The 223637-nt window shown below is 40.4% G+C and overlaps 2 protein-coding genes and 2 long non-coding RNA genes across 6 annotated transcripts; 2 read left to right on the top strand and 2 right to left on the bottom strand.

The window, feature by feature from the left end:
* Nucleotides 1-56256: 56256 nt before the first annotated feature.
* On the top strand, nt 56257-147016 carry SLC24A4 (solute carrier family 24 member 4). Of its 2 annotated transcripts, none has more exons than XM_051806639.1 (17): nt 56257-56832; nt 59253-59363; nt 112163-112239; nt 113456-113530; nt 115381-115465; nt 118434-118537; nt 119271-119345; nt 120298-120323; nt 120973-121026; nt 122086-122168; nt 126863-127032; nt 128775-128919; nt 138913-139079; nt 141294-141408; nt 143563-143675; nt 144291-144356; nt 145991-147016. In XM_051806639.1, exons 1-17 carry the CDS (start codon nt 56676-56678, stop codon nt 146141-146143), a joined length of 1776 nt encoding a protein of 591 aa, XP_051662599.1. In that variant the 5' UTR covers nt 56257-56675; the 3' UTR covers nt 146144-147016. The 2 variants fall into 2 exon arrangements, with proteins under 2 accessions (XP_051662599.1, XP_051662598.1); XM_051806638.1 differs by having other exon boundaries at nt 122086-122225.
* LOC127479571 (uncharacterized) lies at nt 113477-129532 on the bottom strand. The gene is made up of 3 exons (XR_007907602.1): nt 129483-129532; nt 126622-126715; nt 113477-113511 (listed from the first exon to the last, which is right to left on the bottom strand). It is a non-coding gene; the product is annotated as an uncharacterized LOC127479571 (long non-coding RNA).
* Nucleotides 147017-150615: 3599 nt separating the features above from the next.
* On the bottom strand, nt 150616-157646 carry LOC127479567 (uncharacterized). Its single transcript, XR_007907597.1, has 3 exons — nt 157112-157646; nt 152889-152995; nt 150616-151356 (listed from the first exon to the last, which is right to left on the bottom strand). It is a non-coding gene; the product is annotated as an uncharacterized LOC127479567 (long non-coding RNA).
* Nucleotides 155536-222579, top strand: RIN3 (Ras and Rab interactor 3). 2 transcript variants are annotated; one of them, XM_051806598.1, is made up of 10 exons: nt 155536-156337; nt 175187-175373; nt 178726-178840; nt 196649-196721; nt 199584-199675; nt 203460-204923; nt 207317-207625; nt 215420-215551; nt 218767-218930; nt 221302-222579. In XM_051806598.1, exons 1-10 carry the CDS (start codon nt 156294-156296, stop codon nt 221608-221610), a joined length of 2889 nt encoding a protein of 962 aa, XP_051662558.1. In that variant the 5' UTR covers nt 155536-156293; the 3' UTR covers nt 221611-222579. The 2 variants fall into 2 exon arrangements, with proteins under 2 accessions (XP_051662558.1, XP_051662559.1); XM_051806599.1 differs by lacking the exons at nt 155536-156337; nt 175187-175373; nt 178726-178840; nt 196649-196721; nt 199584-199675 and adding an exon at nt 202737-203073.
* Nucleotides 222580-223637: the final 1058 nt, after the last annotated feature.

The following is a 223637-nucleotide window of genomic DNA, read 5'->3' as shown; positions in this document are numbered from 1 at the left end:
AGCACAGCTTTTGTGTTTCTGTGTGTTGATGACTTGACTAGTTAGCATCATATTTATCATACAAATTCAGTGGTGACTTTTCATAGTTCTGATTTGTCTTCCAGAAGTGTCAAAATACTACCTTGGTTGTGAAATAGAATTTTAATTACTTTTGGGCATTGTTTTCATTAATGCTTGACTTTTTAAAATATGATTTGAGTAGCTCATAGGCTACTGTTCCATTGGTTGGGAGGACAGGACTGTTAATATTTTTCCTTATGTTAAATTCTTCTGGTTCTTGTATGGAGAGGCAAAAAGAAAAAGAAAAGTTTAACTGGAAAAAGTAGAAAACATGTATGTAGTCTACACCTTCCAAACTGAATAGCTGTAAAATACCTGCATGACAGCCTCATCCTGCAAAACTGCACCTCTTTTACTGCCTGATCTTACTGTTTGAACAACTTAATTATTATAGAAAAGTGATAAAGTCATACCATCACATATGAATGACTTTATTTCCTGCAATATTGTGCATTGCCTTTGGTCAGTTGCAATGTGTAGTCCTGTTTTCATACATACACACGTTTCATGTCATAGCTGACAGCTTGCTGCAAAAAGGCAGCTTACCAAAAAAAAAAAAAACCCAAACAAAAAAACCCACAAAAACTGCTGGTGATTCAGGTATTAGAATATATCATAAAGGAAATCATCAGCTTTGTGTTCAAGGAGCCCATTAGGAAGACTGACCATTTGACCAGTAGTCTTGCTGCTATTTACATACAAAATCGAGTGCTTTTATGTCCATGTACGGAAAGGGGTCATTTACATGATTTTTTTAAAAATACAAAATTGAAGATTATATTTCTAATGCATGTCTAGTGCATGGTCTCAAAAGCAGCTAGAAACTGCATTGTGTGAGCTGGATATACAAGAGTCAATAGTTACATACCTAAGAGTTCAGCACTTCAGTGCTTCACATTTCTGGTGATTTTACTCCTGCACTTGCAGGACTATTCAGCTGACTGTTTTCTAAGAAACAAAGAGCTTCCAAATTACACAGTTAATTTTTTGATCTGTGAATGGAATTTTCCTTTCCTTGTCAGAACATGGGCTCTAACAATGTTGAAATGGTTCTAAAATAACTCCTCCAGTTATGGGGCAATACATTTTCTTTCAAACTGAGCATTTCTTTGAGACTGAGGAAGGATATCTGATTTGGTATTCTTGGTTTGGAAATAAGGTATGGATAGAGTGAAGAAAGAGCTTTAGTCAACATGGAAGGAAGGAGAAATAACCAAAACTGTGATGACTTTTCTAGGGAGATGATGTTCTGCTTTGCTTGAGAGGGTTATGGATGTCTTGTCAACTATTCCCCATAGAATTAAGCATGAGTTTAGGATTTGGAAAGTTTTAGTGGCTGATTTTTCAGTGTCTGCAAGCCTGTCGTGTCAGAAGAAAATAATGGTGTATGTTTTTCTCCAGGATGAGATTAGGTTAGGATTATGAACAGCATCAGAAAGAGCTAAATTCATGGATCACACAGCAGAGTTTACAGGTCTAGGTTTGATGGCTGCAAGTTGCTTAAGAAGTGTTCTGTGATTTATAGTTTAGGTTATGGCCAAGGAAAGGGTTAGGGGCACCAGGGTTACAAATTTAAATTTTGTACAGAGTCTCATGGTGAAAGAAGTAAAAATGAGGTTTGATATTGATAATACAAACGGAGTACAGCACTGAAGGCAAATCATGGGTATTCTTGATAACTTATGCCTTACCAACCGATACTGGGTTGATACCAACAAGGAGTTACAAGACTCTTATTTCTTGTCTATTCGTAAACTTTTAAATATATGCAGTGCTCCCATGTCACTGTACAAAGTGTTAATCTGTATGATTTCGAATACACAGCTTTATGTATTCATGACCAACTTGTTGGTCTAAATATTCATTTCTGCTTTTTGTTTCATTATATTGATTATACTATTCTGCCACTTAATAACTCATTAGATAGTTCAATCATATGCAATGTAATTCTGTGAAATCCAGAATTAGAGGGAGTCTTTATAGTTGGGTTACTAAATACTGAAAAATCTTCCTAGTAATAAATGACTTTTCATTATGATATTGCCTTTTTAAAAATTCCTTGAGCTTTCTGCAGTTATGTTTAAAACAGTACTAATTTCCTAAATGGATACTTCTGTAGGCCTTGATTTTAAGATTGCAAATGCTCTGCCACATCTTCTGTATATTGTGACTCTAAAAGGGCAAATGCAGGGAAGTGTCTGAATAGGGTATTGCACTTAGAAATCTGTCTGCTGCTTTCTGATGTATGTACAAGTGTAAAATCTCCTATCAGCATTGCAGCACACTGCTTATTGCACAGAGCTTTGACTTCTTTTGTGTGACTGGTTTACATTATTTTGAAAACTGTCAAGTCAACTGCTTGGCTTTGACTACAAGGTTTTTTTTTTTCATTGCCTAGCAAATTTGTAGCCCTGGAGTTGATAAGTAGCTTATGTCTCTATGCAGTCAGCTAAAATTTAGCTAGCAAGGCACCTTTAATATCTAGTCTGATTGGGCATCTATCTACAGTTTACAAAATGATCTGCTTCAGGGAAGACAAGGAGGGAAAGATGGAAGTGTTGAAGACAGGCAGATTCTTGCTTGGTTGTCCATGTCCTGTGGCATATACCTATGAATTACTTCTGCATCACCAGCTTCACCCTATTTGTGATGTATGTTTGTAATGGTCTGCTTTAGTGTAACTGCCTCCTCAAGCACTGGGCTTTTCTCTTTTCTCTTTGTTGCATGTCTACAAGTCTTCCACTCTATGATCTGCTGTGGTGCATGGATAGAAGAGCAATTGCTCTTTTACTAACACCAGGTAAAGGGAGCCTAGTATTCCCTTGCTGCCTATGGAAACTGGAGGATGTGATTCGGAACATGAGAATTTGAGATCTTCCCTTGGTATCAGCTGGGTTTCTGCACCAGGTCTCCTGAGTTTTCTGTGTATTTCTTCCCCTTAGGAGTCTCTGTTTATTCATGGATACAGTGGATGGGTAGTTGTTTTAAATGCCTTTTTTTTCCCTGTAGGGAGTCTAAGCTCAAGAGAAGAGTACATTAAAGCAGTGAACTTGAATTTCTTACTCCAGTTTACAGTTTCTTACCTTCTGGCATTTTCAGACACCTGATTGCTTCATTTGGGACACTCAGCAGCTCTGCTTTTTGTCTTTTCTATGAACTCACTCAACTTAATGCTTTGTTGTTTCCACTTTTCTAGGTTTTCAGCTTGTGAAAATGACATAACACTTGTGACAAATTGACTGTTAATTGAGGGAGGAGTTGCTGTTCTTTGGGGTGTATGGATGCCTGTATGGGGCAAGGATGCCCTTGATTTGAATTCTTCAGTCAAAAACCGGGATATTAGGCTAATAGAAATTGTCTGCCTCTGCATTGCTGCTTGTTGTTTAACCTTACTGTCTGATTAAACTAGTGCAATTCATGGAATAAACATCCAATAATACAGCCACAAAATTTGTGGAAGTTACAAAGACTCTATCATTCAATGTTTGAACCAAGAAATCTTTCCCTTGGTTGTGTTTTTCTAGGAGTAAAAAGCACGTCTCATTTTCCATGACTTTTGGTGAAATTTGGTGTGCAGAACTGTTAAAACCACCACTGTCTTTTCAGAATATTGCACTCCTAATGATACTGTTGCTGTCTTGAATGATAAAATATCTAGGAGGTTCTAGATTTTTTTGGGTGCTTTTCATCGTATCCTGAAGCTGTAGAAATAATTCATTTCAGAATTCTCTTGGCTGGTTACTACTAGCCACATCATTAAAAGAATATGGTAGAAGGCATTAGTAGTTCAGAGATAAAAAGTACATTCTCCTGCTACAGTCAGATGGAAGTAAGTGAAGAATTTCAGTGCCAACGCCTCCTCTGTGCTTTTCATGTGTTTGAAAAGAATTCCCAACATAAATGACTTCAGAGCTTGTGATACAAGTTGGCTAGAAATAAAAATTGATGTGGCTAATGTTAATGAAGACCAATTCTTTGTCATACAAACCCAACTCAGTGTCCGTATGCCATGTGTGGGTGTGATGTCTTGCCTGCCACGTTCACCTCCCCAGTCTCAGGCTCTGCACTGCAGAACATGCAGCACCATCGTGGGCGGCCTGTGGTGCGGCCGCGGGGCACATGTTGTGTCCAAGTGCTGGTCTGAGGCTGGAGCTTTGAAGGCCAAAGCAGGACATTGATGATGCAGTTCAGTGTGGGCGTTAATGAAGCTTCTTTGGAAAAGCAGAATGTACGTGTATCTCTGTGCCCAAAATAAAGTCTCTTTTCAGGAAAGTACATAGTTGGAACCAAGGATACTTTTGTGCTGAAATTGCATTGTGTTTGAAATTGCATTCTCTGTCTGAACAAACCCCTCCATTATACCCTTCAAGTAACTTAAAAAGTCTCGCTTCTGATACAACACTTAAAAGGATAATTGATTTTTTCCTTTTTAGCTCCCCTTTGTAGAGTTATTTGAAACTTCCTGCAGAAAATGTTAATTTGTTTTCAGTATGTGTATTTTTAAAGCATGAGTTCCTTAGCAAGTTATGCAAGCCTTTGAAACAAAAGCAACTATAAAAAGAAATCTGAATGAAATAATTTGCATAGCAATAGCAGTCCAGTTTTGGTATATATGCTGAAACAAATGGAAAACTGCAGGGGGAAAAATACCCCAAATCTAGAACAGATAAACAAATCCAAAGTAAATCACAAGAGGATTTTCCACAATTCTATGTCAAAGACTGCTAAAGTATTAGTGCTGTTCTACTTTAATATTATTTCAATATTTTGACTTATCTAGTGGTGTAAGAGCAAGGGTAGACTGAGATTGCCTTTTTTTTTTTTCCATAGTTTGGCTCTATCACTTCTGAGCTGTGTGATGCAGAGCAGCTGGTCGCTGTGTGTGGGCAGTGGGGGGCTGTGGGCTGCCCTGGCTGGCAGGTGGGTACAGGCAGCCCATGGCCCCCAGCACTGATGCCTTTGGGCAAGAGCAGCAGCTGTGAGGGGCCAGAGGCACCACACTGAGAGCGTGGCTGCTCTTGGAAGGAGATGAGCCACGCTGAAGGAGGGATCCTTTGAGGGATGGTGGCTGTGGGCACCCCATGCCAGGGTGAGGGCACATCTTAGGAACAGTGGCTGTGAATGCACCACTGAGTTGGAGACATAAAGACACAGGGTGGCAATGGAAAACTGGTAAGAAGGAAAGAGCAGCAGATGAGGCTGTTATCATGCAACCCCAACCGCCTCCCTCATCCATCGCCTCGACAGGGTGTGGGATGGGCTGGCTGTAACTGGCCCTTGATCCGTGAGAAGCTGAGACTAGAAAGGGGGTGGAGAGCCGATCATGGAGGTGTTCATGCTCTCCCACCCTCCCAGCACTCAAGTGATTGGAAGTTGGTGTTAACTGGCAATAAATTACACTAGAAAAAAAATATCTGAGTTCCCAAGGTGTTTTGCCTGTGAAAGGCCTGTGACTGCCCACCGAGAGTGTCCCTTTGGGCCCACTGACCTGGCAAGTGGGAGGGAGACTTACAGGCTTGTATCAACATCCAATGGTGTCAACCACTAGTGTTTGATTAGCAACTTTACAGACCTCAGCAGACATCCCATTTGCTATGGAAGCTTTAGAAAGGGTTGTACCACTGTATGATTTTTCACCAGATAAGTAAATTACATGGAATGTGGAATTTCTTGGAACCAAAATGCTGTTGGGTTAGTCGTGTTGCTTGCAATATGGTTAGGCAGGTGTGAGCCAGCTAGCGTCAAAAGCAGCCGATAAACACGTCGTTTAGGAACAGGCACTGATGAAGTGTAAGCTCCAGCCATATGTGGAACAAACATTTAATGGTGTCAGTCGTGACTTTCTCTTCGCTCTTGTTGAGCTGAGCACTGTGATGCTCTGTGTGCTCTGGAGGAGGCACATGGAGAGGTCCTGGCTGGGGTGAGCAGTTAGAACAAAGCATTGAAAGTTAGGGTTTAGTACTGAAGTTTTGGGCGACACAGGATTTCTGATAGAGTTGCCAGGGAAAGAAATTTTTTGTTTCAGCTGGTACTTGCAGCTTCAGACATGAGGAGTCCGCTTGCATTTCTGTGTCCCTAAATTTTTATTACAATGTGTCTTACTAACTTTTTAGACTTGCATTGCCTATCATGTTGTTAAACTTTGGAACACATTTAACTACACATTTCTTGTATCTTTCACAGCACTGATGCTTTTCTTCGGCATTGTTGTATCCTTTGCAGTTGTGCTACTATTAAACCTGTTGTGCAAAGGCCTAATGGTTTTCTGGGGTGGTAAATAGAGGAGTGTGTAGGTTAATGTGGGGTGGGAGGTGTTAATCTGGCTGCTGGAATGCCGGCACCTATGCCAGGGAGATTGCTAAATGAGATGGTGCTGGCTGTGACAGTTTGTGTCCCGCTCTGCCCCGCCCCCTGATGCCCCTGGTCTGAACAGAATTCCTCCTTTTCTCAGATCAGAGCAGTCACATCTATTCTAGCTACTTGCTGAAAAAAGGGAAGATTCCCGCCTGGTCAGGGAAAGAAAAGATATGCAAGACTCACTGTCAGCCTGCTAGCTTTTGCCTATGTTAGCATTTTGGCCAGGGGGGATGGTGTCAGGCTCTGTGGCAAGGTAATACAGAAATTTAGTTACCGTGGTACAGTCACGAGCTCATTGTTTTGGTATCATGTATGCTTAGGCTTCAGGTATTGTAAATCTAGTAGAGTATTGCTCGTTAGTTGTGAGCTACCTGCTCTAATGAATTACTTGGTGAGAATCTACAAATGGTTTTCTCTGTTGCTGCAGCTGATGTTTTAAAGTAGCCAGTCTGAGAGGCTGGATCGTCCTACCCAGCTTTTTGGATGCGTTTTTCCTACATCTGATGCGATTTGTGCTCTGTATTAAAATTCTGATTGGGTACAAGGTAACTGCTTTTAAAACTAGTTGGTTGCAGTCATAGAGGTAAAACTAGTGATGGTCCACGCTGTGTGAATACTAATGTGGTCAGCTGTCAGTCACTGAGTGTCCCACTACGATGCTAAAGCTGAGTGTGATCAAGCTATGAGTGAACGTCAGCGTTAATATAAGAAACCTGGACAGGAACCGAAGCATGTGGTGTGTTAGTGATAAAATAAATGGGCTGTATTGCCAGAAAGGGCCTGCTTGCTGCTGTGTTTCATGTTGACAGGACAGGGATGAAGTACATGTCAAATGGTTTCATCTAGCTTTTGCAGTCTGGAGCTGTTCGTTTTCATCCTGGGATATAATCTCGCTCACATGACCTTGGGTTGTGGAAGTGTAAAGGTGGCTTTAAGTGCTAGATGGGCCAAGGAACGTGGCTTGAAGGAAAAAGCAGCATTTTTGGTTTGTTTTGGTAGGTTTTATCTACTTCAGTTTTCTTTTCATTTTATTACATGTACACAAGTTCATCTGAGAAAAAAGTTACACATGTCACATATCAACATACAAGTAGGACTTGCAACCTGCAAGTATGACTTGCAGTTCCAGAGTTCCTTTTAGGACATATGATAAATTATTTTGGATAAAAATGAGGGGAAATAAGAGTTAGTAGTAGAGTTGCACATGCACTTTACTTCCTTGACTGACTTTCGTGTAAATAAAGCATGAATAAGAGATGCTGTTATAAAAGATATGATTTCTCGCCACTCTTTAAATCTTCCGAGTGTGTCACGAGTTCAGGAATCTTCTGACATGTACCATCCTAATATTCACCTTACCTTGGCTCAAGTGATGAGTTACAGGCACTCAGGAATTAGTGTAGGGGCATATGGAGAAAGTGGGAACATGAGCCCTTTCCCTAAAAAATGGTTGTGTTATGGCTCACATGGTGCTAGTGATATCATTTCAGTTACGTGTTGATGTGTGACTTGTGTAACTTTTTTTTCAGAGGAACCTGAATTTTTTCTTAAAGTGATAGAAGATACATGCAGAGAGCAAAAGAACTCAGCTGGCCAAACTTTGCTCAGCCATGCAATCAAAAGCATTAGAACTAGGATGGCCACAGAAGGGCACTGAAGTCAGAGCATTTCCTCAGCTGCTAGCAAACACTTGTCCTTTCACCCCTAAGGGGATGAGGGAAATCATTAAGGAAAAAGAAATCATGAAAAATTAAAAAGCAAGGCTGTGCCATGTTCAGGGAGTGGACTTAATTGGTTGCATTGGGAAATCATAAAAAAAAGTCCCTTCTTTTGATTTGACTCACTCTAGATTGTTTTTCTCAAGTTGTCACTTGCATGTGTGTGTTAGATTAAGTGGCATCTGTTTCGTGTTGCTGTACAAGTATGCCTGCACATGGGAAGTGAAGCATTTGGTTGATCACATTATTTTTTCCTGGTACAAGGTGTCCAAGAGATCATCCAATAAAAACTGGAAGGTGCTACTATTAGAAATAAAAGCAGAGCCCTTGAAATCAAATGATGCTCATGTGTAGTTATAAAACCCACATAGAGATGGAAAACCAAAACCAAATGGCAAATGATCTCATTTGCCTCTCTGGGATTTTAGCTTGCCAGTAATGCTATATGATTTTGCCTCAAGGAACAAGATGCTGCATGCTTTTCTGTGCCTTTTGCAGAGACAGTTGTTCTGCAAACCCTGGTGTGGCAGGTTGACCCTGGCCAGCAGTTAAGCACCCACACAGCTGCTTGCTCACCTCCTCCCCCGACAGAGAATAGGAAGAACAAAAGCAAGAAAATGCCTGGATCAAGGTAAAGACAGCTGAAAAGTGAAGGAAAGAGGGTCGAGGCAAAATTCTGCAAAGGTGTGCTCATCATCTTTCATGACCAGAGCGATGTATAGCCAGTCTCTGAGCAATGGCTACCTTGGAGGATATTCCACCCCCTACCCCAAGGTTTTCATTTCTGAGCATGAAGACATATGGTATGGAATATCCCTTTGGCCACTTTGTGTCAGCTGTCCCTCCTGTGTTCACTTCCACATCCCCCTCCCAAATCCTTGCCTACCCCCCGAGTGACAAACAAGGAAGCTGTGCAAGCACTGTTCAGCAATAGCCCAAACCACTGGTGTGTTAGCAACACTGGTCTAGTCACAAACTCAAAACATAGCAGAGCACGGTCCACTATGAAGAAGGTGAACTCCCTTCCAGCCAGAGCTGGTACACCGCATTTGGATAGAGTCTTTCAAATGAAGCAGTCCTTCTTTAGTTAGATGAATGAAGTGCTGTAGGTTTGATGACTGATGAGGATATTTCTGGCTATCTGAAGTAAGGTAAAATAAGGATAAGTCTGGAAATGGGTGAAGTATCAAAATAAGAACTGAAGTTATATAAGCCTTTAGCTAAACTTAGGTTAAAATTTACACTGATTTCTTTTTTTTTTCCTTCCTCAAATCCTTAAAAAATTTTGTGGAAATGTTTTACAAATTGACCTTAATCAAGTATCATGACAATTAATAGGAGACTTTCTGATACATTCCCAAGAATGAACTCCAAAGAGATGAGGTGTCATATCAGCACTAAGAAGAGAGAAGGACTCTTTCTCTATTGCTTAAAAATTAAAGTTGAACGGGAGGAAAATGAAAAAGGGAGGTGAGAAAGAGAAGGGAAAAACACTTTTCTGACTAAATCTTACTAAACTTTCTGAAAGGATGAAAAAATATCAAAAAGCAGAACAGAAAATCAGGTTGACTGAGGGATCTAATACAAATTTTCATCCAAAGGTGGCACTAGTCTTTTACAGTTGGAGTTTGTGTTGAGAGCTGGGAAATGCAGATACCAGGAAGCCCTCAACTAATCCAACGCTTACCATTAATCCCAAACAAACCATCATTAGTATCTGGATTTATCCTGCTTAGTCCTTGCTGGATAGTGAATTATGTAACCTTTGTTTTATTAACATTTAATGGCAGCTTATTATCAGGTAGGTTACCTCTGGAAAAAAAAAAGGAGGCCAAAAAATGTAAATGTGCTGCTTTCTGTTCTTTGTTGTTCGTTTGAGTGATTTTTAAGGACTTTTTAAAGAAGTGAATGGATTCTTCATGACAGTTCCATAAATAAACTAACTTAAAACTCACCGAGTACATTGCATGTCAAGAAGCAGCTGTTTGAAAACTTACATGGACCTTTTCTACTTAACTAGCAGATAATGTTGATAACATAACTTAGAAAAGGACTAGAAAAGTTTTTTGGTATGAAAGAATTTGATGTGATATTCAAGTACAAAAATAGATACTTTAAGGTCTTTTTGATTAATGCCTATTCTTGTGTCCTCATACATTATTGCAGACTGATTTTAGTAGGTGTGGTATGAATAAGATGACAAAATTTCTACAGTCATGAAGTATGGCTCATTGTGCTCAAGATCTTGCCCTATTTAGGGGGAGGAGTTGATGCTGGAATTGTAAACAAAAGTCGCTAGGTAAGTATTGCAGGGAGGGGAAAGGATTTTGATGTTAAAAAATGTGGAGGTGACCAGTGCCACAGGATATTAGGATTTTCACGTGCATATGATGCAGTGTTGCAGTGGCTGGTAAGCAAGCAATTTTGGAGCACTTACCAGAGTTGCATCAGAATAAATGCTGATAAAAAAGGAGAAAAATTTTTTATAATCTATGATGTAAACGTGTATGCTGAGCAGCAGACCTGCAGCAATACTCTGTGATTTGACCACGTATAATGTGTGATAAGAGAATATGTTTAATTCTATTTACCAGATGTTTGCTTTCAATTTCTCTCTCATTTTTTCCCAAATGATAACGGTTCATTATCAAATTGTCAACGTTTTCTCGGTATTGATAAGACTCCAGAGATGGGAGAAGTCCCAGCAGTCAATGTACAGCATTATTTCATGCCCACACTGAGACAGATGCAGTAACAGAGGCTCTACAATGAAACCACAGGCTGGACAGTCCTGACTTGATGTGAAACCTGAGGAGGCTCCTTGACGACCTGAAGCCCATTTTCAGCTGAGCCTTTGTGTCCTGAGGTTATTCACACAGCAGTTCAGCAGTTCAGCTCCTGCAAGAGGCTGAAGATTTTAATTGCTGGAACAAACACCAAAAAGCTGTTTGCTGTGTGTGTGAGGCGTTGCATCAGTCGTGCCTGTTGTTTATTGCCACATCTGAGATTATCACTTGACACACTTTGATAATGATTAAATGCCTTTCCAGAAGTGACAGACTAATCAAAAGGAAATTTATTTTTTAGAACTCTTCTTGGAGAATTTTTTTAACAACAAAAAGCTAGTTGTTCCACTCACCTATTAAATGGATGACATCTTGAGTGTTGATGAAAGACTACTACAACTGTAGAAAATTATTCCTAATATTGAGTCAAATTTACAGCCTCTGTCTTCTAGGCAAAAATACACTGAGAATATTATAAGTTTAGAGGAACTTCCATATAACTTTGAAGGCAAAGTTTGATATAAATAGGGGTAAAAATGTTCTGAGGAATATGTTTGCAACTACCTTTTTTTTTTCTACTGCAAAGAAATTCTATGATATTATATGAATTGAATGTATTTTATTTCAACAAATGTGTAGGAAACCTAGAAAACTGTGGTTCAGAACATTGGGTGATTTTAAAAAATCTTGATGTTACTTCTGATTCTCAGATTAAATGAATCAAAAAATTGTTTTTGCAAATAATTAATTTTGATTTGACCATAATATTCACTAAAACTCAGAATTACTACTTCTTATCCTTTGAATCACAGGATTTGTATTAGTTCATCTGAGTGAACAGATCTCTACCTGTTTAAAATACTGGTTTTATAATGCATGTATTCTACCACCTTGCAATCTGTATGCTTGGAATTTCCAGCACATACCAGATTGTTGTGTTGCTGTTAAATAGTACTAGGAGAGAAGCAGAAATGTGATTTACTCTAAGAGGAAAGTATCATCAGGGATAGAGGCTTGAGTATCAAGATCCTGCAAGGTATGCTTGACTTTGCTGTTGCCTTGTTTAGATTTCAGCTATATCCCTGCTTCCTCTTTATCAATTGGAAAATAGGATTGCAAGAGTAATAAAAATACAGCTAACTTAAAGGAAAGGTTAAATAATAATTTATTCATTTGATAAGCATCCACATAAAAGCCCATCATCTCTTGAAAACGAAATTACACTGGAGGTAAGAAGCAAAACGTTAACAGTGAAGGTAATTAACAGTTGAGTGCAATGGCAGTTGACAGTGTAGTTTCCCCACTGGGTAGAATTTCAAATTGAAGATGAAAGTATTATGAAGGCTTGTTTCAATTCAAAGTTCTGAGCCTTATAAATAGTGGATTCAGAACTAGAACAACCATGAGAAATCCTCTGTGCTGAATTCTTGTACATAAGATGGTGGTAATATGGGTATCTCATCATCCCCTAGTAGGGAATCTGTGAAGTCTGATGCCTAATGCTTGTAATGTGTTCCAGGAACCTTGGCTGAGAGACACAGATAATTATTTATTGTTATTATATCTTCTACTTTATATCAAACTGGATAAACTAAACTAATTAAATTTATTGCCTTTTAAAACTAAGAGTATTATTGCCTAAAAACTGAGAGTGTAGGATAAACTTTCTGTTTATTTTTCTGATATACCTGGATAAAGGGGTGAATCATAAAGAACGTGGACAGAGTTAAACCCTTGCTCTAGAACAGGGATTGACTTCTGATCAGTTAATTCAGAAAGACATGAAACCTTACAGCAGCAGGCACTCTTTGATTCTGGAGGTTAATACTGAGAAATCACCAAGGATGTTAGTAGAGTCAAATTCTCAAATATAGCAATTGCATTCAGAAAACTTGAATCCAGCTGGGATGTGAGGCTGTTTCCAGCAGGTGGAGTTGGTGCCAGCAGCATGTTGAGATGGCAGCGTGCTTGGAGTGGCTGGCGAACTACTAGTATGAACTACATTTGGATATGGGTGAAAACAGTGTCGTCTTATGCCAAATCTTACAAAGGTCTCTGTGCCAATGTTCTGACATCCAAAAAAATGTAGAAATTCCTATGGTTTTAAACAATTCAACAAGTTGCCAGTAGAAGTGCTAAAATATAGGGTTTGTTCCTCCTCCGCTGCCTCCCTTCTTTACTATAGGAAATGCAGTAATAGAGAGAGGTGTCCTATAGAATTCAGAATCTTCCTGCAGTGGTTTTGTTCCCCGAGAGAAATACCAGCAGCAAACAGTATGGACTTTTCAGACAGAGATTCAGCATAGAAACCCATTCTCTTGTAAATGACATAGATAAGGAACTTTTTGCAGCTGTCATTAAATTTCCGTGTCATCTCTATTATGTTTTTAGGGAGTTGTGCCATACTCTTACTTTCTTTCTTAAACATCAGGTAGTCTCTGCCCCAGATTTGATGTGTTGGCAAAATGCTGCAATTGAAGAGAATCCCAAGGTAGAATATTTGTGCAGAGCGGAGAGCAGTGGCTTCTTCTGTAGCACCAGTTGTATGCATAGACTGTGCTGGGTAGTGGGAAAAGGTGCAGCTGTCAGCAGGAGGGGTGACTCTATTAAGAGATTGTACTGAGCAACAAATGCACGTGAAGTAGCAGGTGGTTATCTGAGCTAAGTTAAGAAAGATGTGCCTAGGCACATTAAATCCAGCTCGAGTAATCTTCATCAGTGAGGAGAGCAGATTTATGTTCCTATGAACAGGCTGTGTCTGAAATAGCGGACACAGCTCCCAGAAGGGATTTTCACAGGCTTTGGCAGGCAGTCTCCGGAGGGATTTTCACTGGGTGGGTGTTCCCAGAACAGATCGTGCGCATTATTTTAAGGGAAAGTTAAGAAATGAAAGCATTTCCCCTCTACTCGAACACTTGGCCAAGCCTGAAATCCTTTCTAGTCGGGTTCCCACTCTGCTGACCTGCCTGCAAGATGTCTGAGAAACGTAGATGAAGCTGGGAAAAGTTCTTGCAGTCTAATGCTGGCTGTCCTTGTGTTAGATGTCCAGGGACTGTGCTGTATCCATATGCCTGAGTATAGGCCTTATAAAAGCTGAACTGGGAGAACTGGAGGAATGGAAGTTTGCTTTGCTCCCTGAACCACAAACTGGGTGTGCTACCATAAGCATGCACCCCCAGCTGGGTCCATAAGCACATTGACTCTTCTAAGCCCACCAGCACAATGAGTCCTGTGGCTGAGCAGAGGGAAAGCAATCTACCAGCAGCACCAAGCACAGAAGCAGGACAGAGGGAGGGCATCTGTCCAAAGGCCAGAGCTTCCCTCTTCTGCCCCAAACACACGGGGAAACTTTCCCTGCCAGTTAGATGCTTCCTGTGGCTCTGTCTTTAGTTGCAAACCATTCACTACGTCGACTAAGGAGAAAAGAGCTTCTAGGGAGTTTCACTGAGTGTCCTCCTTGCCAGACCCTGCACTTCCATTTTATCTGTCTGCCTTCAGGGCAGCTGGGTTCTGCATCTTTACTGTGCAAAATTGGATATTGCCCTGGCAATTTAATGTAATTGATCTGGCAGGTGATTTTCAGGATCAGTTCTGATAATGCCAGGTAGGTAAGGCAGTGCGGACTATGAGAAGCCAGTAATGTTTGGGAATTGTAGTGCATTTTTTCTCCAGGGCCTGGGGGAAATTGGGAAAAACCCCTTCAGCCTAAACCTGGCTGCTTCTTAATCCAGTCTTTTTTATCTATGTCCTAATTACAAACGATCCCTAAAACAAGTGATCCCCATGTCTGCTGGTGTCCTACAAGTGCAGTGGCTGGTATGTGCAGCACAAGTGACTCCCACTGCAGCCCTGCCCCAAGGCACAATATCCAGGAAGGATGTGTCAGCACAGAGTGGTACAATGCTGCATTTTGTTACAGTTTCAGAAAACCGGATTAGTTTAAGGAAGAAGTAAAGTTTTTTGTTTTGTTTCTATAATGACTTGCTGTGCCATCTGCTGCTTTTTATTCTTGAACCACACAGCTCAGCAGCAGCTCAGGTGCCTGCTTTCTCAGTAGCAGTGGGGACCTGCAGCTAAACACCAGTGGTCCTGTGCCCTGGAGCAGCACTAGCAGGACCCCCTTTCTTTCTAGGAAATGTGGCCAGATTTCTCTAGGCTACACGAACCAAATCTGTTTTGTTTTAGTTACCTGCACTTTGAGGGTCCGGCACATACATTTGTGCTTAAAAATATAGCGAACAGCACCCTGCTGATGAAAACAGGCTTGATCCCTTGGCATTCAAGAAAGCTGGTTTATTCTGACTGGAAAAAAGGTGCATAGATTTTAGCCACATGTTATTATGTTCTCAATGATCAGTGGAAGATGGGAGGGCTTGTCCCACTCTTGTGCTCATTTTACCTAAATTCAGTGCCACTGGTTGTGGTAGCACTACCCAAGATTTGTAAGTGTGTGTGAGTGGACATGGGGGCTTCTGTTCTGCCCCACTTCACTCAGTGACATTTGTACCTTATTATCAGCCATTTAAATCCAGATCAGAAATTGAAAAAGCAATGGCAGACTATGGCACTGGCCTGCCCACTGGTGTGGTTCTTCACAGTAGTTTTATGCTCCAGTCATTTCAGAGCATAAATAACTGCTATTTAAGTGAAATTAGTTATGATTCATAACTAAGAACAGTTCTGGATAATCAGATTAAAAAAAAAAATCTGAAAGACTTCTGAGAACTGATGGGAAGTCTCTCATAACAATGTCTTTCCAGTTTAGCTAACTGGAAATATTAGAAAGCCTCTGCACTCCTACAAAAATAATACTCAAGTTTTGAATTAGTTTAGTTTTTAACAGTTACCTTCAACTGTAGCATTCTTTTTAGCTATTTTGATCTAATATTTATTGACTTGAGTCTTCTAATAACTGTGTGGCCTAAGGAAAATCCGTAGGCAGTGATAATGCAGAAAATTTGCCTTACGGTCTATTATCTATACTAGAGAAATCTTCTTGAAGGTATCCATGCCACGGGCTTGTGTTAAAAATCATAAATCAGGCTTGGAGAATACAGGGTCTAGGGTTTTTTATATATGCATTTTGACTTCTGAGCATGCTGCCCAGTGAGGTTGTGCCGTCTTCAAATTTGGAACCTTTCAAGCCCCAGGTAGATAAAGCCATGGTTGACCTGTTCCAGTGTTGGAAAAGATCCTCCTTCAAGTGAGACATTAGACAAGAGCTGTCCAGGGGCCCCTTCCAATGGGCAGTTCTGTTATTTTGAATATGAATTACATTTAGCAGCTTTTTCCACAGTCATGAAAATTTAAAATCAACTTTTACAACTACATGAAGGTATGAAAGCATAAGGGAAACCCTCTAAGGCTGAGACTTGAAATAATAGATGGCAGTGCTAAAGGACAGTGGAGTCTGAGAGTCACTTCATAACAACAAACTTGAACACAGTCTCAGCGAGTTTCCAATTCAACCTTGAGAGCTAGCCTGAAAAAGATATTTTAGGAACGTGGAACTAGACAAAGTGACTGTCTTGCTTGAACATATCCAATATGATAATAAAGATCTGCCCCAGCTGTATAACTTTAGGACTCTGTCCAGTTGGAATTCAGCAAGGATAATTCCCTGAGTCACATGAATATAAACACCTTCCTCTTTATAGAAGTATGTGGGAAAGTAAGGCTGTCAGCTACATAATGTGCTGCGGAATCACCGGCATAACAATTCTGATCAAAGCTGACACCTCCCATCTGTTTCTATATGCAGTCTGTTCAGCATAAATCTTAAACAGATGGTGCCATGGTGTCAGTGTCTCACAAGTCATGCCGCAGTCACCGGGTGTTAGCTAGGGCTCAGTTGATGCCTAACTTTGCCACTTTACCCTTAATTGTTGGGTGTGTTTCATCCATAGAAATAACCTTTTAACCATCTGAATCCAACTGCTTGCTGGTTTCCATGGCGTGGGTGGCCAGAGAACAGGTTTTTCCACCAGCCAAGCTGTTCATCTTCCAAAGCTGCCTGGCTGCAGCATCATTGTCAACAAGTTTTGCAGAGGATCAAGGGCTGGTAATGCATACTGACTCCCTCCAACCCATTTCCCATCTCTCTTCCACCCACATAGTTAGCCTGATTCTCAGAGCAGCACATGCTTTCACTGTCTCATCCTACTAATTTGTTAGCTGAGGTAGCCAGTCCTCCTCCTTTACTCCACTTGACCTTGCAAACTAGGTAGTGTTTGAAGAGTAGCCTACCTTCATGTAAAAAGCCTACCATGAGTAAAGGATTTTGAAGGACTGGGTAATGGTGATTTAGGGCTTAACCCTTATTATTTGTGACTACTGTTGAACATCTGGCACTTTAATAGGAGTTGTTTCTGGTTCAAAATCCAATCAGCTAAATTCTTCCTCTCTGATTTCTCCCTGAAATTGCAGCTGAGCATATTCAACTACATTTGAATGACTGAAATTAATTTTTCTCTTTTCTGGTTTCCTCTTTGACCATATCAAGGATCGAGTTTGAAATTCATCACTTTAATTCTTTGATTTAGAGCCCAATCAGCAAAGCTGTAAGAAACTCCAAAGTTTCTTAATTCTCCTTGATACTGTTGAGATCCAGAGTCTTGGCTATGTCTTGTTCAGCAAGAGATTGCTGCTTCAAAGCTTGGATCTAAGTCTGGAGTTTGAGGAGGCTGATGAGTTTGAATAGCTGGGTATCATCTGTGCCTCACTTTAACTGACTCTATCAGACTACTATCAGACTACTGGGCAACTGCTTTTAGCAATGCAGCTGCAACTCTGTGATGTGACACTGGCTATTGATGGCTCTGTCCCAGAACCCATGACATGGGATGGACTTTGTCCAAAGTGGAATGAGTCTTAGTTTGCAAAGGCAAAGCTCCAAGATATGAATTCCTCACCTCAGCAGCAGCTTTAGTTCTTCCTGGATTTCTCCAAAGCCTGTTTGAGAAAAACTCCCAGTGTCAACAGCACCTGCAAATCAGAATAGTCAAAGTTCATCTGCTGTCCTCTCGCTCTGAGATGTGTGTCTGTGCTCAGAAGTAAGGCACTGCATCGGTGATTTATTTCAAATAAAGAAAAAACAGACAAAACTCCAAAGCAATTTTCAGCCTGAGTAATCACTGCAAATTTGCTCCAAATGTTGAACAGATGGAATCTGTATGTGACTTCTCTGAGTATAAACACAAGCACCCTGTCATATTTCAATTGCTGATGTAACAACACAATGTGGCTCTTGCTAAAGGGAAAGTACATGAATTTGGGGTCTGATTATTTGTTTTCTCAGTGCAGTAAAAGATCTGGTGTATTCACTTGCAAATAACACATGACACTTGCCAATTGGTTCCACTCCATTCAAATATTTGCTCAGCAAAGCAGTAGTATGAGTTCTCTGCAAAAGGTGTATTGTTGCTATTGTTGCTTACTTTGGCTTGCTATTGCCACATTTGGTCACTTCTGATATGCAAACCAGCCTGAGAACAGAAGTGGAAAAGACTGAGGGTCTTTCTTGAGTTGTGGCCTCCTCTCTGGTTGAAGGGGAAGGAGCCTGGCAGTCCTCAAACAGAGCTTTTCTACAGTCTCCTCACTTCCTCTCTGACTTTAGGAAAGTCTCTCACCAATTCATGATTGTATTTGTGAACTGAGAATAGGTGATTTGAGATCTGTTGAGGAAAAATACACAAGTTAATATTCTGATTGTTGTGGTTTAAGATGGGGGGTTCAATTGGAGTGTGGAGCTCTGTTCTACCTCTGCTGCTGGTTTTTGTGGCCCTGCATAGACACTGTTGTAGCAAAGGAGGAATAGGGGTAAAATCCTCCTACTTCTCAAAGTGGTAGGTTATCTGGGACAGGTTATCCTGACCCTTCATGGGTGTTCCCCATAAGGGACCTGTGCCCTTCTCCCCAGTTCCTCCAGAGATGACTGGGATCATAGTTTTCTTATGAATATGTAGAAACTCCATTGCTGCTTTCTCCCTTGATGCCTGGTTTTAACTTCTCTGTATTTTCCTTCTGCTCCAAGGAATGAGCTGGAATATTCCTCTCACCTTCTTCCCTTTCACTGTAGTGGGTCTCCTAGTGCTGTTTTCACCTCCTGAGTATCTGAGTTTGCTACTGCTTTTCCTTCTTTCCCCTCTGTCACCTCCAGACATGTGAGTGATGGGAGGTGTCCCAATAGCATCCGTCTTTGCTGTATCACCAGTGCAGCAGGACTCTTCCTTCAGAAGACTTAAGCTGGTGCAGACGAGTCCCCTGAGCTTTTCCTGCCACCTTTTCCCAGTCACATAAATGCATTACATCCAAAACATATCCTGAATGGAAGAGGGGCCAAGCAGCCAGATGATTGCTGTAGCTGATTGCGGCATCTGCTGGAGCCTCATTATGTTTTAGCTTTCGGACGTAGTTGTGGGATAGATTTGCTAGCTTCATTTGCTTCCAGCAAAAGCTGCTTTAGGCTTACACATGTGAGGCCAAGGATTTAACATGGCAAGCCTATGTGTTAATGTTTTACATAATGTTTAATAAGAAAACCAGCTGTCATTTACTTTTAGTCAGCTGACTAGATCTTCAGCAGTTTCCAATACTTACAACAAATTTCTTTCCTACTGGAGATGTTAAAGGTGTCAAAACCTCACACATAGTAAAATGTTTGGGAACGTGAGATATTCTGAAATGTGTGCAGGAATTTCCAGCTTCCTCTCTTTCCTTTTAGATCTTGCTAATATCATCTATATAAATACAGAGACATGCAGATTTTTCACACCTCAAACTTCTTTTAAATTCTCTGCTAGCCTCCTCCTCTTCTGTTTAATAGATGTCTTAAAACTCTTCACTGTTGGCAGGTTCTCATCACCAGCCTCCACTCTGGATCTAGTTATATCTGCCTGACTTTTTTTGTGTTTTTTTTTTTTTTTTTTACTCTTTTACCTCTTTTTTCCTCCACTAGAAAAAGAGGGAAGGTAAAGACAGGTTAGAGCAGTGTACCCAGTACGGATCTCCCAAGGGGCCTCTCATCTTATGCCTATGGAAATCAATTGCTGGAATGTCTCGGCACTGCCATTGCTGTCATAAAGTGCAGAAATTGGCCCATGAGTTTCTTATAATATCACTTGTTGACTCTGTTGCCTTGTTTGTGAGCTCTGGCTGATCTGATATTTATGACAGGGGCTTGCTATCTCCCCTTTGAAATCTATCATACTGAAGAGCTGTCAAAATATTTATCAATAGTATTTGTAACCAAGAAACTGTAATCTAGGGGGCAAACAGCAATTTGAAATTTTGGTTTTTTCACCTTTGCTATTCCAAGTCTGTCCTCTGTGTGTGTGTCCCCTCTGACATGTGAGCATTTACTTTCAAACATACAGCTTCAATCAGATTTTTGTTGCTTTGAATTATTTTTTGCAGTTTTTCAGTGATGGTTGGTGTGTAATGGCTCACAAGTCACAGGATGATCTTCAGATTCTCACATGATCAAGTAAAGGAAATTTATTTTAGTGCCCCAAAGCTCCTGCTAGTCCCTGCATGCTGTGTACCTTTTTCAGTTATGTTCTGAGTGGCTGCATAAATCTTTTCAGGCCACATCATTGCTGAGCCTCAAGGTCCTTTAACTGGAACCTCATCACCCTAAATGTGCTTTCATCTTTGCTGGCTGGTTTCCATTTGACGTTCTGCCACTGTGAATTGGGAACTGCTGTGTTTCATCCCACTGTTGCTATTGGGTGGATTTAATAACATTTTGCAATCTGATACAGCACCTTCCCAGTACTAAGCTAGGTAATTCTTCTAGTAGTGCTGTGTATGAGAATTAAATGAAAGCACATTCAAAGATACAGTTATCTTCCAAGTGATAGAAAGGGGTAGTCTTACTTTTTGCTCCATTCCATGGTAGAGAAAGCTGCAATTGAAAAAAATGCAGACTTTGTAAAATCAGGATGATAAAATCTTGTTGAAAAAATGATCATAAATATGTTCAGGACTGAGCTTTGTCTTGGATTTTGTGTAATGAATTCTGTGGGGAAGGTAGTATCAAATGTTACTGCTCTGATGCTATGCTTTAGAGCGTTATCATTCCTCAGTATTGCTGTCCAGGGGTAATCTCCAATACCCTGTGTCTAACCCATGCTTGCAGCAGAAACAACCTTTAACCCTGCATGTGTTTTACCCTGCTCCTGAGGGAGAGGACTTGTAGGATTGATCTGGTTATTTTTCAAGGCCCAGGTCATGGGGAATCATTTTTCCTTTTCACTAAGTACCACTGAGAAAGCGTTCACTTTCTTTTACAGTTTGGTTTCAGATGGAAGATGCTTTCCTGAAGAAAGAACAAGGAAGGGCATGCCCCTGGGGACTTTATCTCAGTCAGGATGTGGTACTGCAGAAGCTGCTGAAAGAGAGACTGACCATTTGAAAGATCATGAGATTTGTGTAGTTTCATAAGCTATCTGCTTGTTCAGCCATGTGAAACATAAGAAAAGAGGTCATGTGGTATTTTATTACATTGTTCTTACAAAATCAGAGGTATTTTCCCAAACTATGCAAGTTGCTGTACATGTGTTCTGTCATCTGAGCCATATTTAGCCCCATTGTCACTTTTTAACTTTCTGCATATTTTCAACTGCTGCAGATTTTTAAATCCTTCTTATTTCGTATAGCTTTCACTATTTGAATCCTTGAAAAAAAAACTTGAAGTGTTCCCTGTACTTACACTTCTGAGAGCTGAAGCTCTGCCAGAATGCCTTCAGAGATCCCGAAAATGGTAATTACAGAAATGGATGTTAAATGTATGCACCAGGAACTTGTGGAGTTGCAATGTTTCTATTTGCAAATAGATACATGACCTAGGAAAGTTTAATGTGATGACTGTCGATAACAGAGTGCCTAAGAAATGTGGACCAAAGCGAGCACTTTTCTTTCTTTTCCCATTATTCTTGCTATTTTCAGTAATACTTTTGGTCACACATGGCTTTTCAGAGGAAAGCCCTCACTTAAGTCCCTTACTGGTTTCTACTCTCTACAAGTTGACGTGACAAGGCAAAGAGAAGAGGGGCTATACTGGGGAGAACAGGACCAGAAGGCTGCTGGATAAATGAATACCAACTTAGACGTGGTGAGAATTTTTTCTCTACATGGAAAACGCTAATTAAAAATAAAATTCATAGAAATGGGTGGGGTTTTTTCTTCCTTTTCAGCAGTTTTTCACTGTCAGTTTTTCACCTTAACCAAGTTTATCTATATTTTTGCTTTCCCAAAAAAAAAAAAAAAAAAAAAAAAAAAAAAAATTAAAAATAGAGCTTTACTCAGTAAAGTATTTGACTAAAACATGCTCTAGTTTCTTCAGGTCATATAAATCTTTCATATAAAGTGTATACTGTCTGTTAAAAAGGTTTTGAAATAAAATACCTGGCCAACACTCAGTCTTTGTACTCAGCCCTGCAGCTGGTCTGAGGACTCAAAACAAGTGAAATGTAGATTGTAGTCATGCACTTTACTTTCCTCCACTCTTTCTAAAAGTTGCTACTTTTTCACTGAATATTTTTGTCTTAGTAGTTTCTAGAGTGTGGCAGCTTTGCATGTTACCAAAGCACTTCTCCTGTGCTGTATATAGCTAGTGCTGCAAGTGCTGCCTCTCCAAAGACAAGGAAGCAGGCTGCCTGGGAGCATGAAAACCTACAGGCCGGGTGTCAGGCTGAGTTGTACTCGATAGAGGAATCTAACATGCATAAAGAGAGCCCAGCACAGCTTTGTGATTCCCAGGGTGTCCATGTTCTCCTGGCAAGTGTTAAAGCGGCCCCCAACTTGGCCTGGCAGCACGTTTGCTTAGATATCCCCAGGGCCCTTCCGCAAGCACTTTCTCCCTGCAGGGCTTGTACCCTGGGCATTAACAGCACACAGAGTTTGTCTCATCTTCTCAACACTACTTCAAGGTTTCTCCATGCAGAGACAATGTGTATCTGCTTCATGGAACAGGTTTGTGGCCTCTTTGTGTTCCTGGAGCTGTGCGTACTGACAGCCTGAATCTGGTCTAAAGGAAGTCAGCAAGAGAGCCATGTGGTCAGCTTCTTTCTTTAGTGAGCTATTTAAAAATGTTTGCATTTTGATCAAATATGTGACTTAGAGTGAAAGGACACAATTAGCTTATGGCATCTAGACAAACAACCCTGTTTTGCTGAGTTGTGATGTCACTGAGGATGAAGGTCTTGCATCGCTGATCTCAAACAAGGGCATTTTCTGCAGCTGATCTTTGAATAGATGAACAGATCATCTAACAAACACCCCAAAGACATTTACATATATTTGGAAACAGATTTAGTAGCTGGATATTTTTCCTAACAAACGATGATTTGTTTATGATAATTACAGTAATTGTTTTATTCTTCTTCCCCCATCATCTTGTGGTCAATCATTTCTTTAATCCATCAAATCTGTTGAGAGCATTTGGAGAAAAAGAAATATGTAAAAAGCCTTTGCACCGAAAGCACTGCTCTGCCTTGCTGATCATTCTCACAGCCATTAGCTCCTCAGTGCTCCAGTTCAGTAGATGGCATCTGAAAAGATTTCTGTTGTTTTCTAGAAACCTTTTCGTAAGAACAATATCAAAAAGATGACAGGGAACGGCCACATATATTATTCACTGTTAATATCAATACCCTCTTTTGGTCTTTTTATAAGTGACACCAGGTGAAGGAATCTGTGCTGACCTACAACAGAGCAACCTACTTAGCTCTGCTTTGAGGTGGGCCTGTTCTTAAGTTAAGGACAGCTCAAAAACTTTTTGCAAAAGCTATTCAGTAACCTTTTTTCTTTTTTTTTAAATCAGAGAGACAGTGTTGGGTTTTGTAAATGCCTTTCTTGCTTTCAATTGCTAATAGTTTTTCAGATCACGAAAAATAAGATTGTGTAAGAAACCTTCACTTCCTTTTCTCTGATTGTGTTTTATATTTCGACCGGAAAAAAAAAATCTAATAATTTTGTTTCATTTTTTTAAACAGCCTCTCTGCTGCCTGATTTGTTTGTAGGGCCATATATACTCATGCATTCATGTACAGCATGCTGTGGCTCTGCATAACTCAGCTATGACCTTTCTCAGAAAAACATCCTGAAGAGATAATTTCTGTTGCAAAGTCAACCATTCACTTTTACGTTCATCCTTCTCCACTGTAGTTAATTAACCTAATTGAGGTTTCAGATGGATCTTACAAAAGTGTACCTCATTTCTGTCCACTAACAGTAGAATCCAGGGATGACTAAAATCCCAGCTTGTTTGGCTCAAGTTACATATCTGAAATGTGGTGGGATGAATCCAAGTTACTGCCTTGTGCCCTTTGTGCATCTGTAGTAGAGATAAAAACAGCACCACAGAGCACAGGACCCAGTCTTGCATGTTGGAGGCTGCTCTTGTTATTCACAGTAGGGTTTGCAGCGTGATTTCCTGTGTGCTCTTTGAGTCCCCTCTGAAAGCAGAACTGGTGTTTTCTGGACAGGCTTTTTCCTGGTGCTTATTGCCATCTCCATGCTCTGTGGACTGCAGTGAATTGATTGCTTCATCCCTGATTTGCTATTGTTCACTTTTTACTAGGTAGAAAAATGAGGGAGGGAGAAAGGACAAAAATATCCATAAGATTTGGGCTCATGGGGTTGAAACATTATCTGCACTTCTAGGGCTAGTCCCTCTCTTGCCCTTTTCTTGGAAAGTGTTTGACTATAAAACTCTGTGTCCCTATAGGTAAATAAAACAACATCTGGTAGTGAGCTTAAGCACAGGACAGTAATTATCCGTGTCACTAGGCAGGTTACTGCCTGCTGTGGCTGGGCTATGCCAGTTGGCAGTCAACATGGCTAAAGGAAGATGATACTTCAGAGATCATCCCTCACAGGCAGGATGGAAAGCACTGTGCAGTGTCTGACCCCTCCTCAGTCCCCTGACATGCTCCAATAAACCTTGCTCCCCCAAACGTTCCTGTTTGCCCTTATGCCATATTGCACGGCACAGATTCTTCACCTGCATTTGCTATAAAATTATCACTCTCCTGAAGTCACATAAAGTGTTTGAGTTCCATGATTTCAGGCATTTTGAATTAAACATCGTCCCCCATTCCAATAGTTAAGGCCACAAAACATTACAAAGGCCACAAAACATTACAAAGACCACAGAGGACATGTATGGCCAAGTCTATGCAGTGTGCATGTAAGGATGGTCAGGGGCTGGAGTGCCTTTCCTATGGAGGCAGGCTGAGAGAGTTGTGGTTGCTTGGCCTGGAGGAGAGAAGGCTCTGGGGAGACCTTAGAGCACCTTTTGGTACCTAAAGGGGCTCAAGAAGGGTGGAAAGGGACTTTTTACAAGGGCATGTAGGTATAATACAAGAGGTAAAGCCTTTAAACTGAGGGAGGGCAGGGTTAGATTAGATATTAGGAAGAAATTCTTTGTTGTGAGAGTGGTAAGGCACTGGAACAAGTTGCCCACAGAAGGTGTGGATTCTTCATCCCTGGAAGTGTTCAAGGCCAGGCTTGAGCAACCTGGTCTAGTGGAAGGTGTCTCTGTCCATGGACGAAGAGATGGAACAAGATGATCTTTAAGGTCCCTTCCAACCCAAGCTAATCTATGATTTTTTTACCCACTGTGGTTTACTTGGCCTCAGCCTCAGTCCTGTTGCTATTTAGCAGCATAGATATAGGTAGGGCTGGAGCACTGGAGCCAGGTACCTTTGTGGGGAAAGGGCAGATGATAAGGGTGCTGTCTGTAAGACCTGAAGCTGAGGGATCTCCTGGTGTTTAGGAGAAATGGGGAAGAGCCACCTGCAACACAGAGGCACTGGCAAAAGGCTCTTTTCTGGGCCAACAATAACGTCATTTTGGAATTCATGCAAGCTGATGGTGCAGCCAAAAAGTGTTGCCCTGAAAGGAAGGTTGAAACAGGCTCCACCTGTTGTGATTTATCTGTGCTATTCGTCCAGATCTCCAGCCTATAGTTTAGGGCCAAAGTCACATGATTTATATGTCCCATTTAAGGTGTCTAAAAGATCTTTAGATCCTAGTAAAGTGAGGCACACTACCTGAAATCAGGCAGACAACTACACATGGATGAATGGCTGTCCTCTTTGTGCTGGGATTTCTGGGGAAAGTTGACAGATTGAGCCCGTTTTGGCTTTTTTCCCCCCTTTTTTCCCTGGTGCTATTTAATACCAGAGTTAAATGAAGCAGAAGTTGTGCCCAGTGGGAACTTCTGCACCTTTGACACTTCTCTGAGCTCTGGCACTGACAGGTAGAACAAAACTAGGGTGAATGAACTTGATAATAGATGAGAGTCTATCTATCAGATATCAGAATCTATTAGAATCACAAAAAAAAGGCAGTTATTTCTGATAATTTTCCTTCATGCAAATCTGCAAGGCTTTTCCCCCTCAGAAGTAGAAAATGGGAAGTACTTTTTGGTCAGACATGTCCTCTAAATTCTGTGGTTTGTGTTCCTTATAACTGTAGTAGTAACAAGTGGTTACTCTTTTCTATTGTTATTTTTAGAACCTAGAAAAATAGTGTAGTGCTTCAGACCTGCAATGTTTTGAAACCAGCTGCTGAAGTCAGGCTCATGCCCCAAGTTGTGGTGTACCTGGTAATACTGTTAAAAGTTGGGTATATGTGTCTACAATGTGGTGAGTTAGCAGCAAATCTCAGGTGACAGGTTTTGAAAATAAGCCAGACAGGACATCTGTAGATCACAACCTGTACCAACCTGGATTTCATAAGTCTCACTAGGAGGCATGAGTCTGAAATTTTCAGTAGTAAGGCACTAGCCTTAGGCTCTAACAGCTGGAAATTACAGAGACTCTTATCAACTGATCAGTGTAGAGTTAGACCCTGTCAGCAGCTCACTGGATGCTAGTGCTTCACTCATGATTTACCCTTGCAATGCCGGGCAGCGATGAGGGTCCTTCTGTAACTAATTTAACATTTGTAACTCCATTTCCTTGTCTCCAAAGTAGGGTAGCTGGTGATCATGTTTGCAGAAAAGATCCACTGACAAGAAGAAACAGATTACAACTTGGGGTATGGTTGTTTGCCCACATGCTGAGCAAGCTTTTTCTTTGTTCTTGTTTTGCAGTGGCCTGCTTGTCTTTCCCTTCACCTTGCATGTGGTGTTCCTCTAAAGGGAACCGGGAGGAAAGGCTGTAGGAGACAGCCTCAATCCCACCTGTATTCCTATGCTGAGTATCCTCTTAGCTTGCTCTGGAAGTGATTCCAGTCAGTCCAGTGATAGCCTCAGCAGATCACTCTCTCATGTGCCTTGCTCACTTCATTATGTAGACAGAGCAGCAGTTCATTCCTGCTGAATATGGTCCATAATGCCCAAGCAAAGGCCAATACCTTTCTTTTGCTTGTTTAATGAAGCCGAGTAAGAGTAATGCTTACATGACTTTCATTTTGAATCTGAATCTGACTAGGTTCCCTCACTAGGTTTAATCATCATTGCTCAGATATTTTAGCAGCTTCCTACTGAACCTCAGCATTATAATAAAACCTGAAACTGGGCAATTTATTTGCAAGCATTGAAGACAATGCAGATCTTTTCAGAAAGGCATCTTCCAGGAACATAGAAAGTAATGGCTTTCAATTTCACACACAAAGAAGTATTAAATTTCATTTTTAGTTAGACTTTTGCACATTCACAACCTTCCTCTCTAGGAAACTTGTTTTACTGATTTTCACAAAGCTTTCCAAGCTCCTGGAAAGAAATCAGAAAGAACTGTAACAAGCAGACGTTTCCATAGGACATTAGGGTTATTGGAATGCAGACATGGTCCTTCTATAGCTCAAACATTGTACCAAAGCCTCCTGCTCCAACAGTGCAGACTGTCAGTGCAGAGGCCCTAGGGAGGAACAGTGGGTTTAGATGGGTGCTCTGGTTCCCTTCCACCAGTAGCAGCACACACCATATAAGGCCAAGCTCTTCCCCACTCAGTTCTGCCACCATTTTTGAGCTTCACCTGCAAGAACCCCTGTTGGCTTGGCTCAGGCAGCCCTTTGCTTCATGTGCCCATTTCCAGTGAAGACAGCTCCCCTGTTAGTGCCCTGTGACATTACCTAGAGATCCCCAAACACCCTACTCAAATCTGTGAGGTCTCTCAGGTTCTGACAAATTCAGTCCCTTTTGGACTTAGCCCTCAGGTCAAAATACTGAGTTTGTCTTCCTTGTGATTGATCCTAGTTTTAAAAACAGGTCTCTAGAAAGGTGAAACATTAGTGTGTTGTATTCTCTAACCTGGTACAATGCACAGGGACAGGTTGGAGATGGCACCTCTGAGCTAAACAAATCTGAGACAAATTTTTCAGAGATTTTCCAGCATTCCTGGAGTTCCGTCCTGAGTCCTCTCTTCCTGTGCTAATCCAAACACAGTCTTTTAAAAAGTCAGGAGACTTGTGCTTTTAATCCCAGCAAGACTCTTCTAACCATGCAGCATTTCAGTACTCTGGGCACTCAATTGTTTTCTCTGGCAGATTTTTCTTATATTACCATCATTCCTGGAAATTAAAGCATAGAATAGAATAATTTCAGTTGGAAGGAAACTACAATGATTATCTAGTCCAACTGTCTGACCACTACATGGCATGTTAATAAGGGCACTGTCCAAATACTTAAACACTGGCAGACTGGACGCATCGACCACCTCTCTAGGAAGTTTATTTCAGTGTTTGACCACCCTTGGTAATGAAATAATTCTGAATGTCCAGTCTAAACCTCCCCTGGAGAAAAAGTATGCTAATAAACTACTTTTGCCATGGCTGTAATGGGAAATGTTTCTGCTTAATTAGCTCAGTGGATTATAGCATTTACTCACAATCACACATAGAGAAGCACTTGGGTTTGGGAAGAAGCTATATTGTATGTGGAAGGTTAAACTGGATCAGGTCTTCTTGCAGAGTAGCCAGATGTGGCTGTTTTTCTCTCCAGACAGATAAGCCCAGCAGTATCTCCATGATGATTTAATTCATGACTCTCTGTGAACCTCAACAGTATGGGCTGACGTGATCCCAGTTTCATCTTTCTTTGATCAGCTGTGAAGCCAAGTCTGGCGAATATGTGGTCATGTGCTACCTGAAGCCTTGTTTGGGTTTTTCAGGTGATTTTTTAACTTCTTCATGCCTTAGTTCCAAGCCCTTAAGTCTAGTTTAGTTGTTGACTGTAGATCACTAGTTGAAGTACTAAGTGTCTATTTTCTGTGAGTTTCCCCTGAATCATGAAGAGTTGGACTAGTACTGGAAGAAATAATCAGTCCCAGGTGCTACTTACAGCCTCTTCAGATTAATTTTTCAAATTGTCTTTTTAGAAATTATCAATTATTCAGATACTAACAAATGTCACAAAATATATTTTAAAGTTTTGAGTTCTCTGTTATTTCAGCAGCAATGGCTTTTTCTACTTACAAACCTGGAGAGAATGGGTGAAACCGGTGCAAACAACATTACTTTTTAGTCGCTGGTGACCGACCAGGTAAGGCCAAGCAGTTGTTCCATCTCTGCTGTCATTTTTTCTTAGCAGTACTACATCTTAATAAAAACTTTGTTCTCATGTTTTGAGTATGGCTTGTGCCCCTCTTGTTGGGAATGTGCAGAATTGAGCGATGCAGTTAATTTTTTCCAATGAATCTAGTCATATCTCCTACACCCTAGGCTGTCCTGATGGCCCTACCTACCTGTTCTGAGGTCATCATGCCCTTTTGCTTGACTATGATCAGGTACATGTGCTGCTGCATAAGGATCAGCAAATGCACCCCTTCTGGACTGTTAGCTCAAAGTTCTGTTCTCTTCTAACTTGAGAGAAAACAAAATCCCTGTGACATTCACTTGGTGAATACTTTTATTTAAGTTGAATTATCCTGAAAGGCAGAAATAGGCTGGAACTGAAACTTCACAGCTGAAATACTTTGATTATATCTATTTTGTTGGACTGTACCTTGCTTGAAGGTTACTTAGATCTTTAGTTCTGCATCTTTAGTTCATACTGAGAGAGAGTTATAGCTATCTTGTGGAAACACAGATTTGATTCATATGCTAGTAATATTTCTCTTCCACCTTCTCCATATCTGGCTTGGTTGAAAACTTCTGTTGTTGATCTGCAAGTCTCAGTAGATTGAAAATTTCTTTGGCACATCCACATGAAGCTTGTGGATGATGTTTACTGTTCCTTAGGCTGTAACAGTAATTATACATCAAAAGGAAAGTGAAGCCTCTAGACACTGAAATTTCCTCTAAAACATAAAGCCTGTGAAGAAGTGCTATCCACCTTCTAATCATGTACTTCTTACATATGTGTACATAAACTTCTTTCTAATTTTATTTATATCTTAAAAAGATTGTTTGTATTAAATCTTGTTCTGATTTAAGCATTAGTTCTTAAATGCTATTTTTGGATGTCAGAGATTTAGTTCTCACCACACAAGGAAATGCTTTTACCCCAAAAAAGTAATGGGAAACCTGCAGCAAACTCCTGCCTGGCTGCCATAGGGAGGATGGGGTGAATAAGAGGCAGAGAAAGGCCACGTGGGTGTATATCTTGCTGAAGTCCAGTCTACCCAAGCAGAGTTAATGGGTTTTGAATTGAGGTTGGGGATTGTTGGTTCTCTTACTGCTTACAGCAGGAAACAAGGAGCCCTCACTCTCTGCTCTTCAGTGCCACCTTGTAAACACAGCTTGAGGACCTGGATAGTGCCAAGTTAGGATGATTTAAATTCATTATTTAAATAATTAATTTAAATAAACACAGTGACTATCTTACTGATGCTCAATGAACTGTTTCTGTGTGAACCTCTATTTGAAACACTAACCCTGATCAAACACCTGAAGAAAGAAACCTTTACATTTTCACTGAGTTCCAATCTTTTACTTTATCTCAGTTTCCCTCTTTTATTTCCTTGGTATTGAGGCTAAGATCAAAGCAATAACTTTGTTAAAAAGTAATCAATTATAATCAGTTTAATAAGCAACAAAGGGATTGCTGTGACTAAACGAAGAGTTTGTAGTCAAATTTCTGTGGCCATGAGCCTGTGCCTGCTGGCACTGCTCTGTGCTTTGTATCTCAGCCTCCTTTGGTACCTGCCCCATTCAGCCCCTGGGCAGTGCAGGTACTGCCTTGGAGTGCTGCAGGTATCTATCTGTGTGCTTTTCCCACTCTGGGAGCGTGAGCAACTCTAGTCTGTTCAGCTCACATGAGAAAGGCCTGAATAATTACACCTTAGAGACTTTCCTGGAGCTGAGGGTAAACAGCAGGGAAGTGGAATTTTATTCACTTCTAATCTAAGAAGAACTTATCCAGCTCTTGATATCAAGTGTGGAACATTTCAGTTTATTGCTGTTTTTCACTTACCACTGCCCAGATCAAAATGAAGCAGTAAGTTGGTGCATGTGCTCAGGCCATTTACTTCCTGGGGCTTTCACATACCAGAGCCACATTTCTCAAATTCCTCTTATTCTTTAAAACATAAAGCTCCAGTTATCTCCAAGCTTCTGGTGTTAACTAATTTCCAGATACCAAACTTTACCTTTTCCAGACCGCCAAGGACAAGATATTGCTTCTCCAGGGGAGGCTACTGTGAGCAAGGTAGACCACAGTTCAACAACTTAATTTACTTTTCAAATTGTGCTACTGATGTGGAATGTCAGGCAAGAAGGCAATGACTGGCACTGGCATTAGCATTAGCCTCAAGATGGAAAGCAGCCTTTGCTGATTAGTTCTGCCTGTTCCCTCCCAAAGGGTATTTCTGATATGCACAAGCCTGTAAAGAGGAACAGGGTAGAAAAAGAGGGAAGAGCAAAATAAAAACAGAAGACAAAGGCTGAAGCATCAAAAAACCATCGTCTGCTATAACCACAATTCAGATTATCCAGTCATGAAGGAGACTGGCAGTGCTGCAGAGAGATGCACTCTCTGCTGTAGTCAATGCAAATATTGCACCAACCTGTTTCTCCTGGTTACAGAGATAAAAATTTAAATTAAAATGACACAGATTGTTACTGCATGGCCTCAGAATCCCCTACAGAAAAGCACCCTCAAAACTCCTTCTGGTCTCAAATCTGTCTAATTGAATTGAGTTTGGATAAGATTTGAGAAGTTGCTGATGGATTTTTATACTGCAGTTAGAGCTTCTAATCCCATAGGTAGACTGCTCTGACAAGAAGGTGACTGGATCACTCAGCATGCCTTCACCAAGGGGAAGTTACTTGAAAGCAGATTGAGGGATGTGATCCTGCTCCTCTGCTCAGCGCTGATGAGGCCATAATTGGAGCATTGGGTCCAGTCCACCAGAGGCAGTGGCACAAACTGAAACACAAGAGGTTCCCTCTAAACATCAGAAAACACTTTCTTGCTGTGCAAATGACTGAGCACTGGCACAGGTTGCCCAGAGAAACTGTGGAGTTTCCATCTTTGGACATATTCAAAAGTCGTCTGGACATGGTCCTCAGCAACCTCAGCTTGAGCAGAGGCTTGGACCAGAGGACCTCCAGAGGTCTCTTCCAACCTCAATCATTCTGTGATTCTGGGACCTTTCCCTGTTACGGACTGTGAAGGCAGAGGATGACATCCTTCAAACATTCAAATTTAATATTGAGCATCTTTGCTCTAGCTAAATTAATATATGAGTACAATTTCTTGGTGTAATTCTTTTCCCAGATCAAATAGCTCAGACTGGAGTGTATTAAAGGAATCCTTTATCTGAGACCTTTGGGATTAAAGGAAGCACCCGCAGGAGGAATTTCTAAAAATAGATGTGGGAGATGAACTCGAGCATTTCTAGGTGCCAGATTGCACATCATATATTCATGTTCCTCTTTTGCCACCCACAACTTCCTCTGGACACACCCTTTGGCTTTGGCAACATGAAAACCTTTCTTCAAAATTAAAAGTTGTGAAGCAATTCAGCAAAAGTGAGACGCTCAGGCAGCTGATGTCCCAGCAGGCCCAGGTACAACAGGGTGAGGCAGTCTTACAGGGAGAATACCTGTACACAGACACTAAGTAGTTCTTTACATTGTGAAAGGTCTCATGACACGGTACGTGGACAGTACATGGACAGTGCTTTTCAAAGAACACTCTGCATAGTTGTATTTTTCATTCAGAAACTCTACGGAGCTCTATACCGTAATCAATCACCACTGTGTTTTCTGATGTTTGCTGATGATCAGCTGGGACATGCTATTTAATATGAAAGCGGTGTCTGCATCATTTCTTCTGTAGATTGGTTCTGAATAACCTCACAAATATATTAAACTGTAAATTTTACTTTAGCTTGTCTAAATGCTTCAATTTAGGCTAGGCATTCTTTTACTTAGAGAACATTCATCCCTTATAAAACAGAGCACCCTACTCGTCTTCCCCTTTAAATACCTCTACTGTAAAGCACTTGTAAACAGTAAAGTCAAATCAGTAAAACATTGTGGGAATCATCAGGTGAATACTAGTATTTTAAATTTATTTTCAGGTACTTCTCCTAACAATATCACAGATATATTTCTTGTATTTGATGATGCACATCTTGCTGATAAGCCAGGTACTAATTAACATACCCTGCATTTAGGATTCCCTAGTGGCAATCAAAGAACAAAGGTCTTGGTAATGATTAACAATCAAAGCCAAAGATAACAGCTGACTTCAGATCAATCTGATCTTTAGCGGAATGCATTTGTCTAGAAAGACATGAAGTGACCCCTGTAATCCTTTAAGTGAGGTTACTCCAATCATAAAGAGGCCATAAAAATAGCACTTGAAATTTAAGAGGTTTATGATGGTCAGCGCCCTAGATGAAGAAACATCAAAAGAAAATATTCCTCATACAGAAAGTCTGCTTAGGCGCAGGAGGCCATTTAACACCTATGGCACAGCTTTCAAGCTGGTGAAAATGCACTTCTTTTCCTATTCTGTACACATTCAGTTAACTCCGAGTTCTGCCTCTTCCTCTGTCCCCTCATCTTCACTAAATCCAAGTGATCTTCTCTTATACAACATTTAGGTGACTTACTTTCTTTGGAGTGTGCTGTTACACTCCACTCTAAACATGATCAACACTTTGCTTTTTCACCTTAATGTTCTGCTTTAAGTATGCTGAGTCCTAAAGCATATTCTATTCTGGGAGCTTGCTAGCTTTTGTCATGTTTATAAATCGAGTCCTCAGCAACCTGAAAGTAGAGTGATGGTTAGTGTCCAAGGCTGCAAATCAGCTTAGCTTGTTGCCGATAAATATGACAGAAACACGTGTCCGTAACTAGTAATTTTCTCTTGCCAGGACATTTTTAGGGGCAAAAAAGTAGATTTTAACACATCCAGTTGAAAATCTCTCTCAGACATGTTATTTACATCTTCTTAACATACTGTTTTGGGGCTGTAGAAAGAGCAGGAATAACAATTTAAACCTTGCTGAAATTGAGCAAATTGGATTGTGGCGGCTAAGTTCAAGTGAAAGCTTCTTGTAAATGAAGAGCTTACAACTATTTAGCTGGCAGAAGGCCATGTGATCTTACTCATCTAATTCGCAGAAGACTTCTAGATGGTGACAAATCCTACTGCTCCACAGGCTGCACGTGTGCAGGTGCAGAATCACAGAGATACTGAAATGAATAGTGAGCGATGAACAGCAAGGAGGGAAGACAGGATGCTGCTGCTGCTCTGTTGTCAGTGCTGCCACTTGCTCTCCTCATGACAATTCTGTGACTGTAATTTTCACTCTTATTTATCACCTTAACGTCAAAGACTTGGTAATGATGGATTCGGTTCCCAGTGTGGTTCATACTTTGCAAACACAGAACAAAAAGGCAATTTCTGTCTCTAACCCCAAGCTTGCCATGTCAGAATAAGATACAACCCAGCAGGATGCAGACAGCTAAATAGAAATATGCAGGATCCAGTGGAGACATTATGCTTCATATCAGAGGCAGGTTGCTCCAGCTACCAGCAGCCTAGCTAGCTGGTAACATTTTGGTGACATCGTAGCTAAAGAGAATTTAAGAAACATTTGAGGGTGCACATAAGCATGTCTGTGCAACTTCATAGAATGCCTCTTTTCTGTGAGGGCAGGATAAAGAGAGAGGATGCATGTTAGGGCTCCAAATAGGTGAGTCCTGACACATGGTCTGATAAGAAGTATGTTTGATCCCTCTGAGATGACCAGAAGACAAGAGTTAGGATGGGGTAGAGGACTGAAGAGCTGTGAGTGAAAAGATGAGAAAGAAAAGACATTAATGCAATGCAAGAAGAGGAGAAAGTGAAGGATCTAGATAGCAGCACAGGAAAATTATTTTCTGGAAGGATTTTGAAACAGATAGCAGGGATACTGCTAAAAACAACCTGTCAGGCTGAGGTGTCACCTGGACGGGGAGACAGAAGATGAGACACAGAATGGCAGGGGTGAGAGGCTGGCAGTGTTTCCAAAGCAAGCTAGAGAAAAGGAAGGAGAAATGGTGGGACAGACTGTAGCCCTGTTGACTCTGTGTTAGAGATCATATGTGTATAAGGAGGTATCAGACAGACAAATTTGCATGCAAGTGAAAGGCAAGACCAGATGAGGAAGGACAGCATTTTTATGGAGAGAGGGCCAGAAGGAGAGATTGGAGACTCTTGGTTTTAGTCCAAGTCCAGTTTGTGGTGTGAATTTCAGTGAATGTCTTGTTCCTCTACTCTCCTTGTCATTCAGCTACCTCTGTAAGGTAAGGATAGTGTTAATGGGATAGTATGAGATTTAACTGATGCATGTGGGGGTGATTAGACACTGGACCAGGTTGCCCAGGGAGATTGTGAATGCCCCAGTCCTGGCTGTGTTCAAAGCCGGGTTGGATAAGGCCTTGAGCAACTTGGTCTAGTGGTAGGTGTTCCTGCACATGGCAGTGAGGGTTGGGGCTAGATGATCTTTAAGGTCTATTCCAACTCCTTCACATTCTATGATTCTATGATTCTATGTACAGGGCTTAGAAAATTCTGCATGATTCTGTTATCAAAGTGCAAAATATTATGTACCCTAATCTTGCAAATACATTCTTTCTTTCTCAAATTACTTTGGTAACTAGAGATTCTTCCAGACACCAGCTATTGCTTCACTGCAAGCAGAAAAAAACATCCAAAACTAGCTCCATGAATTTCAAGAAACTTTGATGCTATAAAGGAACAGCCTGAAGACCATGAAGTTGTGAGGGCTGAAGATCTCTTCAGTTTCCATTCTGAAAGACCACTTAATCTAACCAAACATCTCACATACATTAAACCAACAGACTTTCAGTGGTTTCCCAGGTTACAGTTCATTAATGTCTGTATTACAGAGGACCAGGAAGCACACTAAAGTAAGGGCACTGCAGGTTTCATTGTTGCATGGTGCTGACAGAGAACTTGGTTCTCATACAGAAAATTAGACAGACCATGGTACTTCAAGTATTTTTAACTTGTGATCTGATGAGAGTTTTAGAAATAGGAGAGGTGGCACAAAGGACTGCACATAAATTCACATTTCACAGCATAAGGTGGTGCTTTTTCAAGCTTATGGCATCTAAGATCCACTGTAATAAACACCCACAGGCGGGGAGGATGGATTTGCTGAACATTGTGCTGGACTCCTCTTTCTAGAACATGCATGCTGACTGGTTTTCCAGCTACAGGAGGGATGGCTTGAGGCCTGAAGGACTGATGGAAAACTGGCATCGTGGGCTAAGGCCCCCCCCAAGTGTGAGGTCATGAAAAACAAGCAGCCTTAGCATTCTCCCCACCCTACTCCAAGGAAATATCTCCACATGCTGATGTGCTATTTAAAGGTCAGGGGGAGACTGGGGAGATTTTCTGCATTTTTATGTATCCAGAGGACCTGATCTTGAAAGGTACTCCCTGTAGGAAAACCACAGCAGTGTCAGTGGCCACCTCGTAGATGCAGTGTTCCAGGCACATAGAGCACCTTCCAAGGACCAGGGTTATCAGTAACCAGTCTAGAAGTTGAGACTGCTCATCTGCTAGAATCAGTGCTTGTCATACTAGCTCATGCTGCTTCTGTGGTCCCTGTACTCTGCTCCCTGGATGTGTCTCACCAGCTGTCTTGCTTTAGTTCCTGAGGGCACGCAGCTTTGGTCAGTGTTTAAGAGAGCCCAACACCACAGGCTCCACATCGTAGGTTCCAGAACAGTATTACCATTGATTAACAGGAGTAACGAAACAGGCAGGAGAACAGTGTACCTTTTGTGCTTGGTGCTGTTTCAAAAGAGCTGCATAGCAATATACACCAAATAGCCAGTTTGACTTCAGAGACATTAATAACTAAGCTTCACAGTGATTAAAAGCTACTAAAGGAAAAGATGAGCGTGGAAAATTAAAACAGCCTTCCTCAATCCATTTCCCAACTGTCCTGGAAGTAGGAAAAGAGATCTTGGTAGAAACTCTCTAAAAGTATATATCTTCCCCAGTTACTTTCCTGGATTTGCTGATGGATGGGACAGCTCACTGCAGAGGTTATTGGTACATTCAAACGCAGTTTCATAAGCCTATTATTACTAGAATCTGTGGGATAATTAATGCTTGCGTGAGAAGTTAATGAAGGACAAAGATTTTTTACTGCTGATGGTCTCAGTGAAACAACTGTCTGGAACATATAAAAAAGCTATTGTGAGTAACAAATTACCATTATGGAGAACCAGATGAATATAAATCTTTCAGAAAAGGTGACATGCTCTTTATTTTGTGGCTCTTATTCTAACAGTGACCCTATGGTCCATGTGCAGTATCTCTCTGATGCACCCATTTGGCTTCTTTGTGGGTGTCTGTACATTCAATGTCTCATCATTATGCAGTTCTGACAGAGTCCCATTTACCTGCCACCTAAGGCTTGTTCTCCTGTCTAAAAACTCCTTGTCTCCCATCAGTCCAATTTGACTGTGCCATACGATCCCTGAGCCAAATACACAGATGTGACGCCAGCATTTTAAGCGATATTGATGTCACTGTGTGTCACTGAGCAAACAAATGTCCTGTACTCCTCACCTGCGCAATATGTTTCTGTACACTGCTGCCAACTTGAGCTTTCATTTGGGTGGTAGCTTTATCTCCCTATTGGCTAAGGGCCAGCAAATCTTTGGATATAGGCTTGGAGATAATTTAACTCCTATCTACTAAATCAGACTGGATGAGAGTGTTCATCAGAGCACAAATCCTGCTTGAATTCAGGCAATCTAAGAGTAACAGGATAGAGAAATGTAGGTCTGGCTAACACCGTTAACATCATCTTCACATGGGATTGTGTTTGCTACTCAGTTTAGAATGAAATGTGACATACAAGCTAGATATCATCAGAACCAAGTATCTTTCATCTTCTGTTGCATATTTAAGAAAATGTTATATAAAACAGAACTGATTTTCCTCCTGAGAAAAAAATTCTGCTGAGTTCTACTTGGCTGTTGATAAAATGACTTTCCGTGTGGTTCATGATTATCTGGCTGACTGAGTGTGAGCTAAACCTCATTCCATCAGGCTGTGATTCTTCTGAGATTGCTACAAAACCTATGAAAGTCCCTAAACTCTTAGTTTTACCATTAGATTTAAGTTAGCTTAGGTATGTAAAGCTGCCAGGGGAAAGAGAACTCTTCATTCATTTGGTTGCTTGGAAAGTTCTTGTACATTGTTTATCCCTGCTGGTACTTGACAAGACTTACAAGGACAAATTGGTGCATGGTTTTGCTCAAGTTGTCTGTGCATTGCTTAGGGTTAAACCCTGAAAATGCACACCTGCTAGGGAAAATGCCTTGAATGTGGTCAGTCAAGCTTGTTCATAACTAAGCCTACAATAGAGAAAAATGGCTCATCCCACAAAAACTATAGGTGACCCTGTGAGTATCTTCCTCATTTTGTTTTTGGACGGCAGTTCATGTGTAGACCTGCATTCTGGACCAAACCTTTACAGTGTCATCTCTTTGGTCATTCTTTATTGTTCTTGCTAAGACAGGAGCCCATGCTTTGTTTGCAGAGAGGTTATTTTCATGTCAGTACTTCACAGTGGTTTCAGTTCAAGGAAGAAGTGTTTTTACTGAAGAACGAAGGGGCTGAAATGTTTCTGTCAGCTGTTCAGCCAGGTAAGGGTGCACAATGTGCCAACACAATTCCACATGTATGGAGTATTCTTATATATGTCCACACAGGGACTGCATCCAAGCATGGTTGAAGTTTTATTAAAAGATTATTTTGAAAATACCTTTGACATAATAGAAAGCAAAACTGACTTGATCACTGTGTAGCCTTGAGGAGGAAGAAGGGAAAAAAAGGAAGATTTTTTTTTCTATCTTGTAATGGATCTGATTCAGCTCAAGGGGAAAGATACTGGCAACTCCTCTGCTGCAGACTTTCTTTACCTTATAACGGTCCCTGTGCATTAATATCGCTAGGGAACAGTCCTTTTTGACATAAATACCACAATTAAATATTTAGTCATCTTGGTACAGACAAGATGAGTGACCTGTCAAAGGTCATGCAGGAAGTACAGAACTGAGTAAGGCACTAACCTGTGGTTTTCAATAGGCACTATTCAATATAGGTGAAGCTGTTGAATGATTATACCTCAAAGTTCTAGAAACTCTACTTTTCAGAAGCTTTAGATGAGTGGACAGAGTAATGGGAGAAAGGACTGACCTGTTGCATGGCCTGGGATGTCTGTCTTTCTTAATTCCAAATAGCACAAAGGAAAAAAAGAAAAAAAAATAAAAGGAAGGAAACATGTTTGTAGCAATACCGTTCATTTTCTGCCCTTGCGGGGCTGGACTTAAGGTAGGATCAGTTTAGTAGCACTTGTATGTTGACATAATGGAAATCAGAGTAAACTCAACCACACCATCAGCTGCCACTGATAAAATCTGCTACCTGTCTTAGTAGGAGCATTGAAATAAGACAAACTGTAAAATCCTAGTGGTGCTTTAGAAACCATTTAATCTTTCAAAAGATGTCATAAATAAAAGGTTTCTTTGTGAGAAAAGATCTGGAAGAACAATAAACCAGCATATCACAAAACAATCAGCTCCTGCATTGTCATTTCTAAATGATAGGGACAAGACAAATGTGCTTGACTAAGACAGTTTAGGGAGCTCACATTAACTTTACTAACAGCCATAGACATACCCACGTGGACACGTTCATTTGCAAATGCAGGGCATAAGCAGTGAAGAGATTCATGTAATTAGTTGGCTCATGAAAAACAAGGAAAATACCCAATACTTGTGCAAATGCAAAAGGCATCAAAGTCAAGTAAATAGCTATCTATGAGGAATGCTCAGAATCTTGTGAACTCAGCAGAGAGATGTAGACATGAGGTTCTGTATTGCCAACAGAATAAAAATACCCTTGACATAATGGAAGGTATCCTACAATAATGTATTTCCATATAAGGACTCATAAATCTAAGGACAGGGAGCAATACAGTGTTGCCACAGGGAACCCCAAATATTTTTGTAAACTGCAACTCTGCTCTACATTACAAGAAAGAGAATGACGGGGGACAGACAGACAACTGTTGTCCTATCTAGAGCAGCCTTCTAGTATGAAAAGACAGCAACAGAAAACAAACTATGCAAATAATACAGACATCACTTTCTTTTGAAACATCAATGAACCAGTGAGACAAAGACAATATCTGTACAAACCCAACTGACTCTTCATACCCAGGTCATTCTTTCAAATATTCCTCCAAATCACTCAAACATTGATACTTGGAAAATGAGCTATCACTTTTCCAGATACATTGGTACAATGGCACCTGAAGAAAGAGGACAGTTCTTTACTGAAGCATGATAAGCAAAGATAGCAGAGATCTAGTGAACTAGTTATGGATATCTGGCACAATATTAAGGCATTTTTAATTTCAAAAGATAAGGCGGCAAAAATGCTGTGCACCTCCTAAGCAATGATGTTGACTCAAGAATGGGCAAAGCTGAGCAGACAGAAAAAATTGCTAATATTTTTAAAGATGTCTGCAAAAAGCAAAGAAAATTGGCAATAAGGTGTTCCCACATAGAAGAACATTTTGAACAGTTCTTGGTAAAAGTAGCCCGTTACAATGTCTGATACTGTAGCTGGGACTACAGTACCAGCACTATTCCAGCTCACAAAGATGGAACAGAGACCCTTGCCAATCAGCAAACTAAAACACTCTGAGACCTGTGGGGTCATGTGAGGACCTAACTGTTCTGGGGAAAAAGGACAGACTTACATTCCATTAGGACATGAATATAGATAGAGTCAGCAAAAACATGAGGCAAAATCACTACAATGAAAGGTGGTGAAATACTCATTGTCTTGAGGTTTCAGCATCAGCTCTTAAAAAAGACATAGACCAGACAGCACCTATTGGAGGGAGACTCAAACCAGAACTGCAGTGGACCAACTGCCAGGAATTTCCTGCAGTTCCTGGAGACATGCACTCTTGCCACAAGTACCTCCTTTGGAGTACAATTTGGTAATAAAGCATGAAAGAGCTGTTCTAAACTGAGAGGAAAATATCCTCTGTTGCTAAGGGAAGTCAGGGCTTTTAACTCATCAGTTTTTTCTTAGTCGATACACATATATATGAATACAGAATATGCCTCATGATGCACATTCATGGAATGATTGCTATATGAATTGGTTAACTCCTTTCATAGACATGATCTTCATATTTAGTTTTGCTATTTACGTTCTAGTAACTGCCATTCTTGATTAGTGTGGTGAGATGTTCCTTCTCTACCTTTGGGCAAAGTCTGGGTCTTAGCAACCCAGCATATGGTTTGGTGAAAGCTGATGTGGATTATTTTCTTGCTTTTTAGGCAGGTAACATTTAGCCACTGGGCTGTTCCTACTGATGTCCCTTCTGTAACTCAGTCTTTACAGATACAGACAAGAATTCTTCTGCATTTTGCATTTTGCAAATAGGCCAGCTTTAGGCAGCAATCTACCTCTTTCTGGAATAATGAAGTATCGACCGGTGTAGTGAAAAGTCCAATGCACCAGTACTATGATAACTCTTAAAATATTTTTGGTTGCTAGTCTTAGATTTTTCACTCCCAGGCAAAATGTACACACATCATAAATATAACTGCAATGTAATGGCAACACTTGTCTTCTGCCTCCTCGGTACTCAGGAGTTTGAGGCTCAAAATAGCGATGTGCTTGCTGCGCGGATAGTATTAAATAGACAGATGGTACACTGTTCTCACTTGGTAATCATACAACCCATATTTCCATAGACCTACGTAGGCAAACCACGGATCACCTACTGCCTGGTAGTCAGCATTTGAATACAAAAGGTTAACTTGTTAGGCGTGCCCTGGTAATTAGGGAATTGTCAAGTGTTTTCTGCACTGCTGAGCACATTGGTGCATGCTGATTATTTTCTAGTGTTTTAAAATATACCTTTCTCTTATGCTTTTAATAACTCTTGCTGGAATGGAGAGATATAACAAAAACTGATGTGCATTCCCAAGAGACTTTCTTCTCTCTTACTGTTCATATATACGCAACTTGGAAAGTCATGTTCCCCTTACGCATTGTAGTTGCTGACTTAATTAGTGGTGTATCCTACAAACGAGGTCCAGTTTTCAGGGGAATTGCTACATTCCCTTTGAGGCTCCTTCTAACACACAGACTCATGTTTTAAGTGTCCTGGTTTGTTCTTTGTTACTCTTTTTTTTTTTTTTCATTAAAAATTCTATTCATTTTGTAAGTTATTCTCAATAGTGGCTGCAGTGATATCACTGTTTGGTTTAAGCACCTTTTTCCATTTAACTTTGCCAGGATTATATGACTTTCTATCCCAAGTTCTGCAGCAGTGGTTTCGGTCCCTTTGTAGCTAAGCTTATCTCAATTTTATTTCCATTTCTCTGTTTCTGAAATATTATCTTCATTAAACTTTTGCTTTCTTAGACAAAATATGAAACAAGCATTGCAGAGGTGCATAGGGAAACCCATTGTATAAACAAGCAGTATCTTCTTATGCAGATACAAAAAAACTCTTTGCCTGGGAATTCCTCAGATATACAAAGAAAACAAAACTGCAGTTTCTCTCCACACACACTCTATTGGTTTTGCTGGAGTTTCTCCAAATAAAAAATCAAATTTTAATTCTGGGTTATTACCCAGAAATATGTTCCCAGGGCTCTAAATAAAGGTTCTCCTTAATTCCCACTCCTATGAAATAGTCTTTTTATACAGGCCTAAAAAATGCTCAAACAGAGCACTGGGAAGACTTGGTGAGGTGTATTCTCTTTGATTTTTATGTTGCTCTGTGTACAAGTTTATCTAATCAGATAGATTAGATAAATTTCACAAGCCTGGATCCATCACAGTTGTTAACATCAACTGAGGTTTGCAGTCTTTCCTTTCATCTCTCAGCTTGTCCTGAGACAGCAGTTTCCAAATTGATCCAAAGCAGCTATTCCTGGAATGACTATAAGGAATAGTTGAATAAGGATGACTGGGCAGAACTAATTTATTATTCTCATTGTTTTCTGCATGGTCATCTCTTTTCTATGGCTTTCTATGGTGTAAGGAAATGATTTGATTCTTATTAAAAAAGAAAAAAAATCACACTGATTTCTCTAGGTTCTGATTCAAGTTCTGTGCCCCATTTTAGTCATAACCTTGTTGGGGTCCTAATCACAACAATAAGTGCACTGAACAGTACAAAAAAAGTTTGAATGCTGAAAGCTGTAACAGTTGATTAACTCACAAATGAATACCCAGTTTTTACGTTCTTCAAAAATTTTGTACTATAGTATTGGGAGACATTCAAAGTTTCAATGTTTTTCTGGCTAATGAGTGGTTTTTATGGCTATATGGTTGTGCGTATGTGATGGTATGGACCAAAGAAAATTATCAGCCTTGTTAGTGACTCTGAATCCCATCTGTATTCTGCAGCACACAGCTCTCATTCTCTATTTTTCTTTTGTAGGAAAGTGTTTTAATTCCTACTGGAATTCCTACTGTGAAATCACTTTTGGAGAAGAAGAGAAACTGATACTGATGGAGAGACTAATGCATCTGCCTTAAGGCTATTCTTTGCTTTTCTTTTTCTTTAGCACAGCCAGCCTGGCCCAACAAAAGGAAATAGGATGTTAGAAAAAGGTACATGGTTTCTTCATACTTTTGTTTTCATAAACAAACAAAAAAAATACTGAAGGATCAAACTCCTCCAAGTATCAGCATTTAAACTAGTTGCCAGCTATCTGGTACTAAAACTAAGCCTTCTTTTTGAGACTCGCTTTCTTACACCTTTTTTTGCAGCCTCAGTACTAATTGGTGCTCAAGATACATGCTGAACTAACTGGATTTTATATTTGTTTCCACCAGCAAATAATAAATTATTTAGTCTTTTGTATGTATGGATGATCATTAATACTGATTCTTACTAAGTCTCTACATTTACAATGTGCAATTACTTTCATTTTACTTCATGGAGTTATAGAGTGATCTATTGAGACATGACAGTGTGTGCATGTTGCAAATAATTCAAGAGTGAAAGAAGCTGCATGAACCTTCAGAATAAACATTGCACATTACCCAAAATCAGACAGACATTTGATTTACTTCCTTAAAATTCCTCAGGTAGCAAAAGAGATATGATTGAGAAGTTTAAAACTACAGTTTAGCTAGATCTAAAATATTTTCTCTCTCTCCCTCAAAGTCTGATTCTCAGTAAAGTCTTAGTCTTTATTTGCTAAATAACATCAGATTTTTAAAAGTGTGATGATGTACCTTTGAGTTCAACAGAGAAATCATGAGCATTCATAATTACCAGATATTTTGTCAAGGCGAAGAAAAGATTTTCAGTGTTTTGGATTCTGTTGTAATAATTTTCAATTGTATCTTTTTTAACAGCCTAAAAGTAAGAAAAGTAGCAGTTAGGATACTTACATGTTGTAAGTTAGCATTTGAAAATCACTGGTGAGTGTGCCAATGCTGTGTCTTTTTGTCAGGAGTAACTCAGTGTAATCCCCTCCACAAAGCTCTGAGCCAGGGGCACTGTCTCAGGGACAGCAAATTGCAGTCTGGATTTCATGTAACTCACATTAATTGATTCATCCGCCTGTTCAAATGCGGGAAAAAGTATCAGGCCCTAGATATGATTATTATTTTGTGTGTGACTTTTAAGTGGGTTTTCTTCTGCATGATTCTGACTTGCTCAGAGACTTGATGATGAGCTGAAAGATTTTTCTTTTCTTAGCACTTGATCTAAGGCCCATCAGAGTCAGTGAGCAGCAACTCAGAAACACTGAGGAAAGCAGAAAGATAAAGACACTTTTTTTAAACAAGACATTAAACAGGTTTTCATTCAGGGAGAGTACTTGATATAAACATTAAGGAAAGGGTAGTGCTTATTAGCTTCCTAATCACCACAAACCCTGCAGCAGTGCAAATCCCAAAGACTGGGGGTTGCTGCATTCCCACCTCAAACAAGTGGCGTAACAGGATGTCTGCCATTGCAGTTCACACAGCCAGGGCACATGGCGGAGTAGGCTGTGCCAGGCATGGAACAAAAGGAAAGCAGGAGGCAGCCTTGCTCTGGAAGTTTCTGATTTATTCAGAGGAGACAAAACCAACTAAAACAAAGCTGTGCCCTTTCACTCGGTTTTCTTGGCAAAGTCAGAGCTAAGCCTCAGGAGATTTTGTGGGTTTGCTCTGCATATAATAAAAAATTAATTAATTAGGGTTAATTTAAAAGCTGAAAACAAATTTTAAGGCTAGTTAAATCTTCTAGAATTCTTGCCTTTTTTTTTTCCCCAATTAATTTTTTAGAGTCTGGAAGGCTAAAATAGAAAATACAGTTCAATTACACAATAGCTTGCTATGAAACATTCACCTCAATGATCTGATTTATTTCCAGCCTATCAACCATCTTGATAGTTTGTGCAGGAAAATTACGATAGATTTCCAACAGGGAGAAAAGCAAATTGCATAAAACACAGCCCAACTCTCTTCATTTGCACAGTCAATGCCAACAGCACAACCAGTTCTGTGAGACTCTACCAGTCACAATTTTTTTAAATGATTGTGAAATGGACAACAGATCAGTTTTCTCCAGATAAACATTTATTTAGCCATACCATTATGCTATTATTTTGTGTGCACGTGTGCATAGAAAGAATTGCATAAATTATCTTTCCTCAAAAGCTGCAGAGTGAATATATTTTATGATGACCATTACAGCCTGTCTGATGCCCTGATGCTCGGCCATCTAGTTGTGAATTGGCCTGGCTGTTTGCTCCCAAGCTAGCTGTGTATGGGTAGGATCTGCTACTCAGGATTTACTGGTAGCAAGGTCTTGCCTGTGTTCCAAGCCTCAGTAGACCACTCCCCTCATGCTGCCCTTACGGTTTACTTAGGTTGTGGGCTATGTGGATATCTCACTTACCATCTGACCCTCTATGTAATCCTCCAGGAGGAAGGCACTCTCAACAGTGCCTGGTTAAACCAGTGTTTCAGGCTCATAGGATCTGGCCTGCCCTCCTTCACCTTCAGGTGTTCCTAATGTGCAGTGGCAGCTGTTTACCTGCACAGAACAGAATGCCAAATCTCTGAGCAAGAAGCTCCATCAATAATGCTTCCATTTCCTTGTGGATCCCTTTGAAGAAGAAAATCATTGTTTCAAAGAGAAAGGCTTTGGAGGAACCGACAGTCAGTAAAAACTCAGTTGGTCCCAAGGGCAACCTTTTGAGCAGGTTCTGGGCATCCTTCCAGGGAGGGCAGCTGTGGTGTGGATGCTGTAGGACGCCCTGGGCACCAATGGACAAGTGTTCAGTGTGCAAGTCAAACAGAGTTGTTGATTTGCTCGAGGTGTATTCCACTCTGCAGTCTACAACTATAATTTTTTCTAGTGGCCACTGATAGTAGGAATTACTCTTCTTTTAATAATCAAGATAATTTTCGATGCTAAGGAGATGTTTTAGACATCTCCCAGGACATTTCCTTTGCCCACAAGTGAAAGTACGATGGTTTTAAACATGATCTAAAGGGTTATGAAGAGCAAAGAAAGCCCAAATCTCTAATGCTCTGTTTCCGAATCTGTTCCAAACAAAACATTTTCTGTGGCATATTTAAACATTTTAAGTGTTTCTGTGGTCAATTTGCTGATACTTGAAGTGAATATGATATTCATTACAAAGGTTTATTTGAGCTTTTCTTGCCCAGAACGTAGCTGAAACATTGGATTTTCCTTTGTTACCTTCATACAGATAATGCATAGTTCAGTAAAGCTAAGGCTTAGTAAAGTTGCAGGAAAATGTTTTATGACGTGAACACAGGCAAAAGCCATGAGTTATTCCTTCCCATGCTTGAGAGAGGTAATTATGGTATTGCAGGATATATAGTGACAGATAGACAAAGATATGTTTTTATATTTATCCTCAAGTATAATTAATACCCACTTCTGAGCAGAATGTTCTGTGTATTCATTTGCATAATTGGAAGGGGCTTGCCATATCTAGCTGCATTTTTACCTCCAGTAATGCTAATCTTCTTTTTCCCACAGTCTGATTAAACTTTGCAAGTATCTTGAATTACAACCCTCCAACTTCACAGCTCACTGCTATCAGTAGGGATTGATTTGTTTGAGGAAGCTGGCGCTGCTGACCCTCAACCATTTCGGTTGCCTGACCTTCCTGACAAGTAACTCCTGTGGTCATGTCCAAAGACTGGTGTTATCTCCTGTGTCAGAAAGGACTTTAGCTACTGAAAAATTTGCACAGGGATGTTTTATTTTCTTGTCCCAGGGAAAAAGGTGGCCCCTTGTAACTTATAAGCAATAAGTACAAACAGATGCTCAACAACAGCCCAATTAATTATCCATTTTTAAATTTCAAGTTACCCCAAAGCATGTCTCTGGATTTACTGATAGATGACTTACTTTTATGTTTAGCTGCCTCCTCACTCCATTGTTTCCATGGTAACACCTCTGAAACATTGCTTCTTTCTGAGGAGATGAAATGTAAAGTGGCTGAAATATTTGAGTGTTGAAATATTTAAATGAAAACAACAGAAAAATGGTGGAATGAGTCAGACATGACAGGTAGGTGACACCCTCAATAGCTGCTATTAAATCGGACTATGGGTAGCGCTACCTTTGCTGTTCTCCTACTACAGGCTGAGAGGACCTGTGCTGAACCCAGGCTGTTCTGATGCTAAGAGGCAGCTGAGCACACTTATGAGCAAAGCTATCTGAAAGAACCCGCTGGTACCCCTGCAAGGAGTTAGGTATAGCATAGAAGTTTATTTGCAGGAGTGCTGTATGTATTATTTGCCACTGATAAACATTTCTTGTTAAAATTGGCAATAACTACAAATTTTATTAGTATTTTACTGTGAAGTCTGTCAAGAGGTTAACATGGAAATACTGCAAAAAGCAATACTGCCAGTGCTTGAAAACACACCAGTATTTGATTTGACTGCGTCTTTTCATTAATGGTAATGAGCAGGAGTTATCTGGGTTTGGAGGAGGTTGTGCTGCAGGTGTGGACATTTTTGTAGACATAAAGGGAGCTTTTATGAAGGATAATCTTCTTAAAGTACTGCAGCTACAGCAATGTCTCCCTCCTGCTACACCAACTCCTTTCACATTCACAGTACAAGACTTGATCTTCCAAGTGGATGGATGTAGTGGTGCTCGTTTCCCCAGTCTAGGTTGTTTCACTCACCCTCTTGAACCACTTTGATTAAGGTTCCCTTTGTCTGCTCCCACAGATGACTGTGCCTCGCCTCCTTGCTTAGAACCATCTCCTGTTCTCGTGTACCAACCAAAGCTCTCTCTTCCTTCCCTTAAATGCCTCCTTAGACAAATACCTTTCCCCTCACTGTTCTGGACTCTGAACCAGCCTTCTCTGTTCTCCCCTCTCTTGTCTGAACATAATTAATGAGCAAATTAACCCTTCTTTCTTATCTTTTCCACACGAGACAACGTGAAACAGCAATGAAATAAATGCCGCAAACTCCATTGAGCACTGTTCCCACTCACTTGATTTCTCTGATTGCCATTCCTTCTAGACTATCATTTTACATTATTTTATACACTGAATTTATCTTCCCAGAGCAAGGTTGTTTTGTTCCTACTGTCTATAAAAGAACCTGATTTCTACTAACTTTACAGAAGTAAATGGTAAGAATATTATTCCCCTTCTCTAATTGACAGTTATGACAGTTCCTCTTAGCTTTAACATTAGAGATTTTCAACAGAATAAACTTTTGTTTTTGAAAGTCTGTGGTCAGATGAGAGGAAAAATCCACAGATCTCCCCAAGTTATGCTCACTAAGTGTTAAAAAAAGATGCCAGTCAAAGTGGGAGGTGTAAATTTTCTTAACGTTATTCACCATAATTTTATTTTAAAAGCTTTGATAGGCAGTCAAACATCAATTTCAGTATAAAAATGGATATTAAGTTTCAGAGCAAGCCCACTCAAGATTAGGGAGAGTTGATGTTGCCTTAGGAAAAGGGAATGAACAGGATGACCTTTCCAGGTTCCTTCAAGCATATGTTCTACAAGTCTCTGAATAAAGACAGTTCTCACCTTTTCAATATTGTTGTTTCAAGGACATCAGTTACCAGGACATACATTCCTTCACTTACTTATATACCATTTGGAGTCTGCAGTTGTTTTTTTCCACAGTCACAAAGGATGAATACTCACTCCTAATCTAATGAGGAAAAGGAGCTACCCTGTTGAATCTCTCCCAGCTACCCCAACAGGGCTTTCACTGAACCTCTTCAGCCTTCATGCTTTCAAGCACTGACATCATCTGAGGCTTTTTCTGTGTGAGAATTCTCCACAGCTTCCTCCTGTGTATTCATAAGATCACAGCAGCCTGTGGTTTGGGCTAACAACACATAGCTGTTGAAATTTTTTCTCACCGTAATGAATCAATTTTTGCTTAGTTAATGATCCTTCTTATTCTGAGGGACTAGCAAAGGCTTTTGGAAACAGATCCCAGTAGGTATCAAAGCTGAACAAAAGTGTGGTTGATTGAGGTGTGCGAAGATGTCTCCTCAATAGCTGTTTTGAATTTCACTTATTTCACAGACATACAAGAACTTTCCAAAAGAAAACAAATGGAGAGCATTTTATGGAACTGAATTTAGTTTCTTTATCTGGCAGAGGAATGAAATTATGGAGAGCAAACAAATGTGTTGTATAGTGATGGAAAAATGCTGCGATTAGCCTGCAGAGCTTTGACCTTCCCCAATCCCTTGTAGTTAGCATGATGGCAGCTAACCTCATTCCTCACAGTTATGGGTAAGCACAGTCAAATTTCCCAAATCCTCTGGGAATAGGGCTGAGAATCAATAGTAAGCTCAAACCCACATGTAGATTTGAAGAGGAGGAAGGAATTCTCCTTACAGAGAGAGGAACAAATGAGAAATTTGCACTGGGCCTAGAAGATCAAGAGGTGAGGAACAAAGTCATGCGTAGCAAAGAGAGGGAAGGCATAGGGGAAGCAGAGAAGTAGGCAGAAGAGAAAGTGACTGTGAGAGCAGAGAGTAATACAAAATCACTGGCAAAATGAAAACACAGTAAAATCAATGACGCTGGGATTCAGTGGAGACAACAAACTTGAGAAACTGAGAAAGAAAGAATGGTATGTGTGTAGGGGAGGATATGCTGTGTAACAGTCCTTGCAAGTTAACTCCCATTTCGGTAGGGCTTTATGCATGTGCATGAGTTCTTCAAATCTGACAAGCATTTAATCAGATGCCTATAGCCCTGAAAAACCTAGTGGGCGTTAAACATAGATGCTGTGATGAATTTGGAGGGCTTAGACAATACTGATTTAAGGGGGCAAATATTGAGGTTTTTCTAACAAACTCCCTTTTTTAGGTAGATGTTGACTGAAACCTTATGGGCAGAAGAACATATTGAATACTACTGATATGCATAATGTCTCATTCTGTACTGCAAAAAGACATTTTGGCAGACTTAGAAAAATAAATAGAGCCAATGTACCTAAACTAAAATGTGTTAACAGCACATGACATCAGGAGTCAACTGATCTTATTTTCTTGTAGCTTAAAGGAGATCAGATCAAGTGCCTACATCTGGTTGGTACCTTTTGTTCTTACTGTATGGCAGGAAGATTATATGCATTAGTTTGACCTCCTTCCTGGGCTTATGCGAGGTTGTTTATGGCATGTAGGATATGAGGAATTCTTGCTTGTAGCATCTCTACATACTGTGGGAGAATCCCATTATTTTTGATTGATTACTGTTGAACTCCCAGGTAGGGTCTTGGTGAGTGCGTTGCTCCTAGACAAACATTGAATGTAGGGTGTAATCACAGATGCTCATCAGAAATACAAAGTAGCATTACCCAAGATTATTAAAGAGAAATCAGCAGCAGGAAGAATGCAAGATATAAAATACAAGGGAGGAGTTGGGTAAGCTGAAGAAAAATGTGGTTCCATATTACAATGTGAGACTGCCTTCTTCTTCATCGCTATTTAATTTTGGTTCACAGTTGAATTAGTTGCAGCCTTGGAAGCAAAACAAAGGTCTGAGTTAAATTACAGAAATAACTCTGTATTAAGGCAAAGTTTTGCCTTTGAAACATGCAAAAGTGTAATAGGATAATACAACTGACAACTGTCCACTAGAACTGGAAAATGAATGGGAGATAAAAATCTGACAATTCATGGAAAGACATTGAGGATCTTAACACAAGGATGAGTCCTAGGTACTACAGTTGGAGCTTCTCTGTAAATACAGTGGTCCCAGTTCAGGGTTTACACATCACAGAGACTCTGGTCAAACCCTCAGTGCTGATGACAACACTGGATCTGCTTTCTAAATTTCCAGTATGGTTCAGCAAAGCACTTTTCACCAGTTCCTGAAGAACCATGTGTATATATATACACATCTAAGGAGATATGGTGGCCTGAATTACTGTTCAACATTTAAATATTGACATGCTAATATTTGCTTTCTCCAAGCTTATATTGTCAAGTCATATTCATGTGTCCCCCTTACCCAGGGACCGGGTCCTAAATAAGCACAGGATTGCTTCCTCCTTGACAGTCAGGTGATTATGGACAGCATTGAGCTAAGGTTCTCTCCATGACTGCCTCATACGAACTACCTGGACCAAATAGCAAAGGTGGGATCCCAGTCTCTTCTCTCACCAATGCCTTTCCTCTCAGTTGAATTTTTATGGCTTATGGAAGATTTTCTGATCTTTTTTAAAGAAACATTGTTGGCTTTCCTTTGATATTACCTTCTGACCGTGTGGACAGAACAAGAGAATTGATATATGGATGCTCTTTATATCAGTCGGAAAAGCTGGACTTAAACAGGCTCCTAGGGCTGGTTGGGGGCCTGTCACAAACAATCATCTCCTAATCAGCCAGGCTGCTCACTCAGCTGATGCACTCTCAGCTCTTCTGTGCTGGAACAGTCTTCATGGACAACTAACAGGGCACCAGTTTCCAGCTGCCTGGCTGTGCTGCTGCTTTTTCTGCTCCTTTTATGGGGTGCCATAGAGAATTAATCCAAACATACTTCTCCTTCAGCTCTCAGCAGCATCAATATTTTCTTCTCAGATGAGCTGCTTTCATGGATCTCCTGTGAGACGCTCCCTAATTCAAAGCCTTTGGCTGTTACTCAGTTCAAGATACTAATTGTGCTTGAGATGAAAAACAAGCAAATTTGGCAGTGCAAGATGAAACTAGCATTAGTATGTGCTTTTAGTGAGACATTTTGGCATAGGACATACACAAAAGTTAAATGATCACAATGATAAGCACAGTAACAAGAAAGAACCGTTACTTGCATTTGGCTTAAAGACAAGTGCTATTTAATATTTTCTTCCTTTACACTTTGTTTTGATGATATTTCCCAAATACCTTTAATTTTCAAAATGTAATTCTTTCAGAACTCCTAGACCTAATCTGGAAAACATTTTGTTCTTACTGTAATGGAAACAGAACATCCAGGGTATCACCATACCACTCACTGTGAAGGCACCACTCAGAAAACCATGTGTCTCACTCTTTCTTTCTTTTTTTTTTTTTGAGACTATTAATGGAAGACTGCATTGAATTTATACACAGATGTTCTGGTTGCAGTAAGAGATAGCAATAATTTCAGATTTAAAAAATGAATGTAAAATTTGTAATGCCACCTTAGGCAGAAAGCATTTGCCTCTTTTTTGCCCCCGACACTGTATCACTATACCCTCATAAACAGCATGGATGTCTTAAATCCATGATGAAAATGTTGGGATGTGATTGCAGTAACAACCTCCACGTGAATGGCTTGAATGCACTCAAACAGATCCCTGAGGTGCAGGTCCTGACTGCTGTTGGGGAGAGGTGACTGGAGCTGAGTTCTGCAGCATACCACTTCCGTTTGAGACATTCTACACAAAGAGGTATCTGACACATTTCACAAAAAAAACCCACCAAAATAAAAGTGATTTCGAATTCTGTTCTGAAAGTTCAGTATTCAAGAACAATTTTGAGGCTGCCCTGTGATCACCAGACTGATTAAAAATGCTAATCAGAAGCTTGTATGATTAGGAGATTAGTACTGTCTGAACTTTGATCTGCCTCCTTTGTGTACACAGGAGGGGGAGAGACACACCATCATGGGTAGCAGATTTCTGTGTGAGGGATTCACAAGAGATCTCTTCATGGTTTTGGGTTTTGTGTTTTGCTTTCTGTTGCTCACAGGGAAGGCCTCAGGGTTTCTATAGTCACTAACTGTTACCTCTAAAACAGACAACTTTTTAACAGCAAGAAAAAGGAAAACAAACTGTGTCTGAAAAAGGCAATATTATAATTGCATTCCTGTTACTAACCATGTGGTTTGGTTTGATCCATGTGATGTTCATAGGACTTGACAGAATTAATGAAAATCCCTCACATGTGAAACTTAGGACCTCTAACAATGGTTCACTTCCATGGTCTTTGTGTAAACATCCCATAGATGCAAATATGAAATACCTGTGAATACCTGTGAATCACGGCCTGTGATCAGGAGTGCCATGGCTTTGAAAATGTCCTCAGCATAAAGAATAAGTAAGAGAATAAGCATGGTAAATAGAAAAATCACAAGCAACCTCCATCAGCTGCAGCAAGAGACTCAACCATCAGGACAGCTTCTCTGAAGCCATGGCCTTTATCAGTGAAGAATGGTCAGGCATTGGAACAAGCTGCCTTGGGAAGTGGTGGAATCACCATCCCTGGAAGTGCTCAAAAAATATGTAGATGGGGGACATGGTTTAGTAGTGAATGTGTCAGTGCTGGGTTAATGGTTGGACTCGATCCTACAAGTATTTTCCAATCTTAACAATTCTGTGATTCTAAGAAGATTATAAACTTACAGCAAGTGGATACTGAAAAAAACCAACAAATCTCTGCAATACCCTCCAGTGTCACCATCCTTCTATTGCTAGACAAAATCTTCATACAGAAAACTACAGTCTTATTAAAGCTCTTATTAAACACAGAAGAAGAGGATGGCAGACTGGTGTTCACATTACCACTCTGGATGGAAGCAGAGGCTTTAGCCCCAGCAAAGAGGTGATGGAAAGCCACGTGAGGAATTAGCTTTCAGGTATTATGACAGATGACAGGGTATGAAAGTGGCATCTCTACTGACATGGCCAACCAATACCTTCACTGGAGCTTAAAGGTCTTCAATGAAAAAACCCCCAGTCCACTATAAACAACAGTGCTGATCTAAAGACCTTCATTTGCCTTTATCCAGATTCCAATGCCTCTGTGTCTAACTAGCCTATAAGTTTTTTTGGTCAGGGATGGCTTTCACCATTCTGGGTTCAGAACAGTGAGATTCTGGGTTCAACTGTGAGATTTCTTATATGGCCATGGAGAGAAATAAAGGGACATAATCTGGCTTGTAATCTTCTCTATTACCTTCTTTGTAGTAGGCAAGAGCTTTCAGTGTTATTTTTCCTATCTCAGCAGCTATAAAGGGAATGGAAGAGAGAAGACTGGAGCATGTCTCAGTGCCATTCTTCTAACATGCAGTTGTTTTCCTGCTTTAATGTAAATCAGAAGGTCAAAAGCCCATTAGAGCCTAGGTGCCACTGGAGCCTGAACAGTTAAGACACACAAGTTTCTGTAGCTATGAGCATGCCAGCAACAAGGTTAACACAACTGCTTCTCTTTGGTTCCCCAGTTTGAGTAATGCCTTTTGCACTTGAGACAATTGGCAGTCTTCAGCATGAATCTAAGAGCAATTTCACACGCAGTGTGTACCATGGCATCCTGAGCACTGTGCTGCTGAATCTCACTACAGCAGATAGAATTCACAAGCAAAATTAAAAAACACATTAGAATGATGGGAAAGCAGAGGATTGGTGATATTTTATTTGTGATGATTTGTTTTTGTAGGCAGGATATTTGTATTGTAATTATGACACCATTAGAAACAATGCCAGATATGAAGCATTGTATGTCCTCAAGCACATGGACAAAGATCCAGCCGGAATCACCTGAAAGGCCTCCTGTTGTAAACCAACTGCTGTATGGAAAAGAAGATCAGATGAGTTAATCCTGTTTTGCCTACATGCTCTTCCTCACATGCACAGCATTTCTGGGAGGAATACATGAACTGATGCCTGTGCTGTAGGAGGAAGTTCCCAGAGCTGCTCTCGTTGGCTAACAGTAACCACTTAATTAATGTAAACATCAAATTTTAGTTAAAAAAAGAAGCAAAATCCACTGTGGCACAGTCTGGAACTAACCACCGTTGCACAAAATGGGTCATTAATTTGTCGTCCTGAACACCACATGTTCGTTGTAGTGCAAACTGCTTGCAGAAGCATCATTCTCCCCATGGAAATCCATCTTGAAACGCATCTCCTGGAGACAGCTGGAAGAATCCCAAGCCATCAGTGCCCGACGCCCCCGTCACCACGGCACCCCGGCACTTTCCCTCCAGCCCACTGCCCTCCGACCCGCTCCAGCGGCCGCTCTCCCACCCCAGGCGACCCCAGCCCCGTCCTGGATCCCGGTCCGCACCCCGGCTCCGCGGCACCTGCCGCTGCCCGCTCCCCTCCGCGCACCGATGGCCCCGCCAACCGCGGCACCGGGAGCGGGTCATTCCTGCACCGTGCAGGGGAGAGGATTAATTTCCCCAGTTATTTCTTCCCCCCCGCTCCGCGGTGGGGGAGGGCACCCGCGCGTTGCCATGGGTGCCGGAGGAGCACCCAGAAAGTTGCGGGAGAGGGGCGGGCAGAAGGGGCCGGGCTGCCCGCCGGGGCTGAGTGGCCACTCGGCGTCGCGCTGAGAGCCCGCGGGCGGCTGTGACGCCCACCCGCCGCCCACGGCTGGCGGCAGGGGAGGGAGGGAGGACAGGGATAAACTTCAAACTTGGCCGAGCGGGCGGGCAGGGAGCAGCATGGATGTGTCCGTCGTCCCTCGGTGCTGACCCGCAGCCCGCGGCGCGCTGTGGGGCGGGCGCTGCCCGAGGAGCTTGGCGCGCCGCCGCGCCGCTTCCTCCGCCGCCGGCCATGGTGCGTGTGGGGCGCTGGGCTCAGCCCGGCCCCTGAGCGCGACGCCTCCCCCCGCTCCGCTCCAGGGCTGCCGCCGCTTCCCCGCGCCCCCGCCCGCCGCCACCTGCCTCTCCGCCGCGCCGCTGTCGACCTGAGGCCCTGGGCATCGCCTTCTCTCCGCGCTGCAGCCCGCCCGCTATGGAGCCGCCCGCGGGAAGCTGGCGGGAGTGAGCCCCGCTTTTCCCACCGACCCCGCTGGCCGCCCCCTCGGCGCCCGCGCTCGCTCCGATGGAGCCGGAGGGGACGCCGCTCGCTCCCCCGAAGACCATGCTGCTTATGCTGAGGAAAGTTCGCAAGAGGCGGGAGATGCTGCTGCAGCAGCTGGGCTTCATCTGCGCCATCCTCTTCTTCGCCTGGTGCATGTCCAGCCTGCTCTCCAGAGCGGGTGAGTGGCGGTGGCGGCGGGACCGGCGGACCCCGGCAGGGCCGGGCGGGCGGCTGGGGCGGCCCGGGGGCTGCCGCCGCCCCAGGAGCAGCCGGGGTTTGGCGGGGTCAAGCGGCGGCGGCTCTTCCCGTTTTGAGTCTCCCAGTGGAAATACCCCGGCGGGCGGGGGAGCAGCGCGGGTTCCGCGGGAGAAACCCCTGCGCCGGGCGGAGGCGCGGGGTGGATGTGGATGCCCCGGGGAGAGAGGTGGCTGCGCCGCTGGCGCCTGGGGGTTCAGGGCTCCCCGGCCCCGAGTCCGCCGTGTTTCTCGGGCCATGGACCGAAGGAGCATCACGGGGCAGCTGCGTGCTTGGAACGGCCCTGAGAGAGTTTCTCCCTGCCGCTGCATCAGAGTTGAGTTCTCTCCGGCCGCTTGTGGTCCCCGTTGCAACTTCGGGCCACCTTTCATTTTGTCCTTAGGTTGTAAACCTCCATCAGCTACAACTGCTGCTTTTCTCAATCTCACACGCACACCTAACATCTTGCCCCCCCATTACAGTATGAATTTGACAGAAATTCTGCATTTTAGGCAAGGAACAGTGCTAATCATATGTTTTGTAGAGAGAGTATTATATAGGGAGTCTTTTGCATCCTTTGTGCAACTGCTGTGTTGGTAAACTGATGCATTTATAATTAACCACATGGCTGGGCTGTAAAGTGTGCAGCTTCAGGCCCTCTTCATGCAATATGCTTCACATCACTCAAATACAAAGACTAAGGTTGCTGGGGCAGCACTTGGGTCCCTAGATAGGGCTGCCGGCAGTCCTTGAGGATTTAAGAACAAAATCAACTAAGCCTAGATCTTACGTCTACATTTAATAAAAGAAAATCAGATTTCAGCACAATTAGGATGGACCATATGCTTAAATTAGAGCTGAAGTTCAAGTGTATGCTTTAGGGAAGAAAAATCTGCTGGAACTTGTTATACTTTGTAATGCCCTTGTGCTCAAATTATTGCCTGATTTGTTTGAGCTGTATCTAGGATGGCAATAAGCCATCCATAAAAGAATTCAGCATCTTAGACCATTTAGCATATTGCTCATCTTAAAACTTTCAACTTGTATTTTAAATTGTGGATTTAGAGTATACTGTCGGTTTCTTTATTTAGAACTGTTTGTCATGCCTATGGGATTTTTTCTCTTGCACCAGCTATTTATTTTCATAAACTTACTGGTTTGTGAAAACAAGTACTGGGGGTATGAATATGTTTGCATAGTTTGAGAGGGTTTTTTCTTGAACTTATTGTTTTTCTAGAACTTTTTTAGGTTTACATGAAAAATGTCATGACTAATGAAAGTTTTTAATCTCCTGGGTTATCAACTAAATCCCTCATAACCTAATTTTTTTATGGTATGCTGCATCAGGTAGTTGGGTTTTTTTCAGCTGGCTAATTTACAATACATATTATCCATAAACACTGACCATCTGTTCTCTATGTTTCTTATAATTGTGGCTCAGAATATTTTAGCAAATACTCTAGAAAATCTAAGTTCCAGGCTAGATTTTTTTTTTCTTTGCAAGAGTTACTGTAACAAAACACAACCATTACATGATGACAATGTAAACTTTAAGATCAGCCATGGAAGAATTTTTGTTGTTATTATAATATGTTCATTTGAAAAGGATAAGATTGAGGTGGAAGTGATTTAATTAAGAGGTTCTGTTCTTTATTTGATTATTTTAATTGCATACCTTACATTATCACAAGTGCTCCTGTACTCTATTTAGCAGGTTTCATTGAGAATGCTTCTGGAGTATGAGTTGAGGCTCCATTGACTTCTAAAGAAGTTTGTTTTAGTTAAGACTTACGAGGGTTCACTATGCAGTTACTTTCCATTTTCTTTGACAAGTTATGAACGGTTTGATGTTATCGAATATACCCACCACTGAAAAGTTCAGCATCTAGACTCAGAATAAACTAAAATGTAACTGGAACATGCCCATACGCATTTTTATTTTTTTTGTGAAAGCAGTGATGCAGTATATGCAAATGCAGGTGGCAAAATGGAAGTGTGGTTGTTGCTTATGTCGGCATTGCTGGGCTGTTTTGTCTATAGGAACTGCTAAGAGTTGGCTTTCACAGGTACAGGCTTCAGCATTTGCTTGCTGCAGAGTATTGTCCTGTTGTGGGTCACAGCCATTCCGATGGCCAGAGCATGTTAACAGCTCAGATACTGCACCTTCATAGCTGGTTACACCCCTGGGAGGTGGGAGCACCCAGCATACGTCTGTTGGCACGTGCTCCAGTCACACCTCGATTTTGCTGCGCTTACATTCTGATGGTCTGCTCATGCTCCTCACCAGTGGGTGCACACAGTCCAGTTAGGGTGACGTACAAAAAATCAACTTTAATGGGAATAACCTCTTTCTGTTTAATACAGGACGAGAACCAATTGTTGCAGACAGAGGTACCATATCAGAACTGTGGAGGAATAGAAGGTTGATGGCATCACCTAATGGGACACATGAAGAGAAGAACTGTACAGAGCCAGGTAAGATGGGAAAACTTTGTGGTGTTTTGAGATTGGGTAGTGCCATGATGACCAAGCTGCAGTGATGCGTAAACATGAAAGTGTTAAACTTAAAAAAACCCCAGGGCTGTTCTTTGAAGAAATAAGGTTTATAGTGCTATGTAATGTTTTGGGGGTCTTTATGAGACTAGTGCTGACAATTTGATTTCTTTAATTTTGTTTCTTTTGGTGCTTATTAATTTCTGTCCAGCTGGTACTGAATGTATTGCACTAGTAATGAGAGGTGTGCTCTTCTTGAAACTATGAGTAGCTAAACATGCTGTGTTTGAGATGACATCTGAGCACACTAATTTGTGTTCATTACCATTATACAGTTAACCATGCTTAGCTAGTTTAATGATAAACTATTCAGTGTAGGAATTTATATTGTGTGAACGGGGAAGATGAGGTAAGTGATATGGAAACCCTGGAATCCATTTTACTTCAGGATATCTATCTTGGCCAGGCAATAAGAATTGATTGAGGGCAGGAATAGATGACGCATTTTAGTATCAGTGTTAGTCCACAATGCTTTCATGTTCCCATCTGTCTTCCCAATGTGTATTTCCTTTCTCTCTCTCCTTGCCTCTCTGTGGTTTACGGTGTGTGGGAGATGAGACATTTTGCCAACGGCGCTAGCCAAGTTAATTTGAAGTTGAGATTTTTTTTTTTAATATGACTCTTTGATCAACTCTTTGATGGCAATTGAGTCTGTGCCTTCTTGCAAACAGCAACAGCATGAGTTCTAGGATACTGTCAGCTCCAGGCACTAGGAGAGTTCGGAGCAGTACTCCTGCCCCTCACTTAGTATTCTTTCCTACTCCTCTTCTGTTTTCTTCCATATATGTGATGTGATATATGTAATCATGTCTGAGCACACCTGGAGCCAAGGCAATAGGAGCCACAAAATTGTAGAAGCTACATCAGAAAGATGCCTATGAAAGTTCTGATAGGGATTTCCATTTAGCACGAATGAGAACTTTTTTACGATGATAGCACTGCCAAGGGAAAATGTACGATTGTATGTAAATTGGAATTTCGGGAGCAGGGATGACTTCTTCACATGTTTAGAACAAATAGTTCAGCTCCTTCCATTCCTCTAAAATTGCAAGATTACTGTAAGAACAATTGGAATAGATAAATACAGTTGAGTCATTTTGATTTGCTTTCTGAGGCTCGGGTCACTCAGGTGCACTTTTCTCTGTAACCACGAGAGCTGGACACAAGGGAGGCCCAAATCTGCCTCAGGATGCTGAAGTTCTAAGAAAAATATCACAAGACTTGCATTAAAGTAATGATTTCTAGTCACAGTGATGATATTAGACTTTCTTTTAAAAAGTGTTTCTTCTGTTAGAACACAGATTTACAGATGAAATCTGACAGGATTGCAACTGTAGCATTTTTAATCACTTCCTGTTATTCTGCAGTTATGTACAGCTTATCATTGTGTATCTTCTGCAGCTGAAGGAGGAATTGAGATGCTGCATGAGTGGCTAGATGTAAGATAGATGCAAATAAAGTAAGCATCTGAAAATAGCTGAAGTTGATGTTTCTTGAACAGGAATGGGTCCATAAGAACCAATTATTGTTATTGCTCAGTAACAAGTTCTGTAGATTTGGGCTGGGTTGTTTGTTTTGTTTTGTTTTGTTTTTTTTTTTGGTGGATTGGTTGATGTTGGTTTTTTGTTGTTGTTGTTGTTGTTTTGTTTTGTTTTTAATTATTTTTTCATTCTTGTCTCGTAGCCTGGGAATGAGATTTGGCTTGTAATGACAATAAGGTACAATGATGTAAAACCTATCAAAAAAGGAGCCAGTAGCATAGCTCATCTCTATGGGAATGTAGCTTGTTATCACATGATTACAGAGAGAGAAGTCCCAGGAAAGGTCAAGAGGCTTGATGAAGATTGCATAGAAAATTGGTGAGAGAGTGTGGATTTTCAGTTAGTATATGAATATACCGTTCTCTATGGGCTCCTTTACGACATGTACTTATTCTTACCTATGCCATCTCTTGTGTCTGCTTTAAGCACAAGGGAGCCTACAAATGCTTGGGAGTTTGTATGGTATATAGCAGTTTTCTTATGTTATGTGAATGTTTTCCTATGTGTGTTTAGGGTATAAGAACTTCATAGTACCCTGGAAAATGCAAGTTCTTGCTGAGAGTCTGTTAATCCTTTGTGTCCTTGCAGTGCTATTGCTGTGCTCTCTTTTTATTAGCTTCCCACACAAGTCTGCAGTTTTACTTCCTTTTTCTCAAAAGCTTTCAACAGAGTTAATTTGTTTACCACTTTCTTACTTACATGTAAGTAAAAAAAAAATAAATCCCCAATTGTTAGAAATTTCAAATTGCAGCTATAGAAGTTTATAAGACCATGAGATCACTACAGTTCATGACAGTCATAACAAAGGCTCACCCTTTGTAATATATCTTGGGATAAAAACTCCATAAGCTTGTGGAAGCTGCTATCTGCTAGAAGCTCACTTAACCTACACTGTCTGAGATAGTTTCATTTACTGAAGTAGATAATTTTGTATTGTGTTTTTCTGGAAACATTTTTTTCTGGGACCATTGTTTCAGAACAGAAAAAACTTTGAAGTCTTGGCAATGCAGCTTTAAAAAAGAACCCCGAGGCTCTGACAAAGGAAAGAAAATATATATGTATGTGTATATATATCCCTAGAGGAGAAAGGTTGCTTTTATTATCAGAAGACTGATGTTTCTGACTATCTTAAGAGGTACTACACATGTTTTCTGATAGTAACTATTCTGCAATCATAAGGAATTATAGCTAGTTTCTATCCCATAACAACAGCAAAGGAACTGTAGGTCAGCTGTAGGAAGGAGTAGGACCATTTGTGAGCACCAAGCCAACCTTGATTCTAGTCTGGACCAAGACCAAATCCTCACCATGGTTAGTGTGTTGAGTAGCATTTTTCCATTAAAGGTCCTTCCTAGCTTTAAACTTGCCCTTTGTTGAAAGCTCCTCTACCATGATAAGATAGAGGTCTTCATATTGTCCTGGAGGCTGAAGGATTTATAGATTACATGTGAAAGGCTCTGGATGGTAGCATTTTATGAGAGCCTGGAATTTCTGAATTATGAATCTTATGCTTATTTGGTGTTGGGTGACTGCTGTGGCTGGATGGCTGCCATGGGTATTCCTCTTAGATGGAAACCAAACTACCTTTTCTTCATGGCTCTGGGTAGATTTCTGTGGGAGGAGGAGTTGATCTGACCTCGAAGCAGAGCAATCAGAAAGGAGGAGTAGTTGTCTCTAGCATCTTAACATATCTCGTTAGTTTGCAACCAACTTTTTGGCCTTATCGAAACTCTCGCTCCCATCTGCCGTCAGCTCACTAACTTGCAGTGCCATCTGCCCAGCAAGTCTGATTTGTAGCCTCTCTGCTCCAATGGCTTGCCTCATGTTTCAAAATGTTGCCATGACTCTGTGTCCTCCAGAACTCCAAGTAAGGTTTCCAGAGCACTTGCAAGGTGGGGTGACTGAGTGGCATGATATTTCTCACCATGTGACTCCACTGGGTCATGTTAGGTTGTTACTCAACTGATCCAGATTCTTTGCTGTTGTGAACATTTTCAATTAATCCCTGTGTATGGTACAGAAAATACTTAAATTTCTTGCTGTGAATTAGAAATATCTGGGAATATATTTCCATTATCTTCTGACACTAGTCAGTAAGTGGCCTTGAAACTGAAAGAGGCAGTGGTGTTTTCTGTCCAGCAGTTTGTCAACCATGGACAGTTCATGAGCTACACTGATTTTAAATAGCTGGCAGTGTTGTTCAGGCATGCTCCTCCCATTGTTATCAGCGGGTGAAGATGAATTATGGATTGGGGGAAAGGCAGCGTTAGCAGTTCTCCCTGAGCCATGCTGCCTTTTTAGTTTGGAATTAAAGAACACCTTGTAGCAATGTTTTCTGTTCATGCAGTAACAGAGAAAGAATCAGTCCTCTACAGTGAAATAAAATGTGTTTCTCATTAGTATGTGTATGAGTCAGGATCAAAAGTCATTATGTCTGTGTATATTTTACACTGTTAGTTATAACCTTGGGGACTCTTGTAAGATGTGATGCATTGTAGAGAAACTATAGAAGTCTTAGACAGTTTTGTTAGTGTACTGTAGAGAGGACAAGAGCCTCTTAGTTTTTCTACAAAAATCGATGATGTCTCAAAAAGTAATTTTCCGAAAGGATAGAAAAAGTTATTTCTTGTACACTTGTAGTAAAGACACTGTAGGAACCATCGATTTCCATCAGTTTTAACAAACATAGTGCTTATTTAAATACATAATTCTCAACATGCTGGATTGATGTGTCCTTTTTCTTAATGCTTGTAGACACCTTAATATATAAGATCAGAAACTTAGCGTAATAAATTCTGGTGGAATATGTAATTTTGTGCTGATGTAAATTCTCTTTAAACAATGTGATAATATGTATTTCTTTTAAACAATGTGCTCATGATCTTCCCTAGATCAACCTTCCATTTTGTAGCAGGGATAAATGCCTTAGACCTCTGCTTTTAAGGAGGTGGTATTAATAATTTCACTGTAAACCTTTGTTTCATGAACAGCCTAAATTAGTAGGCTCAGCACGACCTGCAAGTTCTCTTACTATGCTTTCATACAATACCTAGCATAGAAAGACTATGCTCTCATTGAGGTAATACAGGCAATTACTGTGTTGTATTATGTTATTTGCAAATATTCCCCACTCGCCTATTAGTCAGACTTGCTGTCTGCCTTGATGCATAGAAAATGTGCAACTGTTGCAGTATGATAGAATTACTGATAGTGCATGTATGTTGATTTAAAATGTTTTGTTACTTCAGTGTCTTATGCCCTCAAAGACCAGGAAAATTACCTGCCTTAAGCATCCTTTTCTTGTGTTGATCTAAAAGGAAATGAAAATGAGGAAAGGTTTAAGAAAAAATTTCTTAGTTGCTTTATGCATATGGTATTCCCATAACACATAGATACAGTGTCCTGTGAATGTCTATGTACACAGGCACAGATGTACATATTTATGTAGTTGAAAGACTTGCTAACCAGCTAACATGTAGCTTATTTCTGTAGCCACTTGTCATGTGCTGGTGGGGTTTTATTTGTTTTGGGTTCGCTTTCAGTTATCCCCCTCACCGGTGTCTGCAGACTCACTCTTGTCCCTGTTGAGCAGTAAACTTTATTGATTGTGATTTCAATGGTTTCTGGTTCTGAGGAAAATAGATGTGTGACAATTGAAAACTGCTTTTAGTGGACTAGATGAGAGTGAGTGACAAACATTTAATGCCAAGTTTTTCTCATGTGACTCTGAAGGTCTCCTCATCAGAACTCACACCTAGATTTAGGCTGAAGTCCTGACACTCTTTGCCTGGATTATGAATGTGGGTATTAAATGGATTTGCAGGTAGATATAGTTGAAGTTAGTTGGGAAAAGTGTTTTGTTTATTTTTTTTTGTGAACTAGTGTAGGAAATGTGCTTTGATTGAAGGTAGAATTTGAAAAATAACCACCCTTCTCTCTGAGCTGTTCATTTTCTAGCAGTGTATTAATACTGGCATCCAAAATAGTAGAAAGAAATGAGACAAACATCTCTCTGTGCTTTGGCTTAACCTGCCAGCAGCATCCCCTGGAGAGCTGAGAACACAAAACGAACTCCAGGGTAATTTATCTATATCCCCAGGTCTAAGTGTCAAGTTTGCAGGAAGTAGTTTAACGCACAGTAAATTAGTGTCTGACTAAAATGCCATTTAGAGATGTAGTAAATAAAAGCAAATGAAACATATTTAATAGGGTTTTTTTATATTGCTGTATATTCTTAAATCTAATAAAAATATTACTTGATATAATCTTTATTTCATATGACTCAGATTTATTTATAGTTGGTTTGGATCCAGTTAAAGCACACTGTGGATAAGTACTTTACAAGCCAAGTCTTTGCTCTGAAACCAAAAAGCAGGTCTGAAACAAAAATGAGAATTTTTAAAACGTAGCCACTTCAGAACCAAATTTAACGTCTGGGGACACAGACCCTTACTTTCTTTGACTGGAACAAAACACCCAGGTTGAATGCTCTGGAGTGCTAAGACTAAGATCTGAAGTTTCCCATGTTAGAAACTGTATTAATTTCCCATATTAGAAACTCCAGCCTTAGTGCTTAGATGTCTGATTGCCTATATTTCAAACCACATTGCCTAAGCATTTCTCAAATATTAATGTAGTAATAGTGCAACGTGTCTTTCTGTAACTGCAGACAACTCAGACAGACAGTAGCTGTGCAAATTACTGGCCTGAGGTCATAAAATGTGATAGAGCAAAGAATCAAATCCAGATACCTCAGTCTTGATCTTGGCTCCTGCAAAAATGATATTTGATTACAAGTTTGGACTAATATGACCTCCTCAGGTTCCATCCAACCTGAGTTGCCCTGTGATTTGGTATGGAAATCAAATGAATTGTGTTTTACTCAGGACATATTTGAAATCCTGAACTGGGGATTTCAGAGTCAAAGTTAGTGAGACTTGGCCATGCAGATCTCTGTGGCATTGCTGACTGACTCACATTTGGTATGGGATAATGGATGGGTATTTAGATGTGTTCTTCACTGGTATGACCATGCAGATAAACCTTTTTGTGTGGATATCTGCTCAATTTTACACTCAGAAAATGGTGCTGTTGGTATAAAAGCTCTGTTTAAATTTACCCATCCTTATCCATGGCAATTTTGATTTCACTGCTTGCTTTTTACCTTATTGCTTGTAACATGTCTCCATGTACTGCAGCTGAGACAGAAAGTGCTACTGTCTTGCCTTGTATCGTGTGCAGTTGTTACAGTTGTTACCACACCTGATTTTACTGTTGTAGAAAGTGAGTTGAAAAGCATTGTAAATCAGCATTAATCCATACTCTTGGTTGGCCTAGGACAGTCTTTATGAGGTACTGGATTGTTTGAGAGAAGTTAAAACTCTGCATTTATTTCTTCATCTCTGTGCTCTCAGTGCCTTAACAATCCATAACTTGGACCACCAATGTGGAGGATTCAGACAGAACTGGACGAGCAGAGAATTGGGCTGCAGAGATTGCAGGTTGTGAAAAGCACCCAGAGATAGAAAATTCTCACAGGAAGCTGCAGGAGGGATAGAGAAGTTTGGGGGTTGGAATTGTGTTGTATAAAGACTAAGATTACCCAGTCAGGGATCCTGGAGTTGGAGGATAGATGAAAGGGACGTATGAGTGAAGGGAGACTGAATTTGAATAGTGAACAGTGAGAGAATCTTGGTAATAGCAAGGCAAAGAGGTAGGCCCTGGGAAGTAGTAAGCAGAGAAAGTGATAAGAGAAAATGAAAAATCAAAATTTAGTGAGAGGTTTGGTTTTGGTTGGGCAAGAAATCTAGAAGGAAAAGCAAGGGGAGTCTGTAAAAAGAGCTCAAGTTGCCAAAGGGCTGCTTTTTAGCCTTGTGTTTGGCACATAAAACTGGATGTAGATATAAAGCAATTTGGAAAGCTTCATCAAAACCAGACCCTACTGAGCCTCAACTCTCTCTCTTTGAATCTCAATGGATTTTTTTGAGGGTCAAAATGACTGATTTAAAAATAGACTTAGGCACAATGTGCAATTACAGTAAATTAATTTTAAACTTTGTTCTGCTAATATTTCTGATAAGAACCCTCATAATTGATTTTTTTCAGAAGTTACGAAATTTTATTATAGGTTTTTAGTTCTGCATTCATTAATGCCAATGACATTTTACAGAATAGATGTGATTACCCACCTAACAGGCTGAAAATACTCTGTGAACCTGATGACAATTAAATTGGCATCAGTCCTGTTCTGCAGGGAGGTAAGACCTTCAGGCAATAAAGAGTGGTGGTTTTCTTTATTCTTTGAGGTTGACAAACACTGAAGACATTATAGTAGAAATTGTAATAGCCTTAGAAACAGCCAAATTCATTTCTACTGGGACTCTGCTGGTAAGTTGAGGTACAGCAGAGAAGACATGCAGGGGGATGGCAGGTTACATATATGTGTGCTCATTCAGTTGTTTCCTTTTTTGCATCATTAAATTAACAGTTTAATGTTAAGGACAGGTGCTGCAATAATGGTATTTAGAGCAACATTCTCTACCCATAGTGAGCAACAGTGGTAAATGTGCCTTCCTGTGAGCAAGAAGGTGATAATTTAGACTCTGCCTGTTCAGTTTCCATGCATACTTGCTTGTTGGACAATGCTCTGAGATCCCCTAAACCTGATGAATTATTTTTCCCCTGCATATGATGCAGTCAGTTTGGTCGATTGAGGGTAACATGACTGGATCTATTGCAGAGGTATTTGAACCTTTGAATAGCAAGATGTAAAATGTTCACAGATGGTGGGAAACACTTAAATTTCTGGAATAGAATTTCTGGATGAAATTTATGTTTAGAAGCTTAAATTGACTGAAATGTGGAAAACAGATTTATTACCACCTTCCCCTATTTACTGTGAATCAGCTTGTGCTTTGAGTTTTGTGAGCTCCTAGTGTAAACCCAGACTCTTGGAAAGAGGCAGTTGTTCTTTAGAGCATCTGAGGGCGTATCTGTGCTGGTGTACACTGCCTTAACTCCATTGTCATTACAATCTCGACATAGTTTTCAACAACCAGGGTTCTGCCCTATGTATTTAGAGCTGGATGGTGAGATGCTTAGTTCTTTGGTGAGAATTTTCTCCCTTTACTTTTCATGCCTTTGTAAAGTTTGCATTCTTTGCCTGATTATGTCACGCTTTTTTAAATCCCTCCACAGGATCTTTGACTACTGTTGCCTAAAATTGTAAGGCTTTTTCTTACCTTCTGAAGCCTTTTACAAGCCTTTCTCTTCCCTGTTGCTGATGTCCTTTGTCTGCTTCCTTTTCCTGCACTGAAACTTTGAGATGTTCCCCATACCCATTTGCCATTTTTTGTTATTTTTGTGTAGACCCTTCCAGATTAATGCGTGAAAGAAACTGTCTGGAATATTATCATTCTCTCCTTTCTTGACTCTCACTTCATGAGCCATGAGTATCAGGGTGCACTCAGGAGATTGGCCAGCCAGGATTGGCCAGACAGGGAAGAAGTCAAAACTAGCATATTAATTAGTCCTGTTTCAGTCATGTTTTGCTAGTTGAGGATGGAAGGTCCCTATAGAGCTGTAGTGTTGTCTGTCCTTGTTGTGAAATGCAGTGGCAGTCCCTAAGAGCACCTAGTGGAATGGACAAGGAAAAGAAGACTGAAAAAGGCAAAGTGACTTACCCAAAGTCTGCAGAGAAGGTCAGTAGCTAAGCTGTGTTTTCTTTCCCTCTGTAATCATAAATTATAGCCATATTAAGTTCATTGAGCCTGGAGCTGTTGCTGCTGCCATCATCACCTCTCAGCTCTCCTTCCTGATCATCTCATGACTTGACTCTTTTGTTGTGCTTTTTAAAATGAGAAATACAACTTTTCACAATAAATAAAGTGGTTACCACTTCCCAGCTAGTTATAACTGGTAACTCAGTGCTACACTACAGAGCATTTACGATTTCTCCATGTCCTCCACTTAGAGGGAGAAGAAACCTTGGAAAGTAAAGATCTCCTCATTTGCTCCTACAAAGGGGTGAGTACATGCCTGGCTGACCCATCTTTGGGCCCACTGCTATCCATAGAGAATGATGTTGAAAAATTGTGACTAGGGAAGTTGCAGGTCTCTGCTATGGTGATGGTTCTACAATTGGGGAATGATTTTGGGAGTGCTGTGTGAGAGGGACTGTATAAAACATGAATGCTCTGCTACTACCAGGGATAAAATGAGGACCTCTTGTTGCTTGCAGGCTGAAAAAGGAAAGAAGGAGTTGAGTATTTTCCCGTGTGTGAGCAAAACCTGTGCTTGTGCCTGACTCAAAGGTCTTTGAAAATTGGTTTTTATTTTTATTTCATGGGGGTGTTATGAGAGGCTTTTTCTCTGACTTTCTCTCTGCCAGCTGACTTTTAAGTGCAGACCAAGTACCTCAGATTTGAGGTTAATCAGTTAATCAATTGTATTTTTCAATACCGTGTGTGTTTACTATAGTTGTCTGGTTGTACGGGATTGTTTAGCAATAGCATGTGTTGAGAGTGTTCTTACTTGGAAAGACTATCTGGGATCATCTCCAGAACTGCTTTAAGCTGTGGATATTTAGGGCAACTAAGTTTAGTAAGTACTACTTAGGTAATTAAAGGTTGGATCTGGGCTGCTTTCTCTGCAAGACAGCAGACTGGTAATGGGAAATTAGTCAACTTGGTTCAATGTTATCTTCTGTATAGCACAGAGTCAGATCCCACCCAACTCAGAGTTTTATTTTTCTAATGTCTTAAGGGGTTTTGAAAGTCAAAATAATATTACTTTTCATGTAGTCTTGAAGGTAGCAAAACTAGCTCAAATTGCTTAAATTAAAAGTAGTATTTATAACTGGTTTTGAAACGGTCAAGATATCCATTTTGCACTCTGGACTCTTTTTCTTTAAAGAAAAAATCAAGTCTCTGCTAAATAACTACTTGTGAAATTCTTTTTACTCAGTGTTTCACCAGTTTGTACCCATAGATGTAGGTATAAGACCAACTTGCACATGTAATAGAGAGACGTTACATGGAGAAAAGGACAGTTGCCCATATCATACAAGCATTTCAGGGTCTTAAAAAGTACCATGTTTCTATAAGCTCAGTGGCTTTTGAAATTGTTCAGATTCATGGTGGAATGCATGAAATTATTTGCAGAGTCTTTTGGTTTTGTTGAACACTTTCAAAATTTGATGTTTTTTCCCCTATTCCAGCCCCTGCCTGGTTGAATGCTACACCAATGCCACTAGCATTACTATTCTTCTGGGATGAGATGGCAAATGGGATGGGAACAGTGATGCATGTATTATATGCTTTTTATGAATAAAATCGTAAACTTCACAACTAAAGTTCTTTCTTTCCATCCAGTGACCAATTTCATATATTTTGGTCCTACCACACTGCTGACTCTAGACTGGACTCTGAATTAAGCTCTGCAGTGCAGCTCTGAGGAAGAGAGATTGCACCTTGGCCAGATGCTTTCTGACAGGGGGTCAGTGTGTGGGTCAGTGCAGTCCTCCAAAGGGTTTTCAGCTGTGAGAGGCAGCACAAATGATAACTTGTGGAAGAGATGAGAACCTCCTGTATCCAAAGTGTAGGGTGGAAAATGGCTGTGTTGGACAACATTGTCTGCGTGCATGTCTGTGCTCAGACCTGTGACGTATCACTCTGATCAGGCTGTAGTAGGGGATGATATCCCCTGATTCTGGAGTGCCTACAGACATGACTGCAAACTGCCATCTTGAGCATTATTGTAAAAAGACAGATTATCATCTGCTTTCTATAGAAAACTAAGTGTTTGTGTACTAAGTGTCAGTGTACTAAGTGGAGAGACTTTTCTGTTAATCTTGTTTGGAGTTCTTTACAACAATATATTGCATATATTTTTGTAAGTTAACAGATATGTTTGTCTGTTGTTTTAATGGCAGTTTTAGTCTAGTAGCTAAAGTTTGTGTTCAGTAGTTCTGTGCCTTGACATGAAATGTACAGGGTGGCATAATAACCTTCTACATCAATCTTTACTGCAAGAGATTGAGATCCAGTGTTTCAGTATGTCATGGGAACCAGGAAATTCTCAATTCTAGCTGTGCCTGCAGCAGTGACTACCCTTTGGGATTTTACCCTATATTCCTTCACTCCAGAAAAGTGAGTGAAGGAATTCCACCCCCACCCCCCCCGGGAGCAAAAATATAATTGAACACTAGTGGGGAACCTTGATCCCTTTATCCCTCCTACAAATATTACTCAGTTAGATTGGGTTCTGAATGTGGAAAGCATCTTTATAATAGTAAGCCTTGTTCTCCATAGAGAATGAAGATGATCTTGGCTCTCCCAGTGGTAGATTTGCAGCTACTTAGATGCCACAGTATGAATTCTGATTTAGAGTGAGTGTAAATATAGTCTAGCTTGTCAGTGAGGCACCTGTTTCTTATCCTCAGATAGTCCAGTTCATTGCTCTGATTATCTCTTTTCTTCCTCTGCAAAAAAACCTTTCCTCCTTTTCTACCTGAAAAAATTTATCTTTAATGTGGGAAAAAGAAATGGATTGCTTTTTTTCAAGTAGTGTAATCAGATCAGGCATTTACAGGAGTAAAAACGCAAAGTGCTACGGTCATTATGTTCCCAATGAGTGTGTTTATATTCTGCTAGTAAACACATCTGAGTGTTTTGGAAACAATAGTAATCTTTCTCTTCGCTGCGTAAGTGGTGTAGCATACCCTTCTGTGACTTAGTATTTTAGTTGCACAGTGACTTTATACGCTTAATCTTGGAGAGGCAGTTTGGATTGTATTATTTAACAGCCAAGGATAAAAGCCTCTTGCAATTATGAGATTAACAAGAGTTACGCTATGTTTTGATTCTTCCTGAAGTCTGATATGTGAATACATGTGTGCTTTGACTGGATATGTGTTTGATGTTATTTTCTCTATCTCTTTTGGGTTTTTTCCCCCTCTTTTCTTTAGAGAAAAATTCTGTTAGCTGAAGGATTTTCAAAGAATGTAAAAGGCTTAAATGCCATGGGCGTTCCTTCATGTGCTGCTGTGAGTGCCAGGCAGCTTTACCACTGCAAAATAGCAAAAAATGAGAATAGAAATTTGGCTTTACTGGCTGTTGAACTGGATGGTCTATGTTTCAGAGAAGATAATTCAGATAATTTGATTTTCTTTGGAACAAACTTGGGAAAGTAGTGTGCTTTTTCTCCCTTCTGGGAAAATGTCCACTATCCAGTGTATGAAGTTAGAAACACATTAAAGTTGTGAGAAAAATCATACTGTTGTAAGATATTAATTGCTGGTAAGATTTTATGCTAACTGTAAAATATCTCTGGCTTTTTAGAACATCATGCATCACTCTATTTATTAGTTCTTAACTAAAATATTTAACTTTATGATGTTAAATAACTTTATGGGGAAAAATATCTACTAATTCAGATGCTTGAAAATAGGACCAGGTTGGCTTTCTTAAATCAACACAGTTCCTATTTCTTGATGTTGTGTAACAGTTATTGATGTGATGCTACAGTTTTAAACTTCAGGAAAAAGCTGATTAGTGTAAACCTCCCACATAGCATTGAGGACAGGCTGGAGGGAAATGACCCACACAACCATGGTTGCACTTCAGTATTACAGAAATAGTCCAGTCTCTCAGTTAGTCTAAATATATGGCTAGATTTAGAGATTTGTATTTATTTACTTTTGGTGTTTGGATTGATTTTTCATTTAACTGACATTTTGTTGGCCCACTTTTTGGATACGGAAACTGCGGAATGGAGTTTTGCAGTTGAGGTACCAGCACACAAACGGCAGTACCTGGAGGGGAATATTTCTGCCTCAGGACAAAGCTGTCTAGAACTGGAAGTTTGTTACAAAACTCCATACTACAGTGTGTTCATTTCAGTTTGAAGGGCACATTTTTAAGTATGCTCCAGTTGGATTTAATTCATGATTTCACTTGAGCAAATATTCTGATTTAGTACATTTGTGCAGAACTTTAACACTGAACATGTAATTGACCTGAAGTTGTTGAACTTGTTTTGAACTGAGACTTTTCCAATACCTCCATCTGGAAGGATCATTTGTGTTTCAGCCTGTGTTCAGACAAAAAAGGGACTTAGACTTATGCAGGAATCAAAGTTTTTGAGTTTGTTTTTTGTTTTTCCTTCAAAGTAGTATTTTAGTGTTGTGGCCCCACTGACCCTTCCTAAGCCACTGTTTACATCAGTAGGACTTCTCCAAACACAGCAAATGCAGCATTGGACTGCTTCATCTTGCTATTATTATCTGCAAATTTTACCTGCATGCAGGTTCTCTGATTTATACTCTTAAGGAGCACTGCTACTTGAAAAGGGGAGCTGAGATTTTATATGTCTTTTGTCTATTGTATTTACATGGTCTGTAAATCTAGTATGTGAGCTGACCATCTAATGACCTTTAAAAATGCAGCCGTTGGAGAGATGAAGAGGGATTTGTTACTTGACAGATTTGTGCTAGCAAGCCCCAGGTTATTTACGGAAGTCTGGAATTTTGTGCTCTTGGATTTAAAGAATACTGTGTAATTCAGATCAAAGGCAAAGTATTAAAATCTTAATTCCACTGAGAGAAATATCCTTTATTTTGGCATTCTCGGACAATATTCTTAATTCATGTTGCCAGCGCACCTTATAAAAGAGAAGAAATTTAAAGTTTTCTTATTTTTTGTGAAACAATTTTTCTTTCACAACTGGACGAGTGGTCTGTGAAGCTTATTCATAATTTTTAAAAGGAAAAACTCTGTTCTGATACTATATCATACAAAGTCACAGAGTTACTGTCAGGTGTTTGCATTTCCTCAACTAATTGCATAGTGAAAACATTTACATGTTCAATTTTGTTGTTAAAGTATTGAAATATCCCTGTGTCATCAAAACTATTAGAGAGTATATAGGTAAGGAGGAGGAAGGAAGGAAACCAAGGCAAAGGACATTTCAAAACTATTATAGTTGCCGTTCAGGAAGAGTGTTTAAATTGGTACAGATGGGAGATGCTAAACTGCATTTCTGTAGATTTCTACAACCAATGTAAAATTCATGGGTTATACATCTGAAAAGATCACAATGAAACTAATTTGTTTGGTGGAAAGTAAAGTAGCCATTGCCACTTTTTGTTTCCCTCTCAGATGATGAAAACTACTTCCAGGCAATCTTACTGTGCTATCTAATGCACAGAAGTACCTTGAATCTTGGTACATGACTTTGGGGGGTAGAACAGAAACTGTAAATCTCTGTGCTTGAGAATGTTTGTTGTCCTTGGCCTGTAGAAATGTGCCAGATGACACTAGCAAGTGTTCTGTGTGATCTGAAAGTACTGTGTGCCCCTTAAAGATTAATTTCTTTGCCCATTTCTGTACTTCCAAAGCTATGGAACTGATACTAGAAGTGCAATAAAGCAAAATGTTCTTGTAGTGTGAGTTGTACCCCTGTCCATAGAAATTGTTTCTCTGACAGTGAAATAACTGGATATATTACTGAAATGGGATGTAGGTCTCTAACCCCAAATCATACTTGCAGCTTGTCCAGTGAAGTTGGTGAGGACTTCTGAACACAAAATGAACTTTTGACAAGTGCCTCAAGTAGGACTGGATGAGTCTCCCTCACTACAGAATCTTACACAGTAAGGACAAAGAACTGTTCAGGGACAGTGAAGCAGCAGAGACCAAAAGTGTCTCGCTGTAGGAGAAGACTCATGTTCAAAAGGTGACAGTTCTTGTGGGGCAGGCTGGGAACTGTGGAGCTGTTTTGCCTTAACAACACTTTCTCACTCTTTTTGGACTGACATTGTTAAATGTGCAAAGATGCAAAATTGTTACTCTGCATGAATCAACTTTAGGTCTGTAGTTGAGACAGTTACAATCTCTTATTTTTTGGGTTTCTTTTTTTAAGGAGAGGTAATATTCCCTTTAATTGCTGGACAGTGAGATGTGAGAACACTAGTTTGAAAATGGAAGGGTTTAGGTTTAACTTTTTAAATGAAAATGGCCCTAGTAACAGTGGCTTGTGCTGAATTCAGCCTTACTGAGGCGTGGAAGGAGTACTTGGAGCACTCCTAATCAATCTAGTCTCTCCAGAGGCTTTGGCAGATTTCAGTGCTGTTTTGCCCTGTTATGGAAGAGTAGTGTTGCTGAGGTAAAAGCCAATTGTCTCTTTCCCAACATGAAGGTAGTAGCTCTGTGCAAAATTGCCTGGGGAAACCAGCAAGATAAATAGGAAGGTGCTGAATTCCTACTTCCTCTAGGGATAGAGAACTGCCAATACAAAGTTTCTGGATCATTTATTTACTCAAGTTCCATATTAATCCTGTTCTGTCCCTAAATTTGGTGGTTCTGGTCTAATCCTCCATGTTGCAGGCCTCGTTTCTGGAGTTTGAATAAAAATTCTTTTCTGTCTCACAAGAGTACAGTAAAGTTTTGTGCATTAGACAGAAATGCTTTGCTACACTAATGGAAACTGCAGAATATGACAAATAGAAAGACAGTCATAACCACAGAATTCTTGACACTAGGCAGTTACGTTATACCCAAGATACACTGAAATTGTTTCTCAAATTGAACATTGCATTTGAAATAACTCCTTCCTGAAAATACTTAATGACAAAATTACGGACCTTTCAAATTACATACCATATCTTATGCTATAGCTCTTTTAGCTTCAGATTTTAGACAATATTCACTGATTCAAAAACAGTGATGACAGTGTTGTTGGTTTAGGGTTTTTTAACTGTGGAATATTTGGCTCTTTAGACAGGAGTGAGCATATACCATTAAAAGTTTGGTTCCCTGTAATGCATATTAGATGGTTGTTTGTGATGAGAGTAACTTCCATGTGACATTAGCAATTTAAAATTGAGACTGTTAGTCAGGTAGACCACGTTTACCCTCAGTGGAGATAAGCATCCCAAATACCTTGCACGCTGATAGTCAGATGAATTTGGTGTGTCTTACTTTTCTGTTCTAAAACAAGCATCCTTCATAGTCAGTGTTATGTGAGTGCAATTCAATGTGCAGAGACACAGTTCTAAGTACATTTTTGTAAAGGCCCAGCTAAGATGGTAGAAAGAAATGTGACCAACTTATTTCTTAATTTGGTTTTGCATTGTATTTCTTTATATTTTGCCTGTGACTTTTCATTTTGCTTTGATTTGCCTTAGGCTTTTGTGAATTGCTTTCTTCAAGAGACTTTTCTATGACAAATATGTTTTTAGAAAAGCTTGTGTATGTATGACTGAATGACATTTTGTTGTCTCATTTGTGTTGCTGCAGCCATCACTAGTCTCTCATAGAGAAGTGACAAGAGGTGTATCAGAACTGGACACTTCCGTTATTCATTTCTTATTGATTACATGTAGTAAAGAAGTATAGAAAGTAAAATCAGGATACTGTGCTTACTGTCACCACCTCCATACGGAGAGTGTGATTTTAAAATGGCAGTTATTCTTTCTGCCAGGGTTTGGCTCTCATATGGGACACTAGAAATATTTTAGGACTCTTGTTCTCTCCTTGCACTTGCAGCATGGCAATTCATCTTCTAAGCGTTGTTAATACAGATTGCTCCAAATCTACTTTTCTCACCAAGGAGGCATTGCTGACTCACTCCTCAAATGCTGTTCATTGCCAAATTTGTCATGCAGGTTCCTTTAGTCAGGCAGCCCAGCCATCGGTGCTGCTGTTGCTCACTGCCCCTGGCACAAGCTCAGTGCTCTTCACTCATGACTGAAACCTGCACTAAGGATTCAGTTCTTCAGAAGGCTCGAGTGTACAGAAGCTGAGACTGTTCCTTAGGCACTATATCATACATAATCTTACTGGGTGTTACCTCCTACAGTGTACCTTTGAGTGCTTTTTTTATTGATTTCTTGTTCTTCTTCTGAGCATGCACACATGATCTGTCAGTTAGAAGCATTGTATATATTCGTTATACTATATATTTTTGATTGATTTATTTAAACAATTTCCAGTCATTATATCTTCATTGTACACTATCACTAGCTCCTTTGTGGAGTGTCACTAATGTGTATGGATTGCAGGCTTTCTGCATGTCTCACTGCTTACTGGTTTCACTTGCCAACTATCTTACAGCTTAGTAGCTGAGATAGTAATTAAACCTCAGAATTTTTGGGCATACATAGCAATACTTCTTCCATCCAAAAAATGGAAGCAACTGTAATAAACTTGGGGCATTTATTGTAGTGTGGATCTCTTTTTATCTAAAGGAGTTGAACTGAGTATATTTAATGAAAATCTAAGGAAATTGAGCTACCACAAGGAACTGATGTGCCTCTCTCCCTCTACACTTACAGCTCCCCCTCGTGTTCACGTGTTTACCTTATCCCTTTTTGGGGAACATCCATCACCTCCCAGACTCCTGTGTGAATACTGACATGGTTGTTGTCTGTGCAGTAGTATGTATGTTCTGATTGAGTGTATTTGACTAAAAAATTAATATTATATGCGGGTTCTTTTTTCCTGAAGGGAGGTATGTGTGTTTGTTGAACATCAAAACTGAAATATTTTGTTTCCTGTCTTTATAGTCCTACCATGTTCTCCCCTCTGTGAAAAGCAAGTCTGCCTCATATCAGTCAGATGGGTGCACTGTAGCACAGGAAGTAGAGATTTGTCTGACCAGCCAAACTAATAAAAGAATAAATGGAAACATACAGTGTCTGAGTAGACAGACTCAAGAATGGTGCTTATAGCCATGTTCCTCTGCTATAGCAGAGCATTTCCCATGTTACCTTTGGAACAGCAACCAAGCCTGTCCTTTTCAGGCGCTCAGTGGTCAGCATATTTTTATGATTCTGGACACTTGTATATAAATTGTTTGCCCTGAAGTACTTGTTAAATATAGATTTCTTTGGGAAAGAATTCTGAATTTTGAACTCTGAGAGAAAACATTGCAAGAGCAAGCCATGTTGCTTGACCCTCATAAATTGATGGGCCCTGACAATATCTGCCCGAGGATGTTATGAGTGCTGGCTGATGTCATTGTGAGGCCACTCTCCATAATCTTTGAGAAGTTGTGGAAATCAGGGGACATCCTGGAAAACTGGAAGAAGACTAATGTCACCCCCATCTATAAGAAGGGCTTAAAGGAGGATCCAGGAAATTCGACACATCATCTTACTTCAGACCTTGGGAAAGTTATGGAATGAATCCTCTTGGAGGCTGTCACAGGTCAGATGTTGCACATGACTGGGAATAGACAGCATGGATTCACCACAGGCAAATTGTGCATGACAAATTCACTGGTGTTCTATGACAGCGTAACCCACTTGGTCGATGTGGGGCGAGCAGTGGGCGTTATCTACCTGGATTTCTTCAAGGTTTTTTGATATAATTTCCCACAGCCTTTTCTTAGGGAACTTGAGGCATTAGGGTCTGGAGAAGTGGTCTGTGTGGTGTGTGGGGAACTGGCAGCACCCAGCAGCACTGTGGGGGGGGGTAAGGAGCCCATTTTCAAACCAGCAGCCTGTCATAGGTGGGGTCCCCTAGAGGATTGGGCACAACACTTTAGTATCTTCATAAGTGATCTCGAAGATGGGATTAAGGGTACCCTGGTGAAGTTCACTGATGATACCAAATTGAGTGGGGAAGTGGATACTTCAGAAGAGAGAGCCACCCTGCAGGATGACCTGGATAGGCTGGAAGAGTGGGCTAAAAAGAACCTTAGGAAGCTCTACAAGGACAAGGGTAATGTCTTGCACCTGGGAAGACATATTCCAGCAGTGCAGCACAGGTTAGGAGCTACCCAGCTGGGGAGCAGCTCTGTGGAAAGGGACTTGGGGATCCTGGTGGACAAGCTCAGTATGAGTGAACAGTGCACTGCTGTGCAAAAGGAAAACCAACAGTTTTTTGTCCACAAGGGCATCACCAGCAGAGATAAAAAAGTCATTATCCCACGCTTCTCAGGTCTTGTCAGGTAACACCTGGAATACCTGTGTTCAGTTTGGGTCTCCAGTCTGTGCACAAAGCTGTGCACAGGGTGGAGAGTGTCCAGAGAAGGGCCGCAAAGACGATCCAGGGACTGGGAAGCCTGTCATATGAGGAAAGGCTAAGAGAACTGTGTTTGTTCAGCCTTGAGGAAAGAAGACTTAAAGACCTTATCAGCACGTTCCAGTATTTAAAGGGTGGCTGCAAAGAAGGTGGAGACTCCCTCTTTACACGGAGTCATGTGGAAAAGATGAAGGCTAATGAGTACAGGTTACTCCTGGGAAGATTCTGATTGGATACAGAAGGAAAGTATTTCACAATGAGAACAATAGCCATTGGAATAATCTCTCCAGGGAAGTGATGAATTCCCAAATATTGGACACTTTTAACATTTGTTCTGGACAGGGTGCTGGAACATCTTATCTAGACCATGCTTTTGCCAAGAAACGTTGGACCAGATGATCCTTGAGGTCCACTTCCAACCTGGTATTCTGTGTTCATCTGGCATAATTATCTAAAATCCCATAGGGCTAATTTGCCCATCTGGGAGATCCTGTGTTACATGTCACATGCCTGCTGTCACTGATGTGTGCATGTGTGGTGAGTGATGTAAGCAGGAGCAGAATAGGACTTGCATGAACATTTTGTTAGTGTTTCCAATGTTTGTATCTGCTAGTGGGTAACAGAGGTCATCCCGTGTGAATACAAATAAAACTCGTATAGTATACTGCATCCTATTCTGGTTTTGCTTATTCTAGATATTAAAGTAAAATTACTTTTAAGTAAAATGTTTAATAGGTGCTATTTTTTTTCACAAATATGTGTTTTCCTGTCCCCTTGTTCTACTAAGTAGGCAACCTTAGTAACCATAAGTCCAACAGCACAAGCTTCCAAGTGACGAATTACTATTGGTACATTATTGCAACCTCATTAAATGATCCAAAAGAGCTTAACTGTATAAATCTACATGTGTGGATGTTTTAAGGAAATATTTTAAAATAAAATGCCAGCTTGATCTCATGCAATAGATAATTAAATTATGGCCTTAATTCAGGAGAGCATTTAAGCATGTTGTTAACAGGCTCTGCTTGTTCTAGAACAGATGTATTGGTCACATAATCTGACCAGTGGATGTTTAGGATTGAATGGATACAGCGCTGATGGAAGCGTTCTAGGAGTTGCAGGTGGTGGCGGTAGATCACCCATGACTCGGATCCATATAAGAGAGTAGACAGCACAATGGCTCTGTAAACACTGATCTTGGTACTTTTCTTCAAGTGTTTATTTCACCAAACTCTTTTATGAAGCTTTCCAAAAGCACTATATGCCTTTGCTAACCTGTTGTCCATCTCTCCGTCAATCTTACCATCCGAGGAGATGAGGCTACCTAGGTAATTAAACTGCTGGACTGATTTGAGCTCTGATTGGCCAATGGTGATGTGGGGATGATGGGAGGATGATTATGTGACCAATACATCTGTTCTTGAACAAACAGCAGTCACAAGTATCGAGGCCATGTTACTGAGAACACAGCTGCGCTGGGCAGGGCACGTCTCCAGGATGAAGGACCACCGCCTCCCTAAGATCCTGCTCTATGGTGAACTTACCTCTGGCTGCCGCAAGAGAGGAGCCCCAAAGAGGAGATACAAGGACTCCCTGAAACAACATCTCAGCCTTGGCCATATTGATCAACATAACTGGTCTACTCTGGCCTCCAGTTGGGAGGTCTGGAGACACACCATCTATAACGCTGCTGATGCCTTTGAGAAAGCACGCAGGATCACCCTTGAGGAGAAAAGACAACGCAGAAAGAATCGTGCCTTGCAGAATACACCATCTAAGGAGTCTTTCTGCTGTGCCTTTTGCAACCAGACATGCCTGTCTCGTATTGGCCTTTTCAGCCACCAACGCGCTTGCAACAAACGTGGGTAGAGCCCTTCCCAAATCTTCGTTCGCGAAGCCCAGCCATGATGATGATGATGAACAGGCTCTGCTGAAGGTCGAAAATTTGAATGTTCTTAAACAGACATCTCAAAGAAAATTCAGTTTCTTAATTTTGAACTGATGTTGTTGTGGAAGAGGGATGCACCTTCCCAAGCCACAAAACAATACCATTGAAAAGAAAGACCGCTTGTATAAGGAGAAACAAAATCTATCTTATAACTAGTATGTATTCCATGCATACATAGGATTATGCTCAAGGTTAGCACAGAGCAGTGCTTTTAATCCTAAGGAATGAATGTCATGTATATTTCATCTTCATTTCTTCTGAGTGTACAGCCAAAGCTGGAGGTTTCACCTTGCATGAACTATCGATCTCATACCAGCTATTCCCCCCAGGCCCTCACCAAGTCCATGTACAGATCATGTAGTATCTGCAGAACGGGTCAGCAGGCAATAAATCAAACATTTGGGGCTTGCAGAAAGCAAAGAAAAAAGTTGAAAGAGTATGCACCTTACCCTTTTTAGGGATCACCCATCAGTATTTTTCTGTTTTTCTCATTGATTTTTCTATTAAGCAAAAGTATTAAATAAGTATTTGTCAGAAAATTGAGTCATCTGTGAACACATGCTAAAAGAGAAGAAATTGCGGAGTACATTTTGATCTAAAAAGCATTGTAATTGTGAACCATTTTCCAAATGTCTCTTGAAACAGTGTACCTACTGTACTGTAAGGAAGATAATGCCTGCTGTTTGTTACTACTACAGATTACTAGATGTGCTATCTTAACAGTGGTAAAGCATCTAGATGAAATTTTTTTCTCAACATAATATTTTTCAGCTAAAGGGGGTATTTTGGTTCTGTCCATATTGTGCTTTCTGGTCATATATATACAGGAGAGATGCTGATAGAATAATAAAATACAGTGCAAGGTGCTTATACACCCAATGACTGAAATGCACATGAGTTGCATACACATGCATGGATATCACACATCCATTACACAATTATGTCCCACACTCATTACATGTGACACAACTGAATGAGAGAAGAAAATCCATCTAAACCTCATAAAAGATATGGAGATCTATAGCAGACCCTACTTTTTCTTTTTTTAATAGCATTTGTGTCTGTAAGGGCGAGTAAAGGGATTTATACAGCTTCCCATATGCCAGTACAGGCACTCTGTCAGAACCTGGTGTTAGGCAAGAGTAGTGGTGGTAGGCTGCTACTTCTGGTGCAGTGGAGCTGGGTAGGAATTGTCTTGGAGTATGTGGAACTCTTAAAGCTTCTTCTGTGAGATGCTGGCTATAGTGATAAAGCTGACTTAAGAAGACCTAATCTTTGCCCTCTTGTTTATGACTTGTTACTCCCATTTACCGGTACCTTTGTTGTGCTGTAAAGCAGCTCAAGTAAAGTCCTAGGTAAAGAACTCCTAGTTTGAAGGCATCTCCAAATAGAGGTTCATGCAATCTTGGATGCTGGGCAGAAAAAAAGTGGGGAAAAAATGTGTGACAGGGCACTTACGAGATGGAAACTTCTTCTTCCAGTTTTGCCACTACTTGAGACTGGTTTTTTTTTTTTTAGTTATACGTGGAGTATCAGGATTGGTGCAACACCATCTAGGAAGGCTAATCTGCTCCCCAGACTTGCACAGCCCTGTATTGTGCAATACTGAAATGCCCATAACATGTCCTCCAAAGTGTTTTTCTGGTTCTGGGACTTCCAAAGAAATGTAAGCCTATGTGTGATTCTTCCTCTAACATGATAATATCTCCCTCCCTGACCCAGATAAACCAAGGACTGAGGGACACTTTCTGCTCTGAGGTGCAAATCCAGAGACATTGAAAACAATAGGATGACTTCAGCTACATAGAAGATCTAATGATGAGTGTAGATCTAATAAATACTGTATTTTGAAATCTAAACATACATGTGCAGTCCAGGATGGCAATCATGAGCCTCTGATTCCTACCTTAATGAGGGTTATTTCAAATATGAACTGTTCCTTACTTGAGTTGTATTTTTTAAGGTTAAACATTCTTTCAGCAGCTCTGATAAACACAATAGTGCAGGTATATCAAGTGACCAAGTACCTATGGACAGTAGAATAGAGCTGATTCTTCATCCCTTCATCCCTTCATCATCATTACTGTGATGTTTTATTTTCTGGTTTTTTTTCTATCTAGTGAATAGTGTTTGCAAACACTGTCTTCTTTAGTACCTGAAGCTTTGAAAGGTTGTTCTCTTCTTGCAGAAATTAGCAATTTTTTAAAGGCATAAATAATGCCAACAAATTACTTTCTGTGCCACATAAAAAAAATCAACAGTTTTGCAGATAATTTCTTTCTGATGACATGGGCATGAAAATTTTCCATTTGAAATAGCTCCATGACACTATGAGGGAACTCTAAATATTAACCAGTGAAAAGTTTGTAAATGTGTCACAGGCAAGAGTGTGATTTAGTTGAGGCCATTGTTTCCATTTTTAAAATGAGCTTAGAATCATGTTGCTCTGGGAAGTAGTCTACTATGTAATTTTCTTTTCATTCTACATATAGGCCTTCTCTACACATAGAAACTGCTTTAGGCCCCATTTCAGAAAAGTTTGTAGATATTATTTAAGCTACTGTTATGTGCAATTTTAGTGCTTTGTTGAAACAGTGCAATAAAGAAATGCAAGTAGTGAAAGTTGTACGCAGGTGTTTACACTCTACTTTTTCTCACTGAAAACTACCGTTGGATTTTTAGTTTCTTCTGTTGATTCAGCTCAACATTCTATATAGGTTGTTAAAATGTCAAATACAACTCTTCATTTTGCTGTAGATTGGCACACTGCATATAGCATTTGTCTTCTTGGGAACAACAATACATTTCAGAGACTGTACCTGAGAACCACTTAGTTTCCATCCTTTTGTTGGCCAGATTATGTGTAAAATGTTGGTTCTTATATTGCAGCGGACAAGGATTTCTCCGTCTAAGCAGAATTTTTGAATCTGCTCAGTTTCATTAATCAAACATTCCTTGGCATCCAGTATACCAAAGCCATTGGAACCAAAGAATTAAAGCTGACACAGAATTCTTGCTGCTCTCCACATGTCTAGGGGTTACAATTATGTACAGTGCCTTCAGCATTAGATGGGATCTGTCTGCAGTTGTTTCTCTCCTGCCTGTTAGAAAGAAGTTGAAGTTCATAGTCTATGAAATTGGGTCTGTTTTATATTGCATCAAGGCTCCATTTGGCTACATTCAGCCAGGGTTTAGTGTGAATTTTTATTTCACGACTTAAAACTTGGGACAATGGTAGAGGTGTTGTTGGGGCTTTAGGATGAAACTCACTTTCTAAGTAAGGAACATTACAGATTTATTTTGTTGTCTTATTACTAGCTTTACCACTGTTGGCCACACTGTGGCTCTCATTCTTTAGTTGTCTGTAATAATTGAAGTGCATAAACATTTTGTTTAAGGAAACAACTTGATATTTATTGTTAGTAGAATGCTGGTACTGCAATGATAAGAAGTAATGCTGGTCTATTTGATACATGTTCTCTTTGTAATTAGAGGTATTTTTAATCTCTAGAATAACCTAGACTCCAGTACTGTAGGTATGCTCAGCTCTCACTAAAAAGCTTAACTCTTGTTTAAATCCATGAGTATCCAGTTCAGGTGTTCTAATAGCTGCTCAAGCCTACGTCTTGCACCCTCTAGCTCGTAAGTACTTCTCAGTGTGGTCTCTTCACAGTAGTGCCTACTTCTCACTGAACACTCTGGAATTATTTAAGGAGAATTCCTGTACATCTAGCCATCTAGTTGAAGAGACTGGAAAGAGTGTTGATGTATGAGAAGAGCAGGATCTCTGCACCTATTCCTCTTTTAAATGCACTTATTTAAAGGACCTTCTCACAACATGTAAATTCCATTTTTCTGTTTTGAAGTACTATTAATTCCATTCTTTCTTCTGAAGTAATTTGTCACTGCTGTCATTCTTGAGGATCCTTCCGATGTCTGTAATTGATGTTCTTTTTTCTCTTTACTATTTCACTGTCATCTTTGTGGCAGTGACTCTCATATCTTTCTTATTGAGTTATTTCCTAACTGTCATCAAAACAAAGCTACTCCCAAGTTGTCTCTTCTCCAGAAGTATTGGAAACTTTGCTTTTGTTCACTCAGGCTGTCACCTTTGATGAAACCTCAGGAGAGAGACAGCTTGTGGCTTTATCTCATATGCCTTGTAGCCAAACACCACATCTTTTCTAACATTATTAGGTAAGAATAAGAAATGGGAGGGAGTAAGCATGCCAACAAATGTGTTTGGGAAGGCCTATTTCTCAGCAAACCCATAGTTCTTTTTTCTCCCGCTCTCCCAGTCTTTTACTCTCTTTTTATCCTCCTACTAATGTAGATAAGACTGCTGAGTTGCTGAATGATCATTTCCCTGTTATTTCTAAATTTTATACTTCGTTTCATTCCCAGTATTCATTCCTCCTGTACTCCTTCTGTTTCTGTTACCATTCATGCTTGCAACTTCCAAACTGTTATTTTCAGATATGGAAAACAGCTAAAATGTGTAAACACAAGAGTCACCTGTTGTATATGCATGTTTTTGATTCATATACATGTTAATAATTGATTAGTAATTAGTTACTATAAGCTAATTCAGATATATTTTTTCTCTTGACATTGAAATCCTCATTTTTAAATGCTCTTGTTCTCAATATTGAAAGTTTATGATGTGTAATGTAGCTTACATTTTCTTTAATAAAATTATTCATGTGTATGTGTTTGGTGGCAGAATTTGGCATTTTATTAAAAATATGATCTTTTAAAATGTCCCAATATCACACCAGCCTGAGATGACTCTGAGTATACATAGAAGTTCTTTGGGTTTGTCTGTTTTCTTCATTTTTCACAGTATGGATTCACTGCAATATGAACTTTTTTTACAATTGTGACACTTGAGTGGTGTTCAGCATCATTGAGGGGTTCCATATCTTACCAACCCTGCTGGAATCATATGGAAACAGTAGCCATTCCTGTCACAGGAAACTTCAAGCTATGGACTCTTTCCAGTCTTAGTCCCTGCAACCATTTTACTGTGGTTACTCTCCATATCTGAGCTGCAAATCAGAAACAGTTGTGCAGTTGAGGTTTTCAGGGCGTTCTGAAAAGATGTGGTGTGGGATGCTGCTTTCATGGAACAAATTGCAGCAGGCATTGTTTTCTCCCCCATAAGATTCAGGAAGGATATTGAGGTCCTGGAGCAAGTCCAGAGGAGGGCAACTAGGCTGGTGAAGGGACTCAAGCACAAGTGCTATGAGGAGAGGCTGAGGGAGCTGGGGCTGTTCAGCCTGGAGAAGAGGAGGCTCAGGGGAGACCTCATCACTGTCTACAACTACCTGAAAGGAGGTTGTAGCCAGGTGGGGGTTGGTCTCCTTTCCCAGGCAACTATCAGTAAGACAAGAGGGCATGGTCTCAAGTTGTGCAGGGGAGGTTTAGGTTAGATATTAGAAATAATTTCTTTACGGAGAGGGTGATCAGACATTGGAATAGGCTGCCCAGGGAAGTGGTGGATTCTCTGTCCCTGGAGATTTTTAAAAAAAGACTGGATGTGGCACTTAATGCCATGGCCTAGTAACTGCAGTGGTAGTGGATCAAGGGTTGGACTTGATGATCTCAGAGGTCACTTCCAACCCAGCTGATTCTATGATTCTATGATTCTATGATTTACCTGTGTGTAGAATACCAAGGAATAGCTTGTGATCACTTTGTGCCCACTGGTGTGGGTATATAAGCCTGACAATTACCCTTCTGAAACAATGGCAAAAAATGCAGATAAAATACCTGCATCATGTATAAAAGACCTAGGTAACTGTTATTTTGCTTAAATACGAAGTGAATTAATATGCTGCATTTGGTATTTGCTTTATGTTTGTACAGTGATGTTTAACTATGGGTCCGCAACTAAGTTATTCAAGTGTAAAAAGATTTTTTAGCACTAAAATGTCTGCAGGATGTAGATATACTACATTAGCCATCGAGAGCCCCTGTCAGGAACAGCACCTACTTTTTATAATCATTTATGGAGATAAGCTTGTGTCTGTCTCTGTGACTCAGGGACAGAGGAATACCCGTACCTGACCAAAATAGCCCAACATCTTTTTTCTTGTTACAGAACCAGAAATTTACTTACCAGAAATTTGAAATAATTTATTCGATAAGTAGTTGAAAATCCTACAGTTTTATATCTCATCATGTCTTAAGCAGTAATGATGCAGAACTATACCCTAGGATATGAGATCCTTACCTGATATAAAAAAGTGTAATTGTCCTGAAGTCTTTGAAAAACTGGCAGTTTCATCTGGCAGGAAATGGAAATCATCATCAAGTCTATGATAATTTCACAGTAAAAAGCAAATGAATGTTTTAATAATGAGCATAATCCAGCTTCCAAATAGATTACTTAGCAACATAATGTATTGTCTTTAAATCCCCAGTGGATTAATAAAATATACAAATGGTTATGTGGGGTTTCTTGGCATAACCTATCCTGCAGTAAGTTAAAGAGAAAATTAAGATACCTGATCAGAAAGGTCCTTTCTGCCTCCAAAATGTACAAATCTATAAAAACTAATTGGAAAAGGGAAAAAAAGCATTCACTGTGATAGAAACTTATGCTAGGATATCACCTCACTGATTTTTGCATATGTTTGCTAATTTGATATGAAATATTCAGAGGACAAACAATATTGCATTTCTGATTTGAACATTGGGAGAGCACTAAAAAAATGAACCCCTATCAAAGGGATGATTTAAAAGAAACCACACCAGTTTCTTCTCTTTGGAAGAATAGTAGTTAGCATTTAGAAACTTGATCGTAAAAAAAAACTCTTGTCCAATATGTGAAAGTTGATCACTGCTTGATATTTTATCTTCTTTTTAGTTTTTTGACTTAGTTCACAGGAAATGGGAAAACACACCGAAATTAAGAGTAAATGAGAAAATGGGCACTCTGCCCCTTCCTTTTTGAGAACTGCAGATGTCCAGATTCTTGGACACCTGACTGATCTCAGTTGAGCCTTTTTTTTTTGTTAGTTTAAAAATTTCAGCCCCCCTGAAGCAGGCTGCCCACAAATGAAGAGTGTAATTCTAGAAAGAACCTAAATGGCTTGCTTTCTCCCTTCTGACACCAAAAGTAGTGATGGATGAGCTGGAAGACATTTTTTCCAAGATCCCTGTGTGCTAAGAGTGACCAAGGTTTCATACAAATGAGTTTAAACCAGTAGGCAAAAAATTATACCACAGCAAGCTGGACACCTACGTTCAGCAGTTCCCAAGAACCGTGAGACTTCTCTAAACCCATTTTTGCAGATATTTGGTGTTATTAGGTAAATGTTTAAATTCTGGTGATAGATAAGTAGAATGGAGATCATAATCTTAACCACTTTTCAGGCAGTTTGTACTGTTTTTGGTATAAAAGCATATTTGAATTATTTTTATGGTAACTTTAGAGGGTAAGTTTAGATTTAGAAAATTTATACAATGGTCGGAATAATAGTATACATTATTCATTAGTACAAGTCCAAAAGGACTTGATCTTTCATTTTCTCTTTTTTCTTTTTTGCTTTGTATATCAAAAGAGAAATCAAAAATTTCCAAGGCAAATTGCATCTTACAGAAGAGGTGAAAGGTTCTTGTCAGCTTACTTTATCAAAAGCATAGACCTAATTGGTTTTTCAGTTTACTGACAAGGATTTACAGATATTTTGCTAGCTTAATTTTCTTGCAGAGGGAGTACTTTCTTTGAAAATTATTTTCAAAATTGCCTGATATTATTTTACTTAATTTAATTGCTGGCAGTTGATGATGTTCTGGCAACATATACTTTCAACCTCAAAGAAAAGAAGCTGAAAAAATAAGCAAAGACTGGTCTTAAGGAAAACTTAAATGAGTTATATACACATAAAATGAGAAATGAAGAGGATAAGCACACAGCAAATGAATTTTTAATTGCCACTTGAGCGTAGTGTGTATTTGTGACTAACATTCGTGATTTTTCTTTCTTTGAAACATACCCCTCTGTATTTCTGAAGAACTTGGCAGGTGGTGTCTTTTGGGTAACAGATCTTCAAAATTAAAACTGTAATAAAAGAAATTTACTGGTTCCTGTAGGCTGTTTCAGCTTGAGTGACAGTGTTAATGCTCAGTCTGTTTTCAAGAGATTGTCTTACAGGACAACGGGTGATGTGTGTGCACAAGCTTTTTACATACAGACTCAGAACTTATGGAATATATTTAGCTTATCAGATTACTTTTTGTAATGGCATTGCAATTAGAAAAAATCCATTTAAAAATTGCCAAAAGTGTGTGGCAGAATTTGAGAGGTAATTAGAAACTTAGCAAGTATCAGATTGTAAAGAAAGGCCTGTCTGCAGGTTGCTTGGCCTTCGTCCAAACTCATGGCAGTGACAGAGCAAGAATGTTGATAATATTCCTATTGAGTGTTTTAGAAAGCAGCTTTGTCCATCCTTCCATCTTAGTTTTGCCTTTTCTTTTGTATATATTTATAGTGAGATATACCTGCTTGTTCATGAATGCTGTATTGTTATTCGTTGCCAAGAATGCTCTTCCCTTTGCAGAATAGAGGACAGTGGATTACCGTGTACAGGAAAATCCATTTTGCAGAATATTTAGACACCAGAATTTTGCAGATTAAATAAGACTTCTATATTCTGTACTAAATTTCAGACCTTTTGTTTGACTACACAGATGCTAGCATGCTCTGTTCCTAGCCAGAGATGGACCTCCCTACCAGTAGCCTGGGACAGAAAATAAATATAAGCACTCAAATCTGTGCATGACAAAGAGAATTGATGTAGCTGAGTACACCAACCCATTTCTTGTCTTTGGCAAGAAAATGGTCTGGCTGATGGAATAGAGGCTTTTGGGGCAGATTTTCCACTAAACTATACCAGTTCCCATTCTATTCAATTTCATGCAATTCTTCATTTATGTCAATGGAATAGGTAAATAAGGCCTCTTGCTTTTTGGATTATGTGTATCATACAGTAACTTTTCTTTTTGAGCAGAGAAAGCTAAAGGGAAATGGAACACTATAGCAGTGCATAGGATGCCTCTGTACCATATACTCAAGGCATTTTAGTGTGTTCCAGACATGCTTTGCTAAGGTTGTCTATCCTAACATTGGTAGAATAATGAGAGAATTAATTTATCTTTTATGACTTGCTAAGCATGTAAACAGGTAAGCACAATGCAATTAAGTGTGCTGTGTAATCCTCTACATAATCTCAGCAGAATGCCCCTACATCACCTGATAGAGAAATCTTCACTCATAGGATTTGAGGGGTCATGCTGCTTTGTATCTTGATTTTTGCTAATCCACCTTACATTTTCACACTGAGATTTCACATTTTTCTGCTTTCAACACTTAATAAACTTACATTTCGAAAAAGATAGAGGTGTGTTATCTTTTATGCTTGACAGTCATCGTGAAGTGGGAAGTCACAGGGTTTACAAAGAACATATTTGTTAATTAAAACTGAACTATGTGACTGGAATTTTATGAGCTACTTCTGCATAAAATATGGCTCAGAAATCTGATTAGATATGAATTATGTCTTCCAAAATAAATAATTTAAAATGAAAATGGAAAGTACTGGAAGTATGTTATAGTCATATATTCTGCACTGGTTGACACGGAATTAGATGACCTGGTAGGTTTTGTCCATTTATAATCTGTATCCATGGCAATCCACACCAGGTGGTGCTGTAATACATAAGCTTTGCAATTCTTACTCCTAGCGAGTTAATGCTTTCTTTGGAAGATAAACTGTATACTGGCATTTTATCTTTGATTCCAGATTCTCTCTAAAGAGAATAGTAGAAGCAGTATAGGACTCATCTTGATCCTTGATCTTATTTTAGAGATTCTGATTCTTTACATACAATATTTGGAGCTGAACTTTTAGACTGTCAGTATGGCAGCTTTTCAGCTGTAGATATTTATTCTGTTTTACATGACATTTGAAATTTTATTCTGAGGTAATTGGTATGTTAGAAATATTTAAGTTGGTAATTTTATTGAAAACATTCAGAGTCTTACTGGAATTTTTTGTTAGATCCACAGAGTGTACTATCTTGCATTATGTTGCGTTACAGTGCACATGGAAATTGGAATTTTATAAATTCTCCCTCTAGTATCATAGAAGCTGAACTTCCTAGATGAAATTTGCACAGTTGATTAAGGGATTTGGATATACAATTTGGATAAAATCAAAATAGAACTAAATCCTCCAGTCGTCTTTGAAAACTTGCATCTTCATTCCTTTGCGAATAAGATTTTCTTTATTGTCCTGCAGTTTTGTAAGACCAAGAATGATGCTTTTGACTTCTTAATTGCTTCATTTCATTGTAGGGGACAAAAGCTGTTTATCTTAGTCCTTCTATGTCCTGTTGTGACAAGAGTTACAAAAAGTTTTGATAACTCTTAAAAGGTGGGAATAGAAGGAGAAGGGGGAATTATTACTTATTTAAGGCTATATTGGAATATAAAAGAGACCTGTATATTGAAAAGACTAGGAAAATTGTATGGGAAAATGTTATTTACCCTTGCTCTGTCCAACAGTCTCTTGAAATAAAAAGCTTTAAACCAAAACCCAAATGCAGTTTTTATTGCTTTCTTACAACTGTACTCCTAACCACTTTCAAATGTGTTCCAGTTCAGAAAATGAAAAGCCACCTGAAAAATTGTTCTCTCCTGTATTATTTTTCCTTCTAGGGGGTCTGTAAGTTTGCAAGATGCCAGACAGGATGCCTAGAAGGATACTTATCCCTACTGAATGCCCCCTCCCAGCTTTCAACAGGAAGAAGGTCCCACAAGTGCTGGAGAGACAGGAAGGCTGTGGATTAGAAGTGTAATTAAAAAAGGTCTGAGAGCAAGTTTGGTGCAAAGAGAATGGGAGGCTGAGGTCAGCATAGGTGACAATATGGAAGTATGATGCTGAGAGGTAGAGAAATGACAGCAAATGGTCGGGTCGGATAATTACGCAGAAATGGGCATCTATGGTCACGATGCTCAGACGTCATTTGGGGCACCTGCATTTGAATAAATTAGCCAAGTGGACCTTCTGCACCTCCAGTCACAGAAACATAGGGCAGGAAGTCACGTTTTGGGTCATCTAGACTGTGTCTTAGGAACAGAACTGGAACAAACACTCTAAATATCTTCTGCACAACACAACACACAAACACATCCCCAGCCCTGGAGTTTATAACGAGTTAGAGTGGAGTTCAGTGGGTATTTCATCATAAACATAATGGCAGGATTTCTAATAATTAGAACTTTGAAAGTGATATTTGATTGTCTGTAGAAAACATTCACCCTACCATTAATGCTGGGTTCTTCCTTTCTTAGCAATGGAGTTACTACTGAGTATGGTCATTCAGTCTTCTAATATGTTTCTGGTAACCCATTATATTTCTTGCTTTATGCTTCAGCAAGAGCTAGAGTGCAAGTTATTTGAAACTCTTCAGGAGGGTTATATAGTTTATATAGTTGAATGGGAAAGGGAAGATGTATTAGTATATAAGTTAAGTGGGGGTTTACTAGTAGACGAGGAAGTAGAAGAAGAGGGTTCCAGTTCATTCAACTCCATTTTTGGCTCAATGTAGTCAGAGTCTGCTCCAACTCACCTGATAAAAAGCTGTATTGTGTTTGCCACTGTAATTCAGTGATTCTTTTTGCTGATGGAAAGGCAGATGGTAATAGAATTGGATAGTCTCAGACTTTGTAGCGTTTAACACTTCAAAACATGAAATGTAGCATAGTCTAATATTGCTGTCTCTGAGACCACAATGGCTATTTTGTGACTCTGGACAGCATGTACTCACATTAGAGTGTAATTTTTTTCCTTTCCTGAATTTCCATGTAAGAAAGAGGCAAAATCTTGAGACTATTATGTTTGGCATCTCTAAAGTCTGAAATATTTTCAGCGAAATCACCAGAATAATGCACACACATTATAGACACAGAAATAGAAAAACACTGCTAGCACACATTTGATATTGTTAACTGAGCTTCTACAGAGATCAAAGTAATACAAGTCCAGATAACAAACACATAAATGATCCAGATCTGCTACATCTCAGTAGATGTCTTGAAATTGTATTTCTTATTCTTACTGGCATGTTTATGTTTGATAACAAGGGAAGTATTTTCTTATCTTGCTATTTAATATAGATACTATTATTTACCAAATTTCAGTTGTAAAACCTCTTTGCATCCCAATCACCAGGAGTGACAAAATGATGAGATGGGAAATGGGTGATCTGAATGATCTGAATTCAAGTGGTTTAATCAAGATTATATGTCAGGGTATTGCCTGAGTTGAAGATAGAATAGTAACCTAACTATTACAATTTATTAATTAATACTGTTCAAATGTCAGCCAACGAATAATTTAGATTTTGGCAGAGAGAAGATTCTAAAATCTAAAGCAAAATTATGTTGAGTTGGGCCAAAATGTACAGTAATTTTTCAGGGAAAAGCCACCATGAAAATAATTAAGTAAATACTACTGAGTTTACTATGTTTCAGAAATCACTATTGTAAATTATTGAAGTTTTGCAGGTTACTTGCTCTGAACTGCAAGTTATACCTGACTGATAGTGTTTGATCAGGCTCTTTACATGTTAGTTTTGTGGGTTCTTTGATGGCAATTACAGTTTGACTGTTTTGGTTAAAATGTTTTTAACATCTGTGGTTCCCATAGGTTCACTCCTAATGAAATATGTGGAGTAATTGTGATTCGTTTGTGTGTCCTTGTCCTTAGGAAGATCACTGGGACAGTTCTTGATCTGTCTGTATGTTTCTGCTGATAGTACTGTCAGTACCTCTGTTTCTTCCTCTCTCGTCTTCTGTGGTGTCAGGCTGTATTGGATGCTTAGGCTTTACTCATAGTTTCCTTCACCTCCTCTTTATTTTTCTTTTGGCATAATTCATGTTTCTTCCTTTTGTTGCCTTCTCTTATTTACAACATCTTCAGCTCTGTTTCGATCATAACTTCTCTGACGGTTAATTTCTAAGTATGTGTATCTGTGCCTGCTTCTAACACATTTTTGTTTCCTCAGATCTTCAGGCTTTTCTTCCTGGATGTCTTTATGTCTCATTAGCACATCTCTGAATGTTTAGTCAAAAATGGCACAGCAGTAGTTATTCTTTAGTAGCCTCTTAGTAGTTATTCCTTACTGTGCATGTTTTGTGTAATTTCCCATGCTTTTGATTTTCTATACTTTTCTCTGTGTGCTTGGCTCTTGTTTCAGTCTTCTCTTTCTTAGCTCTTTGTGTCTTCATAAAAAGTTTTTGATTTTTTCTTCTTCATCAACCCCAGATGTTTGTACAGACTGGAGAAGGAGATGCTGGAAAGCAGTGCTGTAGAAAGGGACCTGTGGGTCCTGGTCGATGGCAAGTTGAATATGAGTCAGCAGTGCCCTGGCAGCCAGGAGGGCCAACTGTGTCCTGGGGGGTATCAGGCAAAGCATCGCCAGCCGGTCGAGGGAGGGGATTGTCCTGCTCTGCTCTGCACTGGGGTGGCCTCTCCTTGAATACTGTGTGCAGTTTTGGGCACCACAATATAAGTAAGGTATTAAGCTATTGGAGAGTGTCCAAAGGAGGGTAATGAAGATGGTGAAGGGCCTTGAGGTGAAGCCGTATGAGGAGTGGCTGAGGGCACTTGGTCTGTTCAGCCTGGAGAAGAGGAGACTGAGGAGAGACCTCATTGCAGTTACAACTTCCTTGTGAGGGGAAGCAGACTGGCAGGCACTGATCTCTGTGGTGACAGGACCCAAGCGAATGAAGCTGAGTCAGGGGAGGTTTAGGTTGTAGATTAGAAAAAGATTCTTCACCCAGACGGGGGCTGGGCACTGGAACAGGCTCCCCAGGGAAGTGGTCACAACACCAAGCCTGACAGAGTTCAAGAAGCATTTGGATGATACTCTCAGGCACATGATGTGATTCATGGGGATTGTCCTGTGCAGGGCTAGGAGTTGGACTCGATGATCCTTGTGGGTCTCTTCCAACTCAGCTTATTTTGTGATTCTTCTCTTACATGCTATTTTTTTCTTTAAAACCTTCTACTGTCATAGCAATTACTTTATCAGTAATCTCTTAATCCTATGTATGATTGTCTATGATTTCTTTTTATTCTTATGATATTAACTATTATGCTTAGTTGTATTATGTACATATGTTTTACAAATAGTCTATTTGTAATAATGAATTTTAAGAATGCTGTGAAGATAATCCACTAGTTCAGCTTTTCCAAACAAGGAGAACATACCATAATGATGACATGGCTTTTGTGTGAACTGATTAGCAGCTCTGCTTTGTTGGATATGAATTGTAGGAAGTTGCTTGCAAAATTAGGCTATTACTTTAATTGTTTGTAATATACACAGGCCTGTGATCTCACTTTCATATCTCTAGCATGTCAGTATGGTAGTATTTAAAGGCTTATTTAAAGTGCAGCTGACATTTAAGCCAAATGCACACAAACTGGTTTTGTTGCATCTTCTCTGAACTCTTCCCTCCTGCACTCTGTATCCCTTAACCTATAGCCATGCCAGGTGGGGTGGAGTTTTTTTTTGGGAAAATCAAATATTTGATTGCATATCAAATGTGTGGAGAACTGTGACTTTTTAAAGATTGTCTTGTTTTCTCGCTGTAGTCATTAACATTATTCTGTATCCTATATCTAGTTTTCCTACTGCTCTCTGGCTTCTCAATACCATTACCAGTGCTTTATTTGGAAGGTTAGTCTGCCTTAATGTGGCTGCACTTGTTGGGAAAAGTTCCACTCATCTTGTGATTGTTAGAGTCTGTTATTCATGGGTACAGTGTTCCCCCTTTACATGTTAATTTTACACAATTACCACCCCCTCCTCAGCTTCTTCCAGCTACCACTGACACCTCCTCAGCCTCTTGGTACAGCTGTGCCATCCTGCTTTTCTTGGAAGCTGTGCCTGCTTTAGTTTTTCAACCAAATTTCTTCCAGCTTGATAGAGGTGGCAGAGGAGCCCTTTTGACAATACTCCATCACTCTTCCTTGGCTGCAGCCTCTTCTGTCATTACTATGTATTACTGGTATTTGTTAAGGTCTACAGTTACTACTGTATGTGTCAGAATCTGTCCTTTCCCTACATTTTTATCATTCACAGTCCAGTCTTAAGTGTGGTATGTCACATCCAAAAACCAGAGCAGACCTCTTCCAGTGTGAAACGCCTCTTGCATCTAAGTCCTAATATTTACACAAAAATTGGGATGTATTTCAGTCTGGCTTTCCTAACTGCTACACCATCCCTTGAGTAAAAGGGGTGAGGCCTAGTTTGGGCTGCTGTCACTGTATCTTACTGGATATGGCTGGAATTCTCTGATATTCGGGCATTACCCTTGCTTCCTTAAGGGGTCTTATTCCAATGGCTTTCTATGAGAAATTTGTCTTAGGTGGGGCAGCACATTTTAAGAGAGTGACTAAGTAATTCAGAGCATGTCTGTCCAGGGCTATCATGGGTTCACCATGCAGTTAGCAGAGCATAGTGTCTGCAATGCCTAGATTAAAAACTGCAATAAGGAGCCCAGTCTGACATTGATATCTCAGTACTTTTCCCCATCAGTTGTGGAGAAAGCATTACATGGAGGCTTCAAACGTTTAGCAGAACCTATGTACTAGCTTGGCTTTGTTTTGTCTGTGCTGTTTTTTTAGTAGGTGCATAAACTGTTAACCCTAATGATGTGAATCCATTGGAAAAGGGCACCAGTCCTGTTGAGTATTATTAATGGTTAAAATGTCAACATATGTTTCTCAATATGTAGAATTTTGTTTTGCCTACCAGTGATATATATAACATATCACTGGTATAATACATAAATGTAATTATTTCCCAATGAAAATAGTGCTGTAGTCTAGTAGAATGTAGTTTTGCTGTTTATTTACAACTTGAATTGTCTTCAGTGAAATAAACTGCAAAGGCAAATATGTCTTTGCTTGGTGACTTTATTTTATATAAGATCATCACAGGAGCTTTATCAGAGTACTTAAATAGGTGCCTGATTTTAAAATTAAGAAGTTTAATTGAAATGAGACCAATATTAATAGTAATTTGTAATTGGTGGGCTGGACTTGTGCTGATGACCTTAAATGGACAGAACACAGTCCATTGTGGAATCTAGGTCCTTGATTTGTGCCTTGTAGTTGTTATGAAACATCATGAGAACTTTTTCTGTCTTTGTTGAAATATGCCATCCACACATTTTTTCTACTTCAGAATTCTTTTGTCTAGTTCTAAACTCAAACTTGAGAGCAGCATCATGCACTTACAGTGTTTGCATTGTTTATGTCTCTGAACCTTTCTAATTAAAGAAAAATACGTGGGCTGGAATCTCAAGCTGATGTAAATCAGCAGAGCTCCAGTAACTTTTGTAGAGCTACGCTTCTTAATTTCAGTATTAGTCTTTTAGCAGAAATATGGTTAAGAAATGAGAGTTAAAGGGAATGAAAATAGAACTGAAATTACTTTTACTCTAATTTGTTATGTCTGCAAAGTACAAATATGTTAAAATCCCCATGTTGACCAAAAAAAAATCCATACAATTATTTTGCTCACTGAACCATTTAAGCTGCTGATTCATCTGCAGGCACATTTCAAAATCGCCCAACTGTTAAATTTAAGAAGAAAAAAACTAAACTGATAAAAACAAGCTGTTACTTGGTCAACTGCCCAGTCTTGTGTTAAACCACAATATATGCTTTCACTGTAAGAATGGGAAGAGGTTTGTCTAGTGGCTGGAACAACTGCTAGAAATCAAACTGGTACATATCATTCCCAACTGTGGCATTAACCACACCGTGCATTTGGGGAAATCATGTTCTATCATCCCGCTTGTGTCTTCACTGCAAAATTAATTTGAAAGATCTATCTCAGATTAGTTTAACATAGTTGAGAGCAATTGCACTGGAAAATAACTCAAGAGCTTCACACTGAGTGATTGAATAACTGCAGTGATTGTGTTAGTGGCTGATGAGATGTGCTGAAATAAGCTGTAACTAGTGCCTTCTGACAGGCTAACCAATTGGAATCAAAGCAGTGCCATGCTCAAATTAAGGATTTTAAAAGGCATAATCCATTACTGGGCAAGAAAGGTTTACCAGACCTTACTGTTTCACAGACCAGGTACAACATTTTATGCCCAGTACTTGATGATTGCAAGGTACTAGAAGAAGCATTTTCACAGAACAAAAAGACTAGAAAAATGGTACTCATCCAGTAGTGTCCCTTGGTGTTTATAACTGGTTTGCAAATTCTTGATTCCAAGTAAATAGAAATACGTTAACAGGTCAGTAAGCTCACTGTATTCATCAGCTACATTCTGCTAGGCTGTTGAAGGGAGTTACAAAGAGTATGAGGCATTTTCCTACATTTTGTCTTCCCTCTGATTGTGAAAGATTGTTATTATGTGACATAGTGACACTAGAAGTTAACTTGATAGATTTAGTAATCCAAAATGGGCATATAAATAACTTTTGAGATGTTAGGTCTGGCTCTCTGGGCAGATGAGATATGATTGATCAGATCAGCAGTTTAAAGCTCTGCTCTCCTTACATCAGCTGAAAGCAGATGGAGTTTGTGGTAAGGCTCTGGTGTCTTTGAGTACTCACTGTCCTTTCTGACCACTCTTTCAGCACCCTTCTGCTCCTGCAGCTGTATTATATCATATTTCTTGCTAGGACTGGCTCTGTATTCTGGGGCATAGCAGGAATACAGGGAAGCACCTTATTTGTGCATAATGGGTTTTTTTCACCTGTTTGAGGCAAACCTAGATGGGTATATGTAGAGAGAATATAAACAGAATATGTATATATGTTCTGTGTATTTCAAATATATATTGGAAGGGTGAGTTTTCCTTTTCAGTTAATCTAAACAAGTAGTAGGAGAGCAAAACTAGTTTCTGAACCACTTGATGTAATGAGATGAAGATGGTACAAGCTTATTTTAAGACAGAAGAGTAATGCAGTATTGTTCCTCTATGGGCAGACATGAAAGCACTCTGTATGTTTTGCAGCTGTATGTTTAGGTGCATTGAATGGCACTGCACAAAGTATGATGTGGGTAACACTGGAGTCTTGCCTCATTCAGACCAAACTAAAAAAGAACCCTTGAATGAGTTATTTCTACCTGTATTTTGTGGGCACCATCTTGATGTGATGTTTCTTAAGAATATTTTGGATGGTGCTCTGAGAGATACTTTTTTAATTTGATGTATATGGTCTCAGAAAGTGCTTTATAATGTATCTGGCCTAAATACCTGCTACTGTTTGGTATAATGAGTATGTCATTTTCCTATTTCTCCCCTTGTTGAGAATTTAATGGATATACTTATCTGATTTTTCCCCGCTTTCGTAGCTTTCAGACATTGACTCTTTTCCTTACATGTTCTGAGACTCTCCAAAATTCCCTGTCTTTATTTTTATAGTTGCCTCAGTGGTGTTTAAGAAAGTGATTGTTTCTCATGGATGCCTCTCTGATGGTCCGGATAAATGTACTTTTCTCGCTTCCCAAGGCCAGGCAATATAATTTGGTGTCTGTTAAGTCTTATGCAAGTGTCCATCAAATACGAAAATATTTTTGATGTGCTAATTTGGGATTTTCTGCTGAGGGTTATGCCATAGTCTGTATGCATGCTGTGTAGTAAATAAATACAGAGTAAATTGGAGAGAACTCATCTATTTGCTCATCAGGCAGTGACGTTTGGAAAGAAATTAAAATAAAATCTGCTAGCACTCAAATTGTTTGCACTTCTGATGGCTGGTTTGGCATGAGAAGTGCTGCTCTCGGCCTTAGTTTCAGACAGTACATGCACACAGGTTTGTGACAGTGGGATGCCTGGTTTTAGGAAGCAACATTCCAAACTAAATAGCCTGAGAATTTTTGCATTGCTGGAGAAATACCTGAGTTTAAGTGAACTATTTGTGGTACCAGCAGCAGTGAAGCAGCAGCTTCAGCTATGACCTACATATCCAGGCTTCCAGCTGGGCTTGTGCCATATGTGCTGAAGCTTGTGTGACTGTAGTTCCCCTTTTAGTGGTAGCTGACCTGGCTAGATTAAAGAGAGACGTGTTGTGTTAAATTGTACATTCTTCTGTGCTTAACTTCTGAAGTCTAAAAAAACCCTATATGGATCTTTCATGATTGAGCTGTGACATTACCTTTCCCCCCCTTCTTTCTTTCCTTTTGCTCATTTCACTTCAGTGGCTTTGGCCTTGTACTCAGCTTTGTGTATGCACTGCTCCAAGTGGAGTATGGTATGTCTCTCCTTTATGTGAATTGGTATGAGCTTCATTCCAGTGTTCATTAACAGATACTAAATAGTCATGGAATAAGATTTCATGTGGTTGAAGACATTGTGAGGACTGTTATTTTGGATTGTGAAATTATTGTAATGTTTATCTTATTACTTGCCAGCAGTGGACTCTCCTGCCGTTTGCCTCTATTCTGCATTAAGATCACTTTTTTTCTGGAATAATTACTATTCTTTTAGTTTCCTTCCCTCAAATGTCCGGTGCCACTTAACAGGCTGCTACAACGTGGAAGTCTCCAAATCTTCTAAGAAGATGATTTTTACTTACCAGATTTCATATCAAATGCAAGACTGCTGAAGGATATAGTAAAGGATGGAACTGAAAAGAGATCATTCTTGGAGTAGTCCAGTAGTGTTTACAGCTTCTTATTGAGTTTCTAGAGTAATGAGAAAATGCCCCAAGGGATATTTTCTGGGGAAAAATAACAGAGAACTCTGCAAATCTGCCATTTGAAAAATTATTTATGTAGTAAAGAAATCATGACATAGGAGCTGAAGTGTTAAATCTGGATTGCCTTAGATGGGATTACTTGTGTGGAAAAGGTGAAGCAGACAGTAGCCTATGGTAAAAGAAACATGTTGACATCATTTTATATTATTGAGCAGAAACTGCATGCTGGAATATTCATGTATTTATGGCTTTGAGCTAAAGCATATGAACTGAGTAGTAATGCCAGTAATCCTGTGTGCTCAGAAAGTGTAAACCTGGCTCTGCAAAATTGTGATGTTTGTTGAAAAGATAAACAACAAGCCTGGGTCTCTCTTTTGTTTGTCTTCTGGGGTCTTTTATGTCTTTTAGATTTTTGGGCTTGGGCCCTCTTCTGCAAACACACAGGCTAGAAGCAGATTTTTTGTTTTACGTGAAAGCTGATGTTCTTACATAATTGCATGATTCCAGGACCATAGTTTCAGAAAAAGTAAAAAATGAATATTACATGGTTTACAAAGAAGTAATGAGAATTGGCTATACCACATGAGCATGGCTCACAGGGAGAAAATGTTGTGCTTCTGTGTTCCATATGAAAATGAGTCTTTCAAAGCACCAAGAGGTACATGGGAAAAAAAATTATCCTAAATACTCGGCTTCAAAACCTGACTTCATTATAGATCCAATGTTTTTTAACATTGCTGGGTTTGGGGTTTCTGTTTTAGAGCTTAATATGTGCAACTTAAAACAATTTTTCAAAATTCAACTTTCTTCCAAAATAAAAGCAAAATCCAGGTAATTAATCAGCTGATTTCAGCCTGTGGCATCAACAGCTTGATTTTTATAAGGACTGGGCGTGGTGTCTGAGTTTCTTGAAAATCCTGGCTTGCCTGTACTGAACCCTCTTGGGAACTCTGGCTCCGGAAAGGTCACATAAAGAACAGCCTTGAGGGGCTTCCTCTGCCTTATTATAGCACCTTTGTATTTTATCTGTTCCCTCTTGGTTAAAAGAACTTTTTGGACAAAGCACAAGAAAACTCACTGTTGGAAGCAATCCTAAATTGGCAGGGGGTGACATAAATGTTTGAGGAGGTCTTTTTACAGCTCTCTTCCATAATTTTCCTTCTATATCCAGAAAGAAAATCTTCTAGTTAAGGAAAATTCAAACAATACCCATCCCTGACTTTATTTTGTGTCTTTCTCTGGTATTTGTAGGCCTGACTTAAAGTCTGTTGTGCTCTGTTACCTCATGCCCATTTGTTTCTAGAAAAGCAGTTTATTTAAGTTAGTCTGGTAGAGTCTTAGCCATGTATAGTTTTTGTGCTGTTTCAACTTGTAGAATATTACAATTTTCCTGGATGGTTCCAATCCCTGCTTGGATTGAGTATATTTTAAATATTGGATTTTTTTTTCCTTTTCCATGCATTCGGGGAAAAAGAATGGTGTGTGCCAATACAGCTGCTTTTAAATGAGCCATACTGCAGCTTTTACTGAAGAGAAGGGATTCAAAACCCTATTATTATGCATTAACTGTGCTGAAGGCACAATAGCACAGTTCCGTTTAAAAGTGTACTTCTGTTCTGAATGACAGCTGCTCTGGCAGCTCTGAGGGTTGCATATTTGTTCATTCTCAGTGTTTTCTACATGTGATTTGTTCAGTTTTCAAGAAACCTGGTAGCTTTTCTGGCTACCAACAGTTCAACTTAATCTGTGATCTGACTTGGGTCAAGTCAAATTTTGCCAGTCATTTTGCCATTTTGAATGTGATTATCACTTCTACTGGGGATATATCAGGCAGGAAATAGCCTCATATTCTATGTTATTGGAGGTCTAGCTCCAGCAGGTATAAGGAGGTAGTAACCACCCTATTTTATTCACTGAAGAAGAGTAGGAAGAAGGAACTTGGTTGTACAGAAAAGTATTTGTATCATTAGTTTGCAAGCAGAGATGTTCATGGAACAGTATCAGTAATATTTTATAAGGAAAGATGTTATTTCCTGCCCCTCCAGTTATGTCCATTCATAAATGTGATCATCTTTATATTAGCTCTGTCACTGATAGTCACATTTTCTTTTTGAAGGGCAGTTTTGATCCCATTGTTATGTGGTATCAATGGAAAAATAATGAATCCCAAATGAGGTCCTCAGATGTTCAGAGAGGAAGATGACTCCTACCTTGGACCAGATTCACTTAACCGATCCCTCTTGCTTGCATATTCAAGCAGCACAGGGAAGATTTTCTTCCTGATATGAAATTCTGTATTGTAGGGAAATCTGTCAAGGCCAACTTCTGTGGTGACTGTTCCTTGTACACCTAGTGAGAGAGTCATTTTGGGACCCAAGGAAGAGAGAGTGATCTGACTGTCAAGCTATTCATTAGGCATAATACAACAATACTATAGATAAGAGCAGCTTCAGTGCATGCTCGGTAACCAAACAGGGGAGTTAAAAACCCGCTATCTGTAAAAGTGTCCTTTTGTGCCAGATGGAGTGGGTCATTTGAGAGAGGGTTACTAGTCCCCAGTGTCTTAAAATTATGTTCGCTTTTTGTAGTATTTTCAATGAAGTGCTACAGCTTGTCCAGTTGATTTTCAAAGCCCACTGTTATGCAAACCAGATTGTCATTTCCCTGGAAGTGCAGTTTTTTAATAGATCTGTAGTGAAATCCCCTTGCAGATGCTATTGACATGTCAGACAAGGCAGCCTCTCCTTGGCCTTATTGTGGGGTTAACAAACTGAGTTTATGAATGGATAGGCTGAACGATGAGCATAAGTACTTTCCATCTTTTAGCTCTGGAAGAGATTTTAGAGTCTGACTGGGAGAAAAAAAATAAGTACTCATAGTGCGATGCGACGTTTGATTCTCTAGCTTGTTTGCAGCTGAAAGGCTTGTCTTTGAAAAACATAAGGAATGATTCTTTTCTATGGAGATGAAAAATTGCCTGACCTTTCAATAACTGTCCTTTCTTATGTGAGTCACAGTACTGATAGGTAATCCAGTCATTATCCCTTTTCCCAAACCTTTTCTCCTATCAGGCAGTGATCTTTCCAGGGACATCACTTTCTATCTATATTTAAAAAAGAAACAGCCAAACTGAGTCCAAAACACTGCACACTCTCTCTTCTAAATGAAACAAGATGCTGTAGATCGTAGAAACCATCAACTTTCAGGAAGCAAAAAATGAGAGAAAGGTGAGGAGGAGAGGGAATTCGAATGTATGAAGCTCAAAGTGGGAACTGAGAGATAAATTCCATGTAGAAGACACCATTTTTTACTGATGTCTGTGGTTAAGCCATAGAGTGGTCATGAGGTAGTACAATATAAACCTGTTCATATTATTCCACAATATTTATTCAGTCCTGAGAGCCAGAATTATTCCCTTTGAGCTGGGAAATGACATACCTGAATAAGCTGCACCAGTGCTGGACCTTGCCAGTGTTTGAACTGGTTTGCCAGCCTTGGCTCAGAGTAGTGTAAACAGAGCTGAGGCAGTATGCAACAGTAAGTAAAGGGGGGAAGGTGAAAATCATTTTAGTATCCTGGTTTAGGAATCTGAGGTGTGAAATAGAAAGGTTGGTGTCTGTGGGTGGGGTTTTGAAGAATACGCTTGTGCTTTGTGGAAAGCAAGTGCCATAATCACAGAAGAGTGAAGAGTTAGAAGAGTTCAGAAATTCTGTGACTGGTCTGAAGGCCAGGGAAGAAAAAAAAAAAGAAATATGATTCCAAACCTTAGGAACCTTTTAGAGTTATTTAGAGAATGTTAAATCCATTAACACAAGGGCCAGTACACACGAAATACTGCCATTGGATATGCTGATGCTTTCCCATGTTGGAGTACTTGTGTCATCACTGACTCCTTAAATCAGATGAGATTTCACTGTGACTTTCAGTTTTCTTTGATGGATAATTCTTAGTGTGTTTTTGTTTCATTGTTTGGCATTGACTTAATGAATGCAAATACTTTTCTTTTCTTTAAAAGAGAAAAGAAACTCAAAGTAAGTCCAGGGCTTAATAAGGTATTAATTTTAGTTTTTATTGTAGCTAGTCCAGTCTTGTATAGATATTTTCATAACTTCATACTAATGGAAGGGGAGTTTTTCAAGTATTTCATTAATACATCATCCTTTACAATCATATATCAAATGGATTTAATTGTTGATAATTGAGTCAGTTATTTGCTTCGTAAGCTGTCACTTACCATTGCACATATAATTGCATTTGGCAGTTCTCTTTTTGGTTGAACAATGCAAATTGAATTAATATACCACAAAGATAAAATTTGCTCATAATTCTGCTTTTTGTGAGGTGAGGGCTATGGAGGAGGATGCTTAGTGTGCCTCCCACCATATGGTACTTTGCCTGCAAAGAGAAAGCTTGATCTTTGACATCACACACATTACGTGGATGCACAAATGTCTATCAAAGAAGTTGGGTGTTTCATATGATTTTATTGCACTTTGTTTGGATGCTTTGTTTCTGTCCAGGTAGTATAATGCACAAAATGAGTTTACTGAAGTGGTATCTCTGCAGAAGTGTTCTTGCAGCATTTTTCAAGTAAACGTGTGTTTTTCTTTGAATAGCCCGTTCCTGATTTGCTGTAACACTGTGCCTAGGTTAGTATCCAGTGGAAGTTGAACTGAGTATTTGAGGGAAAATCCACATGTTATCCTGCTACAGAAAACTGGAAACATCTGGGAATGGGAATGGGAGCTTAAAGCTTGGTAATTCCTGTTTTTTCCAGAGGGCATCTAACTTTAACAGTGAAATGTTATTTATGTCTTCTTTGATCCTTGTAAGATTTATAAGTTACCAGTTTTCATGTATAAAAGCAGTTGCTGAGTATACAATTTTTCTTCACTGACAATTTAGAGTTAAGGACATGTTAGCTTGTGATTTTAGAAAGGGTTATTTTAGAATTTGAGATTTATATTTTTTCATTAATTTAGGCTTCCTGTAATTCTTTAAAAATATACCTTTAATGTACTATGGCACATTTATTATATCTAATTTGGGAAGTATTATTAAAAAGGAGGACTTTCATCTGATACATTTTATATTTGAGTAAATATAGTTTCACTGTGATGGTAAGATCCTTGGGTTCACTTTGTTTCTGGTGTTAACAGTAGAATACATAACAAAAACAAGTCAATACTTTTCTATGAGCAAAAATAACCTGCTGTTCTTTTCTAAAGTACACAATTACTGTCACAATATTGACAGTGCACTGGTTGTGCAAGAGGATCAGATGAGTGTATTATGTCATTCCCCGAGACTACCTACATGTACTGAGGTCACCACAGTCGTTTCTAAAACTGTCACCACTTCAGCACCTGAGCTAATACATGAAACATGACAGGACCCTTTTGACATTGCTGGAAAAGAGATTATGGGAGGAATTTCTCCCATTGCCTTCAGGATGCTTTCAAAGTTGTTACCATCTTTCTGTAAAAATCTTCCCAGTGCACTGATTTGGAAGAGCAGTATGGGCTAAAGTCACAAATGTTTTGAAAACAAGAGTGATTCTAAGACATTCTGTTCATTGCAACTCAACTGATATAGGCCCTATGCATTCGGGGAGATGATGTTGGAAGAAGTGTTGATTTTTCGGCTTTCAGTCAAATCTTCTAGCAGATTATATTAGTAAAGAATTATAAATTAATGCAAGTTGCAGTACCATGAAGTCTGTGGCAAGTTCAACTCCTGTCATACAAACTGTTGACATTTTGCTGCTGACACCAGGTAACAATGCATGCAGTTTCTTGACAGACATAAAGAAGCTCACGCAATAATGAGTCTGTTCACTGTCACTGAGGCACAATTATATATGTATGAACACAACACCAGGCCTTGGAAAGATGAGGATCTGAAATGTGAAAAGGGAGTTGCATATAAGCTGAAATACACTAAGTGCAGAGGTGCCTAAAGCTGCTTGCAGTGCTTAAACAAATAATACAAATTTGAAATATTCAAGCTGGCTTGTGAATATGATTATTAAGGGGATAAAAGTGGAAGTATGTAATTCTGTCTCTGTCTGTCCTTCTTCCTCTTATACCTGTGCCCTGGGTGCATCTGATGATCAGCAATCCCTGAAGGCCAGGGCAAAGGGATAGGCGTTGCAATCTGTAAATGCAACATGTCCTCAAGGGACAGAGGAACGTGGGCAGAGGAGCAAGAGGCAGGCTTAGAAGGGGCAGTGGGCTTCTGCATATATTTGAGTAACCCCCTTCCTGCTAAGGCAGGAGCCAATTGCACATCTTCCTTCAAACATCTACAGATTCCTTTTCCCTGTGAGGAAAAATTTTAAGAGTTGTAGTGGGCTTGCATGTAGTTGAATGCTTAGCAGGTGTTAAGAGTTGGCATGTTTGTTGTGAGTAAATCAACTGCTAATAAGGTGAAGAAATCACATGTCAAGGCAGGTTATAAAACCACAGATCCACGTGGTTGTTGAGATGGTTGTCAGGCTTAGGAGATTTTGAAATTTAACTTCATTGGCAGCCTGCCTGTCACAGTAGGGATAGGGCATGTGGGAACAATGCTCTGACGACACCCGGGATTAATCCGGTAACAGCCTAAATCCAGGCAGGTGTCACTGGCGTGCCAGGGTTACCCCAGCTGCTGCCTGCCAGCACTTCAGAGCCATGCAGACAGCTTATGCTGTGCAGCTGCTCTTAGGTTCTGTTCTGAGGCGTGCTATTTGCATGCCTTGTATAGCTCTTTAGCCACAGACAGCTCAGTCAGAGCTTTTTATCAACAGTGAATCATCCTTTCTGTCATACCATAGTAAAGGATTTTTTTGTGTCCATGACTCAGAGAAAAAGGTGGTGGTGTCCCCTCCAAGTCGTAGCTGGATAAGCTGCTTTTGTTTCCCCACTCATTTCATGATTGGAGAGAGGGAATGAGCTGCAGAACGATGGCAATTTCAATATAGACTTGGCTTTTTAGTGCCCTCCCTTCCTCCTCAAATCTGTGCTGGATAAGATGAGCTGTAGCAGCCACGAGTTTGCAACAGTACCAGCAGGATAAATATTTCTGGATTTCTAGCTGCTTTTAAGATGATCAGTGTATGTTCCCTTCCTTTTTTTGGCAAAGGTTAGCCCCATTAGATGTACTGCTCTTCATTTCATCTCCTTCTCCCATCTGTTCTGTCTCTTTTCAGTAGAAACCAAGGAGATGTAGCTCCCACTCAGGCAGCGAGATAGCTCTGTCTCCCATATATGAGAAAATATCTGTGTGAAGTAGAGCGGTGCCCTGCCATGTACACAAATCACATTGTACTGTGAAGGCAGGCTGTGCTCTCTCAAACTCTGATAAAGCCATATCCTCTCTGTCAGCTTAAACAGATGAGGGAATACCACTGCCCCTCTCAGTTCAGTGTTGTTGAATTCCCAGGCCTAAGCTAGGATACAAAGGAATCCAAACAACTTGTTTCTGAGAAACCAGATTATCAAAGCAGTAGGTAAGAAAAACAAATAATTATTTAAAATAATAAAATCATTTTATTTACAGCTAGTAAATAAAGAACAGTGCATGTAGATGAGGTATACAGAACTTATAGATGACAGACAAAACCTAAAATTATCTGTATAATAAAGCCATAAAGACAGCAAATGTTTATACCAAAGAACTCCAAACTGTGCCTTAGAACTCACTGGTAGATAGCCATTTCATTAAGGAAAAAAGCTCCAGAGCATTGTTTCATTTTCCTTATTTTTAAAGAAGATTTTATAGTGTCTCTTTGTGAGAACAACTGCATGCCATGAGTTCTGTGTAGAGAGGAGCATTATCTTTGAGAAAAGTTGTCTTCGTGTTAATTCATTTAATATTACCTCTGCGAGGCAAGCAGATATTTATTACACGTAATTGTTTATTACTAATACTATTATCACCAGACTATATTTGAAGCAAGACAGTTTGCAGTGAAGATGGTTTGTATTTGTTTTGTGATCAGATGTCTAGGCTCATTTTTATCTTCTGACTCTTACCTTTGCCATCTTCTGGACTTCTGATTTCCTATTTAGTATTAACTGTGGGTAACTGAAGTCCCATTAGAAGTATTAGAAAGATAGTGATTTTTGTTCATGCTTCTTAAAACCAGTTTATACTGACTTGACCATATATATACTGTGAAATATTTTGAGTTATACTGTGAAATATTGTTTAGTCAACTGAATGAGATTACCTGGTAGGTAATACTTCCCAGGTAGCACATGCATTTGGCAAGGTTAGGGGACAGGCATGTATTCCCTCTGCTGTATGGTGGGAATAAAGGGGATGGTGCTTCTGACACAAATACCTGTGATGGGAGCCGCAAACCTTTGCATCCAGTTATGTGAAAGGATCTACCTCATGTGCAGGGTCCTGTTATCATTGCTAGAGACTTGGGCCAGGGCTCTGTTCTTTCCTGTCCTAGTGCATTGCTGGAATATGTGTATTCTCACAGCTGCATCTTGAATGGAGGAGGCAGAGGACAAAATGAGAGATGCAGTACAAAAAATAGTATACGTGTCCTGAATACATCCATGTGGGCATGGTTTCAGCTAGTGATGTAAGAACAACCATATTATGTAAGATGCCAGCAGCTCTGGGTCTTTTCTCCCAAAGGAGAAGTTTCCTTAATGCTTTTTTAGTTAGTAATCACTTCAGTTAATATCAGTTGTTAATAGGCAGAATTTATTTAAAACCACATGCTTTGGGTGCTTACTTGTAAGAATGTCAGCTGTGAATACAGTGTCTGTCTCAAAACTACAATGCAACCACTTTTCTCCCGGTTTATGTATATTTCCACTATCCTTTTTGTTGTCTCATAGTAACAGTGATGAAAACTAAACAAAAAGGAGGAAGTTTTATTCACATATTTTGGTTTTAGAAGTACTTGAATTTGTTTGGCTTGATAGGCAAATCTCTGTTATTTACAGTGTGGTTGGCATTTGTATGGCAGTGCTGTTTTCTTAGACTGTTCCATAAGGTCACAAATCTCATTACAGGGCAAATCGTGGCCCTTGAAGACAATGGAGTTCTGTAGCAGCTCAGACCACTTTCTTGAAGCTAGTCCTGGAAACTGTTGTGCTGATAGTCTTTAGTCACTGAAGTATTCTGCATACCCTTGAATGTGAGCAATGGGGTATTATTGTGCTATTGTGCTGATGTATTTATATATTTATTTCCACTATTGTTTTCATTTTTCCTGGTGGTGACAATAGGAGGACCAGGAATAGAACGTTTCCCTAGGAGTAGGATCAGATTCAGGAGTACCCAAGCGAAATTTACTACAGTTGTGTATAGTTTTTGTTATCTGAGATGTAAAAGAAAAGGAAAGCTCTATTCAGTACCACATGCTGTTACTGGTTCCAGTCAGAATATAACAGTAAGACTAGATCTTAATGGAAAACCTAATGCAAATCAATAATGGAATTAGAGTCAGTCATTGCTACTGAACGTCTGTTTTATGCTAAATATTCTGCAGAGTGTTAGTATTTTTAACAAAAGTATAGTGGTTCTCAAATACTAAGTTAGAGGATTTAGAAAGATTTCATAAAATGGTAACTTCAAATTTTGAAAGGAAAGAATGAATTATGTATATAGGGTTTTAAACACTGCTTGTTGCCACTGTATTAATTCAAAGATAATATATTTATGATAGTGGGCACTAAGGAAAAAAGAGAGGTAAAGGATATTCAACTTTACATGGGGAAACTGTTCGAATCTGTCAAGCTAGACATTTGCAATATATGTAAGTGTGTGTAGTACAGATAAGAAGAGACACTTTTGTATTTATCTAAAACTGAAAGACTAAGTAGATGAGAAGTCATTTGGGTCTTTAAAATTAGATTTTCCTCTCACTGCAGCTAAGATTTTCAAGTGTGTTTGGTGATTACAGGTAACTCAAATTTAAGATCCTCTAAAAAGTCTAATCTTCAAAGAGTTACAGTTCAACGTTTCCTGAAAATAAGGCTGGGTTAGTGTGTTTTAAGTTTAGTACCTAAAAAACATCAACCATACCTCAATTTCTTTTTTTTCTATGTTTGTGGTTATTGTTTGCAGAATTATATCAAAAATAGAGAAAATATGGCATTGAAATTTAAAATGGGACAGCATAAATATCATATATTCTGCTCTTAAGCATTTCTTTAATGTGGCAGACTTAAATATGGGGAAGGTGATCATATATTCCCTGTTTCCTTTGCCGCGATTCAGTATAGCATGGTAAATTTGTTAGAACTTTCTGGAGCTTGTCTTGTTGTCAAGCTACATCTGCAACTCCTTGTAGGAAGGAACATACCTTTCTAAATAATAATTTATTGATTTCAGTTCATTTGGATTCCAGTGGATTCCAGTATTCAGCAGTAGCTGCACCTCAGGTACTGTGTTTAGTTTTGGGTCCCTCATTACAAGAAAGACATTGAGGTGCTGGAGCATTCTCAGGGAAGGGCAACAGAGCTGGTGAAGGGTCTGCAGCACAAATCCTGGGAGAAGCAGCTGAGGTAGCTGGGGGTGTTTAGCCTGGAGAAAAGGAGGCTCAGGAGAGACCTTATCGCTCTCTACAACTACCTGAACGGAGGTTGTAGCCAGGTGAGGGTTGGACACCAGGAAGAATTTCTGCCCTAAGAGGGTTGTTGAGCTTTGGAGTGGGCTGTCCGGCAACATTGTGGAGTCACCATCCCTGGAAGTGTTCAAGAAATGACTGGATGTGGCACTTGGTGCTATGGTTTAGTTGGCATGTGGTGTTCATTCAAAGTAGGACTCTATGATTTCAGAGGTCTTTTCCAACCTTTATAATTCTGTAAAATAATTTCCACCCTTAGACTTCCCAGACTCCTGTCTGAGGCACCGCAGATCTTTATCCCTGCCTGTCTTGTCAGTCACAGTCAGAAATCCCCAAACTCATGTCTTTGAATGTTCCTGTTGTTCACCTACCATTTATGCTTCATTCCTTCCTTCAACAGATTTAGGTAGTAGACTTTCTTCAAAAAGTGCTTGGAATCACTTTAGTATTTGTGAAATGATTTGCAAGACTGCAGAATGCTATAGTTTATAGCTAAGAGACTGATAGAAGGTTACAACCATTGCATTATTTTTCAAATAAGACAGAAAGTTAGAAATATTGTTTCAGGATGAATTGTTGTGCCTGTGCCTATCACAGAGGAGATGATAGTATAAATAAGGCTTTAAGAATGTGAAACTCTTAGTACAATGGAGGTTAGTTTAAGTCACTGGAGCGATGATAATAGTACCTCAATATCAGTTCTTTGTTTTTTCTGCAGAGAAGAAAAGAAATTCTGAAATGGCAAACTATAATGTAATACATCAGAAGAGACACTCATGTTTGATCATATATTTCTACAGATTAATCCTTATTTTTCACTCTTCCGTTTATAAAGGTTGTAATTTTTTTTTTTTAAAAAGTATATTTCTCTTTTAGCCATTCATGAATTTCCTGAAGATATCTTTACAAATAAAGAACGTCGGCAAGGAGGAATTCTGCTTCATATCATTGCTGTAAGTTTTTCTCTGCTGTGCTTAATTTTTGTTTTCTTTTTATGTTATTTATTTTTGTTCTTCTTTTAATTTTTAATAAGATATTAATCATCTTAGAGACCTTACTAAGTAGAGCTCTGTATATATCAACATGTTTCTAATACTTTGATTTCAGTATTTCTAATATGTCTATATGTAGAGTACAAGTGCTTAAAAGGTGACATCTTAGGGACGTGGTATAGTGGTGGACTTGGTATTGTCAGTTTAACAGTTGGACTTGGTGATCTTAAGAGTCTTTTCCAACCTAAACAATTCTATGACTCTATGATTTATTTAGGAAAACTATGCAAGTCTGAATTTGCAATGCCTACTCATTCATCCTCTTGGAGATAAAATCATGGCAGCATGGATCACAGACTTCTGCTTGTATTTCATTTTATATAGACAGAGTTTGGGATTCCTTCATTAAACACATTTAGCATGGCGTAGAAGATTCTTGTGTCTCTTTCCTTCCTTTTGTGCCTCTATGCAAAAGATACAATCGTAATTAAAAACAACTCAAAATAAATATAGAAAGTATCATGTGGAGTTTTACATTTTATTGTAGAAAACACAAAGCAAGTAAGGCCTGCAGGCTCCAGTTTTTCATTCCCAGCTCAGGGAAGGTAAGAAGGAGTTGTGTTTGATGGACAACAGCAAGATCAGGCCCACTGCATGGGCACAGCACAGAAAGCCACATAAGACAGTAGGAGAATCACATGTATGCAGGGAACCAGGATCATTCCCAGGAGTTTTGGTGCAGTGATGCATGGCCAGGGTCCGCTCATTTCCAATTGTAATTATTTCCTGAGTATTATTGTAATTATTTCCTGAGTTAGTCAACTTGGTATTACTTTCTACTTAATTACTTGGTCTGATAATTAATTGAAAATATAGAAGATGATTATGTAACTTCGTAAGTCTTATCCATTGCTTTTCTTTATATGAAGTCTGTTGTGGCACCCTATTCTGTCAAACTGTGGTACCTTTCACATTCAAGAATCTGACAAACATTCTTATTCTAAACTAAATCTTACATTCAAAAATCTGGTTTCATGCAGGGAGATTTTTATTTGAAATGGAATAAAAAGTAAAGCTATATATTTCTGCTAGTTTGAATAAAAATAGCATTACCTTTTTTCCTCTTTTCATGTACAGGAAAAATCTGAAGCATTTTCTGAATTTATTTTCTTTACAGGCTCTTTATATGTTCTATGCTTTGGCCATAGTATGTGATGACTTCTTTGTTCCATCCTTAGAGAAAATTTGTGAGGTATGTTAGAGAACTTTTTTACTCTTTTGGAATTTTATGTAGAGAATATTACAGAATCAAACATTTTTGTGATCGCTGTTTGCAGTTCAGTCCTGTCAACTTTTTGGCCTTGATCCTTTTCAAGTGATTTGAGCTTCCATCAAAAAATGAACCTGTGGTCTGTGCACACTTGTTCCGTGGCTACACTCAAGCAGAAAAAATCAGAGATTTAATGAGATCAGATAGCAAAACTCACTCTTAAAATACCTGAAGCATGTAGCTAGAAGAGATATGGCTTATGGATGAGTTGGGTTTATTATTGTACTCCTGGTTTTAATAGTCACTTGTGAAAAGAAATCATAAATAGATTAATTAATGTATTATGCAAATCTAATTGCACTTCTACCACTGTATCATCAAGGACAAAGGAAGTGTATGTGGTTCTAGCATAAAGTGGAGAAAAGGGAGAATGTGTGATGGTTTGATATGGAAAGAGAATACACATTTTTTAAGCAAAAAAAAAGGTAAATATTATGCCTTTATGTAATTGTTGAGAAGACTTTGCAAAAATTACGTGGGATTCTAATTCAGTGATTTGATGGGGACAGGGTAGAATTTATACTTGGCATGTAAATGTTAAGTAAGACTTTGGTGAACTACTATGAAATGAATACACAGTACAAATATAGATATTAATTCCTTTTTGAGGGCAAAATGAAAATCTCATCTGCTTTGTTTTTAAACAAAAATATGAGTGACCATTTTCTGAAGAACTCCTTTAGCTAGTTAAAAAGTCTTTTTTCCTATGGCTATATGTACTAAATTTCTGTTATTGTTACAGCTATGTACTTACACTTAGCAGAAGAAGAACACATAGAAGATAAGGGAGGTGGTCAATAATAGTAAAATACTCAATAGAGATCTTTCCCTTCAGTTGTTCTGTTTTCAGTGTGCACCTTAGACACCATATTTAAATTGTACCACTTTGGTTGTACCAGTTACTGGTTACTGATCCTTCATAAAATCTTTACCTCTTGTCTCATGTTCTGCTGAACATTAAAACAACTTAGAAGAGTTCAGATAGCACACTTAGGTTTGAGATCCTGCAACAGTATGACTAGTAACAGATCAAATTTGTGTTTATGTTTTGTCAAGTTCTGTAGCGTGCCATTGTCATCAGCTCAGAATGGTTTCAGCCAAATTGCATGAAAAATACAGTATTTTTATACTTGTCCTTTTGTCACTGATTACTTTTGTATCCTTGAAGGAAAAATAGTGTACTAAAGATGAGCTTAGAGACTCTCAAAAAGGAAAAACTTTTCCATAAAACCTGTTTATAGTTCAAGGGATAGATCTTCATATGGTGTTAAATTGATGCAGCCCACTTATGAAGCTATGCATGTTTATGCTGGTCTGAGAACTCTAGGTTATCTATATCCTATTAGAGCTTAAGAGACACTCATAAAAATAGATCTGTCTACCATACACAGGCCTCTGTGTCTAATTGGACTAATTTTATCTGTGTCAGTGGACTCACTTTTGATTAACAGTTGTTAAGTGAAGCCAGAATCATGCCAGCTGTTAGTAAGATTTATTCACAGAGATTATATTTTTCTTGTATGGATTTTTATTTTCAAATTTTAGAAGCCCCAAGAGTTGCCCTTAATTTTTGAATGATTGTGTTTAGAGTTTCAAAAGTAAATTAATGAAAACAATTTGAGATGTTTACAATCTTTTTGAATCTGCAGAGATGCTTTTCTTTGATCAGCTGCATGTAAGCCACAATTGACTATTCAGTTACACACATAACTGTAGAACTCCACAATGTAAATACAGTAGCAGTGTTGAAATTACCAATTGTTTTCTTCCAGAAACTACATTTGAGTGAAGATGTTGCTGGAGCCACATTCATGGCAGCAGGGAGCTCCACTCCAGAACTGTTTGCATCTGTTATAGGTATGGAGCCCACACACAATCTTTTATTAGATCTGCTGTTAAAAAATCAGCAGCAGATCAAGCACAGGTACCCAAAAGTGCTACCATTCTTCTGTCAATTTATAATCAGCAATTGCAGCTGTCAGCTAGTCTGTGGTTCATGGTATAATTAACTACTCAAAATATCTCATGAAACTATGAGTCTCCTCTCAAAACATAGAGAGGAATGTCTCATTCTGAACACAGGAAGTAAAAGGAGAGATTCATTGAAGTCCCCTGAGAGAGAATTTGATATATTTGGAAATGGATTAAGAGCAGCCCTGAGGAAAAAGACTTGGGGGTGTTGGATGATGAGAAGCTCATCATGATCTGTCAATGTGCAGCCCAACATGCATTTGCAGCCCAGAATATCAACTGTGTCCTGGGCTGCATCACAAGAAGTGTGGCCAGTAGGTCGAGGGGGGTAATTCTGCCCCTCTACTCCATTCTCATGAGACCCCACCTAGAGTACTGCCTCCAGCTCTAGGGTTTCTGTTGGAAGGGACCATTAAAGGTCACCTAGTCCAACCCTCTCCAATAATCAGGGACATCTCCTACTAGATGAGATTGCTCAGAGCTCCATCCAACCTGACCTTGAATGTTTCCAGGGGTGGGGCCATCACTGAGTAATCTGTACCGGCATCTCACCACTCTCATTGTAGAAAATTTCTTCCTTTTATCTATTCTGCATCTACCCTCTTTTTAATTTAAACCCGTTACCCCTTGTTCTAGAGGTCCTACTAAAAAGTTTGTCCATATCTTTCTTTTAAGATCCCTGCAAGTATTGAAAGGCAGCAACAAGATCTCCTCAGAGCCTTCACTTCTCTGGGCTGAACAAACTCAACTCTCCCAATCTGTCCTCACAGGAAAGGTGTTCCACTCCTGATCATCTTTGTGGCCCTCCTCTGGACTCGCTTCCACAGATCCGTGTCCCTCCTGTGCTAGGGATCCCAGAGCTGAACTCAACACTCCAGATGGGGCCTCACAAGAGCAGAGTAGAGGGGCAGAATCTCCTCCTTTGACCTGCTGGCCACGCTGCTTTTGATGTAGCCCAGGATGCATTTGGCTTTCTGGGCTGCAAGAGCACATTGCCAGCTCATGCTCAGCCTCTCATCCACCAGCACCCCCCAAGTCCTTCTTGACAGGGCTGCTCTCAATCTGTTCATCCCTCAGCCTGTTTTGGTACTAGGGATTGCCATGAACCAGATGTAGGATGTTGCACTTGGCCTTGTTGAACCTCATGAGGTTCACATGGACTCACTTCCTGAGCTTGTCCAAGTCCCTCTGGATGGCATCCTGTCCCTCAGGTGTGTCAACTGCACTACATATCTTGATGTTGAACTGCAGAGTTGCTGAGGATGCACTCGATCCCATGCCTATGTCATTGATAAAGATATTAAACACTACTTGTCCCAATATGTACCTCTGAGGGACATTAGTTATCACCAATGTTTATGGGGACTCTGAGCCATTAACCACTACCCTATTCTACCTAGGATACCTGTCCCTGCTTCCACTGCCTGTGGAAGGTTATCTTGCTGTTTAGTTTGACCAGCAGTCTCAGCTCAGCCATGATGGTGTCTTGCCTTCCTTTCCTGATTCCTTAGACCTTCAACATGGTTGTTGGGAGTTCTTGTGCTTTATGGAAAACATCCTGAGATCCAGCTCTGTCCTGCTCCCTTGTCCCTGTGGGCAGTTTCTATTGAAGTTCAAGGAGCTACTGACTAGCTCCTTGAACAGTTGAAAGTTTGCTTTCCTAAAATTCAGCATCCTGACTTTACTCTTTGCCTGAGCCATATCCCTCAGGACTGCGAGCTGCACCACTGCATGATCACTGCAGCCCAGGCTGCCTCCAGTCTCACATGCACTGGTGACCAATGGTCCAGCATTGGATTCTTTATGGTAGGGCTGTCTATTACCCGGCTTAAGAAGTTATCCTCCATGCACTCCGGGAGTCTCCTGGATTGCCTACAGCTCACCATGCTTCTTTTCCAGCAGATGTTGGATGGTTGAAGTTCCCCTAGCAGGACAAGAGCCTATGAGTGTGATGCCTCCTGTAGCTGGAGCAAGAAGGCTTTGTCAGTAGGCTCCCCTTGATCAGGTGGCCTGTAGTAGACACCGATAATGAGGTTCCCTTTGTTGGCTCAGTCTCTAATTCTTACTCGTCTTTCAACCCACTTGTGGGTATTCTTCAGAGACAGCTCTTTGAAGTCTATCCATTTCTTGATGTAGAGGGCAACTGCCCCCACCCCTCTGTCCTCACCTGTCCCTTCTGAACAGCCTGTAGCCACTGATAGCAGCTTGCTAATCATGGGATTTGTCCAACCAGGTTTGGCAACTAGGTTGTAGCTTTCTAGCAGCACGATGGCTTAAATTAGATAAATCTGTCTTTAGTAAAGCCTTTGTTGTCTTTCTACTGCTATCCTGATTGACATTTTTACAAACTTTAGGGAAAGACTGTCTAAAGGAATGCATCATAACCTCACATCCAACTTACTAAAAAACAGGAAGTGTAAGCCTTTAGGGCTCACTTTAGCAATCATATAACTTTAGCGAATGTTATCTGGTTGCTCACCTGGGAGAAAGATTTCTGTGCTTTATTATACTGGAAATAAATTCCATGCTTCTAATGACTGACTGGAGATGTTTTATACTCTTTTGAATGGATTACTGCACCACTAACAATCAAGCTATGAAACAGAACTTGCTGTTGAACTAACTAGCTAGGAAATCATTTACTTTTAATAAAAGCATATATGTAGATATTTTAAACCAGAACTGGGGAGCTGCTAGTTAGACTAAAAGCAAAAATTATTCTACAGAAAAGAGAGCATTAATTATGAAACCTGCTTTGGTTAAACTTTCGAACAATTTCTTCAAGTAGTACTTGTTCTAAGTGACCTAAAATGAAATGATAGAGGTAATTATGTATGTTTTGCTCCCTCTGCAGGTGTATTTATCACTCACGGAGATGTAGGAGTAGGGACCATTGTTGGTTCAGCAGTTTTCAACATCCTCTGCATTGTTGGTGTCTGTGGATTGTTTGCAGGACAGGTTAGTAAGATATTTATCTTTATACAGTTCAGTTGCTTACAATTCACAGGTTTCCATGAGAAAATGTTAAAAAAATAGTCAAAGACAAAAATGGTGTTGTGAAAAATGTCAAATATTAGAAAGAATTTGCAAATGCTTTACAAATAGCAAATGTTTCCAAAAAGTTCAACTGTAATTTCAGCACTCTGAACGTGTAGCATGCAGAGGAAAAGAGAAAACTGGTTCCTCTTCATAAAATACAATGTGTTTACAGTCAACTGTTTGGTGGCGTATGCTGATCCTTTCTGTTACTGATGATGACCAAAGAATCTAGGACACAAGCATGAGATTTTTTCCATCTACTGAGTAGATGGTTAAACTGTGTATCATATTTTTTCAGGTAGTAAGTCCAATATATTGGATACAAATACAATGAAGAGGGAACCACTGATCTGCTGCAGTACAATAAAGTGTATTTTACAATTGAAATTATGAACAAATCAAATATCATTAGTAAGAAATGTATTTAATTAATTGAAGTTTTTATATGATTTTTGTTACTGGTGGTTGTCATAGGTCCGTTTTCTAACAGACTGGTATGTCTTTCTGCTAGCAGAAAACTGCGATTGGTTTCAGAATTATTGCCAGTAATACTAATAATTTTACTCATACACCTAAGCTATTGCAAGATATGGGCCTTTTTTTGTCTTTACAATTAAATATTTTTGTTGGCTGAAGGTGTGGTATTTTTCAGGTGGTTTGTCTTACCCAGTGGGCTGTGTTCCGGGATTCTGTATACTACACGATATCTGTGATCGTACTTATTGTTGTAAGTAGTTTCATTGCTTGAATTTTTGGAGGACCAGAATGCTAACCGTTGATACACACTGGCAAATAATTATTTTCTTAGCTAGTTCTAGTTACATCTGGAAGTGAGGGCTCAGCTCCACAATGTGTGGTCCAAATATGAAAATTTCATACAGCCCCACAGAATATTTGTCCATCGTGCCCATCAGTGTCCATTTATCTTGTACCTACGGTTTGTAAAGTTCTGCAGGCTACTGTTACTCAGTGCAGTTAGTACTCTTTTCTGACCTAAGGTACTGCTTGCTGTGGAAGTGAAAAATTTTGAGCTGCACTTCTATTTTAAGTAGGGAAGATGACTGTTTCTTGCTTCTACACAGTAATTTTATTTCACAGATTCTGGGTAAGTTTTTCCAAGTAGAGCACAGGTGAGATACCACTTTGTTTATCCAGAGCAGGGTAGTACCCATTTAATGTATCTGGTGTCAAGGCAGGGAAGAACCCACTCAGTTTGTATTTTGTAGTAAAAATGAATCACCAGCTGTGTATTCAGTTATGGGAGTTACCTAGGGTGGCGTAAAATGTGTATAAACACTTGGCCCAAGAACAGAAGTAAAATAGCTGCCTTTTCTGCTAAAACTAGTCTAACTGTTAAAAGGACTCCAGAATAAATGACTTTGCTATCATTTACACAGCACGGCATGTGGGTACGTGTGAACATAGCTGTCTTTTGCATGCTTGCGCCATTTTACTAAATAGTATTTATAACTGTCACTGACAGGGATCTAAGCCTTTTTCACAAGGTTTGTGTTTTGTGAGGGGCACAATCCATACAGTGGAAGTTCTGATTAGAAAGGGTCAAAACTCGAGTGGGTCTGGCTAAATATGGCTGATATTTGCTAAACAATTTGACTCTTTTGCAAGATAGATCAGAGAAATGGTCAATTTATGTGTTTCCTTTTTTCTCCTTCTTCTAGTTCATATATGATGAGAAAATAGAATGGTAAGTTGTGTAAATTATTCCATAGAGTTCTGTATTTGCCATGAGGCTGATCAGTAAATAGAGTTCCAGTGTAATTGACTTTTATTCCTACACACTGAGAGTATGAGCTGGATTTCACATCTATGTATTTTCTTTAGTTTTAGTTTTTATGAGGATCAGGGAAAACTAAAAGAAAATGTAAAAACCTGGAAACATTAAAGTACAGAGGCTATACATAAGGCCTAAAGATTCACATGTGCAGAGAGGGTAACCAAAGTTCCTCTGCTCTGGTTCTGACTGTTGGCATTTATGGGCATGCTAGGTGTCCCAAAACAGAAGCATCTTCTGAAAGAGTGCTCTCAGAGTGCTTGGCCTGTGCTCCAGCACTGAAATCACAAAAGGCCTTGGTATTATGATCCTCAGAGGGTAGCTGTGGTTTCAGTCTGCACATTTCTGAAGTATATGCATTGCATTTTATTTGCACATTTATTGAAACTTGAGAGTCTGCTTCCCCCTTCATTCTGCTGAGACACCATCTAATCTTAATGATGTGAATTTGGTGTACACAAATGTGACTTGTACCAGATGTTTAAGGCACACTCCTACATAAAACTTATAAAGCATACAGCTGTTTAAATGGCCTTCTAACACTTCTTTTTGTCTCTTTGAGGTGGGAAAGCCTTGTACTCATCATTATGTATTTATTCTACATACTTATTATGAAGTAAGTGCTTCTCCTTGGTATGCCTTTTAAGTGTTAACTGACCTTCATTCTTTTGGTCTGGTTTTGTCCTTGGCCTTCCTGCATTAGGACAATACAACCAGTCATGTTTCTGTGTAAGATCACTTGTTTTTTCATGCTTACTCAGTTTCTTTCTAGATTTGTGCTCAATCAACAGCAAATATTTTCATGCATCCTTTTCATAGTGCACGAAGGTAAAGTAGCTTTCAGAAAAAGTTGAGAGAAAATATCATTTATGCAAAGTTACATGAAAAGTCCACCGGGTACTCTGGATTGTAAGCACACACCATGTCAGCTATTACACATATTTTGTACTCCCTGAAGAACAAGGTAAAGGAACATCAGACAGACTGCTAAGCATGTATTTATCTTCAGACCATCTCATAGCAGCTTGTATACTGACATGTTCTTCTGTTGTGTCACTGCCTCTGACAGGAGAGTCAGAGGTCTGACTGTTACTTCAAGTGTCTGTGAGTCCACTCTTCTATTTCAAGTTGCTTAGGCTTATGGCTTGGTGCCTTCCCCTCACGAATCACCCTTTTGGAACTCGCTTTTCTCCTACATCAAGTCTTAGCAGAGTTCATTGACAGCCCTCTTAGATCTCACCCTAGTGCTAAAATAGATGTATTCTGTCTTTAGAAGGGTATGGTCAGCAGTCCTGGAAATACTCAAGAACCCACAAAGGGAACACAGTACTGAGAGAAACAGTGAGGTGAATTGCGAGCTGATGCAGGAGGAAAGAAGCTGCTGTATAGTGAATGTCCTGGCTCCAAAATCCACAGCTCCAGTGTTTTGCCTTCACTAAATCTGCTCTAGTGCATTTTTGCAGTTTGCTGTATGTCATGAGAGATAGGTGCAGTCCTTGCTTTCCTATCAGCTTGCCACTGAACTGAATGTCCTTTCTCTTCACTTCCCATTAGTTGTCAGAGAACATGCATCTTGGCTTTACTGCTTGCCTGCATAAGCTGTTCTCAGACACTTAAAAATTCGCCAAGAAAATGCAAAATGCAACCTTTTCAGATCTTTCCTTTGCACTTTCAGGTACAATGTGAGGATGCAAAATTTCTTCACCCTTAGAAGCAAGAATGTGGGAAATGGTGACACAGTCAACGAGCTGGAAGATGGTAATAAATATTATGCTTCTAGTTGTGATGACCCATCCATTCCGTTACTATGGAAAGGTAAGGCTGAGCAGACAGGACTTGGAAAAAGCATAGTTCACAAGATATCCTTTTTATTTCTTTTATGTGGATCAAAACAGTGTTTCTATTCAATCATAAGCAGTGTTAACTTGATAATTCAGTAGTCAGACTGCCAGATTAAAAAAAAGATTTATTTTTTTTATATTCTGAAAACAAGCTGCTTTGCACATTGGCAATTTTACTGCCTTTTTATCTCCAGTGATGAGCTACAACACTGAGAAAGAAATAATTTTTTTTTGCCACTTCAAAAATTAGTTTGGAACTAGAAGCAGAGATGTGAATGTTGAAGGAGAAGACATGGGCAGATCAGTGAGCAAGAGGGATTACATTTTGAGTTCAGATCCTCAGAAGACTGGCTTTCACATGCCTTAATAGCTCTGTATACATTGCCAAGCACATATGTAAAATAGAGAAATGCAGGTTCTTTGCTATCTGTGTCTTTGTCATAAAGGGTAGAAGATGATATCCAGCTTCTGGTACTGAGAATAAGCAAAGATATCTGACTATTTTTGCCTTTTTTGTAAGCCTGTTTTTTATCTTTGTCTTATCCCTCTTCTATTCCATTCCCTCTTTCTCTGTAGAGCAAAATCATTCCTAGTTTCAAAGCACAAACCATGTAATTGATTGAGCACTTGGGTTACTCTTAAAAAGTGAGGTCTCCTTGCTGTATTCTTTGCAAACATCTAGGAGGCTGAGCTCATCAGCAATGTAGGTAGCATTGAAAAGGTCCTCATGTAATAACAAATAGTGGCAAACAGGAATTTAGAGCAGACTCAGAGAATCACACTCTTTCTGCTTTTAGTTTTTAGATTGGGGTTTCTTTAAGGCATGTACTGTCACTTACCAGAGGTTTGTGCAGTGACAGCACACTGCTGCTCTGGTCTCAGATATGGTGTTTAGAAAATACTGATTTAAAATTACTTCTCATAGGACATTGTAGCATAATTAAATGAAGATGTTTTTGAAATACTTCCATCTCATTTTATAATGTACTTTTGTGAACACTGACTATGGTACAGTGAATTCTGTCACTCGGATGTGAAGGTGCATACATGCAAGGTTCAGAGGATACCTCCTAGGGTGGGTGTTGCTTGTGTATTTAAGTGGGGATATGGGAAAAGGTTGATCCAGTGAAAGAACCCTCTCTAGCCCTTGTGGTAAAGGGATGACAGCACAGAGTGCTTGCCTGTCCACCTATTTCCTTTTCAGGAAATCTGAAGATTATTAAATACTTGTGAAGAACATGCAGAAAAGAAGCAAGAAAGCTGTTAAAAACTTGGACTCATGAGAATGGTGTCTCCCCTGGCAACTGTCCACAGCAGATTTCTTCCCTAATTTTCCTCCAAGATGCACTGGGGCTGCAGTTTCAGTCAGGTTCCCTTTGCCTTCTCCAGCACCACACAAATACATGCTGCATTGCAGGGACCATTGTTCAAAGTGTGAAAGCAAACGTACCTGGCATGAGAGAGGACAGAGGAAGAACGGATTAAGGATTTGGAGTGAGTGGTGGGAGAGGAAGATGGCAGTGTTAGCCTAGCTGCTTTGCAGATGGGTGCTTTATGTGTCAAGAAGCTGTCCTAGAAAACCATCACATGGCTTTCTCTTGCTTCTCTCTCCTGTTGAGGCAAAATATGCCATGACATGTCAGTGTCTCTCTGTTAGTTAACATCTTACAGGATGAGCTGCATCTTTTCCAGCAGCAGCTTTCAGAAAGGAGCACTGCTAGTAGCAGGGAGAGAACTAGAGAACTAGAGCCGTCCTCTGCCTTACCTTCAACCAGTGATTAGTAGCTTTCAGGATCCACCTAAAAACCTCCCTTGGCTTCACCTAGGTATAGGTCTAGCCCTAATCTGATTTTCCACAGGAGAAAAGTCTGATTACTTCCTACAAAGGAACAGTTGCTTTGGGTGTGAGGAACTATCATTCTACCAAGGATAGTTAGTCTTTTGCTCAGGGTGCAGGTAAAAGGTGGGTTCACACGCTGCAAAGCTCTTTTATGCTTTTAAGTTTTGTTACTTTTAAGACCTTCCTATGGTACAGTATAAAAGCTTCCATCACCCAAGTTTCAGAGAGAAAAAGGAGAGCATTTCACTGTAAGAAAAATTCCATTTCAAGGCTGAGTTCTATACACACAGGTAAAGGTGAAATAGTTGTACTTTGTAAATACTGCTCCTATTTTCAAAGTACAAATATGTACTGCCCTTGGCTTTTATTATGTTAACCCAAATTTCCACCAGGTGGCGTGGTTCAATTCCTACCTGAAACCAGAAACTCTTGGAAAAACGTGGGTTTCTGAGAGCCTGATCAGAACTAAAGTCATCAAGAAGCTTTCTGTTGATTTTGATAGGGTTGTTGGTGATGAGCCTTTGTAATGAGCAGAATGTTTAGGTAAGATTTTTGAAAAGAAAAGCTGTTCTCAGTGGATATTTTTACTAAGGATTATCACAAAGGAGAAGTGGAAAAGGGTTTTCTCTGTTTCATATTTCTTAAAACAAGTTTTAGGTGGAGTCCGTACTATATGAGACTAATGTATATATATGAGACTAATGTATATATATATTTATGGGCATAGAGAGTCAGACTGAAAAGCTTTTATGAAAATTATAAGAGCAATGTGCTGCAATTAAGTCAAAATACCTGCAATTACTTATATATATATTTATTTATTTATTGTGAGGTATTCTATATCAGTTTTTATCATGGTATTTTACTCACTGTTTACTGTTTGCTTACAATTTACTCACTGTTTTCTTAGGGCTCTAGGAAACAATTTGAGAGTAACTTCAGTGCTTTCATGTTTTTCATGACATTGTAAGATGATGCATTTTGGGTACTTCTTTGGAGAAACTCACTTGAGAGCAGTTAATCTGATGAGACTTTTAATATCTGGCCTTTTTGCCTTACCAGCATTACTGTCAAACATTTCTTTTTCTTTGTTTAACTAAAGCGAATGTTAAGCTGATGTGGTTGAGTCCTCCTCTGTGAGGGTTGGTTCCTAGGTAACCTCTTCTGTGGGGATGGATTCCTAGGAAGCATGTCTGGCTATATATGCCTTCACAGAAAACTGTAAGAGTCAGGGTAATGGATGTTCTTCTTATTTGTGTCATCAGCTGCAGTACTCAGCGAGGTTAATTTGGTTTAGGTGTTGGGTGGGGGGAGGATAATTGCTCCTTTACATTTAGCAAATGTAAAATTACTGCTAGTTCTATTCTGCATTACAGATACTAAGCTGAAAGACAAGACTACAGAGTGGATTCTTTGAGTAGGTCACATTTCTTTGTGAAATGAAAGACCTCTTTATGACACTTCAGGTGACCCCAGTGTACTCATTGAAAACTCCATTTTAGTGAAACAAAGCAAGACACTCAAATGCTGAAGGTTAAAAATTACAGATGTTTATTGGTGATTTAAAAGCTTGCTAGGTTTTTCATGCTGAATCATAATGGAGGATATATTTCTTCAACTTCAGATATGTTAGAGATGCTTCAGACAGCAAAGCCTTTAATGCATGATTTAGGTACATGTGTGGATCCAATCTTTTTCGTGAAAAACAAAAATGCTTCAACACTGTAACAATGCAAAAGAATAACAATATAGACTACTGTGTGTTTAGAATAGGTCCATTTTAATTCCGTTGTTTAAGTTGAATGTTTTCTTAGATTTCCTTTGCTTCCTGACTGGAACCATGCACTAATTATCTTTCACTTCTACCTCCTAAATTCTCTTCCTCTTCTTAATGTAAGTAACAATGCAAAAGGTGAGGGAGAGGGGGAGGCCAAGCTAAGCAAAGCAGAAAGCAAGCAGCAAAGAATTTTTTTTCCTGTACAATATTATATGTAATAATTAATATTTATTACAGTCATATGTATATTTCCTGCCCTGCTTTCTAACACCAAATGGGTATGTCTCCTGTCTGCTGAGCCTTGCTCTGCTTTCTGTGTGTAGTCTGTAGCATTTGTGAGAATATTGGTTTGTTGTTGAGCTCCTGAAGTCCTTGCATGTACTTGTGTTGATTCCCAATATAATTTTGTCTCTCTGTGTTCTTAACATGGTGAAACTTGGTATAGGTTCCTTTATATTAACAAAGGCTTCCTTATAGCATACATTTGTTCCTGACAATTGTTTTTAATCGTTTCAAATCTTGCTATGTTAGAGATATTGGTTAAGATTTCCAGAAGGAGTGAGCACAACATTAGGGACTCCTGGATGTGCAGCAGCTTGAGCCAATGGGATAGCTTTAGAAGTTTCAGGAGTGCTGTCTACACTGCCACGGTGCAAGTGCTTTTAGAGAAGATGTACAAAACCGTAGTGGGACATAAGCAAAGAAAACTGGCACTACAGCATGAATGGCTGGGTAAAAACTGCTCCCACTTACCTGAGAGTAGCTTGGTGGCTACCTTAGTAGAGTGAAATCCCTTTCCAGCTTGTGATCTGAACAAAGTGCACAACTGAAGAGGAGATTGACCAGGCTGCAGAAACATTACAGTAAAGTCACTCATAAATTCAAGCATTCAGATGACTATTACCCCCTCCTGAGTCTGAAAACAAGGACTCTGGGTGATGGAAAGCATGGTAAGATCAATTACACTGCTAACTCTGTCCATTGTGATTATTAGTGAAGGGGACACAGCAGTATGGCAAAAATAGTGTTATGATGGTGGATGAGATCATCTGCTCCAGTCCCCCCAAATACCGGTTCCCTGAAGCTGGCTTACGGATTATGATTACGAATAAGTTTGGACCACGCACCAGAATGAGGATGGCAAGCAGACTCATCATTAATGAGGTAGGTTCATTAAGAAAACAGTAAGTGACCGTGAGGCAGAGGGATTACCAAAGAGCTGTGCTCATAGTAATTCTGGAATGTAGATTCTCCCATGTTTCTAGGGGTGGAATAGAGCTGTGTCGCAGCAGATTTGAAGATTGATTCCAAACTGGTGATGCTGCCTGTTTTAACGGGACAGCAGCCAAGAAGGAGGGACTACCTTATCTCCCTGACAGAAAATGTTTATTTTGGGAAGTGTGTGTGTATGTGTGCACATTTGGAATTTATTTGCAGCACAAGAATTGGTTTTGCTCATTATAAAAGTGGTCAGGCTAAGGAAGGATAATGAACAGTGCAACAAAAATTGCTCTTGTGTTAGCAATGCTTCAGGATCACTGCAGAGATTTACCTGCCTCTTTGGTATTCACTGTAGTCCTCAGCTCAAAATAAAAATAGACCAAAATATTTTCATGAGGGGAATTTGCCCTGGACAGTTTCAGTTCACTCTTACTTGATATATTGTCACCACTGTATACTGCTTGATCCATATCCTGAAGCTGAAGTGGCAGGACTGGCCAAATGATGCTGCTCTGAACTTACTTGAAGTATTTGGGGTGAAATTTTTGCCCTGCCAACCTTGGGTTCTGTGAGGGCAGGATTTTATCCTTTGCTCCTACAATATCAAATACGAGAGGTATTTACTCTGAGAAACAAATTGATTTCAGTAGTTAGGAAGTACAAGCTTTAGCAAGTTTCTAGAATTTAAACATCATAGTAGGGGTCATGTGTCTACCCAGCATAGTGAATATGCCCCACTAAAAGTACCATTAATATGTTTGTAACAAAAGTCCAGTTTAACAGTAAAACAGTGAAAGATTGGTGGTGTTATGGTCAAGAGAAGAAGATCAGACAGGACACATAGTTGTTTTTCATTATAGTGTGTTAATAGTGCTTTCAAAATTTTTCTTACATGTTGTGCAGTTACTTTATTTTTCAGGGCATTTCAGAGCACTTTTTAAGAATTTGCAATCATTTGTCGTTTATCAGCCCTGTATTATCTAATGAACTAAAAATATTCTTTTTTTAAATAAAAGAACTTACTGTTACATCTCACATTCTCCAGTTCATAAATATATATATATACTGATGTTTAAAACCTATCCCTGTAATTGTTGTACTGTCTATTGGAACTGTAGCAGTCTTACACATGTCTGCAGGGCCAGTTATGAGCTTCAGGAAAGTATATACTGAGACAAGGGCAACAGGGATTGGTCTTGTGTTTGAAATTAAAAGTGGAATGTTTACATTTACCTCAATGAATGGAGATCAGAAGGAGGGAGAACAGTTGGATCTGAGAAGGAGAGTTCCTGGGTAATTAGTCATTCATAAGCCAACTCTAATGGTGCAGAGATGTCTTGAGTGTTGCAACTAGATTATGGTGCTGTTGCCGGTTTGAGTGGGATTTGTTGAGTGAGAAGTGCTTTAGAGTAACCACATTCATTAAAACATGGTGTGGAAGAACAAATACTACAACTTCCTCCATCATGGCTTGGAAGACTCCTGCCATTAGTTTTGAGGTGGATGGTCAAAACTAGCCTGATGAAGACAGGTAGGCCACTGACAAGTTTGTTGCTGACTGAAAGGAAAGCTTTGTGGAGAAACTTCATGGCTCATGGGATTGGGGCTGGACAGACAGCAAAACTAAGATTTCACAAAGTAAATGTTTTCCAAACTATGGCAGTTTTGTCTTTGACACTGTGCAGCGTCAGCGGTTAATCCAGTCTGCCAATGGTTCAAGCAAAGCACTTCAGAACAGGAGACAAGAGAACATTGAAAATGGAAACATCCCTGTGGGAAACCAAGAGGAGGAAAATGAACAGGACACTCTAACTCCATTTTCAGTTCCAGGTAAGGCTTACTTTTCCAGGTGTTTGTAGTACCAAAACAGAAGATAATTTAAATGTCAAACACTGGGTTGTGAGAAAAGACAACGTATGTGGGGAGAAAGAAGGAAAGAGATTGGTTTGACTGTGCGAAGGCTGGATTTGATGACAGTAAAACTAGGCTGGAGGCTGTGTGGCTAAAAGCAGATCTTAGGAAAGTGTTTTCCAGTCACCATGGACAATAATGGTGGAAGTGCTGAATTGCCAGAGGCTAAGTGAAAGCAGGTAAGGCAGGTTTATATTAAAAAAAAACATGCCAGACCAACCCGATGAGCACTGCACTACTAGTAATTTTGAAGTCAACAGTTAATAATGACCTGCTGAAAATGGCTAGGCCAGAGGCAGTTAGGTGTATAAATACATAATAGATTGATTTAGTGACTGTAGGGGAGACTTCTTGAATGAAGAGAAAGAAAGATTTAGGGGAGAAAGAGTGTTTAAAATTGTTAGAATAGCTAATAATATTCACCTTTTGAATTTTTTTTTAAATTCTGTAAAGGTGTAAAGGTCTATATGTATATAACCAACCTTCTTATGCTGGTACCCTTGTCACATTGCGGGTTGACTCTCATCCACATGCATTGGAGATTAGACAGCAGAGATTAGATCACCCCTCACAGACATGTATCCAGTAGTCCTCTGTCACACAATTACTGGTTAACACAAATATTGCTTGGCATAAATGAATGTCATGCAGAGAAAAAGAAGGGAGAATTTGCCATGTTGTATATTATTCTAATTTCTTACAGATCCCATTGCTTCAGTTGCTATCATTTCAGAAGAGATGTTTGTGTTTGAAAAAACATCGAGGCATATTGTATGACACTGTATGTTATGTTACTGTATGTTACTGTGCTCCCACAGGAGCTTCTTGAAGTCAGCAGTTATGGTTTGGAGTGAAGAATGGAAACAAACTAATTCACTGAAGAGAGGTCCACTAGATGGGCTTCTGATAATTCATGAGATAATGAAAAAACTACTTTTATTGTTTGGTGAAATAAGGGGATCCAAGTCAGCAATATGCTTGTGCACGTGAACACGGTGTTAATGACAACAGTAATAATAATAACAGAAACTGTAATAAACAACTTTTTAAGAAGCAAAAATGTCTTCCCAAGCCATCCAAAAAAATCAAAGAATCCTAGAATCATTAAGTTTGGGAAAAACCTCTAGGATCATTGAGTCCAACCATTAACCTAACACTGTCAAGTCCACCACTAAGCCGTGTCCCTAAGCACCACATTTGCACTTTTTTTGAACACTTCCAGAGACAGTGATTCCACTACTTCAGCAGGCAGCCTGTTCCAAACCTTGACTATTCTTGCATGTCTTGGCAAAAATTTTTAAACTGAGATGTTTTTAACAAGTTTTTGGATACAAGTTTTGATTATTGTGGTGCAATCATGCATTTCTTCTCGCATTCCAGACAGCTTCTTTATGATTAAAAAATAGATTTCAGAATAGAGCTTCCTAAGTGTGTGACATTCACAATAGATAGAATGCTTTGAACTAAGGAGGTAGTTATAAGTTATGTCATTGGTCTTCTTTAAATGCAGTTTTTCTGCATTTTTGAGAAAGTCTTTAAAGATAAGTGAGGTATAAGAGGCCAGAGTGGAACCACTGATGATACAGGTGATACTGAATGGAGCAAAAGTTCAACATGAACTCAAAAGAGTTGTGTAGAAGTGGTAAGGCAATTGTTTAAAGTCCTCATCGTTACCTTCAGGTTTTATTATTCCTTTTGTCTGGAGATGATTATCTATTGGTTGGATTCTTATTGCTCAACTCATATACTCTGAACAAGAATTCTTTTATTTTGCCTACAAAAGCACCACTTTAATAAGTTTGGAGAAAATGTGAGGAGCCAGCATCAAACTTTGTTGTTGTTTAAGTACTGTGGGACAATCAGTAGTCAAAAAAAATCCTGACACTTAAAGCTGGCTTTAGGGAAAAGATAGTTTGCAGGCAGTTTCCCAGAATCCTCTCTGTTTTGTTTTTCTTTGATATCTTTTCAGACCAGGAAGAAGGCACATACATTTTCTAAAGATCAGAAGCTTGTGTATTCTTTCAGTACTGTAAAGGGTTCTATGAAAAACAGCCTTTCTCTTTAAAATAGGACTTTCCAATTCAACTGTTTGCAGTGTCCTAAGTAGAAAATTCACTCTAGTATTTTAGGAACTGCAACTGAAGTGGCTATGAATTGGCCCAACCTCTTTTTTAAATGCTGTTTTATAGTCACCTTTTTTAGCCTAGTTTGGAATTTGACTTTCTTCCTTCAAATTGCATATTCTAGATCCTTTTGCAAGAACAACTTGGATTTTTTTCTGAAACAGAAGTAAATGTAAATGAAACTTAAAGCACTACATCATCTCTGAGTGATTCCCAGTAATTATTTACCATCTCCAGGTTTTGCATTTTGTTCTTTTTTATCCTTTGTCAACAACAATGCTCAGCAATAATTCTGGGGGCTTTAGCACGCAAAAGCAGAGAATAGTTGTTACATGAAAAGGCCTCAAACTGTTACAGCCTAGATCCCTTTGTTGAACATCTGTAAGGATTCACCCCTAGGGAGTGGTTCAGGCCCATTTTGAAACAGGAAACAACATACAGTTTTTGTGGAAACTGTGTAAGATACCATTCAAACCAGCCTTTGCCTTTGGTTTCTGTGTGGGGAAAAAACTTTGTCTTTTTAAAAGAGGAATTTATTTCTTGACCTAACCTTTAGGCTGTGATGATTATCTTCCAAGAGAAAGGCTCATTTGAAGCTTTACAATTTGATTACTCTACAGTTGTTTGGAAACAGATCCTAAACTTTAAAAAAAACACTCCACACATCAGAATAAAGCAGGATGAAACCGAGCAAGCATATGTTGACAACCAAATCATGTGTTAAAGGCCTTGTATAGCTCCATAGTCCTTTAGAGCCCAGACTCAGAAAAGCACTTCTGTGCAGCTCTTAATGGATGCTGAAATCCCTTCCACTGTCACATGTTCAACACCCTTTAAAATACTCTATGTTCTCAGCTCCTGCTCATTTCACAGAAATGAAGAACTCCTCTTACAGGATTGGAGCATGGGTGCTTTATATAAGTCATGATGGTGTTAGCTAAAACAGAAATAATAATTCTTACAGCTAAAATGAGATGGCAATAAAAGAGATTAGCAATTCTGCCCATTTTTATATGGATACAAAATGCAAAGATAACATGTAGGATAGAAGCCAAAGAGAAATTAACAGTATCTACTAGAAACATTTAAAATGTTTGTACTTGGTCAAACCAAATGTTTGTCTCACTCAATACTCTGACTCCAACCATGATTTTATGAAGAAGCCTGGGGAAGGACAAGACAGGAAAAGTTGGTGTTCAGCTGTTTTCAGCTCAAGGAAGTTCCTGGACTGGGTGTAAAATTTTAATTTAAAATTCCCTAATGTATTTCTTCTTTATTAACCTGTCTAATTCATATTGAATCTTTGCAAACATTTAACACCCACAACATCCTTTGGGAAGGTGTTTTATGGTTTTGTGAAGAACCATCTTTTACTTCCTTTGGACCTGAGTCCTACTAGCTTCACTTAATGTCTTCTTTTACTGGAAACACAGGGAACAAGGCAAACCTGGAGTGCCTCACTTGAACACTCAGGATGCTGTATCTCTTTGTTATATCTCCTATGGAGTTACATGTCCTCCAGGCATGAGCTAGTTCCATGTAGAAACCTTTACAGTTTCTGTCTCCGATGCAGAGTTCTTTTACCTTCTCTGCAATGCCCCCATCTTCTCTCAGTGCTCCTTTATACTTTGAACACTAGTGGACCCAGAAGACTTCCTACTCCTAATGTATTATAAGTAAGATTTATTGTGAATTTTGATTCTTCATTTTAGTTGTTCCTCAGGCTGTCTTTTTGGCCTGCTTTATGGTGCTTTTGCCAAATATTGGAAACATGACTTAGGAGGCTTAAGGAGCTAGGAAGAGGGCTTATTTGATGTTGCAAGAGAGTTCTTCTTCCAAGAAGCTAGTTCAGAGTAGGACCTAACTGTAGTATACCAAAATGCTTTTTTAGAAGAGCTTCCTCTTGCCACTGCCTGTGTAATAGGGCATCTGCCTTAGAATTTTATTTCAGATCTCTGTTGTCCTCATTTACTGCACTTTGATTTGCATCATGTTCTTGGAGCTCACAAGTCAGACTCCTTCTGTAGAAAACTAAACTGGAAACAGTGTTCCAGAAGAGCAATAAGTGTACTCCTTGGTGGAGGATGCACTGGATAGATTGGAAGAGAACTCATCAAAGATTGAATTTAGTAACTCATCACCGTATTATGAAAGGGTGAAGAGGAACTTGAGGAAGTCTATAAATACCAGTTTTTCCTTAAAAAAAAATTAAGTATACAACGAGGTTAAAACATACAAAATAAACCAGGCCAATATCCAACCAAGTTTAACAAGATATGAGGAGTATTTCTGTTATGTTTTATTTTTGTTGAATGTTGTCCTATGTAAACCTATGGTAACTGTGAGACTAAAGTTTGTTTCTCTGTACTGGAGCAAATTCTTTTTTCTAGACCAGTTTCCACTGTACTGAAAATGTGTATTTAAGAGAAAATTATTGGCATAAATCCAAATATACTAAGTGTGGTAAAAGCACAGGCTGAAAATAGAGATCTGAGTAGTTTTGGACAGATCTTATGGTCTAGAATTTCGAACTTTTATTCTGGAAAATGAAACTTCTGAGAAGAGTACCAGTAGTTTAAGAAATAGTGTGTTTTGGATGAGGATAAGAAGTAAAACCTTGGTGTTTTCCAGAGGGGGAAAAAGAGTGTTTCCCAAATATCTGTTGCAGGAGAATTGCAATAAAAGTACTTTAATATATCTGTTGCCCGCTTGGAAGGTTGGCAAAGGTTGGGCCTCCTTGGACACACTTTTAAACACTTATGTAGCCTTTTTCTAGTCTGGTAACACAGAGTGTTTTGCCTCCACAACTCCTAAGGGAAGTTGCAAAGCTGAAATCAACAAGGATTTTTGAAGAAGGTGGAGATTCAGCTGCTGTGTTAATTTTCCTAATTGCAAATTGAAAACCATTTTCTCAGATTTTTTTCTAATTGCAACAAAGGCATTTTTCAGTGGAAAATAATTCTGATGGAAAATTCACAAGGCATCTGGTTTGTTATATCTGTTTATATATATGTTTCAGTTGTTTCTATGTTGAGTCCCAATACTTGTGACAAAAATTTATAATTCTCTCTTCTGTTTTGGATGCTGCACATGACTAGACATGATTTCAGATTGTCTAACTTACATATATTAAAGTTTTTCTAATCAGTCTGAACTCTGACAAACAACAGCATTTTCTGGCAGAAGTTTACTTGCTGTCTGGATTCTTACAAAGCTGCTAGTGTGGAAGCATGTGTGTTACCATTACACATTTTCTGGTTGAGAATTGAATTAATATTGATAATGATATGTGGGTGTAAATACATCTTTGTAGATATAAAGCTTAATTAGGACCAAGATAACAGGTGCTTTAAAAATAATTTTTAATTGGTGGAAAAACAGGTTAGGTTTTGTTGGGGTTTTTTTGTTTCTTTGTCTGTTTTTTCTTCTCAAAAAAAAGGCAAGCCTGGATGTGCCATTTTTTTCCTCTAAGTTTACTGTTGTCAAAACAAAAAAAAACCCTAGAAAAAATAGAAAGAAATAGTAGACTCCAGGAAGCCTTTCTCATTTTGTAGGTAGACTTCAATTAGAGAAAACCTTTCCCAGTTTTCAAGTTGCCTTAAGTGGGAGATTTTATGAATTCATAAACATACAGTTTTGAAAATCCTTTGTGCCAGTTAGATTCATGCTTTTCAGAGATCTTATTTTATTTTTTTAGATCAGTCAGCTAATCACTGCTTTGTGTAAGGAGATGCTTCTTTCACTTGGGAAGGTTTAGGCATGTTCTGAAGTGTGGAGTGGAGGTCTGTGCTTGCCTGCTATGCTTTTAAATGAAAGACTAACTGAAAAGTTATCAAGTTTAACTACCTACAATACCTTAGAGGTGACTCTTGATGGTGTAGTTGCAGACTCCAGTCTGTCTAAACTTAAAAATGTGTTTTCTCTGAAGCTTATTGCCTAGGACATGTCTGCACTATATGCCTTTGGAAGTTTTGTTTCAGACTAGCTCTAGCCTGATCCCATTAGGTTTTGGAGCACTTCTAAGTTTGTGTCTCTGGTTCAGCTTTATAGCAGGGGAATCTTATTGGTGTGCAGCAAGGCTGCTCCATGTTGCAAACTAAAATACAGTAAATTGCAAACCAAAGTACACTAAATGGGGTCAGTCAGTAGCTATCTCAAGAGTACACTTCTGATCTGAAGATAAACAAAAATGCAGTTTCATACTTTTATACTGAGCTCCTCTCAGCTCTGTGTGAACTGAGAATAGGACAGTATTTTCTTTAGTGCCTTAAGGAAATACTCAGTGCTGCGATGTGTGCTGTTGTCTTTGTTCACCAGGGCACTATCTGTATGTAAAAGTAATTATTGTGAGCATAACATCTAGAAAGATGACTAGCCCAGAAATGCTTTGAAAATTAGCAAAGAGCTCTTTGTTGTAGGGCTGTCACTTCATTTTCAGAAACATTGTGATCAAGCTCTTCTGTAATGATACCTCTCTGAAATACTTGGCATACTAGCCTTCCAAGTGTATGTGGAAACAGGAAAAATGGACGTATAAAGCAGTAAAAAGAACTTCATGCTGAAAAATGCTCATCTTTCTGTTTTACAGAGAGTGAACAGAATATAGACCTGTGTTGCTTTCTATAATAAAACAATATTCTTTCATTATTATTGTGGGAGGTGCAAAATACACCTTTGCTCAGTTTATGTGAGTTGCTGTAGGAGCCTTTAGACCCCAGGCTCACAGGAGTGGCTGGTACCACTCCTAAAACAACTGCGCTGAGGTCTTGTAATGGAACACAACAGCTATGTATCAAATGAGAGATCATTTTCTTCCTTGAAGAAGTACTAGGGAGCTATGCAACATTGTAAAACAATTTGTCATGAGCTACAAGCGTACTCCACTTTAACAAATTTGTCATTAAATCATTTTAATGATTATTTTAGAGTGGGTGGTCAAAACCAAAACAACAGAACAGCAAAAGAAATAATTTCAAAAGAACGAGAAAAAAATAAAGTAAACTTTATGTTTTCAAGCCATATATTGTTTTTACATTCATCTAAGCCAGGTGAAATGAATAAAGTCATCAGTTCCCTGAGGAAATAAAGTCTCACTTCATTGAGGTTGCTGCTAAATATACTTAATAGATTCTTAAAATACTGCTAAGTTACAATGTAAGAGCAGACTTGTTTATCACTGGGTGCCACGGAAGTTTCATGACCCAGCAGTAAGAACTGAATAAAATGGCCTGAGGCAGAACCAAGGCCAGATATACTTAAAGCTTTATATAAAAGTTTATAAAAGCAAACCGTGACACAAAAGAGAAGCCAATACAGAATGTGTCAAGTGGGCTGCTTTGGCCATGGTGGTTCAAACCTGTTCCAGGTTCACTGCAAATGAACCCAGCTGTTAACCCAGCAAAACACAGAATTACATTCAGCTGTTGTTCCCCAAAGTCTCAAGCCTAGCTGCCGTGTAATGAACACAAATATCACTTCCACAAACCAGCTAGCTGTAAAAAGTAATTTCAATTCATGATGTGTGGATAAAGCATCACCACTAATAGAGCCAGGAATGGGTGACACACATCCATTGAAACTCAGCAAAGATAATGGAAAGGCAAGTCCTCCTCCACTAGTACTTAGGTTTCCTGGAACTGGACAAACATAGCAATGCCAGGGGTAAGGCACTGTGCAGTCTCAGTAAAGCATTTGTTTGACTAATGCAGGGTACTAGGCAAGATTCCCGACAAGATAAATATTCCCCAGCAGAGGCTGATTGCATTTATTCTCTATTTGTTCTTCAAGCAATTCTGCTTCTTTTATGTTATTGAAAAGAAAATGGGACTGCCTATGTGTAGCAGCACTGAAGTCAGTTAGATTACACCCACGTAGATCAGAATCGGATCTATAATTTTTCCTCTCAGTCATCCACTGACCTTGCGTTTGGGATTACACACTGAGGAAATTACTGGCCTAGGCCATGCTGACTATGAACCAAGCCTAGCAACTTGAGCAGACAAAGAGTACCAATTAGCTAGCTAGGAGCTTTTAATGATCTAAACTGTAACAAATTAAGCAGGAGGAAGTATAAGTTACCATAGGATAGTTCATGGGATATTTACAGCCTTGCTAAGAGAATTAAAGTGAGAAGTGAGCCAAGAAATATCATTTTCTGGACAGAACAGATAGAAAATAACTGTTTAAAAAAAAATCTGTGTAGCAGCATATGTAACCAGAGGGAAAAATGTCTTTCCTGTAAAATCTGTAATAACCAGTAGTAGTAGTAGTCAATTCTAGAACTAGAATTGACCTTAAGAGATTTCAGTGGTTTTATGCGTTAGAAGTTCCACAGCCCCAAGCTACTAAATGGGAATAAAAAGCCAAGCTTAGTCTAAGATTTCCTTGTGGGTTGATGGCATCTCAGAATTCACAAAGAAATCTCCAGTTAAGACATTGATTCATAATCTAGTGCTAGAATATGTAAGACTTCCATTTGAGCTCACCAAGTTAAATTAGACTAGTAAGTAGCCTCATAAATTACAAAAGTATTATTAATTTAATATTTAATTTCATTGCATCTGGTGTACATTGGTCCAGAGGACTGATATCAATCTAATTAAATTCACTGACAAAAATTCCCATTACACAAATCCTAAATACCAAAGTCCTTTTTGAAAGAAAATTCCTGATAAACTTGATAGGAGCTTTCACTAATTATTAACTGTTCTTTATAATTTAGCTAAATAACTTCACTGGAAGATGTACCTGATAATTTTCTTCAACGTGATCAATTATTTTATTCAAAATGGCATATTTGCTAGATCTCATGGATAGCATTGTCAGTTAATGATGTAATCCCTACTAGCATAATTCTAACACAATGTAAAGAAAACACAAATAAAAATTACCATGATGTTGGCTGTGATACTCTAATTTAGCCTGATAAACAAATTTGTTATCCTACTTGAAGGATACCTCATGAACTAAATAGTAGCCCATTTACTTATGGCCCAGTTATAAAATAATTCTCTTCTATATATTAAGATTTATATGCACATTTACAATACTGTAAATTTTTAAAAAATGAGAAAGTATTTACTTGTTTTCAGTGATGACAGTTCTCTGGTATTTCTCACCAGTTGATTTTGGAGAGCTGTACAAGGAAAGTCACTATATTCAGTTAATTTTTACAGAAAATAAGAGACCATCTCGAGGTGGTGCTGTGTGCAGTTGGAGAGAGTTAACAAGTCTACATCTCCAGAGTATCAACTTATTCCAAGTTCTGCCCAAGTGAGAACAGTGAGGCTTGTGAAAAAAACTTTGCTGTCTTCATAGGTTGGGTCTGTGCTTCTGTTTTCTGTGAGAGTATTTTCTGTTGCTGCACAGAACATACAAGTTATTTTCACCACTTGGATTTCAATATTCCTTATAAGGTGAGAGGAGTGGGGTTTTTTGGTGGTTTGGGGTTTTTTTTAAGTTATGGATTAATAGTAATACAGACATTTGAAAGAGCAACAAAGCTGACTTAATTTTAGTTTTAAAATCAGCCATGCTTTTAAATCATTGTAATTCTTTCATGGATTTACATAGACCTTGGCAGGCTTAACTGTAAGATTCTGGATGTTCATGCAGAACTTGGCTGAGAGTGACAAGGCCAAGTATAGCTGAGAGGTACACTGGAAAATGAGCTGATACACACAATTGTAAACATCCTACTGGCGTCATCCTCTGTGCTCAAAGAGGTGTAACTGGGCTTGGGATAGTCATGGGAAAGCTAAACTGTTTCCTTCCTTTCTTTGTCCTGCAGGTGGAAAAATGAACAAAGTTAAATGGTTTTTGACATGGCCATTGATATTCTTGCTCTTTGCCACCATTCCAAACTGCAGCAAACCACGCTGGGAGAAGTGGTTTATGCTGACATTCGTCTTATCCACTTTCTGGATTGCCTTGTTCTCCTACTTCATGGTGTGGATGGTAAGTGTACTTAGCAGGACTTCATACTGAGTGAAATGCGCATCTCAAAATAGATAATAGATCTCTTGTGCATTTGTTAAAGCAAGGCATGTAATTGTAGTGCAGTCTCTTCAGCTCATATTCAGTTATTATAATTTTAGCTTTCTGCTGCTTTATCCTCCACAAATAATTGGGTCTTTACTGTGTAGGGTCCAGTACAGTACAGGAAGGTGCCAGCCTGATTATCAAGACAGCGTGGCTATCCACATCCTACTAGTAAAGGGCATTTAAATGAAAATGTTTAACTCTTAGCAGCTGAGACACTTTTAGAAATTTGGCTACAGGGTCTCATACTGAAACATGCATAAAAGGCAGCTGGATGCAGACTCAGAAGTGGTGTAAAACATCCTGATTAGATTGGAAAGAAAATTCTTAGTGAAGAGTATTATGGTTGCTAGTGTGTTTCCATTTGCCCTGGATCTGTGAGAAACAGTGTGTCAGGTGTATATCTATAAATTGTTGTCAATTCAGGAGCATACTTACTTGAAGATTTTAATAAATTCCTATTTTTCCTCCTCACCCTCTTTCAGTCTCTCGAGTTTACCTTTTCAATTAGAGATGACTAGGACAGCTCCTCAAATTGATTCTGTGATGGGAAAATGAGCAGTACTTCTGCAATATAAAGCTGAAGATTGGTAGGATGCTGTGAAGAATTCATATGCCCATTTTCCTTTTTCTTTTTAAAGGAATATATGGTGAAGAAACCTTCAGCTGTTTCATGTTGGAATATATATAGTCTCACATATTGCACTCACAGACACATATATATATGCACACTCTTCTGGTCACGTATATATAGTCTCACATATTGCACTCACAGACACATATATATATGCACACTCTTCTGGTCACGCATATGGACGAATTTTTATTCTTAAACTTCTTAAACCTGCAAAAACTTTTTTGGATGGAGAACATCTCTACTTTCTTGAAATGTGTCAGGCATTTGCAAACTGTTTTATGTTTCTTCTCATGGAAGATTGTGTTTTCTGTATGCTTTTTGCAACTTTCTATATAAGTTTTGCATTGTAAAGCAATCCTCTTAACATAGACTGTTGAAGAAATTCCTATACCAGCCACTCATTCTGCCTGGCATAATGATGCCAGAGCCACACATTTATTTCATATTATATGTCCTTTGCAAGCTCACACTCTGTACCTTGGTTCCATGTGTAGATATCAAAAATGAGAGAGGTGCTCATTAAGGGTGCAACACAGTTTGTTTTAAGAGGCAGATGAACTGCAATACAGTTTGTTCTAAGGGGCAGATGGACTTTAATACCCTGTTACCAGTTGCAGCAGGAGAATGATGCCTACTCCTATTTCTGAGTCTCTGCCCCTGAAGATAAGATTTATCATCAGGTTCCTAAAATACACCTTTTCTTTGGTGAAGAGTCCAGTTCTACTCATGTAAGACACTGGCAAACTTTTTCGAGAAAACAACACAGAGCCTTAAAGACTTCCATCCTTAGCAGTCTCAGCAGGGAGGCAGCTGCCTGTCCTTGATTCAGTCTTCTCAGTCTCACAAGCCTATTTCCTTTTCACCTGCCTTTTCTTCATGCTTTTTCAGCCCTCTTTGAATACTCCAACTAAATACAGTTCCCTGTCCTTTCTAGGAATTCTGCAGTCTTCAGTGATTCCCTGAGCTCTTTTAAAGCTGTCTCTGGAGTCTCAGGGGACAGTATAACCAGACATGCTCACTTCAAGATTGTATCAGAAGTCATGCAAGAAATTAGTTTCTTCTTCATGTGTTGGGTTATAATAAATTCTTTATATCTCTGCCCCTATATTACAATATAAATTGGTTGTAGTCCTTTTGAGAATAGAACTAGTGAGAATCTTTGCCATTCTTGGGAACAAAGAAATCCCAAACCCACAGACCAGATCACCTGATCTCCTTAAAAGATCAGTATATCATGTTAGAGGCACAGAAAATGGAGTTTTGTTTATTCAAAAAATGTTGATTAATAAGACCCAAGGTCCTTTTCCTTTGCACAGGGTTGTTTTTATGCTGATTATTCCACAAGCATTTGGTTTGCAGAAATAGGTAAGTGTCCTGAGTCTAATCCTGTTAGGGTCCAAACCAGAAATCAAATTTAAGAGTATGGCACAACTGTATTGGAATGAGGAGATTTTCCAGATATGGTAAATTAATCTACTTTCCTCACTGTTCAGGTGACTGTGATTGGATACACCCTTGGGATACCAGATGTGATCATGGGCATTACTTTCCTAGCTGCAGGAACAAGCGTCCCAGACTGCATGGCCAGCTTAATAGTAGCAAGACAAGGTACTGTGTCTGCTGAAGCATAACTGCATTCCTTCATACATGCTTTGTGATTTGCTTCCTCCATATACATAAATTGTCAATTTTATTTTATTTATTCTTCTTCTTTTTATTATTATTATTTTGTTTTTTACTGTGTCAGGGCCTCATTAGAAACCAAAACACTTTGCTAATTATTGTAAATCAAAAAAGTAGTCCTTGTCCTGTTATTTTTTGCTTATTGGGACTGGGCATTCTAGCATTCTAGAAGGTAATTCAACATTAGGATATGCCATGCATGGTATGTATCAGCCAGGGTAAAAAGATAAAAGTCATAGACAAAACTAGAATATCAGCTATTAAAAATTACATTGAAGAATATATACTGACAACCACTTGTCCATGTAAAACTTGTACTGATTTCTAGAAGACCTCTCAAACCCAGGGAAGTGAAGCAGTTTAAGAGGATGTGGCAGAAGTCATGTTGCTCCAGGCATGCTTCTCCAAATGCAGACCTCTTTCCCACTTTGACATCTGAATAGCTGTGCTGGATAGAGTTTTAGATAACTGTCAGCTGTGTCCTCCTCAACTGTCCATTTGAAATTGTCAGAGGCTTTTTTATGTATCTTTAAATTTTGATTAAGTTTCTTTACACTTCCTTTTTTTACTTGAAAAATACTGGTAGCAGCGTCACCTCCTGTTGATGAAAAACATAAAAGCTGACAGCATAATCCCTGGTACAGCAGTAGAATAAGAAAAGGACCTAGTACTATTCTTTTCCACTGTTTCAATTCCCATAGCCTTTTTTCCTTCCCGATAATGAGATCTGCAGCACACATCATTGGGCAAAAAAAAGTGTTTTGCAGTGATAAATTAAGTACTCAAAAGCCCTGCCTTTGTAATTTGAGATAGAAGTAGTGCTGTTAAATGTTGCCTGCTTGAAAAGTATTATACATTTAAAATATTTAATTTTCCAGGTTGTATTATTTTTTATGTGCAGGAAAATCTCACAAAAAAACAGTACAAAAAAGTATTCAAAATTTTTATGGAACCACCTTTCTACTAAATTAATTTTTCATGTGCATTATTAAACAGATTTTTGTAACATGTTACATTTTTAAATTATCAAACTGCTTATTTGGATTAGTTCTTCTATTGTGTTAGACAAAACTACTGTAGGGATTTTTTCCTCTGAAAGTGAAGGTAAGCACTAGCTTGGCAAAAATCAGCCTTATTTCCTTAAAGACAGTACAGGGACTTTGCTCTAGTTGAATTCAAGAGAGTTGTTTACTGACAGAATGCAGACAAATATCTAATAGCAGAGAGGAACACTACTATAATTTGAATTGAAAGCATTACCCTTCTCTCAGCAGCTTCCTACTAGAAGATACTGTATTTATGGTGTGGTAGTGTATGTCTCCACTCTGTGTATACTCTGAAACTGTTTGTGGGATGTCCCATTTATGTCAAAGTTCCTTTTCCTTTCCAGTATTCACTTTGTGAAAGTGATTTAATAGTTAGGCCAGTGCCTAAAGGAAATTAGCAGGGACAGAGAATTCTGCCTTCTTCATATTCATTGACAGTGGTGCAGAATGAGATGCCAGCCAGTGATGAGAATGAGATGCCAGCCAGTGATGAGTATTTGAGGTAGATTTTGTGTAATACCTAGGTACTTCACCACAATTCACTCTTTTTTAACTTTCCTGTAGCATTTTATTGGTCCTGAAGTGCAATTATTGCTGATTGAGCCCCACAGAAGTGCTTAATGTCTTTGACTACCACCTGGTTGGGTGATTTTCAGGATCTCTTTGAATCATTCACATGAGGTAAAGGTCATGTAGCCACATACTGAATCCCGTACATAATCTTCAGGTTTCTGTGGCTGCTGGCTATTTAGAACAGGACCTTGACATTGAACTCAGATGCTGAATGGATGCCACACACCTTGTAAAAGCTCTCCGAGGCACAAGGAAGATGTAGCTGGAGTGCAATTTTTGCACACTTTTTTCAGAAGTCATGCAAATGTTATGGAAATTGTCTCCCTACCTCAGATACTCTGACTGGTTCTACGGGGAATTGCATCCATGAAGATCATTCCCTTTAATTTCCTCTAGTACACAGACTAATGGTTGTATACTTTGATTTTTTTGAAGTGTTGTTGTTTTTTTTTCTCTGCAGGCCTTGGTGACATGGCAGTGTCCAATACAGTAGGGAGTAATGTCTTTGACATTCTGGTGGGACTTGGCATTCCATGGGGTTTGCAGACCATGGCGATCGATTATGGATCAACTGTACGTATACTTGGCAAATCTTTAAGTTCTCCTTTTATTCTATTTATAAAAAATCCTAAAAGGAAAGCATACAAATAAAATAAGTAAACCCCCAAAGAACCTGCTGAGCGTGTTATTAGTTGCTAAATTAGTTCCTCTTTGCCAAGGAACATAAAGTTAAGGAGGGAATTCTCCTTCCACAAGCTGCAATTAATTTCCAGTTTGTCAACTGAAGTATATTACACTGTGTAGCAGAAAAATAGTGCCATGGATAGTTCATGGCTCTATCATTTTCTCACTATACAACTTCTAGCACAGCTGTCTCCATATACCTTAGTATTTTTGTCTGTAAGATGAGAATAACAGCTTATCTCTCTCTTCTGAGGATTTTTTAACATAAATCCCATTATAAATGCTGACTTCTTTTTTAGTGGAGATGGGATTACTATACATTTGCTTTGATTCCCTAATCTTCCTGTTCTTCATTATGATAAATCTGTTGTGGATTTCCATAGTTTAAAATATGTAAGTCGCTATTCAAAACAGAAGGTGGACTATAAATCAGTAAATTGATTTTTGATCTCCAAAGCACAGCTATATGCTGAGCATTTTAAAAGTCTCCTCCAATTCCCACAGGTTAAGATAAACAGCAAAGGACTGGTCTATTCAGTTGGACTTTTGCTAGGATCAGTGGCACTTACTGTAAGTATCTGAGCATCTCCAAGTATTCCAGTTGCAAAATAATGATTAGGTATTTACATGGTATAGAAGGATAAAATAGAAATACTTAGCATTGCTTCTTGGAAAGTATCATTCTTCTAGCACTGTCCTCAGTGAGGACTGAAGTCTGGCATTTGGTGCAAGAGATGCTGGATATGTGTAAGTCCCATAGATTTCAGTGACAGTATTGAAATTATGGGATCCAGTAGTACTTCTTTGATCCAGTGTGCATACCCCTGACCTATCTCTACTTTATGCTGGGACAAGACCCAGGTATGGTTTATCACCCTTTGCCATTGTCTCTGATTTCTAAAACCAGCCTGGACTAATCAAGTGCCGTAGCTTAAACTGTGAATAAGTACTAGTCAGTGAGGACTGTGAACCTCAGGACTTTAAATGCAGATGCTAAATGTCACTCAGTGTAAGACACTTACCCTTGTGACATGATTTATCAAGCTGGAAAATTAATTCTGTTTCAAAAGTCAATTTTGCTGGTACTTAAGGTCTGATCCTGCTGACTCCCAGGGAACCCTCTGTAGGAAGAATCAAATCAGGTATAAGGAATCAAAAAGGTATAAAATACTCACTTATACTAATGTGTTTCACTGATTGTCTGGGAGACTTTGTAGAGGCTCTATAGGAAGAAGGGGTCATCACTGGAGGTTTCACACTGTTGCATGACTCGGTCTTACAAAACTTCACATCACCTGTGCACGATGTAAGTGGTAGAATGACCAGAGCTGTTCACTCTGCTACTAACTTCCTAATGTGTCTGATACATAAGATGTGAGAGCCTGTTCTTTTCTTCTTTTTTGTCTTATCCCCAGTCTGCCATACTGCACAGTGCTTGTGAAACAGCAGAGTTGTTCTGTAGACATTTGTATCTGATGTTGCTGCATGCATATTGGTAACCAGCACTTTGGGAAAAAATGGGAGGATAATACAGATGTGTTACTATGCTAGCCCTTCACGTTTTTCTGAAAAGAATCGTTTCATAGCAGAAGCCATATCAGCTGAGTTTGAGGCATCTATTATTGTCTCGTTTGTTCTGCTGAATACCCTGATTCACACAGACCTTTCCAGCAAAACTCAGTGGAGACTTTTGAGCAAAACAAATAACAATTCAGAGGCACTCAACACCATTGAAAAGAGGTGCCTTCCTGAGGACTTCATTGCTTTGCTACCTGTAACTTACTACTACCCTTAGTTCTGGAGCTCAACCAAACTGCAAAGAAAGCACCTCTTCTGAAGCTGTTGAAAGAATGGGCATTAGGTGCTGGTGTACTACTGGGACATAAAGAATCTGCAGGGGAGCACTTGAGGGAGGGACATTCATGTAGTTCATTCAGTGCTCTATTTTAGTTCATTAAATATTTTGTAAAACAATCTTAGGACAACTGAGAGTCAAACCAGAATTTCAGTTCTTGGTTTGGGCTTTTACATTTCTTTTCTTGATCAGAAAAACATATGTAGCCTTTTTGATCTATAAAATACTGAGAATGTATTTTTATCTTCATTCAAGATCTCTAATTCAAAAGACTTGTTTTTAGCTTATAATGAATGTTTCCAAAAGTTTCCTTCAGAGCTTAATTAACTAATACTTCGTTTGCTTGCAGGTGTTTGGAATCCATGCAAATAAGTGGAAACTTGACAAGAAATTAGGCATCTACGTGTTGTTTCTTTATGCTGTTTTCCTGTGTTTATCTATAATGATAGAATTTAATGTCTTCACCTTTGTCAACTTCCCTATGTGCCGAGAAGAACTTTAAACCACAATGAGGAGAGAGGCTGAAATTCTTCTGATTACACATGCTGTAAATGGCAGGAGGCATTTCACATTTTTACCTTCTTTCCATCAGTAATTTGAGTGTCGTTCCTGCTTCATCAGCTAACAAGCACTTTTTCCTATATGGAAGGAAAGCATACCTTCCTTTTAACATGCTAGCTCAAGGCAACCAAAGCATTTTCCTCCTCTTTGGGTACTGCTGCTCAGACATAAAGCTACGTGGATCTTATGCAGCACTCTAAAAGGACCTGTTTCTGGGCATTCTGTTGTGGTTTTCATTCTCCTTTTGCAGACAATCAACCATCACCAAGGTTAGCAAGAGGACAGGAGAAAAATCTTTATAGTTCTTTTGGTTTTGACATTTACTTTCCATGGAAGGATAAGAGGCAAGTTCAGAACTTTTCTTGGCTCATTCAAAATATCTCAGCTACAGGACCGGAAAGTCCAAGGCACATATCATGGCATGCACTGTTGAGGACATCATTTCCCTTTCAAGTGCTCTGCTTATAGAGGAACTTCACTGACAGTTTTTGATGGCAGTGTTGGATATTTATCACTCTGTTCAATGAACATGAACAACGTGGCAGAGAAAGAAGAGGAAATGGTTGTATGTTGTATCACTTGTGATGATGCACACTAGAAGTCAAGAGTATCTGCATACTGAAGAAGAGAATTACATGCAGAAATTCATACTTGAAAAATATGTTTTATTGTTAATGAGGAATGCTGTACACATAAATATAAACTGGCATTTGTGGAATACTACACCACAAAAAACTTTGCATTGGCCATTGTAAGCCCATTGTGTAAATTTAGAAGAAACTAAACAAATAAAATAAAACTGGGTGCTCAGTAACTATCAGTTGTTGTTATCAGCTGAGAGTAGTATCTGAACATAATCCAGACTTTCTGACAACAAAACCCACCCTGATTATGATTTGATTTGATTCAATTTGATTGGTGGGAGGAAGAAGCTTATTTCATCAGTCAAGAAGCTGGTGTATTCTTCAATTTTTCTTTATTCCCAGAAGCTTAATGAAGATGAGTGTCTGTCGTGGAGCAGTGCAGATAAGAATCACATAGACAAAGCAAGTCTGTCAAGAGAATATGGTCCTTGATTTGATTGCATGCAAGTTTTGAAGCACAATATACTTCTTTTCAACTCCGAGTAGAAGCCAAGTTTTGACATCCTTTCCACCAGCATTAATCTGATGTAAGGAATTACTCTGAATGTAATTGACAGCAAGATTCAGCCCAGAGTATTGAAATAATGGGTAACATTCCACATTGTAGTGGTCATACAATTGCAAATCACTGAGACAGCATATTTTGAATTGCTACTAAACTTTAAAAATACTTTGAAGCTGTATGTGAATGATCACATAAAGTTTCTAAAGAAGCACAGTTAACTTTATATATAGATTTTTTTAATTTTTTAATATTTATAAACCAAACCTATCAACTAACAGTTGATGTGTTTTTAAATATATAAATATTTCCATTAAGACTATATATAAAAAATTGTGTCAATGAGAACATGCTATAAAATATTAGTAAATAAGCACTTATTCAGAAAGTTCTTTCTTTTAACAACTGATAAATAATTATTTTTAGCCAACTGACATGCAGAATACTGTTTACACCAGGCAATGTGTTTACAATTATGGCTATTTTAAAAATTATTTTAGTACAAATTAAGGAGTGTATTCTGCTGTTGAATTTTTTTTAGGAATTGGATCTTTTCAATGTAATCCTAAAGAAAAAAAGCAACACATTTATTACTTACTTTACACTTTGTTACAAATGTCAGTATTAGTATCCATTTAGGGTTCATAATTTAAAAGTTTTGTCGTTAAACAAGCCAGTTCTAAAGATGGCCACAAATACAGCATTACTAAAATGCTTTATTGAATAGGCAAGCATGGCAGTAAAACACATTTTATCTCAACAATGCCAATGACCCCATTTCCAGGCATTCAAGACATTTTTGCTGCAGTATAAAGCTGAGGAGATGGAATTCATGTTCATCTTTGAGTCTTCTGTTGCAGAAAGGCTGTGAAAATGCAGCATACTGCTGCACCACTGTAGGAGCATCCCCTTCTAGTCTTACTCTCTCCCCTGCTGTCTTTCAGGACAGTTTGCTGCTGAAAATATGGTGATGACTTAAATATAAGACTGAAAGGAGCAGAGAGAGAGGCTGAGTAAATGTTCTTTTCCTATATTCTGCTGTTGTGTGGTCTTGGAGAACTAGCTGTCTCCAACAAAATATTTGCTCTCCTGTGCATGGTTCAGGCAGCTCAGATGTCTTCACACAGTAGAAGAGTGGTTCCAAAATCAGATTTTGAATGCTTAGTGAAAGCTGAGTTGACAGTCATGAGGGCATCAAAGCTTATAGTGCCAGATCTAGCAAACTGTGCTGTACCTTCGTATTTCTGAACCAGGCAACTTTGGAAAAATACAGGCACCATTTTTTCCTGTAGCAGCTGACCCCCAGCCCAAACATGCACTGATTTTTGTCTGCTAATGCTATGAGTTCTTCAAACATAATTTGGAGTTACTCTACCTAAATTGAATATCACCTGCTCCAGAAAACCAGTGTTGTGTTTAGCAAGGGTCAGTCTCAAAACATAGTACTGCTAAAATCATATGGCTGGTCCTGTCATCTACAGCCCTCCCTGAAACACAGACCCACTTCAGGACAATTTATATTGAATTCTAATGTTGCATTTCATGAGATGGTCTCATGCATATCCTGCTATGAGACAGGTATCATGCCATGCTTATAATTATAAATAACCTTAGTAGGGTTCTCCTCTGACACCACCACATGACCAAGGATGTATTGTTTGCCAAAGAATTATGAGATGCTGTATCAGGGCCTTGATGACACATTATCATATGAAGTAGTTTAAAAGGTTCTTAAGTTGTCATAATCCAAATGCTAAAATAAATAGAGTTATACACCAAGCCATGCAGGTAAACTGAATGTTCCAAGAAAGATCTGATTGACAAATCATTGTGTGTCAGATAAACCCACATCAGAATGTATCAGTAATTCAGTAGGCTGTTGCAGAGTAATAACAAACTAGTGCCTTTCACGTGTATACAAAAAAAAAAAAAAAAAAGAAAAAATTTGCTTGCGTAGTCAGGAAACCATTGCAAATTTTGCCATTTTCAAATCAAGAAAAGGAGTGATTTGTGCTTGGCTCTCTGCAATTAGTACAGTTCTATCCTGCAGCTGTTCAAATTGTGTCTCAAATTTTGTAGCCATTTTGTTTTATTAACCATTGCAAGAGTTAGCTGGCTGAGTTTGGAATCTGTGTTGCAGTATTCTCTAAGTTAATGTTCAGCTCAAGAGTGAAAAGAAAGCTGGTGGATGTGAGAGGTAAAACTGTTACTGTGATCTGAAATTTGCCAGCATACTAACACTGAAAAGTAATACAACTCAGAAAAAGATATCCCATATCCAGCAAAGCTTAACTTCAGCAGGTTTGATTCCATTCTTAAAGCTAAGCATATATCCAAGTGCCTTGCTGGATTGTGTCCTAAGATGACAGTGGAGCACAGTTTTTGGGTTTTCTGTCATATTGAGATCTTTTCATATTTTACTGGGTTTGTAGTGTAAGGATTTTATTTCTTTCTCAAGTTATAAGGTTTAACCAGTGTCCGTGGACTTCTGCTCTGCTAATACCACTTTCAATTTCCACTCTTGTAAATAGGAGAACATGTTCCTTGTCTCAGACTTCAAAACTGTGCATCTGCCCTTGTGTGTATGAGTGGGGGCAAAACTGAATTATAGCTGGCCAAGGAGGGCTTTTAGCAGCTCTTTTCTGCTGCAGTTCCCCTGGAGTAGCACAGTCCCACATAGACCTACAGGTTGCAGTCCTGTCTGTAGCAAGCAAGTGGGAGTTTCCGTTGAGTTTGACAATTTTTGATTAAGTTTATTTACCATAACAATTGTACTGCATTATAAAGTATTGCTTGTGTAAAGATTTCAAGCTTAGGATCTACATGTCTAAATATAAGAAGCTACAGATATGGTTATCTATTTGATGATGTAATGGCTGCTCTCTGGGCTGAGGTCTAGCCTAGAAGAACACCTTAAGTCTTCCCAACAGATACAGCATAGTCAGCATCTTTCTCCTGGCTCAGTCATTGGTGTGCCAATTTTATTTTGTTTTTATATGCTTGCTGCAGCTGTAGCAAACATAAAATTAGTTTCTGGATTTAGATGATATTTTTAAACTTTCTGTCAACGTGTAAACAAATGGAAAAGGTCTTTACTAATCTAATACTTAGCAATCATAGAGAGGATTCTATTCTGTCTTTGATTTACCTTGTGACTGTGCTTTAATTGCACTTGTTTCTATTATGTATTTGCTCTAGTTGCACAAATCCCACATGGATTTTGTTGTCTTCCTTTCTTGGATTTCTTACCATTGTAATGCCATTTACTTGTGTCCTACTATTAGTTGGTTTTGGTAGAGTGCTTTAAGCTGTATGAATACTGCCTGATAATTCATGCCAAGGAAAGATCAGACCTAATGTGATATGAATCAGACACTAAAATAACTGATAGCCAGGTGAAACCAAAGAGTCTTCCTAATTGAAATACATCACCTTTAAGCATAACATTCTATCAGTGCAAGCCTCAGATCTCTCTGTTAGTTATTTGTGTTTAAACACTCAGAAAAAAAATCTGCAGCTCGTGCACTCGCTACGCAATTTCCTTTTTATTTCTTTGAGTCTGAACTCCATATTTTTCATTTTGTTGGGTGGTGAGATTTATGTGATGGTTACACAGGTAAATGACAGCATTTAGTTCCAGCAACTCTGTACCAAACCCTTTATTATTCTCTTGAACTATTTTGAAAAGTCTGTATGCAAGTGATGGATGTTCTGCTGAAGAGGAGAATGCCGTTCAACTGATATGTGCATTCCAGTTTCTGACCTACTGTGTGCATATTTAAAAACCTCCTTTTGAATAACTTGAGCACATACTTTTCTCACATTTCCCCATATGTCAGGTTCTCATGTTTGCTCCCAAAAGAAATCTGTGAAATCTTATACATCCCTGTCCTGACATGTGAGATACATGTAGCTGCTTCTGCACAGGCTGAGATGTGTAGTGGTTGTGGTAATTTGCTCCTCATGTGGTTCTGCTTGCTGCCATACTTCTGACATACAGCACACTGTCTGAAAGAAATTAATGATTATGGGAAATTAATGCCATTTGGATATTTTCTTAGAAGAATTGCCTGTTTGAATTTAATCCCTTTTTTTTTTCTTTTTTACTTGCACAAAGAATGTAGGCAATCACTGCCATCCTATCAGTGAGATGGTCTTGATAAACTTAAAAGACAAATCTAAAGATTGATTTATAGCACTAGACATGATAACAAATTCTAAAAGTATCAGAGTATATGAAAACTAGACAGGTATAATCTCTAGAAAGATTGATAACAACAGTAAAGATGCTTCCTTTGAGGGGATTTTTACAGCAAGATTATGGCCTTCATTCATATACCAATTATGTATGCAAAGAAATTTCCTTCCCCAGCAGCACCTCTGGGGTAAATCTCCTTCCCCAGCAGCACCTCTGTTTCAAATAGGTGTAACTGCAGCAAAGTTGTGACCGAATTCTTGCCTTCACGTTCCTGGGAGTGGTGACAGTGCTCGTTACTGTCCTGATAGTTGGCACAAATTTGTGTCAGTGGAACTGAGCGTGGAATTTGGCTCACACTATCTCCTCCATTGCAAGAAAGTATTTGAAATCATTTAAGATCACTAAAACGAATTCTGAACCTTTTAAAAACCTGTGTTTCGTACTTGCAGGCATTTGCTGTGCACCCTTAGGAGGTGCGGTACCTCTTTAAATATTATTAAAACTTTCTGGAACTGCTTACTTTGAAAACAGAAAGGGATGGGTTTGTAAACTGTAAATAACAGAAATCTCTCATGTTATTTATTTTTTCAATGACTGTGACCTTATGCACTGTGAATGCTCTGTGATATGGGGTCCATTGTACAGATAAATATGTCATGGAATCCAAATGGATTTAATGTGATGATTTGTTACAAAATGTTGGCATGATATTTGATTATTTTTGTTGTGAGAATTATAAAAAATAGTTAACTCAGCATTTATAAAGATTATAGCAGTCAGTATTATAATGCACTATATAAAAATATGTACACTATCAATAAATTATATAAACAACTAGAGTGTGTTTTTTTCTCAGATGATAAGATGTGAAACATTCTCATGTTTATTATTGAAAATCTAAAATTTAAGGACCCAAATAGGTTATGCACCTTTACTTTTTTGGTGAAATCTGGACCCTGCTGAACTGCATTAATGAAGGCCCACATTTTCATCTATTCCAGGGAGTATTGCCTGAATCAAGCCATTATTTGGAGTGAGTTAAGTGTATTGCTTTGATTTGCAGCAATTCTGAAACACACAATTTGCTCTTTTGAGGCTAGAAGTGTGTGAATTGCTGAGAACACAGTTTGCTGTACTGAGGCACTGATTCAGAAGCAATTATGACAGCTCAGAAACACCCCGATGGAGAGCATTTTGGCTGCTTTGTCTCATGGTACGGTGGTGTCCAGCAGGTTCACACGGAGTACTGGATGCTGACAAAGGAGTGGAAGTAAGATCTGAAGGCTGTGCAGTACTATTTTCCTTTCCCAGCTACCTAACCTCTGGAGATACTCCTTCTTACCCTTGATTGTCCATTTTCAACATCCTTGTAGTCCATCACAGGGTCTGATGACTTCTGGTATATATGTACACAGGCTCTGGTACAGTCTGTTTTGGACTCACAAAAAGCTTTTAAATGCAAAAAAAAAAAAAAGGAGAAAAAGAGAAGCTAAGAGTTAACTTCATCTCATGGCCTGGTGTATTAACAGTTTAATTAGACAAGTCTTCTCATGAATACTCCTAGCCAGTTTACAACCAGGAGATGCAAGTTAAAAAAAATCTTGATCTTATTTTTCTTAAGCACTGTGCATGAGACTGGAATCCCTGTTGCTGTATAAATCTGCCATTAGCCACTCTTGGCTTTTGTGCATCTACAGAAAAGTCTCATGGAAGTGGAGAAAAGGGATATCCTTTGATTTTTACATAAGGGTTCGTTCATTAATGTATGCTAAGCTAAATTTTTCTAAACTGGGGAAAGAAAAGGATTCCTTCTTATGCAAAGAATTACCTTCTTAGGAATCAGAATCTGAATGTGAAAAATACCTCTTCTTTTAATCCTTCCATTCTTGACATGATGACCCATCATGATCTGTTATGTAATAGGCTCTATAAAAGGCACATAATCTATGGATTAGTGACACAATAGGCATGACAATTCCTATGGGCTGTTAATACATGCTGTATTACTGATGCAGCCACTTCCTACTATATGGAAAACAGAACTGTCGTGTAATCTGTGCATATGCTGAAAGCATTTTTTTATAGCCAAAGTGCTCGTCCTTAATGGCTTCCCCCATAAGCCATTTTTAAACCTTTCCAACTCGGCTGCATAAAATTACAAAAACGGGCTGCAGCATGCTGTGGCTTAAGATGGGAAGGGTGAATCAGTTCTAGAAAAGAAATGAATTTCCCCTTTCGGCTTGGATTTATCATAGAGGAGCCTCAGTTTGAAGTAACTGGGTGTTATTTTGTCATTTAGCTTTTGTGTAATTGTTTACTTCCAAAGCCTGATACTAGACCATAGTGTCACATTCCAAACCTGTCAAATCTCTGGCTTAAAAAAATACCTAGTAAAGACTGGACAAAATTTCTTAAGTTAAAATTTGTCTTCGTTTTCATATTTTAAATATTTTACAGAGATACTGAGTACTTTGTAGAAAATTACAAAATCTTTTAAAATTAAATTTGGTCAATATCTTTAGCAAAACAAATTTTGAAACTTCACATTTCTGAAACTACATTCTTTACATTGGAAATAGTGTGAAAGGTTTCACTCAAATCACATGAAACTGAGATAGCACCAAAATACTGGATTTTTTTATTCTGTATTGTTGCCATTTTTTCCCCCCAAATCTTGTGAATAATTCTAGTAATTTTGTTTCTACTTCCCTAAAAATCTCATTGGAATTGTCTAACACTCTGTGATGTTCTGCATTTGCAAAATCTCAGGTCTTCGCATAGGACAGCTGCCTATTTGTGTGAACAGTTTTTCCCATCTGAGGAGGTCCATGCAAGCAGCCCAACTTCCCAGTTTTTGTCTCAGCAAACTTTTTTTCCAGCAAAACAAGGGTAAATGCTGAGTGGGCCTGGTCCCTGCCGAATTGCAGGGGAGAGAAATGGAAATGTGGGGTAGAGCTGAATTCGTGTGAGGCATGTAGGAGGTTGTTCTCATGCCAGTACCCGAGGTGCATTTCAAAGGTGCCCAGCTGGTGAGCAAATCTAGAACATATTTTTTCTTGGACCTCTGCGCTCAGAACCCACAGAAGGATTCAGAGCTGAGATCTGACAAGCCTGCAGTAAGGAATGAGTGAATCTCAGCCAACCTGCCTGTCTAAGAGGACTAAATTCTTCATTGAATGAGTTTGCCATTGCCTGAAAATTACTCCAGGAGATGGAGCAACTAGCTCCTTAATGTAGTAGAAAAAAGCATTATGAAATACAGTAGCTGAAAATTTAAAACTAAATGAGGGAAAGAATCAGGTGTGAATTTAAATAATACCAGCAATTAAACCCTAAGACACCTTATGTAGAAGGGTAGTGAATTTTCCATCATGCAGTCTTTCAGTTAGGCTCTTTGATTTTCTAAGATGAATCCTTCTAAAAGCTAGAACATAAATTTTCTTATGTGAACAGAAGTCACAGTCTTTATTAAAAAAAAAAACTGGGAAAATTTGGTCTAGTGTTAGCACAGAAGTTGTGACTTGGTGACGGTGAAGGACCCCCTGACTCTCCTTAGCTCAGTGCCAGCAGAATTGGCTCTGTGTTCTGTACTGAGGTCTAGTTTCCCTCTTGCCAGTGCACTGGCAATTCCCTGACATTTGCATTCTGCTATGGGCTGTATGGCACTGTCTATTTTTAAAAAGCTGAGAAATTCCTTCTAAAGATAAAAGGGGCAAAAAGTTACCTTGTCTCCCTGTCCATTCCATGCAATTGCTTTTCTCTGCCTCTGCTTCCTACTTCTGCCTTATTTTTTCCATTATGCATTCTCCTAGTATCAGATATTTCTGGAACAATGGCGTTGCCAAATAGGAGTGCCACCAGCCCTGTCTGACAGCACATCTGTCAGTCCCCAGCTTCCACAGCTGGTCTGTATTCAGTCAGGTTTCCCGTACAGCAACCATTACTTGATCACTTAAATAACTCCGGGTCAAATGTACTCTGAGACTGACTGCAGCTTCACAGCAGATAGCTGTTCATTTGCTAGCAGTTGTACAACCTTATCATTAGCTTTTGCTTTAACTGGGAATGTTTTTGTGAAGCTGTCCTCTGCTAGTGTTAGACATTTCATTTTCTCAGGTCCTGTGTAAATATAAAGGTTTCCAAGCTCCATCTGGTTCCAGTTACTCAAGCAGTAGAAATACACACGCTTCAGGAATTTGCAGACGGAGACTTACTGCTTTGCTGCCTTACAAAATCCTTTACAAAGTTCACTATGCTCTGTTGCCTCCTGATATACCTGTAGCCTGTAAAACAATTTCCCTTGAAACTTATTTAAGTTAGAGAAACAAGTTGATGGTCTCAAGCCCTTCTTTCTAATGAGGTTAACCTGCCTGCACTACTAAATATGGGTTTCTAACACACACACACACACACGCACGCACACACACCCTTGACCACCAAAGACTGCCTCTTCCTGAAATCCCCCGTTCATATAAATACAGGAAGTAGAAATAAGAGAGGCTAAAATCGGATCTTCTTGGTAGTTTGCTTTCATTTCAGTGTTTGTTTAGTCCTCTGCCCTCTGATACTACTGAGCCTGAAGCTGGTTTTAAACATCCTCCCCCTGACGCCCCTTGAAATACCATCTTCAGTGCAAAACCTGAGGATGTGGAGGTTCTGCTCAGCGATGGAAAGGAATTGCTTTTCTTACCGAGGAACTCTCCAGCCACTGTGAAACAGAAAGTGTCTCTTAAAGTTTGCTGTAAGGATGAAAACATCAGCAGGAGAGAAGGGAGCCAGGGATGACTCAGGGTAAGTCCTGAATCTTTAGTGACTGCTCATTTTTAACAACTGTTGCTTTGCTTTTCCTACTTAACAAAGAGTTCTCAGCTGCATTTGTAAGCCGGCTGCTGAGTTATCAGCTACACAGTCACAATAGTGTGGCAAGATTGTGCTGTAATTTACAGTATTTTCTTTAGCTAACATGTTCCAGCTAAAACCAAACTGCAATACCTTTATTTAGCTTGAATCTTAGCTATTTAGGGAAGAAGAAGGATGAATCTCAAGCTGCAGTTTAGGGCAAAGGACAGAAAAAGGGAGTTTTCTGGTTTTGGAAATGTGACAAAGTTTTTCTGGGAGGCTTGCTTTGTTTCTGCTCAAATGCAGAAGTGGATAAGGGCTCGTCCCTATCAGCTGATGGTCATTCCAGCTCCTGTGTGCTAAGGTATACACAGACTCTGTCCATGGACTCCCAAGAGACTTCAAATGTGCTTTCTGTCAGGAAAAGAATACAGGCTTTCCTTGCTCCTGTCCAACAAACACTGCACCTTGCAGGACTGAGCCCCAAGAAAACATAGTGGGACAGAAAATGGGTTTTGACTGGGACGACAGTCAGCTAGCTCCTGGGATTCCAGGGTAAGGCTGGAATCCTCCTGAGGCTCGGTTGTGTCATAAAGCCCGTGCTGAAGCCGAGAATTTCTGTTTCCTGTTGTAAACAATCAGGGGAAAATTACATAGCTGCTGAAACCTTCAGTCACCCCCCCTTGGAAAAACATAGTAATACCAGATATTAAGACTTTTTCTTACCTGTTTGACACACTTAGCCTATTTCCTGTGAATAAAAGCTCCCAGATATGTCTGTGATGGGTCCGGTAGAAGAGGCTGTATGGGTGGATAGATATGGGATACTTGCATTTTCAGTCTTTAGTGTGCTGCCAAACTTGGAGCACACTCAGACAAAAAGGAGGTGAAATTGCTGCTGACAGGCTACTGTGCAATGGTTTCACCATAGCACTGTTCCCAAATACCCACATGGAGTGCGGGGGGTGGAGGGAGAACCCTGCATTACAATTGTCACTACTTTTGCCTTGTTCAGTTGTTTGCATTAAGTGGAACAATGACACTTCTGTTTCAAGATGTAATTCCTCAGTTCCATGTGATGTTAAACACTGAGGGACAAAGATCACACACCCATAAGGAAAAAATGTAAGTGTCCAATCCCTGCAGACTGGCAAGAGGAACTTAGTCAATGATAAACCAGAGAATTTGTGCTTGGCAGATATTCTCTGCATTTGTGATAGTTAAGATGTTAAGTATTATAAACTGAAAAATATATTCTCTTTTTCTCAGCTTGTCTGAAATGAGCCACGTGCTTGCAAAGGTTTGCTTTCAGTCTAAAGTTGCAGGAGAAAGTAAACAAGCCATAGACCTTAGATTTGGACTATAAATCAAGTGGTTGGAGGAATATTGAAGCATCAATGGGCATGCCACAAGCATTCTTCATAGAGTTTTGAGCATCTGAACAATTTAACAGAATTACCTTTTTTTTCATTAACTGATTGTCTTTATTTTCAATCTGTCTCCCACTCATAAAAAAACTTGGGTATTTTAAAATCTGTTTTAACTCTTTCTGTTTACATTCTATAATATTGGTGAGGATCCTCAAAATTACACTTCAGCATGTGTACCTTGTGGCCTCCAACACATTACAGAATTAGAAACATTTCTAAATGGTGTTTAGGTAATTTCCTGTTACGGTCACACTGAATTAGGTGCCAATTTCACAAAATATATGTAGATAAAGTTGGTAGCTTTCAAAAGATATGGTAACATAGGGCAAGCTGCTGATGGAGAATCTGGACCTGATTTTAAAATTCTGTGCACAAAAATTGCACGAGCAATTGCTGAAATTGCACCTCAGTTCACCATAGTCTTTGGGCTATTAATTAAAATGGAAGGCTTATTCACATGCACAGAAACTATGGTAATGCAAATTATCTTAGAAGTACCCTAGCAACTTGAAAAGTATCCATGTATCCATTCCTAGTAATGACTGAAGGGTCTATTCTGCATGTAGCAAATCCATAAGGAGGTTTTGCTGATTTATACCTGTGAAATGGCAGAAAAACACTGGGGAGAAACCTGCTTCCAGAATTAGTAGCTACTCAGAGAGGAATGAGGGAGAAGTGTAGCCAGGGGCTGAATAGAAATCAGTCTAATCCAATTGTTCCAAAATGGGTTGCGAGAAATTTAACCAGTAATTCTGACCTAGAGTCAGGCTAACTCCTAGGAACATTAATAAGTGGTGAGATCACGAAACACCTGGAGAAATGGGAGCTGCTTGAGCATGATGACCATGGTTTCATGAAAAGATATATGCCTTCACTCCCGCATCTGGCAAATGTGTGGAGGAGATGATGAGTAGAGCAGATAGGAGCTGAGACAGATGTTATATGCAAATATTTAATAGTCCTTTGAGATAGTGGCTGTTTTAGGTTGGGATGGGTTACAGTGGTTCTCATTTCTGGGACACCAGGTTACCTAATGAAGTAATGATTGTGCATCTTTCTGGTGACATGTTTCTTGGCACAAAACCCACCGTCACAGTTGACAGATTTCATGTGACGAATTTAGAGCATTGGAGGAATCTGTAAACTGAAAAACTCTGACAGGTTCACAGATTTTAGTTTTGAAAGGGACTGTTTTGACTGTCTTGTCTGACCTCCTGTGTAGGGCAGACCAGAGATCCTATCAAGTACGCTATCAAACCCATGACTTCTGCTGGAATGGGAGCTTCTAGATAGTTGTTGACCACAAAAGCTGTTATCTTCTACCGAGGCTACATATTTGTCTCTTCAGTGCAGTAAATAAATCTAATACCAACATTTACAGGGTTGAACTGAGAAAACAATTCTTAAAAACTCCTTAAAAGCCATGCTTTTTAAAGGGCTTAATCTAAGCTCATTTGAATCAGGAGAACAAGTCCTGTTGGTTTCAGGAGGCCTTGAACCCAATGCAGACCTAGAACATATGAGATGTGATGTTTAAATGGGGCAGGGACAGTTCAGGCAACTGGAAACAAATTAGTGTTATCAAATACCTGCTGTCTGTCAAGCGATGATACACTTTCCAGTCAAGAGCGATAGTGCTTCTCAAGAAGGAAATGTTTGTGCTCAAGATGCATTGTACCAAGATCAGCATATTACTGTAAAGATACAAAGAAGGTGGTACTCTCCAAAGCTACCTGAATTTGGTATGTCCAGGGAGGAGACAAAAATCTCCTGAAATTCATTTAACAGAAGAGCATGTTTGCAACCACATTGACTTGTTATATGATCTTTCCAGCGCTTCCATTAAGTGAGTACTTGCCAAGCTTGGCGGATGCTTGGAGCACGTTGTGCAGTGGTGCTGGTAGTAGCATGGAAGGCAACTGTCCCATTGTTTGCTGGCAGACAGACCACACTGGGAATATTGCCCCTGAGTAGGAACTTCTCATCGTTGCGGACTGCCTTATATCAGTGTTCACAGGAATGGGGCCACAACTGTAAGCAGTATTCTGATCATCTACTTTCTACTATAGTTTCAGCTAAATATAGTTTTCCACTTCCTGTCCTAAATGGCTACGTGCTGGTTTGTGTTGTTGACTTTCCAGCCTAGAGGTGACATAGGCTGAAAAATGTGCACGTATGTTGTGTGCATCTCTCTTGCTCTGTGTGTACAGGTATATATGTAAATCAGTGTGTCCTGGAGACTAGCTGTGAGGGTTACTTGGCACAAATTTGAGCTAGCTCCATCTCTTATTCAGCCACATGTACATATTCCAGATATCTCAGAGATTATCTGTTTTATAGAATTTTTCCAAGTGATAGTAGGACTATATATTAACTCAACTATCGGTGACTTCTCTAGATCAACAATATAGGATTGTGAGTTCAGAAGAATCTCTAAAATTACCTGAAGAATAGACATAAAAGCCAATACCTAAACCAAATCCATTAGGAAAAAAAAAAAAAGCTTCAACAAGATGCCATCCCAAAGTTTTAAATGGTTGTCTGGGTTGATTGCTAAAGAGCATGGAAACCAAAGTGCCTTAGTGAAACTTGGACAAAATATTGTTCATCACAGACCTTTAGCCATTATAATTTTGAAGGGAGAACATATTTTGCATTTGGGAATAGAAAGAGATAGCTCTTTGGAAGGATAATTAGAAAGAAAAGGCAGCTGTTTGGAATGACTGATCAAGTTCTAGTGCAGATGGATCTGTGAGGAGAGGGTAGATACTGTCATCAAAACTCTTGATGTCTCTCACACTTTCCAAAGTCTATCACACTTTCCCAACTGTATTAAACAGGCATTCCCCCTGTGTAGGGAAGGGTGTCTGTGCGTTTGTGATTGTTTAGGTTGCCCTTTGTGAGGAATTACAAATTAATGACAATAAACAACTAATTATATTCTTTCTAATTAGATTTAGAATTAGAAAAAACAGGGGAAAGGACATTTAGCACATGTTCTCCAGAAGACTGAGGAGAGGTTATAATGCCTCTTCCTATGCTGTTATCAGTACAGAGTGGTCCTACAGTCACAAGCCGTGGTACGTGCTGGGATGGAGCTGGTCTTGGCAGCCCTGGTGTTCAGAGCAGCAACTAGATCATAGGCTGATCTGGGGCCTTATGTGGAAGGGACTTCTGAGGTATGAAAGCAAAAATAGTTACAAACCTGAGATGTTTGATAATTTAAAAAAAAAAAACAACCAAACAAACAAACAAACAAAAACAAACAAAAAAGCCCCCAGCATAATATTCTGTACTTTTAAATATTCATACTACCAAACAAGACCTCAGATTTCTCTTTCTGAATAGTTATGGATCAAAACTGAGAAAACAAAGATGCAAGGACACATCTGTACTGCAGCATAGGAGATGTAAGGATGCTGGGCACACCCTGGCCCTGGCATTGATCTAGCTGCAAAAAGAGAAGCAGCAGTGAGAAGACAGCTGAACAGGCAAGTTGGCATCCACGAGAACTGTCTGCCAAAAAAGGTGCACAGTGTCTGCAGGAGTTAAACCATGTCTGTCAAACCATTTCTATGCTTCTCTGCCAGAGAGGGCTGCCTGTGATACACAAGGTAGAGAAGAGTTGTCCTTGTGCAGTGTTGCACCCCATCTGCTGTGGAGGGGCGTGGGCTGTTACATAAGGCCGCTTGTGTGTATGCTAGCTGTATTTTCTGCCAAGACCCTTGGCACCCCACTCTCCCTCCAGCACTCTGTTTGACATCCCTGGTCTGCTCTTACAATGCAGGAACACAAGTGTCAATCCCATCCTCCCACTCTGACAGGGGAAATCCCTAAAACATACAGATGCACATGGCTTAGTTGGAGCCACACACTGGTGTCACTCTGGAGTAACTCTCCAGAGCTGGAGCTGGCTGAGTTCAGAATCCATCCCTGGGTGTCAGATGCTTACATCTCGGAAAGGCAAGGCGAGTTTCAGCTGGTGTCTTTTAACTGTGAAGTTTGAAGGAGGGGGTTAAAAGTACTGTGAAAGTACCTGGTAGCACAGCCCTGCGAGGCAGCTGTGGTCGAGGAAGCAGTGCTGTTTAACCTGTGCAAATAAAATAGAGCTATAAGCATCACCCAATATGGTAAATATTGTAGCTTCAAGCCTTTCCTCTGTCCATTCAATACCCGACCTATCTAAAGTAATTCTGCCTACCTCCAGAAATGAGATCTCTCTATACCCTACTGGAGTGGGAACATTAAGGCCATGCTTCCCTCAAAAATAATCAGTTGCAAGAGTTCTGAAGTGCTTAGCTCCTCTTCGCCTGCACCCAAAATAGTATAAATCTTTTTGCAAGCAAAGATGATTACTTGAGCAGCAAAGGATTAGCAGATGTGAGCACTGCATAGCTGGTTATGCTAGTCACATTTTCCTAAATAGATATTCTGTTAGATGCACACGAGCCAGGGAGTGCTATGGAATGCAGCTCTTTTCAAATAGATGAATATATACATGCCTATGGGTGTGCCTTTCCCAGACTTTCTATAAGCTTTTTTCTAAACAGGGAATGTATTTATGTCTGAGTAAAGGATTTCTGCTTTCTGCATTACTGGTACCTTTGAAAGGGACGAGGTGTTTTCAGTAATCACATTGTGTGACTAATATGAAGTCCTTGTAGGCATGAAAGGATCTCTGTGTGTTTCATGGATATTAAGCCTCCCAACAACCAGCTGAAAGCAGGTATCTTCTACTGTCCTTGTAGGGAGGGAGACCAAAGCATGAATTCATGGAGCAGATTTGATTATAGCCATTTACTTTGTAGCCCAGTCTCCTGGATCCTTGTTAAGCAGGGAAACCCCGGTCTTGCCCCAGACCATCCTTTAGGTTTGGGGTGATGCTAGGAAGAGGATTCATCTCTCAGAAAGCCTTTGGTGTACAAGTTCCCTGCTGGATTATGCAGCTAAACCAGCTTCCTCAGTGTTTACACAGCCTCTATAGCTGAAGCAAAAGTGATGTGTTGGGAGGGTGTGGAAGTGGGACCAGGGGACTGCCCTTTCTGCAGTACCCTCCATTGCCATGGATGAGGAGGAGCACACCCCCCCCCCCGAGGTTTGTTCTCTGAGGCCAGGCTGGAATTCTGGCTCTGATAATGGTCTTGCAAGGGGCTGCTAGTATTTGCTCTAGGTGATTTTCTGGGATCTGTGTATCAGGACTGTTTCTGGTAGGGTTGAAAGACCTGTCTTACTGCTGGAAATTATCTCCTGACCATGTTAATTAGTGCTTTCTCTTTGCTTTTGCAAGGCTAATGCATTGTTGGGGCATTTCAAGTGCTTTGTTGAAACCAGCTGAAAACAGACAACCTTCTGGATGCTGGGAAAACTTTGCCAAATATAGGGAATCCACACAGCTCATGTACATCCCTCCCTTGGCCCTCTGAAGAAAGCTAGTCTATTGAAACCTCTGTCTTGTAAAAGCAGCTGTTGGGCAGAACAGAAAGCAGCTGCATCCCCTCTTGAACTGAATTAAATTTTCTGCTGCTTGAAAAAATTCACCAAGGAAGCAGAAAGAGACCAACAAATAGCAGAGTCTGGAGACTGACAGCACTGCTGGTTACCTGCATCACTGTTCTTCAAATTGCTAGCAGACTTCTAGGCAAAAAAAGTTCGTCCCACATATTTGGCTAAATGACAGCCTGGGACCTGACCCAATCTTTCATCTTGCCTGCCAAGAATTTTTCTCTTGTCTCTTTCCTTTTTTACCCCCTTGAGTTCTCTTCAAGGAATTTGTCACTCCTGATACCCCCCACAAAAGCAGAAAGCAGGCAAAGCTCAGAGCTTCTCCTGCTGAATCAGCAGAAAAAAAAAAAGAGTTTGGCTTTGGACTACTTTCCTCTCTGTCCAGAGGACAAATATGTAACACAGAACGTTTTAGTGTAATTCTGTACTGAACTCCCATTCTAATCCTTTCTTAGGATTAGAAATTAATTAGTTTTAGACTGAATCTAATTGGCAACTTTTCCAAGCAAAAGGGAAATAGATTTGTGTTACCCTCCCAGCAGAGATGAGTCCTCTGTGCTTGGAAACCAGTAGAGATTGCAGGAGGGGCACTGTGAAGAGCAGCCTGAGATAGGGATAGATGGTGGGGTTAGTCCCTTGGCCTGGCAATCTGCTATCTCCCTTTGCTATTTAGAGCTAGCTATCTAGATCTAGCCTGGACTTACTCTGCCTAACTTTAGATGTTAAATTGTTGTGCCCCATTTATGAGCCTACTCAACCACAAGGATCTCTGGTTTTACTGGAGAAGCAGCAGCTCCAGGGAGTAATTCAGGGTAATTGGTGCCAGTGGGCTGAATCCAAGTGTTATATTTGTTCATTCCTCACCAAGTTGAACAGGGAGCCAAGCCAGAGAGCTGTGTCCAGCACAAACCTTCTTCCACTCTCTGGTTCCCTAAGTGGGAGTGCCCCAGTGTCAGACAAGCAATAGCAGCCTGGAGGTAGAGGTGGGTTCAGCACTGGTGTTTTGGGGAGGACATGACCAAGTAAACCATGTTATGGATTGTCAAGACTACTATGAACCCACAGCCTTTGGCTCATGACTTACTTACATTACAGCCCTAGTGACTGGGTGACCATAAACACAGTTAAATAAACAAGTTTGAGGTCCCAGCAATGGTTTAGTGGGGACTGTGTGAGGTGACAGGTTTGCCTTGCTGCTTGGCAGATTTTGCAGTCACGTGCTGAGCTCCCAGTCACCACAGGGACATTTTAACAATTTCTGACACTGCTTCACTAACAAGTCCTTCACTAACAGGCCCTAGGCTGTTCCACCAGCACAGGATGATGAGGGCCATAGCCACCCACAGAACAGGTTGTTCAACTTAGCCCAGCAAACTAGAATGCCTCTCTCACCCTGAGAGCTGATAGGGGTGTTCTAGTTTCTGTGTGTTTCTAGGTGTTCTAGAGGTGTTCACCACTAGAAGGTGATGGGGACCATGGCCTTTCCCCACCTTTCCATATCTTTGAAATACCCCAATGAGGCCTTTTTTTTCTTCCTCTCCTTTCCTCAGGAAGGTAGATCTCTGACCGTGCTCCAGTGTTAATGTAGGCAGGGATCCTAACAGATCATGAAGCAAGAAATAAACACATTTCTCCAATGCCTAATCAAAGTTAAATATGAGGAATATGAAATTGCTGGAGTAAGGCTTAAGAATGACAAAGAGTAAATTCACAGATTTAGATTTTTTTTTTTTTACTAAGAGCACTGCACATTGAAATCCATTCACACTGACATTGGAAGGAAATCTTACCCAAAATATGAATATTCATGTCTAAAGAAGCCTGCAGATCAGTGAGTGAATGGCTGGTTTAAAGCCCCTTTGCGTGGTGCCTTATGTGAGGACCACAAGGCCTGTGCTCTGCTCCTTCAAATACAGAACACAAGTCCCATGGATTTATTTGGCCATTTCTAGTTGCAAATCAGGACTGAGATAAGTGTTTGCAGGTATTTCTTAGTGGAGAGGAAGACTGCTGAGCATTGTGCAAGTCTGTGTGGTTAGGCTCTCATTTTTTGTGCGTCTCATATATCTACACTCAATTCACTCATAGGGTAAGTAAGACATAACTTTTTATAACTACTCTGCTGTTTCTCTTAATATTTTACCCAGGATTTTGGCTCTAATATAACATGCAGATTCTAATAATTTTTAATTATTTTTCATTATTTTGAAACAGAATGGCTTTATTAAAGCAAAACCACAGTCTATTCTTAATGAAGTTTGAATTGGAAATTTGTCCCTTCCCTTTATTTTCCGTTTCCCTTTCCCCTCTTTGTTAAGTAAGTACAATATAGAAAAGTATTCTCTGGGTTTCCATTCCTGTCTTCCTTCCTGTCCAGATGAGCCAGGAAAGGGCAAAACCTCTGTCCAAAGCCCTGGCTCTGCAGTCAAAATGGGGGTTCTCTGGGCTTCCAACACTTCATGTGTTTTTAGAATGCAGAGAACAAGCCCATCTGTCTTCTCTCCAGCTGGTGGCTCGGCTGGGCCGCTCTAAAACACCGACACCAGAGGGTGAAGGAGGTCTGGGGCTTCCTTATGGTCTTACAGCTTAGGAAGTTGTTTCTCTTCTTCCAAACATTTGATTCTGTTTCCTGCCCCACACAAACCTTTCCAGAGAAGTTGAATTATCCACCAAACATGTTTACAGCTTTTTGTTCAGGAAAATGTCCTTTCTCTAGCCCCTCTGACCCTGGCTAGGCTGGTGTTTCAGCAGCTCTCTTCTTTGCGCTGATCTTGCAGGAGTATAAATCATTCTTTATTGCCTGCACACTAAAACAAAATCTTTAGCTTTGCTCATACACTGGAACTCCTAGGAGAATAATTAGGGTTTGAAAAGACAAAGGACAAATGCCCTGAAAATCTCTGATTATGAATATGGAAGAGAATGACTTATCATTAACTGTCAATTGATAATAAGGGAGTAGAGCTAATAAAACCTGCAAAGCGGTTTTGACTTGCAAAGGTATGTTTTAACTGAATAAAGAAGACGGTTGATGTTTGTGAGACAAATTGTTGAGTGCAAAACATATATGTGCAAGGTTACATAAAGACACTAGTACACTTTGTGAGGTGAATTTTACACCAGTAGGATATAGTAGCTCCAGTCCAGTGTGGGGCCACCAGCAGCATATTCCATTGGTCTTAATGAATGCAGGAAACAGCTAGACTGAGGGAAAAAGAAAGGGAGGGCTTTGAAAGAAGGACTCCACCTTCAGGGACTTTTTTTTTATGTTTGTTTTTTATTTTGTTTCTGCCTGTTTCATGGCGGTGAGCGTGAGAAGGCTTGTTTGGTAGTAGAGCTGACCTGGGAAGTATCAGTAATGTGAATTAGCTCGTATTTGGGGTTTTGTGCATATGCGATTCTTTGCAGTACACATACCTTTGTGTATTTAAATGGAGGGACAGACCTAATTAACCTAGGAAACTCAGAGAAGTTAGCAACTTCATAAACATTTAGTGCTCTGTGAGAGAACTGAAAAGTTTGCTGAAAGTTTGTTGACAAGGTCAAACAAGAGTCTCTGACAGGGGTATTGCTGCTGTTTCTCTGTAAGTGCTTACAACTAAGTTTGACCAATTTAGGAGGAAGCACATTTTGAGGGTTTATGGGGAAGCAGTGCAAGCACCCCTCCTTCTCTGCTCCTGAGTGACTTGACCCTGCTGCTTCTGTGGTTAGAGAACCACCACTGGTTTCAAACACCAGTTTTATGTTCTGATGAGTGACAATGGTTACATATCCCTCACAACATCAGTAGCCCTTGTCCAGCAAGGTTCTGCAGAGCTGACCCGACTCCTGAATATGAATGGGGGCAAGACTCTTCTCAGTTCAAATGCAAATAAGCTGCAGTCATGTCCTTTGTATGATGGTAGTAATGAGGAAAAATACATGTGTCAGCTTTAAACCTGGTAATGGCAGCAACCAGGACACCAGAGCTTAGCACAAGCTTGGTTATTCTGCCAGCTTGCTCCATGTGTCTGCACAGAGCCTGCTCCTAAGACTTGGATCTTTCAAGCCAGCTCAGCTATCCTTGCTGTGCTCAGGAGGCAACAGTACAAGTCCACACAGTTCCTCTAGTGTGATGCTGATCTATCAGACCTTCAAGCTGAACCCTGTCATATATAAGACAACAATCTGGTGTCATTATGTGAGCAGAAAACTCTGTGTCCACTTGTTACTTAATACACTGACACATGAATTAGTGTTCTTCCACCTGCACAAGTAGCCATGACACCTTTTGTCCCCAGAAGTATGATAGCACTCATTCCTTTTTGTAATTTCCTCTGTTGGTCTGTGTGACCAAGGTGGTGAGGACTTGGTGAACTGGTGAATGATTTAAGGGTAGGTGAGCTGTCCCTCACCTGATTTCTTTGTGCCATAAGTGGAGCTCCCTGGCAGGGTGATGACTTGCTCCACTTTGGCAAACATATGTGAACATGCACAGGCAGGGTCCAGCTGGGGAGAGGTGGACGTCTGCAATCTGTGTGTGCAAACCCCTGCTAGCCTTCACAGAAGCAGGCATTTGAAAATCCCTGGCAGGTACAAAAAAGCTCACAGAAGTGAGAATTCAATTGCAGGGTGCAAAACCTCACTGCTGAAATTGAGGGTGCCTGTAACAGAAAGTGGAGTAGGTGGGAAACAGAGAGTTTTGCTAAGCTATGAGGTGTCAGGGTATTTAGGAGACGCTTGGTTTGTTTTACCTTTTGGCAACTGGAACAGCTGCTGCCTTGGCTATTAAGCATGGTCCTTTCCAAGCTGAGCCAACTGGCCTGGACATGCAGAGCATCAAATGTAGTCCAAAGACCAAACAGTTGAAGGGTGGACATTTGAGTAGGAACAAGGGGACCAGTGAGCAGGAGGAAGTACTCTGCCAACCACAGGCTCCCCACAGACCACAGTTCAAGAAGCACAACTTCCTGAGCTATGAGCTTATCACCAAGGTGTACCAGTAACACAAACATACTGCAAGGTAGGAAGGGCTACTGAACAGGCAAGCCTGCCTCGTGGGGCACACCAAGCCTGTCGCATCACTTCCATTATCAATTTTTTCTGTACATCCTAGAACCTTACAATGCAGGAAGCTCCCACTTCTTGCTTAACACCCTACACCTTTTCTCTTTCTTTTTGCCTATCAGACAACAAGAAACTTGTTTATTTTTGACTAGAGAGTGTCAATTAGCTGAGTGCGATCCCTGAAGAACCCAAAAACCTCTCTTTTTACATTTTGGGGGTTTCATTCCTGGTTACTTTATTTCTCTTTGTTGGTTTGATTTTTGTCAGATCTCTTGGCTTTATTATGAAAAAGCCTGAATTTCCTGCAAGTCAGGGTTTACATTTGGTGCATAGAGTTAGCTGTTGTGCTATGCATTACTCAATATGTCACTTTGCTGCCTTCCTATCCTCCTAATACTCTGTTTTGTGATGAAACAACTCCAGAAGTTTAAAGATGATGGAGCTCTCCCTGTAGCTAGGTTGGGTGCAGGGTCTGACTTCCACCACCTGACAGAAGAAAGAAATGAGAATCAGCGAGGTGACCCAAGCCAGGTCCAGAGAGCAAATTAATCCTTCTCCTTCATCTTGGCTTAATTTGGTCTGCACTGATCAAGTGATCAAAGACAGGCTGTCTTATGAGATTAAGAAATGGCATCAAGGTATGACCACTTCTAAGACAGAAGCAAAATGAATCTTGATGTCCTCTAGCTATGGCACTGCATAACTTCCCTCACAGTGAGCTGAAAGTAAGAGCACATGAATTCACATGTGTGAACAAAGATTTTTAATGAGTCTGTGCAGCTTGCATTGCAGCTTGCACACCAAGCTACCTACATTAAATGTATTCCCCAACATCTGTCTAATCAGAAGTGATACCAAACCAAAGAAAGCATAGTTAGCTGTATATGTCATGAGGGTCCAGTGGGTGAAACCTTGCTGTACTTTAACTGCTGCTCATGTAATTCCAATTATTCCTAGAAGGGAAGGAGTTGACTGAAAAAAATGGATACAGAGATCTATTACCGGTGGCACAGAGCCCTGCAACCAAGTCTAGCTGGGCTGGTTGTGACACAGGATGTAAAACACAGCTGTGAGTTTTCTGTCAGTCTTTTAATCTCAGCACCGTCCTCTGATCCATCTCCATTAGACCCTGTGCTCCTAACTCTCTCTTTTAAACACAGAAATTACCAGCACTGTCTATCCACTTCCACCAGGATTGGTGTGTTGGCTTCATGAGCTTTTACCTTTTCTTCCTGCTTCAGGTGCTTCTTGTAACCTGTCCCGTTGTGCTTGAAGGGTTTCCACATGTGAACTTCAGGCACAAGCTGGCTTGTCTGAGATGTATCCCTTGAGGTCCCAGGTGGCTTTGGTGCAAAAAAGTTTCCCTGTCACCTGGCACATAGAGTTTATGGCTACTTGTCCATCTGAAGCAACCCAGTTGGAACACCTTTTAAAACCTGTGATTCCTGCTCTGCTATGAATGTAAATATACCATTGTATCTCTTTCCTTGAGATCAGCATAGCAAACCCTTGTTCTTGCTCTCTCTTGCTCTCTTCTGCTTTTCAAAGGGAGAAGTAAAAGCAATGAAACATAATAACAAAAAACTAGCTCCTTATTCTTACATCTATTTAAACAGCACTAAGGCCCTCAGCCATTACTTATCAGTGCACCACAGAGCATTTGTTTCCAATTTAAGGTTTAAATTTAACAACACCTTATGTCTCTTCTCAGAGGAGGTCTGGGACAGGCAGAAGCTGCAAATGTACAGGAGCGACGAATTCATCTGGCAGTCTCTGCTGCTGTTCCACACAGTTTCTGTGTGTCTCTGCTGCCCCAGGGAAATTTAGAGTGACTGGCCCCATATAGTCCAGCTAGGAAGCCCTTAGTGTCAGCAGATTTGTGGCAATATTTCTGAAATCCCTTGCAAAGGTATGCCCAAGCCTGCACCTGCAAGAAATTCAGTGGATTATATCCCCGTGCTGCTCTGAAGATTTCTGGGAATGTTCAGCTGCCAAGTGTGGATCCTTATTTCCAAAGCAATGAGTCATGCTGGTGTCATTACCTCAGCATACAGTCACTGTGCAATAATTCAAATCACCATTGTCATTATTATTGTCTCCAACAAGCAACCTGATACCTTCTGCCAGCCTGGAGCAGGTGTGTGAATGTAATCACTGTGCAATTAATTAGCCAGTGCTGCCAGTCAGTATGCAGCACACAGCTCCCTGCATCCCAACTGAACCCAATTTAGCAGAGCCACTGCAAGATTTAAAGATACTTTGCAGTAAGAACTCAGTAAAAACAAAGAAAGCAGGCAGCTCTAGGGCCAGCTTTTCACCTTCACATCACACCTGGCAAAATGAGCACCTGCCTATATCAGCCAAAGGGATTTGCAGGAGTGTGGGAGAAGGAGAGAATTGCATCTTATTTCTGAAACTGTGAGCTTAGGTATCATCTGATGCGTGAATTCTGAGTGAGCGAAACAGGGAAGGCCGGCTGGTCACTGTGGTGGCTGCAAATCCCTTCAACAGGCTGCACAGCAAGAACCCAGGAGCTGTCTGGCTCCCTCCTCTCTGTGCAGCCACAGAGCTACAGCAGAGCCAGATTAAATTGCTGGATTAAGCACTCCCACAGCCCAGCATGTGAATCTTTGTGACAGCTGTGTCTGGGACAGAAGTCAAGCATCGGTGCCATAACTGCGTCAGCTGGTGTGTCATGGGTCACAGTATTACAGCTGAAAAAGGTCTGTTAGGTCATCCATTCCCATTTCTTAGCCAGCACAGATTTGACTCAATAAAGTGTTTGCTACTGGTCTAAACGTGGCATTTTAAGAGATTTGGGCAATGCAATCCCCTTCCTCTTCCCTTGGGAAATTATCCGTCATTTGTTATAACTCACTGACAGGAAGAGTCTAGCCAAACATTTCTCTGTTTCCAGATGATCCCATTAATGACTTTTCTTGCCTTTCCTTCTACCAAAGTCACCCCTTTCACTGGGCTGCACTTTCCTCCCTCTGTACAGGTACAAGAGCCTGCTTAGTTCCTTCCACGGCTTTTGAGAGGAGAACTTATCCTTGAGGGCCCCCTAAGTGTTGGATTCCAGTTCTGCCAAAAATATGCCTTATCCACTGCCCTAAATTATCCACACTGAAAGACTCCACACACTCAAATAATGAGATTTTCCACTAAGACAAATATTTTCAGGCTCTTCCTTTTTCATCTGGTGTGTCTGGGTTTGGAATTATTTTCTATTTTTTATCCATTCTCCAAAATTAGACAGTGGGCCCTACATGCAGCCACGTGTTAGAAAGTCAGTTCTGTTATTTTTATTCACCAGTCTGTTCTTGTTGCCAAACCCATGTCGCTGCTGTGAGTAGGGCTCCGTCCAGGTGATGTGCTTGTGGGATCAAGCCTGCATCAAGCCTGGGTCTCCCTGTGGAGGAGGAACACTGTGCCAGTGTCACTATGTGCCTGGTGCTCAGCAGGTCCAAGCTGGTTTGTGTTATTTTCCTGTCTTTGTGGATAACCTTTGTTTCTCTCCAGGCAATAGGATTCCTGAGCATCAGTGCTTTGCCAGCCCTTTTCACCTTACATAATTAATAGCTAACAAAGTTCAACATCACTGGAGCTATTGCAATACATTCTGGTGCCACAGCATTGGTCTTCTTTTGATCTGGGTTTCACACATCGTTGGCAAGATCAGATTCATGCCTATGTGACTAATTATGGGAGTAGCTTTTGCTAACTGTCTTATGGAATATTTCATTACAACTCACCTTTATTTCCCTTTACTCATTACTTTTTTCCCATTACTGAGTGTGAATGTTGCCATCCAACACGTGTTTTCCGTTCACATGGTTACTAGGCTTTTTTTTGGTTGTTGTTTCTTCTGTAAAAAACCCAAGAGATGAATCAGGTTAACTTCCAAAAGCTGTCTTCCATTGTTTTACTCTATATGTTCAGACGATACTGATTAAAATCATATGCTGTTACATCTGAAAGAAATTCCCTCACCTGTGTGACAGGCTGGGCTTTTATGACAAGTAAAGAGAGTTTCACTTATTTCTATTTGCCTCTTTTTTTTAAGCTCAGTTCTCTCATTCGTATTATCTTGGCTATGATCTTAAAAATGGATTGAATAAAATCAAGATTCTGTAGATTGATATCCTAACTCTACTTATAGGATTGCAGAAACACCTCTATTTTCTAAGAAAGCTATCTCTGAAGAAGTGCAAAAGACAAAAAGCTACTAAAAATAGAATCTCTGTGTTGCTTTTGGGATTTGAAAGTCTACGTTTATAAAAACTGACTTTTCACAGAATCACAGAGTATGCTGAGTTGGAAAGGACCCACAAGGATCACCAAATCCAACTACTGGCCCTGCACAGGACCATCCCCAAGAATTACACCACGTACCTGAGAGTATCATCCAAACACTTCTTGAACTCTGTCAGCCTTGGTGCTGTGACCACTTCCCTGGGGAGCCTGTTCCAGTGCCCAAACACCCTCCGGGTGAAGAACCTCTTTCTAATAGCCACCCTAAACCTCCCCTGACACAACTTCAGGCCATTCCCTCAGTTCCATCACCGGTCACCACAGAGAAGAGATCAGTGCCTACCCCTCCTCTTCCCCTCACAAGGAAGTTGTAACTGCAATGAGGTCTGTCCTCAGTCTCCTCCAGTCTGAACACATCAAGTGCCCTCAGCTGCTCCTCATGTGGCTTCACCTCAAGGCCCTTCACCATTTTTGTTGCCCTGCTTTGGACACTCTCCAATAGCTTAATATATTTCTTATATTGTGGCACCCAAAACTGCACACAGTATTCAAGGTGAGGCTGCCCCAGTGCAGAGCAGAGCGGGACAATCCCCTCCCTTGACCGGCTGGTGATGCTTTACCTGATGCCCCCCCGGACACGATTGGCCCTCCTGGCTGCCAGGGCACTGCTGACTCATATTCAACTTGACATTGATCAGGACCCTGAGGTCGCTTTCTGTGGCACTGCTTTTGAAAGGACTCTCTTTTAGAAGTTTAGGACTGACCTTATTTGAAATGTACTACTTTAAGATCCATTTCTTTAAAAATAAAAGGAAAAGGAAAACGATTTGAAATAAGACCAAATCAAGAGTCCTCCTTTTTTCAGTTCTGACACCTAAGCAGAAAACTAGTGCAGAGAAATGTATTTTGTGTACATTGTCCTGTATTTTCTTTACATGTAAAAGTCAATTAATCAGATGAATTACAAGCCTGTATCCCCATGAGTCTATGGCCTTATCCAATAGAGCTCTTGTGACCAGACCTTTCAGCACAAGTATTTCTACTGCCTGCAGTGCTAAGCACATGTATACTTTGTTAAATCAGCACTATAGCTAAGCTAAGCCAGCATTTAATACCGATCTGCCTTAGACTGTAGGGACTAAAAATAAATAGAACTAGTTTTTTGTGTGTCTGATCAGTACAGGAATGTAAAGGAGAGCATGTCCCAGACCATTAATATTCTCAACAGCATAATTGGAGTGTTCTTATGTTTTGTGCAGCTGAGAATAAGCTCTGAGACATAAGGTGTGGTTGGGCATTGCTAACGTGTGATGCCACAGGATGGCCCCTCTCCTGTCATTCATCATCTCCCATGCATCTTTTTAGAGCTTCCAATTACATCTTTAGGACTGGCCAAAATAACAAATGTGTGTCTTCATTTCCTCCTTCCTGAAGGTCCCTCTGGTGTTTCTCCACGTTTCCTGTGGTCCCTCTCATTCCTGTCCCTCTGTACAGGGAGAGGGTTCACTATGTCTGTGTCCTGTGAATCCTGTCCTGCAGGACCTGCTGGATCATGCCGAGCAGCTTAGGGCTGTTTGCAGAGCTGCATCTGAAATTGTTCTCCTGATGCAGATCAGCATTTGGCAATTAGCAAAGATATCTTTTCTGTAGTGGATAACTTGCTGCTGGATGCATTCTTACACATCTTTCTCCTCCTCCTCCTGTGCTCTGTGAGTGACAGCAGGGGTGGAATATTCTCCCCTCTCCACGAGCAGCCACCAGTGGCTCCGTGGGTGTAGGGGTGGAGAAGCAGCCACCTCTGCAACCACCAGGACCAGCACAGACTTTCCAGTGAGACGGGGAGTGCTCAGTGTTATTTTTAAACTGAAGTGTCTTAGTCTGCCTCTTTGCAGACAATCTGAGCTGGGCATGGGAGGAGGGGACTGCCAAAACTCAAGAGCAGCTGACGGTGCCTCTGGCTTCTACTGGCAGACTCCATCTGAGAGGCCCTGGATTGGGGCAAGATACCACACTGTTGCCCATCACAGCTTCTGTATGTTTGGAGAAGTGCTCCTAGTGGCATGGCTGCAGGGTGAGCTGCAGACTCCTGGCCCCTGCCCACCTCAGACTGACATCGAGGCTCTGTGGCCCCTTTCCTCTGCCACATCACTGTCCTTGAAGCCATGAAACATAACTCAGACACTTCAGCTGGAGTATGGGGACAGGCATGCTCAACCCTCTGCAGTGCTGGCTGCCTCTGTGTACCCCTTACATGTCTGTGGGTACCTGTGCTAAAGCAATGTCCATACACAAACTGAGACCAACAGAGCTGCCCAAAGCACCCTGTCAACCTGTGCTCTGAAACCATCAGCATGTGGCCATAGTCCTTGGGATGGGGTGTATCTGTTTGTTGAGGCCTCTGCACCCAGATTTCTGCTGTCATAGCAAGGTGCCTGTGGTTTGACGCCCCTCAAGGAGCACTCCTGGTGCCTAAGTGCTTTTGCCTCTGTGATTACACTTACAGTCTTTTCTCCCCTCAAGATTTCTGTTTGCAGTTCTGTTTATCAGGGACTCCCTTGCTGTGTTTCAGCCCTGTTGGAGATACCAGTGAAGAGGGGAAAGAGACACACCTCTGTCAGGCCATTGCCCTGCGAAACTGCGTCCCACTTCCAGGGATCAGCATCCTTGACAAACTCATCAAGACGTGTCCTGTCTGGCTTCAGCTGAACATGAGTCAGGAAAGGGCTGGGGCGATCCTTGGCAAAGAAACAGCAGGGGTAAGTCCAAAGTGGTTTCATTTCAGACAACCACATTTCCTGTCCTTGGTGGGGCTGGTTAGGAGAGCAGCGCCTTTCTTCATGTGGAAGCAAAAATATTTAGCAGACTGCTCTCTCTTTCCATTACCCTTTGAAGCTTTACCACTCTCAGTGGTGCAAGACAGACATATTGGCTTTGGGGAAGCATGTGATCTTGTCTTGGGTTTTATTTACTTAGCGTGTAGATTTATGGAGATGGCTTCCCATTCACCACCACACCCATAGGTATGGTGACTATCCTAATTTGGAGCAATTGAAAAAAAAATCCCTGAAAAAAGGCCCTTAAATTCTGGAAGCTGGTGGGAGCCATTTTTATTGCAATAATTGGTATCTGGCTTGTATAAACTGAGTGTTAGGAGATAGCACACTCATGCAAAGCTTATAGCTTGCTTAAAGAAAACATTTCTGGAGCAAAGGGAGCTGTTCCACATTCCTTGGGTCTCAGAGGTCAGGCATAGCAGAGCATTGCTGTCCTGCCTGGGTCCTTTGAGAAGGGCAGGTGCAAATGACCTGAGCTGATGTCAGAGCACAGGAGGAATTCACTCACTTCTGCTCTGAGGATGTTTGGACCCATCCCTTGGCTGACTCAGTCTATCCTAGGGCTAAAGCCTGGTACAGCCAAGTGACACCCTCCTGTGGGACTCACCTGAGCAGGGTGGGCTGTGCATTGCACCTCACCCTGAGTCAGATTTCTCAAATAGCTTGGACAAATTATTCTCTTTGTTTTTCTGATCTGTCTGTAAGCAGAGACCTCAGTGACTGTCTATAATGTAGCCACAAATGGCCCCAAGCCTCCTCAGGTGTTACCTACTCCTTGCAGTCAGAGTTCCCCACCTCTGAGTGCTTTGGGAATGCATCTTACCTCTGTTCCTTCTGTTTACACTGTCCTCTGGTGGAGAATTCAGCTGCAGCTTGAAAAAGGCAGGAGAAGTGATGACACATCAGAGCTGTCCCACAGCCAGAGCAGCTCCTACCCACGCTGAGCCCATCTGAAACTGTTCCTACCAGGGGTGCAAATAAAAGAGACTGGCTTTGATACCAGTCCTGACCTGGGCTGTAGGGTTAAGTACAGCTCAGAAAACCCACTCCCCACTTACCTGAACAGCCATAGTCCAATTTTAGCCTTTGGAGCCATGGCAACCAGGTGTGTCAATCAGGAAAACCAGAAGTGATTCATTTCCAGGTTTCATTTCCCTCATTGTTTAGATTAAATTTCACATGAAGAACTTGACCCATACAGTCTGAGATGGTGCTGTCTGACAGTCGTGGTTAGAGAGGCAGTGCTGCCATGTGGGTGGCAGGACCTGGGGAAGGGAGAGCCTCTACCTGCAGATACTTTCTGTGATACAAGATGGGGGCTTGCCCTGCACTAGAAATTGGCCTGTTTAAGGCATGCATCTGTTATGCATTTATTTGCATTTTCTCTGCCCTGATGGTGGACCTGAGACCCTGGAGCTCCATTTCTTCTGAATGGCAGAGGCCAACATGACAGCAATGTGCAAGGTTGTGAAGCTGCCCCAGAGCTGTGTGTTCACCATGGGTGCTTTGAAGTGACCGGAGATGCCCTTATAACTGAGACTTGATTAATGATTTTATCAACTCACACTTCTCTTTCTAATATTAATATCCAGACTCCAGAATTAGCCTGAATTTTTAATTCAGTTTTTAAAAATACCTTGACTCTCTCTTGCCAAAGCTTGTTGTCAAAGAACAGATAAAGGTGAAGATTTCTTTGTCTTCATAGCAGCAGCTTCAAGATACAAGCTAAAAATATCCTTGACAATGAACTTTAATTAGAAACACACTTAAGATTTTACACAATGAAAAGAGTGAGGTATTTTTCTTTTTTCAATTTTTTTTCCCCAAATTCCACTGGTCTCATTGGTGGGAACCAATGGCTACAGTAGTTTCACTGGTTCCAGTTAGAGACTATGGGGCCTCTTATCAATGTGTATGAATACCTGATGGGATTGACCTAGGCCAATCTCAGTGTATCCAGTGAAAGGATGAGGCACAGTGGGTGGAAACCAAAATACAGAAAATTCTGTTTAAACATTAATAAAAACTTTTTACTCTCAGCATGATTGAATGTTGGAATAGGTTACTCAAGAGGCTGTAGAATCTCCATCCTTGAAGATAATAAAAACCCCGACAGACACCATCCTGAATAACTTACTGTAGTCTATCCATCTTTAAAAGTAGGGATTGGACTAGATGATCTCCAGAGTTCCTTTCAAGCACACCAGTTCTGTGATTTCAGGACCACTCAACACACTTGAATGACCACTTGACGGGTCTTAGACAAGCTAGGGGGACATGGCTTGTTCCTGAATTCAAGAAGGGCAAAGGCAAAGCACTGCCTCTGGAAAGTCAGACCCCTGTCAGTGATCCAGGCTGGCACTGCCTGGATGAGCAGCTCTGTGGGAGAGGACCTGTAGGGACGGTGAGCAGCAAGCTGGGCACAGACCCACTGAAGAGAGGCTGTGGGACCAGGCTTTGTTCATCCAGGAGGAGAGACAGCTTCAGGGGGACCACACAGCAAGCCCCTCATACCTAGAGGGAGGTCATGGAGAAGATGAATTTGGGCTGTGCTCAGCATTCCATGGTGGGAGGACGAGAGGTGACAGGCACACAAGGAAACCAAAGGGGTTCCGACTGGGTACAGGGAGGCACATTCTCCCTGTGAGGACAGTAAGTGGTGGAACTGGTTGTTTGCAAAGGCTCTGCAGTCTCCCAGATTCTCCAGACTTCTATAAAGCCCTGAGCAACTTGGTCTGACCTCATGGCTTCACCCAGGAAACTGGAGAAGAGTCCCTCCAGGATAGCTGCCAGCCTGAATAACCTTCTGGAAGTGGGAAAAAGCTCTGCCAGGAGACACTGTAGCCACCAGAGCCTTTGTCCTTATGTTCCACTCATGGACACTTGAATACTTTCCCACTCAATGTACAAATGACTCTCTTGCTTTAGATCTGAACTGGGACATTCAAGGGTGACTTGTCCATGATTTAGGGTACTTATGAGAGGAACATCACTTGACAAATTGTGAGTCCAGTTAATGAAATAGATTGTCTTAGGCTTAAGTGGGACATCAGTGATGCATAGAAACTTCCTTTGCAGGCCTGAATTTCACCCAGATGAAATGTCCTTTTATTCATTATTTTTGTTGTAAAGCTCAACTAAGTGGAACGAAGCTAAAATAAGACCATTTAAAGTTGGATTGTACTGATAAAAATCTTCATTGACAATGACCTAAAATAAAGTTCAGAAGCTCACATAATGTAGCTGAGCTCTTGATTTTTTTCTCCTTTTTCAGATATTCTTAGTTAGGAAAGAGGGTAATGTGAACAACATGGTCCTCGCAGTCCGCCTGCCGGTGCAGAACGAGGATCCTGGTGTGCTGGAGTACAACATCAAAGAAGAAAAATCAAGTAAGGTCTTTACATTCTTTTGTCTTGCTCTGGTTATTGTACTGAATCCTCTTGTGATCACTGGTATTTATGTAATCTCACTTGCACTAAGCAGGTTCCTCTTGTGACCGGCAGCAGATCTTCCTTTTACAGTGTAGTTCAGTTAATATTTCCTGCAGCTGCTTTACCTCAGCTCCCCTGTGGTTCTGCACCTTGTGTTACATTTACAGACTCACAAAAGGAACATAAAGCACCTCCAGACGAGGGGGCCACTGCTTTGATCAAGCAAGAGGAGCTGCCTTTCACCAGGTGGAAGTCCTGAGAAAAGCACAAGGCACTGGCTGACTAAGCCTTGTTAACTCACTGAATCTGCCTCTATTTCTGCCACTGAATGTGGGGGTCACCAGTTATCTGACTTCTGCTACATTACATTTTCAGTCATACCGAACAACCAGTTACTCTTAAACTGTTTTCAATGCCTCACTGTTTCTGGGAAGCAGGTGGGCCTCATGGCTGGTGGTGTAGGTGCCGTTCCTTGGATAGCCAAGTCCGTCATGAGCAAGTGAAAATTAACCCAGTTCCCAGCCAGCCATGTCTAATGCAGCCCTTTGTGTAAATGGATGTGTAAGGCATATGATTTCCACTTTCTAAGGAATACTTGTAAAGATGTGAATTTTGGGATAGTCATGGAAACATGCACTCAAAAGAGTTCATCAAAATAACTTCACACTATTATTTATACAAATGCAGCTAAATCCTCTGTTGCTGAACTCTGCCCCAAAGCCTGCTTGCCAGGGCGATCATTTTATTCTCTGCTAAACCACTTGTGTTTCTGCAGATCAATGTTGTGACTTATTTCTTTCCCCTTGCTCAAATGAATTTTGACAGTTGCTCAAATGAATTGTTTCCTTCTCATACGGTTCCTTTCATACCTCTGCATCGTAAACAGACTTTAAAGCCAGAGGGACAACTGAATCTCTTAATCTGTTCTAATCTCAAGACCAGACCACAGCCTGTCACAGCGTTGCTCCTGCACAGGGCACAGCTGCCTGTCTGGCTGCTCAATTCCCCAGAAAGCTTTCTCTCATCCACCTGCTCCTTGGAGCACCCAACTGCAGAGATGCTGCATGTGTTCGGTGCTCTTGCATGAGGGCAGGAACAGCAAACCTTTTGCCACAGCTGAAGGTGTTCAATTAAGAATACAAGGGCAAGGGTTAGCTGCGGGGTAGGGGAACTTTTCTTTATTTAGCTATTTGAACTTGACCTAGGGCTTAGATTTTGCGTGGTGGGGAATTGGGTTTTGATGATTCAAGTTTTCCTTTGGATAAAAGCTAAAAAATTGAATCCTGTCATCCTAAAAAATTTCATTTATAGAAATGTTACTTCTTGACTCCTGTCCTGTCCCATAAAACCTGATTTATTTGAGGACAAGCAAAGTAAAATGTAGTACAAAAATGTTACTGAGCTAGCCTAGCTAGAGAGATTTTCTACCATGCTTTTCTAACTTATTTGCTTGCTATTTCTTATTTATCACTAACTTATTGCAAAATATGTGTTCAGAGACACAGCTTTCTTATAGGAACAAGAATTAAATCAGTTTTCACCACTTTCATGCAAGTGGCCAATTAAGTAGAGAAGGGTAGTTAAAATTCAGCTCTCGTTCAAAAAGCAGGAGGGCTGCCACCACATGTGCTGCAATCACAGTGGCCATGAGGCTCATGGTGGATATTCACGTTACAGCTGGAGTTCTGTTAGTGTTGAGCTGTAGAAAGCCTCTCAGTTCTCCATCCCACACCATTTTGACAACAACATACTGGGTACAGAAATGGTCATGCTTTTGCCTCCCTTCTCATTTAGGGTAAGTAGTCTGGCTTTTAAGTTTAGAAGACATTGAATTAATTCCTGTTAGTAAAGCCAAAGTACTATGTCTGGTGCAAAAGGAGATGGAAAATCTGCATCATGGAGTCTAATACATTAACTTTGATATAATAACTTTGTGTTAATATATCAAATATATACTCCACTGCCTTCTAAACTTTTTTTCAAAAATAAAATTATGTGTTGTCTGAATGCTTTAAAAGAATTAAGACCTGACCTTCCTTGATAAGTACGCTGTTTTGCCTGGATTGCCTCAGCTTAATGAAGTGCCTTTCATTCTTCCCTGTTATTCTGTGTGTGTCAGGGTAGGAGACCTCTGAGCACCCCCAGAGATTCTGTCTTGCTGTGGAACGCAAGTCAGTTGAAAGTTCACTGTTACACCCCTGAAAGTGTGTAAAACACCCCATCTTGCTTAGCCTGAGGACCACTGTGAACTAACAGGGTTTTTCCAAGGATCTAGCCTTCAACTTTAGAAAATCCCTCTTCAGGGAGGGACTTGCTGCAAGGAACTTTCAGCTTGCCACTGAACATTACAAACAGAGGTGAATCCTCCGAGAACTACCTGCTCTTTGAGTCTGCACTCAAAAAGGACCTCCAAAAGGATCATCTGTAATTCCCCTGTCATTCAAGGTTCCCCCTTCTTGGCTGTAGTGGGGACCAAGTAGCTTTGATTTTGCTGGCCTACTCCTAGTATTTCCTTTCTGAGTTGACACATAAGCAGTGATCTGTGTCATGCACCCCTTTCTGAGACCTGGCTCCTCCTAAAGGGTTTGAAGAAGTGGGAACAAGTTCTTCTCCTCGTTACCTCAGTTCAGCTTGTTAGATTCCACAGACTTGACGCATTCAGATGTAAACTGAAAGCTGAATTTGCCTTGACATATATAGTTCCAATTTTATGGAGATCCTACCTCCAGTTAAAATTCAAGTTGTAACCAGCAAAATTCAAGTTGCAACCACTTACTATTTTGAAGCACTTTGCCAGCTCATTCCTGTCCTTAGGAGGACTCAGTGCAATCTCAGTATTACAAGAGACACAAAGAAGGATGTGCTAACCTTAGAGGTTGACATGATTGCTGATTGCTCTGTACCATCTCCACAGTGGTATCCACCTCTTACTTTTACCATATGCAGCTTTAAATAGCAGCAATTTGCTGCATAGCTGTTTGTAAAAAGTCATTCTCATCCCTTCCTACTTTTCAGATAGTATTTGAAGAGGCTTTCCCTGGTGTCATAATGACAGTAGGGAGGTTCTTGCCCAGCCCTTGTGATCCATATACAGATAGCCATTCAATGATGTATGAAATAAAAATGCAAGCTTCTTAGCATTGCACTGCCAAATAATAGTGGATCATTGTTTTTCTCTTTCTTTTCCCCATATCAGATCTGCTTTGTTGATGTTTGGTGAGACATTTAGGGAAGTACAATTTTCTGAGGGGAAGACTGGATTTAATTGTGATATATATTTTTTTTAGATGGAAATCCCCAAAGAACCCACTAGGTAAGCAAATCAAGAAATGAAACCTATTTTTTTTTTTTGTGGAAAATTTTCACCTGTTCTCTGAAGTAGCCCTTAGAGTCATGAAACAGGAGAACGGATTTTAAAAATTTCTTCTGGTGCTTCCTCTTTGGGTGTAATTCCTCCAGAGACAGGAAGGCTAAATCCTGGTGACATCAAAAGGTATGGTAGAGACCAAACAGCAGATACCAGGTGCTATGTGGTTAATCAGAAAGTTGAGAAACCTGGCAACTTTCAAAGCCTTGGATCTCTGTGGTTTTGCTCTCGACCTGAAAGATCCCTTACTTCTTACTCAAAACAGTGGAAATCTCCCAGAGCTAAAACTTGTTACAAGATTTCTTCCATCTAGAGATGCAGTGTTGGGAGCTACCTCCCAATCTCTGCTAAAATCTTGACTACTTTGAGCACTTTCTGTTCTGAGAGTTGTCCTTTACTTCTGCTTCGTTCCAAGATGGAGCCCTGGACTCTCACATCCCAGGAACTGAGCACCATTTCCTTAGCTAACTCCTGCCCTTGGCTCTGCTTAGCAAACTGGTGGTAACCTCAGGTCAATTCCCCCTCCTCTTTATGCATATGCCACCAGAAGTCATTCCACTGGCTTCGACTCCATTGTTAGCAGTATTAAAAGGAAAAGAAGCAGATGTTTAAGGTAAATGTGCATTTCTGGAGTAACATACACGGAGAGCCTGAAAGAAGTGTTTGAGTATGATAGACCACATGGTGTAGGTAGTGACAGTAGCTTTTACTTTCACAAAGAGTTATGAAGACACCTGCCACAGGGGTTAAGTCCTTTAATGGAAGAATGTTCTAGAACCATAAACTGAGGTTAATGCTTTCTTTGTGTCTGGGAAATTTTGTGAATAATAGCTGAAAATAATTGATTTCATGAAACACATGTATTGACTACGTATTTCTCAGGAGTCTTTCACATATGCTTTGGTGTGGAATGGGTAGTAGTTGTTTCCCAAACTCTTCTGTACCAAAAAAAAAAAAAGAGGATGGGATTCCATTCCAAATAAGCAAAATGACACTAAACAGAAGTATCTGCAATTACACAGAATAAAGAAGAACATGTTATTCATGTTACTAGAATTTTTTTATAGATATAACAGTGGAATTGATTTGCCAAGTCAGTATTGAACTCTTCAGGATCATGTCCTAAGTAGTTCAAGTCTGGCCTAAAATTGCCACGGGTGCCTGCTCCTGTGATTGTGCTCCTGCCTTCCATTGCTGTGACTGGCTTTGCTCACTTGGCAGTTTATTTTCCAGAGGCAGTTCACTTGAGCCCATGTTGTGGAGTTGCTGTACTTTTTCCTTATTTAAGCTATACCTGCATGGGGCAATCTGCCATCAGGTGTAACTGTTCAGAAGCATCTTTTTCAGCACACCGGCCAAGGCTGGGCAGAGCTCAACAAAATGGATGATTGCACAGCTGAAAGAGGGGTTTGTAGTGAAGTCTTGTCTGTAGTGTGGTTATTTAATTGCTTAGAGGAAAATTATGAAATTTAAATTAAAACTCTGTGTGCTCTGACCCTCCCAATCTTCTCTGAAGATCAACTCTGAATAAGCTGGAGCATAACGGAGGTCTTGAAATAACCTTTACACAATCAAACAGGAAAACGAAAATAAACAATCACCAAGTAATACGAAAATGTCCAGAGCACGATTAATACCTTCCTTGAAGGATGAAGCGTGGTGCCATTGGACACGGTAGCTTATACTCAATTTCTGGTTTACGGACAGTAGCTGTACTTCAGGTTATGTGGTTTGGGCTTATGGCAAGGACCCACAACAGACCTTGACAGAAAAAGTACAGGAATTACTGCACTCAAAAGCACTTTAAGAGCAATCACTGAGCGCTGCTGCAAAATTGCAAGTCTGGTAGCAAAAACTACGTTGATAAAGAAATCCAGTGTCTGCCCAGGTCACCTTATTTGACCTTCCTTAAAGTCAAGCTGAGCTCAGGAAGTGCAGACTGGAGTTTGATATGAAATGCTTGACATAGACAGTAGGGATTTAGAAGAGCACCGCAACTCAAGTGAAACACGTGGCAGCAGTTTACCTGCCTGGTTAATGCTCTAACTGCTTTTACCTGTTTGCCATGAAAGTTCATGAGGACCTGACCACTTTGTACATTCACCTCCTAGTGGACTCTATCGATCAGGACAGACAGAAGAGTTACACCAGGTATACAGGCAGCAGGAAGGCAGCCTTGCTGGGGAGACCAAACAGCAATTTAGACGAGTAAAGGTGCTCCTTTCAACACTGGATTTTAGGAAGGGTGAAATCAGTTGGAACAGATTACTTAAGGGCTAAGATTTCACAATATACTTTCTTGCCTTAATGTTCCCAAATAGGTGCTGTCTAAAGCTGTGAAAGCAAGCAAAGTCAACTTTGTCAATCACTACCAAGTTATTTCAGTCGCTTCAACACTGCCATTCCTCCTTCCCAAGTATAGACAGGGGAAAACCCAGTTTTTTATTATAGACCAGTGTAATTTGCACAGGATAAAAAGGACATGTAGCAGTAACAGATGGTAATTAATCTACAGTAATCAGGCAGCAACATGTTTACAAGAGGGGCATTAGAGTAAGAGGGGTCTAGACTTTGTTCATTTTTGCAGGCTTAGCTCTAAACAAAGCTGCTGAAAGCCCTGGTCTTCACATCTCAGCTATCATGAGGTGAGGGATCTGGACATGCCTGCCATGAGGGCAGAGCTCAGATACAAAGGATACAAATTCCTGCCTGTGTCCCTGCATGGATCAGTGGGTTCAAGTGCCATGCGGGGGGACTCACGAAGTGAACATGAGGCAGGGAACAGGAGGAAGATAGACAAGGAACAACTCAGTAGATGCTCTCTGTTGGCTCAGACACCTTCAGATGCTGACAATGGACTTGCTTATTGCACTCTACTGGCACCCTGGCTGATATGGCCAGATACCATCCACTATGGCAGATTTTCCTGTTTCATTTTGTTAATGTTTATTTTAATACATAATGCTGAGGCTGGATTAGCAAACTCAGAGACCAAAGTACTCATTGCTAACATGTCATAGCATGGTCAGGTGGTACTTTCCCATGTGAACTGCATTGAAGTTCTGCACAAATGAGGTCATGGGAAAAAAATAGGAGGATAGCTCAGTTACTGCAGCATACTGACAATTTAGCTCCTTTAATGAGAATGGCCAGTTGTGCAGATGAACTTTGTGATATGAATATTGTTGTGGAAGTGTTGACAGCTCTTGCAATAGCTTCCTCAGTTTTGCAAGTCTTTTTGCTAACACTCTGCCTGCTGGAATCAGGAAGTAGAATGAAGATAGATAGAATTTTTTGTTTTCCAGAAAAAGAAATAACCATCACAAATGCGGAGAACCTTAACATTTTGGAAATACCCAGAAAACAGAAGACATAGGAAAACAACCTATAAGAAGGCAATCTGCCATTTTAAAAATTAATTTTAATTGCATTTATTTTGGATCCCTTCTAAACTAGAGTGAAGATGAAAAAGGTAGAAATCTGCAGTATTGACTGAAGTCAGAAAGATGGGATCTTTGACTTCATGAATGTGAATAAACTGACATATGTGCTGGTATTCATGCCCCTGACTTCAAAGATGAACCATTTATTTGGGTAGCACTCGCAAATTTTCATGGGAGTGTTTCAAGGCTGGATTAATCTTTGAGTGATTTGGTTTGACCTCATGGATGACCCTGGTTTAGGCAGGAGTTTGGGCTAGAGACCTCCTGGGGTTCCTGCCAGTCTCAGGGATTCCATGAGAGGGAACCAGCCAGTGAGTCTGAGTCAGGCTGTGGGCAAGTTTGGGGCAGACAGCAGTTCTCAGAAGGGATGCCTCAGTAGAGCAGCAAAAGCAGTTCCCATTCTCTAAGGACCAGGCTCTTGGTGAAATACTGCCGAGATTTACAGAAGGATGGTGGTGAAAAAAATCAATAAAACTTAAATTTCCTGTACTAGTGTCTCTCCTGTGATCTCCCCAAAACCCATAACCTTCCTTTCTTTGTTTCCTTCTCTTCTTGTATATGGAGAAAGACAGAATATGCTCAGTTTATTTAATCAGTGCAGATTTGGAGTTACCTCATATCAGGTACCTCAAAATACGTGAAAAGACCCAATAATGCCCAATGGATGTAATTATATGCCCCTTACTATATTGGAGAGCTAAGCTTGCTGCAGGCTGAAATAGATTTCATCATGTGGCATCAATAGCACTGTTTTTGCACAGATATTAAAGAGACTTTTCAGTTGGAGAGGGACAATCCAAGGGGTGAGTGTACGTTCCATGCTTCCCAAATCAAACCTCTCAAGACAATCTCTGGCTTATCAGACTGCAGGCAGAAGGGTCCATCAGCAAGCATATTTGGTTACTTCTGTTATCATTGTAATGGTACCACAGTTCTTTTATAAATGGTCACTTTAACCAGCACAGTTGGCCTCCTTCAGTGAAAGCTCTGCAGCTTTCAACGCTGGAAAGAATAATTCTTAATTCTGCAAACTAGGGCGTGAAAAGCAGGGTAGGACTATTTATACCTTTGATTTCCTCTGAGTAGGTTAGAGGTTGAACCTGACATTACAGAGCAAAAACATCAAGGTAGTCCTTTTTTAGGGTTGTGTGGGGTTTTTTTGGTACCCCATGCTGCTATTCAGCAATAAAGCAGACAAAGAGGAGACTACCTTGGCAGCCACCTCATGAACTGCCCTGGAGACTTGTCATTAAGGAAGGTCATTAAGCATCTTCAAGTTAACTACAGAATATGCCTTTACTGAATATATATATATGTGTGTGTGTATATATATATATATATATGTATATGTATATAAGGCAAAAACATCAGTAGTCCCAGTAACTAGTAGTTAAGGTACTGTAGCCTCATGAGCACAAGTAAAGTAGATGGCAAAGGGTGTAGTCACTTTCTGTAGGAGAGGCAGGAGCCAGGTTTTATGTGGGTTCAGATTGTAACTTTGTGCTGACACTACTGTCACAAGAAGAGCTCTTGCCATTCCTCATCTGTCAGTTGCTTGTGTCCATGCATCATGCCCCTCTGGTCCATGTCTCATGCAGGTTATAGCTGGGAAAGAGTAAGCAATGTGGATGTAAAAGCAGAAGGGTGTGGTGAGGCAATGCTTCCTTAGAGGTGCTACCATGTCCTGGGTTATGTGAAATAAAGTCTGGAAAGAAGAAAGTGATAAGGGGCTGGAGTGGCTAAGGGATGACATTGAGAAGGCAGATTGGAGACAAAGGTCTGAGAACGAGGTGGAGAAGGGCAGTAGGTGACCAAGGATGGGGTCACACCTTGTAGTGCTGGATGACTGTATGAGCATCCAGTGTACTCTGGGCGAAGATGAAAGAAGGCTGACCATGAAGGCAGGAGCCCATCAGAGCTGCTTTGTTGTGCCAGGAGAGGAGGCTGCAGACAGTGTGAAAGCACTCTTGGGATAGGTGGGAACTCGGTGCCAAACTGTGGCCAAATTGCCCCACAGCCGCCAACCTTACTGAGGCAGAGCATCATTGGCAGTGTGCTGAGAAGCTGCCCTTTCTCCACCCTGCCTAGCTGAATTCAGCTGACTTTTCCCAAGGAACTCAGTGTCATGACACTGGTTTTATTGCCTGAGGTCTGAGGCACAGGTTGCTGAAGGGGCTTGGCCAGCTGTGCATCACCAGCCCTGAACAAGCGCAGCTCCTGGCCAGCGCTGTATTTACTGGGCTGCAGGGAGACCTTTTGCCTGCCAAGCTTTTGACATTGTTCAGCACTGAGGTATCAACACAACTATTCAGTTTTTTGGTATGCTTTCTGTGTATAGCCTGACAGGCAATTCCGCTGCTGTACTGTGAGGAGAGTCAGTTTTTCCAATTTACTTTAGAGGAATGTTTCCCTTTATTGTTGCGTGATGGAGCGTGTGATTGAGGCAAAGTAAGAAACTGTTCTGGGCCTGATTAGCCTGAAAAAAGCAGAAATGTGCTAGAAAAAAATAACAACAGTTATGAACACCCTTGGGACAGAAGATCCCTCTTCCATTCTTTCACCAAAACTGGCTGATTACATCTCAATTAAGAAATCATACATTTCAGCAGCAGAACTTGTCCAAGACTTTTTTTTTTTCGAGGATTAGCCAATTGATGACTAAAATTTTGTGTATTTTTAGCAGGGGAGAATGGAAAAGCTGAATATGTAGTTAACCTTAGGGTTCAAATTTTAAGGAGTTTAATTGCATATAAGGAGGCCTCTGGGCATGCACCTAGTATCCTATTTTCCTCCTGTTCAGTGCAGCAGACACCTTGCCATTAAGGAGAGCAGACTGAGGAATGTTATCTTTTAATGCGGTTCCTGTTGCTGCCTATAAGATGTAGAGCTACCCTAGTTATCTTCAGATTAGCCTCTCTCAGACACAGATAACAATCTGTCTGCATCATCCAGGGCCCAGCATGGGCTAATTTCCCCTGTTTCTGCGTGTTTCCTATTAGAGAGAAAAGTCTACCATTGCCTACGCAGCTTCTTGGCAAGAAAAAACCCACCGCTGAGCAAGTCTGCCCCATGGCATGGGATAACTGGGCAGCTCAGCCCCAGCCCTGGTCTTCAGCTTTGAGAGTGCCTTTTTGCTTCTTCTTTCTGCTGGATCTCCTCTGTCTCCACAGGCAGGACCAGGTCAAAGGCCATCTCTGTGTGGGCTGTAATAAGGACACAAGAGACATTATCTTCGTCTCGTCTACCATCTGTGGTTTGATTGGAGATAGAGACTGAATGATTTCTAGTCACCCTAGACATTTTCTCAAGGTCAGTCTGCCTGCCAAGGATGAGTTCTCCATTATCCGCAACACTATTAACCCTGAAAATTGGGTTAGAGTTAAGGAGTTCCCATTCAGGAGACTCCTCTGAGCTAGGAGCCCAGAATTTTGATTTGGCAAGAACAGTGACCGAGGTCCTGGGGGATATTGTAAAACATGATATGAGGACATATTTTATAACCTATTGTGCAAGTTTATAATTTCTCTTTTAAATGCAGACGTGCACAAGGAAAGCAGAAAGTCTCATCAAGTCCTTCTCGTTTGAGCAGAGTTCCATGTTGCTTTGACACACTGCTTATTTTAAAACATAAAACGCTTTTAAAATCAAAACATTTAAAACACAAAGCACTTGTGCAGCTGCTTTTTCAAGATGTAACAGTGCCAGGTTTCCATGCAATTTCAAAGTTGTTTTGGAAACATTCTGGTTGCTTATAGTTGGTGGCTTTTTTTTTTTTTTATTTTAGCTCTCATCCTGAAGAGTTACCTCCCCTCTCTCCATACAAACACTTTCATTTTCACTCTGAGCTTTAAATCGATAGACTGTAGAGAAAGCCTGTTGGAAAGAAGCCCTCAGGGTCTTGTTAACTTTGTTAATCTTCACTTTGGAATTTTTTTTTTGGCTTATTTTTCACTCCCAAGAGGCGTAATGTAAAATCTGTGTGTAATCAGAGCTAGAGACTATGCGTGCTGTTCCAGGATAATATTGTCTTACCCTACGCTGCTTAGTACCTTGAACACAACCCAAACAGCTACTCTAAATCAATACCCATAACACAAGTGTCTATGTCTCAGTGGCTAAACTGGAACAAATTATAATTTTTGTCCTTGGACAGTGTTTGCTATCTGAAGATCTTATAGAGCTTAATAAACAAGAGTTTAGACTTGTAAATGAGGTAAATAAGACACTGTTCAAATGAGGGGATTAAGGACCTCATACTTTGACCTTTGAGTAGGACTCTCAAAGTCAGTGACAGTGTAATCTATCCCGCTCAGAAGTGGGAATCAGAAGATCTTCTTTCATCAGTTTGGCAATTAGGTGGGATTGCAACTCTAGGAAGCAGAAATGTAATTTTTTTCCGTTTTTTGTCCACCCTATTGACCTCTGCCATTTCAGAGTGGATTATTCCCTTTCGTCATTCACCTTTGGAAAGTGTCCTGTTTGGAAAAGTCCTTTTTCCTGGAAGCCTCTCATGCAGAATGTAGTTCTGGATACTGAGTGGCTTCCCTTAAAATGCTCAGAAAACTTCCTTTTTTCTATATGATTAACCTCAACTCTATGGTATTTCATGGCATATCTCAGAGCCAGAGAAACAGACTTTTCTCCAAAGTAAGTGGAAAAAATCCCATTTTTTAATAAAATACATCTGTATGATAGCATACATTTTTCACATTAGCATTGATTCTCAAGGTTGTCCATATGCCCTGGAGATTGCTGCTAAAAACTAAAGCCCCAGAATTCCAAATCATAGCATTGCTTCCTGTTACATGAGGCACAGGGGAGACCCTTTGTATATCTGAATGCTTCTTTTGCTTCACAAAGTTCTACTGAAGAAATTTGCCTTCTGAAAGCAACTTAGAAGTATATATATCCAATCTGTCTTGTCAGCCATAGCCCTCAGCCGAGACAGTTTGAATGGGCAGCTGGGCAGCGTAAATCTTGTACTCACATTGTAATGTTTGAGTGGGTACTGAATGACCTGTAAAAATGTGACTTCTCCAGCAATGATCCCAGCATTGGCTCAGCTGCTTACTGCACCAACCACATTGATTGAATATGTTATCCTACTCCCCTTGGTGTCCTTGGGAGCCCTCTCAGCCTCAACATTTCAGAAAGGCCGTGTTTTCCCCCATATCTCTGCAAAAACAGACCCTGTGTGGCTACATCTAAAACTCAGTCCTTGGAAGAAATCCCAAATCTCCCCAGTCTCTGGCTGAAGAAACAGTGGAATTTCCACAGATTTTCAGGTGTTTATTCCATACCTGGAAAGGAGATATAGGGTGAGGATCTAACTAGGAAGTCAAGTGCTTTGAAGTGGAACAGCCATTCTCCACACTGTGCTCTGCTCTTAATCCCTGAAATCACTGTTCACAGGGATACTTTAAGGAAAGCACTTGAGGAGGTGTGAGAGTTTTCTTTTAGTTGGGTTAGCTGTGCTTGAAGTACCTGTGAGAGACACCCTCCCAACCCCTGCTGAAACACTGATCACAGTGAGGAAGAAACAGAGCAGCAAAATGCCTGTGACACACTTCTGCTCGAGCATCCTGCAACAGAGACAATGAGGCCAGGCAGCACCTGGATTTTATGCTGAATTAAAGGCATAAAATCTTAGTGGGCACCAAGGTGCTGCCTGTCTGCTTGGGTGAATGTGGATGAACCAAAACATGGTGGAGCGGCCCAGACCCCTGTGCTGTTAGATGTGAGGACAATTCCTTTTCTTAGCACCAGAATATGCACAGAGGGAAACAGTCATGTCTACTGAGTGTCCCCTCTACTCAGCCCCAGCCTGAAAAGACTGCAAAAGCCTGCGGTTTGCATCTTCTTTAATGGCATAATTTCATTCTGTACAACATAATTATGTTTTGTGAAAAACTCAGTTTAAAAATAGATTTCTCTTACACTCTAGAACCAAGCTCATTAACACTTTATCACTTTCATTAGTTCCCACCAACAGCTATGATCAGTGATTTTTTTCATCATGGCCAGAAAGATTAAACTCTGTAGGAAGCCATAAAACTGAAATCCTGTGAGAAAGCATGAGTTGGATCCACAACGGGAGACTCTGGTAGAAGTTCAAACCAGGGAACTATTAGCCCTTCCTTGATGAGGGGAAAAACCAGAAACAACCGACAATTTAATGGAAGAATCACTAGGAAAGAGAAGAAAGACAAAACAGACATAGGTTGACCAAGACAGTCTGGAATTATGCAACCAAAAAATAAACTACAGCTTAGACATCAGGTGGAAGAAGCAGAGGCATGAGATCAGAGAATAAATAAAAAGGCCTTGAGAAGAGAAAACAGATAAACACTGACAGTGTTTTACAAGAACACAGCACTCAAAGGCCACACAGTACTGTCCAGAAGGTCATCAAGAAATAGCACAAAAAACAATGTGAGGGACAGATAGTAGAAACTTTCAAACAAATGGAGCTGTTGCAGAAACGTACCACAAACACACTAAGGACTTCTATCTATGTAGTCTAAATTTCCCTCTTTAGGAACATCCAGCTAAAGCTCTTTCTCTTAATACCATCGTGAACCAAGTGCATGAAAAAGGGCCAGAAGGAGATTTACACGTGCCTGGAGCACTGAAACAATAACCTGAAGGAATTACATAACACTCTTGTGCGCTGCTGTAAAGCACAGCAGGTAGGACGAGCACAGCGTATCATGACAGACACAACAGCCTCAGCACCGGGGCTACAGTAGACACTGCAGCTTCTGTACCCATACCCACTGCAGTCCCTACAGCCAGGACTCATTCCCCAGGGGCAGGAAACTGCTAACCTGCAACAGCCAGGAATGACAGTTTCTGGGAGTAGGAAAGTTGGTAACCCCTGCCTTGGAGAGTTCCCGTCTTCACAGTGAGCTTTACTTGCTGAGGGGGGCACAACAGCAGGAAAGCTGTCCAGTGCTGCTTTCTGCAAAGGTCAGTGCAAGCAAGGTCATGGCAACTATGATATCAGACCAGAGACTTATATTAAAGGAGGGAAACATCTCTTGTTAGGAGACTATGGATTTATAACCTGAAAATAGAAATTAAAAAGTGGAATCATACCCATGATGATAAATCTCGCATTCGCCAGAGTCTGGAAAAATGAGAGCATCAGAAGAACACCCAATCAGGACTTTTGAGGATGGTTGTATTCTCAGTAGTCCTCTATCAACATAATGGCTGCAGAATAAGGAATTCATATCTTTGAATTCAGATGTTTCTGAAGGATTACATAGATACCAGAAACAGTGAATAAGACTAATATTGCCATTAGAGAAGAAGCTGAAGTAGCTGGGTCCCATGAGCCTGCGTAAGCAATAAGATGGAAATTGGGTTGGTTTGTCCAAGTGACCAGAACAATAGGACTAGCAAATACAATTCTGTGGAGAAAAACCAATGAGGAAAGGAAGGCAGAATGCTCAGGGACAGTGTGACTCAAACCCATCTGCATCTGGATGAAGAAATGATAGGGAGATCTAAAGAGTAAAGTAAACATGAATACAGATTCCAGTCAGTGCCTAAAGATGACACTCTTCAGAGCATGCTGCTATTTTAAAGGGAAAAATGAGACGATCATAAATTTTTATAGCGGTTCATAACCTGGCCATGTCCTGTTCACTTACTGAGTTGCACAAAGGACACAAAACAGAGTATGCTCAACAACGCACCACTAACTCGTGTTGCTAATGCTCCTATCACCCATTAAAAAAATAAAAAATCAATTATTTCTTATCTCTTTGTTTCAGACCTCTCACCTCTACACATTTCCCCTTTTATTTCCTTAAGGTGATATTTTTCTATGGGCTTCTAAATTTCAGGTAAAACTTAATATGCTGTGGCAATATGTTTTGCTCACAGAGCCCAGCCTATTTTTGCTCTTGCTTTTGATCACATTGTTGACTTTCTGCCAGTGTTATGGTGAGATGTAAGTATTTCCTTGCTCTTCAGGTGCCTTGGGTCTGGTTTTATGAGCTCGAAAAGGTGACTTTTGTCTCTGCAGTTTTCAGCAGGATTACAGCAACCTGGCAGATGTCTGCTTCTACATTCTGCAAAAGTCATGAGTTCCTGTAAATGGCAGCGTCACGATCCCTCCCTAAGCAGCAGCGCTCATGTCGGTGAAATGTCCCCCCAGATACCCACAACACATCCACAGCCAGAGAAAAGCACCTCTTCCTGGCTGTCCTCTCAGAGCAGGGTGCCTCAAGGGCAGTAATGGCACTGGGAGGAGACATACATTGTCCCCAGCAGTCAACAGAGCCCTTTTAGCTGTACAGACTTGCTATTTTCTGAGTCTTTCTGAGAACAAGAAACATGTAGCAGGACCCACTTAACAGTCTCCACAAGTGAATGACAACCATTCCCACAAGAGACGCTCCCGTACCAAGCCCATCATCTGCCATCCAACAGCAAAGCACTACTTATCAGTAGAGTCACCAGGTGTTTAGATAAAAACAGATTAAGGAAGTATTATGGTTTCTCCCAAGGAAGGTGTTCCTCACAGGAGATTGTCAGGCTTTCCCCATGGGTGCTGTGCTGGGAGTGTGTCCAAGTAGCCACAGCAGACCTGTGCAGGCTGCTTGACACTGTCGCTGTTCAGAATAAATTCTGGGCTGAGTACTGGTCCTGATGGTGTTAGTACCTTGAGTACTGACCTATCTAAAGCACTCTTCTTACTATTCTTCCATCTATTCTGGCTTATTTGCAGGCCGCCCAAAAATATCCCATGAGAGCTGCAGGTCACTGTATGATGAATTCCAGCCTGCTGAGAAATATGCTTGGTTTTGTTACCTCCTATGACCTCTCAGAGCAGGGACAGTCCAATTTATGTATACCACCTGCCGAAAACTTCTGTCCTTAGGCTCCAGCAGCTTTTTGTACCTAGTCTGCTTTAGCTATATAATTCCTCGTGATTTGTGGTGTTTTATGCTATTTAACTATATATATGAGGAAAAGTAGCTGTATGGTGACAAGGCACTTGTATGTGGATACTCCTGACATGGAGGGGCTCAGAGGAGCTCCCAAATGGCAGAGCTTCCTGGCACAGAAACAAAAAATAGTTCAAATCCAAGTGATTCGCTCATGTATGTGAACATGTACAGGTGCAGCCTGCTCTCTTACAGACACCTGCAACTCAGGATGCCAAAGCGAACATGTGGTTTTTAACAGAAAAAAAATGCTCTTAAAACCGGCATCTCTACAAAGGACTTTATTTAATTGTCGGAGATTTGAATGAGTTCAGACTCTTGGGTTTTAATTCATTCTCTAGAACAGAACTGGGTTTTGTCTTTATTTTTGTTTCCTGTGTCAGAACTGTGAAGCAGATGCGTTTCAGACTACAGGAATTTTTCATGGTAGATGTTTAATGAAAAATCCGTGACTGAAACATGATTCTTATTATGGAAAAAGAAAAAACTTGCCAGACATGATTTTTCCAGTTGTGAAAGAAAAGTAAGGGAGAGAGATTTTTTTGCTTGAAGAATGTTTTAAACTCCATATAGCAGTATGGTATTGGTGCATACTCTGAGGTTAATCTGTTTGTGCTGATGCCACATAAACTGATGTTAGGAATGACTTTTGAGAATTACATACCCCTTGTCTCTTTAAAAAATACCTACGTTGGTGTATTCAGCTCAAAATAGCAGCCTGCTGGGCCTGGGCTGGGCCAAAGGGAGAAGTAAAAGGAGGAAATGCCTTGTTTGGGGAATGAGCTATGAAGCTGAACAAGAGGCAATCTTGAGCATTTCTTTCCAGTGTGATTATCGTCTGGCTGGAGAACAAGAGCCAGTGCATAGAGGCAAGGGAGAGGAGAGCCAGGTGGATGCCTCCCTCCTGCAGGTGCTAGAGGCCCTGCTTTGTAGGGGACTAAGAACCAGGCAGGCACGGCAAGGATCTGGAGACATTTCCCAGGGCTGTGAATCATGGCTGACTGAGGAAGCTGAATCACAGTAGCTGAGCTTCACATCCACAGCTCTGAACTGTGGCCTAGAGAACAGTGTGAAGGAAGATGCACAGCATCTGTGAGCGCTGCCATGGGGGTGGGAGCTGGTGCTGCTTCCCAGGGACTCCCGGCATGCTCCTGTGGTGTGAACGGTGTGACTCTGGGCCTCCAGTTCTTTACAACCAGTAAGCAGGCATTTCTGAGGACCCACTGCAGATTCCCTCAACCAGTATCTGTTTGTGATGGTGTGTTGTGTACAAACAGGCATAGACAGTTTGTGAGACTGTAAAGCTGAAGCAAAGATGAACAGATCTCTCCCGCCGAACCAAGTCTTTCTCTCTGCCTTGGGTTGTCAGTCAATTTGAAACTTTCTCCGCCGTCCAGTGTAATTTTTTCTAGCTCAACAGCCAAAAGCTCTATAACAATGTGAGATTTGAGCTACACAATGCCATAGCATGCTGTTATAAAGGAGGTCATCGGGAACAACTCTGTAATATGGTATAGATTGTATTTTGCCACTTAAAGGAGAGTGCAGTCACTGAATAACACAATGGGAGGGAGAAGACAGGAGGGATGCAAACAGGCTGTGCTCACAGTGTCTGCATGACCCAGGTCAGAGCCCACACACATAGTAATGAAACAATAATTTCTTTTCTTTTTCTTCAGAGCATTTTGTCCATCCAGACCAAACCAGATTCCAGCATGGAGAGTCACAAGGTCAACCCCATATGTACTGCAGATATGCACATCCTTAGAGGCAGATGGGCTTGTAATGAACCCTTTGGCTGTGACCTGAGGGTTTTTTTTCATTCCCATTGTTTCTATTAGTGTCACAGCAGTCTGATATCTTGAGCTAACTATTCAGAAAGCCAGGCTATTTCTTCTTTAGTGTCTCCCTGAAGAATCTCGTTGCATTTAGCCTCGTTGCATTTGAAGCCAGTTCTTCATGGTTCTTTATATTAATCTTTTCTGGTTTTTACCAGTCCTGTACCTGGAAGGATCTGTCCTGGTATTTGAGGATGTCTTCAAACTGGTTGCCTTCTACTGTGTCAGTAGGTGAGTTGGATTTATTGCTTCCATGGCATGGTCACTTTGCTTTCCCCTCTGGATCGTCCTTCCCCAGTATCCAGTCACAGCACAGATCCCACTGTTTCCTCTGATATCCTCTAATCTGCCAGACCAGGAGGCAATATCCAATGCTAGTATCTACAATAGAGCCATATCACCCGTTTTCTAGCCAGGTAAACCATAATCACAGCTATCCCTGTAGTTGGAAGCTTTGTCTGAAGAAGGTCTGTAGGGCTGCACACACAAAGGACAGAGAACTGAGCTAGGAGGGCAGGGAGGAAAAAAGGGCCTGGATTAACTATTTATTTAAAGCAGCTTTAAGCATACACACACACCTGGTACCCACTTAGCAAACCTACCAGTAGATTGTTTTCTGTGTTTGTTTGCTCAGCACAGAAATACCAAACATAATGGGCACAAAGATGGAAAGATCTGTAAAGTAATTTGCATTAGAACAAGGTTTGATAGCAGCTGATGAGTCCCTCTGTGTAATTAAACCTGTGTGCCTGCAGCCTCCTCTACTCTGTGTCCTTGCGCCAAGCACACTGCAGCAACACCTCCACAACCTACTTACCCCATCTCTACTGCAGCAGGCCTGGTTTTGAGTTGGATGTAGACTTTTGACCTTCCCTATATAAACTTAGATGACTCTTAAAGTAGTTATTTCCTTTTAAGAGGAAGAAACAGATTCAGGGTATGTTTCCAAGGCAGTCATGTTTGTCACTTGGTTAGGTCATGTAGTGGAACAGTCTGTCTGCAGTGTGCTGCAGTTTGCCCAGACAGTCATATTCACTCTATTTTGGGGGCTGCTTCTGCAGCCAGCTGAGTTCAACACTGCTGGGCCACGACTCCTGCTTCCATGCAAGAGAGCATGCTCTGTCTCACCCTCATCAGTTAAAAGACATTTAGCCATCTAGATGTGTATAGACCCTATAGAACAGGCATAAATTAACCTCTGGACCTATCCAAAGATTTCTGTCATGCCAAAGCAAAGAAGAGCCCAAATGCAAAACCGAATTTGGCATTTCTATTCAAATAGCTGGTGAGAGAGAAAACACAGTCACTTCTGCTTTCCTGCAAAAACAATCATGGCTTAAGACAGTCTCAGAAAGAAAGAAAGAAAAGCTCTTCTGTTAGTTCCTGTTACAGATGTTATTTCTGAGTGTCAAATACACTCTCAAATGATTCATGTAATTTCCAAGGTTGCTGTCAAAAGACAAGATAAAAAGGGAATAATTTTCTGAGAGATGCAGGTAATAAAAAGACACTGACATACCATTTGCTGGCAGCTTGTAGGAGCTCTCTGTGAGATGGAGAGTGGAGAGGCCTGTTCTCGGGGATGTAGTAAATCACCTATGAATACCTGGAAATAGCTCATCAGGGCTGACTTTCTTTTTCTTCTCAAGAGAAAGTTTGGCCTGGATAGATTACCTCAGATCATAACACCTGTAGGTAACAGGTGACTTGGTGGCTGGTCTGCAAGCTGCTGCTCCATTAATAAAACCAGATTTTTTTTTTTATTAGGGTAATGTCCTAATATTCCTGATTTTTAGATGTATCTTTCTATAAAAAAATAGAATAAAATTGAAGGGAACTATTTATGCATATAAAAATAGCAAACAAAGAAAGCAGAAGGTCCATATATCCTCTTCCTCTTTTAAACCTGGTATCTGCCAAGAAAAAAGTAATAAACCAGAGATCACGTCAGTTTATGTCAAACAATGTGACAACAGAGTGCTCAGTGGTGCACAGAGCACCAGTGCACATGGAGTACACAGTACATCAGTAAGGTCTGTATCTCTTAATAAGGGCAAAAATAGGCCCCCTGCATTCCTATATCAACAGATTGGGCCTCCCTGCATCTGCAGTCATGTGCATTTTTGAGCTGTGCATTTGTGTAGCAGACACCTCCTACTCACAAGGCCAGCTTTTTCTATAATGGTTTCTTGCATCTTGTAGAACATTTTGTTAAACTTTTTAATGTGCAAAATGACCCTGCACCATTCCTTGCTGCCTTTTAGGGACTGGCTTTTGTAGTCCTTGTTAGAATGGAAATTGAGGTTTAGCAAATTGTCACTGGGCAAGAGGTAAACCTGAACACTTCAGTGCCAGTCCAAGAGCTCCGTTAAATTATTTGAGACTTAGGGTGTATTTCAGTGAAACTCAACTAACATTCTCTGAGAAACTGTATCTTTTTTTCAGTAAAAAACCAGCATCTTTCCAGAAACCAAGCAGTCAGAAATCTCAGTGGTATACCTCAGAGTAGAGGGATATATGTATTCTTTTAGTGTCATACAGCAACCTCATCACTGTCCCTTCACCTAGGGGTTACCTTTTCCCAGGAGGAGTTTTCCTTCCCTAATCCCTCTGTGTCTTGCTGTGTCCCAGTGCCTTAAACTTACACATATTTTTTGAAAAGGAAGCAGAGTAGGGAGAGAGAGGTAAACAGAAAGAAAAAGGACTTCAAATCCTTTCCACACAAAAAGATTGGCTTTTCTAATTACAATAATTACCATTTGCAACACCTTTTTTTCATGGGAAGGTATTTTAACCTTTGTGGCCTCCCCTGTGGTGAGAGGCATTCCTGAAGTTTTCAGAGTACAAAGCCAAGACGCAGTGATTAAATCAGTGCCATGGCATGAAGCATCACCACAGAAGCTGGTGATCTCTTGTGAAATCAGAGCAACCCAGACCGACAACAATGTCCATGATGCCTTACCATCCAGGACTTTGCAGAACAGGGCAGAAATTGTGAGTCAATCCAATCACTAAAACCAAGTGAAATCTAGAGTTCCTATCCATTATGGAGTTTATTGTTTTGCTGGTTTTTTACTGTGTTTCTTTTTACAGGGATTTGCTGCCCTTCACCCTGAAGCTGCCACAAGCAATATTAGAAGCCAGTAGCTTTCAAGACCTTGAAATTATCTCTAGTCTGGGGATAGGTAAGTCCCTCAAGGCTTGTGAGAACAGAGGTGCCTTGCGCAGATATAATGCAACTGGAAGACAAATGAACTATTTTCTTTGGAATATCTGAGGAAGTTTGAATGCAAGAGGAAGATGTTTATGATCTTCAAGTTCATGGAAGTTCATAGATCCAACCTCCACTTGGATCTCTGTGCAGGGAGTGGGACCTACAGTCTTACTGTGGAAGCTGGAGCTTCCAACAGCTAAAGTATGGCACAGCCCCTCAGGGTAGCTTACATACACTGGAAATAGCTGGCATCTGAGCTATATGGAAAACACCTTTGCAATTTCCCCTTCTGATGTGTGGGAGCAATACTGATGGAAGTGTGTTATTTTTGCATTTTGATATTTCTGCTTCCTCTTGCAAGATTTCTAGTTGGTAGAGAAATGTGCATCATCCCAGCATGTTCTCTCGCCTCACGCTAATCAGATACAAAAAGGAACATTACTTTTAGTGACAGCACCAAACAAGCAAATTTTAGATAAGATGTATAAAGTTATAGAGAAGGGAAAAGCAGTTTTATTGACTAAAGGAGGTCTCCTTCCTATTCCTTTCCATTTAGCACACTCCACTTCAGACAGCTATGACAGTGCTGTCTCTTGTGCTCCTTTGCTTTTCAGTTTTCCCTCAGGTGTTGAAAACAGCCAAATAATGGAGAAAGCTGAAGAGTAAGCTCACTTAGAGGTACTCACTAGAGCACCCTGGGCCTTTAGGGGTCTATTTTTGCATCTTCTGCATCATACCTCGCAGAAGGCATGGGCATACCCCACTAGTTTCAGTTCAGGCAGCTTCATTGAATTTGACCACCAGATTTGCCTCTAACATTTTCAATATCCTTTATTTTGAGGATGTTCCAATTTGTCAAAACATTCTTGAATATTATGGCTTAAAAAAAGCTACTTTACAACTTGAGATTACAAATTACAAACTTAATTTTATTATAACAAGTCTAAAAATCTGGATTAAAATGTAGGAAGTATATCATGTCTAATTTGAGCCAGTAGAGGATATGCTGATTCAGGCAACAATTTCCAGCAACTTCTGAAAGGAAGGATTAGTTAAAGCACAAGCACCAAAGCAATGTTGGTTGTAGTCTCCTTCTTTCCTGTACTGGTGGTCATGAAAGTGGTGATACTTGGAGGTCATTTTTGTCATGATATATTGCATGCTGGGAAAGTTTCTGACAACAGAAGAAAATCTGCAGTTGTGTACAGTCTTCCTGGGAAACAGTGTTAGCTTCCTGGAGTGCCATGCTGTCTTAGTAAAGTCAAACAGGCTCAACTACTGAGTAATGCTGTTCACTGCCTCCTGGAACAAAATTTTGTGGGTACAAATGAGTACACAAATAACAAGTGCTGCCCAAAGGGGCACTCCTCAAGGAAAGATAGCGCTGTCTGAAATTCTCATATGTTGCTTTTTATTTATTTCAAAGTGATATGTGTTTCAAGGGGGTAAAAGTAAAATGTCTTACTGCAAGCTGAATTGTTCCACAGAGGATCTGGCTGTTCTGCATATTTTCAAAGAGGATGTACTCCAGGCCCTCTAGGCCTGACCTTGCTGGTACAGAGGGCATTTTAGCAGAAGAGTTAGCATGATTGCATTGCACAAAAAGAGCACATACCTTCACAGACATGCCAAAGACTCGAAGAACAGGGTGCAAGCTAAGGGAAGACCCAGGGCTGCAATGGAAAATGATCAAATGGCCTTCCCTACTCTATGAGACAGTGTGTCTGTGCTGCAAAACACCTACTCTGAAGCAGCTGTGTAATTCTTGGTAGGACCACCTCATGTAGTCCTTCTCAGTCTGAGTGGAGCATTGCATTTTCATCAGTGTCTTATCATGGCCACTACTGAGAAAAATAACCAACTTCCCTTTTGTGGGTTGGTTTACTCACCATTTCCTCAGCCCATGAGACTTCACAGCATTATATTCTGACTGAAACAAGCAACTTCGACTGTCTGTCATTTACTGATACCCAGTAGAGTCAGAGCTTTTAAGGAAAAGGCTACCCCAGACAGACTCAGATGTGAGGGGGTTGGCAGAGTGATGCCAGTATGTGCAGTTGCATCTGCACTTCTGCTTCTGAGTTCTGTCGTCAAGAGTGCTGTTGTTCCTGGCAACACTTTTATTTTAAGCTTCTTTCTTCTTCTCCCTCTCATGATAGGAAATCTGAGAATAAAGCTGTTCTAGTGTCAGCCACCCTAAGAAAACACATTGACATGCTTATAAAGCTGATTTTGCCATGGACACTGGCCTAGGCTGCAAGAGGATAAATCTGCAGTTTTATCCTGATGGGAATGGACTGTCTTTTAGTTCACCTCTTGACGTTAGAGCTGTACCCCGTACTCAGCGCTGAGGGTCATTCCACATGTGTGCCCCATCCATCCCCTCTTGGGCCCAGTATGTGATGTTTTGGCAGTGAGACAGGCCTAACACCAAGCACAAGGCAGGGTTCAAGCATTATGTGGCAGCCCCCTTTGTGTCCCCTGAAATCCACCCAGAAGTGCATGCTGTCAGTGTCAGCTCTGCGTCCAGGGACCAAGCATGCTGAAATAGTTATTTAGTTATCTGCATCCTTGTGTTTCCAGGATTTCCCATCTTTCCCTTATCCCTGTGGGCATCTACACAGTCCTCACTCAATGCACTCTAAGTATACTCAGAGGTTTATATCTTTTTCCTTGGTAAGAACACAGGGGGTTTGCTGGATCCTGTTTTCTGATGCTTCCAGTAGTGGACCCTGGATTAGCAGCTTTAAGAGTGCTTGAAAGCAATCAGACTTGTAAGGCATACAGGTTTGAAACCTCATCTCTGGAGGAAGGGAAAAAGATGAAAAGTGATACTGAATACTATTCAAAGGATGTACAAATCCTTTGTAATTTTTTAAAAACAGTTATTGAAAGGCAAATTCTAGTAAGAGATTTCTGACATACAGAAAGGACTACTTGCATCTGAAACACCATCTTTCTTTTCTAGTAACAGTTGATGGCACTGAAGTACTTAACTATTCCTTAGTCCTTCATCATACCTCCTTCTTGTGTACAGTCTTTGGCGTCATCTTTTCTCTCTGCAGGCAGGTGCAAAACAGAGTGGGCATGGCTATAATTGTCATCCGGAGCTACAGACATTAATGATAATTTTAATCTGGGGAAGGTGTTTAAAATCATGTGTTTCTGGACTGGTTGTACTGCAAAGAAGGATCAGACCTCTGTGTAGAACAGACTCTGCCACATAAGCTTGCTGCACAGTATAGTCATCTTCATCTGTTGTGCTCCTGATGCATGTCAGATCCAGGCTGTATATCTCAGACCTGCACCTTCCCATGGTGAGCAAGAGGGAGACAGAACTCATCTGGGATCTTCACATGCTCACCTCAGGTATCCACAACTATTTGAAGGGCAATGATCACTGAACAAGCCATAGATCTCTTTTTGCAACAATTTGTGTTTGTTACTTGTACTTTCCTGCTCACACTGAAAATGCTGAACAGCATTAATAGTTTTCACTAGGTAGGTGTCTTAAACTTGACAAGAAAGAGGATTCTGGTGAAGCTTCTGAGCTTATCCCCTGGTTTTAAGCATCTCGCACACATAAAACAGGCAACCCTTTCTTCACGTTGTTTTGTGCAGAGGTTTGAAGGCTTGTGCACCATTTATTTTAACAAAAAATAGGTCTTCTACGTATCATTAGCAGCTAAAACTCTCTCAGAACCTTTTTTCATTCTTCTTTTCTCTCAGTTGTCTTTTTTTTTTTTTTTGGTCAGATTTTTGGGATTCCTACTTAAACCACAGAAGAAGAGAAGAGTTATCCCATCCTGCAAAAGACTCAGACAGTTCAAGATCTACCCAGCATTTTGCAAGTAGCACAAACCACTGCTCATGTGAAATTGAGCTGTCAATAGGAAATGACAGGCTGTGGTTCGTGAATCCCATTTTCATAGAAGAGTGCAGTAATCCTTTTCCTCCAGATGTACCACCTCCTAAAAGCCACACTGTGACCATCGATCTCCCCCCTGCCACCATGATCACTGAAAGGAGGTCTCCCCGCCGGCCCCCTCCACCTCCACCTTCTCATGCTCTGGTTCAGAAATTTTCTCTGAAGCTCCCACAGGATCCTATGACTGCTTGTGAAGAAAACAAGCTGTTTCTTAAGCCACTAGGAAAGAGCACAGAGGAAATGAAAGCTGAGGGCGGTGACAGTAAAGAAGAAGAAAGGAAGCAGAGCTGCTCGGTCAGTGAGCCGTCAGCAGTGAGCCCCGAGAAGGGCTCCCAGCCCTCTGTCCCCCCACGGAGGCGGCTGTATGAGCGGACCTCGGAGGAGAGCTGTGCGGGTAAGCCTGAAAGTTGTGAAACGCGGAAAGGGGAAGGGACAGAAGAAAAACAAGATAAAAGTACAGAGAGCAGAGATAAAAGGTTACTGTGCAAAAAGGGTATAGAGATGCCCGGGGAGGTTTCCAAAAGGGCTGTATCACAGTTTCAGGGGATGAAGCCAGAACCTGCAGAGAAGAAGGAGGACGTGCCTGAGATAAAAATCAATGCCATTGAGAAAGGGAAGCCACCTCCTATTCCACCACCAAGAAGGAAGAGGCTTTCCCAGGTACCAAGGATCCAAAGCTCCAACCAGTTGAAGCTAGGAACAGTGCCAGAGACGGCCACGACCACAGCTCAAGCTGTGTGCAAGGACAGCCCAGCTACAGTGGCAGGTGGTGCTACTTGCGCACACATCAAGACTGAACCAGAACATGGCCACAAGTCTGTCAGCTCAGCTGAACAGAAAGGTTTACACTTGTCCCTGGAGGACGTGGGAGGCAGCACAACAGCTCAGGCATCAGCATCCGAACCAGACTCCTACTCTACCAGCAGCACAGAGGATGACATGGAAATGCTGAGTAGTTCATCTGGTAAAAAGACACACTCCATAATCTTGGCCAAGGCCAAGAACAGGCTGTCCTTTGTGAACCTGTCCAACGTCTTCACAGTCTTTTTATCTAGTGACAGGAAGCTGCAGAAGAAGATAGTGGAACTGGCACAGGACAAGGATTCATACTTTGGTAACCTGGTGCGGGACTACAGGGTGTACAGTTTAGAGATGATGGCAAAGCAGAGCTCCAGCACAGAGATGCTACAAGAAATCCGGTTGATGATGACACAGCTGAAAAGTTACTTAGTGCAGAGCACTGAGTTGAAGGCTCTGATAGACCCAGCCTCCTACACCGAGGAACAGTTAGGTAGGTGACTGTGGTTTATTCATCCTTGGGCATGATTTGGGAAGGTGAGGATGAAGACAGGATTATGCAGACACAGTTTCTGCTTTACAGAATTATAAACCATCTCTTAAAAGCTGAGGGGTATGAATTGAAGTCTACTCTGTTGTTGCCAGCACTTGGAGGAACAGCTCTAAAACCTGGAGACCAATGAGGGGGAAAAACTCATTATGAATGTTTTAAAGGGAAAAGTTTAAGCAGAAGAGATGTGTGTCCATGTGTGTGAGAGAGACAGACATGTATGTATATATGCAGACACACTTATACAAATATGAGTCTGTATAGGTGAGCACTCACAGAGTTTACTGGAAACACAAAAAGCCAACTTCCCCCCCCCACAGCTGCATTCCCCATGGCCTTTCACATCCACTGCTCTGCCGTGAGGATGGAGAACTCCTTGCATGTGGCAGACAGATTAGGGGTCAGTCACTGTCTCACAGGGAGGGACAAGACTATGATGATTCTGAGTGGCAGGTTGGAGCAATCACTTGATTTCGCCCTGTGCTCCTCAGAGTTCAGAGGTGTGGAAGAGCTGCCTGCTGTAAGACTACTGCTGGCTCCAAAATGCAGCATTCACCTCTTTGCCACCGATATAATTTGCCTGTTTTTAACTGTTTACAGGTGTTTAATTGGTTCTCATTCATATCCTGTGAGGGAGTAATGTGCTACTTCTCTCCTTGCTAAAGATTGGACTGGTCTGTTTAATGTACATCCATGAGGGAACCTACAAAGAGCTGTAGGATTTTTTTATCCCAGTCAAAGCTGTACAACCAGAAAAAGTGTGCATGCATGCATTCACATGCTCTTTTGAAAGCTTGAAACTCTTTCTTGAGGATCCGAGAACCAGCGTAGAGCTATTTATGGATCCCTAAGTCAGCTTAAAACAAACTGGGAGATGGGAGACCCAGCACATGGTCAACCACAGAAGTAACCAGGGATTCCAGGAGATTCTACAGCTCCAGTAGGAGCTAAGGTGGGACCCAGCTACGTAGTGAAGACTTAAGTAGCCAGGACTAAGACACAGTCTACTGCCAGTCTCAGCAGGACCTGATGATTTTTTTCTCATAAAGCAAAGGCTTCACATGATCCTGTAGACTCCTCAGCAGAACAGACCCTCTACCAGCCCCTTGCTATAGCTAGGAAAGGGGACCTGCAGTTTCACTTCTCATGCACCTGCCATTTTTGTCCCAATAACCTCTTTCTTCAAGGCAGAGGGGGTGTCAGCACAGAGAAGTCTCTCTTGAATCTTGGTTATTGGAGAGGAGGCAGAAAGAAGTGTCCTTCTTATGCTTGGTAGAGATGTATGTGTACAATGATCCCACCACCTTCCCACAGACATGCCTGCTTGGGTCTAGCTCTGTTCACTGATAGTTTCTTAACAGGATGATGTGGCCTAGTCAGCCTCAGGAGGACTGTCTGCTCCTGTGGAGAACAGGGATTCCCACCATGGAAAATTTACCACTTGAATTTGTCCTGCTTCAGGCTGGTTGATTCTCTGGATTCTTTAAAATAATTGGATTTTGCATACATAAATTTTACTGCCCTCTGCTTCATTCCTTACTGCCTGAGCAGATGAACTCTTTTGCCAATTATCTTTTTGCCTCAGTGCAGGGGGAACAAGATCTCTTGCTCTACCTCTGGTTTCTAGGAATCAGACAAGACTTTCTCACAGTTTCTCACGCTTCCTTTTGTCTTTTATCTCCTGCTAAATATTAATCAAAAACTCAACCCATAAATACTATTTCCTCATCTATAGGTCACATAAGAGCTGTCTTAAGTATGAGTAATTTAAAGTCACTGAGCAGTAGAGAAACTTCTGACCAGGTGTTGGTGTCTCTCTCTGAGCTGGTGGCTACAGCCACTTTTCAGTCACTGAGGAGAAAAGGGGTGCTTTGAAGATACAATTAATTTCATCCCAAAGTGAATATCTCAAACAGGTCAGAGGGAGAGCGAAATCAGCTGAATCCCACCTGGACATCTGTAAGGGCAGGGCTTGGAAAAGAAGCACAGTTAGGTGAGTTTCCTCATCTGTCCCCAGACTTGGCTTTCCTGCTGCCTGAGAGTGTCATGCTGGTCAGCCAGAGGTCAGGCAGAGAGAGCAGGGACTGCTGGTAGCAGGCGGTCTTCTACAGCTCCAGTGGCAGAGATCACACACTGATGTTCATCTCAAGCCCATCTAGGACTTCTGGAGGGTGTTGAATGAAATGTTTGCTTTCTGGGATATAAGTTCTGTTCCCTGCTTACAGCTATGCAGTAGTAGTTGAATAACCAACCACATGCTGCCTTAGGACTTTTACTTGCACCTGTACTACTGTATTATTTGTTATGTGCTTTTGTGTTCTCCCTTCTCTATGCAGAAGTGATTGCTGAGACAGCTTTATACAAATGTGTCCTGAAACCTTTGAAGGAAGCAATTAATTCTTCATTAAAAGAAATACACAATAGAGATGGATCCTTACAGCAGCTGAAAGAGAACCAACTTGTGATACAAAACACAACTACCACTGATCTAGGCATCATGACCAGTGTGCCTGAAACAGTTGTGATGGAAAAGATCCTTCACAAATTCACAGCCATGCACAAGACGTACTCCCCAGAAAAGAAAATTGCCATCTTGCTGAAGACCTGCAAGCTCATCTATGACTCCATGGCTCAGGGAAACCCAGGTACAGTGCTTCTACTGAAATGGTATCCCTCACGGATCCTTCTCCATGTGTCAAAGGAACAGGGTTTATGATACAGCTGGTGTGGTAATATTCACATTGGAGGTAGCAGTGGTGGTTGATGTGTTTGGTATCAGCTGCCCACAGGTTGTGTTCAGAATGGGATGGCAAGTGACTGTGAAGTTCTCTGCACTAATAACAGGTATAAGATGTTACCTGGTTAAGCTCCATAACTCCAAAACCCAGATATCTGTAAGTGTGTGTTACGTGTCATGTCCTTTCTGCACAGGTCTTCACGCAGCTCTCCATATATCCTCAGGGCTCTGTCCCAGCTTGTGGCAGAGTAATGGTAAATTCTAGGAATGGGTCTTTGGGAATAGTCTCTCAGTTTGGCCTTTACAAAGTTTTGCCTAATTTGAGGAGGAGATGCAGAATGATAGTACTGTTCGTTACTAATTCCTGATGCTCCAGTGAATTCCAAAAGCCACTGCTCCTTCAGTGTGAGGAAGTATGTGCTCTGACTATAAACATAACTTGGGCCTCAGGCCAACCACTACTGCACACATTAAACCACTGGCCTGCAGACAGGATGCATCTTTGCAAATAGACCAGAAGTCTCTTCCTCCAGCAAACAGCCTTGCCAATTTAAGAGCTATTTTTGTATGCTAGTGAGCTGATGACCACAAATTTGGAGAGAAGCCAGGTATTAATTTGCAATAACCTGTGGTTGTTCAAGAACTCTCAATCTCCAAAGGTGCTTTTAGCTGTTCTGCTTTATTTTGTACTGGTAACACTTGAAGCACTCATACATACATGTGTCCCTACTGAGCCTCACCTCAAGGTCATCCCTTGGATAGCAAGCAGCGAGGTTCAGTGACCAGTCTAGACACATTAACAGCAGAGTAAGAAGCCACCCCAGGGCTGAACCTTAGCTGCAGGGTGAACAGGACCTCTCACTGTCCTTAGGTGTTATGAGAAGATTTGGACATATGCAGGGAAATTTGCTGTAAATTTGTTAAAACAGTTGTGTTAAGTTTGAGAATAAATTTAGATCAAGGACTTGCAAGCCTCATTAAACCCACGTAGGAGACATGGTCTCTTTCTGCTGGTGTTATGTGTATGTCACACCTTAGCTCAGGGCTGGAATTTCTCTATTGAACGAAATATTGTTGTGTTATTTTATGTAACAAAAATTAGGGGTCAGGGAAATAATTGAAAAACCCCTACATTAAAAGATTAACATTTATGAAATCAGATGATTTCATTGTGGTTTGCTATGCCAACCAAAGTGCTTAATTTTGGCCAGCTCAGCTGTTTTCTCATGTTGAGTACTACTGCTAGCGGGATGTAGGTCAGAAGCTGAATTCAAACCTAGGCATCCAGTTCCCTCTCCCTTATATATTCTCAGTGATGCATATCAGGGCCTGGTCAGAAGAAAACTGGCCTGGAACTATGGAAACATACCCCAGTGAATTCACATCAGAAAAAAAGAGGTTAAGGGGAGGAGAATGCTATAGTCTTAACTCCTGGAAAACAGTAGACTTGGAGAGACTTGGAAATGCTCTGTAGACCCACTTAGGAGTCAAATGTGTGAAACTTCTTCCACAAAATTAATTGAACCCAGATCACTTTCATTTTCCATCTGGCAAAGACAAGTATTCAGAAATCTGAAACATTTCTCTGACAGGGATTTCCTGCCCATGGCATGCAGAAGAGCGGCTGTGGGCTGCTCAGACCAGATTTCAGTGGGTAGGAGTTCTCCTCCTGCTCTCTGCCCATCTCAAGAGCAACAGTGAAGGCCCTCTTTTGCTTTCAGCCAGCCATGAGGCAGCACAGTGCTCTTCACACAGGAAGAGCAGAGGCCATACTCAGCTTCCTGTGCAACAGCCTCTTCTTTTAGCTCCTTTTCCTCACTGCTGAATTAGAAAGTTCCTTCCTCTTCCAAGATCAGAGTAGGTGGAACACAAAACTAATCATTCCCTCTGCTGGAGGACCAAAATTAGTCTACCTTTGTCAGAAAAATTACCTGTTTGATAATGTGGTAACTACTTATGTTGTCTATTTTAATTTATAATTTGTCCGCTCTTTATTCACTTTAGGATGACCATAGGGTGAGCTGACCTAAGAATATGGTTTCATATCTCAAATCGAAGTGCAAATACCAATACCACCAAATCAAGCACCTTTTTTTTTTCAGATCCATATGAAAACACAAATTTTTGAACATTTTGAGGCACACGTACAGCAGTCCTGGTTTGGCCAGGATGTCCCAAGAGGTACCAAGTTTTCTTTAAAACTAAGGATAGGCTTATTCAGGAACATCTGTGCCTGTGGTAGTGCCCATCTTTGCACTGTTGAAAGAGTCGTGAAACTTTTAAGTCCACCTTGTCTGACCATGTATTTCAAGATATTTTAAGAAAGGAGGAGATCTTTTATTTGATTGCAATTCATACTATATGACAAAATCTGGCTGATAAATCGGCTGTGGTTGAGCTCCCTGATACTTAAGACTGCTTTAAACTACTCTCTCTTCCTCAAGTTGAAGGCAATCAACTTGTGGATCTGATTCCTCACAAGGAACTAGGAGGGCAAGATCAGTCTTTGTCAGTACACCTTTCTCCCAACAGACCACTGAGTACAACTACAAAATACAGTAGGTGGCCACAGATGGGTATCGTGCCCGGCTTCTCATTATGTACTTTGGGGAATCAGTCAATGGAGTTCAGGTGATTCATCTGGCTAGATGTAGGTTTCTGCTTTAGAGTGAGATGACTCAAGGCAAACTCCAATGACAGTATTGATTACTTTGTTACTGGCTATAAAAGGAATGCAGGGGAACTGGTTCAGATGCTTATATGTACTGTGTAGGCAGTGATATTAGTAAGTGAATCCTTCCCAAAGGGACAGTTATTATAGTATTGAGGTGTCTCACTGAGCTTCTCCAGCTTGTATACAAACTTAAATAACAGCAACATATGCCTCCAAGAATGTAACCCACAACCGAAAAACATGTAACCTGCCTGCTAAAAATATTACGAATTGTTGGTAATAATAAAATGCATTTAACAAACAGGAAAAAAAAGAGTTTGGAAACCCACCACCCACAAAATGGCTGGCATTTTTTTTTTTTTGCATTATTTTATCTGTGCACTAGAAAAAAGTAAGAGGCAGGAATCATGCTGCTCCTACATTTGGAAGGCGTGCCACCATACCCACAGGGACAGTTGGGCACATAGCTGATTTATGTAGAAAAAACACACTTATTATTTATCTTTCAGAAATACCTTTACTCAGACAAAATATTAAAGGTGTATTGGGGGATAGAAAGAGAATCTCTGCTTTTCATCAAAAACACAAATGTCACTTACAGAGTGAGAAACAAGATGCAAATTTGCAGTATGTGTGGTGTATACTGGCAGTGGTGTACCTGGAGCACCACGCCTTGTGCTTCCTGGGAACTGCCACTCTGTGGAAGAGAACTGATGGAAAAACAAAAATAGAGCAGCAGTAGGCATTGGTTTGTGAAAAAAACCTGTGAGACAAACAGGCCAAATTTGGTCAGTTCATCAACGAGGAAGATCAGGCATGGGAAAACTCTAAGTTTAAGTTGGAAGTTTGAAAGATGGGCAGACTGCTTTCTAAGGTAATTCAAAAAGAATGAATAGAGGTACAATTTTTTGACTGCAATATTTTTAACTTGTGAACTACCTAAGATTATAAAGCTTCATCTTTGAACTGCATAGGCAGCTGGAACTATATAGTTTAAAACCAGTTCTGTGCTAGTGATGGAATTGGCTAGGTGACTGGCCCTAAAACATCTACTTGAATAATTTCTCTTGCATAGTTTTGCATGGCCAATATGTAGTTTACTTTTGGGAAAGATGGACAGATAGGACATATATTCCATTGAAATATTTCTCTTCCTTAGCTTTTAGAAGGAAGTCTGTCACCTGCTATAGAACTGAGCAGACAGATACTAGCTGCTCTTATGCACTCCTATATGGCTCTGCAGTTGATAAAGTCATGTATGTCTTCAATAGGATAGCTAAGCTTGTGAGTAGGAAACTGGACTCAAATACTTCAGCAGCCAGTGCAGAACCCATGCTAGAAGCTCCTAAAACTAAGTCAGAGCAATCCCATCACATGGCTTATTATCACATCACATTTCTGAGAAGGAATGTAAAGCTATGCGTAACAGTTTGATATCTTTGGGAAGAGGATGCTTGATCTAAGTTACTATTAATGAAGACTGATAGACTAGAGATTTTAGGTTTTTTGCTAGCTAGCACAATTTCTACATTTGAATCAAAGAGCCAGTTCAAATTTTTCATGGGGAACAAATTCCTCTGATCTCTAAACCATATATTTTTGAAGTGGATTCATGCTGTCTGCATCTATTAACTCGCTTAATTCAACTATATCATAAATCAAACCTTGTAAAGTAGTATGAGATAGACAAGAGACTGTAAAATGCTAGGAAGGATAGTGGAAGGACAGTTACAATCTTTCTTATGATCTTGAACAAATCTTTCTTAATCTTTCTGTACCTCAGGTTTCCCAGCTATAAACTGAGGCTAAAATCCATATTTGCTGGAGATCTGCTGCTAGACATCATGCCAGTGTTCATAAAATATTGGAGCAAGGTGCAGGCATCATCACAGTCTGCTGGTTTTCAGAATATACACAGAGGGAAAAGAAATGCATGAATGTGTTAAAATAGTCTGTAATTTCTTTATGGAGGCTTGGGCAGAATTCCAATTGGTTTAAATCATGTATTTAATTAATACCCATCTATTCAAGTGATGCATCCCAGCCAGGAGCTGACGTTGTATTTGCTTTGCTATAAACATAATAGGATGAGCTTGTGGCAGAAGAGAAGGCTTATTTTAAGCTTCTTAGAGATATTTATGAAATAAATATTTCCTGACCCTGTAGGGAAGAAGGGAAAATAAAGCAAGCAATTCATATCTGGAGTAGGACACCACCACCTTGAATAACACATTCTGCTCCTGCTGACTTCAGCTTTAGCTACAGATGTGGATATTTAAGAATCAGGCATCATATACCCACAAGTGGATTAAGGTGATGTCTAGTAATTTGTGCAGGTTATGAGCATACAGCATATGGAGAATGAGTTCTCTTTCCATTATTGCAGTCAGACATCCCTACTCTGCGTTTATTATTCAAAAAGAAACAGTATAAGAGATTTTCATATTGAAGCCATATAAACAGCTGGAAGTCCAATAATATTCCTATGAAATCTTAAAGTTGAGAAAAGTTTATAACAAGGACTGGTGGGCAAAGCATCTAAATTAGCTTGTAGAAATGAGATAGAAAGCAATGAAAAATAATTGACTTCATGCCTTTTTATACATACAACCACTTCTCAGCCAACAAAAAAGAAACAGAGAGATTCTGTAGGAGTTCTTGAAAATTGTCCTCTAACTTTCAGTTCAGCTGACACTAAAAGTTGACAAATGGGGACTTGGAATTGTTTAGTTTCAAATGGCTGTTTCCACTTTCATTAGTTGGTCAGTCCATTGTCTGGTTTGTGATCTCCTTTAGTGATATTTAAAAAAATCACAATAAACAAACAGAAAAAAACCCAAAACAAAACTCCAAGGGTTTTTTGGTTTGTTTTGTTTTGTTGGGTTTTTTTTTTCCCAGTGGATAGGAATTTATATTGTGAAGTAGCAACTTTCTTGGATGCCCTAGTAGACACAATATGAATTGGTCATAAAAGAGAAGTAGTGGGGAAAATTCTACTATCAATGTTGCACTGGAAATCCCTTGGCATTTAGGAAATTAGAATCATTCTGCCCGTGCCACTGGTCTGTAACTACTATATCATAAAGTTTTTAGAAAAGGGAAAAATAGCCTACCAAATCTTTGGTATTTCATCTTCCTTTCTACTAGTTTTATACAGAACTGATTCTCTTGCCCTTTGATTTATTTAGATCATAGTAGAATAGGGATTTTCTCTGTGAGGTTTTTCTATTACATTTTCATTTCTCCATTGTGTTATCTTTTTTTTTTTTATGGAAAATATTAAATAGCTGTAATACTAAGCTGCTTGTATTAAGGTAATGTATATGACAGTAATGAATTGGACCCTTCACAGAGCTAAAGCTTTCACAGAGGCATAAGCCAAGGCAACAACAGGCAAATAAAATGTCCATCCAGATGTTAATGGAACAATAAAGTCCATTTATAGTTTGATTGAAGACTGAAGGCTGTTTCTTTTGACTAAAGGCAGCCATAATAAAGCAATCAGAATTGAAAGTGTTAATCCAGCTTTCATTCAATAAATTGTCTATGTTGTGGCATGTGTAGGCTCTGTCAGAAACAGACTGAATTACAGCTCTGACAATCTCTCGTTCTCTAACACTTTGTTTTAACTGGATCAACTCTCTGTCCACTAGATATATTACTGGGTTTATTTCAAAGCCACTTTTTTTTTTTTTTATAATCAGGGACTAAGCTCATGTTTATTTGAGGCTTCAGAAGAATATTTTTCTTTGCCAGTGGAGAATTTGCGTCAGCTATGAATGACAAAAAAAGAAACCTGACTCATGGCAAAGATTTGAAATAAGTCAGTGGGAACATTTGAGAAATAGGAATTTATGCCCTACCATGGAAGAGCATGTGTACTATGGGACAAAAATGGCTAGAGCATTAATTTTACCAGAGCTATATCAAGGGTAGCTTTGACTCTTTGAGGTGAGGCAAGCAGTTCTCAAGTGAGACACACGTGGCCCACGAAACCAACACATCCAAATGCACTGATGAGAAAATCTGCCCACAGTCTGAGGAAAGACATTAGAAATGAAAGCTTTGGAATTGGGTTGAGAGGAATGGTCAAGTCTGAGTGTTCGGAAGATAGGCCTGTTAAGAAACTTGCTATTATGGGTTTTCCATTATGAATTTATGACACGTCGGTGGAAAGTGAAAGTGTCTTTCAAAGGAGAAAAGTTATCCTTGTGTTCTTTGTGATTTATGCAGCGAAGCTTCAGTTTGGATTCTATTTTAAGTAATAATTATTTATAATGATGACTGTTAACATGCATGGTTTTTCATCCTCAGAGATCCCGAAGAGCTCTTACAGATTACACATTAGACAGAAATCTTGAGTACCTGCCGCACACCAGTTTCAAAAGCCAGTCTAAGCCCAATGTGAAAGGCTTTTTGTTTTCTTAACTAGATGCCATGGCTAGAAAGATGATTCCTCTTAGATCCTAGATCTCCCTCTTGGGAGACTGTTTTAATTAGGAACATGTAGTGTGATGTTTTGCCTTCTGAAGGAACACAAACACAGAAGTCTTCAGTCCTAAAAGCCACTGTCTCAAATTCTATTTTCTGGGTTTGGGTCCCACACATAGTGTAAACCTAAGAGAATAAATACCCCTAATGCATATAGACAACTTCCCTGCTAATATTGCCAACCTGAATTGCAGTCTTGATGTCAGTGTCAAATCAGAGTGACAAGATAGAAGCCTTTGCACTCTTCAAAAATTGCCACGTCTGTGACCAATGAAGTTGAAGTCTTTCTTTCTCCAGTTAATCCAGAATGGCAGAAATAGAGCTCACTAAAATTTTCAAGCTCATATTTTGGGCTTGAAGTGATCTAACTTTCTCCTTTTCAGCATTTTTCTTTGCTAATAATTTCGAGCTTTAACTCTTCAGGTAATATAAGCCAAAGTCTGCAAAGGATGTGCTGGGTGAGAAGTTGTCACTGTTACGTTGGAATATGTTTTTGTGGTGAGTTTTTAGGACCACTCTGTGTTTCTCTTTGTTCAGGGAAGCCATATGGTGCAGATGACTTCCTCCCCGTGCTCATGTACGTGTTGGCCCGCAGCAACTTGACTGAAGTTCTTCTGAATGTGGAGTATATGATGGAACTCATGGACCCTGCACTGCAGCTAGGGGAAGGTAAGGGTACAGTGTTTAATCATGGGATATTCGTTTTGGAAATCATTATTTACCTCACTTCAGTGTTTGTGAAAGTGGGATAGAAAGACTCTGGCTAGACTTTGTGGATAAGCTTTGGCAAAGCTTTCAAACCTGAAGTTCTAAAATTATTGTCAAACACTTCAATTCCTTTTAGCAGTGCAGTGCCTTTAGACACCAGCTAGAAAGGCAGGGACCCAGCACAAATGAGAATTGAGTTACTGGATTAGTAACCTAAACAGAGACATCTTGTGTTCCTTGGTCCAAAGGCTGAAAAGCTAGAAGGTTTTTTGCCTAAAATGAAGCAGCTGCTGCAAACCATTGTGTGGACACTTTTATTTATTCCAATTTTAAAAAGCACATTTTTTAAACTATACTGCATTCCTGAGGCCAGACATCACTCTCATGGTCACTCTTAAATTTGTGTGAACCCACTGATAAAGTTCTCTGACTGAGTATCATAGCAAGGCAGAGGAAGAAAAGTGGGGTTAGAGAAGAATATCAAGTTTGGATGTAAATAAAGACTTCTGTTGTTAGAGACATAAATACCCCAGGGAACTGTGGGCCTTTAGTTTCTTAAATATAGCTTGGGAAGCAAATGCTTTCCAAGTGACAATTATGTGCTCTGAATTAGGAACACAGATCATTTATCACCAAGTAGTCACTAAACCAATAAAATGAGTTTTATTTTAGACTTCGGTTTGGTAAGTACTGAGATTCCAGAAAGGAGTCCTGGATGAACAGCAGTGGACTAATTTTATTTATACTAAATAGAGGTATAAGTCTGAAACTAAGACCATGTCATCCCAACACAGTGCAGAGGGGAACAAAAGTAAGTGCTTGTAGAATAAGTAGTAGCAATACTATGTATTAGTAAGGTGTTTCTACACAGGCTAATTTTTCTGCTGAAAATAATTGTTAGCAGAAAAAATGTTAGCCAAAGAACAGCATTTTGCTGACATAACCAAGCAGTTCTTGGTAACTACACCTCCCACAGGTTCTTCATTTCAAATGGGCACACTATCAGGCTGGTTATCGAAGTCAGCTGGGTTGGGGAGCTCAGGGTATCAAAGGCAAAGCTAGCTGGAAGTTCTCTTAATTCAAAGATGCAAAGGCTGTGTGAAATGTGCACTCTAGTCAAAGGGGGAAAAATTTGTGATGGAGTTCCAGATCAAACTGCCTGAATAATCACATCAGAAAGAGGACTGAGAGTAACTGCAGATACAGGGAATGGGAAAAAAAGAACATCTCAGTGAAGAGAGCTCTGAGATTGCGAAGTATAGAACTGGTAAAAGTTAACTTAATTAGGCCTTTCAAAGTTGAATGGCAAAAAGTGATTCAGGCACAAAAATTAAAGGAAAAAAAGTAATGCAGAGGTGAGAAAACTGTGAAATTTGTAGGTCAGTACACTAAATCACTTAAATTTGGCTTCCAAAAGAAAAATACACTTAGAACTAATTTTATAACAACAGTAATATTGACTTCTGGGGCAAAGACAAAGACAGATGATGGGTTACGACTGAGAGGAAATAAAAATACTTAGAAGTGGGAGATAATTTAATTTGTAAAAACGTTGTAATGAATTCCTGTTGGGTGGGACTGTGAAATCTTCCTCCCTGGATTTTTAGGGAAGGGATACACCGGGTTTTGGGTTGTGGGTCCCACCATCCCATCATGTGGGCCTCTTAACTCAGCCAGAGCAGGAGAAATATTGAATGACAGACAAGGGAGGGTAGTAACTGTGTTTAAGAGGGGGGAAAGTGGCACTTTCAGGGTTCTTAGTCTGTTCTCAGCAGCTCTTTGTGGGAGATAGTAAAGCAAAATAAGTGTGTTTTGAGTGAACGCAGACCTGCATAGCTGTGGGACATTCCTCATCGATCCACCGGGGTATGAAAAGTCAAATGGCAGTGTCTTGGTCTCTCCTCTCCTACACCAAACTTTAGTGGTGTTCTAAAAATACTGCTCTTAAATAAAGTGCTGTCTTAGCCACCCTTGAGCAACCAGCCGCACTACGGTGGAGCTCACCGCCGCTGCGAACCGCGGGCTGCTGCGCGGCTCGGGTGATGTGCGAGTGCCATCTAGAGGCAACTGCAATTAGCGCGAAACTTACTAAAAACAGGGGTGCTTGCCCGGCTGACTGGCCGTTGTTAGTTCTCCCCGTTTTCCTGGCACCGGGATGCTGGTGCGGTATCAGGGAATAGCCTGGCCGCCCTGGGACACTGCGCTGCTGCCCCGCAGCTCTGCGGGCCCATCCTGCCCTCCGGAGCTGAGCCCGGGCAGTAGCTGGGAAAGAGCACTTCGGCCAACCCGTGCCCCAGCGAGGGGTGCCCTGCAACCAAAGCAGCGGCTTCCTCATGTTCACCTCTATCCTTGTCAGGGCTCTGATATGGATGAAGCCTCTGTTGATGAAGCCGGTTCTCATCATGGTCCAGCTGCTTCCCCGTGGCTGCAGTTGATTGTTTGTTACCTACTGCAACCAACACCACAGCAGTCAGGGGATTTCTGAGGGAAAAGGGTTTTTGCCACTTCATCCTATTTCTCTCTCCTACCAAGATTTATCTTGCAACTCTGAACAGTCCAAGACTAACAGGCGAACACCTGGGATCCCTATGTGGTCAATAGAGCAGCGGGTGACTTGTTCCTGCAGGTCTGACACATCCCACAATGGTGCTGAGCCCACAGGAGACCTGGGGTCCAAACATTCCAGCAGTGTTGCTGGAGTTGGAGGGGCTGGATCCAGGCCTTGTTCTTCTCCTGCAAGTACTTTATAATTGTTTCTATTTCCTTACAATATGGGAACTGCTCAGGAGCCCAAGTTACAAACCTGTTGCATGGCCCCTGTCAAACACAATGAGAAGATAACCATGCCCCAGAGAATAAACCATCTGTGGCTTGTACCTGTTTGCAAAAGCAGCTCTTGTAGCTGTTTCTCTTCAGCCTGTATTCCCTCCTGGGACATCTACAGCCTCAACAGTCAGGGCAGCAACACTGATGTGGAGTAGGAGGGAATGGAGGACACTGGTTGTTAGATCTCCATCTGCTGGGTTAACATCAGTCACCCCTGCACTCCTTGCAGCGAGGCAAGGACCCCTATCCAAGGGTCAGAGAGCTGCCACTGCACAGGCACCAGCAGGATGGGTGAGAGTGGAAATGAATGGCCCGTGCTGGTGTGATGTTCATACTTTTGCCTTTTGCAGGTTCCTATTACTTAACCACCACCTATGGGGTCCTGGAGCACATCAAGAACTATGACAAAATCACCGTCACGCGGCAGCTGAGTGTGGAGGTTCAGGACTCCATTCACCGCTGGGAGCGACGGAGGACGCTGAACAAGGCCCGAGCTTCCCGCTCATCAGTGCAGGTAGCTGGCATTATGCTCTAGGAAAAACACCTGGAAGATGAACATGCTTTCTCCACACTTACAATTTCTTAATATGGAAATTATTTTTAAAAAAATTAATTCAAATCACTATTAAAAGAGTACATATGGTACAAGATTTTGAGATCCTAAAAAAACACACCTCATTTGAAATATATATTACTTACAAAATGCATTTTTAAGTCTCTAAGTACTCTCATAACACTGTAGTTTTAAATATGATTGTAGAGTGATTTTGTTGTTCATTCTCAAAGGAGACTTGCTAGGAGCCTTCACATGTGGAGAGCTGTGACGAGGATACAGGGAGTCCCTCTTCTCCATCACCCTTAATGCCTGGGCAAATGCAGGCTATGCAGTGCTGTTACTAGATGGCATAAAGCTGGAGGAGGATCAGAGACATCCCAAGAGCCAATCAGTCAAGCATCTTCCAGCACCTGTCCTCCTGTCCAGCAGCAGGAAAGACCTAGCAACATCTGGTTAGCTTTGAAGCCTAAATTGTGTATGGCCAGGTGAAGACCTTCTCATGCACCAGTGGGAGAGGATCCCAAGAGGGATGGGTGCTCTGGGCCTCCAGCCATGGTGAAGCTGGGTGCAGGTCCAGGTGGTCAGGATGCCCTGTCAGCCTCATGTCCTGTGATCGAATTGTCACCCACAGGGAGGCAGCAAAGGCCACATCTCTGGTTCTGTAGAGCCTTCACAGTGCAGAACTGAAAATTGTGCATACTGGAGTGTGTATGTTTCTCTGTGTGTGTGTGTGTGTGTGTGTGTGTATGGTGGTTTGAAACTCCCAAGAATCTAATTTCTAAGTTCAAGCCCCCCTCCCACAGTTTGCCCCTGTGAGAGGGTTTAGTGATGGCATGGACTTGATATCTTCTTCACCTCACGTGGAGAGTTTTCAGACAAAACACAACCATTCGTTATTGGGGGAAAAGGAAAATATTTACAAAGGTTTATTTACACACACATATACATATTTACATCGAATTAAATTCTTTTACTTCAATAAAAGTCGAAGAAGAAAAGAGAAAAATCTTTCTGTCACTCTTCAGGCCACAGTTTCTTCATTTCAGTTTTCTTGTGGCACTGGTTAGTGTCTTTCATTTTTCTGAGGCAGCAGATTTAAGTATGCCAGCCAGGATTTTTGTTCTTACTTTGTGGAAATTCCAACCCTGAGCCCGAGCCTTCTGGGGATTTCCTTGGAGATCTTCACTTCTCTTGGGTTAGAGCATTTAAGGCAGCTTTCAGTTCAGTCTTATCAGAGCTCTGTCTCAGTTTGCTAGCATGGTAGCAGCAGCAGCAGCGGAGGGCAAGGCCACCTCCTCCACATTCCGTCCTGGTTCAGCTCTCAGGACGACTCCGAGTTTTTCAGCTCATAGCAAGTACCTAGCATGGAGCATAATAGCTGAATGAACAAAGCCACATTTCCCCAGAAGATTCCCACCACCTCCAGCAGCTGAAGCGGTGTTTTCCACCCCTTTGAATGACGGGTAATATCAGACACATGTGAGGCCATCCTGGCAGACATAAACAACGTGCTGGTGTGTTCAATGGACCCCTGCCAATCCTTCTGGTCGCCTTAATCATCTGTAGTGATACACCATAAATGCAGTTTGGAAGCCCATAGTCCACACATTTGGCAAATTTCACTTCTCCTGAGGAACGTCAGTATTTTCTGACCAAAATGGTCGGGAATTGTTTTGAGCTTCACAGATACAAATTAAATATGCAGGTTCCACTGTGACCAAAAGCTCTCTAGATTCTGTTCCTCATGTGTTTGGCAAGAGGAAAATTGTCCCAACAGTTGTTACTGCCTGAAACAGGATACAAGTAAATCAGCCTTCTCAGCATAACATCTTCTGCTGTTTCCTTCCTGATGGAAAGAAGTTCAGAATACACATTCCCAAGGTGCTGTTTGGGTGATTGTGGAGTTACAAGGGTCATCACACTGCCTTTTCCTGTTTTTGGGAAACAGGGGGTTTTCAGGCCAGATCTCTGACGTTTGTGGTTTGTTATTCTGGTCTATCACTTCTTTGCATATTCTTTCTTCAGGAGCTGTAAAAAAAATGGGAGAATGAACTGTTGCAGACTGTTCATTAAGGATATTTACCAAAATCAGAAAAAAACCTTAGCTTTTTTACAGGGCTAATTATTTGGTTAAGTGCTTGTTAGTTTAAGTATTTGCTGATTCAGAGCTTGTTGGAGGGAAAAAGGAGAGAATAGCTAGGACATTGGAGAACAGCTGGAGGATATTTGGGAGCATTTAGGAGCTCTAGGCAGCTATGGCTTTGGGGCTGAATTCTACTTCCTTCAGTCCTATGTTAACTGCAAGGCCTATCCTCATGTTTCTCTTCAGGATTTCATCTCTATCTCCTTTCTGGAAATTGGTGGTCAGTCAAGGACACTTGCTTCCCGGAGCGACACCACAGCTGAGAAGCTGAGCCAGCAGTGTGCTGAGAAGTTTGAAGTCTCCAATCCCAAGGACTATGGACTCTTTGTGTATGTCGAGGACCAGTGGCTGCAGCTGGATAAAGATGCCCTTCCTCACCATATTAAATCCTCCCTGCTGAAGAGCGAAACCAAGAAAGATTTCAATTTTATTTATAAACCAATAGACCCTAAAACCCCATCAGTTCCAATTGTCAAGGAGTCAGACTTTCTCTAATGGGCTGTGCTGGTTTTTTGCTGCATTTGCTGTCATCCTGGAAGGGCTGGATAGTTTACCTTGTAAGATGCTCTGGTATCTGCAGTTCTCAAAAGGTCTCTGGAGTGTGGCCTTCAACACAGGGCAGGTGGGCTAATTGTAGATGCTGTCTGAACACAGGGCATTTCTCAGCAGAGTTCATTTGCAGAAGTAGAAGGAGCATTCAGGAGAACGTTCATCCTCTGGAAAACTTGAAGTCTCAAGCCTCATAACCTCCCACTGGCAACCATCTGACATTGCACAATGTAAACGGACAGCGGAGAAAATCCAGATATCTTGCAGAAAAGTGGACATTTACTTCATACTAAATTAATGCAGGTGTGAATCACCTCTGTGCACAAGGCCTGTGAAAGGTCTGCACACACTTCAATCTGTTTGGAGATAAGACTGTGTTTGTGCCTTACAATATCTGTTCACTCAGTTTGAATAAACTGGGTCTTGTCTGATGTATTCAGTGGCATAGAGATGTCACCTTTAGCAGAACTCCATTTCTGTCTTGCTGTCAACAACATGTTTTTGCCTTTGAAATCCATGTAATTACAAACCATGGAAGATGATCCTGTGCCTTCACTAAGAATATATTTTTTGCCATCTGTTTGTCACTGAAATCAGGTAGCTTAGGAATTTTCATCACTGTATTTTTCTTAAATGCTGGAAGTCTTCACCATCAGTTTTATATGTACAGCAGTTTTAATCACATCGGTTGTATGATAGTGTTTGGTTAATTGTATATTTATTTCAATGTGTGATATGGTGCAATTATTTTGAAATAAGCCTGTGCAAAGAACTTAAAAATTTGTCCAGTGTATCAAACCAGATTAAAAATTTAAAGTCAAAAATAGATAGAATTAAATACTTGTCCCTTTTACCTGGCTGTCATTTTCACTAGTGTTATCCTATCTATAAGTCCCACCAGGTTATGACTTTAATAAATTCCCACAGAACACATTGAACCAATGCAAAAATGTATTTAATTAAATTTGAAAACAATTTTTCAGGATTGGATAATGGAAGTGTTAGTTGCAAGACAGGTCCATGTTTTTGGGTACCTTCATTCAGGCAAGGTGCCCACTGGATATTGTATTGTCTGTATGTTACACAAACTTGGAATCAGGCCTAGCAAAACTCTGATTAGAAAGAAAAGGTGTTTTACTCTGGGTTTTGCTCAAAGTTTTTATCGTTTCCTTCCATTAAAATTCAAAAAAGATTTGGGGCAGCTTGGCCTAAGTTGCCCAGGGTCTCTGCCTTATTCCTGAAGCTCCAAAGGTAAAATGGTATCACATATAGCTGGTTACTTTCTTAGTCTCTGTGGCTTGAAATAAATGTCTGTGTCTACATGCCCCAGCTGTAGTGTGCAGTGGCCAAATTTGCATACAGATACCAGTGCTGTGCATCTGCCAGCTTGGGCTGCATGCACGTCTTGTCAGGAAGGACAACAACCAAGAATGAGGAACAGTGAATAACAGCAATCTTCGTTTTGAGGATATCATGTGCAGAGCTTGCAGTGTGTCACACCAACTCCGAGCTGACTCCAAATCCATGGTTATTTCTACTTGTGTGCAGCTGTCGGCACCTCCACCTTGCCTCTGGGCAGCACACTGACAGGATGCCAGAGCTGAACACCTCCCTCGTGCTGTCCTTACCCTCTTGCAGGGCTGGGTGCTCCTGCTGGGAGGCTCTGCTGCTCTCAGGGTGGCACTTGGGATGCCATGAGCAAACCTGAGATACAGGTTTCCAGTATCAATCTAGGCAGTGATGCTGCTCTCAGGGCCCCAAGGGCACTCACAACCATGGCTGCCTCCAGTGCCTCCCTAGTGCCCCCCCATCCTACCTATGGCCTGGAACCCTGTTTCAGCCTCACAGGGCTGTCAGCTCCCGCCCCAATGATGCTGCAGCAGGACTGGTCTCAAGCTCCCTGCAGCCCTGCCCTGCCTTGCCTTATTCTGTCCCCATCCCCAGGGAGATACTGGAATGCCCAGGACTGGGGT

The sequence above is a fragment of the Manacus candei genome, unplaced genomic scaffold (genome assembly GCF_025592945.1).
Source record: "Manacus candei isolate 608988 ecotype Guabito, Panama unplaced genomic scaffold, ASM2559294v1 h1tg000067l, whole genome shotgun sequence".
NCBI classification, from domain to species: domain Eukaryota; kingdom Metazoa; phylum Chordata; class Aves; order Passeriformes; family Pipridae; genus Manacus; species Manacus candei.
This window is presented reverse-complemented; position numbering and strand designations above follow the sequence as displayed.

Excerpts from the sequence above, each read along its gene's own strand:
- SLC24A4 (XM_051806638.1), top strand. The coding sequence starts at position 56,676 with ATGGAGCCGGAGGGGACGCCGCTCGCTCCCCCGAAGACCATGCTGCTT. Across the intron at positions 119,346-120,297 it reads CTGTGATCGTACTTATTGTT|TTCATATATGATGAGAAAAT; the intron begins GTAAGTAGTTTC and ends TCCTTCTTCTAG. Across the intron at positions 127,033-128,774 it reads GCAGACTCATCATTAATGAG|CGTCAGCGGTTAATCCAGTC; the intron begins GTAGGTTCATTA and ends GACACTGTGCAG.
- RIN3 (XM_051806598.1), top strand. The coding sequence starts at position 156,294 with ATGAAAACATCAGCAGGAGAGAAGGGAGCCAGGGATGACTCAGG. Across the intron at positions 199,676-203,459 it reads TATCTCTAGTCTGGGGATAG|ATTTTTGGGATTCCTACTTA; the intron begins GTAAGTCCCTCA and ends TTTTTTGGTCAG. Across the intron at positions 204,924-207,316 it reads CTACACCGAGGAACAGTTAG|AAGTGATTGCTGAGACAGCT; the intron begins GTAGGTGACTGT and ends TTCTCTATGCAG.